At 47.8% G+C, this 287,396-nt stretch overlaps 6 protein-coding genes and 4 long non-coding RNA genes across 17 annotated transcripts; 3 read left to right on the top strand and 7 right to left on the bottom strand.

Moving 5' to 3' along the window:
- Positions 1 to 6,578: 6,578 nt before the first annotated feature.
- Positions 6,579 to 7,553, bottom strand: LOC140698566 (olfactory receptor 10A2-like). Its single transcript, XM_072968864.1, has one exon. It carries the CDS (start codon positions 7,551 to 7,553, stop codon positions 6,579 to 6,581), a length of 975 nt encoding a protein of 324 aa, XP_072824965.1.
- A 31,632-nt stretch (positions 7,554 to 39,185) lies between these two features.
- On the top strand, positions 39,186 to 39,851 carry LOC116282220 (olfactory receptor 14A2-like). Its single transcript, XM_072968863.1, has one exon. The coding sequence runs from the start codon at positions 39,186 to 39,188 to the stop codon at positions 39,849 to 39,851; it is 666 nt and encodes a 221-aa protein (XP_072824964.1).
- Positions 39,852 to 40,180: 329 nt separating this feature from the next.
- Positions 40,181 to 41,417, bottom strand: LOC140698343 (uncharacterized). The gene is made up of 2 exons (XR_012076087.1): positions 40,784 to 41,417; positions 40,181 to 40,361 (listed from the first exon to the last, which is right to left on the bottom strand). It is a non-coding gene; the product is annotated as an uncharacterized lncRNA (long non-coding RNA).
- A 3,234-nt stretch (positions 41,418 to 44,651) lies between these two features.
- Positions 44,652 to 49,145, bottom strand: LOC140698340 (uncharacterized). Its single transcript, XR_012076084.1, has 4 exons — positions 48,977 to 49,145; positions 48,358 to 48,490; positions 46,202 to 46,366; positions 44,652 to 44,730 (listed from the first exon to the last, which is right to left on the bottom strand). It is a non-coding gene; the product is annotated as an uncharacterized lncRNA (long non-coding RNA).
- Positions 49,146 to 61,717: 12,572 nt separating this feature from the next.
- Positions 61,718 to 71,466, bottom strand: ZIM2 (zinc finger imprinted 2). The gene is made up of 5 exons (XM_072968386.1): positions 71,022 to 71,466; positions 69,375 to 69,469; positions 66,173 to 66,299; positions 65,888 to 65,980; positions 61,718 to 62,843 (listed from the first exon to the last, which is right to left on the bottom strand). Exons 1-5 carry the CDS (start codon positions 71,398 to 71,400, stop codon positions 61,867 to 61,869), a joined length of 1,671 nt encoding a protein of 556 aa, XP_072824487.1. The 5' UTR covers positions 71,401 to 71,466; the 3' UTR covers positions 61,718 to 61,866.
- Positions 71,467 to 93,879: 22,413 nt separating this feature from the next.
- On the bottom strand, positions 93,880 to 113,073 carry LOC116282293 (uncharacterized). Its single transcript, XM_072968862.1, has 7 exons — positions 113,016 to 113,073; positions 112,759 to 112,953; positions 110,447 to 110,536; positions 99,479 to 99,568; positions 98,170 to 98,261; positions 95,135 to 95,269; positions 93,880 to 94,490 (listed from the first exon to the last, which is right to left on the bottom strand). Exons 1-7 carry the CDS (start codon positions 113,071 to 113,073, stop codon positions 94,392 to 94,394), a joined length of 759 nt encoding a protein of 252 aa, XP_072824963.1. The 3' UTR covers positions 93,880 to 94,391.
- A 25,410-nt stretch (positions 113,074 to 138,483) lies between these two features.
- Positions 138,484 to 143,109, bottom strand: LOC140698565 (uncharacterized). Its single transcript, XM_072968861.1, has 5 exons — positions 143,052 to 143,109; positions 142,796 to 142,990; positions 140,435 to 140,524; positions 139,696 to 139,787; positions 138,484 to 138,773 (listed from the first exon to the last, which is right to left on the bottom strand). Exons 1-5 carry the CDS (start codon positions 143,107 to 143,109, stop codon positions 138,591 to 138,593), a joined length of 618 nt encoding a protein of 205 aa, XP_072824962.1. The 3' UTR covers positions 138,484 to 138,590.
- A 9,977-nt stretch (positions 143,110 to 153,086) lies between these two features.
- On the bottom strand, positions 153,087 to 194,370 carry PEG3 (paternally expressed 3). Of its 7 annotated transcripts, XM_072968316.1 has the most exons (14): positions 193,659 to 194,370; positions 191,674 to 191,856; positions 189,555 to 189,686; positions 176,744 to 176,813; positions 174,224 to 175,310; positions 173,692 to 173,871; positions 168,100 to 168,175; positions 165,324 to 167,535; positions 164,877 to 164,963; positions 163,988 to 164,146; positions 163,796 to 163,905; positions 162,290 to 162,392; positions 161,411 to 161,503; positions 153,087 to 161,277 (listed from the first exon to the last, which is right to left on the bottom strand). In XM_072968316.1, the coding sequence occupies exons 8-14, from the start codon at positions 165,715 to 165,717 to the stop codon at positions 156,602 to 156,604; spliced, it is 5,622 nt and encodes a 1,873-aa protein (XP_072824417.1). In that variant the 5' UTR covers positions 165,718 to 167,535; positions 168,100 to 168,175; positions 173,692 to 173,871; positions 174,224 to 175,310; positions 176,744 to 176,813; positions 189,555 to 189,686; positions 191,674 to 191,856; positions 193,659 to 194,370; the 3' UTR covers positions 153,087 to 156,601. The 7 variants fall into 7 exon arrangements, with proteins under 7 accessions (XP_072824417.1, XP_072824419.1, XP_072824420.1 ...); XM_072968318.1 differs by having other exon boundaries at positions 165,324 to 165,489; positions 174,224 to 176,813; XM_072968319.1 differs by lacking the exons at positions 173,692 to 173,871; positions 174,224 to 175,310 and having other exon boundaries at positions 165,324 to 165,489.
- LOC140698337 (uncharacterized) lies at positions 194,118 to 265,607 on the top strand. 2 transcript variants are annotated; one of them, XR_012076080.1, is made up of 4 exons: positions 194,118 to 194,522; positions 214,199 to 214,298; positions 256,717 to 256,826; positions 265,456 to 265,607. It is a non-coding gene; the product is annotated as an uncharacterized lncRNA (long non-coding RNA). The 2 variants fall into 2 exon arrangements; XR_012076081.1 differs by lacking the exons at positions 194,118 to 194,522; positions 214,199 to 214,298 and adding an exon at positions 256,109 to 256,319.
- Positions 265,608 to 275,593: 9,986 nt separating this feature from the next.
- LOC140698414 (uncharacterized) lies at positions 275,594 to 278,355 on the top strand. The gene is made up of 2 exons (XR_012076199.1): positions 275,594 to 275,651; positions 277,608 to 278,355. It is a non-coding gene; the product is annotated as an uncharacterized lncRNA (long non-coding RNA).
- Positions 278,356 to 287,396: the final 9,041 nt, after the last annotated feature.

The following is a 287,396-nucleotide window of genomic DNA, read 5'->3' as shown; positions in this document are numbered from 1 at the left end:
CTTCTCCGTAATGGCCACTGTTTTGCACAACACTAAGTGAAATGGAAAACATTGTACCTTGAAGCACTTGACCATGCTCTCCTAGACCAACTCCAGGAGGATGATATTTAAAATTTCAGCCACCATATTTGGTCCCAAGACTCTTAGATCATTTTGTTGACAGCCCTCAGTTCAGTGTCCCTACCTGTGATAAGAGGGAGTAGAAATCTCTCTCTCGCTCCCTTCCCTCCTCCCTTCCCTCCTTCCCCCTCCTCCCCTCCCCCCCTCCCCCTCCTCTCCCTCCCGTTCTTCCCCTCTCCCTCGTCCCTCTCTCCACTCTCACTAGTAGTAGGCATTATATATTATGCCTCACTCAAGGAAACTTTGCTCTAATCCCTGACAGCTTGTCCCTTAGACCTGCTTTTGAGACAACCACCAAACCAGTCTCTTGTGTGACCCTCGAGATACAGTTCTTGTAATCACCCTCATTGGTAGGTATATGGGTCTTGATAAACATGAAGTTAGCCTACTAAATATACTCCCTGCACCATAAACTTTCTTTAGTAATATATCTTGAAACGAATTCCATATCAGCATGGATCTGACCTCATCCCTTTTAATTAATTAATCAATTAACTTACATTTTTTATTGAGTTGTCATTTTACAATGTTGTGTCAAATTCCAGTGTAGAGCACAGTTTTTCAGTTATACATGAACATATATTCATTGTCACATTTTTTTTTGCTGTGAGCTACCACAAAATCTTGTATATATTTCCTTGTGCTATACAGTATAATCTTGTTTATCTGTTCTGTGTATGCCTGTCAGTATCTACAAGTTTTGAAATCCCAGTCTGTCCCTTCCTACCCCCTGCCCCCTTGGCAACCACAAGTTTGTATTCTATGTCTATGAGTCTGTTTCTGTTTTGTATTTATCTTCATTTTTTTTCTAAACAAGCAATTCTCCAAGGAAGAAATACAAGTGATCAATAGGCACATGAAAAACTGCTCAATATCACTAATTATCAGAGAAATGCAAATCAAAACTACAAGAAGGTATCACCTCACACCAGTCAGAATGGCCATCATTCAAAAGTCCACAAATGACAAATGCTGGAGAGGCTGTGAAGAAAGGGGAACCCTCCTTCACTGTTGGTGGGAATGCAAGTTGGTGCAGCCACTGTGGAAAACAGTATGGAGATTCCTCAAAAGAATAGCAATAGATTTACCATATGACCCAGGAATCCTGCTCCTGGGCATATATCCAGAAGGAACCCTACTTCAAAATGACACCTGCACCCCAGTGTTCATAGCAGCACTATTTACAATAGCCAAGACATGGAAACAGCCTAAATGTCCATCAACAGATGACTGGATAAAGAAGAAGCGGTATATTTATATAATGGAATACTATTCAGCCATAAAAACCGACAACATAACGCCATTTGCAGCAACATGGATGCTCCTAGAGAATGTCATTCTAAGTGAAGTAAGACAGAAAGAGAAAGAAAAATACCATATGAGATTGCTCATATGTGGAATCTAAAAAAAAAAAAAAAAGACCTCATCCCTTTTAATAGCTACAGAATAGTTTCTTGTGTGGAAGCAACATAACTACTAGTTCCAAACTAAGAATCTCCTCAGGTCTCCCAAGACATCATGAAGATCATTCAAGGTCTAATCTATTAATCCCAGATCCCAGTGCAGGGCCTGGGGTAATGACTGCATTTTGATGAAAAGAAATGAATTAGTGGGAGGACTCTAACTGGGAAGGATTGAATGCAAAGACTGCAGTGCATTTGGGCTTCACCCTCTATGTAATGTGGATACAGGGAGGGCGAGATGAAGGTTTGGATTCATTTAACAAACATTGATGCCCGTGGGTACATTCTCCAACATTCATGGAGCACTTACTATGCACCACCCCATTACTAAGGACATCCATGTGTTAACTTATTTCTTCTTCATAAAGCCTCTTGTGATTTAGAACTTCTAACAGCATCTGACGGAAAAGAAGTTTGTGCTGGGTGCTAGAGGGAAATGTGTCTATTGGGGTTCAGAGTTATAGGTGGAAATAGAGTTTATTAAACAAAGTCAAAGTTCCAACATAATTTCAGAGAGTTAGATGGTGAAGGGGGGTGTCTGGCCACATTAGTTTTTGACCACGAGGGAAGTGACCCCAGGAAGAAGATATTTGAATGGAGACATGGAGGGTGAGAAGGGCCTGTAAATGCATAGAGTTGAGGGGAACAGCATTGTGGGTAGAAGGAACAGCAGGTGCAAAGGCCCCTTGTATGAGAGAGAAATGTCAGGTATCACAGATCATGAGGAGGTCTTTGAAGCTGGCCTTAGTGAGCAAGAGGAGCATGAGAAGATGAGGATGGAGAGGTAGCCAAGAACCAGCCAACACGAAGCCTTGGGAAATTAAGATTTTTACAGTCATTTGCCACAATTAACGATGCAGCAATGATGATAGGGTTTCTTAGATCCCTTCTAGGTTTTATGGGGACCGTGCTGGGTCTCTCAAGGACTCCATTAAAATGCTGCTACTATCCATATTTTACTGATTAGATGACTGAAGCGCGTAAAGGAAGAGTTACTGGCCCAAAGTCATATGGCCAGAAAGGGAAATGGGAACAAAACTTAGCCTAATTATAATCTATACGTGCAGCCCCCATTTTTGAGTGTTATAACAGTCAGCATTCTAAGTGCCAAAAAATAGTTGCAGTGACAGTAATAATGTTAAGCTCTTTCTATATGCTGCATATTATGCTATATGCGTTCCATACTCACCTCTTTAAAGCCTCACAAAACTGCTATGAAGGTGCTATTATTACAATTTTGGGGGGATAACTTAAGCTCAGAGAAATAAGCAATTTTTCCAATACACAGAGTCCTACAGAACTGGGGTGGAAACTGAGGTCTCATTAAAACCAAATCCCACTTTTATCCACACCTCTTAATGCCTTTTTCTACCTTGAGTTCTAGTAAAGTGTCTACTCTGCATTTTAAAATATTGAATTGGATAAATTAATGATAAAAGGCAATATCTGACACATATTTCATGAGAAAGGTGCCTACTCTGCACAAGAATGTTAGAGATAAAATGTGTTTCAAGAGACAGCCTTTCAAGTTATAGCAGCAGGAACCCTGAGGAATTCATGCATTAAAGAAAATTGTTGCTATCTTTTTTTCCCTCTAGTTACAGAGAATCACAGTTTTCTGAGAAGCCAGTATTGTAGATGTTGGGAAATGGTTTATCTTAAGGTTCTGCACAAAGGCACAAGTGAGCTAATTTAATCCTTGGAACATACAAATGTTATGTCCCTCACTGCTCTTACTGTACAGATTGTGGAACTCTGAGGCTTCATATTTTCGCAGCCATCAAGCAGAACTTGTGCTACAGTAAACATTTCCAGATGTTAAGTCCAATCACTTTTTTTGGACACAACTGCAAAAACTAGGTGTGCTTCATCCCAGTGATGTGACGTTGGGCTCCCTTCATCTCTCTGAAACTCAGTGTCCAAATCAGTGCAACGGGGTTATTGGCATTTTTTCTCATAGTGTGATTGGGAGGATAAAATAAAAAATAGCCACATGTAGTTGGTGGGTTTAAAAGTTCAGGCTTCTATCAAGTTTGGACCAACGTCAGTACTGGTTGATGGAACAATTGCTTTTCCTACGAAGCTCTCGCTAACTGAGCGCCAGCCTGACGGGTGGGAGCTGTCCTGGTGCTGAACAGCGGGTTTGGCTGCTGGTCGTAAAGCCCTCTGCTATCTTATGAGTCTTCAGCTAACCAGTTTCTGGCCCTCTTCCTGCAGAGTTGTCTTCAGTGTTAAAAGGAGCCCTTTCCAGCTCAGCTTTAATACTGGGTGGTGGAGCTCTTCTTTTTCCTGGAAAATGCTTCGTCTTTCCTTCTCCCTCCGTCTTTCCCCTCCACTGAGATTTCTTGCTCTGCTTCCTTCCTGGTTCTGCCTCTGGTCGTCATAATTCTCCCACCCATATCTGCTCGAAGCTCAGCCTCCTCCATGAGTCCTTTTCTGAGTTACCTTTCCTAACTTAGGGCTTCAGGTCAACCAGGATCTCCCTGATAATCTACAGGAAAACCAGAAGTGCACACAACAAAGGGTCACATCCAGGAACTAGAGTATTCAAAGACTATTCCATCTCAAAAATATTTTTACACGTGAATGATTTTAACATCTATGCTAGTTTTGAAGGAGATTTGGTGTTGAAAAAGAGCTCATTGGCACTCTCCAGAGGAATTTCGGCCGTGATGTTCTCTGTCTCTGTTGCCTTGCATATCCTAGTTAACTACTTCACACCTCAGTGTTATGTTATTCAAATTATACATTATCATCAGTCCCTTGAACCAAGTAATTTCTATGCTGTAGGAAGAGCGGCAGTAGTGTGTGGTGATTAAAGCCTCGCCTCAGGGTTACACAGAACTGGGTTTAAATCCTATTGTTCGGAATGAAACTCAGAATTTCTCTCATTAGAAAACTGACTCTGGTAGAAGTTTTTTAATAGTATTTAATTCCACTTCCCTTCACAAATATTAATAAGTAAGGACTTTGTGCAAAGAAGCAGTGCATCAGTCGTGGCGGACATATGGGCACGAATGAACCTGGGTTTTAGCCTCAAAGCGAGAACTTTCAAGCAGCGTAACTCCTGGAAACGGGAAAGTTACTTAATCCATTTAAGCCTCCTTTGCCTACTTTGTAATTTAAGACTAGTTGTTTTGCTCTTATAATTAATAAATTTTTATATAATAGTAGCTGCTATATGCAAGGCCTCTTTCAGATGGTGGGACAAAGTGGTAAAAAAAAATCAAAGACTCTGAAGTAAGATAGACATGGTAACAGGCTTATCTCTGCATACGAATTGTATTGTCTTCAGGAAGCCATTTGACCTATCTCTGCCTTGTGAATTAATGTTCCATATGGAGGTAACTTCTAACTGAGGGTTAAATCAGTTAATATAATCTGAAATACTTAGAGTCAGTACCTGCTATGCCTCGAGTGTTCTATACAAGAAAATTTCTTCCTGTTGTTTCTTTTCGTCACCCCCGAAGAATAGCATTTGGTCTCATTTGCTGGCTGAAGGACAACAGGTACAGATGCTTTTTTTGCTGGTGCTGCGCCAGGAGGGGTGTCTGGTGCCCTGGTGGATTAGGCTCCTGTCCAGGGGAGGAGTTGCCCAGGGATGGAAGAACTGACTTTCAGTCCGTCTTGGAAGGACCTGCTCCTGGTCTTGAATGAGGCACCCACCCCTCCCACCCTTGTTTCTCTTTGTGGTTCTGGATGATCTGAGTTGCTAAGTTGACTACCTTCACAGTGAGGAGACAGGGAAGCAGGCTTAAACCTGAGCTCTGGACCTCAGAGACCTTCCGTGGTCTCTGTGGATTTGGAGAAGAGACGGAGTGGAAAACGTTTTCTGCTGATGCTCTGCAGAGGCTTAAAGGGAGGAGGAGCAGAGGAAAGCCAGCCAGAGAGCCATCTTTTAGTTCAAGCCATCAGGCATTGACTGATTTTTTTTCCCAAATATCAGGCCCTGTGCTTGGATCTGGATCATGGGGCATAGAGATGAGTGAGAAACTGTTCCTATTAGAAGAACTAGATCCCTTCAGTGGTAGTCTGTAAGAAGAGAAAGAACTCCTCTGAAACATCGACTTATATTTTAAAAATTCTTAATGAGCTTGTGAGGAGAAATAAAGTAACTCATGTACCAGGTTAGTTATTAAAGATGAAATCCATTAATTAGGTCACTAAAAGAGACAGCATTCCAACCCAAAGTGGCTTAAGTGAGAAGTGAATTTATTGGTTCACATAAGAGGAATTCCCAAGGGTAGAGCAGACTTCAGTCATGTCTGGATCCAAAAACTCAACAAAGTCATTAGAACCACATTTTCCGCCTCTCCTTCATTGGTTTGGATTTCTTTTCACTGAATCTATAACTTCACTATTCCTACCAAAAATAAAGAGTGTCCTTCCTTGCCCCGTGGCTTAGGATTTGGCCATGTGACTTCCTTTGGCCAATGGCATCGTCTTGGCTGTGACATGACCAAAGCTCTGAAAATCCGTTGCACAGTTGGGGCCAATTCACTCGGCTACTATAAGGAGAAAACTCATGCTTGAGCTTGCCCTCTGGTCCAAGGAAAAGGATGGGAGATATATGAACCAGAGTGTCCTCTAGCTAAGCCAAGCCTGCATCAGTCAGCACTGATTTGCACAAGCAAGCGTAGCCAAGATCAGAAGAACCATCCAGATGAACCCAGCCTGGATTAGCTAACCCTCAGCTGACTGAAGATTCCTGAGAATAAATGACACGTGTTAAGACACTACATCTTAGGATGATTTGTTACACAACATTTTCCTGCCAATTGCTGATTGATACACTCTAGTTGACCCAAATTAGTTCCATTTGTCTACCACTACCAAAAAATTGTCATCAGAGACTGAGCACTTGGGCAAGTTACTTTTCTTGGATAGAAAGGTGGAATCAGCACCATCATAACTAGAAAAGGAAAAATTATGGTTCTCTGGAAAAAATCAGAGTGCATCACACATTTGTATATAGATCCTCTGCAGAAAAAAAAATCAGCAATTCTTGACTCTGGAAAGGGGTCCTGAAGAGGTCATTCGTGGGGTGCAGAGCCCCGGTGAGGGCAGCATACCCACCTCCTTGTTCCGAAGGCTGTAGATGAGGGGGTTGAGCATGGGGGTCACCAGGGTGTAGGACAGGGACACCACCTGCTTGCTCTCCGGCGAGTAGCTGGCCTTGGGTCGCAGGCGGATGACCCCTGTTGTGCCATAAAACAGAACCACCACAATCAGGTGGCAGGCACACGTGGACAGGGCCTTGTGGCGCCCCCTGGCGGACGGCATCCGTAGCACAGTGGCCAAGATCCCGACGTAGGACGCGGCTATCAGACGCAAGGGAACCATGATGACCAGCACTGCGGCCGCCAACACGTTGGCTTCGAAGAGCCTGGTGTCCGCACACACCAGGCTCAGCAGAGGAGCGATGTCACAGAAGAAGCGGCGGATGCCACGTGGCCCGCAGAAAGGGAAGCGGAAGAGCCAGGCGGTGAAGACCAGCGACACGGGGACTCCGGGCGGCCAGCACGCGGCGGCCAGCAGGTGGCAGAGCCGGGGGCTCATGATGGCGCCGTAGCGCAGGGGCCTGCAGATGGCCACGGAGCGGTCCCAGGCCATGGCGGTCAGGAGGAAGCCCTCGGACGCGCCGCACGACAGCACCGGGAGCAGCTGCAGGGCGCAGCCGGCGGGGGACACGCCCAGCCCGGGCCGCAGCAGGGTCACCAGCAGCCGGGGCACACCGTCCAGCGAGAAGCAGAGCTCCAGCAGGGCCAGCTGGCGCAGGAAGAAGCACATGGGCGCGCGCAGGCCCGGGTCCCGCGCGGGCAGCAGCGCGATGAGCGCGTGGCCCGGCAGCGCGAGCAGGACCGCGGGCAGGAGGAGCGCGAGGCCCAGCAGCGCGAAGTCGCCGGCCGGGCTCCGGCTGGCCGTGGGCGGGGCCGCGGGGGCGCCCGGGGGAGCCCAGGCCGCCGGCATGGGCCGGGGGTGCGGGGGGGCCGAGCCCGGGGGCGGCGGAGCCAGGGGAGGGCAAGCGGTCAGGAGAAGCATGCAGTGGAGACGTGCGCCTGCCCGGCCTCTGTGCCCCGCAGGGCGCGCGACCCGGGGCGGGGGCGGGGCGGCGAGGGAGCTTCACAAAAGGCAGATTGGACCGTGCCCCGCGCGCCCCCCTCCCCCCCCCCCCCCGCCTGCGCAGTGGACGCGGAATGAGACCCACCGGTCTTACCGAGCCCCCGGCCCCGCCCACCCCTCTGACTCTTCTCCACTGAGCGCCGTCCTCAATGCGTCAGATGGAGAAGTGTCTTCTCCCCTTGGTGTTCACCATCTACAGGAGGAGACAGACTTCACTGAACAAAAACTAAGTTTATCTTGATTCCAGACTGTACCCTCCCTTACACGGTGCTGTAACTTCTCTCTCATCAGTGTTTTGTGAAGAACGAGTGAAATAATACACAGAAATTCTTAGAGGTGGGGCTGGCAGGAAGTGCTCAGTAAGGGTGGGTGACCACGTCCGTGGGCATCAGTGTTTGTGAAATGAATCCAAAAGCCTCATCCTGTTCCTTCTACACTCGTATTTCATACAAGAGGAAGCTTAGCTAGGCGGTCATGGTATTCAAGCCCCCTTGAGGTATGGCCCCCATGTTCAATTCATTTTTTTTCAGCCAGAGAGTAGTCAGTGCACCAGGCACTGTGGCAGGCAGTGAGCTGGAATCTGGAGATGAACTGGAAAGTCAGACCTGTTTCCTGTCCTCAATGCTCTGGGCAAGGGAGGGATGCCTTCTTCAGGAGGGGAGCAAGGTTTTTGTATAGCATCTTCCTAGCACCTGGCCTCACGTGTGGCTCGTGTTAGGTGCTCCATCAACGGTTAGAGCATGCACCCACCTCTGTCTTGCCCACGATTTTAGCCCCAGCACCTAACACAAGGCTCACAGTAGGTGCTGAACAAATATTTATCGAATGACCGAACATCCGTCTTGTGCATCTTCCCCATAACCTAGATCAGTGTCTGGCACACATAGAAGTAGCTCAAAAATATTTGTTGAATAAGTAAGGAGAGGATCTGCTCTCATTTCTCACCACTTAAATGCATTCTTCACATAATTTCCCCAAGTCCTCACTCACTGCCCTTTCCTGCCTCTCGCTGACGTTCCCAGTCTTTCCCACTTGGCCCTAAAGTCATGCCGATCTCAAACCACATGGCATCTGGCTGCACAGCACAACAGTGGGAGCTGGAGTCAGAGTGTGGAAGCTCTATGTCTGTCACTAATTAGCCCTGCATTTCCAGCCAGAAGGCTATTTTCCTTCAATCTTTGTCTTCTTATCTGTAAGAGGGTTACATACTTAAAAAAAATCCAACCAAACAAAATAACAAACAAAAAACTGTAACAAACAAACAAAAAATTATGTCTCAGGATTGTGGCTGAAGAAAATTGAGCCCAGAGAATATGTTTCTTATTCAAAGTTAAGGGGGAAACTGGCACTCTTAAATCAAATAACTTTCCCAAAGTCACACAGCTGGTAAACAGTAGACCAGACATTCACATCTAGTCTTTCCATCTGCCAAGTTCACAGTTCACATCCCAAAGTTGGGGGTGTGATTTAAAAAACCGCTATACACCGATCGGCGGTCTTATATTGCACCATCCGCATGACAAACACCCTGGTCTAGGCCATGATCATCCTTCACATAAAGGATGTCATAGGCTTATTGGTGGCCCTCTGCTCCCACTCTTGCCAGCCCCAGCCCAGTCCCCACCAGAGCCACACGAGTGATGCATTGTGGAAAACTGGGTGACTGCAGTTCTCCTGAGAAGCACAGCACATAGTTCCTGCATCGCAGACTGGAGACTCTATGTCCATCTCCTGGTGGACACAGTTTGGGTTCCTCTTCTGGTAACTGAACCCATGAGGGCCCCCATCACCTCTGCAGGCAACCATGTCTGCCTTCACTCTTCTGAAGATTTCTCCCTCATCTTACTTACTCAACTGGTATTTCTTGAGCAGCTATTCTGGTCTCAGCACTGTGCCAAGTAACTAGGCTTCTCTACAGAGATTGTCAGGGGAAAGGTTAGAACCAGAGAGAGCGATCAAGACGCTATTGCAGTAGCCCTGGTAAGGGATGAGAGTGGCTGGGACTGTGGTGGTAGAGATGTGGACGCTCTCAGGGTAAAATCTGGAGGTTGAGTCAGTAGCACTCCTGATGCATTGGGTAGGAGGCATGTGAGGGGTGAAGGGTGGGGAGGAACTAAGGGTAACTCCTAAATATCCGGCTAGAACAACAGGATAAGCCATTTACTGAGGTGATGGAAAGACTCGGACATGGTCAAGTTTGGGTGGGGGTAAGGAGAGTGAGGGTTCCGCCTGGGACGTAGGTGTGAGAGTTCTGTGAGACTCCCCCACTGGGTTGTAGTGGAGACAGCTGGACTCACAGGACTGGGGTTCAGATGAGAGCCTCAGCATGGGGCTAAACATTTGGGCACTGTCAGCATACAGAACTTTCTGCTGTGCATTGGATGAGCATACTCAGAGAGACGCTGTTGACGTAATGTCTCCAAATTCCCATTTCCTTCTCTGTAATGGGGAGGGTGTAAGAGCCTGCTGGTAATCCCGTAGTGATGGGCACTCACTCCGACTGCATGGAGAGCTGTTACTGTCAGCCTCGTCTCCCGTGTGACGGGATGGAGGGTCAGAGAAGTTGAGTGACTTTGCCCAAGTAAATGGCAAAGCAGGGATCTGATTCCATAGTGTCCAGCCCCAGGGTAAACTCTGTCCCATGTGGCCTCTACACACAGTAGATAATGAGTAGGTTATAAAGTAATACATTAGTTCCCTCCCCTACGCCTGTCTGACTTACCCCAAACCCACAACACATCCGCTCCTCCTGCCCCCCGCAGTCCTCATGGATGTAGTCATCCATGTGCACTCACCCTGTGAGAATTACGTCCTCCACTTCCTCTGAACCTCGGGGATCCTGAGCAAAGCTCACACAGCACTGGGTTCAAATCCAGACCCGCCCTTTCCTGATTATGGGCAAGGACTTTGGACCCCCTGAACTTCCATTGCCTGGTAAAGAAACTGGGGAAATTTTTTTTAAAAATACCCAATCTTCAGAGGCATAAGAATCCAATGAGGTTGCATGTCAGAGACTGCAGACAATAGCCAGCACCCAGTGGACATCTCAGCATGGAAGAACATACCACTCACTGGGTAGTGGCTGAGAGAACACGTGTGGGTTGTGGGTAAGTGGGATGTTAGTTTTCCCATAAATTGTAAATACTTTTTACATACACGGTTGGCAGGAGTGTCAAGTGAAACAAATTCTCTGGAGGGCACAGTGGCACCGTCTGCCCACACGAACACTCAGGAAGCCCTTTGGCTCTGCGGCGCTACTTCTAGGAATGTATCGTCCTGACAGATTTGCACGTGCGCTCAAGGGTCTGTGAGTGAGGCTAATTAAAGCAGAGCATTAGTTCTAAGAATATAGGATTGGAAGGAACCTGATGTCTGTTGATAAGGGCCTGAGGAAATGCATTATGGTATATTCTTGCAGTGGAAAGCTACCATGCAGTTGCCATGGGCAAGAGTGGTGTTAGCACATGAGGAGCAAGGTGCAGAACGCTCCGGAGAACGTGCTGTAACGTCTATAAACGACAGAGGACATTTTTAACATTATATAGCATTATATTTATATACATATAATGTGTGTATATATTTGTAATATATGCAATGAATATACATATATGTGTGTACGTGTGTGTGTGTGTGTGTGTGTGTGTGTGTATACACACACACACACACACACACAGTGAATGTTTCTGGAAAAACACACAAGATGCTAACAGTGGTCACCTCTGGAGAATTTCACTGAGAGTCAGTCAAGAGACATTTGCCATCATACAGTCTCCAACGTTTAAACTTTTGTCCATAGACATGTATTTGGTTTCTAAAAGTTTAAAAATTTTAAACATTGAAGAAGGAATGAAAGACCTTCACAAACAAACTTGCTATGATTATTTGATCCCCTTCTATGAGGTATCTAGAGTAGTCAAATTCATAGAGACAGAAGGTAAAACGGTGGCTTCCGGGGGCTGCGAGCAGGGGAAATGGTGAGTTAAGATGGTAAATTTTATGTTATGTGCATGTTACCACAACTTAATAAAATAATTGTAAACAAATGAATATAACAAAACAGACCCACAGATACAGAGAACCAACTAGTGGTTACCAGTGGGGAGAAGGATGGGAGAGGGGCAGGTTAGGGGCAGGGGATTAGGAGGCACAAAGCACTATGTATAAAATAAAGAAGCTACAAGGTCACATTGTACAGCACAGGGAATGTGGCCAATGTTTTATAACTTTAAATGGAGTGTTATCTGTAAGAGCATTGAATCACTATGTTGGACCCCTGAAACTAATACAATACTGTGAATCAGTTATACTTCACCAGCTGCCTGTCTGTCTGTATTTGAATAGCGTAAGTATGCACACGTTCCCTTGGAAACCAATTCCAAGTGATAACCAGGGCTTGTAGCTTGACTTCCATCCTTCAGGCTTTTCTTAGATACACAAAATGTTTTAAATGAATGGACCCCTACTATAATTTCATCTAACACTTTGGAATCAGCAGAAAAATCATGTTTATAAAAATTTACCAGTAATTCCATTACCCACAGATTGTCGCTGTGAACGTTTGATGCATCAGATATACAGAGTTTAATTTCGTTTTGAAAACAAAATTGCAATTGATTTTTCATCACATTTTGCATTTTAGTGTGTTTCCTCTATGGAATATTTCTCCACGTTTATAAAGATACTCATAATTGCGATTTTAATCAGTGCAAGATATCTTGTCCTATGGTGTTGGCAAATAATACTTAACCAATTCTAAGGTATATAAATCACAAAAGAAAGCCGAATGAGGTTAGGGAAAGCACTTGCCTCACGGGCCTGTGGTGAGGATGAATGCAGCCAGTCCATTAGAATTCTTAACACAGGCCCTGGCACATAGCAAGCATTGAATCAGAGCTGTCTTGCTGTCATCAGTACCACATGATCAAGTTGTACTCTATTTTTTAGAATTCTAAAGAATGCTACAGTGGACATCTTTGTAGGCAAATGTTTGGCTTATCTTTTTAAATGGATTTATGGTGAAAAAGAATTAAGAAGGAGGAAGGGAGGCATGAAATAAGGTAAAAGGGCAGGAGAAACAGGAAAGGAAAGAAGGAAAATGGGAATTATTTTACAGTTACAGAACATAACATTTTTTAAGATCAGCCAATGCTCTTCATGTGGGGACCAGAAAAAGTGAAGCTCGGAGAGGATCAGTCTGCCCACATGACCCAACAACCCTTTCCCACCTTCATGCTCCTGCCGCCATTCAGTTCTGTAAGATTATCTTCTGATGATGAATGAGGCAGAGAATGGAAGCCCAGTGAGCTTCGCTAACTCACCAAGCAGAGCGGGCACACTCACAGTCCTCCTCCCAGTTATACTCTCAGAAGAACCACCCTGTTCTGTTCTCCCTGAATAACCAAAGGATGCTGTGGTGCCAAAGAGGGCAGAGGTGGCGCCCCAGCTCCCAGGGCGTCCACAGCTCAGAGGCTTGGCTGAAGGGAGGCTCAACAAGATACCAGCTTCTGGCCAGGGACCTTGAGGCTGTCATTCTCCCTGAAGATCTCAGACTCAGGGCTCATTATCCACCCTCTGTGACCAGCTGCAGGCAGTGGGGAGATGCCCTACTGTTCTTTTTACCCCTTTCCTCCGTGACCCAGGCGGAGTCACCTCTCCATGGCAGAAAAGCCCAGTTCCACAGCAAGGATGCTTGATGTTGGCAAGGGTGTGAATGAAACTTTTCTCTTCTACTTTTCTACTTTTCTGGGGGGAGTGCAAACCAATACAGCCACCCTGGGGGGGCAAGCTGGTAGAGCCAAGTTAAAATTAAAACCTGTCTTAAAAAAAAAAAACCCGCCCAGCCTTCCCTAATGCACATCAAACCCTCAGTGAGGCATCATCTCACACCTGCTCTAAAGTTCATTATCAAAAGGGCAAGAGATAACAAATGCTGATAAGGGTGCAGAGAATATTGTTACCACTATTATTTTGTTATTTTTCCAGGAAGAGGTAGGAGCAAGCACTAAGGTCCTCAGGCCGGAGGCATTTGCAAGAGTTGAGGAAAAGGTCAGATGATATAAAACCCTAGAGGCCATGACAAAGTATCTGGATTTGAGGGGATATTTTTCTGTTACCATGGGAAGCAATTACAGAATTTTAACTCAGCAAAGGATATAATTTAATTTAGGTTCATTCTGCATTATTTTGTGAAGCGTATTAGGAGCATTAAATGAATTACACGTGTGAAACGTGTATCCCTGGAGTTGGCACATTGTAAACTGCAGTGGATGTGTTGTTGGCTAGCTCCCCCTGCAGGCTGGGAGGTCCTTGAGGGCAGGGTCTGTGTCTGATTTACCTCTGTGTTCTCAGTGCCCAGCACAGAGCCTGGCACAGCATAGGGGTGTGTGTGTGTGTGTGTAGTCTTTGGTTGCAAGCAACAAAAACTGACTTTATCAGGAGGACAGGAAGCCCACACCTCCATCTCTCTATCAGCAGGAGCCTTGAGGGGGCCCCCAGACCTGCATGCTCCTTTTAAGAACCCCTCCTTCTCTCCTCAACCTTGCCCTTGCTTTCTGCCTTGAAACTACCAGGATTCCTTGTGTCCTTGGCCACTCGGCATATAAAGACAAGGCTCCCAGGTCATCCCTCATTCTTTAGACTCTAATCCTCTCACACATCTGTGGGCAGAGAGTCAAAACTTCCAGGCATTCCCTGTCCCTCCTCCCAGCTTTTATAATATGGGATTGTTAAAGCTGCTAGATTCATACATGCCTGAAGCCAACCACACCCTCTAAGTGCACTGATCACGGTCAGACATGCCATGTACTTCATGCAACTGGTTTTATTGTCTGACTTCCTGACCAAAGTGTAAGCTCCGTGAGGATAGGGCTTTGATTTGTTTTATTCACGCCTGTTTCCCCAGTGCTTAGCACAAAGTAGGCATTCAATAAAGATCTGTTGATGGACTTAATAGCTAACTTAAGCAAAACACTGAATCTCTTGGAAGTCTGTGAGGCTGCTGGTAGAATCTATCGAAAAGCCAAATTATTGTATCTCAGAAATCACAGAATTGAGGCAATTCTCAGGACCCTAAAACAAGTGGACTCTCTTCTGGAATCTCTGCAATGAATGAGCTCTGAGCATCTCCCATCCATAAGGCACAGGAAGCAAAAATGGATTGACCGTCACTCAGAGGCCAGAGTGCCATGACTGGATATCTTCCTAACACAGTGTACTTCTCTGTCTCCGTAAGAACACGTTCAGTTGCAAGATATCAAAGATCTTTTAAAAGTGGCTTAAGCCACAGAATGGAAAACAATGCAAAAGACATATGATATAGGACCGCTCTCCAAAATATACAAAGAACTCTTAAAACCCAGCCATAAGAAAAACAGCAACCCAATTTAAAGATGGGCAAAAGACCCTAACAGACACCTCGTCTGAGAAGATACACAAATACCAAATAAGCATGTGAAAATGTGCCCCAAGCCGGAAGTGGGGGGGGGGTGTCACTGATTCTGTTTCTCAAGCCTAAGCTCTAAAACACTACGCAAAACTGCCCTTGAGGAAGGCGAAACGGTTGGTACAAAGTCAGTTCCTTGTGGGCAGTTAAACTGAGGACCTCAGTTTCCTGCTGGCACTCGGTGGCAGACAGAATAATAATGAAGATGTCCACATCCCAAGTCCCACATCCTATGGATATGTTACATGACACAGCAAAAGGGACTTTGCAGCGGTGATGAAGGATCTTGCAATGGAGATACTACCCTAGATATCCAGGTGGGCGCAGTGCAATCACAAGGGTCCTTGTATGGGAAAGTGGGAGGTGGGAGAGTCAGAATTGGAGAAAATACGATGATGGAAGCAGAGGTCTGAGTGATGCGGTCTCTGCCTTTGAGGATGAAGGAAGGAGACACGCGTGAGTGAAGAAATGCTGGAGATCTCTAGACGCTGGGAAAGGCAACGGAATGAGTTCTCCTCCAGAAGAGATGCACCCAAGCTGAGACGTCTGTTCTGCCCTTGTGAAATGATTGTCAGATTTCTGGCCTCCAGTCCTGTAAGATAACAAATTTGTTTTGCTTTATTCCACCAAGTTTGTGGTGATTTGTAACTGCAGGAATAGTAAACTAATGCAGCCTCCCTAAGATGCAGGGGTTGGGGCAACACTGGAGTCCCCAGGGCTGAATTCCAAAGACGGAAAAATCAAAGGCAACCTAACACAGAGAGTGTAAAGTACCAAATTTAAGCGCCAGACCAGGCTAAGAGCAGAAGAGACTGCAACAATATTGGAATTGGTGAGGGTTCACACAGATAACTCAATTCAAACTGTTTCAGAAGGGGGGAAAGAAAAGAAATGTATTAGCTCATGTAAATGTAATGTATGGAGGTAGAGTCAGACTGACCCTTAATGCAGGGTTCAAAAAAAAATCCACAGAATTGCTCTTCTGTTTCTTTTTCTCCTTTCATCTCTGCTTGTTCTAACTGTCTCCATTCTTGGAGTCCTCATGGCGGCGCAACGACCGCCATCATCTCACAGGGCTACATCCTTCTAGATTCAAAAACAGCAAGAGAGAAGGATCTTTATATGGCTCCGTTAGGTAGACAGAAGCCCAGAGACGCAACCTGACAGCTCCGCCTTAGTGGACACGCTGCTCGCTGAGCCAACCTCTCTGATCCTGATCGGCTGAGGCTGAAGTCACAGAGCATATCCTTAGAGCCTGAAAAGGGAGCTCTAGGCCAAGCACTCAGACCAGAAGTGGAGGTAAAGAATATTCCTTGAACAATAGGGAATGGAGTCAGGGGAGACAAGCCGTAAATGTGCACTTCAGAAGCTGTGCTGGAGAAGACAGAGCATAAGACATGCCTCTCAGAACGAATCTGTAAACAACAGAGAAGTCTCTCTGTACGCAGTGCCCACCGTGAGGGGAAGACGAGCCGTGTACTGTATGACAGACAGCGCGGGGCCTTGGGAGCATACAGAAGGTCTTAATTCGGGTTAGGAGACTTGTATATTGTTCTCCAGAGGAGATCACCATTGGGTTGTGTTGTAAATGATGGTAAAGAATTTGCCAGAGAGGAGAAGAGTTTCAGTTTGCGAGAGTTCTTGTTTGGGAAGGAGAGATGGATATAGGTAAAAGGAACAGATTTTAGGAAGGGCTGAAGGTGAGAGACAGTGAGATGGTAAATTCTGATAGTTCATGGAGGCCAGGGCTTCGAGGGCATGTGGGACAGCAAAGGAAGATAGAGCTGAAGTGGGACAAAAATAAGATACCTCGACAAGGACCTGGAAGGCCTGGCTGGAGGGTTTAAACGTTGTCCGTAGGGCAGAGCGGGGCTGAAGTGCGTCATGATCAAATAGTGTGTTGAAAAGTTTTCCTTTAGGACAGTGACCAGAGTCAGTAACTGACCCTCAGAGAGTTAATATTTCTTCTAACCAATGCTTGGCTTTTTAAGAAGTTTTTAACTCTCTCACACACAGATACACCCCCCTACACACACACACACCTTGCAAGAATGATTCAAGAAATACCTTTACACTTCTCACCGGTTCGCCAGCTGTTAACATTTTGCTCGATCTCCTTTATCTTTCTTTATGGCAGTGAGTCTCAACTGGGCGAGACTTTCCCCCCAGGGGACATTTGACAATGTTAGAGACAGTTTTTATTGTCGTGAGTTGGGGAGGACGTGACCTGCATCTAGTAGGTGGCGGCCAGGGACACTGCTGAATATCCTAACAGTGCACAGAACAGCCCCCCAGGACGAGGAATCGTCCCGTTCCAGGTGTCAGAGGTGCCTGGGGGAGCTCTCTGCTTTCGGCACGCAGCCCCCCTTTGATTAAACCAGCTGAGGACCCTTCACCCCTAAATGCTGAGGGGTCCGCCTCCTAAGAACAAGGGCGTTCTCACCCGTAACCACGGTACTTTTTGAAGATTTATTCAGTTCTGCGTCTGATTTGTAGTTGTGTTCAAATTTCTTTGGTCGTTTCAATAATGGTTTTTGTAACTTTTTAAAAATTAAGTGTGCAGAATACAGTGAAGGATCCACATTGCATTCAACTGTCATGTTTAGTTTCTTATAATCTAGGACAGTTTCTTTTATGACACAGTATTTAAAGAACTTAGTCCATTTTTTGAAGAATTTAGTCACTTTTGTTAGATGCAGGTTAAATATTTTTGGCAATAATACTACGTAGGTAACGTTGGGTCTTTTTTGGGTGCATTACATTCAGAGACATGTGATGCCAGTTTAAAGGTCTCAACCTTTTTTAAAGCACATCTCTTTTCTTTAAATTAAAGTATAGTTGATTTACAATATTATGTTAGTTTTAGGTACACAACATGTGACTCAATATTTTTATAGACTGTGTTCCACTTAAAATTGTTACAGATAATGGCAGTGTTTCCCTATGCTCTACAGTGTATTCTTGTTGCTCATATTTTGTTCATAGTAGTTTGTATCTCTTGATCCCACGCCCCTCACTTGCCCCTCCTCTGTCCCTCTCCCCACTGGTAACCACTAAATTTTCCTCTATATCTGTGAATCTGTTTCTGTTTAGCTATATACATTCGATTGTTTTATTCATTTGTTTTTATTTTTTAGATTCCACTTATAAATATTTGTAGAGTACAGAGGATATTGTAGGATTTTTGTCTTTCTCTGACGTTTCACTCAGCACAGTACTGTCTAGGTTCATCCATCTCATTGCAAATGGCAGAATTTCATTCTTTTTTATGGCTGAGTAATATTTCATTGTGTGTATGTATATATATATATATATATACCACATCTTCTTTGTCCAGTTATTTGTTGACGGACAGTTAGGTTGCTTCCATGTCTTGGATATTGTAAATAGTGCTGCTATGGACATTGGGATGCAGGTGTCTTTTTGAATTAGAGTTTCTGTTTTCTTTGGATATATACCCAGGAGTGGAATTGTTGGATTATATGGTAGTTTTATTTTTAGATTTCTGAGGAACCTCCATACTCTTTTCCATAGTGGCTGCACCAATACACATTCCCACCAGCAGTGTTCAAAGGTTCCCTTTCCTCCACATCCTTGCCAGTATTTGTTACATGTGATCTTTTTAATGATAGCCATTCTGACAGGTATGAGGCGATATCTTTGTGGTTTTGATATGCATTTCTCTGATGATTAGTGATGTTGGACATTTTTTTCATGTGCCTGTTGGCCACCTGCATGTCTCCTTTGAAAAACTGTCTATTCAGTTCTTCTGCCCATTTTGTAATTGGGGTGTTTGTTTTTTTGATATTGAGTTGTATGAACTGTTTCTGTATTTTGGATATTAACTCTTTATTGGTCATGTTGTTTGCAAATATTTTCTCCCATTCTGTAGAGTGTCTTTTAAAAGAGTTTTGATAATTAGTGATATTGAGCATTTTTTTCATGTGCCTATTGATCATTTGTATTTCTTCCTTGGAGAATTGCTTGTTTAGGTCTTCTGCCCATTTTTGGATTGGGTTTTTTTTTCCTTATTAAGTCATATGAGCTGCTTATATATTCTGGAGGTCAAGCCTTTGTCAGTTTCATGTTTTGCAAAAATTTTCTCCCATTCCATAGGTTGTCATTTTGTTTTGTTTATGGTTTCCTTTGCTGTGTAGAAGCTTGTAAGTTTAATTAGGTCCCATTTGTTTATTCTTGCTTTTATTTCTGTTGCTTGGGTAGAGTGTTCTAGGAGAACATCAGGAAACTGACACAACATTGTAAACTGACTATAACCTAATTTTAAAAAATGTTAAAAAATAAATAAAGATTTTTTATTGAAGTATAGTCAGTTTACAATATTGTGTCAATTTCTGGTGTCCAGCATAATGTTTCTGTCATATATATACATACATGTATTTGTTTTCATATTCTTTTTTGTTATAGGTTACTACAAGATAGTGAATACAGTTCCCTGTGCTGTGCAGTAGGACCTTGTTGTTTATTTTGTATATAGTAGTCAGTATCTGCAAATCTCGTGCTCTGCAGGGGTCAACTCCTGCTGCACTGGAAACCCAGGTCCTCGCTCCGTCAGGGGAGTCGCTCCTCTCTTTTGTCTCTTTTGTCTCTTACTCCTGATTTTCTCTCCTCCCCCAAGCTCCCTCTCCATCCTGTCTTTGGCTTCTCTCCCCATCACCTAATGCAGCCTCCTCTCCTCCTCCTTCTCTCGTTCCTCTTTGGTAATCTGCATCTCGCTCGTTGTCCACTCTCCTTTTCTCTCCTCTCAAATTCCCAGCCTTCCCTGTTGTCTTTCGCTGAACTCCTCCTCGTTTCCTGTCTCTGCCCCCTTTCCGCCTTAGTTATTTTTTCTCTCTCCTCTGTGTCGCTCCTCTTTCCCACTCGGCCGTCCTCTCTGCCCTTTCCCCCTCTGCTCTCTCGCCTTCCTCTCCTCAGGCTCCAGGCATAGCCTCTGGTTTGTAGAAGACGTCCCTAGTTACCTGCTCAACATCCATTCCCCCTTCATACCCTCCTAACCGACCCCAGTTTTCCTCAGGCAGTAAGGTGCCCAGTCCCGGGGGTGAATTTAATGGATGCAGACCCATCATAAAAATCTCATTTCCCTTCAGCCAGTTCACCCAGGGCCCATCATGGGACCCCATTCTGACCAATGAGATAAAAGAGGAAGTTGGCTGGGAGCTCTGAGAAAAGCTTTGCTCCCTAATATGTGATGGGAAAAATCTTTTGCTTTTGATCATTGTCATGAGGTTTGGTGCCACAGTGGCCGCCAAGGAAAACCAGGAACAGCCCACTGAAGACAGAAGACTGAGAAAAGGAGCCCCTGGGTCCTGGGTGGCCGTGATGTGCTGTCAGTCTACCCCCTGGAATCACTTAAACCTGCATCTCTTACTGTGTAAGATAAGCACCTGTATTATTTGAGCTGATTTTCTTTGTAATTTTCTGTTACTTGCAGGCAAAAACATCTCAAGTGATATAGTACTAATGAATCAGAAAGGAAGGGATGGTAGGGGAAAGAAAGGTCCCAGATGTCTGCACCAAGGGCCTGAGTCATTGCTCTATTTACTAACCCGCTCTGGGCCTCTTCCTTACATGTGGAGGGAGAGGATGAACTGAATCATCTAAAGACACTGACTTGTCTGTGATAGGCTGTAGAGGCCAGGACTGCCCTCTCCCCAGAGTCTGCCTGGAAGTCTGATCACGCACAACATTTAGAGATGGCACGTGTGCCAGCTCATCTGATGGCCGCGTGGAGGGTGGACTGCACAGAGGAAGCGTGGGGGCAGGGAGGCCCATTAGGACGCAGCTGCAGGTGTCTGGGCGAGAGGTAGTGACGGCGTGGATAGTAGTCGAGGTGGGGAAAGCTGGAAAGATTTGGTGTGTATTTTGGTTGTAAAACTGACAGGTTTCTTTAGCGGCAAATGTGACCGAAACCAATTCAAATAAGCTTAAGTCAAAATACAATTTTCTGGATCATGTAACTGGGGGAAAAGGAGGGAGAGCACAGAAGCCAAGAAAAATCACAAAGGAGCGTAACCCTGGGAAGAGCTGGGGATCCGCACCTCCAGCTCTCTCTCCTCTTCTCCTCCACTTCCTTCTTGTCTTCCTCCTCCTTTCCCTCTGTCTGTCTCCATCTCTCTCCACATGTAACCCCATCTTGCTGTCTCATTCTCCTCTCTCTCCATCTCTTTATCTCCCATGTCCGTCTCTGCCTGCAAGTGTTGATTAAACTCGGTTGCTTACAGTCTAGGTAGGAAGGAATATGGCTAGGCTGTCCCTCAGCTCTAGCAAAGCTTTATTGTCCCGGCACCCTTCATCCAATCCCAGCAAAGAAGGGGTGAAGCATTCTTGTGTCATCGCCTGCTCTGACACCAGATCGGTGTGGCCGGGATGGGATGCTATGAGTGGTCGAGTCTGGATCACATGCCCACGGCTACAGCCAGAGGTTGGGCAGAACAGTGTGATCCAGAGAGGGGAGGGTACAGCTCAGGGGTAGAGGGCATGCCTAGCATGCACGCGGTCCTGGAATCAATCCCCAGTCCCTCCATTAAATACATACATACATACATACCTAATTACCGCCCCCCCCAAATAAAATGGAAAACAAAAAAGGTAGTGAGATACAGAGCCGGCGGGACCACCCGGAGCGGAGCCTTCCCCTGGAGACAGGAGGGCGGGCGGGCACTCGCTTCTGCTCCTGCAGCTGCCGGGCAGCAGGAGGCCCTGAGCCACTGGAGCAGCTGAGAAGCCACCTTCCTACTGGCCTCTGGCACCTTGTCTAATTTTTCCTCATCACTCTCGGACACTGCGTATCTCTGTATTTTCCGTTCAGTTAACTCCAGGTCACTCCTGAGTCTCAGACCGCACATCCCCTTCTCAGGGAAGCTGTCCCTGACTGCCCCCAGCTAGTTTGGCCTCCCCTAGGTCTGGGTCTCGTCTGACAGCCTCTCTCCATTGGAACATCTCTCACAAATACATTTTCACTTTGTTTGTACGATCATTTGATTATCTGCATCTCCTTAAAGTGTGTCTTCCATGAATATCTTTCCAACATTTTCCCTGCATGTAGAACTCTTAAAAATATCTTTATTATGTTTTTTTAAATTTTAAATTAAAGCTATTTTAATTTTTACTGAAATATATTTGACACGACGTTGTGTAAACTGAGGGTGTACAGCATGTTGACTTGATACTTTTATATATTGTAACATGACAATCATTGTAGCAATAGTTAACACCTCTATCATAACACATAGTTATCAGTAATTATCATTTCTGACATTACATTGTGAAAATCTACAGACATATTTAAACCTTGCAAGTATTTATAGTGAACATACCCATATACCCGCCACCTAGATTCTACAGCTGAGATTTTACTATACTTGTGGTCACGTCTGTCCATCTGTTCATCCCTATATCCACCCATCAGTGTATCTTAATTTTGATGCATTTCTAAGTAAGTTATAGTCATCAGTGTATCCTCTGTCAGTGTCACAACATGCACAGCATTAATTGGAGTTCAGTATTCCCTGATGGTTCTTTTTTCTCTTTTGGGGGCAAAATTTACCTACAGTGAATTGCCCAGGTCTTCAAGATAATTTTTGATAAGTTTTTACAAATGCATACACTTGTGCAACCCAAATCCCTTTCAAGATACACACTGATACCATCACCCCCAAGAAGTAGAATTTCTGGGTCAAAAGGTAGGTGTTATAATTAACTGTATAAGAAACTGCCGCTCTCAGCAATAGAGGACATAAATAGACTGTGGTATGCTCACACAGTGGAATAGTATGCAGCAACGAGAAAGAACAGACTTGCTACAAGCAACAATATGGATGAATTTGAGCAAAAGAAGCCAAAAAAATCTTGTATGATTCCATTTATATAAAGTTTAAAAACAAGCAAGACTAATCAGTGATGTTAAAAAGACAGGATTGTGGTGGCCTTTGCAGGCTAGTGGCGACAGTAGGCCTGGGGCTTTCTGGGGTGCCGGTAATGCTTGTTTCCTGACCTGGTTGCTGTTACAAGGGTGTGCTCGTTTGTGAAGATTCATCAGGCTCCACAACTGTGATTCATTGCTTTTCTGTACATGGGTGACACTGGAATAAAAAGTTCACGAGGGAGGGTGTAGCTCAGTGGTAGAGTGCATGCTCAGCATGCACGAGGTCCTGGGTTCGATCCCCAGTACCTCCATTTAAATAAACCAACCAACCAACCTAATTACTGCTTTTAAAAGTTTACTAAGCAGAGGACTAGGCTATCTTATTTGAGGATTCAGGCAGTTAATCACTACGCTATCAAGATTCAAGTGCCCTACCACTTCTTCAGCAAACGAAATGCGAGAAAAACGTGTAGAGGGAAATCCTTACAGTTAAGAGAAATGTAAGAGGCAGGTGAACCACAGGCAATGACTGGGTCTTACTAGAACACTTATGTGAACAAACAGAAAAGTGACAGTCGGGGAATTTGCACACTGGCTGCATGCTGGATGATGTCCACCCACATTGATTTACTAGGTCCACCAATTGAAACGCCAGCCTCTTCCAGAGACAGCTGGTAGGTACATTCAAATAACACCAGCTATCTGGGCATCCCGTGGCTCAGGCGAGCTGACAGGTAAGAGTAACAGAAGTCCGTATTTTATCAGATTTGCTAAGTTTTCACTTAATAGCCTTTCTCTGTTTCAGGGTCCCGTATGATATTTTTTTACATTGAAGTGTGGTCAGTTTACAACATTGTGTCAATGTCTGGTGCACAGCATAGTATTTCAGTCTTACACATACATGCCTTTTCATATTCGTTTTCATTATAGGTTACTATAGGATATTGGGTATAGTTCTCTGTGCTGTACAGAGGAAACTTGTTGTTTATCTGTTTCCTATATGGTAGTCATATCTGCAACTCTCAGACTCCCAATTTATCCCCTCCCATCCTCTTTCCCCCCCTGGTCACCGTAAGTGTGTTTTCTATGTCTGTGAGTCTGTTTCTGTTTTGTAAATACACTCATTTGTGTCTTTTTTTTAGATTCCGCATATAAGCAATATCACATGGCATTTTTCTCTTTCTGTCTTACTTCACTTAGAATGATGATCTCCAGCTCCATCATGTTGCTGCAAATGGCATTATTTTATTCTTTTTATGGCTGAGTAGTTTTCCATTGTATAAATATACCACATCTTCTTTATCCAGTCATCTGTCAGTGGGCATTTAGGTTGCATCCATGTCTTGGCTGTTGTAAATAGTGCTGCTGTGGACATTGGGGTGCAGGTGTCTTCAAATTAGAGTTCCCTCTGGGTGTGTGCTCAGCAGTGGGACCGCTGGGTCACCATATGACAATTAGTCGTTATGTCTCCCCAAGCTCCTCTTGCCTCTGACATTTTCTCAGACTTCCTTCGTATGGGTTGACCTTGGCAGTTTTCAGGACAACGGCTCAGGTATACTGCAGGCTGCCCCTCCGCTGGAATTTGATCCTTCCTCAGGATAGAATGGGGTATGGGATTTGGCAGGAAGACCACAGAGGTAAAGGGCCATTTCATCACGTCATCTCAGTGGTGCCTTCCGGCCACATGGCTTACGGCTGTTGACGTGACCAGATCAGGTTCTGTTTTCAGGGTCCCCGCTGCAGTCACTCCTCCCCAGGGGTCTGCGGACTGTTCCTCAGTTGTGATTTGTCTGGTGTTCTTCTCATGACTGGTCTTGGGCTGTGGGTTTTGGGGGAGGAGCACCACAGAAGTAAAGTGCCTTCTTGATCGCACCACAACGTACTTCTGTCTCCAGTTCTGTTTCTCTAAAAGGAGGTGTGCCCATGGTGATGAGTGGAGAGCTCCTGCCTGGGGGAGGGGTGGAAGAAGCACCTGCTAAGGGCGGGGGCCATGGCTAGCTCACCCTCAGACCTCCAGCGCACAGCCAGGTCCTGCCTCCAGGAAACACTCCTGACAGTTTGAAAAGGAGAGAAGTAAGGGAGGAACCACGAGGCGGGTGGCTGGAGGTTATCAGCATTCATTCCCCTGAGTGTGTGTTTGGGGAGCATCTCCGTCTGATACAAGGCTCTGCTTGCTGGAGACACAGCAGCGAACAAGTCGTTCAGAAATCCCTGGATCTTCTGCTCCAGTGGAGGGAGATGAATTATAAACCAGTAAAGGTCAGTTTCTGACCTCAGCACTACTGACCTTGGGGCCGGGTCCTTCTTGGCTGTGGCGGCTGTCCTGTGCCTTATAAGCCGTGGGGCAGCTTCTCTGTTAGAGAAGCTCTGTTAACAGCTCCCTGTTAGATGCCAGGAGCACCCCTCTTTCCCATTGCGACAACCAAGAACGTCTCTAGGCATTGCCAAGTGTTCCTGGGGAGCAGAGACACCCCTAATTGAGAAGCACTGCAGTCAAGAAACAAATGAGACCATTCCAGTCACTCAGCAAGGCTTCATGAGTGTGTGCTGTGTGCTCAGCCCTGAAGATGCGACCAGGGGGCCAGACAGTCAAAGCCCCGTCCTCACCTGTGGGCCCACTTTACAAAGAGGAAGTGACTTCTCATGAAGCTGAAATGCATCCGGCTGAAGGGTGGCTGCACCGGGCCACTCAGGAAAAAACCTTTTCCTCCTGGCAACTGTGGGATGTGTTTTCTCAGCGCAAAGACAGAGATGCTGTCCCTGGGGAGGAAGCGCCTGCCAGAGCCCCGGCCTCTCCACTGATGAGTTCAGCAAGTCAAAAAGTTTCTTCTCAATTCCCAGGCCAGTCTCTGCTCGCCTGTTCTTAACGAGCTCAGAGGCCCTGGTCCCCCGTGGCCATCGGAGGCCGATGGAGGCCCATTAGTCGCGTCGCACCTGGCTCCCCCTGCTGCGGGCTCCAGCCCTGCGTCTCCGGGGCGGAGGGACCTCTGGGCGCTGAGCATGTCAGCCGAGTTCTCATCCTTGGGGACCCACCAGGAGTCTCAACTTAATGAGGCTTTTCTCAGCCATAAAAGAATGGGTGGTTCTGATGAACTAAATTGACTTGGGGCCAATGGAATTTCCAACTTGTGTTAGCAAGTGAGAGCAGTCTCCCTGGGCACCAGGCTCTTCAGAGAGGGGCCGGCTGGAGCCGGCGCCCGCTGCGTTACTCTGCCTCTCTGAGGACGCTGAACTTGGGAATCAGCGCAGGCGATGAGGCTGGAGATGCGTGCTCCCTCCTGGCAATCAACCCTGGGTGAAAACCCTGGGGTTTGACCTGACTCTGATACGTTGACCCCTCCCCAAAACGTATACCTCCAGGCCGGGCCTCCCCTTAACTCTCAGCCCCGTAGAGCGCTCCGACTGTTTCTCCACTTGCATGTCTGTCATCTCACAGTTAACACAGTAAAGTAGAACCATGACTGTACGTCCCCAGATCTGCTCTTTCTGCCATTATTTCCCCAGCTCAGTAAATGTGCCACCCGGGTACTCAGCCCCAAAGCCTAAAAGTCACCCCCAACACTAACGCATGATGGTTAAATTATGAGGTCATGTGGCTGGGTTAGTTCCGGGCTCCCCCACTTACTTGCCCTGTGGTTTTGGACTCAATTTCTCTGTGCCTCAGTTTCCTCATCTGTAAAATGGGAACATATTAGAGCTACTACAGAGGGTTATGGTGAGGACCAAAGGGGTGTGTGTGTATAATTACAGGTATATGATCACATATATATAATCACATGTACGTGACGGTGCATGGCACAGAGTAAACATGGGCGTGTTGTGATACTGCTGTTATGTTATGGTACTGTACTACCATCTCGTTATTATGTATTACTATATATTATATTACTACTATTTCTCCCACGACCCATATGCAACCATTGGCAAGAACTGTCAGCTATCTTCAGAATATATGCGTTTGTGCCCACGCATCCACCTCACTGTCACCATGCTAGTCCAAGTCACTGTTCTCCTTGACCAGACCCCAGCCAGGCCACCTAGACTCCCTGACTTCACCCTTGCCCCCTTAATGACTAGTCTCTACACCACAATTACAGTGATCTTTGAGAAACAATTCAGACTGCATCACACCCTCATCCAGGCCAACCAAGGGTTTCTTATCATGCTTAGCATCCAACCCATACTCCTCACTGTGGCCGACAGAACCCAGGTGGACCCCCACTCCCTACCTCCCTTCCTCATCTCCTGCTGCTCCTCACCTCCCAGTCTGCCCCTGTCACATCAGGGCTTTCTCTCCAATGCTCAGTGTGCCCGGTGCCTGACAACCTCAGGACCTTTGCACGTGCTGTTCCCTTAGCTCGAATGTTCTCTCCTCAGCTCACTGCACAGCGCATCCTACCTTCGCACTTCCGGTCTCAGTTCAGTCGTCACCGCCTCACTGAGCTGCCCCTGATTAGGTTGACTAAGTAAGTGCCCTGCTATCTTTCTGAGACCCTTGCCTTGCTTTGTTTTTCTTCCTACACTTACCACTACCTGAAAGTTGAAAATATATTTATATGGTTACTTATTTATGGACTGACTCCCAAGTCCTGGTGGCTGCAAAGAACAAAGCAGTGAAAGGGCATGCTGCTTGTGGAGAGGGGCCATGTCTAGGAGCTGAGGACCTCGGTTCCACAAATGCAGAGGGCTCAGTTCTGTGGAAGCTCACATTTAGATCTGTTTCACCCTCATTAATTATATATATATTTATATATTATATTTATATATTATAATTATATATATATATATATAAATATAAAACACAATGTTGCAAAGTGCTGTTGAGAGGAGAAACCCCAGAATGGCCACCACACATAGAGGCTCCAGAAAACCAGGGGTGAAGAAACTGCACATGTTGCCTGCTGGTCTGCAGAAACTAGGTTTTGACATAATATTGACAGACTTTTAAAGTTGTTGAGACTTTGGCAGTGTGTATTACAGCTTTTAAAACCCGTTATCCAGAATTCATGATACTGAATAGGGCCCTGAACTTGATTCTACAAGTTGCCTTGAAATAAAATTAAGAGCCACAAAACGTTTCTTTTTCAACAGGAAGCGGCCGGATGTTAGGGATAAAATGTAAAAGCAGTTGCTACTTTTGTGGAGTAGATGACTCGTCTGTGCATGAAAATGAGAAAGAACTTCCTAATTCAGTGTTCGGTGAAGCTCTTGCTGAGCATCTTTCAAAAAATGCTGCTTAGTGGACTCAAAACAGGGGGGAAGCCTGGCTGAGAGAAGGGAGGTGAGGGACACTTTTATGCACACACAGTTACTTACTGGCTTCGTCACCTTTGGGTTGTATTTTGAATAGTGCATGAATGTTAAAAGATTGGAGGACATGAAAGTGACCTTTTTTGCAAAAAGGAAAAACATTTCAAAGTAATTCTCGTGTCTCCATCAACAGAGCTGTCCCAGCGAGCACTGCTTTTTTCTTGCTGAAGCTAATGTGAACACTGTGGGTCTGTTTGTGAGGTCTTACGTTTTTATCTTAGGGTGCCAAACCTGCGGTACCTGCGATCTTTTGCAATAGAATCTGCACAAATAAGTTCTGTGGACCCCCCCCCCATCTTGTCTATCCTACAACTGTTCTTCCTCACTTTGTATTTTAACAAAAAGCATCGGTTTTAAAATTTCACAAACTTCGTCTTTGGCTGAAATGGGTTTGCTACCCCTTAGAGTGTCTTTTGTATGTCCTCCGCAGGAGAAGAAGCTCATGTTGAATGCTTTGTTAGCAAATCTAAAATGGAAATATTTCCTGGAGGATTAGAAATAAAACCCACGTATAAACTATGGGGCATCAGTGCAACTTTATAAATAAGGCAAAACATCTTACATTACTAATTTAATATGATAGAGCATATAGTATGTGCAATTTTGCCTCGAACATCCCTTCCCTCAGTTTAATATATATTTTTTTCAGAAAAATTTTTATTCAAGTACAGCCAGTTTACAGCGTTACAGAGTCCCCCACTCAGGGGACATAGAAGCTGGGGGCAGACATTCAGGGGGTGCTCATCTACAGGAGCTTTCCTGGAGGCTGCCGTCTTGACTGAATTATTAGCACCTTCTGAGACCCAGCCCCACCCATCAGCAGACCTCCTGAGGCGCACATGGGTCTTGGTTTTGTATCCATTCAGCCAGTCTGTCTCTGGACTCTGCCCTCCCCCACAGAGGGCCAGGACCAGGTCCACCCAGCAGTGCTCTCAGAACTCCTGTACACCCTTAAAACTATCGAGGGCCCCAAAGAGCTTCTGTTAGACAGGTTACATCCATCCATGCCAACTATGTGAAAAATTTAAATCGAGAAGTTTTTTTTAAAAACTTATTTATCAAGTCATATGAGAATATCAACAGTAAAGCCATCACACGTTAACATAAATAGCATATTCTAAAAAACTATATTTTCCAAGACAAAGTAGATTTAGTGAGAAGAATAACACTGTTTTGTGTATTTTTGGAAATCTCTTTCATGTTTGACTCAAAGCAAGGCATCTGGGTTCGCATGTCTGCTTCTGATTCAGTCTGTTGCAGTAGGTGGTTTTGTTCAAGTTTATGAAGAAAGCCAAGCCTTATGTGCATTGCTGTTGGAAAAAGTAGAAGTAATGTGACAGTCTTTTTAGATAGTTATGTATATTCTTCTTTGACACTATATTGACTCTTATAAAATGGTAGTTTCTTGATTTGTTATTCTTTTTGAAACTGAAGTCTAGTCTTTTTACAATGTTGTGTTAGTTTCTGGTATACAGCATAGTGATTCAGGTATATTTATCTTTTCATATTCTTTCTCATTATAGGTTATTATAAGATACTGAATATAGTTTCCCCTACTGTACAGTAGAAATTTGTTGTTTATCTGTTTTATATAGAATAGTTACTATCTGCAAATCCTGAACTCCCAATTTATCCCTCCTCACAACCTTTCCCCCCTGGTAATTATAAGTTTGTTTTCTAAGTCTGTGTTTCTGTTTGTTTTTTAAAAAAGTTCGTGTGTGTCAGTTTTTAGATTTCACATATAAGTGATATCATATGATATGTGTTTTTCTCTGACTTATTTCACATAGTATGATAATGTGTAGATCCTCTATGTTGCTGCGGATGGCATTATTTCATTCTTTTTGTGACTGAGTAGGATTCCATTGTGTGTATATATATAAATCACAACTTCTTTATCCAGTCATCTGTTGATGGACATTTAGGTTGCTCCCTTGTCTTGGCTGTTGTAAATGGCGCTGCCACGAACACTGGGCTGCTGGTGTCTTTTCGAATTAGAGTTCCCTCTGGATATACGCCCAGGAGTGGGATTGCTAGATCATATGGTAAGTCTGTTCCTAGTCTTCTGAGGAATCTCCATTCTGTTTTCCATAATGGCTGCACCAAACTGCATTCCCACCTGTGGTGCAGGAGGGCTCCCTTTTCTCCACAGCCTCTCCAGCATCTATCATTTGTGGAACTTTTAATGATGGCCATTCTGACTGGTGTGAGGCGATACCTCTTGTAGTTTTGATTTGCATTTCTCTGATAATTATCAATGTTGAGCACCTTTCCATGTGCCTATTGGCGACCTGAATGCCGTCACTGGAGAAATGTCTGCTTAGGTCTTCTGCCCACTTTTTGACTGGGTTGGCTTTTTATTGTTGTTATTAAGTTGTATAAGCTAAGCCCTCGTCAGTTGTATCATTTGCAAATGTTTTCTCCCTGTCTGTAGGTTATCTTTTCATTTTGTTTCTAGTTTGCTTTGCAAAAGCTTATGTTCAATTAGGTCCCATTTGTTTAGTTTTGCTCTTATTTCTGTTGCCTGGGTAGACTGCCCTGGGAGAACGTTGCGAAGATTTATGTCAGAGAACGTTTTGCCTATGTTTTCTTCTGAGAGGTTTATAGTGTCTTCTTATGTTTAAGTCTTTAAGACATTTTGAGTTTGTTTTTGTGTGTGGAGTGGGGGAGTGTCCTAGCTTCACTGATCTGCATGCGTCTGTCCAGCTTTCCCAGCACCACTTGCTGAAGAGACTGTCTTTTCCCCATTGTCTGTTCTTGCCTCCTTTGTCACGGGTTAATTGACCACAAGTCTGTGGGTTAATTTCTGGGCTCCCTATTCTGTTCCATTGATCTGTGTGCCTGTTTTTGTGCCAGTGCCACACTGTTTTGACTCCTGTAGCTTTGTAGTAGAGTCTGAGGTCTGGGAGGGTTATTCGTCCAGCTTCGTGCTTTTTCTTCAGTATTGCTTTGGCAATTCTTGGTCTTTTGTGATTCCATATAGATTTTAAGATTATTTGTTCTAGTTCTGTGAAAAAAAATGTCCTGTGTAATTCAATAGGGATCACATTAAATCTGTAGACTCCTTTGGGTAGTGTGGCCATTTTAACAATATTAATTCTTCCAATCTAAAATGGTAGTCCCTTAACTAATTGCCATGTGGAGTGTGAAACCACATTGATGAAGGTTTATACTGTTTCGTTAAAATCCATTGGCCCATCCTCCTTCATTTTGAATAGATCTTTCGCCAGGGCATGGCCGTGTAATAGCATGCACTGGTCATTTGGGATGAAAAAAATTGGTTCATCCAGTTCTGCAGATCTTCCAGATGTTGACACTTTTCTTTATATAATATTTTAAAAGTCACATTTGCCTACATCACCACCCATCTCATTAGCAATGCTATAAGAGTTCTGATCTTGAATATTCCCTGAAAGGGTCTTGAGGATATCCAGGGATCCTAATGCCACATATTGAGAGCCACTGGAACAAAAAAATAGAACAAGGGAATAGAAGAGAGAGCTCGGGGACAAACACAGACAGATACAGAGCCCTGGCCTGTCCTTGTGGTGCACAGGGTCTCAAAGATCTTCGCTCGGCATCCACACCTCTGCGTAACCCCCTCCCCTTGAGGATGGGCTGGACCTCATGACTGGCTGATGGTGAAAAGAATACAGCAGAAGTAATGGAATCTCACCAGCCAGGTGAGGTTACAAACTACTGTGGCTTTTATGTTGGGCACTCTGTCTCCGTCTCTCTTGCTCCGAGGAAAGCAAGCCACCATGTTGTGACATGCTCGGTGGAGAGGCTGTGTGGCCAGGAACTGAGGGGGCCTCCAGCCAAGGGCCAGAGAGGAACTGGGACCCTCAGTCCAGCAGCCCAGGGGAACTGAATCTTGCCAAATACCACGTGGGTGATCTTGAAATGCATCCCTCACCAGCCCTACCTTGATTTCAGCTTTATGACAGACCATGAGCCCTTCTGTCTAAGCTGTGCCCAGATTCTTGACTCATGGAAACCATAAGATAATAACCGTGTTGTCTTAAACCACTGAGTTCTGGAGTAATTTATTGTGCAGCAAAATATAGCTAATACATCCTGGTTTTGTATCTGGGGGAAAAAAATCAGGGTCTTACTTTACACCAAACACAAGAAGTAAATTTCAGATGGATTAAAGGGATAAATGTAATATATAAATCTTAGACACAAAAGAAACTCTAGGCTATTTTTGTAACATCCATGTGGTAATTGCTGCTTAGAAAACAGAAACAGACTCACAGACACAGAAAACGAACTTATGGTTACTTATGGCGGGGGGGGCGGGGAAGGCATGGGGAGGGATAAATGAGGAGTTTGGGATTTGCAGATACTAACTACTATATATGAATTAGATAAACAACAAGGTCCTACTGTACGGCGCAGGGAACTATATTCATTATCTTGTAATAGCCTATAATTAAAGAGAATATGAAAAAGAACGTGTGTACATATATGTATATATACACATACATATAAATGAATCACTATGCTGTACACCAGAAATAAACACAACACAAAAGAAGAAAGATGTAAAACCTAGAAAGAAAATAAACTAATACGACTACGTAAGCTGTTAAACTTTCGGATGATAAAAACTATTCTAGGGGGAGGGTACAGCTCAGTGGTAGAGTGGGTGCCTAGCATGCATGAGGTCCTGGGTTCAATCCCCAGGACCTCCGTTAAAAAAAAAAAAACCTAATTACCACCCGCCAAAATTAAATAGAAAAAAATTTTTTAAAGCTCTTCAAAAGACGAATGTTTAAGTCAACAGCCTGGGGGAAAATTGTAAAAATGATCAATATTTATAATATTAAAAATACTTACAAATCAATAAAGAAAGTCAAAAGTCCAATAGAAAACCTTTTATGCACAGGAATTTCGCAGAATGTGTACAGATGGCCATACACACGAAGAGATGATCAGCCTCTCTAGAAACTATGCAAATGAAAAGTAAAACAAAATTAAGATGATTTTTGGCCAGGAAAAGTGCATAAATTTAAAACTGATATATCCACTATTGGCAATAAAGGCAAAAAAATTTTACTCTTACACAGTTTGGTATACTTTGATAAAACTTTTTTTACTGAGTTTGCATAATTAACCAGAATTTAAAAATGCATTCCCTTCAACTGATCAATTCCACATTAGCAGAACACGAACTCTGTTCATGTGTGTAAATACAGCACATTTTGCCTCATGGCTACATACAAGATTACAAGGCAAGGGTCAATAACTTGTGTGAATATCAGCAATCGTCAATTAGCAAGTGTCGTGGAAAACCAGATCCCACTCACAAGAGCCACCAAAACTCCAAGTTAATGAGAAAAAATGGGAAGTGTGCAAAACTTGCATGAGGAAAGCTATTTTAAAAGATCTTCTGAAAGACCCATAAGATGTCTGAGAAAGGTACAAGAATGCTAAAAGCAGAATTGTTCATCTTGGCAAACAAAAAAATCCACCAGTGTAGTGATGGCTACGTTGATTTTTCATTCATAGTGTGGGATCCTCTGCAGCTGTCAAAAAGAGTGATGTATTTCCATGTGATCTTCATTTATTCAACAGGAGTATCTCAGACATGGTTCACAAAAAATGCACATTGCAGAAGAATGGTCCTTGATAGTGAACAGTACTAATAACATTCAGTAACCTTAATGATCATGGCTTTTGAGATTACCAGAACACTCTAGAAAGGTGGTAACCAGGAGGCATGGCTGATGCTTTGATTGTCAGTCTTGTTCTCAGCCACCAGGGGAGAGAAAGTCCCCAGAGGTGACCGTGGATGACTCCCCCAGGGATGAGAAAGCAACAGGCAAACAGAAGAGGCTATGGCCTGGAACCGGTGCCAGCAGAAGTCAACAAGGCTGGCCCGTCCGCAGTGCTTTCCTTTCCTGCAGCTTCTAGGTGGAGATTCATCCTGGAGCAAGGACTCCAGCTTCGAGCTTTATCACCTCACCGCCTTGGAGGAACTGGCCTTCCTTCCGCCCCGCTCGGCACCTTGAAGGGGCTTGGCCTCACCTGCTGCGCAGTGGCCAGGACGCCCAGCCGGGTAGGTCAGGCTGCTCCAAGTCTCTGAGTGGCTTTCATCTCGTATCCGAGATGATTAAGACCTGCAGTTACAGGGGCAGCCTGCCAGTTTGAACCCCAGCACTGCCACTTACTAGCTGTGTGGACCTTGGCAAATTGCTTTCCCTCTCTCTGCCTCAGTTTTACTATCTGTGAACGGAAGATGATAAAGCGGTGCCTGCCCCCTGGGGTGGTTGGGAGAATTAAGTGGGCTGTATGAAAATCACTCAGGTCGGTGTCTGGCTCCCAGGAAGCAGTATTTAAATTCTGACCATCATTCTGCTGATGTAGTACCAGGGACTCAAGGCTGAGTCAGAGAGACAGCCTCCGTGCTGTTGGCATTTGGGGGTGCAGGGCTGTCCTGGGCATTGTAGGATGTTCAGAAGCATCTCTGGTCTCTACCCACTAGATGCCAGTAGCATCTTCCCCAGTCGTGACAACCAAAATGTCCCCAGACATTGCCATGTACCCCTTGCGGGAAGGGGTGGGGGACACAGTCGTCCTTGCTTGAGAACCGCTGCTCCAGGTGAGCTCCTCGTGAGTGGAGGCACGCGGGCCAAGGCTGTGGGACTTCAGGCGGGAATGCTGCGGGTGGCTGCAGGCTTCACAAAAGGCGGTTTCTAAAGTCTCATCCAACCCCAGAAGTGATGCTTCTGTGTCCCTCATCAGCCACACTTACTTCTCACGTCGGCTGGTGGCTCAGATTCGGGATCTCTGCTCCTCTCCACTGCTTCGGATGATCATGTTTATGGTATTGTTACTTATATCCAAGAAGAGGTAGTACTTGCAGTTCCGTCAAACATAGACTCATCCATTTGGAGAAAATAAAGACACAGTTTTCTGTCCCTGGCACTTCTCTAAGAGCTATACTCATGCTAATTTCATTTAATCCTCACGACAATTCCACTTTAGGGGCGTTGTTATTCCTACATGTTAACAGATAAACCAGAGCACAGAGAGGTTAAGTAACTTGCCTAAGGTCACACAGCTAGTATGTGGCAGGGCTGGGCTGTGAACCCAGGCAGCCTCTGTCCAGCGTCTGTGCAGTAAACCACGACACAGCTCCCATCTTGGTTGTGAGTGCCAACCCTGGTGACTGGCAAATTTATTTTTTCAAGGAGGGATCCTGTCCTCAGATGAAACGTGAGCCGATAATCCACTGACAATTTAATAGAGAAACATGGAACTGGCTCCAGCTGAAGGAAAGGAGTCAGATGCCTGCCACACTGGCCCCCCACACCACCCCATGCCTTGGTGACTCCTGAGGGCTCCCTGGAAGTTTGGAAACGTCTTTGCAAGCTCTTCCGTTTGCTAGTGAGAAAGCTGGAGTAGCCAGGAGCAGTAATAATAACAGCCATCAGGGTTGGTGGTTATCATTCACATGTTGCCCACATCAGTGCATAATCTCACCTCCCCAAATGACAGTGTGCATAAATGCCACATTTCCTTTATTTAAGTGAATTTGGAAAAACATGAGTGAGACGAGAAAGGTCTGTCTAGAGAAAGCAAGATGAATTGGTCCAGTGTAAGGAATTCGATGTGATGGAGCAGCATAAAACTTGCAAGCTGTGTTCTATTGGAGACGTAATCATCTTTGATGGTAACAGATGTTGTCATGGTTCTTTTATTGATTGACTTTTTAAATTTTGTTCTTTATTGGAGTGTAGTTGATTCAGAATGTTAGTTTCTGGTGTAGAGCAAAGCAATTCAGTTATACATATACATACATTTTTTTTGATTCTTTTCCATTATAGGTTATTACAAAAAATTGAATATAGTTCTCTGTGCTATAGAGTAGGTCTTTGCTGTTTATCGGTTTTATACATAGTAGTGTGTATCTGTTAATCCCAAACTCCTAATTCATCCGTCCCCTGCCCTTTCTCCTTTGGCAACCATAGTTTGTTTCCTATGAGTCTATTTTTGGGTTGTAAATAAGATTTGTATCATTTTTTTAAGATGCCACATATAAGTGATATCATATGATATTTTTCTTTCTTGACTTATTTCACTTAGTATGATGATCTCCAGGTCCATCCATGTTGGTGCAGTGGTGTTATTTCATTCTTTTTAATGGCTGAGTAATACTCCAGTGTGTGTGTGTGTGTGTGTGTGTGTGTGTGATCTTCTTTATCCAGTTACCTCTTGGTGGTCATTTAGGTTGTTTCCGTGCCTTGGCTATTGTAAATAGTGCTGCTGTGAGCACTGGGGAGGTGGAGGTCACAGTTCTTTTGATCAGCTCTTTGTGGAACTTCCATGCACATTTCATCCTGTCCCTGAGCATCCTATGTGAAAAGTCATGTGTCTGATGCTTTCTCTGCAGACACACGTTATAATAAATCGCAGCTAGTGACTCAGCTCTGAGAACAGGAAGCAGGAGAAAGTAGCTGGGCAGGCCACACAGAGACGTCCAACTTGACCATCTTAACTATAAATAAGCAAGTAAACAAATCACAACTAGACAGCAAGGAATGTTCATCCGTTGCCCTTAGAGCCATCTCACAGGGAACCCGCGTGGTGCTCAGGGAAACGTGGTCACAGTGCTTTCCTGCCCGCCCCCGCGGGGATCTTGTGGGCGGGGTGAAGGGGAGAAATGGCATGAGCTGTGTCAGGGTGTTGCTTTTTTCCCTCTTCCTTTGTTGGGGGAAGTCGCCACTTCTCCATGAGGTTCAGGGAGAATCTGGTCATAAAAGAAAGAGGGCAGAGATGGGAGGGGAGCTGTGCCTCTGTCTGGGGCTCCTGCAACACATCACCACACACGTCGTCTCTGAGACGACACACGCTTCTCACAGTTTAGAAACCTGAAGTCTGAAATGACCTCCCAGGGCTGAAGCCAGGGTGTGGGCAGGGCTGTACGCTTTCCCTGAGGCTCCAGGGAAGACTGTTGCCTTCCCTCCCTGGGTTGGAGAGGCCCCACGTCCCTTGACTCCTGTCTCCACGCCGCCCTGATCTCCTCTTCTGTCGTCACATCTCCTCTGAGCCCCTTGCCTTCCTTTCTGACGTAACTACGTTGGTTTCACCCCGTGGCCTAGTTTGCTGGGGCTGCCATCGCCGTGTACCACAGACTGAATGGCTTGAGATACGTGTGTTCTCTCACAGCTCTGGGGGCCGGAAGTCTGAGATCAAGGTGTCAGGACAGCCGTGATCCCTCTGAAATCTGCAGGGGAATCCTTCCTTGCCTCCTCCTAGCTTCTGGTGGTTTTCCAACCACCGCTGGTGTTCCTTGGCTTGTAGCTGCACCATCTCCACCCCTGCCTCCATCTGCACGTGGCCTTTTCTCGTCTCTGTCTTCAGCTGGCTGTCTTTGTGTAAGAGCACCAGTCGTGTTGATTCAGGGCCCACCACCCCAGCATCGCCTTGTCCTAACTGGTCACATCTGCAACAACCCTGTTTCTAGGCAGGTTACATCCTGAGGTGCTGGGGGGTTGGAACTTCAGCGTGTCTTTATGGGGGGAACACAGTTCAACCCATAGCGACCCCGATAATCCAGGAGAATTTCCCCATCTTAAAAACCCCCCACTTAATCACATTTGCAAAGTCGCTTTTGTGCTGGAAGGCTACATGTCAGTGTTCAGGGGTTGCGACGTAGGTATCACGGGAGGGGTCCGTCATTCTGCTACCAGAATGAGGCGGTTTATGTCCCACAGGAGACCACCCGCCAGAGACCACCAGGGCTCAGCTGGGGGTACCAGGCTGGCGCCCACCCTCCAGGAGCTACCATTCTATAGCAATGGAAGTGAAAATGGCAGGGGGCTGATGGCATGTGAGAAAAGGAAATAGTAATACTTTCCATTCAGAAATATAAAAATATGCTTTTAGGTCTGTTTTATTACCTGGCATCCCAGGGACCATAATGGAAAGAAAAATAAGGAACACACATTTACAAAAAAAAATGGAATCATAGTAATTAATGGTCAGCTTTTCACGCAAGTTCATATGTCTGGTTTTGTTTTAAGTACGTTCCTTTCATGACCTCATGTGACCCTCAGGTTACTATATTATCTCTTTCTACAGAGAAAACAGGGGCTAGAGAGAGATTAAGGTGTTTTCCAGGGTCACACAGAATGCAAACCCAGGCTGGCTGGTGGCAAACACATTCTTAAACATTACGTCCCTACTGTGTGTCACCTCGTGTGCTGGATGGCAGGAAGTAAAGAGATGAATTAGAAGTGGTCCCTGCACTCAGAGGGCGGAGGAGCTCACTGTCTTGGGTGGGAAACAGGCCACTACAAGACCTCGGGCTGCGTACTGCAATGAAGACGATATGGAATTATGTTGTCATACGCATGGTAGGACCAAAAGTCTTAAACTGGTGCCCCCATTTGATATACACAGTGTTTTAAGTTTGAATTAACTGCCAATATATGGAAGTCAAGAGGTTTCATGTTTTAAAAAACCTGAAATTATCACTTCTTTTGAAAAACGTTAGAGAATCTGGCAATGCCTGGTTTACCAACAACAGTTGGCAAGAGCTTGGAGCAGCTGCCTCATTCGGACAGGACATCCACTTCTCCACAGTCCCCACCATCCCCTCTTCTGCTCCTCAGCTGGACTCACTAGTTGATATATCTGACCATCCTCTGTAGGCACCTGAGTCTGAGACCTCCAGGGAAGACGCACCATGCACGTGGGTTTAATGAAGAAATGTTTGAGAGCCCCCCCCGACCTCCCTCTCTCTTCCTTCCAGGGCTTTGTTGCTGCGTTGTCCTCTGCGTGCCCTTCTCCTTGAGCATCCTCTGCTGTTCAGGAGTGTTTCCAAAGGCAGAACATGACCAGTCTCTCAGCAGTACCTGTCTTCGTCCTCCGGGGCTCCTCGGAGGTCCCTGAGATGCAGCTGCTCAGCGCTGCTGTCTTCCTTCTGGTTTATCTGGCTGCGATTCTGGGGAACATCTCCATCGTGGCTGCTGTGAGCCTGGATCCCCGTCTGCACACGCCCAGGTACTTCTTCCTCAAACACCTCTCCTTGCTGGATTCTGCTCCCTGTCCAGCACCCTGCCCCGGGCCCTGGTGGGCTCTGGGCAGAGTTCCCTCCCTGCGGGTGCATCCCAACTCTTTGCTTTTGTCTGCTTTGGGTCCGCAGAGTGTTTTCTCATCACCTCCATGGCTTATGACTGCTGCCTGGCTACAGGCCTCCCTGGTGGTGCTGGCCTGGGGCAGTGGGCTTCTCTTCTCTGCCTCCCACACAGCCAACGCCTTCTCTCTCCCCTTCTGCGGCCCAAAGGTGACTGACCACGTCTGCGACATCCCTGCGCACATGGGCCTAGCCTGTGCTGAGGTGGATGCCCACGAGGTGCCAGGGTTTGCAGCCAGTGGCTGCGTCATCATGAGCTGTTTTGTCCTCACTGTCCTGTCCTACGTCCGCATCCTGGCCATGCTGGTCCAGATCCACTCGGTGGCCGGCGGAAGGCCTTCTCCACGTGGTCTTTGCACCTGACCACCGTCGTCCTGCCTTCATGCAGCCCGCAGCGCGCTACTCTCCGTGGCAAGGACGCCTGACTGCCGTCCTCCTCACACCCACCCTGAACCCGCTTATCTACAATCTGAGGAACAAGGACGTGAAGAGAGCCCTGCGGAGGCTCTATCTTCAGGTGCCGTCTGAGGACACGGAGGGACTCGGAAGTCTGCCCTCATGGGATTTGCCCTGTGGTCATGGTGGAGGCGTTAGTGTTTTTGGAGACCACCAGGAACACACTGGTGGTCCAAAAAGTTGGCAAAAAGATGATGAGCCATGCAGGAGGCCCCAGTAGATGTCTGGATAAAATGGACATGTCCAATGCGCATTTAATTTAGGCAAAGGGCACTACATGTACACGGGGAAGACAGGAAGAGGAAGAGTGAAAGATGTAAATACAGCTGGTCCTGGGTATCCGCATATTCAGCCGTATTCGCGGACTCAACCTACCATGGACTGCGTACTGTGTTTAAAATCCCTGGTTGGTTGAACCTGCGGAAGCAGAATCCATAGGTATGGAGTTACGGGACTTGAGCATCCTCGGATTTTCATACCCTGGTGGGTCCTGGAATCTCCCCCCACCCACCCGTGGGTACCAAAGTTGACTGTGGTGGGGGCGGGGGGCACCATTCCATCCAAAAGGCCACTCAGTGACCGTGTCCTGGAGTGTGAGCCCACTAGGGGGCGCTCTGCTCATCTGTCTCCACGGGCCTCCCAAAGTGACCACGTGGTTCTAGGGTTTAGTGGTACACGTTTCCCGTCTAGTATTTGTCCTGACTGCAAGTCAATGACTTAATCAGAAGCGACTTTTCCAGAAGAAAAACAGGCCATACTGGACTGGGAGAGAGGTGGTCTCCATGTGGCTCCTTCCTGAGAGAATGTCAGGGGTACTTTTTTCTTCCTGTAACGTTTACCTGACAGCACTGTGTTGGTTGGGCTTGCGGTTCAGCTGCTTCACCAGACACCAAACAACAGTGGCTTAAATAATAGGAAAGTGTTTTTTCTCTTTCCTGTAAAGGTCAGTGCTCGAAGGTGGTCCTGGGTGTCTCTTCACCAGTCTTCCTGAGACCAGATTCCTCCACCATCGCCCATGGTCTCCTTATCCACGTGGTAGGAGGTGGTCACTGGCACCTCATTCACGCTCCAGCTGCCGGAAGGAAGACGGAGGAAGCAGAGGGCAAGCAACGTGCTCTGACGGTGTGACCTGGAAGTCGTTCGCATCATCTCTGCTGGGAGCCCACTGGCTAGCGCTTAGTCACACAGCCACACTGACCTACAAGGTAGGCTGGGAAATGCTGTCTCCAGCTGGGTTGCCACGTGCCCAGATAAAACTCCAGGGAAGAAAGAAAACAGTATTTACTAATTGTTAATCACTCCTCCACATCTAACCGCGTGGTGAGCCACTATTTTTTTATTCCACCCCATGATCAGGCTTCCAATTCTTCCCGTTTTCCCAGGCCACCTGTACTAGCCACTTTTTAATTTTTATTTTTTAATTTTATTTTTATTGAAGTGTATTTGATTTACAATGTTAGTTTCAGGTGTATAGCAAAGTGATTCAGTTATACATATATGAATTTTTTTCTGATTCTTTTCCATTATAGCTTATTACTAGAAATTGAACATGCTGTACAGTAGGAACTTGTTGTTCATTTTATATATAGTAGTGCGTATTTGCTCATCCAAAACTCCTAATTCATCCCTCCCCTACCCCTCTCCTTTGGTAACCGGAGTTTGTTTTCTATGTCACTAGTCACTTTTATATACATTATCTCTATCATTCTTATAAAATACTCTTTATTTTGCAGGTAAAGAAAATAAAATTCAAATAGGCAATTTACCCAAAGTTAAGAGGGTTGAGAAAGGATCCAGTATTTTTGCTGTAGAACCACTTGGTGTTCTACTTTGTAATGATACAGGTTGGATTGTATTTCTTTAGGACTTTAAAACATCTTACGTTGTTGAGACATTTCTTAGGGAATTTTTAGGCGTGGGTTGCAGTGCTACCAACATATCCTTGAGGGTTGAACAGCCCTCCCTTACTTGAGACCAACAGCCTCTTGATCGAATGCATAATCCTTAGGAAAGACATAAATTGGCCAAAAAGAGAGTAAAGAGACATGTGACCTCAACAGATTACTGGGTAAGAAGTTGTGATATGTATATCTCATATATACAATGGAATATATGTGTATGTGTCTCTGTACACACACACACACACACACACACACACACACACACACACACACACAATGGAGAACTACTCAGCCATAAAAAAGAATAAAATAATGCCACTTGCAGCAACATGGATGGACCTGGAGATTGTCATACTAAGTGAAGTAAGCCAGAAGGAGAAAGAAAAATACCATGATATCACTTATGTGGAATCTAAAAAGAGAAAAAGACACAAATGAACTTATATACAAGGCAGAGACAGACTAATACACATAGGAAACAAATTTATGGTTACTGGGGGGAAGGGGTGTAAGGAGGGACAAATTGGGAGTTCTGGATTAGCAGATACAAACTATATATAAAAAAGATAAACAACGTCCTACTGTACAGCACAGAGAACTATATTCAACATCTTGTAATGGCCTATAATGAAAAAGAATATGAAAAGGAATATATATATATATGATATATAAATCACCATGCTGTACAATAGAAGCTGACACAACATTGTACATCAACTATATTTCAATTTAAAAAAAAGGCATGTGATCAGCCAGCCAGATCAAACCCTTGTGATCATGGGGGTGTGACAGAGACACACCAATGAATCACATCCTGGTCTGAGGGAGAAAACACGCAGGTGCTTGGTGTACCCCCAGATCCCTGAGCGGCCAGCTCCCTGTCAGCTCCAAGGTTCCTCCTCAGAAGGCCCTTCCTTGGCCCTCTCATCCAAAGCAGATGCCCTCCAGGTGACTTGCAAGCCCCTCATCCTGTTTTATTATCCCCATTGCATTTATCATCCTGACATAGGAAAATAGGGTGAGAGGGGAAGGCCATGTCACAGGTCCCAGGTGAGTCCCTGGGGTGCACCTCATCACGTGAGGGTCCTTGGCTTCATTTAGGAAAAATTCAAGAGTGAGCCATAGTTGAGTAAAAGTTGATTTATTCAGAGAGATGCACACTCCATAGACGGAGTGCACGATGTCTTAGAAGGTAAGAGGAAAACCACAAGGTAAGGGGTTGTTAGTCTTTATGGGCTCGGTAACCCCATACGCTAACAGGGGCTCTCCCTGACGGGCACTGTTTGGAGCTGAGAAACATCCGAAGCTACGCCCCACATTCAGTGTCGCTCGGGGGTGAGGGGATTCTCTCTCAGGAGCCTGGCCGCTGTGGAGGCCTCCACCTGGGAGTGGAAGTGGGATTTTAGGGCTACACCTCATCTGAGCTTCTGTCTGTGGGACCATGTTTCGTGTGTGTGGCCTCACCTGGGGCCGAGCACTAGTTGGGGTTTTTCCCTTTCTAGCCTTGGTCTTTCATCCCTTTATCTGACAAGGCACTGGCTGGGAGTCTCCCCTTTGGGCCAGGGAACTGTGACCCTGAGAGGCTGTTTTGAATTATGGTTTGCTTGGTATTTGGTAACATCGGCCGTGAATAATTAAGTGCGGATGACCAGAGCTCTGTTCCATTTTATGGTCTCCCTAAGGTATATTTTGCAAAACTGGGAGATCTTCAGCTATGCTCCCATAAATGAATGAAAATGGTATTTTATTTTATAGTAACTGTAATTGAAGTATAGTTGGTTTACAATATATCAGTTTCTGACATGCAGCATAATGTTTCAGTCATACATATATGTGCATATATTCCTTTTAATATTTTTCACTATAGGTTACTACAGGGTATTGAATATAGTTCCCTGTGCCGTACAGTAGGACCTTGTTGTTTATCTATTTCATATATAGTAGTTAGTATCTGCAAATCCCAAACTCCCAATTTATCCCTCCACCTTTCCCTTTTCCCCCTGGTAACCACAAGTTTGTTTTCTATGGCTGAGCCTGTTTCTGTTTCGTAAGTAAGTTCACTTGTCTCAAAAGATTCCACATATAAGTGATATCATATGGTATTTTTCTCTTTCTGCCTTACTTGACTTACAGTGATGATCTCCAGATCCATCTATGTTGCTGCAAATGGCATTATGCCATTCTTTTTTATGGGTGAGTAGTTGTGTGTGCACGTGCGCGTGTGTGTGTATACCACAACTTTTTTATCCAGTCAGAAAACTTTTGTAACACTGTGTGGCCTCAGGCCTCCCTGAGATCTGGAGAATGGTCCCTAATGGCTCTGCTGTTACACCAAAGTGGGCCTTCTGCAGTTGCTCAGGATTTTGGGGGTGTGTGTGTAAGTGTCGTGGTACCTGAGGCCACACCCTGTTCTCTCTTCCTGGTTTTGCTGAAACTGAGGCATGTGAATCTGAGAAAATGGTGTGTTACTATGTATTACTATTATTTCTTTAAACTGAAGGGGATATTTGGAAACTGGAAAAAAAAAAAACCCAAAGTAGCCAAGATGATTAGGTTTTATAAAAGGGGAGCATTTAGCTTCCTGTGCCTTTGAGATGTAGATGGTCTACCTGGGCTCTCAGGGGAAAGATAAAAAAAGAGGCTGTTTTAACTCGTGAAAAAACTGTGAGATCTCTGCTTCTGTCTTTATGTAAGAAATTAACTTGTAAATGAGCTCTATTTGACTTAAAAGTAAGTGCTTACAAATTAAACACTTCTAAGTATACAGACAGAACAGATTCCAGGTTCGCTAGCTTAAGCTCCTTGGTATAATCAATACAGATGTGGCTTTTATTGTACCTAAGTTTACCGAAGTCAGTGAGTTCATGTTGTTTCTGTTGCAGAGTCTGTCAGCAGAAAGAGAAAAAAGGTAACTTGGTGATGAAATTCTTACAAGTGAGCTTAAATGAGATCAGAGCTTACTGGGTGAACTCTTCAGAAATAACTGGTTTAGGCCTGTTCACTTAAAAATGATCTCAAGATAGTCTGTGACTTAAAACTTTAGAGTTGTGCTAAGTTAAAGTAAATGATGGCAGTTTGTTGAACAGCTGAAAAGCTAGGTCATTCCCAAAGATACTGAAATATTCACTACATGTAAGATTTTTAAGAATTAAGGATTATAATTTAAATATTAATTGAAGCTATTAAAAATAATGAAAACATTTCAGTATGCAGTAGGAAAGTAGGATATATGTTCTGAGTAAGAAAAGATCTGAGGAATGGAATTGCATTTTGTTAAGGGAAAGGGGAGTGGTCTGGTCCCAGAGCTGGTTATTTCTAGATGGGGAAAAAAATAAAGAACTACTGCGGATACAGAAAGTTGTGGAAAGTTTGTAGAAAGGGAGCCCTAACAAAGGAGTTCTGTGCTGAGATTAAACTTAATTAGGTAAATGATTTTGTTATTAAAAGTGGGCTGGTACAGGACTAGAGCTGGTGCCTCTCTGTTAAAGAGAACGTTTACTTCTGATAACAGGCTGTGTGAACATTTTTGATATTTTTGACAAACTATCAAATTCTAATTAAATTTATTTTGACTTCAGCTGACTTTGGGGTGCTTCAGAAGGCCCCTGAGACATCTCAGAGAAAAATATTATAGTATCTAGGACTGGCTGGTATGCTGAATTACACAGGGAGCACTGTCAACCAAATCATAAGCCCCCTTGGATTATACAGTTCAGACAAGTGTTAGTATGGACACTCTAGAAATCATACAAAGTTTCTGAAATTCAGAGATGTTCTGGTAAAATGCTATTAGTCATACTTCCACGTATCTTAAAATGTTGTGGGTCACAGCAACTTGAGGACTTTTTTTTGTCAAAAACATTATAATTAGATCTTTTACCTTTGCCTGTTTGGGTCTTTTATCATTTATAGACAGTTAAACTAATGCTCTGCAGAACTGCTTCAAGAAGATTCATCAAAAGGACTTTTGGACAAGTATGGGTTTCTTTGAAATCATACTGCTGAGCTCAGTAAGATATTTAGGAAGTCTAATGAAAATTCTGATTTCATGAAACTGTTAGTAAAAGGGATTGACTGCATAGGATTGAGTGAACTGATGAATAATTACAATTTTTTTGGTTGTTTGAAGTATTACTGGCTTTTAATCTGTTTTCTAATTGAACTGTTTATCAAACGTTTGTCTCCCTATTAATGTTGCTCCAGTGTTTAGGATAGAAAAAGAATTCTCTAATGGAGCTGTCACAGAGTATAACTAACTACTCATGACGTGTAACAATGCTGTTTAAGTCTGCTTGTGTAACAGCTGGCGTAAGTGATGAAGTGTATGGGCTGTAAAGTGCTTCCCTGTTAACATACCTCTGAGCCTGTTCACCATATCTGATCAGTTCCCCCAACGTGACTGACTAGGCAAATATAAAGGAGGCCTAGCACCGAGGGACATGCTCTAAGCCTGGGACAGAAGCCACCACGTCAGCATCCAGGGACAGGTAATTCGATCATCAGTGCTTTCTACTGAAAGATCTGTAATCCAAGGGGGAAACATGGAAAAACCTGCATATACTGAGCCCCTTCACCCCACCCCCATGGCCATCATCCTCTGGCTTAGACCATCACGCAGCCTCCTCGCCTTTACTGCCACCCTCCCCAGCCCACCTCCATCCAGCAGCCACGGGACCTCCGAGCTGCAGCCCTCCGAGGCCCTTTCCTGCCTTGGGCTCTCTGTGCTCAGAACCCTTCTGTAGCCTCCTCTTCTGCGTCTTGTATCCCGAGCTGTGCTGTGTTGGCTTCACCCATTTTTTCTTTCCCCTGTCTCAGGGCCTTTGCACTGGCTTTCCTCAGCCTAGAATTCCTTCCTCAAATTGGAGTGTAACTGTGTGTTCATATATGGCCTCACTCACAATGCCATCTGTTTGGAGAGACCGTTCCCGGCCACTTCCCTAAGTAGCATCACCCCTTCTCCTCTCTCACACCCATTTTATTGCCTCCGGATTTATTTATCATTTTTGGAAATTGTATCACTTTGCAGGTCTGAGACAAGGACTTGGGGACCAGCAATAGTTTATTCTGGGGAGGGTGGAGTCTGGGATCCAGGAAGCAGTGCGTCGGTGCACCTGGCTCTCAACTACAACTCCCAGAGTGCTGAGCGCCCAGGCACCTCGAGCGCACGTCTGCTTCCAGCTCAGGCTGGAGATCTACACATCCTTGTGTGGAAGCCAGGCGGCTTTGCAGGTGAGTGAGAGTGAACGGGTGTGTCTGCGTACATGAGCAGTGTGCGTGGCGGGTAAGCACGTCTGTGTTGGGGAGTGGGATGTTATCAGTGTGCGTGAGTAGCAAAATGTGACTGAGCCAGCGTGTGCACTGGTGTGTGCAAGTGAGCGTATGCAGCTCTTCACATGGGTGAATGTGTGTACGGGCGTGTGTGAGGGCATGTGATGCGTCTGAGGATGTGTCTGTTCTACTGAGGGATGCGTTTAGGTGAACCAGTATGCGTGTGTGAGTCCGCGAGCTTGTGAGTGTGCGTGTGGGCTGTTCGTGGGGCTGCACGAGTGGGAGGTGTGTGTCCTGCTCCGTTGCCACGTCTGCATTCCTCTGCAGGCGTCTAGCTGAGTGTGCCACTGCCCAGCTGCCCTAAGCTTTAAGGGTGCCTGTGGGGTTTACTTGTGCTTAGTGTGTGTGTGCGTGCACGTGCTCACGGCTGCAGGTGTAGGGAGCGGTGTGACACGAGGGCTTAGATGCTACTGTGTGTGTGTGCTGACGGGGACCTGCGTGCCACCTGGCCCTGGGTGTGTGTCCAGTTGCTGACAGGGCCTGGCCACGTGCGCTTGAGTCTGTATCGGTGCGCGTGTCTGGTGAGGCTCTGGATGTCGTTTGGTCGAGGGTTTTGTCAGTGCTGGTGTGTGGGTGGTGACTGCACTGGTCCCGAGGGCGTGGGGGTCATGTCTGAGGCCAGCGACCAGTCCAAACGGGAGGCTGTGGACAAGCTGGTTAAGAGCATGACTCAGCTCACTAGAACCAAGTGCCAGGAGTGGGGTACTGTTCTCTCTTCTTCACCGCTGCCCCTCTAGCACCTAGAATTGTGCCAGGTACCCAGTGGGTGCTTAATAAGTGCTTGCAGCATGAACTGGGACCCTGCTCCCCCCTCTGCTCTTCCTAGTGGTGTGTTTCAGCTCTCTGCTGGGCTTCGAGTGCTGGCTGGTGAGTGACAGCCCCTCCCGCACACGCTGTCACGAGTGCACGCAGAGGGCTTAGAGCCGGCTCTCCCTGCGGGGACTGCGGTCTGCGTGTGTCCTCTCTCCGGTGCCTCAAGGTCCTCTGTGGGTGCCAATGTCTGGTTTTCTGCCTCTGGGTCCGGTCTTGCTTGTGTCTGGACTCACAGCTCTGGGGTCAGCAGTCTGGGTCCCGACACCAGCCCCAGCCCTTTCTAGCTTTACGGCCTTGGGCACATTATGTCTCTGGGCCAGTGTCCCTCTCTGTGAAATAGGGACAGAGTTCTTACCTCATGGCGTACTTACAAGGTCAAATAAGGCAGCTGTGACCATAGCCCCAGGATGGCCATGGAGGGAACCGGCCGGAGGCTGGAGGTCAGAAGTGAGAGCCAGCAGAGCTCCAGGTCTGCCAAAGCAAGGAAGGTCAGCGGTGGGCAGACTGCAAAGCAGAAGAGGCCAAGCCCCAGTTACCAGGAGGCCGGGCTCTGGATGTGGTGACACCGTGGCGGAGAGGCTGGTCATGTGCCCGAGACACAGGACCCGGAGACTTCCTGACGGCCTCCTGTTGGTCCTTATACTGGCTGGAGGCCTCTCTGCTGGGAAGGCTCCGACTCTCCCTGTGAAGCCGCATTTGCTAAGCCCTCGTGGGTGATTTTTGGGGCGTCAGTATACAGTTGCAGTCATGTGAGCTGTATGTCAGTGTGACTTATGCAAGAGCGCGAGAGCTGGGAGAGTGACTTGCGTGAAATTGTGTAATTTTGCAGTTTTCTTCCCGATTACGTGTCTGTGACTGAATGCCAGTTTGCGGTGGGGGGTACTTTATTTTGTGGGTTTGTGTGTGACTGAGTGGGAGTGTGTGTGACAAGCAGCGATGAGTGATCTGGCGTGTTTCTGTGCGATGGAGTGTAAGGTGGGAGAGGGTTACCTGGTGGGTGACTTGGGGTGGCTGTTGTGACTGTCATGTAAGGCTGGGCGTCTGTGTGGGAGGAGCTCACTAGTACTGCCTGAGGAAGGGCGTGGGATGTGTGTGGCGGCAGGGGTGGGGTCCGATTATGACAAATGTGTCTAAACCAAGTGGTCACACTTTGGTGAGTCTGTGGCTAAGGTGTCACTGTCCCCCTGGTGAGGCACCCTGTGAAGGACGGCGCGTGGGGCCTGTTCTTTCTCTGAGGCCACACTGGGTTACTGAAGGCTCGTTTTGTGCCAAGGTGCGGCTGGGGTGGGTGAGGAAGGGGTGCCCCCCTGCCCACGTGACACAGCTGACTGCCCTCGCGTCCGTGCTCTGCACCCCGGTTTCCGCCACACCCTGTGGTCAGGCGCACTACCAGCACTCTCCGTATTACACACAGTGCGCTCTCATACTCTTTCAAATCCATTCTATTTCAGGTTTAAAACTTCTTGTCACAACTCACTGAAGCAGAGGTCTCACCTGGGGGTGACACGAGGCAGTATCTGAAGCCATTCCTGGCTGTCACGGTCAGGAGGGTGCTGCTGACACCTGGCGGAGAGGGGCCAGGGATCCTGCTCAACGGCCCACCACGTCCAGGTCAGTCCCCACAACACACACACTTACCTGGCTCAGAAGTCAGCAGGACCAACACTGAGAAATTCGGCTGACTCTAAATTAGTTTTGTTTGATGAGTCATTGATGAGCCCCAACTGCCTAAAATTAGATGTCCATGTGATCCGACCCCCGACCCAGACCCAGTGAGGTGGTGAGGGCTCCCTCAGCCCATCCTGGGCCCGAGTATCCTGATCAGTCCAAGTGCTCATCCTCCCGGATGAGCTGGATTCAGCCTTGACACGTTCCTTCCCTCTGCGGGTCACCCCGCTTCCCTGGATTTGAGAGTCTGTGCATACCTCTCCCTTTCCCAGCCTGGCCCCGATGTCCACCTTCACTGGAGAGTCGGTGTATCAGCCATGCTGTCTAGAGAAACAGAACATTAGTGAGATTTAAGAAGTGGCTCCTGCATCTGTGGGTTTGGCAAGTCCAAAATTTGCAAGGCTGCAAACCAAGGTGGGTGTTGATGCTGCCGTCCTAAGGCGGACTCTTCTCTGGGAAACCTCTTTTAGTTTGTAAGGTCCTTCAACGGTTGAGTGAGGCCCACCCACGTTATCGAGGATGACCACCTTTACTTAGAGTCAACGGGCTGTAAATGCTCCCCCCATCTATAGAGTGTACCTCCACAGCAGGACCCAGACCAGTACCTGACGGCCTGGCCAGGCTGATGTGTAAGACCGGCCATCACAACCGGTAATACAGCAGCCACGTCTTACTCTCAGTGTCTCGTCTCACATCTTACGGGAACCTGTATTTTGGAAAACTTTTTCAGGCTGGGATGCCGGATCTGACAACAGGACATCTTCCAAGCACAACGTCTCTGAAAGCTAGGCCCCAAAAGGCTCTTGAGACATGGAATTCATAAAGGCCGGCAGAATGGACAGCCTCCCCGAGAGAGCAATCGCAGCGCGAGCTGTGCGCAGCGGCAGAGGGGAGGCTTGGGCCATCCCAAGTGTGGGAGAGCCTTCAGCTCCGGCTCCTTCCTCGCTCAGCACCGGCGAATCCACTCGGGAGGGACCCTGTGAATGCAGTGAGTGTGCGAGGACCGTCAGCCAGAGGGCGAACCTTACTCAGCACCAGAGAGAAACCAGAGTGTGAGGACTGTGCCAGAGCTTTTGGGCAGGGCCCCTCCCTCCGGGAGCAAGGCCACGTCCCCACAGTGAATGGGAACCTTCAGCAAATGCTCAGCCCGCCTCTCCCATCAGAACATCCACACTGGCGAGCAGCCCCGTCAGTGTAACGAGTGTGGGAAGGCCGCCCGCAGCTGGTCTTCAGTCAGCACCAGAGCACGCGCGCTGGGGAGACCCTGTGAAGGCAGTGAGTGCGCGAGGGCCTTCCGCTGGGCCTCCCCCCTTCCTCTCCACCAGAGAACTCATACAGGCGAGAACACCTACAAGTGCCCAACTATGGAAAGCCCTTCCCGTACGGGTCCTCCCTCACCGAGCACCAGAAAACCCACCCAGGAGAGAAACGCTACAAGTGCGGAGACGGCGAAACGTCTTCAGCTACAGCTCCTCTCGGCCTCGGGAGGATCCCTGTACACGTAAGGCGTGGGGGGCCACCTTCAGGCACTGCTCTTTCCTGCCCAGGCACCAAGAGGACCCACTGCATCAAGACAGCTGACTGTAAGACTGTCTGAAAGCCTTGAGTCGTGGTTCATCTAAAATGTACATCAGAGGTGCCACACCAGGGGGAAGTGCTACAGATACAGTGATTTGGTGGCAACTTCCAATGCTTCTTACTGAAATGTGTGCATGGAACCTTCAGATTTCATTCAGCCCTCCAGATGCCTAAGACATCACACTGTACATTACTCATGGGGATATGGGTTGGGGGTCCGCAAACCACCCCCAGGTTCAGTGACCCACTGGAAGGACTCTGAGAACGCAGCATAGTCACACCCATGGCTAAGACTTACCACGGTGAAAGGATTCACTACACAACCAGCAATGGGAGAAGGTGCACGATGGAGTCTGGAGGAGACGAGGTGTGAGCTTCCAGAGTTCTCTCCACAGGAAGTTGCTCCGGACACGCTTAATTCCTCCAGCGAGATGTGGCAGCACTTCCCTGCCTCCTCCTTCAACCTGTGGAGCTCTTTCCTGACCTCAGGGCCTTTGCTTGTGCTGCACCCGCTGTCCAGAACAGCTCCTCCCCGTGTTCCAGGGCTGACTTCTCACCCTGTGGTCTTGACTCGAAGGCCACCTCCTCAGAGAGCCCTGTTTGGACTCCCCAGTCTAAGCTCAGCCCTCCCAGGATCACTGCCTGTGCCGCGCACCTGGTTTTCTTTCCCTCTGTAGTATGTACCACCTTGTTTTGTCTTTTTATTACACACTGAAGTTTGAGAAGTACTAGTGTCAGGAAAGAGTCGATTCAGATGGAGGCCTTCAGGTCAAGCATACCTCTCCAGCTCAGCCTCAGGCCCCACTCACCTTTGGACAAAGGGCCTGGTCCCTGCAGGCACTCCGGTTTTCAACCCTTGCCTTAAGCTAGTGTTTCTGAAACTTTAGCTTTCAACACAGCCCCCGGAGGGCTTGTTAAAACCCCCAGTGATCAGGAGGTCTGAGAGCGCCTTTCTAGCACTTTCCCTTGTGTATGAGTTTCTTATGACTGCTCTGACAAATTACCACAAACTGGGAGCCTTAAAACAACAGAAATGTCTCTCACTGTTTGAGGCCAGAAATCTGAAATCAAGGCGTCAGCGGGGGTGCACTCCAGCTGCAGGCTTTAGGGGAGGAGGGCTCCTTCTTGGCCTCTCCAGCTCCTGGCGGCTGCTGGCGTTGCTTGCCTGGTGGACGAGTCATCAGTCTTCAAATCCTGTGTGTCAGACTGCCCTCTGCCTCCCTCTTGGAAGGACACATCTTTTGGCATTTAGGGCCCATCCAGACAGTCCAGGATAACCTCTCTACCTTGAGATCCTTAGTCACGTCTGAGAAGACCCTTTTCCAAATAAGGTAACATCTAGTTTCCAGCAGTAGGACCTGAACCCTTAGGGGGCCACCCTTGGCCTACTATACCATCTAATGGGGAGCTGCTCTGGTCCCAGTGAGTCACAGTGTGGCCTGCGAGTCACAAGGGCCGGGCCTGGACTCAGTCCTGACACCACCGATTTCTAGTTGCATGCTCTTGAGCAAACTGCTGCGTCTCCCAACCTGTTTCCTCTCAATCCCCACCTAGTCGGGGCATGGGGATTAGAAACCATGTAAGCACCTAGCATAGGATCTGACCCATAGTAATTCTGATGCCTCCAAGTGGGCCTGTGGGCCAGACATAAAATACCAGCAGATGGCATACAAAACTGAGCATTCCAGCCTCTACTGAAAAATCTAAAGCTCTGGTAACAGTAGGTCCTTCGGTTACAGCTATTTCCCCCCTTCACTACATTCCGCATTCCACCTACCTGGCTCCCTCAGGTGGCTGGGTTTGCATCCTACAGATTCTTCGCAGCTCAGGTCTTTTCTTCTCTATTCCAAACCGGTCTTTTTACCTGAAAGGCTGAAGCAGTCAGATGCCATGGCAGAGGGTCCCACCTGGAGGAGACCTGCTGCTCAGATGGCCTGGACCGAGAGTGGGAGGAGATTCAGTGCTGAGGCCCAGGGTGGGGGCATGGCCGACCCCCGTGAGCTATATTCACAAGCAGGTGTGGGTGTGGACGCATATACTCACCACACTGCTGTGTGTCTCTGCATTTTCCTTCAGGGTATCCATGGCCTCCAACTACTTTTGGAAGCCTGGGGTCTTGTTGGCTTAAATGCATACAGGGGGGCAACGGTGAAGTAACCCCATTTCCTGGGATGCTGGATTTTTGAGAACTATAACCAAAAAAATCCCTACACAAAGAAACCTACAACTGCAACAGTATGTAGGAATAACTAAGGAACACTGATGAGAAGAAAACCACAAAACCTTACCGGCTGATAAAAATGCTTGAATATATAAAAGGAAAATACATTCCTAGATGCTAAGATTAAACTTAACAATGTTAATTCTCTCTAATTCCTAAGTTCACGTCAATAATTATTAAAAGGCTGTTTTTAATTGGTAAACAAATTTTCATCTAGAAGAATAACAATTATTTCATACACTTCTTAAAGGCACAATGAATTCTGGTTTTTGAAGTGAAAAAAAGTGAATAAAGGGCTGCAAATGGCAAAACATCCTTTTTTATAGGTGAGTTGTAGTCCATTACATATATATATATATATACACACACACACACACACATATATATGCTACAGCTTTATCATCTATTCAACTGTTGATGTGCACTGAGGATGCTTCCATATCTTGGCAATTATAAGCAATTTTGCTGTTACATACAGCCTGCTATTATCTTTTTGAGTTAATTCTTATTTTGTGGATGGCTTTTTCCTTTGATAACTACATAAGTTTAAAAAGCTAAAGCTTTAAACGTTCTTAGAAACAATGAACAAGTACATATATGTAAATTAAAAAATATATGTGTGGTAAAAAAAATTATCTATCAAGCCATGAAAGACATGGAAGAAACTTAAAAGGCTACAAACTGTACAATTCCAACCAAATGACATTCTGGAAAAGGCACAGCTAGAGAAACAAAAAGATCATGGTTTCCAGGGGCCTGGGGAGAGGGAGGGAGGGAGGAATGAATAGACACGGCACAAAAGGGATTTTTAGGGCAATGAAATTACTCTGTATGATACTATAGTGGTGGCTACACGTCATTATGAATTTGTTAGAACCCATAGAATGTACAATATCAAGAGTGAACCTTAATGTAAACTACAGACTTTGGTTGATAATAATGTGCCCATGTTGGTAAATCAATTGTACCAAAATATGCCACACTGATGAGGGATGTTGAGTGTAGGGGAGTATATGTGTGGGTGGGGAGGGCTATGTGTGAACTCTATTTTCTGCTCAGTTCTGTTATGAACCTGAAACTGCTCTAAAAGAATAAAGTCCATTAAAAAAAAATACCACAAATTCTCTAGGAATCAATTTAACAAAGCATGCTCAAGGTATTTATAGAACTTTACAATTCTACTAAGGGATATAAAATAAAATCTGAACAAACTAAAAGATAAAAAAAGGCAAAATAATGGAAAACTCATAATGCTATAAAAATTTAAAACTACAGATCTAGGATAAAATAGGGCAACAAGACAGTGAAAGTGAATGATCTGGATACAGAGCCTACTATGAAATAATATGTTATGACTGTATGTATCACTTATTAAAGTTAATGTTGGGGATTTAACAGTGGGGAGTAATTTTTATCCTATTCTGTAATACATCAAAGTAACTACAAGATTAGTTAAAAACGATAAAACACTAATGAAGGAAATTACAGATGATTTCACTAAATAGAAAGATAGCCCATGTTCTTGGATTAGAAGAATTACATGTTAAAATGGCCACACTACCCAAAACAATCTACAGATTCAATGCGATCCCTATCAAATTACCTAGGACATTTTTCACAGAACTAGAACAAATGTCCTAAAATTTATATGGAATCACAAAAGACCCAGAATTGCCAAAGCAATACTGAAGAAAAAGAACGAAGCTGGAGGAATACCCCTCCCAGACTTCAGACAATACTACAGAACTACAGTAATCAAAACAGTGTGATATTGGCACAAAACAGGGATACGGATCAATGGAGCAGATCAGAGAGCCCAGAAATAAACTCACACACCTACAGTCAATTAATCTTTGAGAAAGGAGGTAAGAATACACCATGGAGGAAAGACAGTCTCTTTGGCACATGGTGTTGGAAAAGCTGGACAGCAACATGTAAATCAATGAAGCTAGAACACTCCCTCACACCATACACAAAAATAAACTCAAAATGGCTTAAATATTTAAGCAAGACAAGACACCATAAATCTAGTTAAGAACATAGGCAAAACATTCTCTGATAGAAATTGTAGCAGTGTCCTCCTAGGTCAGTCTACCAAGGCAATAGAAATAAAAGCAAAAATAAACAAATGAGACCTAATTAAACACATAAGCTTTTGCAAAGAAAAGGAAACCATAAGCAAAATGAACAGACAACCTATGGACTGGGAGAAAATGTTTGCAAATGATGCAACTGACAGGGGCTTAATTTCCAGAATATACAAACAGCTCATACAACTCGGTAACAAAAATACAAACAACCTAATCAAAAAAACAGGCAGAAGATCTAAGCAGACATTTCTCCAATGAAGACACATAGATGGCCAACAGGCACATGAAAAGATGCTCAATATTGCTAATTATCAGAGAAATGCAAATCAAACTATAATGAAGGATCACCTCACACCAGTCAGAATGGCCATCACTCGAAAGTCCATGAATGATAAATGCTGGAGAGGGTGTGCAGAAAAGATGGGAATGTAGCTTGGTGCAGCCGTTATGGAAAACAGTATGGAAATTTCTTAAAAAAGTAAAAACAGACTTACCGTATGATCCAGCAATCCCACTCCTGGGCATATATCTGGAGAAAAATATAATTCAAAAAGACACCTGCACCCCAATGTTCATAGCAACACTATTCACAAATAGCCAAGACATGGAGACAGCCTAAATGCCCACTGACAGAGGACTGGATAAAGAAGCTGGGGGTGTATTCATACAATGGAGTACTGCTCAACATAAAAAAGAATAAAGTGCCATCTGCAGCAACATGGATGGACCTGGAGATCATCATTCTAAGTGAAGCCAGAATGAGAAAGACAAATACCATATATCACTCATATGTGGAATCTTAAAAAAAAAAAAAAAAGGACACTACGAACTCATCTACAAAACAGAAACAGACCTGCAGACATAGTAAACAATCTTATGGTTACTGGGGAAAGGGCGTGGGAAGGGATAAATTTGGGAGTTTGATATTTACAAATGTTAACCTCTATATATAAAAATAGATTTTAAAAAAAGTTTCTGCTGTATAGCACAGGGAACTATGTTCAATACCTTGTAATAACCTTTAATAAAAAATATGAAAATGAATATATGTATGTATATGCATGACTGGGACATTGTGCTGCACACCAGAGATTGACACATTATAACTGACTGTACTTCAATTTAAAAAAAAAAAAGACTGAGAAAAAAATCCACAAATGATAAATGCTGGAGAGGGTGTGGAGAAAAGGGAACCCTCCTATATTGGTAGTGGGAATGTAGTCTGGTGTAGCCACTATGGAAAACAGTATGGAGATTTCTTAAAAAACTAAAAACAGACTTACCATATGATCCAACAATCCCACTCCTGAAGAGATACCTGGAGAAAACTAATTCAAAAAGACATCTGCACTCCAGTGTTCACAGCAGCACTATTTACAATAGCCAAGGCATGGGAGCAGCCTAAATGTCCTAAATGTTCTTTGTCCAGATGACTGGATAAAGAAGTAGTGGTATATTTATACAATGAAATACTACTTGGCCATAAAAAAGAATAAAATAATGTCATTTGCAGCAATATGGATGGAACTGGAGATCGTCATTCTAAGTGAAGTAAGCCAGAAAGAGAAAAATGCCATATGATATCGCTTATATGTGGAATCTTAAAAAAAAAAGGGACATAAATGAACTTACTTACAAAACGGAAACAGACTCACATAGAAAACAAACTTATGGTCACCAAAGAGGGAAGGGGGAGGGAGGGGTAAGTTAGGAGTTTTGGATTTGCAGATACAAACTACCATATATAAACAGATAAACAACAAGGTCCTCCTCCTCCTCCTACTATTCCCTACCTCTAGGGAAATGCCAAGACCCACGAGATAATGGGGAAGTGTAATTACGGCAGAAATGTACACATAGGAGATAAATTACAGGTGTACAACACAGTGACTCGCTATTTTTATACATTATGAAATGATTACCACAAGGAGTCCACTTACCACCCACTACCACACAAAGTTGTCACTGCATTACTGACTGTATTCCCTATTTGTACATTACATCCCTGTGACTTATTTTATAGCTGGAAGTTTGTACCTCTTAATCCCATTCACCTATTTTGTCTGTCCCCCATCCTCATATGATAGTATATGTTAATATTTATAATTAAATATGAAATAAATTTTAAAAAGGTTTTCAAAGGAATACAAAAGGATAAAAGAAGCAACCCCGTTTCCACCCTGGAAGTCCAGTGAAATAAGTTAGGCCATATCTATTCAACCAAGTACCAGGCAGTCCTGAAAGATGAAACTGAGGGATGTATTTATGAATATGGGAAGATGTTCACGATATATTAGAATAAAAGTCATAGCCTTTAAAACAGTGTTAATGGTATGATTCTATTTCATATTGTAAAATCTATGTAAATCTATACATAGGAAAAGTATCTGGACAATTTACACCCCTCTTAGCAGCAAGTATATCCAGGACAGGGAAATACAAATATTCCCCAAAAAAACCCCACCAAACCCAAATATGTATCTTTTACATTTCTTCAAGGAATATGTATTACTTGCATATTCACCAAAAAAAAAAAGCTTAAAACATGAATGTTTCTAAATTTAAAAAAATCAACCTGAATACAAGAGCAGTGCACGAACTGGCCGATACACCAGGAACTGGGTGGGGAAAGCACTGTCCCCGGGGCCCCCAGGGCAGCAGTGAGGAGAGCAGCAGCTGAAAGTCAAGTAACGGCGGAGGCCCCCCATCGTGGCTGGCTCGAGCACAGCCTGTAGAACACGGAGACAGTGCCTTGTGCGTGTTCCATAAGCTCCAGATCGTCCAGGGGTGACAGGAAGAGTTCACTGTCTGTGGTGTAACCACCGCCATTTGTGGCATGAAAGAGGCATCGGAACAAAGTCAAGGCTGGTGCTCCCTGATTTTCTCGAGTTAAGGCTCTTTGAGAAGCCTGAAGCCCTGGGGCACGGTCCTCAACAAATGGCCTCCACCGGACCCCTCGAGGCGTCTCTACCACCTCTTAATTCAAGTATCTAAAGACCAGGGTGGAGTAACGGAGGGAGGCATGTAGACAAAAGCCTAGAAGAGGTAAGGAACTAAAGCAGGTGGACCATGAAGAATCCAGTGCCAGTGAAAGCTCTGAAGCCTCACTGCCTGGGAATAGGGCCGGGGCTTGGAGCATGATTTTAAAAGGCTGGGCCTTTGGGAAAAGCCAACATCACATGCACCCTGACAGAATGACATAAAGGACACAAAACCACCTATTAGCTGTTCTTGCCAAAGAAGCTGAAGATGAATCTAATTAAGTCTCCAGAGTCTCAAGCTAACCTCTGTTTACAGAAAACACAGAGGAGAGAGGAAGAAGCTTAAGGATATCACAGGAAGCAAACAGACACAAACGGAAGGGGGACATTCTGGAGGACAGCTGACCCAGTTTCTCCCAGAATTATTTGCATTATTACACAAAGCTTTAAAGAAAAAATGAGTGCTAGGATGATGGCTGCCAGGGCCGGAGGGAGGCAGAAGTGGGGAGTTATTGTTTAATGGATATAGAGTTTAAGTTTTGCAAGATGAAAAGGTCCTGGGGATCCACTGCACAATAAGGTGACTATACTTAACACTACTGAATTGTACACTTTAAAATGTCTGAGATGGCTGATTTTATGTTACGTGTTTCTTACCACAATTAAAACCTTTTTCAATGAATGCTTCTAATTTAAAAGAATTAAGCCTGAGAATAAGAGGAATACTAAAACTGTTAGACATATTAGGAATTGGATGGGGAGCAGAAGGAAGTATATTTCCACATTATTCTCGGGGTCACACAAGGCATTAAAAACAGTGAAAGAGACTGCTTTAGATTAAGACAGACTCAAGAGTCAGACAACCAAATGCAATCGATGGACCATGTTTTTGGATCTGGATTCAAACTAGCCTCCTGTAAAAGGACATCTGGAGAATGACTGGGAAACTCTGTGATCTGGGTAAAATGCTTTGTCTGAGCTGATTTAAAATTTTCCCCTTTAAGTAGATGTATTGAACTTAAAAAACAACAGAGATGACACAATTGAAAAGAAAACGTGTTAAGTAAATAACAATCCATGTAGAATGTAGATTTAGCAGAAAATAGGGAAGGAAGACGTGAAATGACAGATTGATAAGGGCCTGAGTAAACCTATGACCCTGGGGAAGGAAGCAGATTTCCCAAGACAGTGATGAGGTAGAGACTGTCATAAAGGCACGACAGGACATTCCTGCAGGTGAAGGGGAGAAATGAGAGGGAGGAAAAGAAGTGTTCAGAGAGGATGGGATCTGTGAAAAGGCACCAGAGCCAACTTGCAAGGACTCCCAGCGGCCAGAGCTGGAACAATCTGAACAAAATAAATAATGATAGTATTGAATTACAGTCCATAGAATATAATAAATATCCATGAATCCATACTGACACAAATAAATAACTGAATAAATAGGGAGGACAACTCTTTCTCACAGGTCCATTCTAATTACTAAACGTAGAAAGAATGAGGGAAAGTAAAAAATCACCATAATACTACAGAGTAAAAATGGCTGTAGGTAAGACCCACTTGCTGGATATTAGAATTTAGTAGGTAAAAGTCTGAGGAGAAAGTAGATCCTTGCAGTCTCAAAGTTTCTCCAGCAAGATATGTATTACTCACAACGAGAAACAAATCAAGGTTGAACAGCGCCATCAAGAGTAAGATGCACTGACCACAAGTCCCTCTGTGGTAGCGGCGGCAGGACGAGACACCGATGTGCAGCAGCTCGGGGGGGCGGGCTGTGGCGAGAAGACAAGGCCAGCCAGCGAGGGCCGTTTCCTCAAGAACTTGGCAAATGAAGAAGAGGAATCGTGCAGCTGGCGCCCACGGGGCTGGGGCAGGGTCTAAGGAGTCATGTCTGTTCTTAAGTCCATGACTTTGGAGCTACACGTCCCAGATCAACCTCAAAGATGGCTGGGCAAGAAAAAGCAGGGCAGTGAGTAACGATGGCAGCAACTCGCCCTCCAGGCAAGGAATCCGGTTCTGGGACTCCAGGTGCAGTCGGCTCCCAGGCGCCTCTGCATCTGACCACCACTCAGGTCAGCGATGGAAAACTCACATCATAGCCATATGGTCTCAAAGAGGTTTTTAGTGCAAGGCAGGGCTCACACTTTAAAAGAACAAAGTCCAGCAGAGAATTGGGATTTTAGGTGAAGCCGGCTGTGCGGATGATGTCAGAGCCCAAGAAAAGCAGAAATACTGTTTTCAAACAGCCTGTTTTAAAAGGAAGAAGAGGGAAAGAAAGAAAAATAAGACACCCCCAAATCCCCAAACGACTACGGAAAACTACACGAAAGTTCTGCTTGATCAGTAGCGGCTTATGCTCTACAAGAGCAATTACAAGGAAATGTTTAGCAAAAAAAGTTCCCTGATTCCGTGTCTCAAAAATTCATCATCTTATCCTAAATCACGATAACCACTTTGGTTATCAGAACTTCACCCTGACAAAGCTCTCTACAGGTGTCCCCATCTGATCTGCTGTGAAACAATGTTGGGATCACTGAAAAGGAAGATGGCTGCAGTCAGTCTCATACCTTTTCTTCAGAGAGGATTGGCAGGAATATAAAAACTGGGTTGAACATCAAGATATGAAACAAATATCTCACGGCATCTCAAAAACCAAACCAAACCAAACCTGGGTTCAGTTCCTGCCCCATCACTTACAACCTAGGTCAAATCAAATGACAACCTGGAGTTTCAAGTTTGCTACTTCTGAAAAAACATCCTCACACTAGGCACATACACGCAGCATTCCTTAAAATATCAAATAATATATATGGCAGTGCTTTGCAAATTATGAGGTACTATGTGAACATATCACCAGTTACTTCAGCTTGGTGGATGGATCAGTACACACTTCAAGAATCTTTTTATCATGTCCTGTGCCCATACCTCCCGTATGGTAAAGATACTGTACATAAACACTTCTATAAAAACTCAGGCAACAGAATTCCTGTCTTGAGCCCAACTCCAGCCAGAAGTTTTTGTTGAGATGTCAAAATAATGCTCTCCATTTTATGGATACCACCAAAGAAGGGCAAAATCTATTAATGTCTTTCCTACACAACAAAAAAATTCTTTGTAAGGTATTTTCCTGGGTGGCTGACACATGTGCTGACTCTCCTTCTGCAAAAAGCTTGTTCTATACTCTTGTAACCAGTCGCTGTTTTCTCATGACACCACGACGACTCTTCCAGCTGTTAAAACAGCGTGAGGGCTGGTGGAAGGCCGCCTCGTATTCAGAGCACTCAAAGGGTCTCTCTCCAGGAGAAAGTCAAAGATGTTGACAAGGTTCTGACTGAAGGTTTTTCAGCACTTGCACTCAATGGTTCTCTGCTGAGAATGGAGTTGATAATGTTGAGTAAGGTGTGAGGGTCGGCTGAAACACTTCCCACACAGCTGACACTGGTAAGGCCTCTGTTGAGCATGAATTCGATAGTGTTGAATGAGATGTGAACTCCGACCGAAAGCTTTGCCACAGTCACAACACTGACAGGCTCTCTCTCCAATGTAGCCATGTTTCCGCTGATATCGAATTAAGTACGTCTTGTTGCGGGGCAACCCAGGTGGAAGGGCTTTTTCTGCCTCATGAGCTTTGAGATGCTGAAAAAAATGCACGTCCTGGACAAAAGCTCTGCCACACTGCAAACATTCGTAGTAGTCCTCCTGACTGTGCGTTCTCACGTGGCCACAGATATTTGCCTGTGGGATGAAAGACCTTCCACCTTCATTGCATCCAGAGGCCTTCTCCCTGGAATGAGTCTTCTGATGTCTGGCGAGGTGTGGCATGAGGTAGAAGGCTTCGCCACACTGGTTACACTCAAAGGGTTTCTTCCCCATATGGGTCTGCTCGTGCCTCTCGCAGGCCATCTGGGTACTATAGCTTCTTCCACAAAATTCACACCTGTTGGGTTTGTCCTCTTGGAGGAAAGGCCCACAGTCCACTGGCTGGGGACTTGTGCAAATTCCAGGAGTAGTGCATTTCTGGGGGTCCTTTCCTAGAAGACCCTCTGACTGTTTAGTAAGATCTGAGCTCTCAAATTCATCACTGTCATGGCTTCTTTCCTGAGCAAGGGTCTTGGGGTCACTCATTCTAACAGGACTCAAAAGTTTCTCCTGGTTGATCCGGTGCAAATCCAATGGACGATCAGGAGAAGACTCTCCTCCATGGGCACGTGAGAAGTTACCTACCTCCAAATCCTCCACTCCTGCCCCTGAGGATGACTTTCCTATAGGCAATCTTTGCTTTGGAGTCAGATGTTTGGTTTCAGGTTTTTTCTCCAAATCTAAAAGAAACGCAAAAGTTCCTCTACTTCTTTATGCAGAGAGACACACCACTATAGTAGAAACAGAAGAGACCAAAAATAACAGAATAATCCTTATGGAGGTTTGAAGAGTTTTCTGGGAAACTTAGGAGAGAATGGGAGAAGGATGGAAAGCATGGTAAGCAAGGAAGGGTGAGAATGAGGCAGAAGAGAGACCATTCAGGAGGACTGAACCTGACAAAGATGCAGACACAGGAGAATGCGGAGGAGACCTGGGACTGGGGTTTGTCAGCACTTTCCAGACCACGATCGGCAGGTCACCACAATTCTGAAGAACTGATCGCTGTGGCCATAAAAGGACTCCACTGTCAAGTCAATCTGGCAGATACTGTATGATTCAAGTCCAGCAGGTTTCACTCCTGTAGGACTCTCCAGACCTGTAACTGGCATCTCAAATCCCAAAGAGAAGTACAGTACATGGTATTTCTCAAACTCATCTCACTCCCCAACACTTTTTTAAAAAAAGAATGCCTGCTTCCATAGTTCTGCAGGACCAGTGGGGAAACACCAGAGTAAACAGGGCAACAGCCTCTTGCTCAGAATGAAGCAAAAGGATTTTAACTCTGTTCTTGGTTCCCAGTCTCTTGTTTTACCCCATTCCCTTCAATTCAACATTTATTGAACACCTCTTTTGAGCAAGACATTATCCAACCAGATGGTCATCACAAGTCTGCAGAAAGGGCTCTAGTCAGACCATCAATGACTATGGGAGAAGAGATGGGGGAACTGAGTCCACGGAGGAGCAGGAAACGCTTAGCAGAGGGGATGGCACTGGGACTCAGGAAGCCATGATGGGGGTGCAAGCTTTACAAGACCCTGAGCAAAGACGCTGAACTGTGAAAGTACACAGTCCTGGGGAGCCAGCCACACAGGTTTCACCTGGAGTGTCTGTGAGAGACAAGGCTGGGATGTGAATTTTAGGCCAGACTGGGAAGGATTTAAATGTTTTGCTAGAAGTTTGGATTTTATTTTGAAGGTGGTAAGAGCTGGTCAGGTCTGTGCTTTATAAAGGGATCACAACAGATTACATCGCTTAGGAATGGTCTTCGGAGAGAGCACTCAGCGTGGAAGACGGAGAGGCAGCCCAATCCCCTGACTCCTGCTCCTCGCCCTGCCGTGCAGCCAGTGTCCCACATGTTCCGCCAGGTCTACGCTCACAGGACACCTCAGAACCGACCGCTCTGCAGTCACAGCACCGGCCTCCGCCAGCTCTAGGCTGCTGGACTTCCACAGACTCCCAAATGGCTTCTCTGCTGGCCTACCTAAAGCCCATTTTCTAGAGAACAGCCAGAGGGATCTTTCCAGAACAGTGCCGCCCAGCAGAACGCCCTGCAGTAACGCATATGGTCCCTATTTTTGGAGTCGATACAGCAGGGATTTAGGCTTATGCGGCTGGTGAGCACTTGAAACATACCTGGTGTGACTGAGAAACTACATTTAAATTCTGTCATTTTAATTAGCGTGACTCTAAGCAGATCTTGCACCGCCTTCCACTTCAGACCACAGAGCTCCCCTTTCTGTCTGGGGAACCCCCAGGCTCGTTCCAACCTCGGGGCCTTGCTGGGTGCTGTCCCCCCTCCAGCAACACTCCTCCTCAAGATTCTGTGGGGCTCCTCCTTGTCTCACTCACGTCCTCCTCAGCGAGGCCCTTCCTGCCGACCCCATCTCAAGCAGCCTCCCACATGCCGCTCTGTCTGCTTCACACACTGACTCTATTTGTCTGTTCATCAGGCATCACCCCTGTTGGAACGCAAGCTCCACGAAGAGATTCTGTCTGTGTGAGAGAATGCCTGGCCCACCACGGGAGCTCAATACATCTCTGTGGAACGACTGTATAAATAAACAAATGAACAAACAAACTACAGTATAGAAGAGAAGGCAATGAAGGAAACAGAGAGGCAGGCAGAGGCGTCCCTGGGAGGTCCCTGGACTTCATTTGGGCATCCACCTCTCTGCCCGCGTGGGGAAAGGCAGGGAGGGCTGTGTCACTTAGCACCAGACTGGGCACAGCTACTAGTTCGGGAATGGGATGTGGCCCAACACGAAACAGTGGGCAACGAGGACAGGTGTGCAAGGGCTTCTGGGAAAGAAGCTTCCTCACTCTGGAGAATGCTCCTTGGACATGCCTGCCCTTCAGACAGAAACAAGAAAGCATATTTATGATCTGTTGGCAGAGTGAAGAGAGAAAATGAAACCAGTGGTCCTTAATGACATCACTGAGCCCCACAGCCGACCGCCCTCAAGCCCAGCTGTCCAGCGTCATAAGCTGATGATCCGCCTGTGGCTTGCACCAGTTCGGGTGTGGTTTTCTTTCACTGTAACTGAAGGACAACGATGATCCTGGCTGATACACATGGTGACCCAATTCAAAGAAGAGGATTTCATAAAGATGGTAAACATTACTATACTGTAGCTACAGAGTTTGGGGAAGTAAAGTCGAGAAGTTTCTTGTCTTTGAGATGAAAGGATGTCAGTGGGAACCTTCTGGGGAAGTTTTAGAACACAGTATGGGTGTCTGTCGGCGGGGGCAGAGGTAGGGGGTCGGAAACCAGATTGTAGGGAGTTCAGGAGGGAAGAGCGGGTTTGGGTGTCAACAAGTCTGAGGAGCTGCCATGAGGGAAAATGGGAAGCAGCTGGAAAGAGCAGCAGTCTCACGCCAAGGCTTTTGCTTATCTCAGTTAGAGAGGAAAGCCCTTTGATCCGTGCTGCTGGGGAAAGGCACGAATGCATACAGGGGTGGAACACTAGAGAAAAGGGAAACTGGCCTCCCTGGAGCTGGGCAGGAGAGGAACTCAAGCTGCAGGAAGAGAGGAGCTTCGGAGACGAGATGAAAGGAAGGACTGAGTGCACAGGGGGTGGTCAAGTCGCGCGAGCCCCTGAGGCGAGGGCACCTCCCGCCTTCTCCCCAACATGAGCGGGCTCTGAGGACAGCTCCGGCCCCTCCCGGCTGACTGGGGTTGCCCTCCCACAACTGTCCCCAGGGCCTCCCGTCACTCCTCACTCACCTGGACACATCATTGCGCTGCCGTCTCCCTCCGCTGCGCAAGCCTCCTCCTCTTCCAGCCGTGAGATGATGTCGGGTTTAGGGAACTGGTGCCCTGTTGAAGGAAACTCATAACTTGGGGGTTCTGTCCTGTATCCACGGGAGCTCCTAGCCTGAGTTCCAAAAACTCTGAGATAATAAGGAAGATGAAAATTCACACAGAAGAGAAATGAAGCCTGTCTCCAGCGACCTTGCCCCCAGGGGACATACGGCGGCATCTGAGACAGTTCAGGCCATCACCACTCACCCAGGGACACCAGGTTCCTGTAGTTCTCCAGCATCACCTCCCGGTAGAGATGCCTCTGAGCAGCACTAAGGTAGGTTAACTCTTCTGGACTGAAGTCCACAACCACATCCTTGAAAGTCACCAACTCCTGAAATGAAACACTCCTAAGTGATCGAAATCCAGGAATTATCCTGAGGGGGGAATGGCGTCTGATGAGAGAGGAGTGACCATGAAGCAGACACTCAGACCAGCAGAAAGCTTCTAATCCAAGTGTTCTAATCCAGAGGTTTCAAGGACCTAGCAATACACCTTTCTGTGTCTTGTAGTCTGAGAGAAGTGGGAACGTTTCTGAGACAGTTTCTGTCTCAGATCTGGGTTGGAGAAGAAAGATCCTTTTGAATCACTCCATAAAGAAAGAAAAATGCAAATAATTAAAGGCTGGCAGTGTGCCTCAGCCTCAGGAATCAGAGGTGGGTTTAAGTTCTGGCTCTGGTTCTTCCTTACAGGCTTTCTGAGGGTAGACAGGTGAAGCCACAGTGGCTCATCTGTAAGAAACAGAGAGCTCTAAATATGAAGCAATACTCAACCTTACTAATAAGCAAGAAATGCATTTCAAAATGACAAAGTACAATTTTACACCCATTCAGAGGTATAAAGCAAAGATTAAAAAGTCTGACAATACTAAATATTATCTGGAATGTGGACCTTTGGGCCCTCTTATAAGATGCTAAGGAAAATGTAAATTAGTAAACCACTTTGGACTGAGAAATTCTATTCCTAGCTGTATTTGCTCATGTGTGCTTAGAGACAGATATGTTCATAACAGTGCTGCTTAGAACATCCAAAATCTAGAAAAGATCCAAACATTCATTTATAGTAGAGGAGATAGTGTATTATATAGTATAGCCATACAATGGAATAATATTTCAGCAATACAAACTAATTAACTACAGTTACATGCAGCAACCTTGGTAACCGAAGGGTGAACGTAAAAAGCAGTTATTAAAAGACTATGTAGAGGCTGTGGAGAAAAGGGAACCCTCCTGTACTGCTAGTGGGAATGCAGTTTGGTGCAGCCACTGTGGAAAACAGTATGGAGATTCCTCAAAAGAATAGGAATAGACTTACCATATGACCCAGGAATCCCGCTCCTGGGCATATATCCAGAAGGAACCCTACTCCAAAATGACACCTGCACCCCAATGTTCATAGCAGCACTGTTTACAATAGCCAAGACATGGAAACAGCCTAAATGTCCATTGACAGATGACTGGATAAAGAAGAAGCGGTATATTTATACAATGGAATACTATTCAGCCATGAAAACTGAAAACATAATGCCATTTGCAGCAACATGGATGTTCCTGGAGAATGTCATTCTAAGTGAAGTAAGCCAGAAAGAGAAAGAAAAATACCATATGAGATCGCTCATATGTGGAATCTTAAAAAAAAAAAGAACATAAATACAAAACAGAAGCAGACTCATAGACATAAAATACAAACTTGTGGTTGCCAGGGGAGGTGGGAGGGATAGACTGGGAGTTCAAAATTTGTAGATAGTGATAGATAAACAAGATTATACGGTATAGCACAGGAAAATATATACAAGATCTTGTGGTAGCTCACAGCAAAAAAAAAGTGACAATGAATATATGTATGTTCATATATAACTGAAAAATTGTGCTCTACACTGGAATTTGACACAACATTGTAAAATGACTATAATGCAATAAAAAATGTTAAAGAAAAAGAAATAAAAGATGGGACTCTGCCTGCTATGATTTGTAATCTTAACTGGGAAAAGAAAGGCTTACACACATGAACTAACAAGAGAATAATGCATATACTAACTGCATTACTAATATATATATTACTAATATATGTAAAATAAATAAACAAGTTTATACTGTAGAGCACAGGGAACAATATTCAATATCTTGTAGTAACTTATGGTGAAAGAGAATATGCAAAATGAATATATATATATGTATGTTTCTATACGACTGAAGTATTGTGCTGTACACCAGAAATTGACATAACATTGTAAACTGACTATACTTCAGTAAAAATGTATTCTAAAAAAGATAGGCCTTCCTGAAAAATTGAATGAATGAATAAATAAATAAATAAAACAGCACAATCAAGTGCCAAAAAAAAAAGACTATGTAAGACCATGATACCCAATTTTACTAATATCTCTCTCTCGTGTTTTCACAGAAACAGTGCGCAGATCAATGAACATCTGACTTACACCAGGGGGCATGTACTGGCTGTCCAGCTCTTAGAGGTATTTATTTGATTCACATGGGTTTTTCACTCTTTTCAAAACTCATATCAGCTGCCAGCCTCAAAAAAAAATTGTAGATTTCATATTATTCACAGGGTTTCTGGCTTCTCTTAAAAAAAAAAATCAAAAGACCTGGGGCGCTAGGCCCACATTCTCACATGGCACCATCAGCTAAATCTGAGTCACAGCTGCCCCTTAGATGGAGCAGGTGCCCCCTACTTTCTCATAATCCACCTACTTATAAATTCATTTATATTCCTCAGCAGTCCCCGTGGGCATCTGCACTTGGAATCCCTGACGTGGACATTGTAGGGACAGAGAGCTACTCTCAGGTACAGATCATCTAGAACATAGTTTCTCAACTTTCTTCCCCTTATCTCTCCCTCAAGGAGCATTTTTAGACATTTTTTTCCCCTAATCGTTACCCTCCTCCCATTAATTTTTTCTGGTTCTGAAGTAACTGCAGTATACTAATTTCCTCTAGACTTCAGAATGTGATTTAACAAGAACATCAAGGAGCACATTAAAAAAAAAAGGAAACCTCGTAACAGCATCATGTCCCTGTAATGGCTGCCACTTACCTCACATATAAAAGGAGCATAGTAACAGTGAAGCCACGTGAAGAAGCCAAAAGTGGAGATAAAAGGGAACACCACACAAAGAGAAATTAATTCAAGACAGAAAAAGAAGGAAGAAGTTAGATACCGTATGTGGGGCGGTGATAAGTGTGACAGAGAAAAATAAAGCAGGAAAGGGGAAAAACAAGAGTCGGAAGAACATGTTTGATATGGAAGCCAGGGAAAGGCTCAGTTAGGTGATGTTTATATAAAGACTTTCAGGAAGAGAGGCCATGGTTTAAGTGATAGGGAAGGTCTGGGAATCAGGAAGGAGCAGTCCCCAGACTGGAGAACTGAATCGGAAGGCAGCCTGGCTCACCTGCGGTCTAACGGCCGGTGCGCTGTCGGTGCTCTTCTTTCGGTGTTCTCTGGTGTTCCTCTTTTCTGCAAGGACAGGGTCCTGAGCAGGGAAAACTAGAAGGGAGAAAGCAGTGACCATGAAACTGAGTCCAGTCTGGCAGCGCCCACAGACACAGAGTAGCCTGCCACCCGCACACCACCCCATCCTGCCATGGAGAGAGCAACAGTTCTGGACTTCCTATGACAAGAGAAAGACCACAGAAATCATTTCTCAGTTGAGTACAGCAAGTCCCAGGAAGGAGCCCAGCTCTGAACCCTCCGATGCTTCCCAGTACCTTCCAAACAAAGCACAAGCTCCCTCTTCATTTACATCAGTGGCCCTAACCTCCCTGTCCCTCAGTCACCAGGGAACCTCAGTTTCTCAGCTGCAGCATAGAAATGATGATAACACCTACAATTTTATGGGCTCTTGTAAGGAAGAACCATTATACAGGTAAAGTACACAGTATGCATTTTTAAAATGATGTCTCTTATTACTAAGCTTTTCCTACTTTTTTTTCACTTATTGATGGAGAAGACAACCACCACCTTCCCTACAGAAACCTGAACCTTGAAAGCCTTCCTTGCCTGCAGTCTCATTTCAAGTACAATGTCGTTTCTCTCTCACATCCTAGAGCTCTTTCCTTTTCCCTGAATTGCAGCTCTATCAGTAGCTCTCCCTTGGCCAAGTTCATAACCTCTGTGCGACAAAACCCTATGTCGGCTGGAGGCAGTGTAACAGCATGGCTAAGAGCACAGATGCTGGAGCCAGTCACACAGGTCTGAATCCTGACTGCCATTACTCACCGTGGGGCCACAGGCACGTTACTCAACTTCTTTGTGCCCCTTTCTCATTTATGGAAGGAGGGTAATACCTACGTGAAGAGCTATTAAGAGAAGTAAATAGATTATTATAAAATACCCAGAATATAATACATTTTAAGTGCCCAACATGTTCACCAACATCTTCCAAAGTCTTATAAGGAATACAGGTGCGTGGAACTGGATTAATCATCATCCTTAATCCATGCTATGTCAGCATTTATTTTAAATTTATTCACTTACATTTTAAAATATACTTAACCCACCCCACTGGCCCACACTCCAGTCTTGTTCCCTTGCCTTTCTCTCCTTGTCTCTCTACATATACCCTAACAATACTTTGGTTTTAGTATCGACTTTATTCAAAGGACTATTAGGACTGAACAGCTTTCTTCTCTCGTTACTGAAATGGCCTCAGTTCCAATCTAGTAACGTGAGTATTCAAGAGACCAAATGTTGGCAGAAGTTAAATAAGTCTCTAGCTCTCGTATTTCCCACATTTTATGCCCTCTTTGTGTGGCAGTGTGTGTTATTTTGTTTTGTGTTGACACTAAAGTTCAGGCTCAGTAAGAAAAATTGGTGGGGGAGAACCTGGAGAGAAGGGGTACTCTCAGAGAAATAATAAATACTGAAAGCAAAAGCCAAACCCAAAATTTCTTTCATCCCACATGAGATTAGGCAGATTAGACTGGATTATAAAATTCATTCTTTCATAACAAATTTTTATTCAGCTCCCTATTACGTGCCTGGCATACAGCAAATGTTCAATAAATGTAGACAGCCAGTTGCTTCCTTGCCCTCTCACCTTTCTCCTCACACGCCTGGATCAAGTTTGCCACCAGGTTTCCTGCTTCCTTGCTGCTCTTGGGCTGTCTCAACCTCACCCATGTCTGAACCTCCTTTGGCAGGGTGTTCAGGAACTGCTCCAGCACCAGTTGCTCCATCATCTGCTCCTTGGTGTGGATCTCAGGCTGCAGCCACTGCCAGCACAGCTCCTGGATTTGGCTTAGAGCTTGATGAGGCCCGGCCACTGACTGGTACTGAAAATGCCTAAATGTTTGACAAGGAACTTTCAGAGCCCCTGGGTTTCTTATGGGGATGTTTTCTAGAGTCTCTTCTTGATCACACAGGTGAAAGAGCTGGGGATTCCTCAAGACCTCCAAAACTTCTGTCATGTGCAGCATCTTTATAGCCTGCCCTTCAAAGGACAGAGATTCTCTAAAAGGCAGGCTGCTTCAGAACACACTGTTGTGGAAGATGGTGGGCAGGGTTGTCTCAGATGAGGAAAGGACCTGCAGAAATTACAGAAAAATTCACAAAGGGCTTGCACAGTCAGGACTGCCCAGCAGAGGCTATTTGAAGCAAAGGAAGTTAGCTCACTTCAGACAAAAGCCTAAATGAACACTCACAAAGATTTGTACATCTACAGACAGGATGCTTCCTCAGTCACATTCCCAGGTCTGGAAGACCCACAGACACAGGCTGGAAATATTTCAGAGATGGCAATGAAGGAAAAAAGAGACTTGAACCCCAAACCACAACAAACTGAACTAACTGATGAGCCACAGAAGAATTTCATTTCAAAAAAAAAAAGAGTTGATACAGAATGAGGAAAGAGCCTGACAATACATATATCCTACAAAGGACAGGATTCATATGCAAAATACATTTAAAAATCATACAAATCAGTAAGAAAAAGGCAGACAAAAGAAGGGCAAAAAGGTTAAAAGATTTGAGCAGGTACTGCCTAAAAGAAGACAGATAAGTAGTGAGAAAATATGTGAAACACGGCTCAACTTCGTTAGTTATCAGAGAAGTATGAATTAAAACCACAATGAGATATCACTACACACCCTCCAGAATGCTCAAAACAAAAAAAATCAGACAATAGGAAGTGTTAGGAGACGGAGCCACAGTACAGCGGTACACTCACACAGCGGAGTTCTAAACAGAACTGAGAACATGGATGTACCCTGCTGTTGAGTAAAAGAAACCAGGCTCAAAAAAGAGAGGCCCACATTATATGAGTCCATTTATTTACAGGTCACAAATAAGCAAGACAAATCTAAGGTGTTACAAGTCAGAACAGTGGTTACAGTTGGGACTGGGATGGCGGGGCAGTGGTAATGACCAGGAGGGGACAACATATGGGATTTCTGGAAAGCTGGAAATGTTCAGTTTTCTTAATCTAGTCGCTCATGACATGGACACTGTGTTCATTTTGTGGAAACAGCTATCTACTTATGGTTTATGCCCTTTTCTGTATGTATATTTCACTAAATTTTTTAGCTGTGTTATAGCTGGAGAATCATCTAGGTTGTAATATTAAGTGGTAAAGTAGGAAACAGGTTAACACTCAAGGATGTCCCATTGCCGACCAGAGACAAAGCTAGACACTAACCGTACAAATGCCCATTCTTTGCCTAATAAATGATTAGCTGTATTGTTTCATCCCCATTCATCAACTGGACAAACTGCGGTTAAACTTCTCTTCTTCAGGCCTCTGAACTTTGGCCCACTCTCAGCCTGGGCCAACATGCAGTCCTTCCTGAGAACTGACTGGGCTCAGGGCAAAAAATTTTCTAGCCATGTTACTCCTCTCTGTAAAAGAAAACACTTTTTGCTTAACTCTTCACACACTTGCATGCCCCCTATGGCTATAGTCCCTCCCCCCCCCCACTCCCATGCAATAATCCTTTCAAATAAAGTCTCCCCTTACTAAAAAAGAAGAAAAGTAGGAAACAAACTTGAATATAGAATATATACTTAACTATATAAAGCACTGGGAAGAAAAAGGAAAGTAAGCCAAAATACTGTACTAGGGGTTATCTAAGGGCAGTGAGATTATAAATTATTTTTACAGGTGAATTTTCACTTCTCCCTCAAAACTACTTTTTAATTTCAAATGTCCTACAGTGAACCTTCTGTGTCCTATGATCAGGAAAATAAAAAATATTTTTCTTCTATAAAAGCTGCATTCACTCTATGAAGCCACAAACAAAACTTGCCACTTCGGAGATACATTTTTTTCTTTTCTCTTCCCGCTGAAAAATATACACCTGTTATTTCTATAACATAATTCAGCAGTCTTGATGTTTGAAGGCATTTTTTTCTTCCATTATTATAAACCGTAAGGTGCTGAGTTATCACTGAAACTAAGTGTTCGTCCACATCTCTGATCTTTTCCTTCTAGGACAGATTCCTAAAAGTGAAATTAGCTAGACAAAAGGTATGAACTTTTTAAAAAGTCCTTACTACAATCTGCGAAATTTCCCTCCCAAAGGCTTCCACCAATTCCTTCTTCCAAACTCAGTATATAAGATTACATACCCATCTTGCCAGTCAATAGGGCCAGCGTCATAGGTGTGTAAGCAATACAGTCACACAGAGCCTCAGAAAGGCCTCAAGTTACTTTAATGCTCTCTTCTGTTGTCTTGAGATTTTCCTTATTTTAAGCAGGGGCCCCACATTTTCATTTTGCACTAGACCCTGCAAATTATGTCACTAGTTCTACCAGCCAAGAACATGATTATTCCTCAAAATGTGTTGTCAGTTAGACAAATGAACAATATATTTTATTATTTAATTTCGCATTTACTTTGATTAAAAATAGAACTTTTTTTTCAGATTTATTGGCCAATTATAAATTGCTCCTATCCTTCACCCTTTTTCCACTAGGATGTTTCTATTGCTAATCGGTAAAGTCTATATAAATAAAGGATATTCACTCTTTACCCAATTTGCTTAAAAAAAATTCCAGCCATGCAACACCTTCTCTTTAGTCTTTGTAGAATTTTAATATTTCAGATTCCAATTTATCACTATCCATTCCGAGGTCAGTTAAATATTCAATAATATCTTCTTATTGCTTTATTTAAACATTTTAATTCTTTAGCTGGAATCTAGTCTGGGATAAGGTGTGAGGAGAGTATAATCTTTTCTAAAAACCTTCCCACCTACCACCAATTATTAAATTTGCTTTTGTTTCCTTCTTAGTATGTATGATGCCCCTCTGAACTGAATTTTTAGGTCTATAGCCTCTAGGGGAGAATCCTGAGAAAGAAGAACTGGAAATGAACATGAAATCCTGCCAGCTTGCCTCCCGACACTAGCCAGGTCCAAAGCTAGAGCAGAGAGTCACAATTTCTCCTCCTGGCCCAGAGAGAGAAAGTAAGACCTTGAACAGTCAAGGCCCTCGAGGCCACAGGGACTGGAAAGAAGCTCATGACTCTGCCTCTTCAAATGCACCCTCAGCATCTCTCCCTTTCTCTTTCTTACAAAAATTCTTTTTTAAACACCTTTATTGTGGTATGGTTCCTATACAGTAAACCACACATATTTCAGATGTACAATTTGATGAATTTTGATAGATGTCTACACCCATGAAACCACCACCACAATCAAGATAGCTAACATTTCCATCACTCCCCAAGAGGTGCAATTTTCGAACTCTCAGTTTTTCCCTTTCCACCCTCTGTAGCCCCCAGTAACCATAAGTTTGTTCTTTATGTCTGTAAGTCTGTTTCTGTTTCTCTCTGTTTACATAAGTTCTTAATCCTGCTTCCCTTAAACTTTTATCTTTTGGATCTCAGCCTTATTTTAATCCTACATCCCTTATCAACCAAATTTTATCCATTTACCTCAGTAGTTCTTGGCACTTTTTTTTTCTTCCTAACATTTTTTTACTTAACCTTTATTTTTTAACTTTTGATACCACTAAAACCATCTAGGCAGAAGGCTCTCTAATGTCAACCAATTGTTTAATGACTTTTTCAGTGCTTTTCAATGCTCATTGGTCTACTCAGGTTTTCTACTTCTTGAATCCAATTTTTAAAAAATACTTTTTCCAGAAAAATGATCCATATGCTTGAAGTTGAAATATATTAACACATGATTAAGAACATTAATCTCTTAAGTATACAACTATATCCTTTCTAATCAATGTTGCTGCTTTATTACTAGTTTGTCTTTTTGTTAATTATTTCCATTATTGTTTCATTATTACCACTTTCTCCACTCTCATCCCAGGTACCAGCTGCTAGTTCTAATGCTATTTTTACTTTCTCATATATTAGTTTCACTTATTTTTATTATTTCCTTATTCTTTATTTCTTTAGATTTTTATCAGTTTGTTTGTTTCTCTGTGGGGCTTTGTGAATCTCCTAAAACAAATGCCTAATTTATTTCATTCTACCTTGACTATCGAAAGCTGTTAATTTTGGTTATATACCAAAATTTAGGAGGGGCTTCAAGACGGTAAAATAGAAGGATGAGGAGTTTACCTCCTCCTACAAATACATCAAAAATACATGTACCTGTGGAACATTTCTCAAAGAATGCCTACTGAACTCTGGTAGATCTCATGCAAGCAAAACTACAAGAAAAATCTCCATGTAACTGGGTAGGACAAAAAAAAATAGAAAAAGAAAGAGTTGGGACAGGATCCGCGCCCATGGGATGGAGCAGTGAAAGAGGAAAAGTTCCCTTACTCTGGGGAGCCCCTTCACCAGCATGGAGACCAAGGACAGAAGGGAAACTTCAGAGGCTTGGAGGAAAGTGTAGCAGCCACTCTGCAGCTGGCAGAACAGAGAGTAACCAGCACAGAAGATCCATGAAGTCCCCAGCCTGATACGCAAGCCTGCTGGTACACATCAGGGCTGGCTGCTGAAGCTCAGGCTTCAGAGGATAAACCCAGGAAGAGGACTGAGGTTGGCTGCACACAGACAGCCTGAAGGGGCAAGAATGTGGTATGGCTGAAACAGAATGTGTGCAAAGAAGCCTAGGTCCACCATAAAAAGCCTAGTTGTTAGCCTGTGCTTGTGAAGGGAGGGGCGGGACCCCACCACTGCTGTCTCCTCAGCTTGTTCACAGTCCCAGCTTCACTTGTGGGAGCTCTGGGAGTATAGTCATTGGCAGGTTGTGCCCAGGCAGAGGTGGGGCTGGGGTCTGAGACCATTCCACTTCGGAGGAGAGGCTGGGGTCTGAAATGTGTGGTGGGTGCCTTTGGCAGATTTGTGCCATTGGTGACTTTGAGGGCTTGGAGCCTGCAGGACATCCCAGCAGGATGCTGGAGCATGCCTGGGGCAGGTCCAGCATTAATTGCAGTAGCACGCACTGAGGAAGAGCCAGGATCTGGGCTAACCCTGGGTGACAGGTGACACCAAAGAGTGCACTTCCTGGTGGACATCTCCTGCAGAAGGATACTCAGTGACTCTTCTCCCAGGAGAAGTGCTCCAGTCCAATCTACTTCACATAGTACCTTACAAACAGATCTCGAGGCTTCTACTCCAACCCCAGGGGAACAGACCTGGCCCCAGACAGGGCTGTGAAAACCACAGAACAAAGAGTAGGCCCGCTCAACACCTACGCAGGCTCTGGTCACCACAACACCAATTACACCCCCTATCAAGGGGATAACAGCCAGCAAACAAGGAGGAAAGATGTGGCAGACATCTATACTAAAAATGGCCCTCGCAACAAAAATATCAGATGCATGCAGGCTACACAGGCAGGCTCCTTCATAAAAACAGCCCTCCTTTTCAATCTTCTGGTGTGCAGAAGCTTGTAAGTTTAATTAGGTCCCATTTGTTTATTCTTGCTTTTATTTCTATTTTGAACTCAAGATCTGGTAGATCAGAGAGGTTTATTTCATTGTTTTTTAAGGGAATTTTATCTTGTTCTTTTAACTGGGAGTGGTTCCTCTGCTTATTCATTTACTTACATTTTTCTGACTCTATGAATTTAACTGTTCTGTAATGTGGTCTTGGAGGGCTGGGTGATGATGGCTTCATAGAATGAGTTTGGGAGATACCAAAATCAGGCAAAGACACCACACAGATACAAAAAGAAACAAAGCTAATACAAAGGAAAATTATCAAACAATAAAAAGAAAAACAAAAAAGAAAACAAAGGAACAAAGAAGAAACACCAAATCAACTGGAAAACAAAGTTCAAAATAACAATAAACACATATCTATCAATAATTACAGTAAAGGTCAATGGACTAAATGCTTCAGTCAAAAACACAGAGTGGCAGACTGGATAATACAACTAAAGCCTACAATATGCTGCCTACAAGAGACCCACTTGAGGGTGAAGGACAAACACAGATTCAAGGTGAGAGAATGGAAAAAGATATTTCATGCAACTGGTAATGACCAAGAAAGTGGGAGTAGCAATACTCGTATCAGACAAAATAAGACTTTAAAACAAAGACCATAAAGAAAGACAAAGAACACTCTGATTAAAGGAGTAATACAAGATGAGGGTATTACACTCATTAACACATATATACCCAATATAAAAGCACCTAAATATATGAAACAAATACTAACAGACATAAAGGGAGAAACTGATGGGAACACAACCATAGTAGGAGACTTTAACACCCCATTAACATCACTGCACAGATCTTCCAGACAGAAAATCAACAAGGCAACAGAGATACTAAATGACAATACAACAGTTCAACTTGGTTGATATTTTCAGGACATTACATCCCCACAAAACAGAATATACATTCTTTTCAAGTGTGCATGGAACATTCTCTAGGATAGACCACATATTTGGGCACAGAAGAAGCCTCAACAAATTTAAGAGGATAGAAATTATTTCAAGCATCTTCTCCTACCACAATGGCATGAAACTAAAAATCAATCATAGAAAAACAAAGGAGAAAAAAAATGACAGCATGGAGATTAAACAATATGTTACTAAAAACCAAATGGGTCAAAGATTATCAAAGAAGAAATTAAAAAATACCTTGAGACAAATGACAATGAAAACACAACCACACAAAATCTATGGGATGCAGCAAGCAGTCCTAAGAGGGAAGTCCACAGCAATACAGGCCTTCCTCAAAAACAAGAACAATCTCAAATAAACAACCTAACCTGCCACCTAAAAGAATTAGAAAAAGAACAAACAAAACCTGAAGTCAGCAGAAGGAAAGAAATAATAAAGATAAGGGAGAAAATAAAACAGAAATTTTTAAAATAGAAAAATCAATCAAATCAAGAGCTATTTTTTGAAAGAGTAAACAAAACTGATAAACCTCTTGCCAGGCTCACCAAGATGAAAAGAGGACACAAATAAACGAAACAAGAAAGGAAAATGGAGAAATTACAACCAACACCACAGAAATACAAAAAAACCATAAGAGAATACTATGAACAAATAAACAGAAATAAATTGGACAACTCAGAAGAAATGGACAGGTTTCTAGAAACACACAATCCACCAAAACTGAATCAAGAAGAAATAGGTCATTTGAACAGACCAATCACTAAAAGCGAAATAGAATCAGCAATAAATATCCTCCCTGCAAACAAAAGTCCAGGACCAGGGGGCTTCACTGGGGAATACTATCAAACATACAAAGAACTCGTACTGATCCTTCTCAAACTCTTCCAAAAGACTGAAGAGGAGGGAATACTCCCAAACTCATTCTATGAAGCCATCATTACCCTGATATGAAAACCAGACAAAGAAACTACCAAAAAAGAAAATTACAGGCCAATATCACGGATGAACATAGATGGAAAAATCTTCAACAAAGTATTGTCAGACAGAAACCAACAGCACATAAAAAAGATTATACACTATGATCAAGTCGGGTTCATCTCAGGGACACAAGGATGGTTCAACATATGCAGATCAATCAAAGTGATATATCATATCGAAAAGAAAAAGGACAAAAATCACATGATCATCTCAATAGATGTAGAAAAAACATTTGATAAAATTCAACACCCTTTTATGATAAAAACTCTAACCAAAATGGATATAGAGGAAACATATCTCAACATAATAAAAGCTATTTATGACAAACCTACAGCCAGCATAATACTCAACAGTGAAAAGCTGAAAGCCTTCCCACTAAAATCTGGAACAAGATAAGGATGCCCACTTCTCACCACTTCTACTCAATATAGTATTGGATGTCCTAGTTACAGCAATTAGACAAGAAAAAGAAATAAAATGGATCCAAACTGGAAGAGAAGAGGTAAAATTGTCACTATATGAGGATGACATGATACTATATATAGAAAACCCTAAAGGTTCCACACAAAACTAGATCTGATAAATAAATTCAGCAAGGTAGCAGGATACAAGATTAACATACGGAAATCAGTTGCATTTCTTTACACTTACAATGACACATCAGAAAAGGAAAATAGAGAAACAATCTCTTTTAAAATGCATCCAAAAAAAAAAAAACTTAGGAATAAATCTGACCAAGGAAGTGAAAAATTATACACAGACAACTACAAAACATTGACTAAGGAAATTAAAGATGACTTAAAGAAATGGAAAGATATCCCACGTTCTTGGATTGGAAGGAACAATATCATTAAAATGGCCATATTCCCCAAGGCAATCTACAGATTTAATGCAATCACTATCAAGTCACCCAGGACATTTTTCACAGAACTAGAACAAATAATCCTAAAATTTTATGGAATCACAAAAGACCCAGTACTGCCAAAGCAGTACTGAAGAAAATCAATGAAGTTGGAAGCATTACCCTCCCAGACTTCATACATTTTTTTTGTAAAAAAAATTACTACAAAGCTACAATAATCAAAATAGTGTGATATTGGCACAAAACAGACATATGGATCAATGGAACAGAACAGAGAGCCCGAAATAAACCCACACACCTAAGGTCTGCTAATCTTTGGCAAGAAGGCAAGAATACACAATGAAGACAGTCTCTTTGGTAAGTGGTGTAGGGAAAGCTGGACAGTTGCATATAAATCAATAAAGTCAGAACACTCCCTCACATAATACAGAAAAATAAAACTCAAAATGACTTAAAAACCCAAAATGGCTTAAACATAAGACAGGACAGCATAAATCTCTTAGAAGAAAACATATGCAAAACATTCTGTGACATAAATCTTAGCAATGTTCTTCTTGGTCAGTCTACCAAGGAAATAGATATAAAAGCAAAAATAAACAAACGGGACCTAATTAAACCTACAAGCTTTTGCACAGCAAAGGAAAACCATAAACAAGATGAAAAGATAACCTACTGGCTGGGTCAAAATATTTGCAAATGATGCAGCTGACAAGGGATTAATTTCCAGAATATACAAATAGTTCATATAACTCATAACAACAACAAAAAAACAACTCAATCAAAAAATGGGCAGAAGACTTAGACTTCTCCAGTGAAGACACACAGATGGCCAACAGGCACATGAAAAGATGCTCAATATTGCTAATTATCAGAGAAATGCAAATCAAAACTACAACGAGGTACACCTCATTAAACAGTTCACAAAGGGTAAGTGCTGGGGAGGGTGTGGAGAAAAGGGAACCCTACTGCAGTGTTGGTGGAAATGTGATTTGGTGCAGCTATTATGGAACACAGTATGGAGTTTCCTTAAAAAACTGAAAAATATGATCCAGAAATCCTACTCCTGGGTTTATATCTGGAGAAAACTCTAATTCAAAAAGATACATGCACCCTAGGGGGAGGGTATATAGCTCAAGTAGAAGAGCACATGCTCAGCATGCACAGGGTCCTGGGTTCAATCCCCAGTCCTGCCTCTAAAAATAAATAAACCTAATTACCTCCCCCCAAAAACCAAAAAGATACATGCACCCCAATGTTCACAGCAGCACTATTTACAATAGTCAAGACATGGAAACAACCTAAATGTCCATCAATAGGTAAGTGGACACTGTGGGGGGGTGTGTTTATACACACACACACACACACACACACACACACACACATATATATATAGTACATACAACTGAATACTACTCAGCCATAAAAAAGAAAAAAATAATTCACCTGCAGCAACATAAATGGACCTAATTTTTATATTAAGTGAAAGGAGTCAGAGAAAGACAAATATAATACAATATCACTTGGATATGAAATCTTAAAAAAGGGCACATATGAACTTATTTACAGAGACTCACAGACATAGAAAACAAACTTATGGTTAGGGAAAAGGGGTGGGGAAGGATAAATTAGGAGTTCAGGATTTTCAGATACTAACTACAATATATAAGACAAACAACAATGTCGTACTGTATAGCATAGGTAGCTACAGTCAATATTTTATAAGCTATAACAAAAAAGAATATGAAAAAGAATATATATATGTATAACTGAATCACTATTCTTTACACCAGAAACTAACACAATATTGTAAATCAACTATACTTCAATAAAAAAAAATTCTTTTAAACTACAAAATTTAGCGGATGTCACCACTCTCATTTTCGTTATTTTCTTAGTAATTCATAATTTTACTTCTGATTTCTCCATTGACCAAAAATTTCCTTGGAAGAATACATTTTCATTTCCACTTTAAACATCCATTGTTAAATATTTGACATATGGGAAGTAAACAGCTTCTGTATTTTGGAACATTAGCATCTGCACAAAATGATGTGAAAACCTGGGCAATTAGTAGCACCTCTAAATTCAGCTTTTCTCATCGGTGAAAATGAGGTAAAGGAAGACCTCCTTTCCCACGCTACTGTAAGGTTTAAATAAGGCAGGAGCTGAAAACCACAAGGTATACCATCCTGAAGAATTTTTTAATCTACTAAGAAAAATGCTTTATAGTAAGACAAAAACAGACGTACTACGTAATTTAATGCAAAAATATTATGTTTTGAAACAATACAGCAGCAAGTAAATTTCCTCAAAGGAAAAAGGTAGTATTTATACTTTCTACCCAGACAGCCCCTTCTATCTCGCTCCCCCCACCCCGGGGTTCTCCAGAGAAGCATGTTAAAAAAGCAGTGACAAAAGCAGCTAATATGTTAAATACTTTCAAGGAAAATCCTAGGAGTCCCTAAAAAGGTATGAGTTCCTTGATTTCAGATTAGGGAAGAACTTTCAGAGAAGTGGGGATGAGTGTGTCTGGAGAGGGGTGTGGGGACCATGAGATCCGGGCGGGCAGAGACTGTGGTGGGAGGAGGAAGTAGGGACTGGAAGGAAGCAAACAGAATAGAGGTGCCGAGGAAAGAGAAAGGGAGCGAAGCAAGGCAGGGCACAGGAGGAGTGGGGCAAGCTGAAAAGGAAGAGCAGAAGAGGGGCCAGGCTGGGTAGGTGGGCCTGAAGGAGAGGGAGGGATCCCGGCTAGCACTGAGGGCAAGGATGCAAGGAGGAGTAGGGCAGAACTGAGGGGGAGGAGGAGTGGGGCAGAGGGCAGGGCAAGAAACACAGAGCAAGAGCAGGTAGACGAGGAGGAGCACGGAGGAAGAAAAGGGAGGGGCCCGGGGCCAAAGCAGAGGCGAGGGGCGCAAGGAGCGGCGCTGAGGCACAGAAGTGGGGACAGCCCTGAGGCGGAGGGAAGAAGGTAAGGCGCTGGAAAGGAGACGCGGCGCCAGAGCACGGGGGGCTGAAACAGAGGAGGCGTGGGACTGAGGCAGAGGGGAGCAGAGTAAGGAGCTGAGGCAGGTACAGGGAGCGGGGCCAGGAGAGAGGCCGGACGGGGCAGCGCGGAGGGACAAAGGCGGGGCCCAGGGCCTTGAGGGAAGGGGGTCTGGCGGAGGAGGGGCGGGGGAGGGCTCGAGGGGAGGCCAGGGTCTGGCGGGGAAGGCGGCGTCCCGGGAGGGAGGGGGGCATGGGGAGAAGGGCGGGGGGCCCTGGAGGGGAGGGCCGGGGGTCTTCGGGGTGGCCCGTCCAGAGGCCTTCGGGCGAGGAGGCACAGGCAGGAGGCCCGGGCGTGAGGGGCACGGTGGCCGCCGCGTCCTCCTCAGGGCCGAACGCCCGCGCGGCCCAGTCCCCCCACGGCCCTCGCCCGGCGCCTCCCCCTCAGGGCCGCTACTCTGCGCTCCCTTCTGGTGCCAGGCCGCTGCCTCGGGCCCGCCACGGCGTCGCCTCAGGGAAGCCTGCGCCGCCTCCACCCCCGCCCCCGCCCTCGCCCTCGGCCACTCACGCATCTGCACCTGCCCGCGAGCCCGCTCCTCGCCCGTGTCCCCTCCTGCCGCGTTCGGGCCCTGGGCCCCCGGCCGCCGCGCGCTCACCTCGTCCGCCGGACGCCCTCGCCTGACTGAACCTCACGGCTTCCGAACTGGCGCCCAAACTGCGGCGCATGCGCCGTCCCGAGGTCTGCGCGTGCGCCCTGCGGGGAGGCTCGGGCGCCGCACGTGGAAATGCCGCCGCTCCAGGCGGGCTCCGCTGGGGGGCGCGCGAGGACGCGCTGGATGAGGAGGGGCGGGGCGGGGCGGGGCCGGAGGACCGGCGCTCGGGACCTGCCTCTTTAACAAGCCTCACGTTTTCAGTAGCTAACACCTGGTTTAAATGCGCTTAAAGCAAACACTTTCACAGCACAACTGAACTGCAGTATACAGTGAGAAGCCTTCGTCTCACCACATTAAACCACATACACACAAGTAACCAGAGCAATTATTTGAGTATTTATGAATAACTGTACTGAGTAATTATGAAAGCACCCACCTGTTTCCTGGAGTAGGGGCCTCCTCCAAAGTGCCCCGCTGCTTATCTGGAACCTACAGCTCAGAGGTCGTTGTAAGCTCTGTGAGCCTCAGTTTGTTCCTCCAGGATTGAAGGAGAGCAAGTTGTTAAGTAGAAGATCAAGTATAATTACATACATGCGTGGTGGAGGAAAAAATTTTCCTCTGTCTTCTTAGGGTCCCTCGTTGGGTCCGAAATTTAACTAACAAAAACAGATTAACGGGGGAAGGCTTACAAGTTGTTTTAATATAAGATTTACATGACAATGAGAGCCTTCCTAAGAAAATGACCCCAAAAAACAGACCTGAGAATTTTACGCCAGGTCTGATGAGGAGGAATACAACAGGAGGGGGACATAACAGATTAAGGAATAAGAGGTTAGTGTAATAAGCCGGTGGGAACTTGGCAAGGCCTGCGTGTTAGGATCCTTCTTGGAAGCGTTTCTTTGTCTTTGGAGAGAAGGCTGCTCCTTTCGTCCTGGGAGAGGGAGGGCACCCCCACCCCATGAGGGTTTTATGACCTGTTTCAGGGAGGAAGGGGGAAGGGGAAGAGGTGAGAGCGACCTTCCAGCTCTGGCCGTTTTCTCAAGCTCCTTCAGTTTCAGCATACCAGATGCCATGCTGGGGGTAGGGTATCCTGAGCCCCCTCACATGTCGAACAGCGTCAGACATCTACACAGGCAGCTTACGTACTGGCCACAAGTTCACTGTTATTAGAGGGTGAGGGTCAGAAGACCCCTTCCTGCACCTTCCCTCTGGGACTTCACATTCCGTGCATCACTGTCCCTGTTGCTGTCCCCATCTCCCCCTGGCCCCATGCTCCCCACCAGTCAGGAAGAGAGAGCCCCTGTTGTCCCCTCCCTGCTGGACCCAGCGTCCTCTGTCCCTCAGTCATCTCTCCTGTAGGTGGCAGGACGAGTCCACAAAAATCACAGGCGCCTGTACACTCAGAAATGGACGGAGAGCAGCCGACCGTCCTGGGCTGACTCCCTGGTCCTCAGCGTGGCTGCGCGGGCGCCCCCCACCCCAGTCCCGGGCGCTTCTAGGCAGCGTCCCTGCATCCCCGCGATCCCCCTAGTTCTCCTGAGCTCTTGGTGCCGGTGCCCTCCCACTCTCCTCTGCCTTCGAGCCCCCATCCGTGCCCCAGCCCTGAGTGCGGGAGGCCCCTTCAGAGCTGCAGCCCCGGAGCTGTCCCCCTGCCTGGCTCTGACTTGGTGCAGTTTTCCCCACTGGGCAGGGTGGGGGGGGGTTGCTCTGAGCATCTCTCAGGCTTAGGACAGGGGCGGGCTCAGGACGTTCTCAGGGACCCCGGGGACAGAGAAGGCAGGAATGATGGTCTCAGAGCAGCTGGGACACAGCGCACTCCCTCCCTCCCCAAGTCACAGGCGGACCTGTGTGCTCCGCTGTGTGGAGCCTACCGCTTCCAACCAGACCCGAGACACAAGGAGACACGCTGAGCACGGGGCTCCCCAGCACAGCCGTAGAGGCATGCGCACCCTATTTAAATCCCCCCCCACTGCCTCCTAGGTGTCCTTAGAGACCAAGGTGACATCCCTGCCCGCATGCTTTAGGCAACGGAACAAGAGCTGTCACAGAATTGGAACCCATCTTCAAGGCCCTCAGGGCTCTGCCTCCCTCATGGCAGCAAGCCTCACTCTGCGTTGAATTCATCCCAGCTCAGCTGTCCTCGCCTCAGGACTGGGGGGCCCTTGAGGGCCAAGACCAGGTCTCATTTTTAGTTCCACTGCCGGCACCCGGAACTGGGCTAAATGAATGAATGCTGTGAACATTGGAAGAGGCCCTTTCACCCACAGTCGCAGGGCCCTCGGAATCTCCCAGTGTCCACAGCTGTGAGGCAGACCCCGTGATGGGCAAGGACACACACTCTGGAGCCAGACTGCCTGCGTCTGAGTCTTGGCTTGGCTACTTCTGATCTGTGTGACCTGAGCTCTCTGTGCCTCTGTTCTCTTATCTCGGAAACAGAGAAAACAACAGAACCCATCACGTGGTTGTGAGGGTGAAGTGAATCAAAAAGTGTAAAGAAATAAGCTAGGTGCCTACCGCATGGTCAGTGCCCAAGAAATGTTTGTTATTCTGATAATTTGTTTAAAAATGGAGGGGCTCCTAGTCAGTGGGTGGGAGATGCAGTGTTGAAGAGTAAACGCATTCACTCATGTACCCATCACAGCCTGGCGCTGGGGATAAAGTAATGTAATGGACCAAGTCGGTGGTGGACAGTATACCCATTCTCCTTTGGGATAATAATGGAAGCTATTAGGTGAGTATGTGACTGACTGCACAACCAAAGACTACACTTCCCAGGATGTCTTGCACCAGGAACTGGTCATATGACTGTGTTCTGGTCATTGAGGCTTGAGATAAAGGGATCTGGACATCCTGTAGGAATTTCCCTTTGAAGGATAAAAGTGTGTCTTCCCCTTCTCTATTCCCCCCTCTTCCCATGAGCTAGAATGTGGACTGGGTGTGGGGGTGAGCCTCCTTCACCACGTGCACAGAGCACCAAGATCAAAGAACCCTGGTTCCCAAATCCACAGGGTTGTAACACCTTGGCCCCAGGAGGTTTACACACAGACCATCACCAGGAGAGAGATATCACGTCTGATTTATTTAAGCAGCTGCACTTTGGAATTTGACATCACAGCAGCCCAGCATGCAAGGTTCAGGGGCACCCGACTGAGAGCAGGAAGCAGAGGGATGCCAGGTTTAGGAGGCAGAGAAAAAGGTGAGACAGCACAGGGGGCATTCACACACCTTGATTTCCTTAAAATCTAAACCAACAATAGGAATGACTGTGCAATTTGAATCCGGCTTCAAGGGCTCAGGAGCAGCTTCCGAATCGGAGTCAGAGTCGTCCGGTTCCAGGTAATAGGTGAAGCAAAAGCTTGGCTGGAAGCAGAGAGAATAGAGGAGGACATCAGTGCCCTGGGGACAGCCCACTCCCCTCAGCGTGGGCGCTGAGCACGTGGGCTCGGGGGCCAGCCCACCCGGGCTTGGATTCCACCTTGGCCACGTACAGCTGGGGATCCTTGGGCAAACGACCTGACCTTCCCCTGCCTCAGTCTACACTTCTGTCTAATGGAATATTAACAACTGCCCCCTCTTAGGGGAGTGTGAGGATGGAACAGGATAATCCAAGGGAAAGATCTTTACCAACGTCCGCCCCTTTGTGAGAGCTGGAAACCCGTGAGCTGTGACTATGTTTGCTATGCTGATTTCTTAAAACGATCTGTTTTCTTGAAAAATAAACATTTGCTCTCCACTATACAGCATCTCCCACGGTGCTGGAGCTTGCTTAGCAATAGGTTGCTGTAGGAATGTCTGGGAGGACTATTACTTCTGCCTGTCAACAGCTATCGCCAATTTATTCTCCTGTATGAATGGCATGTCAGTCCCACTGTATCCTCACAGGTGGCCTCTGCGGCGTCTCCACCCTGCAGACGAGGAAAGGGAGGTCGGGAAGCAGCAGTGACCTGCCCCACTCGGTACCACAGGAGGTGGAGGGGGTGCAGGGAGTCGGGGTTAGAGGTGAGCACACGACCTTCTCCAAGGATGGCAATCTCCCACCTTTGTGTGACCAACACTTATCTTCCAGGCCCTGTTCTAAACACAGTACAAATGGGAACTCACTTAGTCCTCATAATTATTTCCTGAGGAGGGTGTTCCTACTGCCCATTTCACAGACGAGGAAACTGAGGCACAGAGGAGTTCAGGAACTAGTCCTGGGTCCCACAGCTGGTAGCGGCTGACGCTGCGTTTGAACCCACCACTCAGACTATGGAGTTGGTACCCGCAGCTTCTCCTGACCAGCATTTCTGACTGGGAGGCTCAGGATGGACCGGAGAGCTCTATTTCCACTCAGTGCTCCCCTTATCAGAACTCTTCCTCCCCCAATCTGGGGTATCAACCTCCACACCAGTGACATTTTGGGGTCAGATTATTCTTTCCAGTGCGGCTGTCCTGTGCACGGCAGGGGGTTGAGCAGCACCCCCTCACCTCTGCCCAGAGCACCAGCCCTTCAGCTGCGACAAATAAAAATTTCACAGACATTGAAGGTGTCCCATGGGGGACAAATTGCCTCTGGTGGAGAATCACTGCTTCATCCTGTACCATTGTTCTTGTGGTTGGGGAAAGGGAGGGACCTTCTACCCCGCACACTCCCAGGACATGGGACCCACCCAGGCTGAGAGATTTCTCCATCCCCTCAGCTGATGATTGGTTCAGGGGGCACAGGACCCGAAATGGACCAATCAGTATGTTCTCTGTTTCCAAGTGATTTGTTCCATCTACAAGTGTCTCCCACCAGAGTTATTGTCAGTTAGTTGCAGGAAGAAAGCCAAAATCAGAAAGTGTCCCGTGGAGCAATGGGACAAGCATCCCAACCTAGTGGATCAAAATATAGCATCAGCAGTGATGGCAGACAGACCTCGTGCATCTGAACGTGATGTCCTGAGAAAGACAGGTACAATACCTGGCCCTAGATGGGATCTTGTGTGGAGGACAAAGAACACAAAAAACACAGTATGTAACAATTTAACAAGACTGTAATATGGACAGTAGAGGAGATGAGAGTGTGTATCAAAGTTAAATGCACCAAGGTTACAACAGTTACAACATTCATGTAAGAGAATATTCTTATTCGAAGGTGATACAGACTGAGGAGTGTGTGTGTGTGTGTGTGTGTGTGTGTGTGTTAAAGGAAACATGCACTAGAAAAAATGTTAATCTTTCAATATGGATGATCTTTATACTGTTCTGCAACATCTGTAACTCCTACGTTATTTCCTAGTATAAGATATTTAAAGTGTGCTCCCTGGGACTGTTGAAGTTGCTAATAGGAAAGATGTTTTTGCCGGCATCCTGATTCTGCCTCACCTGACCTCTTCCCTGGTCCCCCTGTTTGGCATCAGGGCCCCTCCAGGCTCTGCTCCTGCTGGTTAAGAATCCCAGAGGTGGAACAGAGATCGAAGGATCAATTCTCATTGGCCAGGGTTGAGTCCCATGCCCAGCCCTGAGCCAGTCCTGGGGATCCTGGGCATTGCCTGCTCTGACTGGTCAACAGTGTACCCAGAGCTGGTTTGAGGATGAGCTCAGATCCATCCAAAGTGCAGGGAAGACAGGTGGTCCCCCGAGAAAAATCAGGTGTGTTAGCAGAAAAGGAAGAATGGGAACAGTTGGACACACCACAGCTGCCTGCCTCAGCGGGACCATCCCTAATTCCTTCCCCCATCTATTCAGCTCGTGTGTATACAGTGTCTACCATGCCTTACACAGGGCGGGTGTGTTGTTGAACAAGACATAGAGGGTTCCTGCCCTGAGAGAACTAGTCTAGTAGGGAAGACAGATGATAAACAAATAGATATAATGCATGCTCTCAGGTAGCAATAATTACACTGAATAAAAAACAGCCAGGCAAAGCGTTAGAAAGGAATGGGTATGAAGTATTCAGGGGAAGCTTCCTGGAGGAGGTGACAATGTAACAGAGTTTGGAATTAAGAAGGAGAAGGAGGCAGGAAAGACAGCAGTATCACCTGGAAAAACCATCCTCCAGGAGATGGGACCACATCCTGTGGGATCTGGGAACAAGGGGAGAAGGTGGTGCATGTGCTGGCCAGTCAGAACCCAGGGCCCTCTGCCAAAGGGAGGAACCCAGCAGGCTTACCAGGGGACAGATCGGCATGATTTTAAATGACATTCTTCCCTTCATCCTGGAGGGCTTGCTTGGCGGATCCTCAGTGTTCTCAGAAAGCAGGGCTGAGGGAGGGGAAAAGAGTCACGAAGCCACCTTGCCCTCTGAGGGTTGAGAAACTCAATAATAATAAAACCTTCAATGTGAAACCACTGACAAGAGCTAACACGTCTGGAGTCCTTGCTCTGTGCCAGGCACTCGTTTAAGTATTTTACACGTAGTAGCTTACTTGATTGTTCATAAGGACCCTCTGAGATGGCTACTATCTTCATTCAATGTTATAGATGAGGAAACCAAGGCACAGAGAGGTTAGGATACTTGCTGGAGGTTGCACAGCACTGCCCACAGACATGCATTCATTGCATTCAGAAGACCCACAGAGCACAGACAGGGAACGGCAGTGAGTGGAGGGGCTGGGGTGAGACAGCAGGGCTCTGGAGTCCGTGCACACGGGGCGGCCCCGCCCAGGAGGAAGGGACACTGACACGCAGCTGCCTGTGTCAGGCAGGGGACGCCTACCCAGAACTGTCCCGTTTCCTCAGAGAAGACAGAGGGCTCAGTGGGACATAGTAGGGGGTCAGCCCTCCCCCGTCAGCTGTGCCAGGAACACTGTCCCCCGACCACATGCACAGTTTTCACCCCATGTGTCTCTCACCTCCTTTCTCCGGTGGTGTGGTCTTCACCTCCTCGGTGTCCTTGCCCTCGACGGCGCTGAGAGGCAGCATCCTGACACCACGGGTCCTCCCTACGGGCAGGAGACCAGAGCAGTTAGCGCCTGGATGTGGAGCCACGTGGCCCGGGTGTGACTCCCAGCACGGCTCTCGGGATCTGGGCGGAATGGGGCAGCTGGGTCCCCTCCCCACGTCTTCAGGTCCCCAGCAGCCAAGGGGAAGTGCTGGAAATGCCTCCCTCCAGGAGTTGCTTCCAGGGCCCATAGTGTGATTAGGGGAGAGCGTTAGGCACAGTGCCCGGTGCCCGGCAAGGACGAGGGCGGGATCATGGGTCTGGGGCTGACGTCCCTTTAGGAAAAGAACAAAGTATGGCATGGAGTGCTGGGACCCTGCAGGCGCAGCTCAGTCAACTGGGTTTCAAAAGTGCCCCTGGTGTCTGGCACACAGAGGGTGCTCAATAAGTGCAGCCCATGCCCAGCATTCTCATTGCCGTACCTCAGTGCTGTCCTTCGGCTACAAGGCAGCTGACCAGGTGGCCCAGTCCTGGACCTCACCTCCCTGACCGCGGGGCCCCATGCTGGAGCAGGATGCCCACTGGCTGCTTCTCAGGGCTGCTGTGAAGACGAGGGGGCCGGTCTATGGGCCCCTCTCCACAGCCCCTGGGAGGGGCCAGCTCAGCACTGATAGTTTTTAGCTGCAGTCTCAGCTGTGGGGTCTTGGGCCCGTCTCCACCCCAGCCTCATCCTGGGCAGGACCTCAGCCTGCGTGTCTCGGGGCATTAACAGAGGGGATTCCAGCCTGCCAGTCACTCGCTGAGAGACCTCAAGGGTCAAGTACACCAGATTTAACAACAACAACATTACAATAAACACACAGTAAACTGAGATTTGAGTTTGAAATACACAAATCATTTTTTAGTATAAGTAGGTCCCAAACAGTGCATGGGCCATGTCTAAATGAAAAATATATGTTTTTACTTATTTACTAAATTATGTTTAAATATAGGCAAGTCCCCCAAATATGTGGGACATACTTACACTGAGAGATAATTACTTATTTATCTGAAATTCATATTTAAGTCCATATCCTGGATTTTACCTGACAACCCCTGATTCAGGGATTATGTAACCTGTTGTGCTGTAAGCTTTCCCTTCCACAAAAATGAGGAAAATAAATTACCAAACATGAGGAGTAAATATGATTAAAGACACCCACACACGGAGAACACACTGTGGTTACTTAGAGCCAGTATCTCTTCCTCTAGAGCGTAAGACCCAATCCCAGACCCTCAGATATAATCGTGCTTCAAGCAGTGGGAACACGCGGGCTCACACACACACACAACTGTGAGAAACACGCATTTTCAGATGAACACTGGGGGAACCAGGGCATCAAGACACAGCCACATCTGCAGACACCTGCCAGGGAAACTCAGACACCCAGCACTCAGGTGGGAAGGCCTGACTGTCAGCACTGAACGCCCCCCTCGTACGCAGTTCTCAACATGCGTGTGTGTGCGTCACGCGCGCACAGACACACACGGCACACACACACCTGCAGACGCACCCGCTGAAATTACACACCACCATCTCCAACACAATTTCCCTCTCTCTGACACCCAGCTCGCCCTCACTCTCACCCAGGGCCCATCCGCCAGGAGGGTGCGCCTCTAAGATGCCCTCACCCGCCCTGCTCCCAGCCCCCTCCCACAGCCAGGCACGTGCGCCCACAATCACTGGAGGCTTAACAGCGGTTTTCCAAGCGCCCTTCTCCTCTGTGAACCTTCTTATGCGTCTTCAGGGAACACCCAAACACAGCTGAGGGGCCCTCTGCCCCTCCCCACCTCTCGCAATACCCTCTGGGCCGCACCCCACCCCAAAATCATTTCCCTAGTTTTGTTTGGCCAATTCGCTTATTTACCGCCCCCCATACCCAACTGCCCTCTCCCGTGTGCAGACCAGCCCGCACACCTCCTGCCTCCGCCATCCAACTACGAAGTCCCCAGGTCTGTCCCTCCTGCCCCCTAAAGCCTGGGACCAGGATCCGGACTCCTCCCCGCGACCGCCCTTCCTGGAGGGAGTCCCCGCCGTCCCTTCTCAGGACAGCCCCAGCCCCCTGCGTCCCCTCCAGTCTCCGCTCCTCCCCCCGGCCCGAGAAATCCTCGGACCCGGACTCGCCCCCCCGGCCGCCGGCCGCCCTCGGGGGCGGGGACGCGGCTTCCCCGAGGGGCCCCGCCGCGCGCCCCGTCGGCCCCAGGGCTCCCGCGCCCCCCGCCCCGCCCGGGCCCCCGGGCAGGCGCCGCCTTACTCGGTGCTCGGCCGCGGCGCCGCGCAGGACCGGCTCCCGACGCGCCCGGGGACGCTGTGCACACACTCGCGGGGCCCGACGCGGCGGGGCCGCTCCGAGCCGCGCGCCCCCGCCCCCGCCCCCGCCCCCGAACGCGAGTCAGGCGGCGGAGACGCCTGGGCCGCCGGCGCGCGTCACGGCGCTGCTGCAGTTGTGCCACCAGCGGGGCGGTCAGGGGGCCTCCTCCTCCAGGTTGGTGAGGAAAGCGACTTGCAGTGCGGCCGCCGCCGGCGTGTTTCGGGGGAGGAGAGTCAGCGTGCGCGCATTCATGGGTCAGTAGTGCCTCCTAAACCTGTTCTTCGAATATGAAGAACCACACACACCACACACGCGTGTAAACCCGTGTATGTAGCGTGTGCCCTGGACCCAAACACAAAATAGCTTTGCCACAGTGAGTCACAGTCCCCGTCGCTTCCCTTCTTTTTCTAACCGTTCTCACACCTTCACACCTGTCTGTTTGGCATCTGTTCAAATCGGGCTCAGTCACTTTTTTTGTCAAGGGTCTCATGGCAAATATCTTAGCCTTTCTGGACGATCTGGTCGCTATCGAAGCTACTGGACTTTGCATGAAAGCAGCTCAGACTTTGCCTGAAGAGTGGGTGCGGCTGTGCCAACAAACCCTTCTTTACAGCAGCAGCTGTGGGCTGGACCGGCCGCAGTGCGCCCACCCTGACCTGGAGAATTTTCTCCTACAGCTCCTGCAGCAGATAAAGCCAAGCTGCTTCTGGAGAAAGGGAGGTTTGGACAGAAATGTAAACAGCTATACTTTATTTTTTAAAGATACACTATATGAAAATTTGAATCCCATGATGTTGAAACAATGTAATAGGAAAATAGCAATAGAGTCTTGACTTATGTGCAAAAATGAAATAATAATCTCTTTTTAAAAAGCTCTCATGAGCCTCAATTTTCTTATCTATAAAATGGGATGACATTCATCCCTACTTCATAGGACTTGGTGAAGATTAAATGAGATCATCTCTGTAACGTGCTCAGCACCATGCTGACAGGTGGAAAGTGCCCAGGAAATGTTAGCATTTATCTAACTTTATTAGTAAGCAATTGGCTGTGCTGCCCCAGCAGAAGGGATGTGTCCTGCAGGTGGGGCACTGGCCAGCCCTGAGACTCCAAGTGCCCAGGGGACTGTGCACGGAACCCAGAGAGTCTCCAAGAGCCAGTTATCAGGTGCTCCATTTGACGATGCTCATCCAGACTCTCACAGCCACACCCCCATTCTAACTTCCCCTGGGCTGTGCTGTGAGAAATTTCTGATAACCTCAGAGATCTAAACCAGTCCTGAGACAGAACCTTCGTGACCATGGAAAGGTTCTGTATCTGTGCTGTCCAGTATGCCAGCCACCGGCCACATTTGGGCACTGAAATGTGGCTCGCAAAGCTGAGAAACTGTCTTTTGAACTTTATTTATATTTGACTTGTTGACTTTGAAGTAGCCACGTGCAGTTGGTAGTCAGTGCTGGAGAAGCAAGAAAACTGTAGCTGAATTCCTTCTCAAATGTAATTCCCCACAGTGCCACTGCTAACACTGGGGACCGGAACACTCCTTGTAGGGGCACCTGTGGAGGAGTAGGGGTGTACTTGCTGCTTTGCAGTATGTTTAGAGGATCTTTGGCCTTTTATTTGACACTAGTAACACCAACTGGGTGGGAAAACCTAAAGTATCCCCAACACTGCCCGGATCTTCCATGAGGGGGCAGGAGAGCATCACCTGAAAGGAGAACTACTGGTCTACCCCATAACTTCTGCAGAAAAATGAAGGGAATCTTCATCCACACAGGTTCCCTCATTTTGATGTCCTGGGACCCTGGTGTGCATTCCCGCTGAAGGTCTTTTCATCCCCCTTCCCCCACCCCAACCTGGAAAATTTACTGTCTTTTCGAGCATGGACTTTTCCGTGGAAGGTCAGGGAGGAGACCTGCTTGAAGGACCTCTACCTTCGGTGTATGGACGAGGCTTCCTTGCAATGTGGATTTTGCTATGGTTATTGAGGGTCAAGCTGCTGGTGATTACTAAGGATTGAGATGTTGGTGGAAGGTTTCCACACACAGTGCTTCTCTCTGACACGCACACTCTGGAACTCCTAGTCAGTGGGGGAGAGATACAGTATTACACAGCACATCATTCATTCATGTGCTCATCATTCACTCAGGTGCTCATCACAGCCTGTGCTGGGGATGAATTAACATAACAGACCAGGTCAGGGGTGGACACAATATCCGTTCTCCTTTCTTAGAATAATAGAAACTATAAGATAAACATATGATGACCCAGGTAAGCATCTTTTGCAGCTAGATGGAGTCATGTGACTCTTTTCTGGCCAATGAAGTTTGAGGGACAGTGTGTGGTCATCTGGTAGGGGTTGCCCTTTGAAGGACTAAACTGTGTCTCCCCCTTCCCTCATTTCTGCCTTCCCATGAGCCAGACTGTGGACTAGGTGTGGGGGTGAGCCTCCTTCACCACGTGCACAGAGCACCAAGATCAAAGAACCCTGGTTCCCAAATCCACAGGGTTGTAACACCTTGGCCCCAGGAGGTTTACACACAGACCATCACCAGGAGAGAGATATCACGTCTGATTTATTTAAGCAGCTGCACTTTGGAATTTGACATCACAGCAGCCCAGCATGCAAGGTTCAGGGGCACCCGGCTGAGAGCAGGAAGCAGAGGGATGCCAGGTTTAGGAGGCAGAGAAAAAGGTGAGACAGCACAGGGGACATTCACACACCTTGATTTCCTTAAAATCTAAACCAACAATAGGAATGACTGTGCAATTTGAATCCGGCTTCAAGGGCTCAGGAGCAGCTTCCGAATCGGAGTCAGAGTCGTCCGGTTCCAGGTAATAGGTGAAGCAAAAGCTTGGCTGGAAGCAGAGAGAACAGAGGAGGACATCAGTGCCCTGGGGACAGCCCACTCCCCTCAGCGTGGGCGCTGAGCACGTGGGCTCGGGGGCCAGCCCACCCGGGCTTGGATTCCACCTTGGCCACGTACAGCTGGGGATCCTTGGGCAAACGACCTGACCTTCCCCTGCCTCAGTCTACACTTCTGTCTAATGGAATATTAACAACTGCCCCCTCTTAGGGGAGTGTGAGGATGGAACAGGATAATCCAAGGGAAAGATCTGTACCGATGTCTGCCCCTTTGTGAGAGCTCGAAAGTGTTTGCTTTGCTGCTTTCGTAAAATGATCTGCTTTCCTAAAAAAATTGTAACACTTCCTACCAATACAAAGCACCTCCCACTGTGCTGGGACTTGCAAAGCAGGAGGTCACTGTAGGACCCAAGGGTTTTTGCCCATTTTTTCTGCTGCATGATTGGCACATCAGGTCCCACTGCATCCTCACCAGGGAGTGTTGCTGCGTCTCCACCCTGCAGATGAGGAAAGGGAGGTGGGGAAGCAGCAGTGACCTGCCCTACTCGGTACCACAGGAGGTGGAGGGGGGTGCACGGAGTCGGGGTTAGAGGTGAGCACACGACCTTCTCCAAGGATGGAAATCTCCCACCATTTATGTGACCAACGCTTATCTTCCAGGCCCTGTTCTAAGCAGAGTATAAATGTAAACGCACTTAATTCATAATAACACCATGAGCATGGGTGGGTGTTCCTACCGCCCACTTCACAGATGAGGAAATTGAGGCACAGAGGAGTTCAGGAACTAGTCCCGGGTCCCACAGCTGGTAGTGGCTGACGCTGGATTTGAACCCAGCACTCAGACTATGGAGTTGGTACCCTCAGCTTCACCTGAGCTGCATTCTCACCTGGGAGCCTTAGGGTGGACAGGAAGGTTTTACTTCCACTCAGTGCCCGCACCTTATCAGAACTCTTCTTCCCCTAATCCCGGGTATCAACCTCCACACCGGTGACATTTTGGGGTCAGATTATTCTTTCCAGTGCGGCCGTCCTGTGCACGGCAGGGGGTTGAGCAGCACCCCTCACCTCTGCCCAGAGCACCAGCCCTTCTGTTGTGACAAACAAAAATTTCACAGACATTAAAGGTGTCCCATGGGGGACAAATTGCCTCTGGTGGAGAATCACTGCTTCATCCTGTACCACTGTTCTTGTGGTTGGGGAAAGGGAGGGACCTTCTACCCCGCACACTCCCAGGACATGGGACCCAGGCTGAGAGATTTCTCCATCGCCTCAGCTTGTGATTGGTTCAGGGGGCACAGGACCCGAAATGGACCAATCAGTATGTTCTCTGTTTCCAGGCGATTTGTTCCATCTACAAGTGTCTCCTCCCGGGATTTCTTATCAGTTAGTTGCAGGAAGAAAGCCAAAATCAGAAAGTGTTCCGTGGAGCAATGGGACAAGCATCCCAACCTAGTGGATCAAGATCAGCACCACCAGCGATGGCAGGCAGACCTCGTGCATCTCAACGTGATGTCCTGAGAAAGACAGGGCATCACTCAGGTGTATTCCAGAGATCACAGCTTAACCTGAGTCTCACTCACGGGGAAATGGTTAAAAAAAAAAAAAAAAGACTACCAATATGGAAGAGGCTGTGAGTGCAGACTTTAAAATTGTCAGTGTCTTGAGAGGAAAGAAAGGCTGAGGAGATTTTACAGCTTAAAGAGAACCAGACATTAAGAACAATACCCGGCCCTAAGGGGACCTTGTGTTGGAGTAAAGAGAGTGCCAAAAAGACAGAATGCAACTAATTAACGACACCAGAGCGCAGTGGATGAGCTGAAGTGTGTATCGGAAGTAGAATGTCGAAGGTTACAGCAGTCCCACGCTCACGTAACGGAGAATTCTTCTAACCCAGCACACACGGAAAAATACACACATACATACATACAGATACACACAAATACGTATGAAAACACGCGAATAGAAAACTGAAAGTCACTGAATATGAGCGCTTTTTCTACTATTTTTGTAAAATATTTGGTCCTCAAGTTGTTTCCTAATAATAAGGCTTTTTCAGTATCCTCCCTGGGGCTGTTGCAGGCCCTGAAAGGGAAGATGATCTCGCGAGCATCCTGACCCTGTGCCTCCCCTGACCTTTCCCCTGGACCCCTGGTTCCCATCAGGTGCCCTCCAGGTTCTGGTCCAGCCCGTTAAGAATTCCAGAGATGGAGCAGAAGCTTCAGGGCCAATTTGCATCGGCCAAGTTTGAGTCCCATGCCCAGCCCAGAACCAAACCTGGTGACCCTGGGAATTGCCTGCTCTGACAGGACAGCAGCACACCTGGAGCAGATTTTAGGCCGGACCAGATCCAGCCAAAGTGCGCTGAAAGACAGCTGGAACCCAGGGAAACAGGCGGACAAAGCACAGCTGCCTGCCTCAGCGGGACTCTTCCTCATTCATTCTTCCATCCATGCAGCCCACGTGTGCATAGTGCCTGCCGCGCCTTACGTCTGTTCTACACAGGCTGGGGGTGTGTCACTGAACAAGAGATGGAGGGTGCCTGCCCGCAGAGAACTAGTCTAGCAGGGAAGACAGATGATGAATGAATAGATACAATGCATGCTCTCAGGTAACAATAATTACTCTAAAGAAAAACAGTCAGGCAAACGGTGAATAAGAGACGGGTAGGAAATGCCCAGTGGAAGCTTCCTGGAGGAGGTGACACTGGAGCAGAGGCAGGGATTAGGTAAGAGAAGGAGGCAGGAAAGCCAGTGGCATCCCCTAGGAAAGCCATCCCCCAGGAGATGGGACCACATCCTCCAGGGTCTGGGAACTAGGGGAGAGGGTGGTGGATGTGCCCGGCTCCTCAGCACCCAGGGTCCTCTGGGCAAAGGGAGGAAACCGGCAGGCTTACCAGGGGACAGAAGGGCAGGATTTTGAGTGACATTCTTCCCTTCATCCTGGAGCGCTTCTTTGGCGGATCCTCAGTGTTCTCAGACAGCAGGGCTGAGGGAGGGGGAAAGAGTCATGAGGCTACCTTGCTCTCTGAGGCTTGAGAAACTTGATAATAATAACATATTCAGCATGGAGCTGTTAACAAGAGCTAACACGTGTGGAGTCCTTGCTGTGTGCCAGGCACTCTTTTAAGCATTTTACATGTAGTAGCTTATTTGGTTGTTCATAAGGACTCTCTGAGACAGTTACTATCTTCATCTAACATTACAGATGAGGAGACCGAGGCACAGAGAGGTTAGGACGCTCGCTGGATGTCGCACAGCACTGCCCACAGATTTGTATTCAATTGCCTGTGGAAGGCCCACAGGGCACAGCCAGGGAACGGCAGTGAGTGGAGGGGCTGGAGAGAGACAGCGGGGCTCTGGAGTCCGTGCACACGGGGCGCCCCCGCCCAGGAGGAAGGGACACTGACACGCAGCTGCCTGTGTCAGGCAGGGGACGCCTACCCAGAACTGTCCCGTTTCCCCAAAGAAGACAGACATCTCCATTTGGAGAGAAGTCTCCTGATATTTCAAAGCTGCCTACAAATCCAGAGAGCGTCTTGCAAACTCCTCCGCCGCTGCCGGCGCTGAGGGTCAGCGAGTCCACGCAGGGCCGTCCGGTCAGACGCCCCACGGCCCCGGGCACGCGCCCCGGGACGCACCCGCTCCTCCTGCTGTAACAGCGTCCGGGATACACTGCCCGGTGCAGCGTGACCCGCTGTAATCCTACTTCTAGTTGTGTTTATTGCAGTCCTCAAAGACGGGGATTAGCCCAAACGCCCGCCTGCAGTATCGTGCTTAATAAGTTACAGACAGACAGACAGACAGGCCCCGGAACACCAGGCAGCCAGAATGCACACGGCCTCTAGCGGGAGGTCGCCTTGCAGGTCAGGGCTCACCGTGCTCAAGGTCAAAGGCTCTAAAGCCAGACTGCCGGGGCTCAGCCCTATGGGACACCTGGGATGGACCCTCCCCCACATTCACGTCATGTCAGTGGGTCCTGTCAGTCCCCTGCTCAGAGCCTGCAGGAGTGTCTCCTGGGAGCTGGATGCAATCTGGGCTCCTTTTTGTAACCTGGAGGCGGGTGTCCAGGTTACAAAAGGCGTAGTCAGTGGGAGATGTACAGGGCTGGACCAGTGTTCGGGGTCAGTCCTTCCCCATCAGCCATCCCCTGGAGACCCTCCCCACACCCACCTGCCCACACTTTCCACCCCATTTGTCTCTCACCTCCTTTCTCTGGTGGCTTGGTCTTCACCTCCTCAGTGTCCTCACCCTCGACCGTGCTGAGAGGCAGCATCGTGACAGCACTGGTCCTTCCTACGGGCAGGAGACCAGAGCAGTTATGGAGCCACTTGGCCCGGGTGTGAATCCCACTACCGTTCTCAGGAGCTGGGTGGAATGGGGCAGCTGGGTCCCTTCCCCACGTCTTCAGGTTCCTGACAGCCAAGGGGACGTGATGGAAATGCCTCCCTCCAGGAGTTGCTTCCAGGGCCCACAGTGTGATTAAGGGAGAGAGTTAGGCATGGAATAGAAAAATTATGGCACAAAGTGCACCTTCAAGGTGCAACTCAGTTAGTTAACTGGGTATCAAATCAGCCTCTGGAACCTGGCATACAGCAGGTGCTCAATAAGTGCAACCCATGCCCAGCATTCTCATTGCCGTACCTCAGTGCTGTCCTTCGGCTACAAGGCAGCCTGACCAAGTCATCCAGTCCTGGACCACACCTCCCTGACCGCGGGGCCCCATGCTGGAGCAGGATGCCCAGTGGGACGGGGCCGTGGACCCCTCTCCAAAGCCCCTGGGAGGGGCCAGCACTGCAGTGGTGGTTCTTAGCAGTTGGGTCAGCTTTGGGGTTTTGGGGACCCCAAGTCCACTCCAGCCTTATCCTGGGCAGGACTTTGGCCAGTGTGTCTGGGGGTGTGGGCTGGGGGATTCCAGCCTGCCGGTCAGTAGCTCAAAGACCTCGAAGATCAAGTAAACCAGATTTAACAATAACGACATTATAATAAATACAAGGCAAGCTGAGATTTGAATTTCAGATACACAGATCATTTTTAGTATAAGTAGGACCATAACATTACATGGGCCATGTTTACATTAAAAATTTTTTTCTTTAATATGCTTAAGTATGTTTAAGTTTAGGCAAGTCCCACGAAATATTTGTGAGCTATTTATACTGCAAGGTAAATAATTATTTATCTGATATTCAAATTTAAGTACATATTCTGTATTTCACCTGGCAACTCCTGATTCAGAGGTTATATAACCCCTTGACCTGCCAGTTTTCCCCTCCACAAAACGAGGAAAATAAATTAGCAGACAAGATGATTAAATACAATTAAATACACACACATTCAGAACACACTATCTGGTAACTTCGAGTCGGCACATCTTCCTCGAAGCCTTTTTAAGAAGCATAAAACCCAACCACAGACTCTCATACATAATCGCTTGTCGGATAGTGGGACACACGACCAGATACACACACACACACACACACACACACACACACACAGGACTGTTAGAAACACGCATTTTCAGATTCAGGCTGAGGACCCAGGGCATAAAGACACAGCCACATCTGCAGACACCCCCCAGGGAACTCTGAGGCACCCAGCACTCAGGTGGGAAGGCCTGACTGTCAGCGCTGAACGCCCTCCTCGTACGCAGCCATGGACCCGCGCGCGCCCGCGAGCGCACAGACACAGGAGTAAATTACAGACACCATCTCCAACACCACATCCCCGTGTCTGACACCCCGGCACCCCCTCATCTCACCCAGGGCCCATCCCCCAGGGGCGGCCCCTCAACGATGCGCTCACCCTGCGGGCTCCCCGCCCCCAATCACAGCCAGGCAGGCGCGCGCACAACCACTGGAGGCTTAAAAGCTTTCTCCAAGCGTCCTCCTCATCTGGGAACCTTCTTATGTGTCTTCAGCAAACACCCAAACACAACTGAGGGGCTCCCCGCCCCTGCCCACCCCTCAAAATACCCTCTGAACTCCCCGCACATCATTTTCCTATGTTCTATTTGGTCAATTGTGTCCCTATCGCCCTGAAGCCCAACTGCCCTCTCCGGTGTGCAGACCAGCCTGCCTCCGCCATCCAACTACGAAGTCCCAGGTCTGTCCCTCCTGCCCCCTAAAGCCTCGGGACCAGGATCCGGACTCCTCCCCGCGACCGCCCTTCCTGGAGGGAGTCCCCGCCGTCCCTTCTCAGGACAGCCCCAGCCCCCTGCGTCCCCTCCAGTCTCCGCTCCTCCCCCCGGCCCGAGAAATCCTCGGACCCGGACTCGCCCCCCCGGCCGCCGGCCGCCCTCGGGGGCAGGGACGCGGCTTCCCCGAGGGGCCCCGCCGCGCGCCCCGTCGGCCCCAGGGCTCCCGCGCCCCCCGCCCCGCCCGGGCCCCCGGGCAGGCGCCGCCTTACTCGGTGCTCGGCCGCGGCGCCGCGCAGGACCGGCTCCCGACGCGCCCGGGGACGCTGTGCACACACTCGCGGGGCCCGACGCGGCGGGGCCGCTCCGAGCCGCGCGCCCCCGCCCCCGCCCCCGCCCCCGAACGCGAGTCAGGCGGCGGAGACGCCTGGGCCGCCGGCGCGCGTCACGGCGCTGCTGCAACTGTGCTGTTAGGGAGGGGGAGCCGGGGGGGTTCTTCCTGCAGGAAAGCCCCCAGCCTCCGCTTACCACTGTCCCTGCCACTGCCGTGCGCCTGCCTGGTCTCGGACTGCGTCCTGTCCCGCATGACGCCTCCCCACTGTCCAGTCCAGGGCTCCCAGGGAAAGGCAAGAGGCTCAGGCTTCAGAGGCACAGGGGCCTGGGGACCCGTCAGGGGGGGCTGGAGGTGGGGCGTGACCTGTAGAATCATCAGACGCACGACACCCAGGTGGGAGGTGACCCCTGCCCAGGATCACACAAGCACACTCCTAGGCACATGCGATACTTTCAGAAACTCTGAGACCCCCCCTCCACCCTTGGCCTCAGAGTCCTACTTGCCCATCTTCAAACACACACAAACAGGCAGTAACACATTCACAGGGTCAGCAACACCCAGGTGCACGCACACACACACACACACAAATGTGCAGACACGCAGAGCTTCAAATACTACACACACCCAGGTGCACACACACTCAGAACACAAACACCTGCAGACTCAAAACTCGAAGGGCCCCCTATGGGAACACTCAGACCACCTCTGTCTGACACCCCAGGGTCCGTCCTGTCTCACCCAGGGACCTATCCCTCCTGAGGGTTCCCCCACTCACAAGCCCACTGTGACTTCCCTCTTGAACTGCACCCAAATTCCTACTCACAAGAGCTTACTTTCAAATCTCAGAATCAGTCCTTCAGCCTCGTACGTCTACCTGACAAATTGAGACCGACCTGCAGATCAGACACACAAATGTGCAGAACCCGCCCACTAAGTGCAGCACTGGGCAGTGCTGCGCTCCTGGAATCGCAGAAATGGGTGAATATTAAGGCAATCTGAAACATAGGCAGACACACAGGTCAATTAAACATTTGTAGACAATGCACACTCAGCTCTTCCCAGCTCTCCCTGGATGCAACCCAAATTAACACAACCAAAACCAAATGAACCCTTATCATCCCATTTCTGCCCCTCCCACGTCCTCCCCATCTGGGAACCTAGTACCTCAAGCGGCTCAAGCCAGAATCCATGGAGTCATCCAGGACACCCGCCTCTCCTTGATCTTCCTCGTCCAGTCCCTAGCACGCCTGTTGGCTCAACATTTATACAACTTGAGACCATCCACTTCTGTCCACCCCGCTGTCACCAGTCTACACCGGCCACCATGACCTCCTGCTTTGGTGACATCAGCTTTCTAGGTGGTCTCTGTGCTCTAAGCCTTCTCCCTCTCCAGCCACAGTGATTGGTTAATCTTCCTGCTTAAAATCCTCTTCCAAAAAAGATAAAAGCAACATTTCCTCACTGCAAACACTATAAAAAAAAAAAAGATACCTAGATCTCCTGGCCTTCCCACAAGCTATAGCAGCTGGTCTGGAACCCTTCCTTGGGGTTGATTCAAAGTCTGTGGCAATTTCTGGTGCACAGCCTCGTAGTTCCATCACACATATACATACATATTCATTTTCAAATCTTTTCCGTGATAAGTTACTACAAGATATTGAATATAGTTCCTTATTCTATACAACTGACTATAAAAATAACTTAAAAAAATAAAAAGAAATAACCCAATGGAAAAGCAAAATGAAAACAAAAACAAAACAAAATTGGGGGCAGAAATAAACTCTCTCCTTCCCCTAAGACTGAGATGCTGGGGCACCTGTTTCCTGTTTTCACACCATTACTGATAATGCTGTCTGAGAAGGGGAAACAAGACGCAATATTCAGGGAGGACCAAGGATGACAGATGGGCACTGCAGTCCACTCTCATCAACTTCTGCATTCCAGTCTCTAAATTTCAAGAGAACGTAGAGCCAGGAGCTGTCCCAGGTGCATGATTCAATAAATCTATTTTGCTGCTGTTGGTTTCACGTACAAGCTATTGTGAGTTGGGTTCCTGTTAGCTGCAAACAAAAGGAATCTCTTGGAATACGTACAGACACGTACTTCCTTATGAACACAGGGCATCTTTCCACATCTTTGTATCATCTTCAATTTCCTTTATCAGTGTTTTAAACTTTTCGGATTATCGTTCCTTCACCTCCTTGGTTAAGTTGGTGCCTGGGTATTTTAGTCTTGTTGATATGATTATAACTGGGGCTGTGTTCTTGCTTCCTCTCTGTGGTGGTTCATTATCACTGTATCGTAAAGCAACAGATTTCTGTATGTCACTCTCGTAACTTCCAACCTCACTGAATTCATTTATTACTTCTAAGAATCGTTTTCGTTTAAGACTTTACGGTTTTCTGTATATAGTATCCTGTCACCTGCAAGTGGTGACAGTTTTACTTCTTCACATAGAATTTATATGCCTTTTATTCATCTCCTTCTCTTTTCTGACTGCCGTGGCTGGGACTTCCCACACCATGTTAAGTAGGAGTGGTGTGAGTGGACATCTTGTCTTATTCCTGATTTTAGAGGAAACGCTTTCAGCTTTCCACATTGACTATGATGTTAGCTGTGGGTTTGTCATAAACGTCCTTCATTCAGTTGAGATATGTCCCCTCTACACCCACTGTCATCAGACTTTCTGCCATGAATGGATGTTGAACTAAATGCTTTTTCTGCGTCCAGTGAGATGACCATGTGATTTTTCCCTCCCTTTTGTTAATGCGGTGCCACACAATGACTGATCTGCGGATGTTGAACAATCTTTGAATCCTTGGAATAAGTCCCACTTGTTATTGGTGTATGATCCTTTTTATATGTTGTTTTGTCCAATTTCTTACTGTTTTGCTGAGGATTTCCACACCCATATTCATCAGAAATATGGGGTGTAATTTTCCTGTTCTGCAGTGTCTGTTTGTTTGGGCCACTGTTTGTATTACTAGACGGGACCCCCTCACTTAGCCAGTCAAACCCCTTGCTCTGACCATCATTCAAGCTCAGTCAGAGCAATGAGCTAAATTTCTGCCAATGAATGTAACTTCCTGATTATCAGGACGGAACCTCTCAGATATGGCATGGATTTATATGGCTAACTGCAGAGTACAGGTGTTTAAATTTCTGGGTTCCATTTATGTTGGGAAGAATTAAATCATACCAAGACTGGTCAGCCTAGCGGTGTCAGGGGACTGAGCTGGAGTGTTCTGAACGAGGTCAACACATCACTTCTCTTAAATCTGGTGACTGGTATGGGACAGACAGGGACAAACGCCTGGGATGTACTGGGCTGCACCTAAGGGAAATTCTTGTCCTAAGTACTTACTTATGACCCTAATCATGATGCTGGCCATATGACTTATGTTCTAAGAGTTAACAAGTTTACTGTTTCCTGCATCTAGAATTCTGTGACTACGTATCTGATGTACATAAAATGATGTCCAGGCATCTGGAAACAACTGATCAAATATGTAGCTCTAGGTGAAATCAATGATTATAACAGTGTAACTCTGGGTGTGGGAAGACACCACAGGAGGAAATCAGCTCCTGGACCACAGCGGGTCAGTGACACAGGTGGTCCAGCGACGTTCATGGCCACCGGACACCAGGGCTGTCCAGCAGGAGCACGTTAGCAGGCCATCCATTAAGCCCCTGCCTGACCCAGCGACAAACCCGGTGAGCGTCAGGGAAGAAAGGGGGTGGGAAACGCCCCCCAAACCCAGGGTGGATTTCCTACCAAGAGGAGGGCGCTGCCAGCCACAGAGCGCTGCCCACCAGCCAGCTCTACAAAATCAGGGCGTCAGGCACTGGAGCCACTGAGCTTCCACAGACCCCGACAGGAGTTCAGGGGAAGGCAGGGTGGGATACTCCACACTCTGAAAAAAGGCAGCGGGCAGGTTTTCAGATACTTAGATATTTTCAGGAAGAAACTTAATGAACCAAGATTCTTGCTTCTTTCCATAATTAGACAGGCACTAAAATTATTAAGTGGCATATGTGTTCCTCATGACAAACAGGAACCTTCTCCAGACATGTGTGCTTGACTGCAAATGACCCTTCTACAGACAACCTCTCAACAAAGGCACATGTGAACTGACCTCCCTCCCTACCTCTTTCAAGCAGTTCCTCAGGGCTGAGAGGCTGTGACCCGGGCTATGGGCGCAGTAAGTTCCCAAGAAAAACTGAAAATGCAGCTCTCGAGTTGTGCAGTTTTATTTCAGTCGACAGCTTCTCTGGACTTGCTGCTGTGGTTAAGAGGCATTATCGCGGCTACGGTAAGTGCTGTACGTGCGTGGTCCACGTATCTATGTGACACCTGAAGAGGTCAGTGAATGGAGGCTGTGAACGCTGGAAGAGGCTCCTTCACTCAGACTTGCAGGGCCTCTGGGAATCTCCCCGTGTCCACGTCTGCGAGGCAGACCCCGGGATGGGCAAGGACACACACTCTGGAGCCAGGCTGCCTGGGTCTGAGTCGTGACTCAACTGCTTACGACCGTGAGCCCTTGAGCAAGTGACATGACCTCTGTGTGCCTCTGCTCTCTTATCTCGGAGAGATGGTTAATAACAGAACCAGCTCTATGGTTGTGAGCACTAAGTGATTAAAAAAGATAAAGAAATTAGTTCAGGGTCTACCACATGGCCAGTGCTCAAGAAATATTCATTATTCTAACAATTTGTTTACAAAAGGAGGAAAATCTTGGTGAATGGGAGAGAGATGTGCAGTACTGAGGAGTAAATGTATTCACTCACACGTACCCATCACACCCTGGAGCTGGGGATGAATTAACATAACAGACCAGGTCCGGGGTGGACAGAATCTGCATCCTCCTTTCCTATAATAACAGACGTTATTAGGTGAGCACGTGATTGCCCAGCGGAGGACTACCCTTCCCGGCACCTCTTGTATCTGCATGTGCTCATGTGACTGTTCTGGCCAAGGAGGTTTGCGGGAACGTGACCTGGACATCCTGTAGGAGTTGCCCTTTGAAGGACTAAAGTGTGTCTCTCCCCTCCCTCATCCCCCTTCCCATGAGCCAGAATGTGGACTGAATGTGGGGCCAACCCTCTTCACCACGTGCACAGAGCACCAAGATCAAAGAACCCCAGCTCCCGACTCCAGGGGGCTGTAGCACCTTGGCCCAAGGAGACCACCACCAGGAGAGAGATATCTCATCTGATTTATTTAAGCAGCTGTATTTTGGACTTTTAGATCACAGTAGCCCGGCATGCAAGTTTCAGGGGCACCCAGCTGAGAGCGGGAAGCAGAGGGATGTCAGGTTTAGGAAGCAGAGAAAAAGGTGAGACAGCACAGGGGACATTCCCACACCTTGATTTCCTTAAACTCTAAACCAAGGATAGGAATGATTGTGCAATTTGAATCCGGTTTCAAAGGCTCAGGAGGAGTTTCCGAATCAGAATCAGAGTCATCTGGTTCCAGGTAATAGGTGAAGCAAAAGCTTGGCTGGAAGCAGAGAGAACAGAGAAGAAGGAAGAGAATGTTAGTGCCCTGGGTAGAGCCAGTTCTCCCTCAGTGTGGGCACCGAGCACATGGACTCAGGGGCCTGCCCACCTGGCGTTAAATTCCAACTTGACCTTGCACGGCTGGGGATCCTTGGGCAAATGACCTGACCTTCTCCTGCCTCAGTCTACACTTCTGTCTAATGGAATATTAATAAGTGCTCCATCAGCAGTCTACCGAGGCAATAGAAATAAAAGCAAAAATAAACAAATGAGACCTAATTAAACTTAGAAGTTTTGCACAGCAAAGGAACGTATAAACAAAACAAAAAGACAGCCTACGGAATGGGAGGACGTATTTGCCAATGATGTCACTGACAAGAGCTCAATTTCCAGAATGTACAAACAGCTCATACAACTCAATAACGAAAGACCAAACCACCCATCCAAAAATGAGCAAAAGACCTAAACAAGCATTTCTCAAGTGAAGACATACAAGCAGCCAACAGGCACATGAAAGAATGCTCGATATCACTAATGGCCAGAGAAATGCCAATCGAAACTGCACCAAGGTATCACCTCACACCAGTCAGGATGGGCATCAATAAAATGCTGGAGAGGGTGTGGGGAAAAGGGAACCCTCCTACACTGTGGGTGGGAATGTAGTCTGGTGCAGCCATTATGGAAAACAGTATCGAGATTCCTTAAAAGATTAAAAATACTTATCATATGATCCAGTAATCCCACTCCTGTGCATATAGCTGGAGGAAACTCTAATTCGAAAAGATACATGCACCCCTGTGTTCACAGCAGCACTATTTACAACAGCCAAGACATGCAAGCAACCTAAATGTCCATCAACAGATGACTGGATAAGGAAGTTGTGGTGTACTTATACAATGGAATATTACTCAGCCATAAAAAAGAATAAAATAATGCCATTTGCAGCAACATGAATGGACCTGGAGATCATCATACTAAGTGAAGTAAGCCAGGAGGAGAAAGAAAAATACTACATAATATCACTCATATGTGGAATCTAAAAAATGGGCCAAATGCACTTATTTACAAAACAGAAACAGACTCAGATGTAGAAAACCAAATTGTGATTACTATGTGGGAAAGGAGGCAGATGGAGAGATAAATTGGGAGTTTGGGATTTGCAGATACTAACTACTAATACAAAATACATAAACAGTAAGGTCCTACACTATATACAGGGAACTATATTCAATAGGGTATGATGAATATCTTGTAATAGGGTATAGTGAAAAAGAATATGAAAAGGAATATATATATATGTGTGTGTGTAACTGAATCACTATGCTGTACACCAGATGTTAACACAACTTTATAAACTGACAATAATTCAATAAAAAGAGAAATATTAGCTGATTAGCTTTTTTTTTAAAAAAAAAGAGATAAAAACCAGTCCAAAAAAAAAAAAAACCCTGAAGGTTATCATAGTCCCTGCTTATGTACCAGAATATTCTTATTCTAAGGCAATACACACTGAGGAATATACACATACATAAATATATACACACATATATGAAAACATGCAAGTACAAAAAAAAGTTAAACATCATTGAACATGAATGATCTTTGTGCTATTTTTGTAAAATCTTTGATTCTCACATTAGTTCCTAATAAAAAGACTTTTTAAAGAGTCCTCCCTGGGACAGTTGCAGGCACTAAAAGGGAAGATGATCTTGCGAGCATCCTGACCCTGTGCTCCCCCTGACCTCTCCCCGGTCCCCGTCAGGGCCCCTCAGGCTCTGGTCCGGCCTGTTAAGAATTCCAGAGGTGGAGCAGAAGCCTCAGGATCAGTTCTTATTGGTCAAGGTGGAGTCACACGTCCAGCCTGCAACCAATCATGGTGACCCAGGGCATTATCTGGGTGCACCTGGAGCAGATCTGAGGATGGACCAGATCCATCCAAAGTGCATGGAAGACAGGTGGTGTCCCAAGGAAACTCAAGTGTGTCAGCTGAAAAGGGGGGATGGATACAGGTGGACACACCACAGCTGCCTGCCTCAGCGGGACCATCCCTAACTCCTTCCTCCATCTATTCAGCCCATGTGTACACAATGTCTACTGCTTGTTACTTCTGTTCCAGACGTGAGGATGTGTCACTGAACAACAGAGGAGGGTCCCGACCACACAGAACTAGCCTAGTGAGAACACAGATGGCGAACAGATACATGGTATCCTCTCAGGCAGCAACAATCACTCTGAAACATTCAGCAAGAGAAAAGAATAGAGAACTATGAGGCGGAAGTGTCCAGGGGAGGCTTCCTGGAGGAGATGACATCGGAGCAGAGGCAGGAATTAGGAAAGAAAAGGAGGCAGGAAAGAGGGCAGCATCCCACAGGAAAACCATCCCCCAGGAGACAGGGCACATCCTGGGGGCGCGGAAACAAGGGGTCTAAGTCACCCAAGGGTCTGCTGGGCAGAGAGGGTGGTGCATGTGCTGGCCTCTCAGAACCCAGGGTCCTCTGGTAAGAGGGAGGAACCCAGCAGGCTTACCAGGGGACAGAAAGGCAGGATTTTGAGTGACATTCTTCCCTTCATCCTGGAGGGCTTGCTTGGCGGATCCTCAGTGTTCTCAGAAAGCAGGGCTGAGGGAGGGGAAAAGAGTCACGAAGCCACCTTGCCCTCTGAGGGTTGAGAAACTCAATAATAATAAAACCTTCAATGTGAAACCACTGACAAGAGCTAACACGTCTGGAGTCCTTGCTCTGTGCCAGGCACTCGTTTAAGTATTTTACACGTAGTAGCTTACTTGATTGTTCATAAGGACCCTCTGAGATGGCTACTATCTTCATTCAATGTTATAGATGAGGAAACCAAGGCACAGAGAGGTTAGGATACTTGCTGGAGGTTGCACAGCACTGCCCACAGACATGCATTCATTGCATTCAGAAGACCCACAGAGCACAGACAGGGAACGGCAGTGAGTGGAGGGGCTGGGGTGAGACAGCAGGGCTCTGGAGTCCGTGCACACAGGGCGGCCCCGCCCAGGAGGAAGGGACACTGACACGCAGCTGCCTGTGTCAGGCAGGGGACGCCTACCCAGAACTGTCCCGTTTCCTCAGAGAAGACAGAGGGCTCAGTGGGACATAGTAGGGGGTCAGCCCTCCCCCGTCAGCTGTGCCAGGAACACTGTCCCCCGACCACATGCACAGTTTTCACCCCATGTGTCTCTCACCTCCTTTCTCCGGTGGTGTGGTCTTCACCTCCTCGGTGTCCTTGCCCTCGACGGCGCTGAGAGGCAGCATCGTGACAGCACTGGTCCTTCCTACGGGCAGGAGACCAGAGCAGTTATGGAGCCACTTGGCCCGGGTGTGAATCCCACTACCGTTCTCAGGAGCTGGGTGGAATGGGGCAGCTGGGTCCCTTCCCCACGTCTTCAGGTTCCTGACAGCCAAGGGGACGTGATGGAAATGCCTCCCTCCAGGAGTTGCTTCCAGGGCCCACAGTGTGATTAGGGGAGAGCGCAAGGACGAGGGCGGGATCATGGGTCTGGGGCTGATGTCCCTTTAAGAAAAGAATAGAAAAATTATGGCACAAAGTGCACCTTCAAGGTGCAACTCAGTTAGTTAATTGGGTATCAAATCAGCCTCTGGAACCTGGCATACAGCAGGTGCTCAATAAGTACAGCCCATGCCCAGCATTCTCATTGCCGTACCTCAGTGCTGTCCTTCGGCTACAAGGCAGCTGACCAGGTGGACCAGTCCTGGACCTCACCTCCCTGACCGTGGGGCCCCATGCTGGAGCAGGATGCCCACTGGCTGCTTCTCAGGGCTGCTGTGAAGACGAGGGGGCCGGTCCATGGACCGCTCTCCACAGCCCCTGGGGAGGGGCCCGCACTGTACTAATGGTCCTTAACAGCTGTTTCAATGATGGGGTCCTGGGCCCCGTCTCCACCCCAGCCTCATCCTGGGCAGGACTCTGGCCAGTGTGTCTCGGGGTGTGGAATGGTGGCATTCCAGCCTGCCGGTCACTAGCTGAGAAACCTCAAGGACCCACTTTTCCAGATTAAAGAGCAACATCACAACAAATACACGGTGAACTGAGATTTCAGTGTGAGATACACAAACCAATTTTGGTATCATTAGGTCCCAAACACTGCATGGGTTGTGCCTACGTTTTAAAAAATCATTTTTTATTTAACATAGTAAATTATGTTAAAGTATAGGCAAGCCCCATGAAATATTTGGGACATGCTTATACTAAGAGGTAATTAATTGTTTACCTGAAGTTCAGATTGAAGTATGTGTCCTGTATTTTACCTGTCAACCTCAGATTCAGGGTTATATAACCTCTGTGCTGCAAGCTTTCATCTCCATAAAACTGAGGACAATAAATTACCAAGCATGCAGAATAAATCTGAGTTAACATACACACACACGCAGAATCCACTGTGGTCATGTAGAGTTAAACCTATTCCTCTAAGCCTTTTAAAGAAGCATAGATCCAATCACAGAGCCTCACACGTAATCCTGCAAAGCACAAGGTGCTTCAAACAGTGGGAACACCTGGCCAGATACACACACACACAATTGCTGGAAACACACATTTTCAGATGAACACTGGGGAAACCAGGGCATAAAGACACAGTCACATCTGCAGGCACTCCCCTGGGGAACTCTGAGACACCCACGACTCAGGTGGGAAGGCCTGATTGTCAGCGCTGAACGCTCTCCTCGTACTCAGTCGTGGACCCGCGCGCGCGCAGCACACACACCTGCAGACGCACAGGCTTTAATGACAGTCACCATCTCCCCGTGTCTGACACCCCGGCCCCCCTTCATTCTCACCCAGGGCCCATCCCCCAGGGGCGGCTCCTCTAAGATGCGCTCACCCTGCGGGCTCCCCGCCCCCACCCACGCAGGCGCGCGCACAATCACTGGAGGCTTAAAAGCTTTTTCCAAGCGTCCTTCTCATCTGGGAACCTTCTTATGAGACTTCAGCAAACACCCAACACATCCAGAGAGGCTCCCCGCCCCTGCCCACCCCTCCAACTATCCTATGTATTTCCCCAAGTCAATGTCCTTAGTTCTATTTGGCTAGTTTTCTAACAGTCCCCCGATACCCAACTGCCCTCTCCGGTGTGCAGACCAGCCCGCACACCTCCTGCCTCCGCCATCCAACTACGAAGTCCCAGGTCTGTCCCTCCTGCCCCCTAAAGCCTCGGGACCAGGATCCGGACTCCTCCCCGCGACCACCCTTCCTGGAGGGAGTCCCCGCCGTCCCTTCTCAGGACAGCCCCAGCCCCCTGCGTCCCCTCCAGTCTCCGCTCCTCCCCCCGGCCCGAGAAATCCTCGGACCCGGACTCGCCCCCCGGCCGCCGGCCGCCCTCGGGGGGGGGGGGGGACGCGGCTTCCCCGAGGGGCCCCGCCGCGCGCCCCGTCGGCCCCAGGGCTCCCGCGCCCCTCCGCCCCGGACGCGCCCGCACAGCCCGGCGGGCCCCCCGCCGCCCCCCGCCCCGCCCGGGCCCCCGGGCAGGCGCCGCCTTACTCGGTGCTCGGCCGCGGCGCCGCGCAGGACCGGCTCCCGACGCGCCCGGGGACGCTGTGCACACACTCGCGGGGCCCGACGCGGCGGGGCCGCTCCGAGCCGCGTGCCCCCGCCCCCGCCCCCGCCCCCGAACGCGAGTCAGGCGGCGGAGACGCCTGGGCCGCCGGCGCGCGTCACGGCGCTGCTGCAACTGTGCTGTTAGGGAGGGGGAGCCGGGGGGGGTTCTTCCTGCAGGAAAGCCCCCAGCCTCCGCTTACCACTGTCCCTGCCACTGCCGTGCGCCTGCCTGGTCTCGGACTGCGTCCTGTCCCGCATGACGCCTCCCCACTGTCCAGTCCAGGGCTCCCAGGGAAAGGCAAGAGGCTCAGGCTTCAGAGGCACAGGGGCCTGGGGACCCGTCAGGGGGGGCTGGGGGTGGGGCGTGACCTGTAGAATCATCAGACGCACGACACCCAGGTGGGAGGTGACCCCTGCCCAGGATCACACAAGCACACTCCTAGGCACATGCGATACTTTCAGAAACTCTGAGACCCCCCCTCCACCCTTGGCCTCAGAGTCCTACTTGCCCATCTTCAAACACACACAAACAGGCAGTAACACATTCACAGGGTCAGCAACACCCAGGTGCGCGCACACACACACACACACAAATGTGCAGACACGCAGAGCTTCAAATACTACACACACCCAGGTGCACACACACTCAGAACACAAACACCTGCAGACTCAAAACTCGAAGGGCCCCCTATGGGAACACTCAGACCACCTCTGTCTGACACCCCAGGGTCCGTCCTGTCTCACCCAGGGACCTATCCCTCCTGAGGGTTCCCCCACTCACAAGCCCACTGTGACTTCCCTCTTGAACTGCACCCAAATTCCTACTCACAAGAGCTTACTTTCAAATCTCAGAATCAGTCCTTCAGCCTCGTACGTCTACCTGACAAATTGAGACCGACCTGCAGATCAGACACACAAATGTGCAGAACCCGCCCACTAAGTGCAGCACTGGGCAGTGCTGCGCTCCTGGAATCGCAGAAATGGGTGAATATTAAGGCAATCTGAAACATAGGCAGACACACAGGTCAATTAAACATTTGTAGACAATGCACACTCAGCTCTTCCCAGCTCTCCCTGGATGCAACCCAAATTAACACAACCAAAACCAAATGAACCCTTATCATCCCATTTCTGCCCCTCCCACGTCCTCCCCATCTGGGAACCTAGTACCTCAAGCGGCTCAAGCCAGAATCCATGGAGTCATCCAGGACACCCGCCTCTCCTTGATCTTCCTCGTCCAGTCCCTAGCACGCCTGTTGGCTCAACATTTATACAACTTGAGACCATCCACTTCTGTCCACCCCGCTGTCACCAGTCTACACCGGCCACCATGACCTCCTGCTTTGGTGACATCAGCTTTCTAGGTGGTCTCTGTGCTCTAAACCTTCACCCTTTCCAGCCACAGTGATTGGTTAATCTTCCTGGTTAGTCTTCTTCAAAACATGACAGAAGTGACACTTCCTCACTGCAAACATTATTTTTAAAAAGATACCTAGATCTTACAGCCCCCTCCCCCCGCCCCCGACGGGTTATAGCGGTCTCCTTGAGACCCTTCCTTGGGATTGATTAAAAATTTGTGGCAGAAATAAAATCCCTCTTCACCCTAAGGTTGCGATGCTGGGGCACCTGGTTGCTGTTTTACCCCATCGTTGCGAATGCTCCTGTCCCAGGAGGGAAAGCAAGACAAAATACGCAGAGAGGATCAGGGATGAGAGATGGCGGTGGAGTCGCATCTTCATCAAGTTGCTCATTCCAGTCTCTAGAGTTAAAGAGAACGTCAGGCAAGGCAAGGAACCTCCCAGGTGCAGGAGTCAATAAATCCGTTTTGTTGCTGTTGGGTTCCCATTATTGCAACCAAAAGGAATCTCTTGGAATACGCACAGACACATTGTTCTCTATACTAGAGGAAGCCGCTCCACCTGCCCACTCCTCCCCATGCACAGATGTCTCACAGACAAAAACAAGAAGATCTGGCCACATGTGTTGCTCCCCAAACCTCCCGGCCCTACTCCTGAGATAATTTCTAGGAGGATTCAGACACGGAGTACAAATATGGCTCCGTTTTAAAGCTGCACCAGATCCTTGGAGATCCTCACCCTGTGCTCGCTACCCTGGCCCCTGGCCTATCTGGGGACGCTCCAGGCCTCCCAGGGATGCGGGAACTGCTCTGGAGAGCATGAAAGCCAGCCAGAGGGCCTGGGTCTGTCTGCACTAGAAGCTGCCCCTGCAGCAAGTGCAAAGCGCAGGCTCAGCACGGTGGTGACTTCACCTCCTGTCTTCTGGTAAATTCTCCAAGGGAGGTGCCACCCACAGCCCAGCTGGGGGCCTCTGACTCCCAGCCTCTCAAATAGGAGCCCATCTGCTATGGTGCCTGGCCACCCAGGGAGGGCTGGGCTAGGTGGGGTCGCACCCCGAGATGATTCGCGAATCCAGTTTAAAAGATCATGACCAGCACGTTTTGGCAAAGGAGAATCAGTGTGTATGTTAAAAGCGTACGCAGTGTTTCTTAAACTTTTCCTTAGGTGATGCAGAAACACACACCACACACCTGCAAGCACATGTAGGGAGCGTGTGCTCTGGACCCAAACACAGCACATCTTTTACACTGTGAGTCAGTCACATAGTCCAAGGGTTTCCCTTCTTTTGCTAACTGTTCTCACACTTTCACTCATATTTATTTCAGTTTGGCATGTGTTCAAATCAGACTCAGTCACTTTTTTTGGTCAAGGGTCTCATGGCAAATATCCTAGCCTTTCTGGGCGACCTGGTCTGTGTCGCAGCTACTGGACTTTGCATGAAAGCAGCCCAGACTTTCCCTAAGGAATGGTTGTGGCTGTGCCAACAAACCCTTCTTTACACAAACAGGCTGTGGGCTGGACCAGCCACAGTGCGCCCACCCCTGATCTCAAGAATTTTCTCCTACAGCTCCTGCAGTAGATACAGCCAGGATGCTCTCTGGCAAAAGGGCGGTTTGGGCAGAAATGTAAACAGCTATACTTTATTTTTTAAACATACGTTATGTGAAAATTTGAATCCCATGAAGTTGAAAAAGTCTAATATAAAAGTAGCAATAGAGTCTTGATTCTTGTGCAAAATTTGAAATGATCACGTTAGAAAAAAGGTCTCATGAGCCTCTATTTTCTCATCTATAAAATGGGGCTGACATTCATTCCTACTTCATAGGACTTGGTGAAGATTAAATGAGATCATCTGTGTAACGTGCTCAGCACCATGATGGAAGGTGGAAAGTGCCCAGGAAATGTTATTGTTTATCTAAGTCTATCCGTAACCAGTTGGTTTTCCTGCCCCGGCAGAGGGGGGTGTCCTGTGGGCAGGGCACTGGACAACCCAGGAGACCGTGCACGGAGCCAGGAGTCTCCAAGAGCCATTTAAGCTTATTACAAAATAATGGCTAATTTTTTCTTTGCTGAGCAATACGTCCTCATTGCTTATTTATTTTATATAGAATAGTTTGTATCTTTAATCCTCTCCCCCTATCTTGCCCCTCCCCTCACTGATAAGCAACAGTTAGTTCCCTATAACTGTGAGTCTGTTTCTGTTTTGTTATATTCCTTTGTTGGTTTTATTTTTTAGATTCCACATGTAAGTGATAACCCAGAATATTTGTCATTCTGTGTTTGACTTATTTCACTAAATGTAATAACTTCTACCTTCATCCATGTTGTTGCAAATGGCAGAATTTCCTTCTTTTTATGACTAGTAACATTATATATAAATATATATATCTCACACCTTTCGTATCCATTCATCTGTTGATCTAGGCGGCTTCCGTATCTTGGCAGTTGTAAACAATGCTGCTGTGAACACTGGGGTGCATGCATCCTTTCAAAGCAGTGTTTTCTTTTTCTTCAGTTACACACGCAGGAGTGGAATTGCGGGATCGTGTGCTAGTCTGTTTTTATCCTTTGGAGGACCCTCTGCAGTGATTTCCGTAGTGGCCGCACCGATGTGCATTCCCACAAACACTCTGCGAGGGCTCCCTTTTCTCCACGTGCCCACCGGCGCTTGTTATTTGTAGACTTTTTGACGATAGCCATTTGGACGGGTGTGAAGTGCTGTCTCTGTGCGGTTTGGGTTTGCATTTCTCTAATTTGCAGTTTGTAAAGCATGTTGAGCATCTTTTCGTGTGCATGTTGGCCATCTGTACGTCTTCCTTGGGAAAAACATGTGCATTCAGGTCTTCCGTCCATTTTTAACAGGTTATTTTGTTTTTATATTGAGTTGTATAAGCTGTTTACATAGATACAGGGTATTAACCCCTTATCAGTCATTACATTTGCAAATGTTTTCTCCCATTCCTTAGGTTGCATCTTAAACTATTTTTATTTTTTTTATTTCCTTGAGGGGGAGGCAATTAGGTTCATGTTTATTTATTTATCTTAATGGAAGTACTGGGGGTTGGAGCCAGGACCTCCTGCGTGCTGAGCACACGCTCTCCCACTGAGCTGTACCCTCCCTGCCGTGGCTGAATCTTTATCAGTGATGGGGGGGGGCTGTGTAAAATCTTTGACATTTAATTTGGCCCCATTTGTTTATGTTTGTTTTTGTTTCTTCACCTTGGGAGACTGATCCAGAAAACACCTCCATGATTTACATCCAAGAGTGTTTCGCTTGTGTTCCCTTCTCAGGGTTTCATGGTTTCAGGCTTTACATTGAGGTCTTTAAGGCAGTTTGAGTTTATTTTTGTGTATTGTGTGAGAAAATGTTCTAATTTCATTTTTGTACAGGTAGCTTTCCCAGCACTACTTATTGAAGAGGCTTTTTTATCCACTGTATAGTCTTACCTCCTGTGTCAGAGAGTAATTGATTATAAGTGTGGAGGCCCATTTCTGGGCTCTCTCTTCTGTGCCAGTACCATGCTGTTTTGGTTACTGTAGTTTTATAGGATAGTCTGAAGTCAGAGACCGTGATACCTCCAGCTTTGTTCTTTTTCCCCAGTGTTGTCTGGCAATTCAGGGTCTTTTGTGGTGTCATATGAGTTTCCAGATTATTTGTTCAGTTCTGTGAAAATGTCCTGGGTATTCTGATAGGGGTTGCATTAAATCCGTAGCTTGCTTTGGGTGGTATGGACATTTAACAATATTAATACTGCCAGTGATAATCGTGGGGTATCTTTCCATATCTTTGTATCATCTTCAATTTCTTTCTATCAATGTTTTAGAGTTCCAAAATTATGGTTTTTTCACCTCCTTGATTAATATCATGCCTGGGTATTTTATTCTTATTGATGTGATTTTAAACAGATTGCTGTCTTGCTTTCTCTCTGTGACAGTTCATTACTACTATAGAGAAAAGCAAAAGATTTCTGCATCTTGTAACCTGCAACTTCACTGAATTCATTTTTAGTTCTAACAGATTTTTTTGGTGGAGATTTAGGGTTTTCCACATATATTATCACACCCTCTGCAAATGGTGACAGCTTCACTTCTTCTCTTCCAATCTAGAGCCTTTTATTCCCTTCTCTTGACTGACCGCTGTGGCTGGGACTTCCAACACCATGCTAAATAGGAGTGGTGAGAGCGGGCATCCTTGCCTTGTCCCTGATTTTAGAGGAAATGCTTTCAGCTTTCCCTGTTGACTATGATGTTAGCTGTGGGTTTGTCACAAATGTCCTTTATTCAGTTGAGATATGGCCCCTCTACACCCACTGTCATCAGACTTTCTGCCATGAACGGATGCTGAGCTTTGTCAAATGCATTTTCTGCGTGTATTGAGGAGATCATGTGATTCTTATCCTTCCTTTTGTTAATGTGGGGTCTCACCCTGATTGGTTTGTGGATATCGAATGACCCTTGGAATCAATCCCACTTGCGATTGGAGTAAGATCCTTTTTACATATTGTTATAGTCAACTTGATAACGTTTTGTTGAGGATTTTTACATCTGTATTCATCAGACATACGGGGTGTAATTTTCCTTTTCTGCAGTGTCTGTGTCTGCTTGTTTGGGCCACCATTCAGATTACTAGATGGGACCCCCTCACTTAGCCAATCAAACTGCTTGTTCTGACCGTGGCCATAAATGTGAACCCTCTTTAGAGTTTACTCAGCCTGAATCAGAGCAACAAGCTAAATTTCAATCAAAGAGAATCACTTGACGATCATTGGGAGAGATGCCCCTGGGTGGTGGGATGAATTTATGTGGCTAATATCAGGCTATGGTTGGTGAAATTTAAAGGCTCCCCTTATGCTGGGGAAAGTCAGCCATACTCAGGATAATCAGCCTAACAGCCCTAGGGGGACGGGCTAGGCACCTTGCGAACAATGCCAACGTGCCACTGCTCTCAGGGTTAGTGACTGGGATGTCACGGACAGGGACAAACAGCCTGGGGTGTCCCGGGCTGCGCCTGAGGGGCACCCACGCCTTAAACACTTACTTAAGAGCCCAATCACAACACTGGCTGTACTGTGTGTACTCTGCCTGTTTTACAGGATTATCGTTTCCTGAATTAGGACCTGTGTGAAGGAGCCTCCCATAAGTGCACTGATGCCCAGCCGACACGAAGTGACTGCTCAGACATATAGCTCCACATAAGATCAGCGACTGCATTGGTGCAGCTTTCAGGGTGGGAAGACACAACAGGAGGAAATCACCCGCAGCGGACCAGTGAGACAGCTGGCCCAGGGGCGTTCATGGCCACCGGACACCAGGGCTGTCCATCAGGAGCACATTAGCAGGCCATCCATTAACCCCCTGCCTGACCCAGCGACAAACCCGGTGAGCATCAGGGAAGAAAGGGGGTGGGAAACGCCCCCCAAACCCGGGGTGGATTTAACACCAAGAGGAGGGCGCTGCCAGCCGCAGAGCGCTGCCCACCAGCCAGCTCTACAAAATCAGGGCGTCAGGCACTGGAGCCACTGAGCTTCCACAGACCCCGACGGGAGTTCAGGGGAAGGTAGGGTGAGACACTCTACACTCTGAAAAGAGGCAGCAGGCAGGTTTTCAGAGAGTTGGATATTTTCAGGAGAAAGTATTGTGAACCAAGACTCTTCCATCTTCCCACACTTAGAGAAACAAAAAGATCATTAACTTAAATATTATTTCTCCTGAAGGAAGTAACCTCCTACGAAGATGTGAGCTTGACTGCAGGTGCCCCTTCTCCAAAGTCACAGGCGTACAGACCTCCACCCACCTCTTTGGAGCAGACCCTCAGAGCTGTCTGAGAGGCTGTCTCCTGGGCTGCAGTCTTCAGCGAGCCCCCCCACCCCCAAAAAGGAAACTCACAGCGCTCACACTGTGCATTTTAACTTCAGTCGACAGCTTCTCTGGACTTGCTGCTGTGGTTAAGAGGCATTATCGTGGCTACGGTAAGTGCTGTACGTGCGTGGTCCACGTATCTATGTGACACCTGAAGAGGTCAGTGAATGGAGGCTGTGAACGCTGGAAGAGGCTCCTTCACTCAGACTTGCAGGGCCTCTGGGAATCTCCCCGTGTCCACGTCTGCGAGGCAGACCCCGGGATGGGCAAGGACACACACTCTGGAGCCAGGCTGCCTGGGTCTGAGTCGTGACTCAACTGCTTACGACCGTGAGCCCTTGAGCAAGTGACATGACCTCTGTGTGCCTCTGCTCTCTTATCTCGGAGAGATGGTTAATAACAGAACCAGCTCTATGGTTGTGAGCACTAAGTGATTAAAAAAGATAAAGAAATTAGCTCAGGGTCTACCACATGGCCAGTGCTCAAGAAATATTCATTATTCTAACAATTTGTTTACAAAAGGAGGAAAATCTTGGTGAATGGGAGAGAGATGTGCAGTACTGAGGAGTAAATGTATTCACTCACGTACCCATCACACCCTGGAGCTGGGGATGAATTAACATAACAAACCAGGTCCGGGGTGGACAGAATCTGCATCCTCCTTTCCTATAATAACAGACGTTATTAGGTGAGCACGTGATTGCCCAGCGGAGGACTACCCTTCCCGGCACCTCTTGTATCTGCATGTGCTCATGTGACTGTTCTGGCCAAGGAGGTTTGCGGGAACGTGACCTGGACATCCTGTAGGAGTTGCCCTTTGAAGGACTAAAGTGTGTCTCTCCCCTCCCTCACCCCACTTCCCATGAGCCGGAGTGTGGACTGGGTGTGGGGGTGAGCCCTCTTCACCACGTGCACAGAGCACCAAGATCAAAGAACCCCAGCTCCCAGCTCCGGGGGGTTGTGACACTCTGGCCCCAGGAGGTTTACACACAGACCATCACCAGGAGAAAGCTCATTTAAGCAGCTGTATTTTGGAATTCGACATCACAGTAGCCCAGCATGCGTGATTGGGGGCACCCCATCTAGAGCGGGAAGCAGAGGGTCTCAGGAATTAGGAAAGGCAGAAGACGCTGAGGCAGCACAGGGGACACTCCCACGCCTGGATCTCCTGGTACTCCCCAGCCGGCTTCGAAGGGGAGGTGTGAGTAGAGGCAGGCTTCGAAGGTTCGGAAGAAGAATCCGAATCAGAGTCAGAGTCATCCGTTTCCAAGTAAAAGGCGAAGCAGACACTTGGCTGAAAAGACAGAGAACAGAGAAGAAAGAGGAGGACATCAGTGCCCTGGGGACAGCCCACTCCCCTCAGCATGGGCGCTGAGCCCGTGGGCTCGGGGGCCAGCCCACCCGGGCTTGGATTCCACCTTGGCCACGTACAGCTGGGGATCCTTGGGCAAACGACCTGACCTTCCCCTGCCTCAGTCTACACTTCTGTCTAATGGAATATTAACAACTGCCCCCTCTTAGGGGAGTGTGAGGATGGAACAGGATAATCCAAGGGAAAGATCTGTACCAATGTCTGCCCCTTTGTGAGAGCTCGAAAGTGTTTGCTTTGCTGCTTTCATAAAATGATCTGCTTTCCTAAAAAAATTGTAACACTTCCTACCAATACAAAGCACCTCCCACTGTGCTGGGACTTGCAAAGCAGGAGGTCACTGTAGGACCCAAGGGTTTTTGCCCATTTTTTCTGCTGCATGATTGGCACGTCAGGTCCCACTGCATCCTCACCAGGGGGTGTTGCTCCGTCTCCACCCTGCAGACGAGGAAAGGGAGGTGGGGAAGCAGCAGTGACCTGCCCCACTCGGTACCATCAGAGGTGGGGGGGGTGCATGGAGTCGGGGTTAGAGGTGAGCACACGACCTTCTCCAAGGATGGAAATCTCCCACCATTTATGTGACCAACACTTATACTCCAGGCCCTGTTCTAAGCATAGTATGAATGTAAACACACTTAATTCATAACAACACCATGAGCATGGGTGGGTGTTCCTACCGCCCACTTCACAGATGAGGAAACTGAGGCACAGAGGGGTTCAGGAACTAGCCCCAGGTCCCACAGCTGGTAGTGGCTGACGCTGGATTTGAACCCAGCACTCAGACTATGGAGTTGGTACGCTCAGCTTCACCTGAGCTGCATTCTCACCTGGGAGCCTTAGGGTGGATGGGAGAGTTTTACCTCCACTCAGTGCCTACCCTCTTACAGAACCGTCCTTCCCCTGTTCTGGGGTTTCTCAACTGACACATGAGGGACGTTTTGGAGTCAGATCATTATTTCTAGTGCAGGGCCATCCTGTGCTTGGCGGGGTGGGAGAAGCACCCCTGACCTCTGCCCTTCAGTCTCCAGCAGCACCAGCCCTTCAGTTGTGACAACCAAAAATATTTCCAGACATTAAAGCTGTCCCCTGGGGGACAAACCACCTCAGGTTGAGAATCACTGCTTCATCCCATACTTCTGTTCTCATGGTTGGTGGAAGGTAGGGACCTTCTACCCCGCACTCCCATGGGCAGGGGGCCCAGGCTGAGAGTTTTAGGGTCCTCCATCCCTGATCCTCACGACTGGCTCAGCGGTGGGCACAGGGTGTGAAAAGAGCAAATCAGAATGCTCTCTGCTTCCGGGAGTTTTGCTTCATCCACAAGTGTCTCTCCACTGATTTCTCATCAGTTAGTTGCAGAGAGAAAACCCAAACCACAAAGTCTGGCAGACAGACCCCTTGTGTATCTACCTGTGGTGTCCTGAGAAGGACACGGCATCACTTAGGAGGAAAAGGAACACTGGACACCATGCAGCTAATTCACAAAACTGGAAAATGGACAGAGACGAGATGACAGTGTGTAGCAGGGCTACATGCAGGAAGGTTGCTACAGTCCCACACTCACATCAGGGAATATTCTATTTCTAAGATGATAAAACTGAGGAATATATACATATGTTATTAGAGAGGAATATATATACACAATTATATATTTTTCCTCTAATATATATATTAGAGAATATATGCAATAGAAAAAGTTAACAATCAGTGAATTTGTATGATCTTTACACTGTCCTTGCAAAAGCTGTGACACTTACATTATTTACTAATAAGATTTTTTTAAGAGTCCTCCCTGGGACTGTTGAAGGCACCAGTAGGAAAGATGATTTTGTAAGCATCCTGACCCTGCGCCCCCTTGACCTCTCTTGCCAGGTTCCCCTGGTTCCCATCACAGCTTCTTCAGGCTCTGGTCCTGTCTGGTCAGAATTCCAGAGATGGAGCAGAAGCCTTCTCATTGGTCAACGTTGAGTCACGTGCCCAGTCTGGAACCAGTCACGGGGACCCTGAGCATTGCCTGCTCTGATTGGTCAGCAGTGTACCCAGAGATGGTTTGAGGATGAGCTCAGATCCATCCGAAGTGGAGGGAAGACAGGTGGTCCCCCAGGAAAAATCAAGTGTGTTAGCAGAAAAGGGGGAATGGGAACAGGTGGACACACCACAGCTGCCGGCCTCAGCGGGACCATCCCTAATTCCTTCCCACATCTATTCAGCCCACGTGTACACAGCGTCTGCCGCGCCTTACACAGGGCTGATGTGCCACTGAACAAGACACAGAGGGTTCCTGCCCTGAGAGAACTAGTCTAGTAGGGAAGACAGATGATAAACAAATAGATACAAAGTATGCGCACAGGTAGCAATAATGAAGCTGAAGAAACTCAGCAAGGCAAAGTGGTTAAAATGATATGGCGAGGAAGTGTCCAGGGGAGGCTTCCTGGAGGAGGTGACATTGGAGTAGAGGCAAGAACTAGGAAAGAGGAGGCCGGAAAGTGGGCAGCATCTCCTAGGAAAACATTCCCCAGGAGTTGGGACCACATCCTGCGGGAGGGGGAAGAAGGGGTACCCAGGAGCCCAAGGGTCTCTGATGAGCAGAGAGGGTGGTGCGTGTGCTGGCCTCTCAGAACCCAGGGTCCTCTGTCAGAGGGAGGACACAAGCAGGCTTACCAGGGGGCAGATCGGCAGGCGTCTCGCTGACATTCTTCCTTTCTTTCTAGAGCGCTTCTTTGGCGGATCATCAGGGTCCTCAGAAGGCAGGGCTGAGGGAGGAGGAAAGAGTCACGAAACCATCTTGCCCTGAGACTTGAGAAATTCGATAAGAATAAAACCTTCATCGTGAAGCCACTGACAAGAGCTAACACGTGTGGAGTCCTTGCTCTGTGCCAGGCACTCTTTTAGGTATTTTACACATAGTAGCTTATTTGGTTGTCCATAAGGACTCTCTGAGACAGTTACTATCTTCATCTAACATTACAGATGAGGAGACCGAGGCACAGAGAGGTTAGGACGCTCGCTGGATGTCGCACAGCACTGCCCACAGATTTGTATTCAATTGCCTGTGGAAGGCCCACAGGGCACAGCCAGGGAACGGCAGTGAGTGGAGGGGCTGGAGAGAGACAGCGGGGCTCTGGAGTCCGTGCACACGGGGCGCCCCCGCCCAGGAGGAAGGGACACTGACACGCAGCTGCCTGTGTCAGGCAGGGGACGCCTACCCAGAACTGTCCCGTTTCCCCAAAGAAGACAGACATCTCCATTTGGAGAGAAGTCTCCTGATATTTCAAAGCTGCCTACAAATCCAGAGAGCGTCTTGCAAACTCCTCCGCCGCTGCCGGCGCTGACGGTCAGCGAGTCCACGCAGGGCCGTCCGGTCAGACGCCCCACGGCCCCGGGCACGCGCCCCGGGACGCACCCGCTCCTCCTGCTGTAACAGCGTCCGGGATACACTGCCCGGTGCAGCGTGACCCGCTGTAATCCTACTTCTAGTTGTGTTTATTGCAGTCCTCAAAGACGGGGATTAGCCCAAACGCCCGCCTGCAGTATCGTGCTTAATAAGTTACAGACAGACAGACAGACAGGCCCCGGAACACCAGGCAGCCAGAATGCACACGGCCTCTAGCGGGAGGTCGCCTTGCAGGACAGGGCTCACCGTGCTCAAGGTCAAAGGCCCCGCAGCCACACTGCCGCGGTTCGCCTGCCAGTGTGAGCTGCCTATTCCCACTGGTCACCCCTCAGAGTTCCCACCTGCGGAATGGGGTAACCGTTGTCCCTGCTCACAGGGCTGCTGTGAGGCGTGAGTGGCTGGACGGTCGGAAGCCCTGGGACAGTGACTGCGACGTACTAAGTGCCAGATCAGAAGTACAGGAATGAAGACAAAAGGGGGTCTCAAAGGAGCACACGCAGTCTGCGTGGTACATCAGACAGAAGCACACAGTAACAGACACACGCACACGGTGCTCGGCACGAGTGGGCACAGAACATTCTGGAAGGCGGGACGAGGAGCTGGGAGTTAGCCAGCACTGGTAAAGGAGTCGGTGGCTGAGGAAGAGAGAAGTCTTGATCTTGTTTTGCATCCTGGGTACACGTAGGTAAAGATGGGATAAAATACACTGAGAACTACGCGCGCTTTGTGTCTAGAGCCACGGGACAGCTTGGACGCTGTTCTATCACCACATATGAGACAGAACTACTGGGGAAATGGTACGACGCGTCCATGGAACTTCTCTGCACTATTACGGCAACTTCCTGCGAGTACAAAATTGTCACCAAATTAAAAATTTCAAAAAGGAAGCATCACAACTGGCCCAGCAGCCCCCCTCCTGGGTCAAGCCACCAGCAGGACCCACAGGCTGGCCTGGAATCACCCCCTCCTGCCGGCCCCTCTGTCCCCTCCTTGGGTCAGGCCTCCCTCATCTCCCAAATGAATGGCCCCAGGTCTCCCTGACCTGGCAACTGGATGGAGGTCCAGTTCAGGTGGGGGGTCCCAGATGCAAAGCTGAGACCAGATTGCTTCCAGCTCCCAAGAGACACCCCTGCAGGATGTGAGAGGGGACCGATGGACCCACTGACATGATGTGAATGTGGGGGAGGGTCCATCCTGCCGCCTCTCAGGGCCCTCCCTCCCCAGGGGGAGCCAGTGGTGATGTACAGGGCTGGGACCTGTGTTCAGCACCTACCCGTCCCCCTCAGCCATGCCCTAGAGACCCTCCCCATGTCCACCTGCCCAGTTTCCTCCCCTGGCATGTCTCACCTCCTCTCTCGGGTGGTGAGGTCTTCACATCTCCCATATCATGGATCTTGAAGGTGCTGAGAGGCAGCATCGTGACATCACTGGTCCTCCCTATGGGCAGGAGACAGGTGCAGTTAGCGCCTGGGCTGTGGACCCACGTGGCCCGGGTGTGAAGCCCAGCACGGCTCTCGGGAGCTGGGCGGAATGGGGCAGCTGGGTCCCCTCCCCATGTCTTCAGGTCCCTGACAGCCAAGGGGGAGTGCTGGAAATGCCTCCCTCCATGAGTTGCTTCCAGGGCCCACAGTGTGATGAGGGGAGTGTTAGGCATGGCGCCCGGCAAGGACAAGAGCAGGGATCATGGGTCTGGGGCTCATGTCCCTTTACAAAACAGAAGAAAAATTATGATGCAGAATGCTGGGACCTGAAGGTGCAGTCACTCAATTAAGTATCAGGTCATCCTCTGGTGTCTGGCACACAGCAGGTGCTCATTAAGTGCAGCCCATGACCAGCATTCTCATTGCCGTACCTCAGTGCTGTCCTTCGGCTACAAGGCAGCCTGACCAGGTGGCCCAGTCCTGGACCTCACCTCCCTGACCGCGGGGCCCCATGCTGGAGCAGGATGCCCAGTGGCTGCTTCTCAGGGCTGCTGTGAAGGTGAGGGGGCTGGTCCGTGGACCCTTCTCCACAGCCCCTGGGAGGGGCCAGCCCTGAATTCATGGTGCTTAGTAGCAGGTTCAACTTTGGGGTCCTGGGACCCCGAGTCCACCCCAGCCTCATCCGGGGCAGGACTTTGGCCAGTGTGTCTGGGGGTGTGGGCTGGGGGATTCCAGCCTGCTGGTCACTAGCTGAGGGACGGCCAGGATCAGGTACACCAGATTTAAATTAAGAACATTACAATAAATACACAGTAAACTGAAAATCGAGTTTGAAATACACAAATCATTTTTTAATATAAGTAGGTCCTAAACATTTCTTGGGACATGTCTACCTAAAAGAAATCATTTTTGCTCATTTACTCTGTTATGTTGAGGTGTAGGCAAGTCCCATGAAATACCTGGGACACACTCACACTAACGTGCAATTATTTCCCTGAAATTCAAATCTAAGTACGAATCCTTTATGTTACCTGTCAACCCCTGGTTCAGGGGTTACTTAACCTCTTCTGCTGTCAGCTTCCCCCTCCATGAAAATGAGGACAGTAGAGGATTAAACAGGAGGATGAAATATGATTAAATACACATCAAGTGATGAAAACAGGGTCTGAGACAGTTTCTGTGTTGGTTCTGATTTTATTGATATTGGTGGGGAGGGTCCTCTTCCTTCCCCTCCTCTCCCAGCTCCATCTTCCCTGCACCACCGTCTCTGCTGGGACCTTCCAACTTGGCCTCTCACCTGTTCCCCCACCACCCCCCCCCCGTCCAGGCCCCCGTCTGGGCCAGGTCTTCCCGGGAAGACAGATCCTTAGAGAAGACCCCCAGGTCACAGAGCTGCATGCTCAGAGCAGCTGGGGCACCAGGGCCTGGCTGCCTGTTCAAGGGGGGCTGGAAAATCGGGGCTGGCCCTGTAGGACCATCAGACACCCAGTGAGCCCCCTCGCCTGGAACTTGGGGAGCCCCTCAGAGACTCACACACACACTGCAGCTGTCCAAGACACACTTCTAAAAATTGAGACACCCTTTCAGCCCTTGAAAAAAACTGAGACCCCCTGACACACACACACACCTGCAGATGTACAACCTGAAAGCACAAGTCACCCTCTCCAACAGCTTCCCTGTGGCTGACACCCAGGGCCACCCTGGTGTTACCAGGGTCCATCCCCCAGAGTCTGTCCGTCTAAGATGTGCAGTCCCGGCGGGTTCCCCGCCCCCACACACAGGCAGACAGGGGCCCACAGAATCACTGGAGGTTCAGAGCCTTTCCCAATCCCCTCGCTCCACAGGGACTCTTCACAGGAGTCGTCAGCAGACCCCCAAATACAGTGTAAGGGGCTCCTGGCCACCCCTGCCCCCCAAGCCACCCTCTGGCTTTCCCCCAAGTCATTTTACTATGTTCTCTTTCAACAGCTCAGTAACTGTCCACCTGAGCCAACTGGTCTCGCCAGTGATCCCCAGCACTCCCATATCCTGCCTCCCCCATCAAACTACAAAGTCCCCACGTCTGTCCCTCCTACCACCTAAAGCCTGGGGACCAGGACCCAGACCCCTCCCCCCCACATCCTGGAGGGAGCCCCCGCAACCCCTTCTCAGGACAGCCCCGGGCCCCTGTGTCCCCTCCAGTCTCTCCTCCTCCGAGTGGCCAGAGAAATCCTCGGAGCTGGATTCGCCCCATGGCCGAGAGGGTCTGAGGACGCCGGCCGCCCTGAGCGGGACGCGGGTTCCCCAAGGGGCCCCGCTGCGCGCTCCATTGGTCCGTTGCCCCGGACGCACCGGCACATCCCGGCTGGGCCCGCCGCCCTCCCTCTCCAGACCCTGAGCTGCGCTCCTGCCCGGATGCTGCAGACCCTTCAGAGCTGAGGCCAGGAGACTGACCTCCAGACCCGGGCTCTGTCGGGGTCCCCGCGGAGGACCCCGCGGGGTTGCGCAGTGCCTGTCCTTGGCGCCCGCGCTGGGCTGGCTCCACAGTTGCCTGAGGACGCTGTGGACAAAGTCGCGTGAATAAACAGGACTGAGTTGCTCAGCGACATGTACAACTCCCCCGAACCCACAGCCCCCAGCACACGTCAGGTGCTTAGAACAGCCTCTGAGTCCAGCGCAGGCGTGGGAGTGTTGATGCAATTGTGTCATGGGGGGGGGACCTCTCCCTCTAAGAAAGCCCCCCGCTTCCCCTCACCACTGTGTCTGTCACTGATGTGTCCCTGCTGGACCTCAGATTCTGTCCTGGCCCCCTATGCCCCTCCCCCACTGTCCAGTCCAGGGCTTCCAGGGAAAGACACAGAGGCTCACGCTTCAGAAGCACAGGGAGGGCTGTGGGATGGGGCAGGTCCTGCAGGGTCATCAGACACAGGACACCCAGGTGGGAGATGACCCCGTGCCCAGGATCACTTTTGCACACAGTGGGATACTTTCAGAAACTCCGAGACCATCCCCTTGGCCTCAGAGTCCTTATGTACAAATTAAGACCCACTTGTCGATCCTCAAACACACACAAATGGGCAGTAACACATTCACAGGATCAGCAACACCCAGGCAGGCGCACACACACACACACACACATACATACACACCCCTGATGTGCAGATACGCAGAGCTTCAAATACTACGCACACCCAGGTGCACACACACTCAAGACACACCTGCAGACTGAAAGCGTGAAGGGCCCCCTATGGGACACTCAGACCACCTCTACCTGCCACCCCAGGGGCCCATCTTGTCTCACCTGGGGACCCAGCCACCCAGAGGCTTCCCCTACTCAGAAACCGAGTATGACTCCCTTCTTGGACTCCCCCCTCCTCAGCTCCTAGTCACCACGGCTTACTTTAAACCTCAGAATCAGTTCTGCAGCCTTGTAGGTCTACTTGAAAGCATTGAGACCTACTAGCAGATCAGACAGAAAAATGTGCAGAAATTTATCTGCAAGCTCAGCACCACCCAGGCACGCAGACACCCAGACACGCACAGACACACACACACACTGCAGTCTCAGACATTCCTGGAAAATCAGAGACACCCCTCTCAGTTTGGAGGCCTCCAGAAACAGTAAGACCCACTCACAAATACACACAAACACAGATTCAGATTCACAGAGCCTGAAGCAGCAGACAGCCCAGGCAGACACACAGAAACACACACACATACACACTAACTTGTAGAAACACACATATTTTCAGATAAACTCTTGGGACACTGGGCATAAAGACGCAAACACATCTGCAGATGTAGCTTTAAAAACTCAAAATCACCCTCCAGACACATGATCGCGTCTGGCTGACACCCAGGCCCACCCTCAGTCTCACCAGGGCCCATCCCCCAGAGGCTGCCCCTCCAAGACGTGCGCACCTGGCAGGCTCCCAGCCCCCACCCACAACCAGGCACAGGCGGGCAATCACTGGATTCGAAAACCCGTTTCCAAGTGCCCTTCGCGGAAGCTTCCTTCGGTGCCCCCAAATCCTCCGGAGGGACCCTCCCTGTCCCACCAACTGCCCTCTGAACGCCCCTGAAAATCGTTTTCCTGTGTTGTATTTGGCGAGTTCCGTACTGGTCCCCGATCCCCCACTGACCTCTCCAGTGTCCCGCAGCACCCACCCCACACCGCCTGCCTCCCCCATCAAAGAACAAAATCCCCAGGCCTGTCCCTCCTACCTCCTAAAATCTCGGGACCAGGACCCTGTTCTTCTTCCACTTGACCTGGAAGGAGACCCAGCCATGCCCTAATCCGGAGAGCCCGAGCCTCCTCCTCTGTCCCCTCCAGTCTTCTCGCCTTACAGTGGTCCGAGAGATCCTCGGACCCGGACTCGTCCCGCGGCTCGGAAGGGTCTGAGGACTCTGGCCGCCCTCAGGGGAGACGCGGCTTCTCAAGGGCCCCTACGGCGCGCGCACCATCGGGTGTCAGGGGCTCTCAGGCAGCCGCTCCCGCGCCCCATTGCCCCGAGCGCTCCCGCACATCCCGGCTGGGCGCCTCCTCCCTCCCGCGCCGACCCCGCAGCGCCATCCCGCCGCCCCCCGCCCCGCACTGCGCACCCGCCCTGATGGCGCAGACCCTTCAGCGCCGCGGCCGCGGGGCCGGCCGCCCCACCCGGGCGCCGGCTCGGCGCCGCCGTCCCTGCTGCGGAGGGGGCGGGGCGGCCGGGCTCAGGGCCCGTCCCTGGCGTCCTGCAGGCGGTCCTGGAAACGTGTCGGGGGGCCGCGCAGGACAACGGCGCGACAGGAGTCGCTCGAGGCCACTGCCTCTCCCTTGTCCACACAGACACCCAGGGCCACGGAGTGCAACAGTGCCCGAAACGAAGTACGCAAAGTTGCCGTGCTGGCTGCACGTCAACGCTATGAGGGGCTGAGGACTGCAGGTCCTGGTGCTCCAGCTTCTCTCGGACCCCGGCTTCCCTGCACCGGTGTCTCCGCAGCAGGGCCCTCCAACTGGGCCTCAGATAGCGATCCTCGCTGCCCCCCCACCCCCGCCTCCCCAACGAGCCTAGCCTCTGGGCCTGGACCAGCTCTTCCAGGAGAAGGGAAGAGCCGCCAGTCCTGCTCCTGAGCCGGGAGCCGCAAGGGCCCCGGGGCGGGGAGGGGTGGGGTGGGGTGGGGGCGGGGTGGGGACGGGCTGGGGGCTGGGCGCCGCAGAATCATCTGGCACAGTGACCCCCGGGAACCCGGTGACCCCTCTCCCAGACTCCCACAGACTTACTGACACAACGACATGCTTTCCCAAACCCCAGGAGATCCCCTCAGCCTCCCAAGTCCACTGGTAGCAGTTGAGCCCCACCTGCAGATGCGCGCACACGTGCAGAAACACATCCCCACCTCGGCTCTCTGTTAACGAGGGTCCTTGCCCCTACGCCTCAGGGGTGGACCTTAAGCAAATGGGCTCTGCAAGAGGTGAGAAGGGCTGCCTTTAGTTTAGGCAGCAGGCTCCCAGCAAGATCTCAGGGTTCTATTGTCCTGGGAGAGGTGGAAAGGGATATAGGGAAGTTCTGGTTTCTACAAGAGTGGTGAAAACTCCAGCAGGATAAACATCATACAGAAAAGGGTAGGTCTCCTTCATTCCAGATCTCCTGCCGCCACATTCCCTCCTCAGAGCATCGCCACTGGTGTTAACCAGTACCCTGTCTATGCTTTCAGATATAAATGTTTATTCATTTATTTATATGCTTCGTTTTCTTTTCAATTTATATGTTTAACTATATACATATATGCATGAGTGTATATAAATAAATATACTTTATCTGCCACTCTACACCCATTTTTTTACATAAATGGTATCTTACTGTGCACACTCTAACTTTTGTGTTCTTTTTTTAGCTAAAAATGAATCTATTTTGGAAATCTTGCCATATGAGTATATCCAGAACTGCCACGTTCTTTTTAACAGCAGTAGACTATTCCTCTGCATGACTTTACCATAATTTGTTTAACCGGTCTCTTAAGGGTGGACATTTAGGTGACTTATGGTTTTTTCTTACTACAAACACTACTGGAATGACCTTCCTTGAAAATGTGTGATTGCATACAAGTGGAAGCTTATCGGCACAGTTTTTAGAACTGAAAGGATTGCATCCAAGTATATGTGCATTTCCAGTTTGAGACAGATATGCCAACTGCCCTGTACAAAGAGTACCAAGAGGGATTCCAACAATGCACTTGGAGAGGCCAAGTTAGTACATGAGCTGCATGAGAACATGGTTAGAAACAGTTTTATTTCTTTCCTATATTTATCTCTTCAATTACTGTGCCAGTTTTCGATTGGGTCCTGGGTCTTTTCCTTACCTATTTGTAGGAGCTCTTTACATATTAAGGATATTGATCTTTTCTCTGTAATGTGTGCTGAAAATACTTTTGATCAGTTTGTTCATATTTTGATTGTGCTTCTGGTGTCAGTAAAAGATTCTGGAATACATGAATGAATAACTTAATTGACCATCAAGTCCAAAACTTGACCTGCAGATCAGAACTCACTAGGCAGTGCCACAATCCTGGGCATGGGGGAATGCATGACGATTAAGGCAGTTTGGGGGAAAAAAGGTAGACACAAAGATCAACTAAGCATTTGTAGACTTAATGTACATTCTCAGCTCTTCCCAAATCTACTTGGATATAACCCAACTTAACACATCTAAAACTAAATGAACCCTTATCATCCCATTTCTGTCCCTCCCAGGGGAGCAGGGATGAGAGGTGAGCCACGGAGTCCCATTGGATCTACTTCTCAGTTCCAGTCTCTAAATTTCAAGAGAACAAGCAAGGAACCTCCCAGGTGCAGGAGTCAATAAATCCATTTTGTTGCTTTTGGGTTCCCACTATTGCAACCAAAAGGAATCTCTTGGAATACGTACAGACACATTGTTCCTTAAACTAGAGGAAGCCCCTCCACCTGCCCACTCCTCCCCATGCACAGATGTCTCACAGACAAAAACAAGAAGATCTGGCCACATGTGTTGCTCCCCAAACCTCCCAGCCCTACTCCTGAGATAATTTCTAGGGGGATTCAGACACAGAGTGCAAAGATGGCTCCGTTTTAAAGCTGCACCAGGTCCTTGGAGATCCTCACCCTGTGTTTGCTACCCTGGCCCCTGGCCTATCTGGGGACGCTCCAGGCCTCCCAGGGATGCGGGAACTGCTCTGGGGAGCATGAAAGCCAGCCAGAGGGCCTGGGTCTGTCTGCACTAGAAGCTGCCCCTGCAGCAAGTGCAAAGCGCAGGCTCAGCACGGTGGTGACTTCACCTCCTGTCTTCTGGTAAATTCTCCAAGGGAGGTGCCACCCACAGCCCAGCTGGGGGCCTCTGACTCCCAGCCTCTCAAAAAGGAGCCCATGTGCTATGGTGCCTGGCCACCCAGGGAGGGCGGGACTAGGTGGGGTTTCACCCCAAGATGATTACCGAAACCAATTTTAAAGATCATGACCAGCATGTTTTAGCAAAGGAGAATTACTGTGTATGTTAAAAGCGTACGCAGTGTTTCTTAAACTTTTCCTTAGGTGATGCAGAAACACACACCACACACCTACAAGCACATGCAGGGAGCGCGTGCTCTGGACCCAAACACAGCACATCTTTTACACTGTGAGTCAGTCACATAGTCCAAGGGTTTCCCTTCTTTTGCTAACTGTTCTCACACTTTCACTCATATTTATTTCAGTTTGGCATGTGTTCAAATCAGACTCAGTCACTTTTTTTGGTCAAGGGTCTCATGGCAAATATCCTAGCCTTTCTGGGTGGTCTAGTCTGTGTCGCAGCTACTGGACTTCGCATGAAAGCAGCTCAAACTTTGCCTGAGGAGTGGGTGCGGCTGTGCCAACAAACCCTTCTTTACAGCAGCAGCTGTGGGCTGGACCGGCCGCAGTGCGCCCACCCTGACCTGGAGCATTTTCTCCTACAGCTCCTGCAGCAGATAAAGCCAAGCTGCTTCTGGAGAAAGGGAGGTTTGGACAGAAATGTAAACAGCTATACTTAATTTTTTAAAGATACACTATATGAAAATTTGAATCCCATGATGTTGAAACAATGTAATAGGAAAATAGCAATAGAGTCTTGATTTACGTGAAAAAATGAAATAATAATTTTTTTAAAAAAGGTCTCATGAGCCTCTATTTTCTCATGTATAAAATGGAATGACACTCATTTCTACTTCATAGGACTTGGTGAAGATTAAATGAGATAATTTCTGTAGCATGCTCAGCACCATGCTGACAGGTCGAAAGTGCCCAGGAAATGTTGGCATTTATCTAACCTTATTAGTAACCAATTGGCTGTGCTGCCCCAGCAGAAGGGATGTGTCCTGCAGGTGGGGCACTGGCCAACCCTGAGACTCCAAGTGCCCAGGGGATCGTGCACGGAGCCCAGAGAGTCTCCAGGAGCCAGTTATCAGGTGCTCCATTTGACGATGCTCATCCAGACTCTCACAGCCACACCCCCATTCTAACTTCCCCTGGGCTGTGCTGTGAGAAAATTCTGATAACCTCAGAGATCTAAACCAGTCCTGAGACAGAACCTTCGTGACCATGGAGATGTTCTGCATCTGCGCTGTCCAGTATGCCAGCCACCGGCCACATTTGGGCACTAAAATGTGGTTGGCAAGGCTGAGAAACTGTTTTGAACTTTATTTACATTTGATCCATTTATGTTAAAATGTCTTCTTGACAAATATAGATTTCTGATTACTTTTAAATCATACCACTGGACTGAGTAAGAAATTAAAGAATTCTAGTGGAAAATCTGATGGCTTCATAAACTGTTAACAGAAGATGAAGTTCAACAAGGGTTAGTTACACAGGAGTCAGTGAACAGATAAATGTGGTTTTAATTTTTATGACTTTTTGTCTGAAATATTACTGGCTTTTAATCTTTGTTTTTCAAATAAAAGGAGACCTTTCCCCTGCAGCTAACTGTGACTTACAGCAACTTGGTAAATTCTTCTTTTTTGGTAAGCAGCATTGAAACATTTATATTTTCTCTCTACAGAATTTGGAAACGCTTAATGAGTAGTCTTATTTTATGGAAGTGTAGTTATTTGTGTAAGTTCCATAAGAACCTACTGTCCTTATAACAGGACATAATTTGAAATTTTTGTGATACTACATTGCTTTGACTGGCAGGTCATATTTGAGCATATACACAGAATCAGGTATGACCAGAAAGCTCTGAGGGACTGAAGTGAACTTTATGGAGACTTAAATCTCCTTGGGGAAATAACCTGTACCTTGCTTCATAGTTCCCAGCAACTTTACCAGGTAAATAAGGAATTACACCTCCTGGCATGTGCAGAAATCTCAGGATGTGTTGGAGACGTTGAGAAGGAGGAAACCACCCAAATCTGTAGATATTGCAGGTGTTCGGAATCTGATGGCGAGTCCTTGGCGTGGCTTTTCTGGCCTTGAGAGGCCTTTTTATATTTCAGTTTGGTAACATATACACACTACTATATATAGAATAAATAAACAACAAGGGCCTACTGCAGAGCACAGGGAACTAGATTCAGTATCTTGTAACAGCCTCTAATGGAAAAGAATCTGAAAAACAATATATATATACATATATATATACACACACAATATATATGTGTATTATGTGTGTATATATATATATATGAATCACTTTGCTATAACACAACATTGTAAATTAACTATACTTAAATTTAAAAAGGTCAAAAAAAGAATTAAACATTACAAAAAGTTCAGTCTGAATAGCTTCATAAAGAGTTCCAGCAAAGCTAATTCTAAAGATCAAATACGACCGATGACACTTGTGTAAAGAATCGGCCAAGCTTGTTGGAGGCAGACTTGTTTTCCAAACACGTTAGTGTTAATTGGGCTATATTTGTTAGAAACAAGGGTAACTTTAGAGAAAAATTACATTTCAGTGGATACTAAGTTCCAGTGTTATTATTGGCCTTTGAGGTTTTGTGTTTACTGCCTAAGAGTCACCTCCTGGATGGCTTTGTTACATTGTTGTAAAGTTTAATTGAATTATTAAAGAGACTGTCTCAGTTTGATTCTGAAGCTGCTCACTGTAATCTGTCTTTGGATGCAGATCGGATGCACCGTGACCTGCCCAGGAGATTACGCATGCTGGAAAAGGCATCGTTTGGACTGTCTCCAGCCTCGATGGGAAGACCCTTATCCGGTACTTGTAGCCAGCTCATACGCAGTGCCGCTGAAGGGAACTGATTCTTGGACTGATGTTTACCCCTTAGAAAGGGCCCCTGCACCTGACTGGCCCATGGAGAGGACTGCTGACCTCAAACTCACCTCAAAACAATGCTCAAACCGAGGAAAAACCACACTCAGACCCAAAAGGATGATGATGTTAAGTCCACAGTGATCCCAACATGCCAGACCTGACCCGTGTGATCATTCATACTGTTTTCTTGATTGCGAGGACTTTGGCACGTAAATGAAATGGTTTTCTGTCATGAGCATGATCCTAGGCAGAGGTTAAAAACTATTCCAGTCGTTGGGTTTATGATGTTCAGTGCAGCTGCTTTACCATGGTGGACCTCCCTCCAAAGCTCTCATTGGCTGAGGCTTAAGAAATGTATTCTAGAGAAAGCAGTTACACTTCTCACACTTGTACTGGGGCCACTTTTTTTTTTAGTGACGTGTAATTGATTTACAGTATTATATTAGTTTCAGGTGAACATTATTCTCCAGTTAAATTTGTTACAAAATAATGGCTCTGTCTCCCTGCACTGTACAGTACGTCCTTGTTGCTTGTTTAGTTACACGTACTAGTTTGTATCTATAATCCCCTCTCTTGCTCCCCACCCGCCGCTTACCCGCCGCTGCCAACCACGAGTTTATTCTCCATGAGTCTGTTTCTGTTTTGTTATATTCATTTGTTTGTTTTAAAGTTTACATCCTACATATAAGCAATAGCGTACAGTAATTGTCTCTCTCTGTCTGACTTATTTCACTAAGCTTAACACCCTCCAGATCCAACCATACTGTTGCGAATGGCAGAATTTCCTTCTTGTTTTGGCTGAGTAGAATTCCAGTGTGTGTGTGCGTGTGTGCGCGTTTGTATCACATCTTCTTTATCCATTCATCTGGGATGGACACTTAGGTTGCTTCCATATCTTGGCTATTGTAAATAATGCTGCTATGAACATTGGGGTATTTGAATCTTTTCTTAACAGTGTTTTTGTTTTCAACGAATGAATACCCAGGAGTGGGATTGCTGGATCCTATGGCAGTCCTATTTTTAGCTTTTGAGGAATCTTCATACTGTTTTCCATAGTGGCTGCATCAATTTACATTCCACCAACAGTGTACAGGTGGTCCCTTTTCTCCACATTCTCTCCAACATTTGTTCCGAGTGGTCTTTCTGACGATAGCCATTGTGACAGGTGTGGGGTGACATCTCACTGTGGCTTCATTTCCGTTTCTCTGCTGTTTAGTGATGTTGGGCACTTTCACACGTGCCTGTTGGCCATGAACATTAGAAGAGACTCCTTCACTCACGGATGTAGGACCATCTGAGAATCTCCCAGTGTCCACATGATGGGCAAGGACACAGACTCTGGAGCCAGACTGCCTGCGTCTGAGTCTTGGCTTGGCTACTTCTGATCTGTGTGACATGAGCTCTCTGTGCCTCTGTTCTCTTATATCGGAAACAGAGAAAATAACAGAACCCATCACGTGGTTGTGAGGGTGAAGTGAATCAAAAAGTGTAAAGAAACAAGCTAGGTGCCTACTGCATGGTCAGTGCCCAAGAAATGTTTGTTATTCTGATAATTTGTTTAAAAATGGCGGGGCTCCTAGTCAGTGGGTGGGACATGCAGTGTTAAAGAGTAAACGCATTCACTCATGTACCTATCACAGCCTGGCGCTGGGGGTTAAGTTCCGTAATGGACCAGGTCGGTGGTAGAGAGAACATCCACCCTCCTTCAGGATAATGATGGAAGTTTGGGTGAGTACATGGTTGTTCAGCCAGGACTACACCTCCCGGCATCTCTTGGCGCTAGATGTGGTCATGTGACTCTGATCTGACCAATGAGGTTCGAGGAAAAGTGATATAGCCGTCCTGTAGGAGTTGCCCTTTGAAGGACCAAAGTGTGTCTCCCCTTCCCTCATCCCCCTTCTCATAAGCAAGAATGTGGACTGAATGTGGGGGTGAGCCCACGTCACCATGTGCACAGAGCACCAGGATCGGAGAACCCCAGCTCCCAACGCCACCTCTGCCCTGCAAGGTTTACAAACAGACCATCACCAGGAGAGAGAGATCACTTTTGGCTTATTTAAGCAGCTGTATTTTGGAATTTTGCATCACAGCAGGCCAGCATGCATGATTGGGGCCTGCAGTGTGGAGCAGGAAGCAGAGGGTCAGGAATTAGGAAAGGCAGAGAACGCTGAGGCAGCACAGGGGACACTCCCAGGTCTGGATCTCCTCATACTCGGCACCCGGCTTGGAAGGGGAGGTGCAATCAGAATCAGGTTTCAGAGGTTCAGGAAGAGACTGCGAGTCAGAGTCAGAGTCATCCGTTTCCAAGTAATAGGCGAAGCAAACAGTTGGCTTAAAGGAGAGAGAACAGAGAAGAAAGAGGAGGACATCAGTGCCCTGGGGACAGCCCACTCCCCTCAATGTGGGTGCTGAGCACGTGGGCTCGGGGGCCAGCCCACCCGGGCTTGGATTCCACCTTGGCCACGTACAGCTGGGGATCCTTGGGCAAACGACCTGACCGTCTCCTGCCTCAGTCTACACTTCTGTCTAATGGAATATTAATAACTGCCCCCTCAGGATCAGTTCTCATTGGCCAAAGCTGAGGCCCAATCCCAGGGACCCCGGCATCGCCTGCTCTGATTGCTCAGCAGTGTACCCAGAGATGGTTTGAGGATGAGCTCAGATCCATCCAAAGTGCAGGGAAAACAGGTGGTTCCCCAGGAAAAATGAAGTGTGTTAGCAGGAAAGGGGGAATGGGAACAGGTGGACACACCACAGCAGCCGGCCTCAGCGGGACCATCCCTATTTCCTTCCCACATCTATTCAGCCCACGTGTACACAGCGTCTACCGCGCCTTACACAGGGCTGATGTGCCACTGAACAAGACACAGAGGGTTCCTGCCCTCAGAGAACTAGTCTAGTAGGGAAGACAGATGATGAACGAATAGTTACGAAGTTTGCGCTCAGGTAGCAATAATTACTCTGAAGAAAATTCAGCAAGAGAAAGGGTGAGAAAGGGATGGATATGAAGTGTTCAGTGGAAGCTTCCTGGAGGAGGTGGCACAGAGCAGAGGCAGGAATTCGGAAAGAGGAGGCAGGAAGACCAGGCAGCATCCCCAAGGAAAACCATCCCCCAGGAGATGGGACCACAGCCTCAACAGCACAAGGAGCACTCAGCCAACAAAGGGTCTCCGCTGGGCAGAGAGGGTGGTGCATGTGCTGGCCTCTTGGAGCCCAGGGTCCTCTGCCAAAGGGAGAAAACACGCAGGCTTACCAGGGGGCAGATCGGCAGGAGTTTGGCTGACATCTTTCCCTCCTTGTTGGAGGTATTGTTTGCAGGCTCATCAGAGTTCTCAAGAGGCAGGGCTGAGGGAGGAGCAAAGAGACATGAGGCCATCTTGCTGTCTGAGGCTTGAGAAACTCAATAATAATAAAATCTTCACCATGAAACCATTGACAAGAGGTAACATGTGTTGAGTCCTTGCTCTGTGCCAGGAGCTCTTTTAAGTATTCTATACAAAGTAGCTTATTTGGTTGTTCATAATGACTCTCGGAGATGGTTACTACCTTCATCCAACTTTAAAGATGAAAAAACCAAAGCTCAGAGAGGTTAGGACACTTCCTGGAGGTTGCACAGCACTGCCCACAGACATGTGTTAATTGTATCCCGTACACCCACAGTGAACATTCAAGGAATGTCAGTCAGTGAGAGAAGGTGCTGGAGTAAGACAACAAGGGTGTTAAGGCCACAAAAAGGAGCCCAGATTGCTTCCAGCTCCCAGGAGACACTCCTGCAGGGTGTGAGAAGGGGAGTGACAGGACTCACTGACATGACATGAATGTGGGGGAAGTTCTATCCTAGGTGCCCCTTAGGGCCCTCCCACCCCAGGGGGAGCCAGTGGGAGATGTACAGGGCTGGGACCAGTGTTCAGGGTCAACCTTCCCCATCAGCTGTGCCTTGGAGGCCCTCCCAACTCCCACCGACACAGTTTTTCACCCCATGTGTGTCTCACCTCCTTTCTCCGGTGGTGTGGTCTTCACCTGATCAGTGTCCTCGCCCTGGATGGTGCTTAGAGGCAGCATCGTGACAGCACTGGTCCTCCCTACGGGCAGGAGACAGGAAAAGTTAGTGCCTGTCTGTGGACCCACGTGGCCCGGGTGTGAAGCCCAGCACGGCTCTCGGGAGCTGGGCGGAATGGGGCAGCTGGGTCCCCTCCCCACGTCTTCAGGTTCCTGACAGCCAAGGGGGAGTGCTGGAAATGCCTCCCTCCATGAGTTGCTTCCAGGGCCCACAATGTGATGAGGGGAGAGTGTTAGGCATGGCGCCCGGCAAGGACAAGGGCAGGGATCATGGGTCTGGGGCTCATGTCCCTTTACAAAACAGAAGAAAAATTATGATGCAGAATGCTGGGACCCTGAAGGTGCAGTCACTCAATTAAGTATCAGGTCATCCTCTGGTGTCTGGCACACAGCAGGTGCTCATTAAGTGCAGCCCATGACCAGCATTCTCATTGCCGTACCTCAGTGCTGTCCTTCGGCTACAAGGCAGCCTGACCAGGTGGCCCAGTCCTGGACCTCACCTCCCTGATCGCGGGGCCCCATGCTGGAGCAGGATGCCCAGTGGCTGCTTCTCAGGGCTGCTGTGAAGGTGAGGGGGCCGGTCCGTGGACCCTTCTCCACAGCCCCTGGGAGGGGCCAGCCCTGAATTCATGGTGCTTAGTAGCAGGTTCAACTGTGGGGTCCTGGGACCCCGAGTCCACCCCAGCCTCATCCGGGGCAGGACTTTGGCCAGTGTGTCTGGGGGTGTGGGCTGGGGGATTCCAGCCTGCTGGTCACTAGCTGAGGGACGGCCAGGATCAGGTACACCAGATTTAAATTAAGAACATTACAATAAATACACAGTAAACTGAAAATCGAGTTTGAAATACACAAATCATTTTTTAATATAAGTAGGTCCTAAACATTTCTTGGGACATGTCTACCTAAAAGAAATCATTTTTGCTCATTTACTCTGTTATGTTGAGGTGTAGGCAAGTCCCATGAAATACCTGGGACACACTCACGCTAACGCGCAATTATTTCCCTGAAATTCAAATCTAAGTACGAATCCTTTATGTTACCTGTCAACCCCTGGTTCAGGGGTTACTTAACCTCTTCTGCTGTCAGCTTCCCCCTCCAAGAAAATGAGGACAATAGAGGATTAAACAGGAGGATGAAATATGATTAAATACACATCAAGTGATGAAAACAGGGTCTGAGACAGAGTTTCTGTGTTGGTTCTGATTTTATTGATATTGGTGGGGAGGGTCCTCTTCCTTCCCCTCCTCTCCCAGCTCCATCTTCCCTGCACCACCGTCTCTGCTGGGACCTTCCAACTTGGCCTCTCACCTGTTCCCCCACCACCCCCCCCCCGTCCAGGCCCCCGTCTGGGCCAGGTCTTCCCGGGAAGACAGATCCTTAGAGAAGACCCCCAGGTCACAGAGCTGCATGCTCAGAGCAGCTGGGGCACCAGGGCCTGGCTGCCTGTTCAAGGGGGGCTGGAAAATCGGGGCTGGCCCTGCAGGACCATCAGACACCCAGTGAGCCCCCTCGCCTGGAACTTGGGGAGCCCCTCAGGGACTCACACACACACTGCAACTGTCCAAGACACACTTCTAAAATTGAGACACCCGTTCAGCCCTTGAAAAAAACTGAGACCCACTGACACACACACACACACTGCAGATGTACAACCTGAAAACACAAGTCACCCTCTCCAACAGCTTCCCTGTGGCTGACACCCAGGGCCACCCTGGTGTCACCAGGGTCCATCCCCCAGAGTCTGTCCATCTAAGATGTGCAGCCGCGGAGGGTTCCCCGCCCCCCAACAACCAGGCACAGGTGCGCACCATCCGGCAGGCTCCATAGCCTTCTGCGAAGCCTCCTCTTAAGCAAATCTTAAGCTTCCTTTGGCGCCCGCAAAAGCCTGGGAGAGACTCCCCGCCCTCCAAACGTCGTGGCTGGCCCCCGGGTCCCCAAAGGAGCACTCCAGTGTCCCGCAGCTCCCCTTCCTTCACCTCCTGCTTTATCCATCAAACTACAAGATCCCCAGATCTGCCCCTCCTACCTCCTAAAACCTGGGGACCAGACTCAGAGTCGTGGTGGGAGTCCCCGCCGTCCCTTCTCAGGACAGCCCCAGCCCCCTGCGTCCCCTCCAGTCTCCGCTCCTCCCCCCGGCCCGAGAAATCCTCGGACCCGGACTCGCCCCCCCGGCCGCCGGCCGCCCTCGGGGGCAGGGACGCGGCTTCCCCGAGGGGCCCCGCCGCGCGCCCCGTCGGCCCCAGGGCTCCCGCGCCCCCCGCCCCGCCCGGGCCCCCGGGCAGGCGCCGCCTTACTCGGTGCTCGGCCGCGGCGCCGCGCAGGACCGGCTCCCGACGCGCCCGGGGACGCTGTGCACACACTCGCGGGGCCCGACGCGGCGGGGCCGCTCCGAGCCGCGCGCCCCCGCCCCCGCCCCCGCCCCCGAACGCGAGTCAGGCGGCGGAGACGCCTGGGCCGCCGGCGCGCGTCACGGCGCTGCTGCAACTGTGCTGTTAGGGAGGGGGAGCCGGGGGGGTTCTTCCTGCAGGAAAGCCCCCAGCCTCCGCTTACCACTGTCCCTGCCACTGCCGTGCGCCTGCCTGGTCTCGGACTGCGTCCTGTCCCGCATGACGCCTCCCCACTGTCCAGTCCAGGGCTCCCAGGGAAAGGCAAGAGGCTCAGGCTTCAGAGGCACAGGGGCCTGGGGACCCGTCAGGGGGGGCTGGGGGTGGGGCGTGACCTGTAGAATCATCAGACGCACGACACCCAGGTGGGAGGTGACCCCTGCCCAGGATCACACAAGCACACTCCTAGGCACATGGGATACTTTCAGAAACTCTGAGACCCCCCCTCCACCCTTGGCCTCAGAGTCCTACTTGCCCATCTTCAAACACACACAAACAGGCAGTAACACATTCACAGGGTCAGCAACACCCAGGTGCGCGCGCACACAACACACACAAATGTGCAGACACGCAGAGCTTCAAATACTACACACACCCAGATGCACACACACTCAGAACACAAACACTTTCAGACCTAAAGCTCAAATGGCCCGCTATGGGACACTCAGACCACCTCCACCTGACACCCCAGGGCCCATCCTGTCTCACCTGGGGACCCATCCCTGCTGAGGCTTCCCCCACCCAGGTGTGAACTGTGACTCCCCTCTTGGACTCCCCCTAAATTCCTACTCATGATGGCTTACTTTCAATCTCAGAATCAGTCCTTCGGCCCTGTGGGCCTCCCTGAAAACATTGAGACCTACCAGCAGATCAGACACACTAACATGTGGAAATCTGTCTACAAGCTCAGCATCACAGACACACAGACACAGACACACACACAGACACTCACACAGACACACACATACACCCAGACACACACACACACACACACCTGGAAGGTCAGAGACACCTCCTCAGCCTTGCAGGCCTTTCTGAAACAATAAAACCCTCTTGCCCCCACACATGTGCAAATGTGCAGATTCAGATTCACACAACTTCAAACTACAGGTAACCTACACAGACACACACACACTCACAGACACACACACACCCACAACCTTGCAGAAACATAGATATTTTCAGATAAACACTTGGGACACTGGGCAGAAAGACACAAACACATCTGCAGACGTAGCTTTAAAAACTCAAAATCACCCTCCAGACACATGATCGCGTCTGGCTGACACCAAGGCCCACCCTCAGTCTCACCCAGGGACAGTCCCCCAGAGGTTGCCCCCTTTCCGGTGTGGGCACCAGTCAGGCTCCCAGTCCCTACCCACAGCTGAGCACTTGCCCCTAGAATCACTGGAGGCTCAAAAACCATTTTCCAAATACCTTCTCATTTGGGAAACTCCATATGTGTCCCCTGTGAACCCTCAAATGCCTTCCAAGGAGCTCCCCCAGCTCTAATGCGCCTCAGATTGGTTCAGATGTTCCTTCCAAATCATTCGTCCATGCCCCAGCCCGCCAAGTGCATAACTGGCCCTCCTAACTCCCAGGTGGCCTCTCCAGTGTCCGGGGGTCCCCCTCATTCCGCCTGCCACCCCATCAGATTAGCATGCCCCTCTCATAGTTAAGACGTGAGCTGCCCATATTCAGACACACAAGCGGACTCTGCAGCAACCACACACCCACACAGACACAGACACCTAGGCACCCGCGAACTCCACCTGTCAGGCCTGCTACACTCAGGCCGTCTGACATAAGTCCGGATGTGCGGGATCCCGCAGAATCTCCCGCCCTGGGACGTACAGGGCCACGCACTTCCACTGCCACACTCCCTCCTGCCGAGCCCACCACCCACCCGCAGCCACCCCCAGACCCCTGACCCTCGCAGACACAAGACAGGCGGGGGGCTGGGGGCGAGGACCCTGCGGCTGTCATCGCCTTTGGCGCACAGCCGGGCCGCCCCCGCTCCCTCCGCGCCTCTCCCCGCTCGCGACGGGCAGGTGCAGACCCCCTCCTCCCCACCTCCCACTCTTCCCCGCGCCCCGCGGCCCCCAGCCGGCCGCCCGTCCCCTCCCGCGGCAAACTCACCGCGGGGCGCGCTGCCTGCCTGCCTTCCCGAGGAGCCGAATGAGGGTGGGCGGGATTCAAACCCGGACCAAAGCGCTCCGAGCGCCGCCCACCGAACTACCAGTCCCCGAAGGCCTCGCGCCGGCCGCCCCCTGTCCGCTAAGGAGCTCCAGCCCCGGGGCGCGCGAGCGCCGCTGGGAAATGTAGTCCCGAGGCCGAAGGGGCGGTCCAGGGACACCGGAGCGGCAGGGTGAGGGCAGTAGGTGGTAAGCCCCGCTCCTTTCTCCCAGCACTGGGCTCCTGCAGAGGGAGGGACCGTTAGGCGAGGGGCGGACTTCAAATTCTGCACCTCATCCCCTTGCCAGGGGGCAGAGTCGCAGAGGAGTCCCCTAGTGACCACCGCCCCAAAACTTCCAGCTTTCCTCCACTGCCTTTGGCAACCAAGAGGAAGCAGCACCCAATGAAAAGCGAAAAAGAAAAACGCATCCAACACGATCACAAGTTTATGCTGCGTCTATTATTTCGGGGGGGGGGGGTAATTAGGTTTATTTATTTATTTTTAGAGGAAGTACTGGGGATTGAACCCAGGACTTCATGCATGCTAAGCATGCGCTCTGCCACTTGAGTTATACCCTTGGGTATAACTTAGGATGGCTATTATCAAAAAGACAAAAGATAACTAGTGTTGGTGGGGATGTGGAGAAAAGGGTTCAAATTCTTATACTGTTGGTGGGAATGCAAATTAATACAGCTATTATGGAAAACAACGCGGGGATAGTACTGCGTGATCTCACTTATCCGTGGAATCTAAGGAAGTCAAACTCTTAGAAACAGAGTAGAATGATGGTTGCCAGTGGCTGGTAGGTGTGGGAAGTGAGAGGATGTTGGCCAAAGTGTAAAAAGTTCTGTGCAATGAGGTATCACCTCACACTAGTCAGCATGGCCATCATTAAAAAGTCTCTAAATGATAAATGCTGGAGAGAGTGTGGAGAAAAAGGAACCCTCCTACACTGTGTTAGTGGGAATGTAATTTGGTGCAGCCATTATGGAAAACAGTATGGAGACTCCTCAAAAAACTAAAAATAGACTTACTATATGATCCAACAACCCCACTCCTGGGCATACACCCAGAGAAAAATGTAATTCAAAAAGACACATGCACCCTAATGTTCATAGCAGCACTATTCACAATAGCCAAGACATGGAAACAAACTAAATGCTCATCAACACATGACAGGATAAAGAAGACGTGGCACATATATATAATGGAATACTACTCAGCCATAAAAAAGAATAAAATAATTTCATTTGCAGCAACATGGATGGACCTGGAGATTGTCATTCTAAGTGAAGTAAGCCAGAAAGGGAAAGAAAAATGCCATATGATATCACTTATATGTGGAATCTAAAAAATTAAAAAGGACACAAATGAACTTATCTACAAAACAGAAAACAGACTCATAGACATAGAGAACAAACTTAATGATTATCAGGTGGTAAGGGGGTGAGAAGGGATAAATTGGAAATTCAAATATTGCACCTCTTGGGGAGTGATGGAAATGTTAGCTATCTTGATTGTGGTGGTGGTTTCATGGGTGTAGACATCTATCAAAATTCATCAAGTTGTACATTTCAAATACGTGTAGTTTACTGTACAGGAACCATACCACAATAAAGGTGTTAAAAATTTAAAAAAAAAAACAAGAGGTATGTAGTTTCAGTTATGCAGGATGAGTAAGTCCTGGAGTTCTAATGCACAGCTTGGTGACTTTAGTTAATAATACTGTATTGTATACTTGAAATTTGCTGAAAGAGTAGATCTCCTGCAAAAAAAAAAAAAAGGTAACCATATGAGGCGATGGGTATGTTGTTTATCTTGAGTGTGATAATCATTTCACAATGCACATGGATATCAAAACATCACGTTGTACACCTTAAATATATATAGTTTTAACTTGTCAATTATCTCTCTATAAAGCTGGAAAAAATAAAGAGAAACTCACACAGGTGGTGTCTAGGGGTGTAGCTGCGGTAATAACAGTGAAAATAACTCCCCATTTGTGGAGGATCAGCCAGGGTAACTCATGCTTCCGTGAATCACAAAAACAGTCCCATTTTACTACTGAGGACACTGAGGTCGGGAGATTTAAAATACGTGCCCGAGGCAACAGTTGGCCAGTGGGCAATGCTGGGGTCCAATCCCAGGAACTCTGGATTCAGAGCCTAAGTAGCTGACTGCTCTTTTAACTGACACTTATTGAGTACCTACTCTGTATGCCAGGCACCAATCTAGGTGCAGAGGACATAGTACAAAATCAAATAGACACAAATCCCTGACCTGGTGGCACTTCCTTCCGAATGGAAAAGACAGACAATAGAAAATAGGTAGGGTAAGTGGTGAATCAAATAATGGGAAGTAGTGCTGTGGAGAAATACCAAACAGTTGGGGGTATGTAGTAGGGGGGGTGTATCTGGGAAGCGTTGCAACTTCGGGATGACCAAGGAAAGTATCTCCAGAAGATATTTGAGCAAAGCTCTGAAGGAGTCCGAGACACAAGATTTATTGCTATCTGGAAGAGATGTGTTCCAGGCACAGGGAACAGCCAGTGCAAAGGCCCAGAGATGAGGATGTGTGTGATGTGTGATGTTTGATGGCCGGAACCCAGGGCAGAAACAGGTGACCCTAGGAAGGCTTCTGGGCATTAAGTCTGGGAGGGCTCCCCTACCCTTCCCCGGATCTGGCCACTCCCTAGAAAGGTCTGCGCCTCTCACCCAGGAGGACTGTGCCCAGAGGTGCGGTGGGGAGTGACTCCCATTTCCTCTCTTGTGGGTCAGTTGGATGGTAGCTGCAGACCACTGGGACTCCCTGCCCCTGCTTGTTTGAGAGTGTGAGAGGGAAGGAAAGACTGGGCTCAGTGACAGCAGCCTCATCCCTGGCAAAGCCCAAGACCCAGAACACCCCACCCCCAGGAGTGGGGGATGAGGTTCGAGATATGTCCTCAGGTAAATTTAATGCTCTGCTGTGCATGTCTGAAATTCTTAGTTTCTGAACATGGGATTCCACATTTTAATTTTGTAGTGGGCCCCCCAGATTATGCAGCTGGTCCTGGATAGATATTATTATTTCTATTTTTATTTCTGTTTTGCAGGAAATGCAAGCACAGAGCTGGTAAGAGGCGGCTAGAACATGGGAAGCTGGGATTTGGGCTCGGATTCAGTTTGGCTCGAGGGTGGGCGCTCTTAACCAGGAGTCTGGGTGATGTTTGCCTTTAGGAAGCCCATTCATAAGGACAGCGCCTCCTTTACTTACTCCAGGAAATAAAGCTGGCAGCATCCTTCCCCTTACCAGGGGGCAGGAGTGATTAGGTAGAATAACAGTTCCCCAAAGATGTCCACATCCTAATCCCCAAAACCTGTGGATGTCACCTTCCACGGCAGCAACACTCTCCCTCTAGGTCCTTCCATGTTGTGACAAATGACAGAATCTCATTCTTTTTTATGGCAGAGTAATAGTCCATTGTTTATATATGCCACATCTTCTTTATCCATTTATATGAAGGGTGCTCACGGTCACTTCCACGTCTTGGCAACTGTAAATAGTGCTGCTATGAACATTGCAGTGCATGTATCTTTTCAAATTAGTGGGGTTTTTTCCTGGATATATACCCAGGAATGGAATTGCTAGATCATATTGTAGCTCTCTATTTTTAGCTTTTTGAGGAGCCCCTATATTGTTTTCCACAGTGGCTGCACCAGTTGACAATCCCACCAACAGTGTACCAGGAGTCCCTTTTCTCCACATCCTCGCCAGCATTTGTTGTTTGGGGCTCTTTGAAGATAGCCATTTTGGCAGGTGTGAGGTGATATCTATTGTGATTTTGATTTACATTTCCCTGATGGTAAGTGATGTTGAGCACTTTTCGTGTGCCTGTTGGCCATCTGTGTGTGTCTTCTTTGGGAAAATGTCTACTCCGGTCTTCTGCCTATTTTTATATTAGGTTCTTTGGCCTTTTTTTTTTTTCCTTTTTCGTTTTTTTGATGTTGAGTTGTATGAGCTGTTTATGTATTTTGGGTATTAACCCCTTATCAGTCATACTGTTTGCAAATATTTCCTCCCATTCAGTAGGCTGTCTTTTCCTTTTGTTGATGATTTCCTTTGCTGTGCAAAAGCTTTGACGTGCAATTAAGTCCCACTTGTTTATTTTTCTTTTGTTTCCTCTGCCTCCGGAGACAGATCCAAAGGAATAGTGCTATGATTTATATCAGAGTGTTCTTGCCTACGCTTACTTTGAGGAGTTTTATGGTTTCTAATCCTACATTTAGGCCTTTAATCCATTTTTAGGTTGCTTTTGTACGGGGTGTTTGGGAATGTTCTAATCTCATTCTTTGGCGTGTAGCTGCCCAGCGGCCCCAGCACCACTTATTGAAGAGATTGCCTTTCCCCACTGCACACTCCTGCCTCCTTTGTCATGTGCTAGTTGACCAGAAGTGTGTGGGCTTATTTCTAGTCTCTCTATTCTGTTCCATTGATCTTTTTTGCCTGTTTTTAGGCCAGTGTCATGCTGTTTTGATTAATGTAGCTTTGTTGACCAAATAATTTTGAATCACTTGCCTTCAGGTTTACTGATTCTTTCCTCGGCTTCATCAAGTCTGCTTTTGAACCCCATGAAGGAATTTTTCAGTTCAGTTACATGACTTTAGAATTCCTCTCCTAAAGGTGAAGTATAGTCCACACCCCAAATGACTTGTTTTGGCCAACAGAATGAGGAGAAAGAGACAGCAAATTAATTCTAAGTCTAGGCTCCAAGAGGCCTTGTGTATTTTCACTTGTCCTCTTGCACTTCTGCCACCGCCACCCGGAGGTAGTCCACTAGTCTCAGGAGGATGGGAGTCTCCCACCCTCAGCTGTAACTAGCCTACGTAGCTGGCGGCAGGCTGGCCCCCACATGTGAACAGGCCAAGATAAGCAGAGCCACCTAGCCAATCCTGAGATGATCTGAGATTTTGGGGAAATAAACACTTACTGTGCATCACTGAGGTTTTTGTGGCTGCTTGTTACACAGCATTATTCTGATGGATGACTGTTACATATGGTACCTAAGTGGTGTATGAAGCACACAGTAAGCCCACACATGTTGAGAAGAGACTGGTGGGGAGGGAAAGAAAAAATCTAAATCCAGAACATGTCACAATTCCACCAAGGATAAGACACTGCCCTCTTTATGATGAAAGCGGCTTGGTGTGACCCACTTGTCCCCAGATATCTGGCTGGTTGGAGGATGGACCTAGCACCAGTCCTGGCTTCCTTCTCACTCATGCCTTCCCGGGAGGAGTGACTTAATCCAGGTGAAGACTTTGGAAGGTAGAACATGCAGAGCCCAGTTCTCAGGAGCTGGCTTGTCTGCAGACAGCACGTTGTATCTTAATGTCTCTTCACCCCGCTGTGTTCTCCACTGAATCCCCAAGGATTAGTGTCTGTTTGGGTGAAACATCCCCTGGTTCTTGGAAGGTTTGTTTCTTTATCAACAGGTGGATTATCTATGTAAAACAGAAGTGTTCTGTGTAATGGAGTCCTTCCTCAAGGTCCCTGATGTCGTCTATCTATGAGACAGACTCAAGGAGGTTGTGACTCCAGTATGGTGGCCCTAGGCCACCTCTTTCAGACCTAGACTTCGGCTTATCTTGTTATATAAATCCTTTCGTGGGGGCATCACACCTACGAATCTGTATCAGGACTCCTCTCCCAGGCACACTTCCTTTCAAGAAGTGATCCCTTGTCAATACTTAGGTTTTACCCATCGCTGCGGACAGACATCAGAGAGCATTTCAAGCAGCCGCCCCTCCCACAGGTAGCTCCCCTACCCTCACCCCAACTTACTCTTGGGAGGGGGGTGGTGACATGAGGAATGTTTTAGAGGGTCTAGAGCTTCAGAGTGGCTTCAAAATTTCCAAGTCTCTCAGACACCACCATTCCAATAGCTGGAATCCTGTTTCCCTAGGTTGCCAAATTTTTTTCTTTTTTTTTGCATTCTTTTTAATTGAAGTATAGTCAGTTTACAATGTTGTGTCAGTTCCTGGTGTCCAGCATCATGTTTCAGTCATCCATATACACACATACATTCCTTTTCATATTTTTTTCGTTATAGGCTACAAGATATTGAATATAGTTCCCTGTGCTGTACAGAAGAAACTTGTTTATCTATTTTATATATAATAGTTTATATCTGCAAATCTCAAACCCCCAATTTATCCCTCCTACCCCCTTTGCCCCACCCCGAGGAACCGTAAGTTTGTTCTCTATGCCCTTGAGTCTGTTTCTGCCCAAGCTTTTCATATTGGGAACAGGGCAGGACTACAGATTTAGCCGACTGAAGCCAGTGACCTGCAGGCTCAGGGTGTCTGTGGAAACCCTCCTGTACCTCTGACCTTGACACTCTTCACGGTCTTCGGATTTGTCTGTGACCGCGGCTATGAAGCTCTTCACACGGGGAAGCAGGTGACTCCGGACCGGGCGTTTTACTGCCATGCACCCTGGTCTCCTTGTGTCCCGTCCCAAGGCCCAGTGCTGAATCCGAAGCATCCCAATTTCCCAAAGGGTTTAGTATCCAACCCACTCTCTGGTCTCCACTTCTGTATCTGTCAGGGCTCTTCAGGGTCATAACTAACCAACTGTGGCCAGGTAAAGCATGTGAGGAAGAGCCTGGAAGGGTACGGGGTGCTCAGAGAATCAAAGGAAGAACCAGGCAGCCAGGCCTCAGGAAGAACAGTTCCCAGAGCGGCGCTGGGGGTCTGGGCAGCAGGAGCGAGGCCACGGGAACGACTTCGGCTCGGGGCCCCTGCCGGGCACCAGGGAAGGGCCGGGCACTGCGGCATTCCCTCCAGGCTCAGTGGCTCCCAGAAAGGAGACAGGATTCGGGGCTGGTAGAAACAGTGAAACCCACACCAAGAACACAGCCAGCTCGTGTGAGAGGAGGGTTATTTTGAGGACGCCGGAGTTCTTAGGGAGCCCATTGTGGGGCAGTTCAGCCAGAATCCACTGGGCACTGGGGTGGGTGAAGCACCAGGAACCAAGCTCCCCTCTGGCACAAGGCTCTTTCGGGGTGTTTGTTCAGCGGCACACCCAGCCCCAGCCTATGTGACCACCTGGCAGCCCTGGTCTGGGTCTGGGTCTGGGCCTGACTGGAACTGGGAACCACGACCACCAAACCTCAGAGAACCCCCGTGGCGGCAGGGGTGCACACAGTCCCCGCTCCTAGCCGAGGTGCGGGTGGAGAGAAGCACTCCCCAAGAGGGTAGGTGCTGGTCGGGCCACCCCATGACTCTCACTCCACTCCCTTCTCTGCTTCCTTTCACACTATAGTCTTCAAAGAGCGCTGACCCTCTCACCCCGACCTAGGCAGACGCCCCTTATCACAGAAGGACCCTCGAAGCTGTGACCACAGGCAAATGCCACAAGGGACAACCATTTTAACCTCAGGGAAGAGTTAGGGGCCGACACCTTAAACAGATTCCAAACCATAATATTAACACTTTTTTATGTTAAGGGGTCATTCTTGTTTGTCTTTGAGAGAATCTCTCATTTGAATGAAATAAAAATATAAAATGCAGACTTAAGTAACTGAAATATACTTGTGGTTATTAACTAGTTTAAAATGTGTATTGTACAGGAATCATATCACAATAAAGGTGTTAAAATTTTTTTTAAAAAATACTAACAACAAAAAAGTTTAAAAACACTCTTGGAATGTATGTTTTAATTTTTTTAGTGCAGTTAAAAATGCAGAATCATGTACTAAAAGATCCCTTGTAAGAAACTGTTGAAGGGGGAGGGTATAGCTATGTGGCAGAGTGCATGCTTAGCACGCATGAGGTCCTGGGTTCAATCCCCAGTGCCTCCATTAAAGAACAAACAAGGAGATACAAAAAGAAAGAAAAAATATTCAAAAAAGAATTGTTGAAATATGCAATAATTAAACATGGAGGAAGATTTCTAAGCCAAACTTAAAGGCCTAAGGAGAGACTAAGCTTTTGGATTTTTTAACAACCCCAAACACTTAAAATGCACAAAAGAAGAGGCTGAAGATTATCTTATTCTTAACTTTATTTTTATTGTTGACACTATTACAGATAGAACGACCACAACCATATTGACAAACCAAAAACCTGTGCACAGAAACAAGATGAAGTATGTCACGATGTTAACCACAGCCTTTGGATGATGAAAATATGGGTGAGTTTCTCTCCTACACTTCTGTAATGTCCACGTTTCTATAATGAACACATACTGTGTTTATAATGGAGATACACGTAATGAAGGCAGATTACTGAAACACTGTGATAAAGACCGTTCCAGGAAACCGAGACAGAATACTTAACCGCCACCCCACCATGACCACACAACCATTTCTCAACTGTTTCCCATATTTCTCCCCGTGATCCCCCATGCACACTCATCACCAATACCCCAATAATCTGACTGGTGCACAGGTCAAGGTGTTAACAGGAGTGACTGCTGGGGGTCGGGAATATGGGTGAATTTCTTTCCTCTGCTTTTACTGAATCTTCCCAGAGTTTGCCATGAGCATGTACTGTACTTGTAATGGAAAAATACATACAGAAGACTTAATACTGAAACACGAAAGATCATTCAAGGAATTTGAGACAAAATATTTAACCATAATCCCACAATGACACACTCTTTAATTACTTCCACATTTTTCTCATTTTAGACTTTATGCGCACACATCTAACACTGTCGCAATCACAAGCTTGTGCTCTGAAACAAGACGGAGGAAGCAGGCCAGGATGTTAACAGCGGTCGTTGGGTGTCGGAAATATCGGTGACTTGCTTTTTCTTTTTAAATTTATTTTGTATTTTCCAATTTTTCCTCTGGGTACATATTATGCTTGTCATGAAAACAAACATAATAAACTTTGTTACCAGGACACTACTGTAAGGAACATCTGAAGACACTAAGATGGAAGTGCTGAGCCACAGTTCCGCAAAGGCAACAGCCGTTCTGAAGACACGTTCTGACACAGTTACAAACCTGGGCACAGAAACGGGAACAAACAAGGGCTCGAAGAGTGTATCTCTTTGGATGGTGGGAATATGGATTTTTCTTTCCTCCACTTTTCTGTGTTTTCCAAGTGTCTGATAATGAGTTCAAATTATGTTCACAATGGAAACGTGATTATAAACTTTTAGTAACACTACCATAAAGAACATTGAAGAAGTTTAAGAAAATAATGCTCAACTAGAAGCCTACAACAGCAGCAACACAACAGCTTTTGACTATAAGCATTTTTAACAGTTATAACTGTAGTATAAATATAATTCTGTGTCCTGTTTTCTCCACTTCGTATTCCGTAAATATATTTCCACGCTGCTACATCACTCTTCATGATTATCACTTTTAAACAGCTGCGGAAGAGTCCACGGATGCCTTCACTTAATTGTTCTCCTATTTTTGGCATTTACAAGTTGTTCCTAATTCCCACGGACCTAAGGTTGGAACGGACACCCTGACATCTGGCAAGTCACCTTCTGAAGAGGTTCCACCCACGAATACCAGTGCCCACAGCGAGGAGCCCACATTCACCCTGACGATGCCCAGACTGGCTCCCACCTCAAGGGTCCTCCTCGCCTCCGATGCAGCCCCTCACGGTCCCTCCGTTTTCAGGGGTGTCGATTCCAACCTCAGGTCTGTCTATACAGCTGGCCTCGCCTACACCACACCATGAAAAAGGCCCCTTCTTCCAAACTGCCCAGTCATTCTCCCACCTGGCCTTCGGGTCCCTTCTGTCTACTTCCTCACCCTCCTGTCTGGCGCTGCAGGAGGACTCCCTTCTTTGGCGTACTCCCTCCCTCTCCTGCTCTCACCTCCCCCCTCCTTCAACTTTGGCCTGCCTTCCCTCCCTTCCTCCAGCTCAGACCCGCTCCACCTGAGCCCTAACCTTGTGGGTCCAGGAGAGTGAGATTCAGACACATTACCCCAGCAGGCATTTTAATTTTGCTCGCCCAAATGATCTGCTCGTAAATTTTTGCTCACTTAATTTACAAGATAAGATCCTCTTTTTTAAGTTTTTTTTTTAAATTAAAAAAATTTTTTTTCCCAGCCAACTCAAAGCCAAAAAATTTCTTAACCGCCACTTACGCGACGGGAGGAGAAGCGAACGGCGCACAGACGGTCCAGCGCAGGACACGCGAAGCCACGAGCCGTGAGGGCAGCCTGGATCACAGGGGAGGCGGGGGCAGACACGCAGCCCTGCCGGGCCGCTGAGACACGCGCGTTAGCAAGGGGCGGACGGCACGAGACAGATTAAGGCTGCTGGGGAACCTGAGTCCACGTTAAGCTTGAGTTGACTGTAAAGAAAGTTTTTTTTTTAATGCAAGTTAGGCAGGGGTTGAGGGTCAGACAGGTGAAGACGAGAGTTCAGTTCAACGCTAGAGAGCTCTAAGGGTGCCAGCCCCGGGGCACGCGGGGCGCGGACGGACTCGTGGCAGGACACACGGACGAAGCCGCATTCTACGGTCACTTAAGGCAGGAAGCGCGCGGAGGAAGTGATGAGAGCGGCAGCCTGCATCCTCATTTACAACGCCGAGCTTCTCCCTGCGGTTCTCAACCCTCATTAGGCACGATCGTGATCTAGTGATGGTTGCAACCCACTCTTTAAAGGCAAAGACGTAAGATTTACAGGGAAAAGCGTTAGCTTTTGTGAATTCACTACTGAACAACACACGTCAAGTTGGTTAAAAAAAGAAGTAACAAAACTTGTAATATTTTTGCACGAGAACCACTGCAAAGTACAAGGTGGCAACCGACCGATTTGGGGTTAAAAAAGGCCAATCCACAAACAGTAAAGGCTTACACAGCGTTAAGTTCCAAAGCGTCGGTGTAGACAGAGTGGCTGAAAAGGGCAAGTATTTTTCCCTTTTCAAACAGCAAAGTGTCAAAGACACCTCCTCTCTCATGCCTGCACCTCTACAGGAACAACAGTCAATTACTCACAGATACTGATGCGGTTCAAATAATGCACAATAAATCTTTCTAAGAATCTAAGATGCTTACAAATGTATTCTAATTTGGTGCTCTCTTCCTCTTCCAGAAAAAAAAAAAAAAAACTAAAACAAAAAAACAAAAACTCAGAGAGCACCAGGCCAGGTACCTCTTCAAGTAAACTGTCACTGTGCACCATGGCGAATCCAAGTACACGTGGTTACTGGTTTGCTGTGATCTGCTATCTTACATACATCTCAGGAAACACTACACGTAGGTGAGAGGACTGTCATTTACAGATGGGGCAATTTCCGTAGCCTCGAAAAGCCCTCGGGTCTTCCCTCAATGTGATCACTCAAATGAAAGGTAAGGTGTGTGGGACGGCTTCCCCACACGCGTACGCCAGGCTGGATGGGGAAGAGCTGAGACCGAACGGTCTCCACCTTCAGTTTCTTTTCAGGCTGAGTTGTCTCACGTTCAGTCAGGTGTGTACACGCCAAGGGAAGCTCCCCACTGACATCACCGTGGGTTGGTTCCGGTGCTCTGTGGTTTAGTAAGGTCCAGTCCTAGGTGAAGGTTTCTGCCCTGGCCCGTGGCCTCAGCCAGTGTGGGTATTCTGGTGCCTGGCCAGGGACAAGCGATCGCCAAAGACCTGCCCGCAGACGTCACACGTGAAGTGCTTGTCATCGGCCCTGCCGCTGTCACCGGTGCTGGTGCTGGCGTGTTCGGTGTACTGTGAGCTTTCCCCGCAGACGTTCCCGGCCTCAAGCATGATCGCCCTGGCATGGGTTTTCAGGTGCTCCCCATAGGCCACGCTAGAAGTGAAGGTCTCCCCGCACTCCCTGCAGTCATAGTAGGGCTCTTCCACCTGAATCTCTGGGTCCTCGACTTCCTCTTCTGGGTCCTCGACCCCGGCCCCGTCGGGCTCATCCGCGTCTCCCTCTGGCTCTTCTGCCCTCTCCTCCGGGTCTTCAATCCCCGCACCATCTGGTTCGTCAGCGTCCCCGTTGGGCTGCTCGGCCTCCCCGTTGGGCTGCTCGGCCTCCCCGTTGGGCTCTGCGGCCTCCCCGTCCGGCCCCTCAGCCTCCCCGTTGGGTTCGGCGGCCTCCACCTCGGGCTCGGCAGCCTCCACCTCCGGCTCTGCGGCCTCCACCTCGGGCTCAGCGGCCTCCACGTTTGAGCCCCGGATCCGCAGAGCCTCCCGGGGCACGAGCACGTTGGCCTCAACTTCCTGGGCTGCTGCAGCTGCTGCTTCTTCCTCCACATGGAGCTTCTGATGCTTTGTGAGGACCGTGCTGTGCAGGAAGGACTTCCCACAGTCCTTGCACTCGTAGAAGGGCGAGTCTCCCTTGGGCGGCTCAGTGAGGAAGGAGGTGTGGACGAAGGCGGCGCCATAGTCGTAAGGCTCCTCGCTCTCGTGAGCCTTCACGTGCTCCCGCAGGTCAGACGGGCTGGGGAAGGACTCCCCACAGGTCTCACACTGGTAGCGCCTCTCCTCGGCCGGGTCTCTCTGCAGCTCAGCGAGAGCTGAGCCTGCACCGACAGCGCCCCCGCTGCGCTGGCCGCGCTCCGGCAGACCCTCTGTGGTGTGCACACTCACGTGCTGGCTCAGGACGGAGCCGTGGATGAAGTCACGCCCACACACCTGGCACTGCAGGGACAGCCCGGCAGGAGGACTCTTCTGTGGGACCCGAGGCCTCGGGGGGCTGATCACCAAGGGCTGCACTAAGGGCTCATCATACCTCTGGCGGCCGTAAAACTGATCTTGCTCGTGGACCCTCTGATGCTCAAAAAGGAACGAGCTGTGAACGAAAGACTCTCCGCAGGCCGGGCACTCATACAGCTGCTCCCCAAGGTAGTCCTTCTGGAGCTCGCCGAAGGGGTGGGCGTGGCTCACGGAGCGCGTGTGCTCACGACTGTCGACCACATACTCTCGACCGTGGACTCTCTGGTGGTCCCTGAGGTCTGCGCGGTCCGCGAAGCCCAGCCCACAGTCCTTGCAGCCATAGATGGAGTCTTCAGCCTCCTCCTGCTCATCATCTGGCTCCTCCGGCTCGTCTTGCCGAGGCTCCTCCCGCTGAGGCCCATCGAGGCCGACACCCTGAATGACAGAGTCTCCAAACAGCTTCCCGCTGTGGAATTTCTCTTGCGCGTAGATTTTCTGATGCGTGCCAAGGTCTTCAGTGGTGGCAAAGCACTCCCCACAGTCCTTACATTCATTGCGCATGGGCTGGTCCACATAACTGGCCTGAGCTGGTTGGCCAGCATAACTGGTCTGAGCCGGTGGTTCAGTGTAACTGGTCTGAGCCGGTGGTTCAGCGTAACTGGCCTGAGCCGGCTGGTCTGCGTAACTGGTCTGTGCTGGTGGTTCAGCGTAACTGGCCTGAGCCGGCTGGTCTGCGTAACTCGCCTGAGCCGGCTGGTCAGTGTAACTGGTCTGAGCCGGTGGTTCAGCGTAACTGGCCTGAGCCGGCTGGTCAGTGTAACTGGTCTGAGCCGGTGGTTCAGCGTAACTGATCTGAGCTGGCTGGTCTGCGTAACTGGCCTGAGCTGGCTGGTCAGTGTAACTGGCCTGAGCTGGTGGTTCAGCGTAACTGGCCTGAGCCGGCTGGTCAGTGTAACTGGTCTGAGCCGGTGCTTCAGCGTAACTGGTCTGAGCCGGCTGGTCTGCGTAACTGGCCTGAGCCGGCTGGTCTGCATAACTGGTCTGAGCCGGTGGTTCAGCGTAACTGGTCTGAGCAGGCTGGTCTGCGTAACTGGTCTGAGCTGGCTGGTCAGCGTAACTGGCCTGAGCTGGTGGTTCAGCATAACTGGTCTGAGCTGGTGGTTCAGCGTAACTGGTCTGAGCTGGCTGGTCAGCATAACTGGTCTGAGCTGGTGGTTCAGCGTAACTGGCCTGAGCTGGTGGTTCAGCGTAACTGGTCTGAGCTGGTGGTTCAGCGTAACTGGTCTGAGCTGGCTGGTCAGCGTAACTGGTCTGAGCTGGCTGGTCAGCGTAACTGGCCTGAGCTGGTGGTTCAGCATAACTGGTCTGAGCTGGTGGTTCAGCGTAACTGGTCTGAGCTGGCTGGTCAGCGTAACTGGTCTGAGCTAGTGGTTCAGCGTAACTGGTCTGAGCTGGCTGGTCAGCGTAACTGGTTTGAGGGTCAGTGGAGGCTAAGGTGCGGATGACAGACCGCATGTAGCTTTTACTTCCAGAGGGCTTTTTTCTATTGTGTATCTTCTGATGCTCAGTGAGGTCCGAGCTACGAACAAAGGACTCTCCACACTCTGGACATTCATAAAATTTCTCTCTAGGGCGAAACGTTTCAGGGTCACCAAAACGCAGGGAGTGGATTACAGAGGTCTCATAATTCCTCTGCTCAATGTTTTTCTTCTTAGCACGAGCCTTCTGATGTTCACGGACACCTGAGTTGGGACCAGACGGCTCGCCATCCTTCTTAAATCCACTGGATCCCTCTCCGGCCAGACTTGCCCGCGGTCCACTGCGGGACACGCTGTGGATGACGGACTCCGTGAAGCTGGGCGTCTTGCTCCCTTTGTCAGGGCTCTCTCTGGCAGGAGTCTTCTGCTGCTGACCACGGAGGTCTGGAAGGTAAGCGGAGGACTCCCCCCTCTCGTCACGTCCAGTGACTTCGCTGCCACTGCAGCTTCTGGGAGGCCTGAAGGCGGCTAAGCTGTGGATAACGGACGTCTCGTGTCTCTTTCTTTCAGTGGTGCCCGCTCCAGCCAGGACCTTCGGACGCCGGATGACACCTGAGCCTTGTAGGGGGGACTCTGGGACCACTTCCGGCGTGGTGGGCCCCACTGCGCTGTGGCTCTTCTGAGATCCCACAAAGGCTAAGCTGTGAATGACAGACCTCTCATATGGCTTTCTCGCACGGCACAGGGCTTCCTGCCTGTCCGCAGGGCTGGCACTGACGGCGAACGCGCTCCCGGCCTCCTCATCTTCGGGCGGCCTCGTTATGGTGTGACTCTTCTGCGACTCCGGGAAGGGCGCACTGTGAATGGCAGACTTCGGGCACCCCCTGCCTTCGTAGAGGTTCTTTCGAGAATGGATTTTCTGAAGCTCAGTGAGGCCTGGGCTTTGCCTTTTAAAGGCCTCCCCGGGATCTTTAAAGTCGTAGGGCTTCTCTCTTGAGTAGGTTTTCTGACGTTTCTTCAGGGAGGGACCAGGGGTGAAGGCCTCCTCGCGCCCCCTGCCCTGACTCGAGAGCGGGCTGCGCGCGTGGGCCCTCTGGTGCCCCCTCAGGGCCGCGCCATGGAGGAAGGCCTCCCCGCACACCCTGCACTCGTACAGCCTCTCCGAGCTGCGCATCTTCGGGAGCTCGCCGAGCGCCGGGCCGGGCCGACGGGCCTCGCGGCGCCCGTCCGCTCTGCCCCCGCGGCCGTGGACCTGCTGGTGCTCCACCAGGGCCGAGCTGTGGAGGAAGGTCTCCCTGCACACCCTGCACTCGTAGAACTTGTCCTTGCCGTAGATCTTCTGCAGCTCGCGGAAGGTCGGGCTGGCCATGAAGGGCTCCTCGCACTCCTCGTCCGCGCCCCCCGCCAGGCGCCCCCGCGCGTGGCCCTGCCGATGCTCGGCCAGGGCGGCGCTCTTGTTGAAGGTCTCCCCGCACTCCTTACACTCAAAGCGCTTCCCTCCCACCTGCCTCCTGCGAACCTCGCTGACGGCCACGCTATGCAGAAAGGACTCGCCATACTCATACAGACTCTCTCTGGTGTGCATGATCTGATGCTCGACGAACTCGGAAATCACACTGAAAGGCCTCCCGCACTCATCACACACGTAGGGCATTGCCCCGAGGTCAAACGGCTGCGAGTCGGGGAGCGGGGGCGCACTCAGGCTGCTCATGCTCACCGATTTCCTCACCTCGCTACACTCAAAGGGCCTCTTCCTCGCACAGCCTTTCTGGTTGTGAACCGAGCCCTTCCCGTCTGTGTCAAAATGATAGCGCCTTTTTCTTTCAAGAACCCTCTTTCTGGAAACAAGGTTTGAGTTAAAATTAAAGCCTCCTCCCCCAAAGGCACTCCCTTCATAGCCCCTCTCCTGGATCACCGACTCCCTCTTGCTGAATGGAACGTCCTTCCAACCACTGTCTGCCCTTCTGGAGAACCTCTGCACCCGATCACCAGGCCCCCTTGCCCTGCCCGACTTGGGGCTGCGCGGAACGTCCCTGATGAACTTCTCCATGATCACCCCGTGGGAAGACTCATCTTCACAGATCCCCCGCCGGTGGGTTGACTTTTTGGTTTCAGGCATAGTTTTCAGACCTGAAAAGAAACCCAATGTAAGTGCAAAGCAACAGTGAGGCTCCATGACGGTGTGACTGCAGTGTGAAGTGTCTGGGTGTCTGCTCACCGGTGTGCGGCACTGTGTGTCGCACGCACACATACACGGGCTCACCTCGGCTGCTGCTTGGGTAGGCACTTCTCTTTGACCTCGAGGAATGGCCCTGGGTCATGTGTGAGTGGCCATCATCTTCAGCAAGCTGAACCCCTGTTCACAGGGAGAACACAACATCTCATACTGGGGCCACAATTCATCAACGTAACTGAGGCATGTCTGCCTTCTCTTAGCCCGAAGTGTGAGACAGCCCACGTCCAATGCTCCAGATGTCCTCTGTCTGCAGTCTCGCTTCCTAACTACCCAGGCCGCAGGCTCTCCTGACGTCACTGAGAAACCTGCACGAAGCCCTCTGAGCATCCCTGAATGCAGTGCACCCCTTTCAGTCCTCCCCTTCCTATGACTATCTTGTAAATCTAGATCCTCTTTTTCACTGGCCTTCATGGTTCTCTTGCCTCCTGACTGTCTTCCCTACCTGCTCTCCAAACATGGGAGCTCCTCAAGGCTCCGCTGCCTGACACGACACTCTTGCACAGCTCGCTCTCCTGCAGAGCCAGCTCGCTCTCCTGCAGAGCCAGCTGCCTCCTAGGACCTGAGCCAGATGTCCCCTGGGGAGTCCAAACAGGAACTCAAGACCCTGTTCTCAATGCGTAATTAAAGTCTCCATGGTCACCACTCTGGAAAGAGCAATTCTTGGGGCCAGGAATATGACCAAGACTCCTTCCCCACCCGCTGTGTCCTGTGTCCGCCTCCACTGTGTTTCCCTGTGCGTTCCCCCCACCCTGTACAATGCATTCTTCATCCAAAGCCAGACTGGTTTGTGAAAACACAGATCTTACTGTCTGTGCCTGGCCTGGCTGGGACTGGCCCAAGGCTCCCACCGCCCTCCACGCCCGAAAGCGCTCACACACACTGAGAGGACAGCTGGAAGCAGCTCACCCAGCGAGAGCAGCTTCCGGTAGTTCTCCATGTTGTCCTGGACCGGGTTCTGCGGCTGCCGGTCCTCGGCGAGGTCCACCACATCCTGGTACGACACTGCATCCTGCAACAGCAGATGCAGACCTCTCAGCGGAGCTGCTCCCGTGGGGCCCGCGGGTAGCACGGGAGCTACACACACACCGGGCGCAGGAAGCGCTCACGGCGCTGGAGGTTCCGAGTGACCCAGGCCAGGGTCTACCTGGGGCCTGCTTCGCATCCACCTCAGGGAAGCAACCAGAGGACGGTAAGCAGTAAAGTGGGTGCAGAGAGCCAGCACTACATGGGTTTGGCCGGGGGACAGCTCAGGGTGGGCGGGGCCACGGCTGGGCCTCAAGAGGCAGGAGGGCTCCGGCCTGCAGAGGTATCAGCCTCACATGGCGTGTGTGGCGCAGACGCTGGCCAGGAGTGCAACAAGGCCTCCCCCAGCCCCAGCCCGCGGTGTCCTGTGTCCGCCGCCGCTGTCCAACGCGGGGCTGCCGTGGGCTCAAGTCCCAGACAACCAAGAGTAACGTAAGGCCCTCCGTCACCTGACCCCCCTTAAAAGCCCCACCCCAGGAGCCACCAACAACACATCTCGGGGCCAGGGCTCTCCCGAAGGCCAGGGATGCCCTGACCTGCAGGCTTCGCCTGGCCAACTGCTCCTCTCCCTCAGATGTCATGCGTCACTGCCTTCAAGGTGTTTCCCTTCACGCTCAAGTCAAGCCTCTGTAACACTCCGCTCACCTGACTCCTCCCTCAGGCTGGGCTGAACGGCCAGGCGTGCGCACCTCCTCTATGGAGACCACCCGTGTGCCTGTTACAAGACTGGCAGCCCTGGGACCTACAGACTCAGTGCCCTGGCTCCTCCTTCCCTGGCCCCCCTCCTCACTGCCATGTCACAGGTGACCCTGCTCCTGGAGTCAGCTCAAACCCCATGTCCTTCCATGCACCCACCTCCGGGGCACACTGCCTTGAACGCACCTGCACAGCTGTGGCACCGACCGTGTGCCCACCGGGCACTGTGCTAGGCGCTTCGTACCTACACGGGAGAATCACTTTCTCCTCACTACAGCCTTGGGGAGGCGACCACCAAACCCATTTCACAGATGAGGAAACTGAGGCTGCACAGCCATCAGGTAGCAGAGCTGGGCTTCAAAGCCCACTCCTCTCAGCTCTCTCCTGCCAGTCTGCTCTGCAGTCTTCCCAGTGAGGCCAGAAAGACCTCCAGGATCCTGGTGCTTCCCTGCCCAGCAGGAAACAGCCCACATGGCCGACCGACCACATGACACAAATGCCAAGTGGGAAAGCGGTCCTCTGACCCCGGCCGCTGGCCACCCCTGGGGAGGCCTGGGCTCCTCTCAGGGAGCAGCTGGGGCTGCCTCCCCAGCCCAGGTGGGGTTCTAGGGGCAGACGGCAGCATCCCCCTGAGAAAGGAAACATTGCCGCATGACAAGCACGGCCCCCGGACGAGAGGAAGCCCGAGCGTACCTGGGGCCCGGCTTCGCAGTCCAGCAGGGAGTCCCTGCGCCTGTGCTCTCCCTCCTCGGCAAGCGTGCTCTGCTCCGTCAGGGGCAGGGAGAGATCCCGCTGAGGAAACCCTGGGCAGAGAAAGGGTGTCGTGAGGCGGCGAGGCTGGGCCGACCTGGCACGCGTTGAGAGCAGTCAGGGTGGCTGACGTACTGCTTCTGGGGTTCCTGGCGTACGGCCAGCGGCCTCGAGACTCTAGGTCCCTGCTTCTGCCCCTGCGGTGCTCCCGGTCCCGCACCCGGTCCTGCTCCAGGTCCCAGTCCTGGTCTCGGTCTCGGTCCCAGTCCTGGTCCCAGTCCCGGTCTCGGTCACCTGAGAAAGCCAAACAAGTGCTTTAACACACATGTCCCCACCTCACGCGAACACAGGCCCCTTTGGGAGGGAAGGCTGCCCATGCTCTTCCCCCAAGAATGGACCCTGCGCTGAGGTTTCAAGGGCAGCTTGACACCCTGGACCTGGAGCACTGCCTCTGAGGCCTTGCCCAAGCAGGCCTTGCTTCAAGGTAGGTTCTGAAGCTTAGCTGAGGAGCGAGGTCCCCTCAGAAACTTCTGGTTTCCAGCTCCTACATGGTCAAGTCCACGCTCAGGAGAATGGACTTCAGACCCTCTACCGTCTGGCTTAGCCCAACCAATCTTAATGTGCACGTTACTCCAAAGAAACAAAACACATGCCCACCCCGAAAGCGGTGCTCCTGCAGAAAGTTCACTTTAACAAAACTTTAACAAGTACAGACACTTTAGTGGCAAAGAGGTGATGAACTCTGTCCCTCCTGGGGAGGCTGTGGGCACAGCCTGAGACAGCTGACTGCAGGTTTCAAGTGGCTTTAAATATTTTCTCTCATCATTAAAAATAAGACGTATTCCACTCTGTACACGTGTCTGCTCTGACGTCAAATGTCTCATTACATCATCCCTTAATGCACATCACCCTCAGGTCTGTGCCAGGGAAGGCGGAACAGTGTCCGCACGCATGCATCTCTGCAGGAGGCAGCCCCGCAGGGAGAGCGGGCACCAGCCAGGCCCGGCCCAAGCAGGCTACTCACTGCGGAAGGAGTAGGCAGCGCGGGGCGGCGACTCTGCTGTATTCCGGCTCATGCTGCCGTCACTGTGGACATCACTGCTGCTGTCATCTGAGAGGACACAGACATCGACTGAACACCTGTGTCCCCTCAACGGGCTCGAGTGGGGTCCACCCACACCGCCCCCGCCGGTCCCGCAGCTGCATCCCACCTCCACTCCACGCTGGGAGTCCAACGCTGGTCCCTCCCTCCCAGCCACTGCTGGGCGGGGACACGCTGCGACCACCCCTCCCACCCCACCTCTGGACGCAGATCCCATGAAAGCTCTGGTCCACTGTCCTGGCTAGCGGGAAGGGGCACCTGGCATCCCGCGGCGGGGGCCGGCACACTCACAAGCTGTTCCAGGATGCCCTGACAGAAGAAGAGTCGGGCCCAGCCCATCAGTGGCTGCGGCTTCCGTCTCACCCTCACCTTCCGGCTCGTACATCTCCTTGTAATTTTCCAGCAGAGAGACGAGCTTCTCGCAGTTCTCCGGCTTTTTTGCCCGCACCCAAGGCTTGATCTTTTCTGGAAGGATGGTCAGGTACTGCTCAAGGACCAGGAGCTCGATAATCTCCTCCTTGGTGCGAGTCTCCGGCTGCAACCAATCGAGGCAGAGGTTTCGGAGTTTGAGCAGGGTCTTCCGAGGCCCAGCAAACTCCACGTAGAGGAAGTTCCGAAACCTCTGATGAAAGAACTCAGAGTCAGCAGCGCCTTCTCCTAGGGCGGCGTCCGGCTCCCCAGACAAGGCGCCGTTCAGCCCACGCAGGTCTGGGGCCCAGGACCTCCTGGGCTTGGTGGTGGACAAGTATTTTGGAGGCAGCATTTTTCTAAGGAAAATTCTCCCTGGAGGAACCAAATATGAGTCAACAGGAAAGATGTGGCAGTCTGGGACAGCCAGTACTCAGGGACCTGTGGATTGTAAGGAGAGGTACACATGTCCCAGAAGTCGAGGACCAGGCAGCAGTGTGGGGCTGCTCCACACGGGGCAGCAACAGCGCTCTGCGAGCAGGCCAAGGGCGGGGGAGACGCGTGAACCCCACCACCACAGACACATGCACGGGGGTTACAAGCACCACACAGACCCGCGTGAGGAATGCGCTCTGCCGCTAACCGGGTTTGTGACCCCGGGCAACAGTCAACGTCCTGCAGTCTGTCCCTACCTCTGCAAAACGGAAACAACACCCCCTCTAGAACCGTGAGGCTTTAATAAGCTGATATACCTAAAAGGCCTAACTACCCAGTGCATGGCCACAGGAGAAGAGCCCAGGGCACTGGCCATTACTAGAACGGGATGTCCATTTTTAACTTGGCAAAAATGGAAAGAGGGCAGAGGGGTGCCGGGCCAACCCTGCCATTTCTGAGCATTTCTTCCCCTAACACAACTGTTAAAATAGTATACAGCAGTGGAAGATAGAGCCACACAAAAGTGTTAAAAGTGCTCAGCTCTGGGTAATGTCATTCTAAGCGCCCGCATTAATTTCTCTGCACCTGCATTGCTGTATGAACTGTGGCTGGTTAAGTTAAAACCTATGAAACTGAAGTTCAGCACCTCAGCGGCACGAGTCACATTCCAAGGGCCAGGGGCTACCCTCCTGGACAGTACAGAACGTCCCCCTCATCAGGAAAGTTCTACGGGTCAGAGTGGCTGGACAGCTAACACCACGCCCTCAGGACCTTTGCTGACGCTCACTCCCTCTGTTGGTGTGCGAGCACTTAGCGCATTTAGGTTCAAACAGTGAACCTGCCTGAGCCCCCACATAAAAGCTGGTGAAGGGCAGAGACTGACCTTGCCATCACCAAGCCCCAGGGCCTGACACAAAGTCACGCAGCAACACCGACAGAGCGTGTGGAAAACAACAAGGGCGAACCCACTTGAGAGCTGGTTTTGGGCACGGCCGTGCACTCTCACCACCCGAACGCAGGAGCACAGTGTCGTCTCTGGGGAGGGGCCGCCAGGCTCCCTCGGCCCTGTGCCCTGGGACGCACCCTGGCGTGCAGCGGCCCTTGCCTGCCCCTGCCCGCTGTCCCCCCCCCAACCGCCGTGCCCTGACAACCACGCTGGTGGGGGCACGGGAAGCTCCTACAACAGGGCTAAATCCACAGAAGCCTACACAGGTGACAAACACCTGCTACTCCCGGAGAGAATGGGGCTAAGTGAACTCGGGCCTCCTTACACTGCCCCCCGCACAGCCTTCCGCCTTAATCAATCTTGTCAGGGACCCAGGGTGTCTCTAAAGAACCAGCTTTCTACTCGGACAGTCCTTGTATCACTTCCTTAGCTGTCCTTATTAGCTGCCCCCTCTCTTTTTAAGAAAACTTTTTAGACTGAGTATAAAAGCTGATTTTCCATCGTTTTCTCTTTAACGTAACCAATTAAGGCCACCTGTTTCCCTCCACCTAAACCATCTTACTTGCATGTAGGTTTTACAATGCAGGCTTTTTACTAGCGGTCAGCAACAGCTGGTGCAAGAAAGTAGGCAAACGTGGGAAAGAAATCTAGGTTTGGGTGAATGAACTTACCTGACAGTTTTGTACTTCTGGCTTTACTTCCAGAGAAGAACAAAACCACATGCAGCAAAAATTCTTTTTTGTTTTAAAAGGAAAACCAGTAAGTTTTAAAAAAAATTTTTTTGTTTAACGTCTAAAGAGAAAACAAAAGGTGTTTCATTATTCAGTCTTAAAGCAGCCATCATCATTTGGGCATAAATGTGGAAAACTCCCTCCTCAGTGATGGGTTTCCACTCCGCTCCCTGCAAACAGCCCTCCCCTGCCTCCCCCCTGGGCCTCCAGGGCTTCAGCACTAACCAACTCAAACACACCTCCATCACCTTGACCTTGGCACCTCTGCGGCTCCCCACTCCTGGCCTGCCCTGCCCTCTCAGACAACAGAGAGGACACTAGGTAAAACCCTGTCAGGCACAAGGGTTCCAAAGCAGGGGAAGGAAAACGGCAAGCGTCCGAGCTCTGGAGAACTGGTGTGACATTCTGGACAAGAGAACAGTCAATTTTACCAAGGACCTGGCGAAGAGGGACTGCCCTGACACAAGCATGGTCCTCTAAGGCCAGCATGCCCGCACAGTAAGGGGTGCAGAGTGCTAAGCCTGCCCTGTGGCATCAGACTCAAGAGGAGACTCCGGCCCCTACCCCTGTCTGACAGCAGCCCCACCTCTCAGTGGCCACAGGACACCCTTTGATAGCAAATCACCTGTTTGGGAATGGGGTCCTTTCTGGAACTTCAGAACAGGCAGCTATCCACAGGAAGAGAGTCCAAATGCAGGCACCTGCAGATATTTTAAAGAAAGAAATACAAGGACAAATAAACAGAATGGCAGGAATGTAAAGAGTGTCAGGAAACACTCATTCTCCAAATGGCTGTGGACTGAGACAGCATCAGGGGTGAGGCCTTATATATCACCTTCAAGAAAAGGCCAATCCCATGTCATACGAACCAGCCAGAAACAGAAAATAGAAAGCTTTCAAATTTTCTTGATGAAACCAGAGTAATTCAGAAAACCAAGACAGCACTAACAAACTGCAGACCACACTCATCTATGAGAGCAGGTGCAAACATCTTTACACTGTTACTACCGCACATCAACCTACAGAGCGCCTGCCAGCTCCGGGGGTGGGGAGGCCAACGGGAGGCACAAGGAGAGGTACAGAACGATCACTCTGTTGTAAGACTGTCCACTCAGACACTGCAAATCAAAGAAAACAGACCTTATAATAATTTAATAAGAAACCCACTGATAACAGACTATCTAATCTAAGTATGTGTCAATAACAAGCTTGAAAAAAACAGAAAAAATTCCATTATAAAAATAAAAAAAGATTTAATGAGAGAAAATGGCACCCACAGGAATAAAATTATACACCACACTGCAACAGAAAAGGCAGAACCTGGAGAGATACAGGGTAGTCACAGGAGATGCACGGCTCCAGCATACTAAGGCTCTAAACACTGCCCCAAGTTAACCTATACAATTCTAACAGAATTTCAAAGAGTATTAATGTTGGGGAAGTTGACATGGTTCTAAGCTGACCTCGAAGAATTTCATTTGGATCAACATTTTGAAAGTTCATACACCAAAAGGTCAACAAACCATACACAAAAAGAAATATTTTAATATAATCTCAGGGCTAAAGAAATTCTTTTCTATTGTGGTGCCTAAAGGCAGAAAGACGACATGAAAATAACAAGTGATGCTCTTGTCTAGATCATCAAAGCCAAAGTAATAAAGCAACAATTAGAAAACACCTGCACCTTATGATAAAAGACTGACGCTTCCAAGAACCACAGCACGTTTACTACATGTACATAATTAAGTACTCAGCAGTCTACGAAAAGCGGCACTTAAAAAGCAGGGAATGTGTGGATTGCTTCAGTAAATAACACCAGTAACGGGAAAACCAGCCAATCATTCACTTGGGGGAAAAAGGGGCATATCATGCACGAAAATGCTAAAACTAAAATCAAAATAAAATGAACAAAAGATTAATTCTGATGACTCTGGAGCAGGGATAGGGTCTTCTAACCTGATAATAAAATTAGGAGATATTAGGGGCAACTTTGACTTTGTATACATACTTCTCTACCACATTAATTTTTTTTCCCAATAGGCATGTATTTGAAGCATAAAGGAGACGATTCTACATAAGAACTGTAGGCTTCAAAAAATCTGTTAGAAAATCAACAATTTTTCTAAGAAAATATAAATATTTGGCAAGCCTATCTCAGGAAGCAGAGGACAATCCAGGGAAGAAATTTAAAAAGATGAAATGATTGAAGGAGTTAACTTCCCATAAAATTTCAACGAGCAAAGTATTTACCATGCTATAAAAACCCTTTCAGAGCGCAGGAAGGAGATGGAGGACTTCCTGTTTGTCAATCACGTGGCCATTTGAATAACCATGAGTACCCCTGCCACAAGGCTGAAGCTGGCTTCTATGCCGGAAACTCACTCACTCTTCTCGAGAAATTCAGGACTACACAAATATGATCTTTGTTAAACATGCTCAGGATTTTCTGACCAGGCCAAGAAAACAGCCCTTGGTCAGCAAGGGCGTTGAAAAAGGAAAGACTTTTAACAGGAAACCCTTAAAAAGAAAAGAAAAGAAAAAATCAGGCCCTACCTACTCCTTTCCCGAAATGGCAGAGAAAACTCATTTGAGAGTAAGAAAGAATAGAATAATCATAAAGACAGACAACACATATGTCCGTGTGAAGAGAACACTGGCATATGCATAGACTGCTTGTGGCAATGCGAATTTTATGAAGGGCAATTTGGCTCCTTATCAAAATAAAAAATGTATACACCCTGTCCTATCAGTTCTACTTCTACGACTCTGTCTCAGAGATACATGAAGACATGCGTACAAGAACACACACATAATGGACAGAATTAGGATTCTGAAACCCTTTAAGATAACGAGGCAACTGTAAATAAATGGACATGAGATGCTCTCCAGGGTAGTTAAGCACAGAATGGGACACGTGTATAGTATTGTTCTTTTTTCACTGAAGTGCAGTCATTTACAATGTAGTGCTAATTTCTGATGTGTAGCAGAGCTATCCAGCTTTTTGCATACACTCCTTTTCGTGTTCTCATTATAGGCTATCACAAGGTACTGAATATAGTTCCCTGTGCTATGTGTACAGCATTCTAAGCAACCGTAAAAACAGGTGCATTTACTTAAACAGGTGGTTTCTGGAAGGCTATATGAGAAGAGGCTATTGATAGTGACGAACAGTGACTGCCTCTGGAGAAGGGAGCCGGAGGCCAGCCAAGGGTAACTTACTTTTTCCCTGCATACTTACTTTCTCCTTCTGCCTTTTGTGTTTATTTATTTATTTATTTTTACCATGAGTATGTATCACCTAGTTAAAAAAGCAAATTCAAAGTTAAAACAAAACACGAAGCAAAGGCACGAGTGGAGGCCTTTAGAGACTGCGCTACCCAGTCGCTACCCAGAGACTGAGCGGGTGCAGGCACGCTAATATCCTAAAGCTGAGGGTCTCCTCCCTGCCCCGCCCGCCAGCCCCTGACTTGGCCCAAGGCCACACCCTAAACTGGCCATCTGCAGATATGACAAGCAATTTGAAAACCCCAAAGAATCAATCTGAAACTTCTCGAACCCAAGAAATACTCAGAGAAATTGCAGCTGCAAGTTGAAATACCCTAGAACTCCAGCAACTATTGGCAGAGAAATGCAATGTCATTCCTTGTCCCAGCAACTCCACTTCTGAACTCTAACTGATAAGACCCATTTGCCCATGAGCACAAGACACCGTTCACAGGTGCATTCACAGAAGCACTGTCTACAGCAGCAAAGAACAAAAGAACAAGGTCAGTCAGGAGAGTGCTTGAGCAGAATTCCGACAGTAGAGACCACTGACACACCACCACGCAGCAGATGTGAAAATAAAGATGGGTACAAGTTTTGTGTGCTATAAACACCAGCCAAAATAAAAACAAACCAGAAAAAGGGGGGGGAATATCTTGCAACACAGATGACAACATTTGAAATGTAAAAGGCTCTTAGAAAGCAGTAAGAAAAAAGTGGCTCAACATGAATATAAAGAACATGAATACACAGTTCATAAAATCAGTGATAAGAGCCAACATCCACATCAGAAATCAAAAAAATGTACAATATTACAGTGAATACTTTTTTGGCCTACCAAGTGGGCAGCTACTTCAAAAATAAAAATCAGTGGTGGTGAGAGGCTGGCTGGTACAAATGTGAACCCTATTTCTGGATGTTAATTCGGCATATATTTTTAAAACATTAAAAATGCCTATTCCTTTTGAACCAGCAAGTCTCCACTTACAGGCAAAGGTAGTCAAGCATGTAAAGTACGAGGCAAAATAAAAAGCTAAAAAGTCAGCTGCCCACCACAATTGAGTCCTTGAATGCACCTCTAATTTCCGGTTTGTAAAAGGTAAAATGAAAATGAAAAAGCTGCGGCAGTAAGTGATGGCAGGTGACACCACTTCACCGCGGAGTACATGCCTGCTGATGTGCTGTTATATAATGGCTGTCCTAGAGGCAAACTCAGGGACACTGGTCACCCTTCCACGGGGTGACCTGACTGGTTACCAGGTGGGCCTCCTGAGCGGAGCTTAGGTGCCCTCCTGGCCAAGTGACCCAACCCTCACCCCTGACTCACTCTGTCCTCTGCCCGCTGCCAGAAGGGCAACCAAGGGTCAGGCCAGGTGCTGAGTCAGTACCTGCCAGGGCCCCATACTCACCTCACCCTTGGGAAGACCCAGCTCCCAGGTGAACTCCTCCAGTAACAGTGCCTCCGGCCAATCAAAAGCAGAACTGCTCTACCCACCTCGCCCCCACTCCCCCAGGCCAGCGGCTGCCTCCATGGCAACAGCCACGCCCACCACTGAAGGAAATAGAAGATCCCTGTTTGGAAGTGGCTGGAGTTGAGGGGAGCAGCAGGAAGGCGTCCTCTGTGGGCTCAGGCTGGCCTGATGCCCAAAGGCGGCGTGGAGGCCAGGGGAAGCCGGCCCACCACAGCGCCCACACACTGCTGGGGCGTGCCAGCCCAGAAGAGTGGGCGCCCTTCTCACCAGTCTGTTTACCCTCAGGGACTGGCCCACGGAGGTGCTCGATAAACACTGAGGTGCAAAAGCAGCTGAACCCAGTCTAGAGAAGTCTAAACAATAGCCCCCGACCACGAGAGCTATTCCAGGAACACAAGGACAACGTCCCACTAGGGCAGACTGCTCTGTGTGACGGACTAGAGGGGGAAGGGGGCACCAGGAGCCCTGCTACAGATTAAAAAGAGCGAGACAGGAGACCATCTAAACACAGCAGTGATTTATCTCAAGGCAAGCAAGCATATTAAACACTAAAGAAAGGTTTTCCAACTAAAGAGGAGGAAGGGAAGGCAAGCCCTCCACGGTGACCACACACCCTTCCCCACCACCAAATACTGCCTAACACCCTGCATACTTCACTCTTGTAGCCTGCGTTTGAGGTGCTGATGAATTGGGCATAATCTCATTTACGCTAAAAAAGAAAAGAAAAAGAAAAAACCACACAGGTACTCAATACTTTAATGAGTGGAAACACATACAAACCAAACCAGAAGATAACTTCCATGTAAACTTCTATGAAGACTATTCATAAAGTGTGTAAAGTCAGAAAAAAATAATTAACAAAAGATACTTCATTCTGCATTTCTATTCAGTGTTATCTTAAGTTCACAATCAGGAAAAAAAAAACTGAACATGAGCTTCGGTAGCTGCTTGTCTTTCCTTTCTGCCGTCATTGCTCACCAGCACCCCTCCCCTGCCGTCCCCTCCCAGAGGGCCCCAGTCCCTCCACACCATCGCAGACCAGTGCACCCCTGCTGGGCTCCACGCCCAGCCCCTGACCTCCCCGCCTGCTATCCTCTCTGTCTCACAGCTCCAACTCAGCTCTGGCTAGGCGGCAAACATGTCACTTTTGACTCCAGGCTTGGAGGTGGGTTCTCACACACCCTAGTTCCTAAAGCTTCCCCATCTCCCTCTGTGCTCTCTTTGGAGCAGGAATCCTAGCATGAGTCAAGCAGTAGCCAAGGGCAGGATTTTAAAACATCTGACTACACTCAGACAACAGGGGTGAAGGTGGGACATGCAGGGACCCAGCCTGACTCTGGTCCTAGGGGCCAAGGGAGGCCACCAATTCCAAGCGGGGGAGGGGAGGAGAGGAGACAGGCAAATGACAGGAGCCAGTTAAGTAAGACGTCTCCACCTCCACACTGGGCAGAGGGGCTTACAGGGTGCCAGCTCTTCCTCACCCTCTCAAGACCTGCTCTTAAATACGCTGCACATCTATGTATAAAAGGCACGCGCTGTAAACCCCGGATGCAGAGTAAGTTTCGCACGTGAGCTGGGGCTGCCTGCTGGTCAAGTGTCATCAGCATGGTCTATGTAGAGGTTTTCATGCCATTCTTCGAATGTTTTACAGCACTCTACTTCTATTTCATAAAAAACATAGAAAACAAAAGCATGATCTCACAATTAATTTATTTGAAACAAAGAAGGAATTCATCAGGCATCCCTGCCGTACGTAGGGGATCTGTGGTGTCAAAAGGTTGACGGGTCAAGAGTTTACCAGGGAAGAACTCATCTAAGAACACAGGTGGCTGGAAATGCGGTGGGGACGTGTGAGGAGAAGCCAAGGAGGCGCGTGGCCTCAGGCTCCCACAGCCCACCAGGGGAGAGCAGCTCGTGGGAAGGAGAGAAAGCTCTTCAATCCTGCTTCCGCTTACTTCCTTCGGCCCCTCCTCACGGTGCCCCTAGACTCGGCCCCTCACTCGTTCTACCTACCTCATTACAAGGGCTGGAATTGAGAACTTTAAGGTCAGGAACCGAGGAAGTTAGTTTCTCCGTTTCTCAGGGACAGCAGGGTGTGCGGACTCCTCTCTTCTGGTTTGCGCCATTCTCCTGCCTCTTTCTGCACACCGACATTCTCAGCAGCACGCACGGGGAGTAAGACGCTGGCCTAGCCCAGTCCGGCCTCGCTGCCCAGGGTAAGCGTCCAACACCGCCCGACTGCGCTGTCTGTACCTAACTCACCTGAACTCTGAGACCGTGAGCGCAACCATGGCTCGACTCCTAGGACAGTGCTTCTCAAGCTTGAAAAATGCACCCTCCTTTCCAGGGGCTGATGTAGGAGGCCTGTGGTTCACCAGGAAAGAGGGATTCCAGCAAGCCCTCCAGGAGCTGCACTTTGAGAACCTCTGCCCTAGGCTGAGGTGTCCAGTCCGGCCCAATCAACTATGAACAGGTACACCCTTATGGACAACGGGGGCTGTCTGGGTGAGAATTTTGTACAGGAACGGGAGCATGGAGGACACGACCACGCCCCTGCCACACCAGCCACGACTTCCACCCTCGGTCTGTTAGTGGCTCCTCTCAGATAGTTGCCACATCGCCCTGGGCTTCCCTCCATCACATAAACTTAGCACTTACCACTCTGCAGCAAGATTTCCTTATCGTTGTCCATTCTCGAAGGATATCCCCCCAAATTTTGAAAGACAGGTAAGTTAAAGAGACAAAATGTCTTCTGAGCCAGTATGACATATCTGACCATTTTTTCATATCAATAATTGACCGATCAGATTTTTTTAGAAGGGGAGAGGGCATGAAAAGGGAAGTCCATCTAACCATGTAGAGGAGGGAGCATGATACTCTGGTCAGACCTAACCTGAATGGAGCCTGGGGAGGGCGGGGGCTGCAGACGGGGGGCTGCTGGTGTCCTGGTAACCCCAGCAAGAGCCTCCCTGCAGCCAGGCAGTATCACCAGGCTGCCATACAGGCCAGTGTTATTAACGCTTGTCCACATTCTCTCATTTTAAATCCGTACTCACCAAGCAACCTTCTTACTATGGTCTCGTTTCCCATGTAGGTCTGCCTACAGGGAGAGAATTTGCTGATCACACACCCTTTTGAGTATCTGGGTCCCTGCTGCAGTGATCTCCCACCATAAATCAATATACCCAAACTGAGAAAACAGTAACGACATAGTTCAGTCACACTATTTTCCGACATAAACCAGTAAGTCGTTACGGCCTATACAAACCTCCTGAGCTTTGTTAACGTGGATCTTCAACACAGGAGGGGTCTTTAGGTGAAGCAGGGTTTCTGAGCACCAGACACTGGATCCCTGGAGCATTCACTGAGGCCAGGGATAAACCAACCCATCCCCAGGGCCACTGGGACAGTGAGTTAGTCTTTCCCTGGGTGGTAATACACCACCAGCAGAGCCACATCTTTTGATAAGCATGCTTTCTTACCCTCCATTTAACTGGAGTTCTCAATCAATAGACACTGGGGCCCGGGATTACATCACTCACTTCCAGAGACCCAAAGTCTAGTGTAATCCTGTCCCAGATCAGGCATAATATCAATGCTTGCTGATGGAATGAGCAATATTCGGCTATTTTGCACACTTCCCTGCATAATATGATTCACTGAGTCTGGTCTGAAATAGTCGGCAAACCAAAAACAAAGAAGATAAGCCCTGTTTAGTCCCTGTCTTCAGTACCTCTCTCAAATCCATCCAATTCACTTATCCCCCTTCTGTGACCCTAATCCGCATCACCCTCTCTCACCCAGACCCAAGGTGGTCTTCCACCTCCCCTTCTGAACCCTACAGACAGATGACATTTTAAAAACACAAATCTGGTTAGTATGTTACTTCTGCTGTTAAATACCTCAATGGCTTCCCATAAGACTTCAGATTAAGTGCAAATACTTACCACTGATTGCAAAGCCTTTCACAGTGCAGCCCCGCTCTCCTTTTATCCCACCTCAAACACCACTCTTTCTTTCCTTTGTTCTAGGCACCCTGGACCTCCTGCCCCCCTTAGGACTACTTTTCTCACAACACACTACCATCCACCACCCTTTAGGGCTCAGCCTCAATGCCCCTCACTTTCTCAGGGAGACCCCAGATAGCTTCTCTCAGATTAAGTTAACTGTAGTGAATGTACTCTTTTAAGGCATGAATCACACAATTTTTTATCCAATGTCTCACTTGGAGCCATGCTTGATAGATGAATTGATGAATCTCTCGTGCTTCTTGGATCACCCGTTAAGAAAGAAAAGACAAGCCTGAAGCAGTGAGTGTTGGGAAGAGCTAGGACACTGAAAAGGACGGCATGAGGTCAAGGGGGATTTCTGGCGAACATGCAGTCCACCAGAAGAGCCCAAGGGGTTTCAGAGAGCACAAACCGTGCTTGTGTGGCCGCTTGGCACATATGTGCAGCAGGAAGCATCAGGGTGAGGAAGGATGTGTGCACTCCAAGCACGGGCACGGCGCTGTGAGAAGGGAACACAGCTCACCTGGGCTCAGCCACCCAGCGTCCACACTTGTCCTTCTTCCTCTTGCCAGTCGTCTCAGAGAAGAGTAGAGCTGAGGAAGGAAAAGAAAATGTGAGACACTCAATTTACTTTCCAATGACTGGATTCTCAGGCTGGAAGGGAACCGACAACAGTTGCATTTTTACCTCCTACAGTGGCAGAGGTCAAGTGGGACCAGGAAAAACAGCTTTCCCTCCCAGGATGGAACGGCCACGGACACTGCTCCCTGAAGCATATATCGGACCCAGGGCTGTAGTCACAGCCTTTTCCCAATGAGGTTTTATCAATGGGTGTGCAAGTCAAGACACTGAAAAAACAGATAGCATGACAGGACCTTAATGCTGTTATCATTATCATTAGATAATGGTATTCTCACGGAAACTTACACAGCATGTCAGAGGTTACCAACATGCCCCCCACGGATTCCCTCCCTGTTTCACGTCCCACTGTGCCTTAGAGATTGCATGCAGTCAGTCAGAGGCCCTGGGAAGGTACCTTCACGATGTGGTGCTGGTTTATGCTAATACTATCAATCATTGAGGGTGTGTAATTAGGTTTCTCCCACCACATACTCGGAAGGGAGAAATCCAGTTGAATCACTTAAAAAAAAAAAAAGAGCGTGGGGGCTTTTCAGTGGGCAGCCAGAGCAGGCCAGGGGGGCGAGGGGACGGTGAGAGCAGCCCGCTCCACTCCTCCGCCGCCCCTCAGTTCCCACGCCACGCCCCTCACAGCGCAAACTGCTACCCGCTTTCCCCAAATCTACTGCCATTCCCAGTTTCCTCCTACGTGACCTGGTTGTGCACGGCCGGACCTCGGCCCCACGGTCCCGGGAGTAGGCTCTGTGCCCCTCGGAAGAAATCACGGCATCGGCCGCCACTTCACGCGGCAGCCGAGACGTGCCGCAGAGGCAAGCCCACCAATGCCAACCTGGCGCCTGCGCAGTGGCCAGCGGAGACGGCTGGGGCAGGCTGCGTCTCCCAGGATACCATAGCCCCTCGGCCCACCCCACAGCCCTGCTGTCACTCACGAAGGCGCATGTGCAGCAGGCAAAGGTGGGCGGGACTCTGCGACCCGCCCTCAGACCCACCCCCTGCAGCTCCACTGGGGTTGATTACGGCGCCAGCGCAGTATACCTCGGCTGCCACCTACTGGCCCACAAATGTAACACTAGGGTCTGCAGCGCTGCCAGTCACTCAGGACACGCAGTCCCCACCCTTGGGCCCGCCCCCCGCTGCCAGCCCCTCTGTCATTCAATATGGCACCTTGGCAGACACCTGGCGGACAACGCACAAAGCGCTAGATGGGCAACAGTCTGCAATCCCCGTTTAATCATTCAAAACACAAAGCCCACCCTCAGGCCCGCCCCCTGCAGCCTGCCCCACTGGCATTCAACATGGAGCCTGCGCAGTATGCAGCGGCCGGCCGCTGTCAGTCAACAGAGCGCTAGAGTGGGCAAGGTCTGCAGCCCCTCCCTCGGCCCGCCCCTTGCAGCCCCACCCTCTTTCGAGACTACGCCTGCGCAGTACGCCTCAGAGCCACCTGTCAAGCCGAGCACTGGAGAGGGGAGGGCTCCACAGCCCCTCCCTCGGTCCGCCCCCTGCAGCCCTGCCGTCATTCATGACGGCTCCACCTGTCAGCCAACACACAGTGTCAGAATGGGCAGGGTCTGCAGCGCTGTTGTCCCCAAAGTGGGTCCGTGGCCCCACCTCCTCAGCCTCTAGACAGGGCACCTGCGCAGCACAGCTTGGCTGCACCTCTGTCCAAAAGATGGAGCCAGACACACCCCAGGGTGAAAGCAGCCCAGGAAGACAACAGGGGAAGGGCTGCCCCTCTGCAGCCCCCAGACCCAGCCAAGGAGAAACAGCCTGTAGCCTTGACTCTCAGGACAAACAGCTCCACAGCGACAGCAGGCAAACTCTAGACCACATGGACCCAGCCGACAAAACAGCCCCCCAACCACCGCCGTCGCCCAGTCTCACAAGTCTGAGTTCAGAACCCGTACTAGTCAGGGTGGCCAGACCCTTCAGCCTTCATCACTGCAAAGAACACAGTGCACCACAGCTCTCGGCCCCACCCCTGCGGCCCGCCTGCCAAGCTTCAGCTGCCCGCATCAAAGATGGCGCCGAGGCGGGCGGAACTCCAGAAGACCATCACAGCCCAAAGTGCCCGGCAGTCACGACTGCCCTTGGCCCCGCCCCAACCCACACAGCGCCTGCGCGGCCAATCTTAGCTGCCCACATCGAAGATGGCGCCAGGATGGGCGGGGCCCACAGCACATCAACGCCCAGAGAAAATACGCGGCAGGCACGACAGCCCTCAGCCCTGCCCCTCAAGGCCCATAGCTCCTCCCACCGCCACTGCGGCAAATAAGTGCCGCCCCCAATGACTGGCGAGGATGCAGGGGCGGCCGGAGGGGGGCTGTACAGTAAGGGACTCGGTGGGACAGGGTGTCCTCTGCAGCCCCTAGACCGAGCCAAAGAAAGCGGGGGGCGCCCAGAGCCCACCCACACCCATCAGGGTGGGCCCGCCACTTCTCCGGCACCCACCCCAGCGGACTTCATTGACAGGAGCCCGCGGCCGGCCCGCCCCCTGCCCAGGTCCAGCGCCGCGGCCGGCTGTCCAGTCCCTCACTACCATAGGGGAGGTGGCGAGGCAGCCCCCACCCCAGACCCCGGCCGGCTACGCAAGATGGCGCGGCTGCGGCAAGCGCGGCTGCGGCAAAAGCGGCAGCCCCCGCCAGCTGACCAGGGTCCCAGACCTGCGGCGATCCGGCCCACGCAGCGTCTAGACGCGGAGGTGCGAGGCTGGGGCGGCAGGACTCACCTCACCACACCTCACAGCACCGCCCCGCCCCAGGCCAACAGCTCGGCGGCGGGGGCGCAGCCCACGCGCACTGTCTAGTGCACGGCCCGGGGCGCCCGGCGGCGCCACCAGTCCAGGGTGGACATGTCCTCTCCTCCGCTCCGACCTCGTTCTGCCGCGGCTCCCAGCGTCTGCAAAGAGCCCCGGCCCGCGACTCCTTGTCAGGCTCTCCGCAGAGGCGGGACTCAGCGCGAGCCAATGAGCGACCGCACTGCGCGCCGCGGGGGCCTTTGCCCCGCCCCCGAGCCCTGCCAATCAGGCTGCAGTTGCCGGGGCGACGGCTTGGCGCGAAGGCAGGAGGTTGACGTCAACCTAGCCAACGCGAGGGGCCCTGAGGAGGGGTCTGGAAAAGGGGGGGTGGGTGTGCGACCCCCAAACAAAGAAGGCCCACTAACAACTCCCAAACGCAAAACCGCTGAAGAAAAAGAAAAGAAAACCCATACATTTGTCAAAAATGAAAATTCGGCAGGCAAAAACATGTACGTCGAAGTCTACAGACAAACGAGGAGACGAGACTTTTCGCCCGGGACACACGAAAGGCGCGGGGTAACTTCCCTAATAAACGGAGAGCTCCTGGAGGCCGAAACGGTAAAGACCTGGCCAAGGCAGGAAGGTGGGCAAAGAGGGAGAAAACCGGCAACTCACAGGAAGGTACAAACGGCGGACAGACCCCCGGGACCAAAATCACGACCCGACTCTCGCAGGAGCGCCACAGCGAGAGCGCGGACACGCGCGCTCGGCCGGCGCTCTCCTCAGGCCGGGCCGCGGGGCGCGGATGCGGGAGGAGACCGCGCGGCAGGACGCGGCCGGCGACCCCGCGGAGTCAGCGAGACGCGCGGGCTGGAGCCCGCGGGAAGGCCCGGTAAGTGCCCGCGGCCGTTCGTGAGGGACGCGCACACACGCAGGGGACACCTCCGGGCCCGGCAACCCGGGACCCTGGGGGAGGGACTTGCCCCTTCCCCAGACCACACTGCCTGGATCTCCCTGTCAGACACGCATTTCTTTCTCAGCAGTAAAATCAATGAATTAGGAAAATGTACCCTTTGATCCAAGCATTCCACTCTCTAAAGAACTAAAGCAAAGAAAATAAGCAGAGATGCGCAAAAGCTTCTATGCAAGCATATTCACAGAGCATCATTTATGATTAGAAAAATGTGCTCTGCAGAAGAATTAGACTGTAGTCTGGTAAAGCCATACAGTTTTATGTGTCCAATAAAAATGTTAGATTTTAATTTTAAAGGAAAAGAGTCATAAGAAACAGCTAATTTCAAAAAGCAGGTTACCTCAGAACACATAGACTATGATACCCAAAATTAATTTTTATATTTATACTTAGTAAGTATAAATATTTATAAATCAGTGGTTGCTTGGTACATTAAGAAGCTATTGGTTTGGGGTGGGGTGGGGGGCGTTTTAAACTCCCCAAGTCTTCAACAGTCTCTTCTCACCCAGGAGTGCCACATAAACATAAAACAGGAACGAAAACATTGTATTCGCTATGCACCTTTGAACCGCATTTCCCAGGAGCCTCTATAGAAATTCTAGAGGCACCACTGAAAATGAATGTGGTTTATGTACTACCCTTAGGTCAGAGATTTTCACGTCTGGCCATACATTAGGATCCCCTGGGGAGCTGGTACACCCTGTAGGTGCCCAGGGTCCCACAGAGGTGTTTGGGAGCTCACCAACTGGTTAAGGACTGGAAGCTGATTTCAACACATTCTATGGACCTCATCCCCTTGCCTTCTCACGGGCCTCTATCTGCAATACAGGTTTTTCTCTGGATCCCAGGTCATTCATTCCCATCAGATACCAAACACTCTCAGAGCTCCTCCAGCTACTACCCCAATTCTCAGCACTCCCTCCTGCTACCCTCTTGATAGAGTGGTCTTTGGTCACTGACTTCACAGCCTTACCGCATTCTCTCCCCTCACCAAGCCCCACGGGCTTGCGTCCTTTCCACAACCCTGAAACTGCTCAGCAATTTCAGCAGTTCCTTTATGGCTATGACACTTGTTCTTAGTCTCACTCCATCTTTCAGTAACATTCAACATCCTCATTAAAACAAACCCCCACACTCTCAGATTTACAGTGACTATACACTACCCTAGTTCCCTCCCACGTCAATGGCTCTTCTCCGTCCTCTTGGCTGGCTTCTGCTCTGTTCAACCTCTCAATGCTCAGAACTCGGTCACTAGACTTCCCCAACAACATCCACTCCCTAGGTAGCAGTCTCAACTAGATGTATGGTTGAAATACCGCCTGCATGCCAATAGCTCCCAAATTTAAATCCTTTGCCACAAAATGCTCTACAAAAGCCCAGTCTCATATATCCAACCGTCTGCTTAATAGCTGACTACTCCAACGGGATGTCTAATGGGCAACTCAAAACATTTAAACAAATAGTAATTTCCCTTCTCCCTGTTTCTATAAACAGCACCAGTCATGGCAGCCAAAAATCTTGCAATTGTTCTTAATTCCCCTTTTCCTTACCAACATTCAATTCATTAACAAGTCCTGCTGACTCTACATCCAAGACACATCCCAAATTTGTCCCATGTTTTCCTCTACATGATAGTCCTAATTACCATGATTTCCCCTAGCTATTAACCTACTCACTTGACTACCTGCGTCCACTCCAAACCCTCTACCTCCACTATTCCCCAGACAGCATCCAGGGTGATGATCTTCTTTAACTGCAAATAAGACATCAAGTTGCAGCTTGAATTACCTCCTATTCACAATCCCAAACACACTTCAGTTTACATCTAAAATCCATACACCATGAACAAGGTTAAAAGGCATCAATATCTTTTGTCATGAAGAATGTTAAATATCTGTGATGTAAAATTTAATAAACTTTTCCTTCAGATTTCTGCTTTTTATACCTTAAGAAATCCCTCCCCACACTGAAGTCATAGATCTTCTAATAGCCTTAAGTTTTAGTTTTTTAATGTTTATTTTTGCATATGTTCTACATTAGCGATCTAATTTTTCTCCTGATATATATCATGTTTCTGTATATGAGTGAACCTGTTCCTAAACTCTCTAGTCGGCCCCACTGGCCCATCTATTTGTGTGCATTAATACGTAATATTAATTATTACAGCTTTGCAGTGCCTTGATTATCTGAAAGGACAACTGCTTTACCTTGTTTTGCAAAAGTCTTTGGCTATTCTTAGCCCTTGACTGACATTTTACTGAATCCATAGAGAAATTTAAAGAAAAATGAAAACATTTTATCAAGACCTCCCATCTTTGCGTATGGTCTATACCACTCATCTATTCATGTCTTCTATGGCCATCTACAGTATAATGTAATTTTTTCCCCATAAAGGTCTTATTTGACTTTAGGAGGTCTTTTTCCCTATTACTTATCTAACTGATTATTTTTTGAGTTACCACAGTGTATAGCTCTTTTTTTAAAAATAACTTCATACTTACAGAAAATTTGCAAAGATAGGGTAAACATTCCTTCCGTAGTTTTCCCTGATGTTAACATCTTATCTAATTCTGGTACATTGTCAAATGAAGACATTAACATTAGTACAAAACTATTAATTAAACTACAGACTTTACATAAATATTTTCCTTCTGTCCCAGGGTCTCATCCAGAACACCACATTACATGTAGTTTTTATGTCTCCTTAGACAGTTCCAGGCTGTGGAATTGTCTCAGTATTTCTCAGTATTTCCTTGTTTATCATGACTTTGGCAGTTTTGAGGAGGGCTAGTCTATTTTGTAGAATAGCTCTCATTTTGAGTCTGTCTGATATTTTCTCATGATTTGCCTTGGGTTATGAGTTTTTGAGAATTACCTACTATTGCTTTTTATATGTTGATTTGTCTTATCCAGTGAGTGTGCTGCACTCTTCTTGTTGGTTCTAATAGTTTCTCTACAGATCTTCCTGTTTTTTGAAATATTAACATCTTTATTAATGACGATTTTTAAATTTTGATTGACAATTATATCTCATTTCATGATCATAATGCATTCGATAGGACCTCTGGGGTGACTGGAGTAAGTCTTTATTCTGCACTTGAAAGGGGATGCTTATCTTTCACCATGAAGTGAAAATGTCCACAACAATCTTTTTTGTAGAGCCTCTTTACTGGGGGTTAAGGAAATTCCCTCAAGTTCTCGTTTCCTAAAAATTTCATCATGGATAAGTTTAATTTTTATACAATGACTTTTTAATATCTATTGGGAAGATTATACTTTATTATTTTACTAATCTGTTAATGTGGAGAATTACGGCAAATTTTGATGTTGAAACATGTTGCATTCCTAATCCTTGTTTGATCATGATTGAGGGTCTGATTTGTATACACATGCAGTGGGATACTTTGGGGTTATATTTTACTTTTGGTTTTTGCATCTAATTTCTTTATTATACTTTGTTTTCGATATCAAGGTTATACTAGCCATATAAAATGATTTGGATTGTTATCTTGTTTATAGTCTCTAAAACAATTCATAAAAAATAAAGATTCTCTGATTGTTTTAAGTTTAATATGTCACTGTAATATTACCTAAATCTGATGTCTTTTTGCATGGATAGTTTGGACTTTGTTTCCTTAGTTTTGTACTTATACTTCTGCTGTCTTGAGTCAATTTTGGTCATTTATATTTTACAAGAAAATTGTCCAATTCACTTAAATTAATTAGCATATAACAATTCACAGTATTCTTTTGATTTTCAATCTCTTCCTCGCTGTTAATTATGCCTTTTCCATTACTAATATCATTTATTCTTGTTTTCATCAGATTCATTAAAGATTTGACAATTTTATGTATTTTAAAGTGCTTCTGACCATATTCTCTTCTTTTCCATTTAACTAATCTCTGTTCTTTATTACTTCCTTCCTTATTTGGGTTTCTTTTTCCTAGCATCCTGACTTGCATATTTAATTCCTTTACCTTCAATCTTTCCTAATTTTTAACAGATACATTTAAGGCTATAACATTGTTGTTTGGTACTGTATTCCATTGTTTCAGTTAGATTTCCTCTTAGTCACATGAAGGAATGTGTTCAGGTTTCCAAGGTCTTTAAAAATCTTTTGATTATAGATGTCTAATTTAACTGCATTATAGCCAAATGATATGTCCAATATATTATTATTAGAGATTTGTTAAAACTTCGATTGTGATCTTAGGATATAATCAATTTTAATTTTTCGATGCATCAGAGAAGAATGAGCATCGCTAATTATCAGGGACCAATTTCTATTTGTGTTTATTGGATCAGGCTTATTGTGTGTTTTTTCGTTTTCAGTATTCTTACTAATTTTCTGTCTGCTTGATATATCCGTTCTAAATCATTATAATAAAACCTCCCATTATGCCTTTGATTTTATACATTGCTCCTGGTAATTCTTCTAGCTTTTGCTTTATATATCCAAGGCCATGTTTTTAGGTAGAAACAAGTCCATGATTTCCTCCAAATCAGATGTCAAGGAAATTAACCTAGCTATCTGCCTTTAACAGGGGAGCTAATCTGTTCACATCTTAAATTTCTGATGTATCTGTTACATGTGCCTTTTCCTTTGCCTCTTATTTTCTCCTTTCCTGCTTTCTACTAAGTTGATCAAGTTTTCTTTACTTCTCTTTTTTCCCTTTGCTAATTTGAAAGCTTTCAATTATATTTCAGTTACTTTACTGTCTTTAAATTCCCAATTAATATACAAGTACATATTTCTTAGCAGAGTATAAAATAATGAAGGGTCTTCTCATACCTTAGCAATTCACTGAATTTCCTATTTCCATTTTCCTGGTTCTTGTCTAGAATTAGCTATACCTTTTTTAAACAAACCAAAAACACAATTTTTACAATGATTAATTATATTTACTGATATTTTGAGAATTTATTCACTCATTCTTGTTCCTTAATTTTACTCCATCTAGGTTCATTTTTTTTCTCACTGTAATACATCCCTAAATAAGCCTTTCAGTGTATAAGGTAGTCTACCTAGCCATTTGTATTTCTAAAAATAGCTTTAAAAGATATTATGAATGACAGTTTATCTAGATATGGAATTCTAAGATGACCCTTATCGTCTCTCCATATTCTGCAGATATGATCCCACTGTCTCCTAACATCTAACACTGCTGATGACGAGGTCTGCTATCATCTAAATGTTCCTAATAACATCGGTTTTTCCCTCTGTAGCTTTTCAGTAGATGTTATGTGTGAATTTATTTTTGTTTATCCTGCTCAGGACTTGTGTGAAAGTCTTTATTCCATTCTGAAGAATTCTTGGCCGGTATATCTTGGCCAATATAGCCTTTCTGCCATTCCAGCTCTCTTTTCTTCTCTGCGTATTAGAGATTATTGGCCCTTCTTAATCTACCTTCCATTTATCTTCTTTATTTTTCATATTTTGGGGGGTTGCTTTCAGAGTAATTCCTCTAACTGCATCCAGTATAGTGTTTCCCTTTCTGTGGTTTACAATGGCTATGTATCTTTTTCTATGTCTAAGATTTTTAAACAGTACTTTTTATATCTACCTTTCTCAAATGGGTGAACATTTTATGAATACTATTCTTTATCTCTCAGGAATCTTAAAGTCACATTGGAACTGTTAGAATTGCATTTTTGTCAGTAATGAATTCTTATCCTGACTGTTGATTTTGTTGTCTTGCTTACTGTAAGTTTTCCTAAGTTTAACTCAGTGCTTTTTAATTTTAGTTTCTGAGCGTTTCTCTTATGGGATATCTCCCCATCCCCCACCACATCTAGCTTTTTTTTGGGGGGGGGGTGTCTCTACCTTGCCCCTGAGAAACTTATTCCTGAGATAAGTCTTATATTGTTAGCTGGGGGCTCTGTGTCATCTGATAAAGGTGTATATTAGTCAATGAGAAAAATTTAAGCTTAAGCTGGGTCCACTCTGCATGGCTGTGTTTTTACCTCCTGCCACTGCTCACAATATATGCTGGGTCCTGTGTAACCATTACTGGTTTTATTCAGTCTCAATTCATGTCAGGAGAATCTCGCCCCAGCCCGTTTGACATAATGAGCCTGGGACGGCAATATGCATAGGGTGCTTCTGGACCTCTTTACTCCACAGCAGTCAAACTGTTAACTACCTCTGCCTATTTAAAGATCAGAAATCTAGCAGGTTTTTGTCTTCAACACCCACAAATCCTTGTTTTTCTATTCAGTTTTTGATCCATACAGATGTCAGATATATCTCTATCACTGCCAGTTTATATTAAAAAAGAGGATGGTCTGAAGTGTGAACACAAAAACACGTAACACCATCTCATTCAAAAATACTATCTTCTAAATTATCTATAGCAGTAGCTCTCACTTCTTTCCCATGTGTACAATGGTGTTTTCCTGAGGCTACATGACATGTGGTATCATGACAGACTGAATGCAAAGCAGCGGAGGACTGTAGCTGTTTTCATTTAAGCCAGATGTTAAAGAGATCTGCAAAGATGGAAAACAATGCCACTCTTCTCAGTAATCTTTTGTTCTGGGAATTAAGTTATTTTTTAATTTAAACAATGTTGCTTATATTAACATGTAATGGACTTACTACCTATTTTTAAATTAATTAATATGCATTTAAAATTTTGTTTTAATTTCTAAAACTACATATACTGATAGGTATAAGCCACATAAACAAAAGTTATTTGGAGTCCTCAATCATTTTCAAGAGTGTCAGTGCGTCTTGAGACCAAAAAGTTTGAGGTTACAATAAGTCTGTAACAGACTGGGCTAGCTGAGCGTTATGATCCCATGGATTAGCACAGAGCTTAATACACAGAAGTCTCTCAATAAATGTTTATTCATCTGTTCTTCCAACAAATACTTGAGTGCCCACTACATATAAGGTCCAATGCTAGGCCAGGTTTATGGTTCATTGCAAATAAAACTGAAATAGCCCCTGTCCTAATTCACTTATTTGATAAATATGTCTTGAGCTTCAGTGTAGCTGGGAAGATATATACATTAAGTTGACAAAATAAATCTTTAAAAATTGTGGTGAGGGTTTTGAAGAAAAAAACAGGATGCTGAAATGAGGGGGTAGAAGGGGTGTTTGTATGGTAGTTAAATAGAGGAGTCAGCGAAGGCTTCTCTGAGGAAAAGAAGCTCAAACTAAATTAGTGAGAAAGAGCCAGCCCTGAGAAGAGCAAGGGGAAGAACATTCTAGACAGACAAAATAGCAACAGACAAAGACCATCAAGGAAAAAAAATAGAAAAGACACCAGAATGGCTGGAGGATAGCAAGAATGGGGTAGAGGGGCACGAAATGAGGTTGTATAGGTGTGCAAGAGCCAGCTCTTTAGGAACTGTAGGCCAAGACATCTTGAATTTAATCCTAAATGTGACTGGGAGCCACTGAAGACTTTTACATGAGGTCTGACCTGATCCACTGCCAGGTGACTGACGGTGCTGTGTGGGGAACTGGCGACTAGCGATAGGGAGGAGAGGAAGCAGGAAGACCAGTTAGGAGGCAGCTGTCTAGGCAGGATGACCGTGCTCTGAACTAGCATGGCAGCAGCGGAAATGGGGAGACGGGAACAAATACAAGAGGTATTTACAAGACAAAAGAGAGAAACCTTGCTGATAATCTATGTATGTGTGGCAAAGAAAAAGGTATCATAAAGGATTCCTACATTTCTGGTTTGGGCAACTGAGTAGGTGGAAGTGTTATTTAGTGAGTCTTTCCACAGGTTTGGGCAGGGGAAAAGCAGAAAATCGAGAGCTGTCTCTTGGATATGTGACATCTGAAATGCTTACATTCAAGCAAGTGGAGATGCTGAGTAGGTGTTCCGGGGAGGTCTGCTAGAGCTCTGACTCTGGAACTTTTCCCCACACAGCTGGTCTGCTGCATGAATCGTCAGTTTAAAATAAATACCACTTCACAAAATAAATCAGTTCTTCAGTACTTAGTACTCTTGCATATACATTCAGTGCTGGAAAGGTTAATTATCTTAGTATACATATTTGTATATAGTTCCTCAGTAATGCAAATCTAACCAATTTTCTTTAAGGGTAAACTTACTTTATTTTTTTGACCCTCTCAAGGAATTTCAAGACAACAGAAAGCCATATTAAAGGCCACCAACTCTATCACAGACACTGCTTCTAAATTCAACGATTAAAAAAAAAGTTAATTACATGTGAGATTAAAGATAGGCCAAGGACAACTCTGTCACAAATCTGATGTTATAAAAGAAAAACACTGTGTCAAGTCTGGCAGATGGAGTTAAGGTTCAGAGTTCCCGTATGCCAGGAAGGCTCACCTATCCAATGTTCTGCTCACATGTCCCTGTCCAAGAGGGCACTGAGCACCTTCTCTCATAGAAAGCAGGACTGAGAAATCACGTTATCACATGCTAATCAAAATACTTAAAAAATACAGGGTTACTCACATACTTTTTTCTCAAATTGGTTTACCAACCATAAAGCTCTAATCCTGGCAAAATGAGACCTTTACAGGTATTATCAAATACATCCAGACACTAGGGATATAGTGATAAACAGAGGAGATGTCGTCTCTGCCATCATGGGGTATACAGTCCATGATGACACCAAACAATTGTAAAATAGCCACACAAGTAATATGAGTGACAAGCACTAAATGTGATGAACATACACTGTGCTATAATCACGTATAGTAAGAGTTTGACCTGGACCAGATGCCAAGGAAGGACATTCCATGCCTAATTAACAGTACATACAAAGGTTAGGAGGCAGAGGGAGCAGAGAACCATGTAGCTAGAATATAGACTGGCGAAAGACAATGGACGGAGAGAGAAGTCAGACCTTGCAAGGCCCTGTAGGCCATTTAAGGACTGGAGATCCCTGACAGTCACAACGTCTAGCATGCTACACCAATTCCCCCGAGGAGTGACCAGCCAGCACTCCAATCTCACACAAGTCTTCTGAAAAATGGCATGATTTCCACATGTACTCACATGTCAACAGCTCCGGATGTGGCTGGAATGTTATGGAGAGGGGATGTGGCTTCCACAGTGCAGATCATCAGGCCAGGAGAGAACATGCACTCTTATCTGGATGGTTCTGCCAAAGGCCCACAAACAATAGATCTAAAGAGAACAGGAAAATGACAATTATTGAGATAAAAGTAAAACATGAATCATGAAGCAGAAAAACAGCAGGAGACAACAAATACAAATTTTTACAAATTCTCCCTATTACATATAATAAAAAATTCCATACCCGTAACACAGAATGAGGTCTATCTTATGGAATGATCTCCAAGACACATTAAGTGAAAGCCAAGGTGTTGAACACTGGCACTACCATAGCAACCGGAAAACGGAAACCACCCAGATGCTATCATTTGAGGGACTCATTCCTTGGTGAATGGGTAAATCAAATGTGGTATATCCATACAGCAGAACATTTAGAAATAAAAAAGAGTGAAGTACTGATACACATACCACATGGATGAACTGAAAACATGGTGCTAAGTGAAAGGAGCCAGTGACAAAAGCCCACAACTGCATGATTCCATTTATGTGAAATGTCCAGAGTAGGCCGAGAGAGACAGAAAGTAGATTAATGGCTACCTAGCACTGGGGAAGAGGGGAATGGAGACTGAGGGTCTCTTTTTACAGGGTAATGAAAATGTTCTAAAACTGACTGTGCTGAAGGTTGCAGAACTCTGTGACTATATAAGACATCAATGAATTGCACACTTCAAGTGGGTGAATTGTATGGTGTATGAATTACGTCTACATTTTTAAAAATATGTATCTGTGTGAATTCTCCCACAATAATCTTACTAAACTGGAAGTAACATATTTGTTTTATAAATGAGAAATCTGTAGCTCAGAGAGGATGTCATTTACTCAAGCTCATAATGTAATTGGCTGACAAAGCCAGGATTCAAACCTAGGTCTTTATGTCTCCACTGCTTACTACCTCCCGACACAATCCTATGCAAATACAGTGAAAATCTTGAAGAAATTCAAGAAATCTTCAGAAAATCTTCCCCCTTTTTTGAGAACACAGAAGCTGATAGCTAACAGGTTCACAAGGGCAAACTCCTAAGAACAGAAAATTCCTATATTAAGCATTTCAAACCTAGAGTAGGAGAGAAGGCTGTCCACTTAAAAACCTAGCAAATGGTTTTCCATCTCAAACGGGTCTTATTTTAAGAGTGCCCTGGAGGACAATAAAAGTAATAGCTATCATTTATTAAACTTTTTACAGTGGCCAAGGCCTGGCACCAAGCACTTTATGTGCATTAGTATGTTTAATCTTTATAACAACTCTGTGAGGTAGATATTATTATTATCCAAGTTTCAGAGATCAGAAGTGACCTTTGGGAGGTATCTTGTCCCAGGTTACATGCTAGTAGATGATAGAGTCAGGAATCAAACCCAGATCTGTCAGACGCCTGAGCTCTCAACCACCACTGGGTACATTTCTAGGCTATTAAATTTGAAAGCCATAATGAAATGGATCATTCTTGAAAGGAAGGCAGATAATAAAAACTTGGCAAATGTCGAGGGAGTACTTTTCAAAAAGTGCTCTAAGCCCCTGCCATTTACCAGCAACTTTAGTCTCACTTCCAAGGAACAAATCCTGTGCCTTGTAAAGTGTACCACTTCAGGGAAAAAGAGACAAAAGTCTTTCGTTTTAATAAAACAGCATGGGAGTTTTTAACCCCCAAATTTACCTTATTGTGAAATAATAACAGCTAACATTAATTGAGAACTTACATGTGCCAGGAATTTTTCTAAGCACTTTATAAAGTGTTAGCCTCCTGATCTTCAAGACAGCTGTCTGAAGTAGGTACTATTATAATCCCTATTTCAGGAATGAGGAAAGGAAGGCATCTAGAGGTTGGATCATCAGCCCAAAGTCACATGGCTAATAAGTAGCCAGGATTTGACCCAGGTCATCTAGTTCCACCCTCTAGAGCTTGTTCTGTTTGACTAGTTCTCAAAAAAGAATGTAAGATAACTAATATATGATTCACTAGACTCCCAACATTGTGCAAGACCGTTCACATGTGTTGTCTCAACCTAAGCACCTGAGCAGGTAGGTATGCTAGTGTAATACCTGTTTGCAAGATGAAGAACATGAGGCTCAGCGTGCTGGGTAACTTGCCCAAATACATCCAGTTAGTACATATCAGAACCAGGTCCTTCTGACTCCATACCACACTACGAGTCACTGTGTCATCAAACTCAGTAGTAGGGGTCAGCAAACTATAGCCTTCAGGCCAGATCTGGCCTGCTGGTTCTGTACAGTACACAAACAAAATATTTGAATTAAGAAGTGGTTAAGTGGTTGGGAAAAAAATCAAATTAATACTTCATGACACATGAGAAGTATCTGAAATCCAAATTTCAACATCCATAAAGTTTTATCAGACACAGCCACATCCACGTGTACATACTATCTGTGGCTGCTCTCATGTTACAGTGGCTCACTTGAGTAATTCTGAAAGACACCACGTGGCCCACAAAACCTAAAGTATTTACCAGTTGACCCTTTACGGAAAAGGTTTACAGACCCCCATTCTTTAGTATTAAATTTAAAACTCCTAGTGAAGTGGAGAGGGGGTATGTAAAAGTACTCCCCAAAAGGAAGAAAAAGCATGTCTTTAAAGGGCAACTGGAATAGGAATGGAAACTTCCTTCCAACTTTCAAAGAACAAATTTCTCTGTTCCACAGTGTGTTCCAAGGCCTAGAAAACAGTGGAGGGCTTCCCAGTTCCTTTTAATTGATTGGTTCACAGAGGTTTACAATCTCTAAACTGTTTTAATTGGAAGGAACTCCGCATGATGAAAATAACGACAGCTGACAGTTATAGGACTTTCCCTATGATTCCAGGTGCTGTGCTAAATAAAAGATTTCCATTTAATCCTCCTGACAACCAGGAAAAGTAGGGTGCCATTGTTATCCAATTCTGTGGATGAAATGGGGCCTCGGGAGGTTAAACACATTGCCCAAGGCACCAAAGCTGGTAAGAGCTTAGGCCTCTAATGCTAGCTTCTGCCTTCAGAGACTACACTCTTAATACCACATTATTTAATTTTAAGCTAATAAATCTGCAAATACTGAGGAAACTCACAGTTTCCTGAGATTATAAATATAAAGTACCAAAACTATCAAAATAATCTTGGAGGGAAGGGTATGAAATTCCTACCAACTCCCAGGGAGCAAATAATTATGTGCCACAAATTGATCTAAGTCAAAAAACAGGCTTCTCAACAAATTTTATACCCTAGCCCAGGAGGTTGCAACAGCATCCATCTCTTGACCACCATCTCTCCTCCCAAAAAGAATCCCCGCAAGATAAGAACAGCTGACATTTTCAGCTGGACTGTGTACCAGGGCAATCACTATTCATCTGACCTAGGGATGATTGTTCCTTGCAAACTGAGACAGAGAGGTTTAATGGTTGTTCAGAGTCTCACGACTAACAAGTTAGAAGACCTTGCTCCAAAGCCAAGGCAGGCAGTAAACTGTGGTAGCATCCTTAATGGACACCCTATGATTCCATGGTAGTAAATCTGAAAATCCTAATTAAACACGCTCGACCTGGGGAAAAGAGATACAGACAAAACCAAGCCAAACTTATGGTGGTGGTTATGGGGGCAGCGGCATTCCTCCTGTTCCCGACCACAGCCAGCAGTCTTCACAATTCATCTAAAATCTCAGCACAGCAGTTTTGAACCCAAACCATCCTCCTTCTAAAGAGACAAGACCGAACTCCTGCTAAACGCCATACCGTGGATGAACCTCAAAAGCCTTATGCTAAGTATAAGAAGCCAGCCACAAAATATCACGTATTGTACAACTTAATTTTCACGAAAAGTCCAGAAAAGGGAAATCTAAAGAGACATAAAGTAGACTTGTGGATGGCTGCTTCGTGCTGGGAGCCACCACCAACTGCAGACGGACCTGAAGGAACTTTGGAGGCATTGTGGTGAGGACTGCACAACTCCACAAAAGTGCTTTAAAAAAAAAAAAAAAGCCAAAACCCCATCGAGTTGTACATTTACAATGGGTAAGTTTTAACGTACGTAAATTCACACCTCAGTAAAGCTGTTTAAAAGACAAGAGCCTGGATAGTCCAACAACCGATTCTTATGGAAAGCCATTTCCTCGACTCCGTGCTGCGGTCTCACGAGCGTTCTCTTACTCAAGCCGGTGGGAATCACTGGAAATCCCAAATGCAGAGAAAACACTAGCGCGGAAGGGGCAGAGAGAGCGGGCCGCGGACTTCAGCAGCTGTTCCTGGAAGGCTCCTGGCTTCAGAACACCCCAGCGGCGAGGCTGGGGAGGCTGGAGGGCCCGGCCGAGAAACAGCCCGGCGGGGCGCACAGCGCCAGGGAACCGGGGTTGTGTGGTCACCGGGGACGCCGGTAAAGTCGCCGCAAGGGAGGGAAAGCCCGCGTCCCGCGCGGCCCCTTGGCGCCAGCCTGCCGACCTCGCAGGCCCCAACGCCGTCGGCGCGGGAGGCTCGCGACGGCCCAAGATGGCGCCGGGGCCGAGCTCTATGCGCATGCGCCCCGGACCGGCCTGCCCGTTAGGCCCAAGCCGGACAGTCGCCGTTTCCGTTATTCTTCCGTGGCTGTGGAGTAGTCGCCAGGCCCCTCAGCCGAGAACAGTCAGTAGAACCATGACCTCCATGTACTACGGTCTTAGGGTCGCAGGTCTCTAAGGCTCACGGAGAAAGATAGGGACGGCGCCGGAAGACGCATTTTCCTGATCAATGAGTGCGTACTTAGTGCGCAGGCGCGCCGTGCGGGCCCCCTGCGCAAGGGCGCCTGGGAAACCGTCGGTAGATGGAGACCAGCCTTGCCTTCAGGAGCTCGCGGGGAACCGGAAGCAGATGAGGGGCAACGGCAGATGTGAGACATCCGCCAGGCGTACCCAACCGTCTGCTGCAGAGCTTGGTGAAGTGTGTTTTCGGACTTGTTACTTTTACGCATGATCTAAGCAATGGGTTGATCCTTTAAAAATAAATGTCAGTTTTAGAATTCAATTAGATCATGTTTTGAATAGATTTCATAATGTCATGGGAAAAGATTCCATGACGAGAGTGAAAAGTCTGAGGGCAGGCGTTTGTGTGTATAAGAATCCATTGCATCTAAACCGTACCTGGCACAGAATAGGGGCTCAAAGAATATTTCTCAAATGGCTGAAGTTATTTAGAGGGCACATTAAAGTGCACGCGTGCTGCACGAAGAGTAAGTAAACTGCACAGGCTGATAAAACCAGCTGTTCATCTTCACAGTATAGCCTAGAGTGAGAAGTAGGGTTTCCTGAGTTAGCAAATAAAGTACAGGATAATCCAGTTAAATCTGAATTTCACGTAAGCAACAAATACTTTTTTAGCATTAACTTGTCGCATGCCGAGTTTCCTATGTTTTATCCGGCCACCTTAGTGAGAAGGTAATGTGTTAAGGTGCGGAGGGAAGATGATCTCATTCCTCTTAAAAAGAAGGCAGGGGAAGGTATAAATAAGTACCTCCAAACCATTATAAAGCAGAACTGAAGACTATGCTTGAGATACTTTGACTTACAGAGCCTAGTCCTGTGCTAAGGATTGTATTCTCGTTATCTTAATTGAAACGTCTTATGCAGTAGGATTATTATTTTTCTTTTACTAAGGAGGAAAGAGGCTCAGAGGTAGGTGGTCGCTTGTCCAAGTTCCCACATTTTCATTCAGTCACTCCAAAAATACTTATTGAGAATATTTTTGTGTGCTGGTCTGGTTTTTTGATTTCACACACCGTCTGCCTCCTGAGCTTGAAAATTTCAGCCTTTGCTCATTCCTTAGGCTCCCTCTCTTTCCTCACTCCAGCTGCAGTTTCCATGGTAACAGACTGAACCAGCCTCTGTAGCTAAGGAGAGCTAAGAGCTCTTGAAGGGGAACTAGCTGGAACCAATGACGTCAGCCTAACCTGGCTGGGGGAAGGGGAGGACTGCCCGAAGCCCTAAAGATGCTTCCTTTAGTGATTTATGCAAGACTTGTTTGTGTTAAAATTTGTCCTTGAATGGAATGCCTCTGCAGACTTCACGGAGTCACAGGTTATCAGTTCAGGAGCTGCTGCAAGCACTGGTGACATTAACATTATGTGTGCTTACTACTTAATAATTCACTTAGATTATCATTCAACTAATAATGATCGGAGGGAAGGTGGCTTTCTATGTGTCTGACATCAATAGATCCTGAAGATACAATTGCTATCAAAACATTTATGGTCTCTACCTTCCTGTTCCTTAGAGTCCAGCAGCAGAGACATTTATTCATTTGTTTATTTTTATGATCTTTTTATTGAAGTCTTGTTGGTGTACAATATTATATAAGTTATAAGTGTACAATATAGTTATTCACAATTTTAAAGGTTATACTCCATTGATAGTTATTATAAAATATTGGCTATATTCCCTGGGTCATATAATATATCCTTGTAGCCTATTTTATGCAGGATAGTTTGGACCTCTTAATCCCCTACCCCTGTAATGCCCCTCTCTCTTCCCTCTTCTCACTGGTAACCACTAGTTTGTTCTCTATATTTGTGACTCTGCTTCTTTTTTGTTATAGTCATTAGTTTGTTGTATTTTTTAGATTCCACATATAAGTGATCATACAGTCTTTGTCTGACTTATTTCACTTAGCATAATACCCTCTAAGACCATCCATGTTGTTGCAAATGGCAAAATTTCATTTTTTTTATGGCTGAGTAGTACTCAATTGTGTATCTATCTTATGTATCTATAGATATAGATATAGATATATCTCATATCTTATGTATCCATTTATCTGTATAGATATAGATATAGATATAATCTCATATCTTATGTATCCATTTATCTGTTTATGGACACTTAAGTTGCTTCCATATCTTGGCATTTGTAAATAAGGCTGCTGTGAATATTGGGGTACATGTACCTTTTTTGAGTTAGTATTTTTGTTTTTTTCGGATATATACCCAGGAGTGGAATTGCTGGGTCAAGTGGTAGTTCTTTTTTTTTTTCAGTTTTTAGGTAGGATTTTTATAATTTGACTGCACATATACAGTGTATTGCATGCAAATACATATACACAATATACTGCACATATTTTTAAAATTTACGCATATGTACTGTTCATTGTTTCTAAGAACATTTAGAGGTAGTTCTGTTTTTGGTTTTTTGAGAAACCTCCATACTGTTGTCCACAGTAGCTGCACCAATTTACATTCCCACCAACAGTGTACGAGGGTTCCCTTTTCTCCACATCCTTGCCAACATTTGTTGTTTTTGTTCTTCTGTTCTTTCTTTCTTTCTTTTGTTATTTTGTTATTTATTTGTTCATTCCTCACTATATTCTGAGAGCCCATTATATGTGAGACATGTATTAGAGTCTTGGGGTTACAAGGTGAGTTTAAAAAGCAAAATAAAATGTTGTGCTGCATGGAAATGATCCTGTAGGATTAAGGTCAGATACTAAACAGATAATCACAAACACAGTGAATATTTTCTGAGTACCTATTCTGGTGCCAGGCACTGTTTTAGGCAAAAAGACAAAACTCATGGAGTTTACTTCTGGTGGAAAGAGAGGTAATATATGTAAACAAATCAGTCAGTGTTCTTCAGTTACAACAAACAGGGTATTCAACTAAAATTGACTTAAATGAAAAGGAGAATTTATTGGCCTAATTAATTGAAAATGCCAGTTGGTCTCATCTATATTTAAAAACATAATTGATAGTATTGCAGGCATCTCTTACTCTTCTGCCCAATACTCCTTCCCTGTGCATCTTGCAACAGAAGCTTTCTTTTCTATGGGAAACTGGTTAGTGTTTGACTCAGGTCTGGTCAGTCAGTCTATTCTATTGCTGAGCCCACAGTGATTGGTTCAGGCACAAGCATATGTCTGCAGATAAGCCATTCAGAGACTTACCTGAAACTTTTCCCTGAGGGCTATAAGGAAAGGCATTATCTTTGCTGGGATGCCAAACTAGATGTGTCCCTGGACTATGACCATCTTGTCTGCCAATTAAGGAATAAAGCAAGAGAGTTAGAGCCTCCCACTGTCTCTTCTGATGCTTAGATGAGATAATGTATGTCCTGTGCTTAGCACAAAGGAGCTCTCAATAAACATCAGCCGCTGTTGCTAGTGATTTACAAAGGGAGCAGTGAGAAGAAATTCTTTGTAGGGACTGGAAGATTGTGGGTTTGTTGACCACTTCAAAATAAAGGTAAATCAGGAGGTTCCTTGGAGAGCATAGAATAGGAACCGAGCAGCCAGTGGACTCTGCACACACATCTGAATCATGGAGGGGGCTCCCAACTGCTTGGGAGGGTCTGCACTCACCCTGTAACTACCCCTGTACCCAAGGGGGCACAGCGTCAATCAGCAAAGGGAAAATACAAGAACGTGTCATGAGCGAGAGCATGGAAGGAAGGAAGAAGCATTATATTTTAATACCCTCAATGCATACTTTTTCATGTTTTTTTGGACAATTTTCATCTTGCACAAACTATGTAGCCAGCCGTGCTTTCAGGAGTTAACCTCTTTCTTCCCAGAGAACAGACACAATTGACTCTACCTCCTGCTAGAACTCCTCTGCCCAGAAATGCATTAAACATGATCTTGGTCTTCCAGGGGACTCACTGCCACATACACTGAACTGTTTACTTCTTCTCAGGGGCCAAGGCAGCAACTTGGGTGTTGTCCTTGTCAGTCCCGTCTCCACACCTGACATATCCCATCCACCGCCAGCCCTGCCAGTTCTGCCTCCTGAAATAGCTCCTTCCTCAGACCTGATCTCACTGTTTCCAGTACAGTGAAGGCCACCCCACCTCAGCTCAGGTCCCTGCAGTCACGTCCTGTCTCCCTGGCATCTTACCCTCTTGAGTCCATTCTCCATAGCCTTTTTTACTGAAGTAGAGTCAGTTTACGATATTGTGTTGGTGTCAGTTGTGCAGCAAAATGATTCAAATATTCAAACATATTCTTTTTCAGATTCTTTTCCATTATAGGCTATTACAAGATACTGAATATAGTTCCCTGTGCTGTACAATAGGACTTTGTTGTTTATCCACTTTATATATAATCGTATATATTTGTTAATCCCAAACTCCTAATTAATCCCTCTTGCCCTTTCCCCTTTGGTAACCATAAATTTGTTTTCTTTGTCTGGGAGACTGTTTCTGTTTTGTAAATAAATTAATTTGTATTAATTTTTAGATTCCACATATAGATGGTATCATATAATATTTGTCTTTCTCTGTCTGACCTACTTCACTTAGTAAGATAATTTCTAGGTCCATCCATGTTGCTAAAAATGGCAATATTTCATTCTTTTTTATGGCTGAGTAATGTTCCATTTCACATATATATATATATATGTGTGTGTGTGTGTGTGTGTGTGTGTGTGTGTGTGTGTGTGTGTGTGTGTATAAACACCACATCTTTATTCATTCATCTGTCAATGGACATTTAGGTTGCTTCCATGTCTTTGCTTTTGTAAATCGTGCTGCTGTGAATATTGGGGTATTGGGGTGCATGTATCTTTTCAAATTAGAGTTTTATGGATGTATGTCCAGGAGTGGGATTGCTGAATCATATGGTAACTCCATTTTAAGTTTTTAAAGGGAGCTCCATGCTGTTTTCCATAGTGGATGCCCCAGTTTACATTCCCACCAATAGTGTAGGGGGCTCCCTCTTCTTCACATTCTCTGCAGCATTTACTCTTTGTAGAGTTTTGAATGATGGCCATTCTGAATGGTGTGAGGTGATGCCTCATTGTAGTTTTCATTTGTATTTCTCTAACAATTAGCAATATTGAGCATCTTTTCATGTGCCTGTTGGCCATCTGTGTGTCTTCATTGGAGAAATGTTTCTTTAGGTCTTCTGCCCATTTTTGATTGGATTATTCAGGTTTTTTCTATATTGAATTCAGTGAGCTGTGTGTATATTTTAGAAGTCAAGCCCTTGTCAGTTGCATCATTTGCAAATATTTTCTCCCAGTCCATAGGTTGTCTTTTTGGGTTGTTTATGATTTCCTTTGCTGTGCAAAGTCTTTTAAGTTTGACTTGGTCCCATTTGTTGATTTTTGCTTTTGTTTCTTTTGCCTTGGGAGACTGATCTAAGAAAATATTGCTAAGGTTCATGTCAGAGAATGTTTTGCCTGTGTCCTCCATAGCCTTTTTAAAATGAAAATCTGGGTTTTCCTGTACCTGAAATCCTCCAAAAGATTCTTGCAGTTCTTCATCTGAAGACTCAACTCCTCACCAAGGCCTGCGTGGAGCAGAGACTCCAAGTTCTGTCTGGAAGTTCCGTGGAGTATACACTCAATTATATAGTCAAGTGATTCCATTTTACATATATACATATACATATATATATATATATTCTTTTTCAGGTTCTTTTCCATTATAGGTTATTACAAGATACTGAGTATAGTTCCCTGCGCTGTGCAGTAGGGCCTTGTCATTTGTCTGTTTTATGCATAGTAGCTAACATCTGTCAGCCCAAACTCCTAGTTTATCCCTGCCCCCCGCCTCCTCCCCCTTTGGGAACCATAGTTCGTTTTCTATGTCTGGGAGTCTGTTTCTGACAAACTATCTTCTTAATAATGACAGTCATCTTCTGATCTGTTGGCCTTGCCATACCTCAGATTTTCTGTTAATACACTATATTTTAGGACACATTCTCTCATGGGTTCCTTCTAAACAGGCTTCCACCCACCCACTAGCCCCTGAAACTGCTCTGCTCAAAATCCACTGTGTTGTCCGAGTCCATGGGCACTGCTCTGTCCTCAGCTGCGTGGCTTCACCATGGTTGCCACCGTTGATCTCTTCCTTCTCCCTAGAAATGCTTTCTTCAGTGCCTTCTTTGACTGTCTCTCTCCCTAGCTTCCTGGCCCTAGCTTCTGGTTCCAGCTCCTCCTATCCTACTTTTAGACAGGGAAACCGAAGGTGTGCACATCTTTACCAGGTGGCTGTCACTCCAGGATCCTGGACGCTCACAGCCATGCACACTGAGCGGAGAATAATAATTTCCCACATCTTTGGAGCGCCTGCCCTCCGCCAGTCATGAGCTGGGTACAGGGTGCATTTCCACGAGCAGTTTGGATCATATCCTGTTCTTCACTGAGCTGGCCGTCTTGTGGGCCGCCCTCATCCCACACGCAGAGAACAAGAAAGTTCGCACAAGCTTGAGAAAGGGCAGACTGGTGCACAGCCAGGGAAACAAGCCGCCACCCAAATCGGCCCTGCACCCGCTCCACCACCCCACGCCAGCTCGCCTCAGCGAACGCGCCTTTGCGAGCCAAACAATCGGTGTTGGGCGCTTTGCTTTGGAAAGTTAGCCCACGAGAAAGATCCCATCAAGGGTGGACTCACTCTGGTGAGCACGCCTCGGGTGCCAACCAATCAGCAGGGGGTCGCACTTGAGAGACCCCAGTTCCACGGGCAACGCGACACTGTCGACGTCACCCAGGGCCCTGCCAGCCTCTGAACGCCAAGCCCTGCACAGTCCGTCCACTCTGCCCGGAGGAGACTGCCTGCCCAGCATAGCTCTCCCTTTATCAGAGTGAAAGAGAAATTCAGCACCGTCCGTCCTTTTATTTGAGATATTCAGTCGAATTAGTCTGCTAGGGCTGCTGTCACAAAGCCCTCAGACTGGTGCTCTGGAGACTACAAGTCTGAGACCCGAGGTCAGCAGCACTGGCTTCTCCCGAGCCCTCTCTTCTCGGGGTGCCGACAGCCACCTTCTCCCCGGGTCCTCAGTGGCCTCCCCTCTGTGTCCAAGTCCCTCTTCTTATAAGGACACAGATCATGGGATTAGGACCCCACCCTGCTGACCTCATTTTACCTTAACTCTCTCCTTAAAGGCCCTAAGTCCAAATTCAGTCACATTCTGAGGTGCTGGGGGTTAGGGCTTCAGTGTATGAACTGGGAGTGCGGGGGGCACAGAATCCAGCCCAGCACAGAGCGGCAGTCTCACTGCGTTCTGACAAAGTAAATGCACCGCTGCATGTGGCAGCAGGTGATTTCTTCCTGCCCAAGCTCTCTGTGCTTTCCTGGAGACATGTTTCTTTGCTCCAGTGGGAAGTATGAAGTCCTCATTATCCCTGGTTTCTAGACTCAGGCCGTGAGTTCTCCGTCTGAGCCCACTGTGTTTCCCATAAATTCTCTCTATTCTGGGACACCCGCTCATGCCTTGCCTGCCCCCACCCCCAACCTGGGACAGCATCATTTTGGGGAATCTAATGTTCATTGAGCAAAGGCGGAGCGGAGAATAATGAACCCGTGAAGCAACCACGCTCCAGCCTTTGCCTCATGATGTTAATTAGCCGGGGAGAGCTGGGGTCGTTTCTCCCTCCGTGTCCTGTCCTCCCAGTTGGAGCCCGTATGGTGAACTCCACAGGTCTGGAACCAGCACCCTGTACTTGTCACAGCATCAGAACCCAGGCTGGGGTGAGGGCAAGTCTCCCAAAGTTTAAGGGGGCATCGAAAAACTCAGTAATCAAGACGCATGACTTTTTTTAATTGAAGTAGTCAGTTGCTATGTGTCAATTTCTGGTGTACAGCACAATGTCCCAGTCATGCATATATACACACATATTCATTTTCATACTCTTTTCCAAAATAGGTTGCTACAAGATATTGAATTTAGTTCCCTGTAGTTAGCTCTACAGAAGAAATTTATTCAAATCTATTTTGTATGTAGTAGTTAATACTGGCGATTCTTGACCTCCCAATTTATCCCTTCCCACCCCAAGATACAAATATTTTAATGCAATGGTTTTTCTTTTTTTGAATCACAATGCATGCGTAACTAGCCATGGTGAACGATTCACACTGGGAGTCCCAGGTAGGGTGGCAACAGGCGTGCTGGCACCTCCGTGACCCAGAGAATGGGGGGCAGCCTGGTTCACGTTTGCAGGAGAGATTGGTTCTTGTCCACCTCCAATCTTCTGCCCCGATCTGCCCCCCAGGGAGCCTCAGCCCTTTTTCAGGAGAGGACATCATGCTGCTCCCATACTTGTCCTGGCCAAGCTGTCTTCCTTCCCTGTGAAGCACCGATCTCTCGTTCTCAGGGAGCAAAGCCTTGGCTAGACATTGACCTCCAAAGCCTCTGGGAATCCAAGACCCACTGACACATCTCCTGGGGAAGAGACAGGCCTATGGCAAAAGCATGGATGTCAACACAACCCTCTCCCTGCCCCCAGCCCCGAAGTCCTGTCAGTGATGCCTCAAAAGCGCCTACTTCTTCAGATGGGTTCTCTTCACTTTGCTGCCTCCCACCCAGGTCTATCCCATCTCACCTGTCTCCTGGATTACCCCCTTGGTCTCCTGAGGGGACCCCTGCTTCCACGCCCACCCGCCCTCCCGTCAACCCCGACACAAATAAGATTTTGTCATCCCCTTATCTCAAATCGACCAGTGCCTCCCCATCACAGCCAGCAAAAAATAAAAATAAAAATAAAAATATCCAAGCTCCCTTATTAGAAGTCCTTAGGCTTAAGCAGTGGGAGCTCCTGACTCTCCACCGTGGGCGCCGAGGGGAACAAGTTAGTTACCGAGAGCCGGGTAAGAAGGTGGAATTCCACTTTCCTTGACGTTGCATTTGTGCAGGTTTTCTAACTATGATAGGTGGTGACTATGGTGGCTATCTCTGCGTGTGTTTGTGTGTGTGTGTTTAGGTATCCACAGGGCTGGGTTTCTCGACCTCAGCACTACTGACATCGGGGCTAGATCAGTCTTTGCTGTGGGGGGCTGTCCTGTGCTTTTATGGTACTGACCAGCATCCCTGGTCTCTACCTAGTAGATGCCCCAGTAGCGCTACCCACCCTCAGCTGTACCACCAGAATCATCCCCAGACTTTGCCAAACGTCCCCCGGGGCCCCAGATCTCCCCCCACCCCCCGCTGAGGGCCACTGTCCTAGAGTGAGGCGATCAAGTAATGACAGTGACATTGTTTTCAACGCTCTGTAGTTAGATCTGGTGTTTTAGTCATCTTGAGAAGCATCCTTTTTAGACCTCCCCTGGGCTGGGTGATGTGAAATACACTCCACGGGTTAGAAGATGCTGGTGTCAGGTGGGCAGTTACCCTGAATATTGGGGGGAAACCCATTAAAACTGGGGACCAGGGATATACTTGCAGAACAGGCAGCCGGTCTTTACATCTTTGTACACTTTGGAAACGGGCATTCTCCAGAATACGGGGCACATTGTGGTCCGTCCGAGAAAATGGGCCTCTTCATTCATTATGAGACACTGTTGTATACACAGCCCGGACCCCAGCTGGGCTTACAGCTCATGAATCGGGGAAATTCCAGCAGAGGGCTGTTGACCTGAAATTTTCATCTGGACACTGGGCCTTGTGTTAACGTCCTAGTGAGAGTTTCAAATACAAATTTCCCTCCTAACTGCTGTCTTTTTTTTTTTCTACCCCCGCCATCAAAATCACTCTCAAATCTCCCCACTGCCCTCCAGCCCCGTCGTCCTCTCAAGCCAGCCACCAACTCTCCAGGAGCGAGGGCTGCAGTAGATTTCTGTCACAGAGTCCTCTCCCACCCCCTCGCAACCATCCTCCAATCAGACAGATGCGAAAACACAGACAGTGTCTTCCACAGCTTAAAACCCTCCCAGGGCAAACTACTGCCCCAAGCATCTCTCACCATCTGCACGGCTACTATCCCCCCAAAATAAGGCAGTTGACACTTGTTGACAAAGACGGGGAGGAGTTGGAACCCGCATACAACCAGTCTCAAAAAAGGCAAATACTGCGTGACTCCACTTACACGGGGCCCCTAGAGTTGTTGGATTCATAGAGACTGAAAGTAGGATGGTGGTTGGCAGGGGCTGGGGGAGAGGTGGGTGGGGACTGTGTTTAATGGGGACAGAGTTGCACTTTTGCAAGATGGGAAGAGTCCTAGAGGTGGATGGTGGTGATGCTGCACAAGATTGCAAGTGTATTAAATACCACTGAACTGTATGCTTACAAATGATTAAGATGGTTAATTTTATGTTATGTGTATTTGAACATAATTTTTTAAGAGAGAGAAAAAAGATGTCAGGCAAGGCGTCAGTCATCTGAAGGTGTGACTCGTGGGGAGATCCACTTCCAGTGGGGAGGGGCGCACCGCTCAAGTTTTCAAGTGCTGCTGTTTTTAGGTCCCCCCCAGGATGTGGCACCTCCACAGGGCTGCCTGAGTGTCCTTCCTTCGTGCCTCCTCCAGAGTGTCTGACCCTGAAAGAACAGGGCAGAAGCTGCAATGTCCTTTACAGTGGAGCTCCAGAAGTCCCTCGCTGTCATCTCTCCAGTATGCCTGGTGGCACGGCCATCCTGCTCAAGGTGGGAGACCACCCCCCAAGGGGCTGAGGCTCTCTGAGCACCATCCTGGAGGCTGGGACAGCAGCCAGATGGGGGCCCGGCCCCACCCACACCTTGACTGCAGCCTCATGAGGCCCCTAGCCGAGAACCAGTTGACCTATGGCCTGTAGAACTCTGAGGCAATGAACGGGTGTTGTTTCAAGCCACCAACCTTGCTCTTTGTCACAGGGCAAGGGAACAGGCCACAGGGTTATCATTGGGATGGACCCTGGAATTTAAACTAGACAAGAAGGGGCAGAAGTCAGGGATAGTAGACTGAATGTGCCAATAAGTCACAGCATCGTGTGTGTGTGTGTGTGTGTGTGTGTGTGGCGGAGCGGGGAAGGGACGGCCTGCAGGGACAGGGGCCACTGATGAGAACAAAGACTGCTATCGAGATTTCAGACACAATGCAATTTCTGATGATGACAAAGTCTAGGTAGGTAGGTACTGAAAGACAGATAGATAGACAGACAAATATACCCAAACCTTCAGAGTAGTTATCCCTGTGTTGCCTGATTATGGAGAATTTTTTTTAAACTTTTGTCAAGAAACTTCAACTATTTTCCGATTGACCAAATAATTCTGCTCCTGGGGATTGTCCCTAAGGAAGGAAGCAGCAAGACACAAAACAATTCGTGTACAAGAATTTTCATCCCATTTTTAAAAAACGCATTTATGAAAAAAATGGAAACAAGCTGAAAGTCCAATTATTTCTGCGTAGCAAATGCATTTTGGTATGTCCACATGATGAAAACGTAAGCTGGACACAACATTGTAAAATGATTATAAATCAATAAAAAATGTTTAAAAAAAAAGAAAAAAAAGAAAATGTAAGCTGTCGTTGCAAGTCATGTCTTTAAAAAAATATTTAAAAAAAGAAAAAAAATATTTGAGAGGAGGGGCAGGGCTGATAAGATAATGTTAAATGAAAAAAACAGAGCCTAAACTCCACAAAGGTAGGGAATTTTGTCTGTTCTGTTCACTCCTGTATCCCTGGAACCTACAACAATGCTTTGCATGTAATAGGTACTCAGTTAAAAATTGTCGGAGGAAGGAATGAATGAATGATGAGATGTCGCAAGTTCATTAAAAGTGGTTTTCACAAGTATATCTGCATTGGGAAAAAAAGGGAGAAAATACTCTGCAAACATTTCCAGAACCCATCTCTGATCGGTTGCTTGTAGGTGATTTTAGGGGGTTTTTTTCCTTTAATATTTTGTTTTCTGTAATTTCTTAAGTAGCCACAATATTCCTTTTGGCGTGAGAAGGTTAAAACAATCTTTTTTAAAAGAGAGAACAAGGGGACAGGCCAGCCCAGGTGACCTATTCCTTTCAAAGCCACACAACTGTGGTGGATTAAGTCTGGGCTCTGGGGCTTCAGTTCTTCCGGCTGCTTCCTGCCTCGAGCCCTCTCCACTCCCACAACTGTCATCTGATCCAGGGACACACCTGCAGGCTCAGCATGTGGGGAAACGCGGGCTGGCCCCTCGCTGGGGAGATCCCTGCCCAGCAACTGCTAACCGTTTCCATGTAAATGTGGTGCCATTTTTAGGGAGGGAGGCTGTTGTTCAGCCACGTGCTGCGCCAGGTGGGAACCTGGGAGCCTCCCGTGGCTTCACCAGCCCCACATCTTGCGTGTTAAGTCGTGTCCAACTGTCCCTCTAAAGGTCGAACCGTCCCTCTTCCTCCTGAATCCTTGCCCACACCTTTGGTCTGGGCCTCCCTGTGTCTCCCTGGATTTTGCAAAGATCCCCAAGCCTATCTTCCCCTGTTCCACTGTGAGTGGCTTCAGATGCACCCTGCGCTTGCAGGGGTCTTCACCAGAGAAAAATCTAATGACAAACCCTCTCTGCTACAAACCTGCCAGCATCCCTTAGAATGAGGACCACTCCTCTTAGCGTTTACTGGAAATTCCAATAGGCCCAGCCTCTGCCCACCAACCCTGCTTTTCTCGCAGCTCCTCCCACTCAAGCAGTTTCCCCACTCTGATCCCCTGTGGATTGGGTGTCATACAGTAACTACCTCAAGTGAGATAACATTTTGGGAGTTCCTGGCCGATGCTGGGTGCACAGTGAGCCACAGAAGGATTCCCCCCAACACCTTCCTCAGCGCCAGACACTGTGCTGGAGCAAGAGCTGTGTGCAAGACAGACCGGGTGTCCCTCTGACATCCCATTTCCGGGTCTACACTCGAAAGACTTGAAAGCCAGATCTCAAGGAGATATTTGTATACCCACAGTCTTAACAATGTCATTCACAATAGCCAAGAGGTAGAAGCAACCCAAATATCCACTGATGAATGAGTGGATAAACAAAATATGGTCAGTCCACACAGCAGGATATTATTCAGCCTTAAAAAGGAAGGAAATTCTGATACACTCCACAACACGGGTGAAAGTTATGCACATTCTGCTAAGTGAAATAAGGCAGTCATAAAAAGACAAGTACCATACGATTCTGCTCACATGAGGTGCCCAGAGCAGCCAAATTCACACAGCAAAAGGTAGAACGGTGGTTACCAGGAGCTGGGGTGGGGGGAGAGTGGGGTATTATTGCTTAATTGGTATAGAATTTCAGATCTGCAAGGTGAGAATGTTCTGGAGATCTGTTTCACAACAGTGTGAATATACTTAACACTACTGAATTGTACACTTAAAACGGGGTAAGGTTGTAAATTCTATTTTGTGTGTGTGTGTGTGTGTGTGTTTTACGACAGTAACAAAAAATGAATGGAAAGTAAGAGAACAGGGTAACCGTCTGGTTCCTTGGGAATCTCTGCGTAGGAGAGGCTTCAGATGGCGGGGAGGAGGTCATTTTGAAGCTGGTTTGTGTATTGTTGTATAAGTAACCCAGAGAAGACCTCAGTTATCCCATCAAAGGATGGTTGTTGATTACGGAGGTGGGACCACCACGGGGTAGCAGACATTGTTGGCCGGTGTCAGGGGCTGTTCTAGCTGGAATTCTAGGAAGAGGTCCCTCTAGAGAAGTGACATGTAAGCTGAAGCCGACATGAGATGTCAGGTAAAGACCTGTGGGGCAAGCATCCCGAGAAGAGGAAGGGCAAGTGTGAGGACCCTGGAGAGAACAACGTTGAAGGGATGGGAGGGCTGGATAACACTCCAGTGTTTGGAAAAAGCACCTTTTTTTGTTTGTCTGTTTATCCCTGCAACATTAGTGGACGCTTGGGTCCACCTCTTCGCTACTGGGAATAACTCTGCCGTGAACGCTGTGCAAGTATCTCTTCGTGACCCAGCTTCCAATTCTTTTGATAAACCCAGAAGCGGGCTGCTGGGTCACATGGTAGCTCTATTTTCAATTTTTGAGGACTCTCCATACGGTTTTCCATAGCAGTGGCACTATCTTATAATCCTCCTAGCAGCGTACAAGGGTTCCGATTTCTCCACATCCTTGGCCACACTTACTCTTTCCTTTTTCTGGTCATTTTTTTTTTAATAACCGCCATCCTCATGGGTGGGAAGTGATACCTCGTCGCGGTTTAGATTAGCATCCCTCTGCTGATTTCTCTGATGTTGAGCATCGTTCATGTACTTGCTGGCCGTGTGTTTCTCTTCTTCGGAGAACTGTCTTTTGAAGTCCTTTCCCCACGTTAAAATTGGGCTTATTTTTTTGCTGTTGTTGCATTTAGGCGTTCTCTATGTATTTCAAATATTAACCCCTTATCAGCTGTATCATTTGCAAATATTTTCTCCCAGTCCACAGCTTGCCCTTTGCCTTTGTGGACTGTTTCCTCTGACGCACGAAGTGTTTAAGTCAAGCTGTAGTCCTGCTCATCTGCCCCCGCTTTTGTTCCCCGTGTTTCTGGTGTCACGTCCGAGAAATCATTGCCTGTCTCCATTTGTTTACAGATGTGTCTTGACTTTGTCAGAGTCTCCCCTCCCTATGCCACCCCTTCCAGGAGAAAAGGAACATATCTTCGTAAGCTCCTGCAGCTCCCCAGAATTTAGCACAGTGCCCAGGCCGCGGACTGGCAAAATGCTTGTTGGATGAGTGAATGCCCCATTGTTGGTGTCTGATAGGATTGTACTTATAGTTTACACCTGACTGCCACAGGCAGGGTCTCTGAATTATTTCTGTTGGCACTGCGGAGGGAGAGCAGGGGCTTCCAGAAGGGACCCACCTGTCACTGTCCTATAATCTGGGATCTGAGGGACAGACTAGCTCCAAGTGCCCCGGAGGGTTTTGCCCCAGGGCTGGAACCTGGGCGCCTTCTTGTGATTTGCAGGGTAAATGAGATGAGACTCTTCTGTGCCACCTTCCCACCTGGGATTTGCAGGAAACTGCGGCCTCCTGGGGGCTTGGGGGAAGCTGAGGCTGAATGAAGCTCTCCCTGAATCCTTCTCGTGGCAGCTGGAGATGTGCTTCCCTGGGCCACCTGCCCCAGGAGGAGAGGGAAGCAGAGGCAGGGCTCTGCCTCCCATCCTGGTCATGGAAACATTGTACAGGGCCCGCACTCCTTTCCTGAATGTGGAAACATTCGGAGGGTCAAGGCCTTCCCCGTCCCTGGGTATGGACAGAGTAAACATTTTCTTCCCCGTCCGCGCCAGACTGCATTCCTCAGACCTCACGGGGGTAGAAACCCTGTCCCTGGCTGTCAGGCAGGGGGCTCAGGCAACGCCCCTCGGTGGAGGTGGAAGATGAGGGGAGGTAACAGGCCTTCTTCCTGGCCCCTCCAAGAGCCTCCAGCCCCAGCCGGAGGGATTAAGGACAGGAGGCGCCTGGCGTCCCTGAGTCTGGTGCAGCTGCCTGGGAGTGTCCCGGGAGAGACGGAGGGGCCAGAGGGCTGGAGGCTCCCAGAGGAATCGGGGACCTGAAGGTCGTTAGAGCCGTGACCTTTAAATTAGGTCACCCGTAACCCCGCAGGCAGGCCCGCCCTCCAAGGCTGGGAAGAAGGGCTGAAGAAAGCGGACTGTTTAAGAGAAGCAATTTCCCAGAGAGGCGGCCCGAGGCTCTCCTTTCACTGTGGCCCCCCGACCACTTTGCAAAATAGCTCGCCTCTCCCCTCCTCACCCCAGTCCCGCCGCAGAGCAGGGGCCTGGGGCTTAAGAAAACCCCTGGGACTCCCCCAAGCCAAGAGACCACTAGAAACACCGTTTAAAGCAGGAGGGAGTGAAAATGCCACAGTTTGCTTCTGATGGATGAAGGTCAAAGTAAAAAGAATATATTGGAAATAAGCGGTGTCTTCTATTTTTCTGGAGAGTTATCCGGACGCGTAAGAGAAAGACTTTCATTAGCTTTTGCTGGAAGGTGGTTGCATATTGCAGCTCCGTCTTGCATATTCCAAATAAACAGTCAACTCATTGCTGATAATTTCCCTGCTATTTTATTCCTACCGAGCATTATTTCGTGCGGTCTGCTGAAATGGGGACCGTGTTACGGACTTCACTATCAGTGATGGGCAGTCTGCAATAAGATTATTATGTATCATTAGGGCTTATGATTATATAATTATATTTTAAGGTTACTATATTCATGTATAGTTATGTATATGATTATTATATATAATATTGTGCATTTAACTACACGTCCGTGTAAGATGATTATAATAGAATAATGATCTTGTACAGTGAGAGGGACCTAGTAAGCCCCGCGCCTTCCTGATACCTCTTCTCTTGAATTTCATCAAAGAGCGTCTCATTCTAGCAACAAGTAACTTTGCCAAAGATAAGCACTGAAGTGAGCATTCCGCGGTGTGATCTTACATAACCCCTGGGATGGATACCTTCAGAGATCCTTTTCTTTCCCTCCCTCCTTCCCTCATTTCTTCCTTCTTCCCTCCCTTCCTTCTTTCCTTCCTTCGTTCCTTCCTTCTTTCTTTCCCTCTCTCCCTCCCTCATTTTTTCCTTCTTTCCTCCCTTCCTTCCTTCCTTTCTTTTTCGCTGTAGGGAGACGGAGTCACAAAGGGGAGAGGTAGTTTGTGCAACGTCTTGCCGTGGTAGGGCCGGGCGAGCTGGGAGGGAGAGCCCCGGTTCCGCCACCGCCCAGCACTGCCTTCAGCCTACTCGCTGAAGCGCAGCGTTCAAGGCGGCGCAGTTTGGCGCTCCACCCCGTGTGGGGACCTTCTTCTCCCATGCTGTTCCAGTCAAGAGGGAACTGCACGCTCCCCCGCCACTGCCTTCATTCCTGCGCCTGCTGCTGTGTGTGAACCGCTGTGTTCCTCTCTGAGGCCGCCCTCTCCGCCTGCTTATCCTCTCTGTTGAAGAGCATCCTTGTAGCATTCTTCTCCTCTCCTGCACCCCCAAATTCCCTCCTGTCCTGGGGCAGCCCCAGCAGTCCACAGACGTGCTGTGATGCACCCCATCCGGCAAAGTTCTCCTTGACCCTGACTCCCTGTTCAGCCACTGCACCGTTGCTCTTCTGTCCCTTAGAGCTGGCTCTGCCGTCCCTCTCCACGGCCACATCACCCTCTCCCTCTCCAACCGTTCCAGCCAAGCCTTCGCCTACACCGTCCCACCAAAAGACTGCCAGCCAATGACCTCCATGTTGACTAATCCGTGCTGAGTCTCAGCTCTCAGAAGCACTTGACAGTTCGTCACCTGCTCCTTCTCAGTAGAGTCCAGAGGCAACACTGGATTGGCCTCACCGGACCCTCATGAATTTCATCCCACCCCCGAGACAACACTGTAGTGCCCAGTCTCCAGCAGGGCACCCCACAGTCCTCGTCTCCTGGGACTCACTCCTTGTGGCCCTCCCTGGGTGATGTGCCCATCCCGAACCAATCACCAAGGCCAGGAAGACACACTGCTCTCCCTGGCCGGACCTGGGTCCTCTGCTCTCTCCTGGGGTCAGCAAGGTGGGGACCGACCCCACCACGTGAACCACATGGAGTGAAAGCGAGAGGCGGGGTTGCCTCGGAAGAGATGTGGTGAATGCTTGGCAGGCCAAGACCACGTGTGGGGCCGGATGCGTAGCAGCCGTTGTAGGAAAGCAGAGAATACTCCTGTCAAGTTCAGATAGTGAAATGCATGTATCCGCTTAATTCGGATCCACTGGGCAGTGGAGCAGCAAGTATTTCTGCCTGCTTCTTTCTGGTCAACATTCAGCAAGTGGGGCTGCTCATAGCCCACGCTTACTAGGGGCTGAGGCACAGTTTGTGAGCCTCGCCTGGGTTCCCCCCTTTTCCTCTCCTCAGTCCTCTGAGGTCATACTTTTATCATTGCGCCTGCTTCACAGATGAAGAAACTGAGGCAGAGAGAAGTTAAGTAACTTGTTTACAGACGTGCAGCCAGTAATTTAATGGAGCCAGGATTGGAACTGAGGTAGTGTGGCTCCAGACCCCATCGCTTGACCACCACGGGTTATGCGGTGTCTCTGGTGTTCAGCTCGCTTTGAAAGGAGCTCCTGTCCAGCACTCATCACAAGGCAGAGCTGGTTCCCTCAAAGAGCAGCAACCTATGCATTACGATCAATCTGTTCAATCGATAGGTGAATGGATAAGGAAGATGTGTGTGTGTGTGTGTGTGTGTGCACGCGTGTGTGGTATTACTCAACCATAAAAGAGAATGAAATTCTGCTGTTTGCAGCAATGTGGATGGACCTGGAGAATATTATGTTTAGTGAAGTAAATCAGAGACAGACGAATACTGTACGTTATCACTTACATGTGGAACCTGAAAAATGGAGCAAATGAAATGTACATAACAAAACAGAAACGGACTCACAGATGTGGAAAACAAACTAGTGGTCACTAGTGGGGACAGGGAAGTGGGGAGGGCCGAGATGGAGGTAGGGTGTCAAGAGACACGAACTACTGTGTATAAAATAGATAAGCAGCAAGAAGAAATTGCACAGCACAGGGAGACAGCCACTATGTTTTACTACCGTTAAGTGGAATAATCTAGAAACTTTAGAATTACTTTGCTGCACACCTGAAACTAACAGAATATTGCAAATCAACTCCACTTCGGTAAAGTAATAAAGAACAGTGTAAAGCGGGAGCGATGGTGTGTAAAAAAAAAAAACAGAATCAGTTTGTTACAGAAGCGTGAAGGGACGACAGCCTGACGGTGGTTCCGTCTGAGTGGTCCTGCGTGACCCTGCTGGTTGCGAGGGAAAGACACCCCGCTGAGTTCTCCTTAAGCCCCCACCCCGACCCCCCAGATGGGGGCTTTCCACCAGCTCCGTGGCCACTCTGCAGAACGGCGGGGGCTCAGCTGCTCTTAGAGGGCTGCGAGCGACAGAAACACCTCAAACGAGTTTAGGCAAAGAGGCGGAATTTCTTGGCTCCGGTAACCAGACCTCGGGGTGGGGGGGAGGGGTGTGTCTGTCCCCATCGACTAGCTGGATCTGCTGTTGGCGGCGTGCTGTCACACAAGGCTTCCCCATGAGGTCACAACAGTGCTATTCCTAGGTCATCCGACTGCAAGGAGGAGTCTGGCTTCCCTTGTCCCCGGAAGAAGGTTTCTAGCCAGCCTGGCTTAGGCCACACGCTCACCCCGTGCCCAGGGCACACGGAATATTGCAATAGGCCACCTTTGTGGGATATGGGTGGAGGAGAGGCAGTCCCCAAATCAGGAGCGGAGTTAGAACCCCCAGAGAAGCAAGGGGTGCTCCCTAGGTCCAACCATTAATACCCACCTTGGGCACCGGCTTTGTGGGGTCTCAGGGCATCCTTCTTGAAGGAGCAACCGATGTGATGGGGTTACTCCTCCCAGGAACCTGCTGAAAAGAGATCAGGAGGAATGAGCATGGGGACTGAGAGTGGATCTGCACAAAGCCTAGGGAGGAGGCCGTCTAGGGCACCAGTTACTCTGACTGGAGTGTGGAGGTGGCAGAGGCGGGCTAGGTGAGGCACGACAGCAGAAGGAGACCACGGAGCCTCACGGGGCCTGCACTTGACCTTCAGGATGCTCAATATGGGGGCAGTGGATATAAGGTTTTGATCACTTTTTTTACCAACAAAACACTTTTCCTTTTGGAAACCAACTCTCTCAGAGTGTGGAGCTTATGCAGGACTGGCCTCTCTCCTGGTCAACACAAGATGTAACTGTCCCCAGGATGGACGCATGAGACAATCTGGGCCAACGAGGGACAGCCCTGGGAGTTTGGTGAAAGCACTGAGGACTATTCCCGCTGGGGAAAGCAGAGCCTAGAGGTGGGGAGAGAGGCGCCTCTGACGAAAGTTGCTGAGGACCTGTCCACCTATGCCTGAAGCCAGGACCCCTGGGCTTTTCAGTTCCAACTCAGTAAATGACTCTTATTTTCATTCCTCTGTCTGTTTTTGCATTAGCAGTTAGCATCTGTCTCTTGTCATTGAAGAAATGTCTCCAAGCAGGAGAGGGACAGAGCTGGATTTGCGTTTCAGGAGGATGTCCTTCTGGAGATGGCAGAGGGTAAGGAGACTGCATGCCTGGAGAATTAGTGGTGGGTGGACTTGAGTTCTGTGTCTCAGGAGACGTATCCGGTGAGAGGCGGCAAATGGATGCAGAAGCGTGGAAAACATGGGAGAGCTGGAAGGTACGTTTACGGGGTAGACTCGATGTCGCATGGCCACTCTGGATATGGGGGATGGGGAAGAGGGAAGAGTCGGGGTGACTTTCAGGTTTTGAAACTGAGTGGTGACAAGCGCTTAGGGTAGTGGGTTTACCTGTTGCACAGATTTCCAACGTAAGTGACAGAAAAATAAACTCAAATTGGCTTAAGTAAAATAAGTAGGAAGGTATCAGCTCAACATCTGCAAAGTTCAAAGCACTTTCAGGGATGGCTGGATCCAGCACTTCAAATGATGTCATCAAGATGTGGTCTTTATGTCTCAGTCGGTGGGGTCTTCTCTCCTCTGATCTGGCTTCCTTCTGACATAGGCTCTCCCTCCAAGGTGGCAAAGATGGGTGCCAGCAGCTCCAGGCGTGGACCCTACCAGCTTAGCAACCCCGTGAAACAGTGCCATTAGCTCACTAAGTTCCAGGCCCGTCCCTGAGTCAATCCCTCAGACGCTGATTGCCCAGACGTAGGACATGCACTCATTCCCGGATCAGGGAAGGATGTCCCGTCCAGACTGCAGGGGCTGGGAGTGGGGGCGGCTTGCCTCCCCAGGTAAATTAGAAAGCACTGGGACCAGAGCAAGGAGAATGGACGTTGGCTGGGGAACCAGCAGGTGCTCACCCCAGTGAATGAGGTGGTCCTCCGAGTTACGCGGCGGTGGTGTGGCGGTGGCGGCGGCGGCGGTGGTGGTTTTATTCAGGGATCTACAGAATGTGTGTTGGGGGGGGTTTGGGGCGGCGTCTTCAGGAAGCCCAGTGGCACTGAGGGTCTGGGGCAGAGGGCAGGGCCAGGAGGCTGGATTTAACTACCACTTTTCCTGGAGGAGCTGGGGAAAGCCTCTTCAAGGAGGTATTTAACCCGAGCCCCACGAGGTGAGAAGGAGCCAGCCCTGACCCTGGGGGTGAGAATCACCTTGAACAGAAGGAAGACCTGTGAGGCCAGAGTGTGGTGGGCAGGGAGGACCCGGGGGCAGGACCCTGTGGGTCTGGCAAACTCCTCATGGAATACTTTGTGGGGAGCCATGGCAAAGTTGTAAGCAGAATCAGTGGGGTGCACTGTCGCCAAGGAGGGCAGGCCCATTGTAAGTATCCTGAAGAGATGTGAAGGAGGGAGAGAAACGGGGAATTTCAACACCACCGTCCCACCCCGTTGAGGCCGTTTGCGTGTGTTGAGTATTCAGCGCACCCCGACCACGACTGGTGTTACTGCCCTCAGTCTGGTGACAAGGACCCTGTGCTTGGAGGGGTTAAACCAGCACCCCAAGCCCTGTGTCTGAGTGGAAAGACCCTCATCTGGAAGCCAGGTCCAGGAAGTGCCCAGTGGGTCATGAATCTCAGGGGTTCTATATAACCTACAAACAAGTTGGGTCCCGCTAAGCCCAGTTTGCAAAGAAGGGAATCAAAGATGCTGGGAGTCCGATCACCTGGACAGAGCGGCCTGGGCCCAGGATGCCCCTCAGCTCAAGCGCCCCAAGAAGAAGGGGTTAAACCTTTCAGCCCATTTGTCCTTGGAACCTCAGCATGCATCCCACCCCTGGAATTTCCCCTCTGAGCTACAAAGCCAGGCCGGCTGCCAAGTCCGATATACATTGCCGGGTAGCCAAGCAACGCGGTGCTCTTTCTGGGAAGGCTCACAATGTGGTCACTGTGCTGTCGACGCCAGGTTCCAGATGGAAGAAAGACTTTAATCCCCAGCTTCACGGCTGTTTGGCACATTTCGCCCCTGAGATCGCACTCTGGCCAGTTCTCACCCCGACTCTCCAGCGCGGCCATTTTGTCACAGCCTGTTTCTGATGTTTAGAGCAGGGTCCTTTGCAGGTTGGTCTGTGTAGATGGGATGCTGGAGGGAAGACCGGAGGGAAACTGAGAGAAAATTAGGGACAGCACCTCAGTGTTAAGATGAAGACGTGGGAGCGAAATGATAAACAGGGAAGTCTGGAGAAGAGGCTCCACTTCTTGGGCAATTAGGGATTGCAAATCAAAATAACGCAACACCAGATTCACCTTCCAGACTAACCAAAACATGAAAGCGCTGAGGAGGGCCAGGGCTGGGGAGGCTGGGCGTAAGTTTATACTCTCACACTTGGCGGGGTCGGGGGCGAGGTTTCAAGGGCATGACCTCTTGGAAGGTGATTTTGTAGAACTTGTCCACATTTTGAATAGGCATAACCCCTGACACAGAAAACGTATTTCCAGTAATTAACCCTACAGAAGGACCCCCAGAAGTGCGCATTCTAGCTGGGGATTGGAAAATATTGGCGCTATTCTGTCAGTCCGTCGATACAGAAATGGTAAAACCAACAGTGTTGCGTCCGTACTCTGGAATCGTGAGCGGCCGTCCGGAAGGCTGATGCAGAGCTGTGTGTTTGAGGGTAGGAAGTTGCCTGGGACATGCCGTTGGGTCAGACCGGGGAGGGTACAGCTCAGTGGTAGAGTACGTGCTTAGCATGCACGAGGTTCTGAGTTCAATCCCCAGCCCCTCCACTAAAAGGAATAATAAATCAATAAACCGGATTGCCTCCCCTTCCCAAAAGAATTTAATTTTTAAAAAAAGAAGAAAAAAATTTTTAAAGTGAAAAGAACATCAGTTTGGTAACACGATGTAGAGTCCGCACTTGATCCTACTGAGAAGTGTGTGTGTGTGTGTGTGTGTCGTCATCTATATCTTCTTATGTTTCTGTCCACAAGGGAACTTTCTGGAAGGAAAAAACAAAACATTAGTAGCGGTTAGCACTGCAGGATGAAGAGCTGTCCAGGGAAGCCTGCTGGCTCAAAAAACCATGAAGGGCAGGTTGCCATTCAATGTGTAGAACATGGCTTCATCCCCATAGACAGGGAACTGCATGCGTGCACACGCGTGTGCGCACGTGCATGCACGGACACATGCACACACAGATGCGTCTCTCGTACAGAAAAGAATTCGAGAAGGAAAAAGCAAGAAACCGTTAGTAGCGATTGGCCTGTGGACTTGGGGGGAACTTTCACAATTTTTCTTTCTGCATTTCTGATACAGCTTGAAGTTTCTCGAAGATCTCATATTGTATTTTTCACTTACCTTTTTGTGTGTGTTTTCCTGGGTTTTTGCCAGGGGTTAATTAGGGTTATTTATTCACCTGTTTATTTTTAACACAGGTGCTGGAATTGAACCCATTCTAAGCACTCACTCTACCGCTGAGCTACACCCTCCCCCCGCATATTGTATGTTTAATCTTTAAAAATCTTTTAAAATATCTTTAAGGAACTTATAGCCATACCACCCTAAGTCTTTTTAGCAATCTTCTATAGGAATCTCCCTCTTTCTACACACACACACCTATTATATTTATGTAAATTTATATATCATAATATATAATGAATAATAAATTTATAAAAACACATTATCATATATAATAAAATTATATATTGTATGTGTGTGTACAGATATATCTCCCTGTACCTCTGTCTGTGTACAGATAGCGCTGTCGCAAACACGTGCGATGTCTGACAGATAGCTGTAGATGCACACGTGCAATGCTGGATAGACAGTTGTAGCTACGGAAAATGTGAATGTATTTGAAGGCTCATTCCGTGCCGGGCTCCCTGTTGATGGGCCACCATGAGTACCAAAGAGGGGAGAATGGGTGGGCGATCACACTTGGAGGTTCAGGAACGCTCTGGGGAGCCACTGGCTGCCACATCTACCCAGGAACTAGGGCTGTGTGGTTTAGGGGGTGCGGGCAGTGAGGACGGGGAGACAGACTATGTGTGAGGACACAACTGTGAAGAGTTGAGGGGGGCGGGGGGAGGGGGGACAGTCCAAGGTGACTCCGCTGCCTGCTGGGCAGGGGTGAAGAGGGAAGAGGAGGGACCAGAGATGCGGCTGAGATTGAGGTGATGGTGGCAGAGATGTCGGAGAGGCTGCCCTCTGGGTTGGGGGCAGGTGGGGGAGGGCCAAGGCTGATGTGGGGTCTGCCGAGCACCAGGGCAAGCAGGCTGAGTCGAGGAGGAAACAGCATGGCGGTTCCTCAGAAACCCAAACATGGATTTACCGGATGCACCCAGAGTTCTCCTTGTGGTATAGACTCGAAAGAATGGGAGTCAGGAAATCAATGAGAAACGTGAGACACGTCTGCACACCCATGTTCACGCAGCATTATTTGCAAGAGTCAAAAGGTGGGAGCAACCCAAGGGTTCACCGATGGACGAATGGATAAACAAGATGTAGTGTGTGCCTCCAACAGAAGGTTGCTCAGCCTCAAACGGGAAGGAATTTTGACCCTTGTTAGAACGTGGGTGATTCCTGAGGACACGATGCTGCGTGAAGTAAGCCAGCCACAAACAACTGATACTGTATGATTCCGTTTACACGAGATGTCTGAAGTGGTCAGATTCAGAGACAGAAAGTAGGATGGTGGTTGCTGGCGGCTGAAAGGAGCGGGCGGTGGGGAGTTATTGTCCTGCAAGTTTGGAGTTCCAGTTTATTCCATTTCTTTTTTTTTGGTACTAGTTTATTTTTAAATTTTTTTACTGAGAGATGAAAAGAGTTCTGGAGATGGATGGTGGTGATGGTTGCAAAGTAATGTAAAATGTTCTGGATGCCACAGAACTGCACACTTAGAAATGGTGGAGATGGTGTGAGGGAGGGTGCAGCTCAGGGGTAGAGCGTGTGCGTAGCATGCACGAGGTCCAGGGTTCAATCCCCAGTACCTCCATTGAAAATAAACAAATAAACCTAATTACCTCCTCCCCCCAAAAATATAAAACAGTAGTGAAGTTACTCCACGCAGAAACTAAAAATTCCAGGGGGCCGGAAGCCAGCAGCGGTCTCTGAGACGCTCCTGGGGCACGAGGTCGGAGGAGAGGTAGTGGTGAGGCGCGGAGCTCCGCTGGGAGACCACTCCAGGAGATGTGGCCACCACATCTGGTAATCCCAAACTCCTGATTTATCCCTTCCCACCCCCTTCCCCTTCGGTCACCGTTTGTTTTCTATGTTATTATGGAAATATTGGCTGAAAGTTATAAAATATTGGCCCTGTTCCCTGTGTTGTACAACATGTTCTTGTAGCTCATTTTATACATAATTGTTTGTACCTCTTAGTCCCCTGCCCCTGTGTCGTCCCTCCCCGCTTCTCTCTCCCCACTGAATATCCATTTCTTCTCATTTCGGTACAGCATCCCGTTTTACGGATGCACCACAATTTGTTTATCCATTGTTCATCTGTCGATGGACAATGTTATTGCCAGATTCTGGCTATTCCAGATAAAGCTGCTCTGAACACTCATGTACAAGCCTTTGTGTGGACCTAATTGTCCTCTGCTCTTAAGCATCTGGGAGTGGCATGGCTGGCTCACGTGTGTTTATGTCCTATTTTATGGTTCCAGGGACCCTGATTCAGTTTGGGTGGCAACATCCTAAATATGTTATAGTGTCAGTATGTCCCAAATTGTGCCTGCACTTGCTGGTTATCTGAAATCGGATGTCCCTGGTGTCGTGTCCTCTGGTTTTATTTTCCGCATCTGGCATTTCCTCTCTCACTCCTCTGAGGTCTCTGCTCAAACCCTGGTTGTCTCCCCTGCACCGTCCTGGGGCACCTTGTCCCCCTTGGTTTGTTTCATGCCCCTCTCACAGCTCAACACTGTACTTCCACTGGGTTGTTCATTTTCCCCGTCTCCCCCAACAACCGCATCAGCAGCACAAGGTGGGGGATTTCAACCAATTGTTCACTACTTTATCCACCCCCCCAACCTCCAATACTCAGAACAGCATCTGGCAGCTAGTCCACATCCAAAGACTGTCTTGAATCAGTCTCAGCCCAGCTTCCTTCTGCTACACCAAAGCCCACAGGCCCTGCCGGTAGTTTAAAACTGAGAACAACTGAAATCTGCCAAGATCATGTGCACACACGTGTATCCAGGCAGCTGCGTCCAAGGACGTGATTAACTGCTAAGCCCCCCGGATCCATGCATTTACCCGGTCAGCACATTCCCTTCCCGGGAAAGCGGCTAGCAGCCCGGTGGTGTTATGTAATCCTCACCACACCCCATGTGAAACAAGCCCTTGGTGATCATTTCAGTTTAGAGATGCGGGATTTGAAGCTCATAGCTGTTAAGGGCAGATCAAAGTTGGATGTGAGGCTGGCCTTATTTTATGGAGTGGCTGGTAACCAGGACCCCAAACAGGGATCAAGAGAAGTCTGTTTGTGGGTGGAGTGCTGGAGGCAGTGACCTGAGTGTTAAGAGATCTGAGAAACCTGTTTGGGAGCTGGGCTTGAGGAGGGAGATCTGGGATAAAGTCGGGACACACTGGTGGTGGCTGGACTGTGGTCTGAGCTGAGTTATCTGGGAAGAAAGGTTAGTGCGGAAGGCGGATAAAGACTTGCACACCCTCCGTGCTTGAGGTCTGCTGGAAGCAATGTCAGTTCAGCCCTATCTCTTAACTGCACACGTGAGGTAAAGCTACCACGACGACCTCAATGAGTAAAGGCTTTCTTTTTCTTAACTCAGGATGGATTGTTATCACTCAGTAACTTTACCAATGACCCAGGTTCCTTTTCTCTTTCTTCCTCACCTCTCCTAGGGCCAGGCTGTCTTCCTCATGGTCTCAATATGGCTGCTGCACTTCCAGGCATCACACCCACATTCCAGGCAGAAAGTAGGAAGGAAGGCCAAATGCCTCCTCCTCATAAAGCTGTTTTTGATTCAAGAATGAACACCAAGATGATCTTTGCCTGTGTCTCATTGGCCAGAATTGACTCACCAGCTCTATTCAGGCAACTGCAAGGAATTTCTGGGGAGGTGGGGATTTACAACTGAACACTTTGCTGTGCTGAACAAAATGAATTTGTTATTAAAAAAAAAAAGAGCAGAATGGACATGGAATAGGCAACCAGAGTGCCTGGCACAGTCAGTGATGAAGTGGGAAGAGAATTTAGAAAAGAGTGGGGTCACCAAAGCCAGGAGAGTTTCTAGAAGGAGGGCTGGGGCTTTTTCACCTTACAAGTGAGGTCTGGAGGAGAGTCCAGAAGGGAATTAAAATACTTCTCTTTGCCAAGGGGGAGGGTACAGCTCAATAGTCAAGTGTGTGCTTAGCCTGCACGCGGTCCTGGGTTCCATTCCCAATGCCTCTGTTTAAAGAAGTGAGCCTAATTTACCTGCCCCTGCAAACAAACAAACAAAAAGTACCTGTTTTTCATCAAATGCCTCTTACGGGCCTGACACTGTACCAAGCCCCCTTTCCTAAACCCTCACCACCAACCCCTGATGTGGGCATTCTCATCCACTTTTTACAGACGAAGAGGGAAGTCTTCCAGGAGTTAGCCATCTCCTGTCACTGTTGCCATTTCTCGAAACCTTTAGTTTATTTATTTGGACTCATAGTAAACATACTGGATACAAAGATCAGAAAAGTAGAAAAATGGATCCATGAAGGAGTGAATTTTCCTTCCCATCCCTGCGTCCCACCTGCCTAGTTCTCTGCCCAGAGACAGTAGCTGTTAACTAGTCCTTGTTACTCACAGATTCCGTGTGTACCAGTCTGCCCACTCCCGAAAACGTTTTAACCCCCAGGTCAACACTCCCCGAGTTTTCACTGGCATCTGCGGAGCAGCAAAACATTGAAGTTAACTCCGCGTGAAGGTTTCCAGCTGAGGCTGAACAGAGTGATGAGGTCCCGCCTCCCTGTTGCAGCCTCCGTGCTGTGAACAGGTGTCCTTGCAGGCCAGCTCCGTCCATGGCAGGTCCCCGACCACCTCTGAGGGCCCCGACTCCCCACACTTCCCCTACACACTGCGTGACCAAGGATTTTTCTGGTGAGTGGGAGACGGCACGTGGAGGTTTCATTAGGGGTTCCTTCTACCGTAGCTGAGGCTGACCATCTTTTCACGTGTGTAAGTGCCTCTCGTGTTTCCTTTCTGTGGACGGTTGGTATTTCAATTTGCTCGAATGATTGGTTGTTTTTTCCTTCTGAATTTTTTTTAAAAAAATTTTTGTGGGGGGAGGTAATTAGGTTTATTTGTTTTTACTTTATTTTTAGTGGAGGTACTGGGGATTGGACGCAGGACCTCGTGCAGGCTAAGTGTGAACTCTACCACTGAGCTACACCCTCCTCCTGTGTTTTTTTTCTTTTCTTTTCGAAGTAGAGTTGCTTTACAATGTTGTGTTTGTTTCAGGTGTACAGCGGAGTGATTCAGTTTTACACATATATATTCTTTTTCATATTCTTTTTCATTACAGGTTATTACAAGATATTAAATAGAGCTCCCAGTGCTGTACAGTAGAAACTTGTTGTTTATCTATTTTATATATAGTAGTGTATATCTGCTAATCCCAGACTCCTAATTTATCCCTCCCTGCCCCCTCACGCCTGCCCCACTGGTTGTTATCCGTCTGGCCATTTTGATTTAGACTCTAGGACAGCAGGAGCCATGCCTGGTGCGACTCACCGTGGCCCCCGACGTCTGGCTCAGGGCTGGGTTGGTCGCATGTGGGAACCTCACAGCTGGTAAACTGTGGTGCTGGGAATTGGACCCAGTTTGCTTGACCCTCGGGATGACTGCCTTTGGTACCGTGAAGCCACTGCCGGTCGCAAGGCGCTGGGCAGCTTCTCTCAAACCTCCCTTTGATGTCTCCCTGCCTTTACGTGGGTCATTTCCCATCTCGTCAGCAACAAGACCACAGCTCTGAGAATAACACAGACTGTCAGCCCCAGTGTCATAGGGCTCCCAAGCAGAGGGGCATGGGTTTGAGCTAAGCAAAGGTAGATTCGAAAGTTGGTGCAAACGCGCGAGACAGTGTGATTGGATGTTTAACACATGGCCTCGTTTCCAGAGGCAAGTTCAACTCATCAACCTACCATGGGATTTTCCTCTAGGCTGAAAAGGCAGGTTTGATTCCAAAAAATATATACATTGCAGTGTAATTAAGCAAGGGAACTGCGTTCTCAGAGCCTCAGCGCCATGTGGTCAGTATTTGGGAGACATTCACTTCCTGACAGTAAACAGATTTAAACACACCGTCTGTTTTGCAGTTATTTCCCTGGACCTGTTTTTAGCCAGTTTCTCTAATTTTCAGGTCCTGACAGCTTTGTTTTCTTTTTCTTTCTTCTTCTTTTGAAAAAGACATAAACCAGTATTTGCTTTTATTTTTTCATGTGCCAGTTTTGACTCTTTTTCAGTTAATTTATATGCGTTCGTTTCTTCCATAAAGGTAAAAGCAATCCTTCTCTCTGGTTGTTTGTTTTGTCATCATTCACAATGAAGAAGAACTTACAAAATTAGTACCTGGTTTTGTCCTTTAACTGGGAGCAGGTCACTTTTTTTTTTTTTTCGTAAGAGATATAGACAGAAAATAAAATTGGGAGGGGAGGGCATAGCTCCGCGGTAGTGCGTGTGCTTAGCATACACGAGGCCCTGGGTTCAATCCCCAGGACCTCCACTGGGATCTTAAAACTCTGGTAACTTTGGACAGTCCTACTTGTTTCTCCTTAGGACACCGGAAGGTCCCTTTGGGCAGGTTCTCCGGGGACGGCCTTTACTGCGGCATCTGTTGTTGGAGTTCGTAGTGTGTCGCCACAGTTTGACACTTCGCGGCAGCAAACAGCGAGGTGTTGGACGACCCTCCTCGTTCACACTGTGAACTCTCGGGTGTGTGTTGACAACTCCCCAGTGAGGAAGGAATAAATCAGCTCAGTCCTGGGATACCGTTCAAAACAGCTTTACAAAACTCAGCAAGTTGGTTTTTTAAAAAGTTTCTCTTTTGTTGTTTTTATTTTTAATTATAGACGTATTAGGTGTTTTGTGTGTAAAGGAAATGGACCCCCTTTGAACGTTCCAAGTCAATGCTGCGAGGCTTCCTGTGTGTTTTTCTGTCTCTCTCTCTGTTTCTGCAGCTGCCTCCTGGCCCGCTGTGGCTTTTCTGATTATTTACTTAAAACAGCTCCTAATCCTCTCTGCCTAACCTCTCTGTTTCCAACTTGGCACACCCCCTGCAGATCCTTCCGTGGCTCCGTCAGCCCGTGCTGTTTCATAGGGTACGAGGAGCAGGGTTCCATCAACCTCCTTCCTGTGCACTATCAGACCTTTTTTATCAGGTGCCTACTCTGTTCCAAGCCCATGCTTCCTAAACATCCAGACGGTCACATCCCCTGAGTGTCAGTCCCGACCCGCTGCCTCAGGCCCACCCGCACTCACTCACTTGGAAATGTCTGCACAGTGGACTGGATCATGAGCCGCACTGGCTTCTGATGTCTGTTAGAGGTCAGCGCCCCAGTCAAAACCTCTCATGAGACACTTCTTTGCGGAAAGCAAGGCCGCCCCAAATGAACCTACAGAAATGCCTGTTTGCCGAACGCCACTTCTCCAGGTGATCACATTTTTAAATCATCCTAACTTGGCGCTTTATCCCAGGGTTTTTCTTAAACAAGCCCATGTGAAACATTTCCCGTACTGGAGTCAATGTTGCTGACTTAACAGATATTTATGGGCGTTTACTGTATACCAGGTGCAGTTCTAGGTACTGAGGTTAAAATAATGAGTAGGGGGGAGGGTAGAGCTCAGTGGCAGAGCACGTGCTTAAACGCACGAGGTCCTGGGTTCAATCCCCAGGACCTCCGTTAAAATGAATAAATAATAACGTCTCCCCACAAAAAAAAAAAACAAACCACACACACACACACAAACATTTCAAACAACAGACATGTATTTCTCACAGTTGTGGAGGCTGGAAGTCCCAGATCAAGACGCCAGCAGATTGGCGCCTATGAGAATTCTCTGGCTAGCAGACTGCCTTACAGGGCAGAGGGAAAGCACTGGTCTCTCTTCCTCTTCTTGCAAGGACACTAAGCCCGTCAGGAAGGCCCTCACCCTCTACTTACTTCCCAGAGGCCCCACCTCCAAACACCATCACACAAAGGGGTTAGGGCTTCAACATGAACTGGGGAGGTATGTGTGGTGGGGCACAGACACTGAGTCCACAACACAGGGCTGGTCAGGACTTATGCTTTGGTTGTATCACTTTTGTGGCGTCTATGAGATGCCCAAGTGGACATTGTAAGCCGTGGTTAAGTTGGTTGTGGGAGCCTGGAGCTCAGAGGGGAGTTGGGATAAAGAGGCGTGTCTGTATGTTAGTTTCCTAGTTCTGCCAGAGTTACCACAAACTTGATGGCTTGAAACAATAGCAGTCAGTTTTCTCAAGGTTCTGAGGCCAGAAGCCCCAAATCAAGGTGTTGGCAGGGGTTGGGTTCCTTCTGGGGCTCTGTCTCATTCCTCTCTCCCAGCTTCTGGTGTTTGCCCTCAATCCTCCCTCCGCCCATCCTGGCTTGTAACTGTATCCCCACCCCTGCCTCCTCCATCACAATGTGTTCATCTCTACATGTCTCAGAGTTTCCTTCCCTTTCTGACAAGGACACCAGTTATCGGAGTCAGGGCCTACCCGACTCCAGGACCAGCTCATCCCAGCTAATTACTTCTGCAGAGATCCTATGCCCAAATAAGGTCACGTTCTGAGGTTTCAGGACGGACATGCGTTTGCAGGGACACTGCTCAACCCAGGACAGTGACTGACCAGCACAGCCTTAATACTGGAAATGACTGGACCGGAGAGATCACCCAGGGAGTGACCGTAGGTAGAGAAAAGAGTTGGAGATGAGCCCCATGTCCTCCGAATAGGTTGAGGGGGTGAAAAGGAGGCTGGCGGGTGAAGAAACCAGGGCACCGGTGCTCCTTGATGCAGCAGGAGAGCCGGAGAGGGCAGGTAGGGAAACCCAGGAGGGTGGATCCACATGATCACGCACGGTCAAGAGATCGAATCAGATAGAGTCTGAGAACAAACATTGGTTTTGTTCAAAACGGAGGATCCTGGTGAATTTAATGAGAGTGGGTTGGTGTGAGTCATGGGAAAGAGCCTCATACCTGTGGGTTCAGAACAGAATGGACCAGGAGGATGTGGGGGCAGGAGTGGAAAGATGCTTCAGATGGATGTGTTTTGCTCATAAAGGGGCAGAGAGATGAGGCAGTGGCTAGAGAGGAACTCGGTCTGAAAAGCATTTGTTTTTTTAAGATGGGAGCTTTCACGGCACATCTGAATGCTGGTGAGAATGACCTAGAGCAGAGGAGGCAAGGGCATGGTTGATCCAGGAGAGGGAAGACGTGGAAGCCAGACAGACCCCGAGCTGGTGACAAGTGAAGGATGAAACATGGTGGGGGCGGGGGTGGCAGGAGCTGGAAAGGGAGTTTGCCAAATAGACGGTCTGCAGAGTTATGCATTCACTGTCAGCTAATTTCTATTACACACTTACGAACCTGACCCCCAATCCAGCGACACGGCACGTGGTTAATGGACGTCAAGGGTAATTTTTATCCTCTTTGAAGTTTTGGTTTCATTTCCTCTGAAACTAAATTTCAGTTTTTGTTTCGCTTTGGCAGGTTTACCTCAGCCTGATTTGCACATCCAGCCCAGTCACCCAGCAGATGTGGGTGTGACTCTCGTTTTAGGCAAAGAACATCCCTCAGGTGTTTAAAACACGTCAAAAAGTTACACGCTTGTGCTGGGGCTGACATATCTGTATGTTCAGCAAAGACAGTCACAAAAATATGTCAGGTGAGAGAAGCCTATTCTACCGTTTATAACACTCTTGACCTTCCAGACCCACAGAATACTCATGGTTGAACCACCCAGCGATTCTCAATTTAGGTATAAAAACCCTCAGAGCACCCCAGACTTCAGTTTAGCCACGACGAAACAGCTGCAGCCGTGGAAATCTCAACTCAAACCAAACTACACTAAAATGAAACTAAAACCTCCGGCCATTCAAACGTCACAGACGTTCCCTGAAGCTCTCTTCCAAATGGGATTGCTGTAACCGTCAGAAAGAGTCCAAAGAAACACTTTTTTTGTTGTTGCTAGGTAGATAAAGCTGATAAACTTGGCCATGTCAGGGAATCAACCATGCAGCCAAAGGAAAAACAAAAAAAATGTCATTTGGAGAACTGATTTTCAGTGAGTCTGAAAGCTGAGATCTGGTCATGTCTAAAAGTCACACGTAGCTGGGGTTTGGCTTCCTTATCATTGTCTTTAAAACATCCAGATGCATCTTCTTAAACATCCTTCTCTATGTGTGACATATCTCACTGTAGAATAAGGAAAGAAATTCCCATGGTTTGTAAGGAACGGAGACAGGATTTGAATTCAAGTTGCTTCAGAAAAAGCCGGTAGGCATCAAAACAGCGTATTTCGTATCCAAAAAAAAAAAAAAAGTTCCATTACCAGAGGTCGTCCCTGCCGTGGAATCCTGCCCCGGGCTAGAAGCAAGCTTCCATTCCAAAACACGCGCAGTGCAGGGAAGTCAGGCAAAGGGATGCTGTCCCTGAACACACAGCCCTCCGCGTGCAGCAGTCGGTGTCCGCCTGTCTTTGCCCTGCAGTGAGCAGACTTAACCCAGCATTGCTTCGCCCACAATAGCCGTGCCTCCTTTTTTCCTTTCAGTTTTTTCTTTGTAATTTTCATGTTCAGACAACCTTACCTTTTCTTTCTTTTTTTTTTTAAACAGAATCTGTATCTATCTTTATTTACTTGTGGGCTACCTTCGGTGGTCCTCAAATTAACTTGCAGACCTTCGTGTGTTCCGTGAAAGGAAAAGCTTCCTGTTTTGTTTCTTCTGATTTCGGTCACAAAGGTTAAGAATGTCCTAAACAGGATTCAACTTTATTCTTTAAAAAAAATTTTTGTGGGGGAGGTAATTAGGTTTTTATTTATTTATCTCTTAATAGAGGTACTGAGGATTGAACCGAGGACCTTACACATGTGAGGCAGACCCTCTACCACTGAGCTATACCCTCCCCCTTGGTTTTATTCTTTAATAAGGAGGTGTTTCATCTTGCAGGGTAGACACCTGAAAAAAAGGCAACTAACACATAAGAGTTGGTAAATTTTGATTATTGTTTCTTAGAATCTGATAAATAGAAAGCCATCTGATAACTCTAGTTGTGTTCCTCTGTTTAGGACTTCTTTTTAAAAATATTTATTTAATTTTTATTTGGTTTTTTGTTTGTTTGTTTTGGAGGGAGGTAATTAGGTTTATATATTTAACTATTTATTTTAATGAAGGTACTTGGGATTGAACCCAGGACCTCGTGCATGCTAAGTATGTGCTCTACCACCGAGCTATACCCTCCCCCTAGGGCTTCTAACAGTATATAGTCCCTTGATTTTTTTCCCTTTCATAACCATTCAAATTCTTGGAGACCTATTTTTTGTATCAGGAAACAGAAAGAACTTTCAAGATTCCCCGTGTCTGTGCCATGGGGCCCCCTGGGAATTGTCCTAGCAAACTCCAAACGAGGTGACAGAGAAAGCACCAGAAGAAATTAGCTCAGCCTTTTTTATTCAAAGGCAATTGGTTCTATGTGCAAATACTTATTCTAAACTTCTCTGTTTTTGCCTTTAACTCGGAATAAACATGAGCTTATTGTTACAGAACAACCAAATAACAATCTCTGAAGCGCGGGGGCGTCCCTGTCCCCCAACCACCCCTGACATAACAGTGCGGTAAATGCTTTGTCCTTCCTCCTCCTTCCTGTGGAATCACAAACCAGCCCCGTTTTACCATCACTTTTATTCTAATTCTTTGCTTTCATCGCTGACACGTAATTTTATATCGATCAGAACTAACATGAATGGGGGGGGGGGGTAAATAGTCACTTTCAGCCCAGCATAAAAGTTTTCCATTTTAAATATCTCCTCCCAGTATTTAATTTGTATCTTCACACAGTTGCAGTGACTGCTGACATTTACAGACTGATTATTACGAACCAGGCACTGTGCTGAGCGCTAAGGTATTCTTTTATTTATTCCTCCAAAAACAAACAAATGCTAAAGGTAGATTTACTCTTTCATAGATGAGGAAGCTGAGGTTCTGAGGCATTAGATCACTTACCTAGTCACACAACTAAACTAAAATAGAGCGAGGGGGTTTGTGGCTCACTGGTAGAGCACGTGCCTAGCACGCGCATGGTTCTGGGTTCAATCCCCAATGCTTCCATAGAAAAAAAAAGGTGGTAACTGTGGTAGAGTTGGGATTTAAACCCCAGTTTCCCTGTATGGGTATGAAGTTGTGTGTTTTGCTGTGTTGTCCCAGTTTGTTTTGATTTTTTTTTCTGTTTTGTTTTCTCATGAGCATGTTTCCATTCTTTAAAATGCTCGATTATTTTCTTCCTTAAAAAGAGTATTTATTATAGGACCCGAGAGGCCAGGCATGGCATCTAATCTATACAGCGACCCCACGGGGCCAGAATATGCCCCTCCCCAAAGCACGCCTCTGTGGCGTCTGGATTATTTTGCGTTCAAGGCCATGGAGAACGGCAGGCGCAGGAAAAGCTCTAAGGTCAGGGCACAAGTTTTCCTGTCTCGCTCTTCATCGCTCTTGTCAAGGGAGAAGGCATCGACTCCAATGTGCAAACACGCCTAACTGCACAACGCTGGTTTGCCGCCCTTGCGCTGGGCACCTGCTCATCCCAGCTTGCTGGCTTCCCCGGGCCACAAGCCCAAGCCCCTTTTCCTTCCTTGGAGTTTAAAGCCAAGTCCTAACCACCCCGGTGGGTCTTCAGTCCATCACCCGGCACTTGTCCGCGCACAGGCAAGACGCACAGTTCATACATGCCTGCTTGTTCCTCTCCTGTCTGCGGCCGGTTTCTAGAACAGGGCCGCCGCTGCAGGGGGGGGAGCCTCGGCTGCGCGGCAGGAGGCACCGTTCCCTCCCCTGCCCCGCGCCGCAGCCTCAGCGCAGCCTCAGCGCCCGGGGGCGGGGCGGGGGCGGGGAGAAGCTCTGCGCATGCGCGGCCCGGTGGGGCGGCCCGGGCCCCACGTGCTCCCCGTCCTTGGAGCGTGGAAACGGGCTCCACCGCGGAGACGACGCGCACGCGAGATTCCAGGATGTGCGGAAATACTGTGAAGCACATCAGTACTGTCTTTCAGAGTGATGACTTAGTGAAATGGTACTGGGTTAAATGAAATATATTATTATTAAAGTTAATCTGAGCTGTTTATTAATTGAAGTATATAGTTGATTTACAATGTTGTGTTACTTTATGGCGTGCAGCCTAGTGACTGAGTTATACATACGTACATATATTCTTCTTCATTATAGGTTATCACAAGATGTTGAATACGGTTCTCTGTGCTGTGCAGTAGGCCCTTGTTGTTTGTCTATTCTGTATATAGTAGACTGTATCTGCTAATGCCAAACTCCCAACTTACCACTCTCTTCAACCAGTTTATTTTTACTTTCTAAAATGTGGCTAGTATTGTCGTAACCTATAATGAAAAAGAATATGAAAACAAATATATGTATGTCTGAAACGTTATGCTGCACACTATAAATTGGTACACCATAAACTGACTATACTTCAGTTTAAAAAAATACAATTAAAAACTTAAAAATTAAAAGAACAAAATGTAGCTAGTAAAAAATTTTAAATTTAGATGTAGGGTTGACATTGTATTTCCTTTGGACAGTACGGCTCTAGCTTCTGACTTCTGTTATATTTTTCTCCTCAGAAAAAAAATCTCCCGGGAGGATGGGGGGAGTTGGGTTGTAGGGGGAGTTGGGTTGTGGGGGGAGGGTACAGCTCAGTGGTAGAGCACGTGCTTAGCATGCATAAGGTCCTGGGTTCAATCCCCAGTACCTCCACTTAAAATTTAAAAAAGATAAAAATAAGAAAAAGAAAAAAATCACCCTGACGGGGTTGCTATGCAGAGATTGGGGTACGATGACACCTAACTTTTTTAGAGGAAGTAGTCAGCACATTGGAGGAGAACTCCAGGTTCACAGCTTTCTTGCCTACATCAGGTTTCCTACAGTTTTTTCAGTTTGCATTGGTTTGACGTACTGACGGGGGAAGGTAGACTTGATCATTGTGGGAGAATAGCTTGGTGATTTTTAGTAGATACGCAGAGTTGTGCAACCATCACCAGAATCTCTTTTACAACATTATCAGCATAAAGAGAGACGGCATATCTTTACCTATTACCTTTTATCCTTCGATATCCTCCGACCATAGGCAATCACAAATCTACTTTCTGTCTTTGTAGATTTGCCGATTCTGGAACCTTGTACGGATGGATTCATACATCAGGTGGTCCTTTCGGACCAGCTTCTTTTTGGACTTAGCATGCTGTTTTTGAGGTTCATCCATGTTGCAGTGTTTGTCAGAACTTCATTCTTTGTTATGGCTGAATAGCATCCCATCGTATGGATAGACCACATTTCGTGCGTGCATTTGCGTTTCCACCTTTTGGTTATTGTGGACAGTGCTGCCATGAACGTGCGTGGACAGATTTTTGCTTGGACCCCTGTTTTCAACTATGTTGGGTGTTTACCTTTTAATGAGAGAGAGAAATGATGAAAACACACACACATGGCCCTTGTCTGTGAAAGCTGGGACCTGAAAATTAAGCGGGTTGGGTTCTGGTGGGTGATACCCGTGTGTGCGCTGGTTTATGTGACGTTTGGTAACAGAGCTGGGCTGTGGATACAACAGCAGACAAGACGGAGGAGGCCCCAGCCCCATGAAGGGGACCTTCCATGCAGAAGGCCAGTTATAGCCGTTCAACGAGTGTGGAGGAATGTGGTCTGAGATAGTGATGGCAGTGGGTGTGGGAGGGGTCGGGGCAGACTCTCTGGGCGGTGGCTGACCTCTGGGGTGAGGCTTGAATGCTGAGGAGGCAGGGGGTGTGTTTCTGGGTGTTGTGTGTTAGTGTGCATGTCAGTGTGCGTCTCTATGTTGGCGTGTGTGTCCACATGTGTCCGTGTCTGTGCATCTGTGTATGTATATGTCTGTGTGTCTGTGTGTGTTTGTGTGTGTGTCTGTGTGTCTGTGTGTGTTTATGTGTGCGTGTGTGTGTGTGCTGGGGGAGAGCACAACAAGGCGATCACACAGAGCCTTGCAGGCCTCAGCAAAGAGGACCGATTTTTCTCCCATTAAATATATCATGATACTGAATGTTCTACAAAGAAAAAATTCTATTTTTAAAGGAAGACATTTACTTTTTTTGTGGGAGGGGAGGGAGGTAGTTAGGTTTATTTATTTATTTTTAATGGAGGTGCTGGGGATTGAACCCAGGCCCTCGTGCCTGCTAAGCATGTGCTCTACCCTCCCCCTGACATTTGCTTTTACTGTCGGAAACAGTGAAGTGCTACCTCCTCCTCACACGTAGTGCTTCTTGTGTATGTGTTGTGTATTCTCCTTCCCCACCTAACTTTCTTGACCTCGTGTCGCAGTGGTGCCCTGTAGACGTGTAATCGTGTAAATATACTCGCGGTCCAGAAGTGGGCTTGTCTGTATTTACTTCTGCCTGTCTTTGATCCTGATACCTGCGGTTCCATGTTCTCCAGAAGGGCTGTGCCAACCACACACTCACGCACGCACGCACCCTTAGCCTAGGGCTTTGCCCGTTTCTCCACATCTTCAACAACCCTCTGCGTTGTGGCTCTTTTCATCTTTCTCAGTCTGATGGGAGAAAACAACATTTCATTTTGGTTTTGATGTTCGATTTGGGGATCCCAAGGGGGGTAGTGCATTTTTTTGTGTCTTTCACATTTTTCAGCATTTGACTTCTCCCTCCTCCCCCTTCCCCGTTCTCCCTCTTCCCCCTCCCTCCCCCTTTCCCCTTCTCCCCCTTCCTCTCCTCCTCCTCTCTTTCCTCTCCCCCGCCCATATCCTTTCCTACATTTCTATTTTGAGACTGCTTTTCCTCCCTTTTTGACCTCTTGGCACTCTGCGTGCCCTGTGCTATATAGATACGCTTTAAATCTATAGTTTGTGACATTTTACTCATTCTTTCGTTAAGTCTTATTCATGACAGGATTTCCCGGTCCCTAATCTTTCAGTTTGTGGAGACAGGCTTATTAATGTTTTCCTTTATATTCACTGGCTCCTTTGTTAAGTTCAGTGGGACCTTTTCCTCCCACGATTGTAAAAACACGTATTCCCATAATCCTCTCTGGTGAGGTGAGCAAGGGAACCCTCTCCCCGCCCCAGACACTGCCTTCCCGCCTCAGCTCAGACATAAACGCAGTGTCCTGCAGCAACCAGTTGCTAAAAGCAGGATCTGCTAAAAGCAAAACTGAACCCAAAACAGGGCTCCGATGGATGTGATTATTTCTGAGAAAAAGCAACCCATCTCTGAAAACTGGCCTTTTAGGATGTCAGCGTGGTCCCAGGTGCCAAATAAAGCACCGAGGCAGCCACCCACCGTGGAATTTCCCACTGATTAATGACCCCCGCGTGCCCGGCTCGAGTCCAAGCTCCATATACATTGACATCCAGCGCAGGAAGGGAGCATTTTTTCCCAGAAACGCACAAATGCCCAGTATTCCAGAGACGTCCATTTCTAAACCATAAAAATATTTGACATGAGCCATCTGTTTATGGATTCTATCCCTGGGTCATGTTCGTAACCGGGTTTTCTCCGGTTTGGGGGGTAAAATCTTGTGTCCCTGTTTGGAGGTGAGTTGAGCGTTTGTTCCAAATGCCCTTGATGGCCCGTCGTCCTCAGGTTTCCTTGTGTACGAAGGTCTTAGTTGTTGGCGTGTAAAGACCGTCTACTTCCAGGTGTGTTTGTTGAACTAAGTTACATAAACATGAGGATAGTAACTCAAACAGCGAGTACATTTTCACTCTATTCCTCTGGACCCAGCTTTATAAATCCTTAAATACGTGCATTCAGAGGGGCTGTTCGCTTTCTTTCCAATAGCGGTCTTGTGGAACAGGGAACATCATTGTACAAACACCACTGCAAGGCAAGTCCCCCACCTTCCAAGCCTAGCCTGGCCCCTCTCAGGCCCCTTCTGTGTGGGAATTCCAGAATTCCCTGTGCTCGGAGCTCCTCGTTAAGAGCTGGGTGTGTATCTAGGGAGAGAGGCGTCTGCCGTGGTGTTGTTACAGTGGGGACGTGGCCCGATTGTCCTTCGACCCATCTACTCTGATGCTTGTGACAAAAGTTAACTGAAGACCAGGGGCGGCGGATGGAGGAGACCCAGGAAGGGGTGCCTGCGGGACCAGGAAAGAGAGAACGGAAGTGTGGTTGAGATGGGACCATCTGGGAGGTGGAGAGACGTGTCCTGTCCCCAAGTGGAGTTTCACTGGAGCCCACCACACTCATGGCTTCCTGCCCTTTGTAGCTGCGTCCACGCCCGGGTGGCAGAGCTGAGCGGTGGCTGAGTCAGGGACCGTGTGTCCCCTGCGGCCTTTAACATTTATGATGTGGCGCTCCGCAGGAAAGGCTCGCCCACCCCACGTGTAGTCCGACGGTTCAGAGCTCTGCATGGACCCAGCTTTGAGAAAAGTTTCACAGAGCTCCTTCCAACATAGCTGGCACCCCTAAATTCCTCTAAAGAGAAAACCTGGGGTCCTTGTAGCTCGTAGGCTGTTTTGAGGAGGGTGGGTTTGTCCTGAGAGCAACAGGAATCAGTTGAAAGACCCAGCAGGTGGTGGTTTGACCAGATTTTTCTTTGAGAAGGAAGAAGAGTTAGGGTGTTTTTTTAAATCTTTTTTCAAGTCTTTTTTTTTAAATTTTGCATTCTTTTTGTAACTGAAGTACAGTCACTTTACAGCGTGTCAGTTTCTGGCGTACAGCATCATGTTTCGGTCATACATACATATATTCATTTTCACATTCTTTTTCATCATAGGTTATTGCAAGATACTGACTGTAGTTCCCTGTGCTGCACAGTATGAGCGTGTTATTTATCATCCTGCTGCAGTTCCCTGTTTACATGTCCAGCTGGAGAAGATCTTTATTCACTAGGTCCCAGTCTTTTTTTTAATCGATGGGGGTTTAGCAGTCAGTTGTGGTTTCGTTGTGATCACAAGAGAAGGCGAACTCATGGTCCTACTACTCAGCCACCGTGACTGGAAATCCCAGGGTTGATTCTGCGGTAACTTCAGCGACAGGTGAACAGGCTGAGCTGAGGGAAACCCTATTTCTGAGGCAGAATCCACAAGACTTGGGGCTCCTTCGACTGCAGGGCTGTGGAGAAGGGACATTAGCATTGATGTTCCTGTTTTTTTGAGGACAAATGAGGGACAGTTCTCAGGCATGGTGAATGGAATAAAATATATTACCAGCATTAGTTTTAACTTCCTTTTTTTTTTTCCTTTTAAAGACATGGCTACTAGAAAATTTTAACTAATATACACAGCTTGAATTCTATTTCTACTGGACGGCACAGGTCTGGAGAGAATCATGCCCTGACTTTCGGAGCACTGGGTTTCTTGGAAATGATGCCACCCCACTTGAAATGTGTGCAGTTGGAAGCTTTGTTTTGTTTTTTCGTTTTACGGAGGTGGAATTCGTGTACCATAAAAATAACTATTTTAAAAGAGAGAACAATTCGGTGGCATCTGCTGCGTTCACAGTGTTGTATAACCACCACTTCCATCTAGAACCAAAATATTTACCCCATAGGGAAACCCCGAATCCCCCAAGCCGTTCCCCACCCGCCCTTCCTCCCAGCCCCTGGCATCTGCGTGGGTGAGGAGCTCAGAAGGAGGTTAGAGGTGGGACAGAAATTGGAGGCATATAGTTCAGCAGACGTGAGTGTGGCTGGGAGAGGTGCAGAGAGAGAGACGTCCCAGGACTTGACGTGGGGAGAATTCCAGACAGCTGAGAACTCAGCAGTAACAGGGGGGGAGTGAGGGAGAACACAGTCGCAAGCCGTGTAGGTGTGCATTAGTAGTCCAGACCAGCGGTTCTCAGCAAGCATCAGACACACTGGTGGCCCCATGCAAGTCCCAGGAGAGGCCCCCCAAATTGGATTTCTAACAAGTTCCCAGATGCCGCTGGCCCCCCCAGGGCTACACCCCACTCTGTGGACAGGTGAAAGCGGGTCCGCATGTCACCCATCCGCCCCATTTATTCCGTCATCCTCCATCTGCACCCCAGGGGAACTAAATTCTCCAAATCATGCTTTTCTCACGTGGCTAGGATTTTTCGTTCGACAGACAAGAAACGGCTCCGATGGACTCTGTTCTGCCAAGGGAGTCTGGGAGGAACCAGAGCTGGGTTGGGGCGGCGGTGGGGGGGATGGTGAGCATCAGGGCCTCCTGAAGTCTGCCCCACCCCCACCAGGCGGTTTCATTGTCAGGAGGGCTGCTTTGTTCTCTCTGGGGACCTGTGGTGACTGGGACTGCGGCAGGCTTACCTGTTGCCATGGAAACTGCCGGCTGGCGTGGGAGGGGAGAGAGCTTCTGAGGCTGGAATTTTCCAGGCTCGAGCGGTAAACAGGTATGAGTTTAAGGGAAACAAAACAAAACAAAACCCATCGTGGAGGGATCACGCCTTTATGCGTCCTGAGAGCGGGAGCAACAAGTCGAATTACTCTAGTAGCACAAACTGTCCACCGAGGGTCTGAAGTCCCCCGAGTGGGCATCCGACCCAGCAGATATCTGCTCGTTGAGCCCCCTTTGTTAACTGAATTACGGCTGGTAGGAGTCAAAACAACGACCAAGAGCTGCAGCAGATCATTTCAAATAAGGGCAACAGGGGACAGTGTAACGGAGGAGGGAGGGGCCCGACAGCCTCCCGCCATGGCATCACCTTGTGACTCCCTTGCCCTGTGCAGTAAAATCCTGTCCCCGAGATGTATCCGTGTGGAAGCTTGGAGCTTTGATTCATTCATTCAGGTGGCTGCGTGGCCGTGCTGTTACGTGAACACATTCTGTCTTGGCGTCTCCCTTCTGTCGCTAGTGAACATCTAGACTCCATGTCCCCCTCCGGGGTACGGCTGGGGCACAGCACCTTAGAGAAGCTGGCGCCCGGCAGGTCTTCGTCGGATAAGCCACTGCTGCAGTGTTCATCCTGGCAGTTTCCTCCGGGCTCACGTCTAGAGAGTTCCTCCAGGGTGTCTGTGCAGGAAGGGGATTAGTGGCTGGCGGGGCGTTCATCGCTTCAGGCTGCCTGTACATGACCACGTCGCTGTCCCAGTGGGTAGTCTGTTTTCTATTTTCCCCATGAAAAGGAAGCCCCAAGAAGGCACGGTCTTTTGTTGTCTTTAGTTTCCATCTTTCTCCAGGGGCTTTCAGAGTCAGATACGTAGTAAATGCTCAATATAGTTTCTTTTTTTTAATTTTTTAAAATTGAAGTATAGTCAGTTTACAATGTTGTGTCAGCTTCGTATGGTGTGCAGCATCATGTTTCAGTCATACATACACATACATATATTGGTTTTCAGACTCTTTTCCATTCTAGGTTACTACAGGGTGTTGAATATAGTTCCCTGTGCTGTACAGTAGGACCTTGTTGTTTATCTATTTTATATATAGTAGTTAGAATCTGTAAATCTCAAACTCCCAATTTACCCCTTCCCACCACCTTTCCCCTGGGAACCATAAGTTTTTTCCCTATGTCTGCGTCTGTCAATATGGTTTCTGCATAAACCGCAAATGTATAAATAATGCCCCAAACTGGGATTGTGGTGCATATGTGACTTTTAATATTTTGTAAGAAGACATGATCTCATGACATTAAATAATCTTTAAGAAGTTGTTTATGAGGCGCTTACTCCGGACATCCTTGGGATTATGTTAAATGCGCTTGTTTTCGGTTTCTTGCGTTCGTAGTCATTGCCGTCATAACCCCCACGTGGGTGGGTGCTCTGGGGGAATTCAGATGGGCAGGGATAAATTCCCAGAAGTGGAGTTATTGGATCAAAGGATATGTGCACTTTAAACTTTTATAACTCTTGCCAAAATATTTGCTAGGAAGTTTAAACCAGCCCACTGTCTCCCACAGCTGGCCTGTGAAGATGCCCCTTCCTTCATTCTCTTGTCAGCCTTGAGCGGTATGAATTCTTTCATCTTTATCTGCCTGATAGGGAGGAAATGATATCTCATTTTCGTTTCAAAGTCTGGGTTTTGAACACAAGTGTGGTGTTACTGAACATTTGACCAGGAGTAGATCCAGGCTTAGTGGGGTCTGAAGCCTGACCATTTGGAGGGCCCTCTTTGAGGGAGAGAATACCAAACAATAGTATGAAAACTTGGTCCACACATGAAAATTTACTCAGAATAAGTATAGAAATCACAACAAATCACTCAAAATACCACTAAATTGCTCCAGTACCATCCAGTGGCACAAAGTCCCCAAAAATGACACAAAATGTTTTATTAATTAACTGCCTAACATGCCTCTACAATGCTTTTTCTCCTATGTGTTTTGTTTGTTTGTTTTCGTTTGGCTGCATACTTGTCCATAACCTCTTCTTATGGAAATAATTCTGTAACCTGATTCTTCCTGGAGAGAATGGGAAAAGTCAGCCTTTGCTCTAGAATGGTTAGTTACACAGCTGTCGGCCGTACCGCACGGTCCCACTTATGTGACATCCCGAGAGGAGTCATGCGCGGAGGCAGAAAGCAGAACGGTAGTTACCAGAGGGTGGGGGCAGGGAGTCCATGTTTAGTGGGTACAGAGTTTTGGTTTTGCAAGATGAGAGAGTTCTGGAGGTTGGTTGCACAACAATGTGAATGTACGTAGCACTACTAACTTGTGCACTAAAGACAGTGAAAATGGTCAAATGACCACCATTTAAAAATTTTTTTAAATAAGACAAGACCCCAAAAGAAAATATACAGCCCATGGAGACAGCCAGCAACCTCAGACCCTGCAGAGCCGAGACTGAGGGAAGGCGTGGCAATGGGATACATTCCTGCAGGTTTATCAGTGTTTGTGAAGAGACTTGCTGCTTTTTGCTTTCAAATTTCCGAACAGCTGCAACTGTCATGTACTGACAGAGAATGTGGTTCCCGATGGGTTACAGCTGCTCAGAACTAGTTTTACTTTGTTGAATAACATCTCAGAGAGATGATGTTCATCAGGCACAAAAGCCCCCCCCCCCAAAAACTCTCTTAGGTTTCCCCATCGCAAGAAAACCAAGTCAATCATGGTCTGATCTGTCCCCGTGACATTCAGCGCAGAAGCGCAACACCGTCCCCGTATTTGGCATCTGGCGGAGAGCATTGGATTCACCGCCTGCCTCGTTTTGTAAACATTTCCCCGATTGTTTAAATTAATTCTTTATATACACTTCTGTTTAAATACGGCATATTTGTTCTCTCACTTTGATGTTCCCCCCTAAGTACACAAGGTGAGTATAATAATGACTACCATGAAATTTATTTAAAGAGTTATTTGAAGAGTACATCTTCCCTCTTGTCTGGTCTAGTGCATTTGTATCTGAATAACGTACTGTCTGAGTAAACACAGGCTTCTGGGTGCTGTGTAAAGTCTTTGTCACATTGGGAGGGGCTCTCGGGATGTTCACCTCGTTTGAAAACCTGTTTGATGCAAGTAATGCTATCTTTTTTTAGTTTTGTTTTTTTATTGACGTGCAGTTGATTTACAATGTTAGTTTCAGGTTTGTACAACAAAGTGACCGAGTTATACATATACACATATACATACACATATTATATATTTTCAGATATACATACATATACATATGTATTTTCTCAGATTCTTTTCCTTCATATGTTACTACAAAAAATTGAATATAGTTCCCTGTGCTCTACAGGAGGTCCTTATTGTTTATCTATTTTATATGTAGTCATGTGTGTCTGTTAATCCCAAACTCCTAATTTATCCCTCCGCTGCCTTTTCCCCTTCGGTAACCATAGTTTGTCTTCTATTCCGTGAGTCTATTTTTGGCTTGTAGACAAGATTGGTATCCTTTTTTAAGATTGCACACATAAGTGACATCATATAATATTTGTCTTTCTCTATCTGACTTACTTCACTTCACTTAATAATCTCTGGGTCCATCCCTGTTGCTGAAAATGGCATTATTTCATTCTTTTTTATGGATGAGTAATATTCTGTTGTGTGTATATATATATATATATATATATATGTATGTATATATGTGTATATAGATATAGTTGTAGATATACACACACAAACACACACACACACACACACACACACACCCCACATCTTCTTTATCCAGTCGTCTGTCATTGGACATTTAGATTGTTTCCAAGGTAATGCTACTATGGTTGAAAACCGTTTAGAAACAAAACGATGATACGCAAGCTTCGGTGTTCAGAAAAACTAGCCTGGATCTCATAATTGACTGTATATTGTCATGGCCTATTAAGTGGATTCTTTGTAGATATTACTGAGATCACACACATTTTGGGCAGGGGATAAAAACCAAAACCAGCTCTTCCACGGTGTTGAATGGAATATGGCTCATGACAACAGGTCATGATGAAATCTCATGGTCCTTATTAAAATCATCAAATTTTATTGAAAGGAAGCTAGTGTCGACCTCCTGGCACACGTGTGTGTGTGTGTGTGTGACCTGCAAATTGTGGTTGACATTTGCGATGATTTCCATTTTCCCTCTGCTTTTAATTTCCTGTTTGGAAGAGTCTCAGTTCTTGCAATGAGAAAAAAAATGTCTTCTGCGGTTGTTTTCATTATCTGTATCTTTCTGGCCGTCATAACTTCTGTTCTTACCATCATGATTTTGTCTAACAGCATTTTCAGTTATCTTCATACTTTGAAGCCCCTGCCAAACTTCTTTCCTTCAGACTGAAACTTGGCTTCCACTAGCATACTTCATTTTATGATGTATTTGAATTCTGATGTGATTGATAATTCTGAAAAAAACCTTTATGTATCTGTATACAAATTTGATCTGAACTTAAATCATACTCAAGAGGAGTTGAAATTCTTTTTTTAAAAAGTGTGTTTATCCACATTGTCTTTTTTCGAGGGGGAGGTAATTAGGTTTATTTTTATTTATTTATTTTAATGGAGGTACTGGGAATTGAACCCAGGACCTCCTGCATGTGAAGCACACCCTCTACCACTGAGCTGTATCCTTCCCTCTGAAATGCTTTTTAAAGTTGCCACTATGTTGTGTTGTGTGGTGCCGAAAAATTGCACAGTCAGATGACTGTTTCACTATCATAATTGATGACTTGACCAATTGATGAATGTGTCCAAAGGCTGGGTCGTTGAAGCCTCTCCTTCCTCAGCTCACTTCTCTGCCAGAGGGAATCGGATGTGACATTTTGGCTGAAAACACCAGACTTCCTCAGGGCCAGATGCATCAGACACACATCCGTACATCTTCATAAGCCATCTTACTTACTATTTCTCTATCAGGTTTGACCCAAGTAAGAGAGGAATTCTGCTAAGACCTATGTCACCCTTTCCCCAAATGTTGTCGTCATAAACACTGCCCTGATGTGCTGATCGCTGACAGGGAATCATCTGTGTCTCGGCTGGGCGTCAGTGATAACGAAGTCCCCCACTTGCCGATTTTACATCTCTCCTGTTCAGAAGAATTTCCCACAGTCCAACTTCTGCTTTGTACACCTCAAACCTCATTTGTTCCCCTCAGTCCTCATATTTCTAGTGCCCTGCTCCTCAAGACACGTTTGTAGGACAATTAGCATCTTCACATGTTGACAGCATGGGGTTTCCGGAGCTATTCTTACATCAGGATGGCAACTAACTTTATAGTTATTTATATATAAAACTATATCCTGTGACATATGATATATAAAACTACCTGCAGTTATAGAGATGTAACCCTGCCCACAGCCTCATATGTGTGTCTACACATAACCTGGTAATAACTAGCAACACAGAAGTAGGGCTGGCAGATGAAGTTTGACCTTCAGATTAACAATGAATACTTTTTTAGTATTAATGTATCCTGTACTGTATGTCTCCACTATTGCGTGAGACACACTTGTACTGAACGTTATTCACTGTTTACCTGAAATCTGTATTTTACTAGATACCCTGTGTTTTCATTTCTTAAACCTTGGAGCCCCACACATACGTATATTCCACTAAATCTACCCCTACTCACCTTACCTTGAGTCTCAAAAACGCCCAGGACCACCTCACTGCCAGTACGTGGGTTATCTTAAGGAAAGAGATATCAGACTAGAAACATGGTGAGTGCATCCAACTGCAGGTAAAATACCTGCCTTCGGGTCCTTTACAGAAACACCTTGCTGGGCTTTTGAAAGCGGCCAAAGAGGAAGCTTGAAGCTTAACTAATTTCACTGGAAATCTACATTCTGTGAACAGACATTTCAGGACTCCCCGTTTTGTCCATTTTGATGTGTGTAGTGGGTTGAAGAGTGTCCTCCACAGAATTCATGTCCACCCAGAACCTCAGAATGCGCGTTATTTAGAAATAAGGTCTGTGGTGGGGAGGGAGGCTGTGTAGCTCAGTGGTAGAGTGTGTGCTTAGCATGCACGAGGTTGTGGGTTCAATCCCCAGTACCCATTTAAAAATAAATAAGTAAAAAAAACCTAATTACCTACCCTCCCAAAAGTTTAAAAAATGAAATGAAATTTTGTTTTGTTTTGGGGGTGGTAATTAGGTTTACTTTTTTTAATGTATTTATTCATGCATGCTAAGCATACGCTCCACCACTGAGCTATACACTTCCCCATAAAATTAAATTTACAAAAAAAGAGAGTCTTGGCAGATACAATTAGTTAAGTGTCTTGAGATGAAATAATCCTGGATTTAGGACTGGCCCTAAACCCAGAGGCTGGTGTCCTTTTGAGAAAAAAGAGACGGAGGTCTGGACACGTCGCAGAGGAGATGATGTGAAGATGGAGGCAGAGAGTGGAAAGGTGCGTGTGTAAGACGAGGGATGTCGGGAGCCACCGGCCAGCGGAGCAGGCCAGTCAGGGTTCTCCCGGGGCCTCTGGAGGGAGAGCGGTCCTGCTGAGGCCTCCGTTTGGGGCTTGGGGCTCGAACGAGAGAAGCAACTTCTGTTTCTTTAAGCGCCCCAGACGGTGCTCATTTGTTCTGGCAGCCCCTGGAGAAAACGAAGACGGCAGGACCGCGTCTTCCTGATCTGTGACAACGTCAAGTGTTTGTAACAAGCGGCTGGCGCTGGGGGTTTGGCTGTCAGGTGGACGGGAAGCGCTCCACCTGGTCCATCACCTGAACGCGTCTCACGGTGACTGTGTCCGTGTACTAGGGCGGCCTCAGCCGAGCAGCACAGACGGGGCGGCTCACGCGTCGGAAGTGCATCGCCGCCCGGAACCGGGGGCTGGAAGTCCGAGACCAAGGTGTCGGGGGGCTGGCTCCTTCTTTTTTTTTTTTTAATTGGAATATAGTCGGATTACGACGTTGTGTTGTGTTAGTCTCTGGTGTGCAGAAGAGTATGTACATTCTTTTTCATTCTGAGTCTGAGAGGGGAGTCTGTTCCCGATCTCCCCCCTTGGCTTGTCATGGGCAGTCATGGTCCTGTGTCTCTTCTTGCTTTTCTTTCTGGACCTGTCTGTCTCCAAATCTCCTCTTCTTATAAGGACTCCAGTCGTGTTGGGCTCGGGTCCACCCCAATGACCTCATTGCAACTCGGTTTCCTCTGCACAGAACTCCCCCAAACAGGTCACATCGGAGGTCCTGGGGTGAGGGCTTCGGCATCTGGATTTGGGGGTGAGGGCCCCACTCAGCCCACACCAGCGGGGTTTTCAGGTTTGTGTTGTCGGATCTACTGAGGTTACTCACTGAAGTCTGCCGGCCTTTGTGCTCTGTTTAGCGAGGTCTCCTGCACCCGTGGGGATCAAGGCATTTACCCACGCTTCCTTGTAGTGACCTGGCCCTTGCCCCAGACGCCGCCTTCCCACCCCTCCCCTTCACTGCAGCCGGCTCGGAGACCTGAAGGGAAGGGGGGTTTCAGAAGGACCGGGAAGCCCCTAATCCTCAAAAGAATCCATTCGAATGGCAACCCTCGGCCCAGGCGCCAAATCGAACAGCCCACCTGGAACTCCCCCCGCCACCCCCGATTCATGAGGCAGACGCTGGCCTGGAGTCTGGCAATGTGTGCATTCCCATCCAGGTCAGGAAGGGATCGGTTTTCTCAGAAACGGTCAGCGTGGCCTCTATTCTGGGGACGCCCTTTTATAAACGTCAGATTTAGTACCCGGCATCTTCTTGTTTCTTTACTCTTACTTGGTTTACTTGAAGTATAGCTGATACATAATAGTATATACGTCGCAGGTGTACAGCATAGCGATCCGCAATTTTTTTAGGTTATACTCCATTTATAGTTATCATAAAATATTGACTGTATTCCCCAAATTGTACAATATAGCCTCGTAGCTTACTTTTTACCTAACAGTTTGTGCCTTTTAGTCCCCTCCCCTGCATTGCCCCTCCTCCCTTCCCTCTCCCCACTGGTAGCCAGTAGTTTGTTCTGTGCGTCTGTGAGTCTGCTGCTGTTCTGCTGTATTCACTAGTTTGCTGTGTTTCTTAGATTCCACATATAAGTGGCATCATACAGCATTTGTCTTTCTCGATCTGACTTACCTCACTTAGTATAATGCTCTCCAGGTCCATCCATGTTGCTGCCAATGGCCAAATTTCGTGCTTTTTTTTTTTTTTCTGGCTGAGTGGTATTAGTACCAGGCATCCGAGTCCAGGCTAGATCCTCCCACCCGCTACGCCAGGCCCTTTTGTTAGTAAGCTTCCCTCTGGCTGGCTGTGGACGTACTGTGAGTTGGTCATGGGTGTGCCAGACACGTGTGTGTGCACCTTTTACGTTTATGATGCAGTATGCTGACCTAGCCACTGATTTGTGTGTTTGACCAAACCCAGTGATACTTTGAAATCAACACTCAGAATTTCACTTTTGTTACAGGCTTTTTTAGGTACAAATGTACAAACACATGTGCTCAGATTTTCTGGGGTTGTTTGTTTTTGCAGCTGGCTGGGCAGGGATTTTGCTGCTTTATTGAGGTAGATGTGCTGGGGGACGATGGAGAGCCCTTGTGGCAGGGGCCCGGGCTGGGTTAGCTAACCCCAGGGGGCAGCCGTGACTGGCTGAGGCATGCTGGTCGTGGTGACGACTGCACCCTCACCAGAATAATTTGGTGGTTGCTTGTGATTTTTGTCTGGCTTACAGAACTTCCCCGCTGCCACATTTTGTTTTATTTTTTAGAATTTATTTAAAAATTTTTTTTAATTTCCTAGGTTTTTTTTTTTACAGTTTTTTATTGTTATAGTCATTTTACTGACAGGCATATGTAGAATAGACAGACAAGATTATACTGTACAGCACAGGGAAATATATACAAGATCTTGTGGAGCTCACAGCAAAAAAAAATGTGACAATGAATATATATGTGTTCACATATAACTGAAAAATTGTGCTCTACACTGGAATTTGACACAACATTGTAAAAAGAAAATTTTTAATGGAAGTACTGGGGATTAACCCAGGACCTAGTGCATGCTAAGCACGCACTCTACCCCTGAGCTCTACCCACCCCCTCCACTTGCTGCCATATTTTAAAATGTAGGTTTTATCCTTCCTAACATGTGGGAAAGCAGACCGATTCTTCCTGTCCTCCCCAGAAGGCAGGCAAGGGCATCTATGCAGGGCTGATGGTGGGCTAGTCATTTTTGCATGCCCACATTCGTTCATTTCAGCTTTAGCATCACCCTCATGAGTGAGGTGCTCAAGCATAAAGGTGGGAACCTGGGCACCCCCAACCCAGCGCCAGCATACAGTAAGTGCGCCGTCAGTATGAACCATACGGACACTGAATAATTTACCACTTAATGAATAGGCCCCAGAGCCGGTACCATGCCCTGCAAGGCCCTGCGGCCTCTGGCCTGGCATCCTTTCCAATTTCAGCTCCCATCTCTCTTTGGCTCAGTTCACTCCAGCTGGTCGCCCCCATGCCTGCTCCTGCCTCAGGGCCTTTGCACTCACTATGTGCTGTGCCCTCTGCCCAGGAGGCTCTTCCCTCATCTCTTTCCTCCCAGCTCTGTCACCCTGGAGAGATCCTCCCTGATCTCCTTGTCTAAAACGTCACCCCTCATTTCACTCTCGGTGCCATGATCCTAAGCCAGTCTTCCTCTTAGGACTCATCACCCCAACATCATTTCCTACATTGTTTGCAACCCACCTCCCCTACTAGAATATGAAGCCCCAAACATCCAAGACTTCTCTTGCTGGTTTCAGCGAATCCCCAGTCTCCAGCAATGGAGAGGGACTCTGCGAACATTTGTGTAACAAGTAATGAATGAAATGAAACTTTCTGAATGAAACAATGTCTCTCCAGGGCAGAGGGTCTGCCTGGTCTTCAGTTCCCAGCACTGAGCACCCATCCTTACTGCAAGAGTAAGTGCGTGAATGTATGAATGGCGGAAGAGGTGACACGGGTTATCACTGGAGCTTGCGGGAGCTTTGTGATCTCCAACAGGGCTTGCCGAAGACCCCAGAGAAGCCAGCTTTGTTTTCCTTTGCAAAGACCCCATCCGGTGGTACAATTTCTTTTTCATGCACAGGTGCTGTGCGTGAGGCACCAGTGGGGGGACTGTCTGCTGGGCCCTTCCTCCAGCCCACCCCACCCCCCAGCCAGGCTATTTTGTTTTAGTTGCTTTGCTCTGTTCATCCCTCAAGAGCTTTCTCGCTGTGGTGGCAGGGGCTGTCTCAGGCTGTTGCCGTGGAAACGGTAGCCGGCGTGGGCAGAGGAGCAGGGCTGTGAAAATGGAGAAAGAGCCGCAGAGTCTGGAATTTTCCAGCCTCTAAAGGTGAATGCGTGTGGCTTCAAAGGCGTCTCAACACACACACATAAACACACACATAAAGCCGTCTCAACACACTCTAGTCCTGGGGTGACCAACGTGGTAGCCACCGGCCATCTCTGGCTACTGAGCACTTGATATGTGTCTGGTCCAAACTGAGATGTCCTGCCATTGCAAAACACTCAATGGATCTCGAGAAGTTAGTCCAAAAAAAATTTTTTAAACACCTTATTCAATATTTTGTATTGATTAATTTCACCTATTTTATTATTTTTGTTTTTTTATGCAAGCTGTCACTAGAAAACGTAGAATTACATAGATGGCTTGAATTTGTGGCTGTTATATTTCTGTTGGACAGAGCTCTTCTGGACTGTATGTAAGTGAATGAATAAGTGAATGAATGAAAGATCTTTGGTCAAAACTGCAATTATTAATCATATACTGTTTTCTATCCTGCTTTCTTTCTCAAACAATTTACTTCTTAAATAGGTAATTAAATATCTCGGTTGAAGAGTTTATAGGTATAATTTTCAGTTAAGTTAAAGTGGGAGTTAATTACAATTTTTCTACCCTGGCATTAAAATGCCATTTATACATTAAAAAGGAGCCACCTTCTGCTGGCTGTAAAATGCTATATCCTCAGTGCAGTTGACGTCCTGGTGGGTTCATTCTACACACCAGCTTCCACTGACTTGCTCTCATTTACAGTGTCGTAATGGCCCCCGTGGAGACGGGCAAACCTTCCTGATTTCTGTGTTGACCAGATTCCCAGAAGCAGGATTGCTGAGTCAGAGGGTGCCCGCGTCCCCTGGACGCTCTGAGACGTGTCGCTGAAGTGCTCCCGCAAAGGCTGTGCCTGACCTCGTGGGCCCCCTTACCTCCGCCCCCTACTCTTGCCAACTCTGGCGTCATGGTGTCAGTCATCTTTGTCAGAGCCCTGACATTTCATTTCAGCTTTCACATCCAGGTTTTTGGGTTTTTTTTATTTTTTTAATAAAATAAAAATACCCATAATCCAAAATGTACCCTCTTAACCAGTTTCAAGTGTGCAGTTCCGTGGCACTAAGTACATTCACATTATTGTGCGGCCATCACCAGAGCTCTTTTCATCTTGCAAAACTGGAACTCTGTCCCCACTGAACAGTGACTCCCCACCCCCACGCCCCCAGCCCCTGGCAACCACCATTCTACTCTCTGTCCCCCCGTGAATTCATCTGCTCTAGGTACCTTACATAAATGCAGTCCTGTAGGATTTGTCGTTTCTTGACTGGCTTAATTCTCTGAGCACAACGTCCCCAAGGTTCCTCCATGTTGTTGCAGGCGTCAGAATTCCCTTCCTTTTTAAGGCTCGGTAATATTTCACTGCACGTCTCTGCCACGTTTTGTTCACTTGTTCATCCGTTTCTAGAAGCTTGGGTTGCCTCCCTCTTTGGGCTGTTGTGAATACGGACGCCCAGTTTCGCACCACAGCGAAGTTGGAAGCACCTTTTCGTGTTTCTCCCAATGTTCGCGTTTTCTCCTTCAGGAACTGTCTGTCGGGGTCCCTTTCTTGCCTTCCTGTTTTGACGTTCAGCCTTTCCGTCTTGACCCCTCAGCGTTCTGTGGGTATTGGCAATAGAAGTCCTGCGGCTTTATGTGATGCAGTAATCTCACCCAGTTGGTTATGTTGATAAAAAAAAAATCAGGGAGGGGAGGGTAGAGCCCGGGGTAGAGCACATGCTTAGCACGTACAAGGTCATTGGTTCAATCCCAGGCACCCCTGTTACATAAAAAATAAAAAACTAAATAAACAAACTTAATTACCCCCCCCCAAAAAACAGAACAAAAACAAAATTAATCAATAGTTCTTCTAAGAAAGAAATGAAAATTTGTGTTCGAGGCAACCTGAGGATTACAACCCAGGAGACAGCCCCTTGGAAAGCTCGAGGGCTGTTCCAAAGAGGTAAAGGGGACAGGCCAGTATTTATGCGATTTTGGTGCAGGGGGCCTGCAACCAAGCTCACGCCTGAGTAGAAGGTTACTGCTGGTCCCGAGGAACAGACATCTTAGTTAATAGTTTTCGTGCTTTTTCTAAGTATGGGAAGATGCGAGAAATTGGGCTCACAATGTCTTCTCCGAAAGATCTCTAACTCTCTGAGGGCCGGTTCTGCCAGTTTCCTTGGAGCACAGAGCACCTCATTCCTGGTATTCACGCTGACTTCCTTCCAGGGAGTGCTGCAGGGCAGCGCCTGCAGCGGCCAGTGACTTAGTTCTTGTAGAACTGGATGCCGGGCAGCATTCTTTATTCGACAGCCCCCTCCCTTTGGACCTTAATTTCAGCCAAGCTTTAGGAGGCATTTCATGACCGATCTGTCCCGCGGCGCTAGGAATGCTCACTCCCAGGTCCAGCGAGGGTTTCGTTGATAGGACGTGCAGCCCGCTGTGGCTGCATTAGGCCCTGCTGACAGCAGCCAGAGCCTCAGAACCACCTGTCTCACTGGTCTATTACGGTCCAGGAAAGGCTTCCCTCTTGCTGCTTCTTCCCATATCTGGAGTTACACTATTACAGTGATCAACTTGAAGGACTGTGTATCTGATCAACCGTTTCATGTCGCACAATCCTCGTCAATTTTACCTGAGGCTCAGTCACACGTTAGTCTTGTAAAATAAAGGCAAAATACAAGAAACATACCTGGTGACATTAACAAGATCATGAGTAAGTGTTTAAGCGAAAAACTTGCGTTAGGTGCAGCCCAGGATCTCCCCAGTCATCTGACCCAGGATCTTCTGCACCAGTCTTTAGGGGAAATGATTTATTGGCATTGTACATGAAGTTCATCAAAGACGCCTGCACACACAAGGCGGGTCGAGGGTCCTCGTGACCCCTGGCAGGACTGGGAAAGGAACCCTATCTTCTAAGGAGTTACACGGCTGATGTCAAAAAAAAGAAAAACGTTTTACTTTTTTATTGTAGTGTAGTTGGTTTACAACATTAGTTTCCTGTGTACAGCAAAGTGATTCAGTTATACATACACATGCATATATATTTTCAGATTCTTTTCCATTATATGTTATTATAAGAAATCGAATGTAGTTCCCTGTGCTATACTGTAGATCCTTGTTCGTTATCTATTTTATGTATAGTCATGTGTACATGTTAATCCCAAACTCCTAATTTATCCCTCCCCTGCCCTTTCCCCTTTGGTAATTGTAGTTTGTTTTCTATGTCTGTGAGTCTGTTTTTGGTTTGTAGATAGATTTATATCATTTTTTTTAGATTCCACATATAAGTGATATCATATGGCATTTTTCTCTTTCTGGCTTACTTCACTTAGAATGACAATCTCCAGGTACATCCATGTTGCTGCAAAATGGCATTATTTTATTCTTTTTATGGCCAAGTAGTATTCCATTGTATATATAGACCTCATAGAAGAAGAATAGTTGATCACTATGGTTGAGTTCAAAGACTCGCTGTTGTTCCTTAGCTCGGAGCTCATGCATTGCCTCCCTAGCCGGCAGTGACTGGATTTCTTGGAAACAACTCAACCTTGACCTCTGTTCTGAAGACACGAGTTTCCAAATCACAAAAATATTTAACACCAGCCATTTCTTGTCCAGACTCTACCTTTCATGTTTTTCTTTCTTAGCTCTTCTCTTAGTTTTCTGGGCTGAAAACCCAGCCTCCCTCTTTTTCTGACAGACTAGGTGCCTTCCTGGGTCCTGGCCCCGAGCAGGGGCTCGCTTGCGTGCACACACTGGAGATTTTTATACATACTAGCCATCTGGCTCCGGATATGCTTGGTTAAACCAAATTACACAAGGCATGGAAATCGTGGCGGGTCAATGAGAAGAATTTCACTTCTATTCCTTTGTGTACACACACACAGATAAATGTATGCACATATATTCAAAGAAACCGTTTGCATTTTCCTAAAGTCAGCCTGTGAGAGTCAAAACATCATGCAAATGAATCTCAGCGGCAGGGGAGCCTGTCCCCAAACAGAGTGCATCCCCCACCTCCTCCAGCTCTGCTTTGGTAGAATTTCTGGAGTGCCAACTGCTCGCATATTATGGCAGGAAACTGAGTCTTTGCTTACAGAGCAAAGGGAATCCACCGAGAGAATTTAAGCAGGGGAGAGATGTGTACTTTCTTTTGGGAACTGTTTTGTCTTGCGGCAGGGAAGGGACAGGAAATATTTGTATTTACATATGTGTGTGTGTGTCCAATGATTGGTCAAAGAAAATGAATATATTTAGGACTCTGGATTTCAATGAACAAATTTTCTTCCATAATCAGACAGTCCAGTGGAAAAGATCAGTTATATTTTGCAGCATTTTTCAGTCTCTTTTGTACGCACATCTCTGCATAACATTTTACAGAAAATTGGCGTGGTTCTTTATTTGCAGTCTAACATCGTTTGTTGTTTTTTTTTTTAACACATGGGCATTTTCTCAGGTCGTGAAATCTACCTTAATAGCTTACCTCAAAATGACACAGCATCAGCTCTGTCCTGGAGATGCCTGTGTCTAAATCAGAAATATGTCTTATTAAAAACTTTTTATTATAAGAAGTCTGAATCGTACAGGAGCAAGAAGAGTAGAGTGAACACCTACCGATGTGCTCGACACTGCGCTTCAACACCTGCGGACCCGCAGCCGTGTACATTTTAGCCATAAGTACGTGTGGCTGTTTCAGAGTTTGTCATTTTAAGTCTAAGCATTCCAGCATCTCACTCCTAAAAACTTCAGCTGCATCTCCAGAGAAAAAGAGCAGCCTCCTGTGTGACCCCCCCATGCCTTTTCCCACCTAAGAAGTTAAGCAGCATCCTATGTGAATGAGTGAAATGAACACAACCTTCTCCTCTCTCGTGTAAGAGAGAACCTGTCTGCATGCTGGTTTCTTTACTCAAGAGTTCTTAATTTGAGATGATCATAGATTCACAGCAGGTTAGGAGCCCATGTGCGCTTTCCCCAGATTCCCCAGCAGTGACACCTTGCAAAGCTGTAGTGCATTATCACAACCAGGATGCTGACACGGACACAACCCACCCTCTGATTCACATTTCCCCACTTTTACATGTTCTCGTGTGTACTTAGCTGTGTGCAGTTCCGTCACACACGTAGGCTCCTGTACCTGCCACCTCATGTGAGATCTGGCTCACAGTTAATTTTTCTGCCTGTGGACGTCCAATTGCTCCTGCACCGTGTGTTGCAAAAGCTACTCTTCCTTCCACTGGGTTGCTTTTGCATGTTTGTCAAAAATCAGTTGGGGCCATTGCAGAGGGTGTAGCTCAAGTGGTAGAGCATGTGCTTAGCATGCACAAAGTCCTGGGTTCAATCCCTAGTACTGCCATTAAAAAACATTTTTAATAAATAAATAAATAAACCAAATTACCCCCCCCCCAAAAAAACCAAACAAACAAAAAAAATTAAATCTTTGGTGGGGAGGGTATAGCTCAGTGACAGAGTGAGTGCTTAGCATGCACGAGGTCCTGGGTTCAATCCCCAGTACCTCCATCTAATTAATTAATTAATTAAAAATAAATAAACGTAATTACCTCTTCCTCCCCACAAAATGTAAAAAAAAATCAGTTGGGATCCAGACAATGGAATATTATTCAGCACTAAGAAGAAATGAGCTATCAAGCCATGAAAAGACACGGAGGAAACTTGAGACAAGCCAATCTGAAATGGTTACATACTGTAAGGTTCCCACCATTTGATATTCTGTAAAAGGGGGCAGTAAATAGATCGGTGGTTGCCAGGGGTTGGGGGATGGAGGGAGGATTTTGGGGGGCAGTGGAATTGTTTTGCATGACACTATAATGATGGATAAAGATGTATTTGTCCAAATCTATACAATGCATAATACTATTAGTGAACCCTAATGCAGACTGTGGACTTTAGCTGACAATGACTTGTCACTATAGGTTCATTGGTTGCAACAAATGGTGAGGGATGTCAGTAATGAAGGAGTCTGTTGTGTATGTGGGGGCAGGGGGTGTGGGAAGTCTTCATACCTTCTGCTTAATTTTTTTGTAAGCCTAAAACTGTCGTCAAGGGTTGAGTGTACAAAAACAGTCCACTGGGCATACTTGTGTGGGGTGGTTTTTTAATCCAGTTTCCCCTCATGCATGTTTTCTGGAGAGTATGTACTTCTGTCCTGGGTCTGACACACAGCATTCAATGCCCTGTTTTCTTTCAGATTCTCTCATCTGTTACTCTAACGTGGTTCTGAAAGCGTGTTCCTTAGCTGCATGGTTACCACCTGGGAACTTGTTAGAAATGCAAGTTCTCCTGGCTTTACTCCAGACCTGCTGACTCAGAAGTTCTAGGATGGTGGGGGGGGGGCATCACTTCGAGCATGAACAAGCCCCTCTAGGGGTTCTGGTGCCCCTCGGGTTTGAGAGCTCTGGTCTAGATGATAGCCTTTCTCTGCCAGGCTTCTCATGTGCACCCACAGAGCTCAGGAAATAGCGTCCAGTCACTCTTTCTCAGTTCTCCCAACGATGCTACTTGCCCAAAATCATTCTACGTGCAGAGGGAGAAAGTCCACGTATTACATTCAATGGATAGAAAAGAAGAGAAGAAATGAAAAGAGAGTTACATAGAAAAAAGAGATCAGATTTGTGGTTACCGAGGTGGGGCGTGGGGACGGGGAGGTGAATGGAGGTAGTCAAAAGGTACAAACTTCCTGTTTTAAGATAAGTAACTACTCAAGATGTAACATACAACATTATAAATATGATTAACAGTGCTATACCTGATATAGGAAAGTTAAGAAAAGTCAACCCTAAGATTCCTCATCACAAGGAAAAATAACTTTTTCTTTTTCTTTTATTTTGTGTCCACACGAGATGATGGATGTTCACTAAACCTACTGTGATAATTGCATCACAGTGTTTGTGAGCCAACCCAGAATGCTGTATGCCTTAAACATGCACAGTGCTGTGTGTCAGTTATAGCTCAGTAAAACTGGACGGCAAAAAAAATTTTTAAGGAAAGCCACCCAGGATATCGATAGAGACATGTTCTAGAGCGAAGACTCATTTTGTTGTCCACAAAGAGATGGATTTTGAAATCCGTGGTGTTGGAAGTCCAAATACACATCTGGTGTGGAATGTGGATGGAATTCGAGAGACAGGTCTGGGTTGGGGACAGACACGTGGGGTCTTCAGGGTGAGCAGAGCCAGGGAGAGGATGGCATGGCTCCTTGAAGGTAAGGATAGAGGGAAGGGCCAAGGACTTTGCTCAAAGGTTGGAGGAACTCAGTGTGAAGGTCCTTCCTACCCAACGGGAAGGTGCAAAACAACCAGGGGAATATTATTATCCCAGAGTCCTTCCCCAGCAGAGCACAGCAGGGCTTCTCCAACCCGGTGGTGCCCACCCATCCTCAGGGAAGCCTTGCCAAGACGTAGATTCTGACTCAGTGGTCGTGTTAGTCTGCTTAGGCTGCTGGAACAAAACCCCACAGACTGAGGGCTGGTGCACCAGGCTTATCTTCTCAGCTCTGGAGGCTGGAAGTCCAAGACCAGGGTGCCAGCAGGGTTGGTTTCTGGTGAGGGCGCTCTTCTTGGCTTGCAGGTGGTGACTTCTCACCGTGTCCTCACGTGACCTTTCCTCTGTGTGTCTGGCGAAGCCGCGAAGACAGAGAGATCGCTGGTCTCTCTTCCTATAAGGGCATCATTCTTTTGGATTAGGGTCCCACCCTTATAACCGTACTTACACTTAATTACCTCCTACAGGCCCCGTCATCAAACACAGTCACACAGGGGAGTCAGGGCTTCAGCGTACGAATTTTGGAGGACACACCTCCGGGCCTAACGGAAGGTCTGGGGAAGGGGCAGAAAGCCTGCGTGTCTACAGAACCCCCGGAGAATGCCCGTGCTGCGGGTCTGTGGACCACAGCTGAGCGGGAAGATCCGCAAGGCGAGCCAGCCCGCGGTAGGGCCGGTCACTCTCACGGTGTTGGATACGGGCCATTGAAGCCCCCCCTGCGAACCCCGCCCAGCTCTGGCTGCCTGGGAGGCTCCAGGTGGTTCTGAGGCACCTTTAAGCCGCGTAGCTCTCGACCCATCATTCCTTTCCCACCTCAGCCTCAGGGGCAGCAAAGTCCCCGATCACGGCGTTTTCAGGCAATGAGAGAACGAGGGCGCAGAGACGTGGTTGCAGATGAGACTGATTCTGACAAAGGGAGCTTGGCGGGCACCCCTGTTGGGAGTACCGTGGGTTCCAGCTTTCCCGCCGGAGCACTTCACGGTCAGGGGCTCATGCTCTGCTCTCGCTCTACCTGCTGCTGCGGGGCAGAGCGGCAGGCTCCGCGGTTGCCACGGAAACCTCCGCTCCAGGCTGGGGGGTCTGAGGACAGCGCTTCTGGGACTGGAATTTTCCAAGCCCTGCAAGAACAAATACCTGCAGGTTCAAAACACATCCCGGCAACGAGTCGTGGCATCATCTCCGCTGTTCCGAAGAATAGATAAGTCTATCCCGCCCCGCCCCACCCCCCACCGTAAGTCTATCCCGCCCCCAACCCCCCACCGTAAGTCTATCCCGCCCCCCAACCCCCCACCGTAAGTCTATCCCGCCTCCCCAACCCCCCCCACCGTAAGTCTATCCCGCCCCCCAACCCCCCACCGTAAGTCTATCCCGCCCCCAACCCCCCACCATAAGTCTATCCCGCCCCCCAACCCCCCACCGTAAGTCTATCCCGCCCCCCAACCCCCCACCGTAAGTCTATCCCGCCCCCCAACCCCCCACCGTAAGTCTATCCCGCCCCCAACCCCCCACCGTAAGTCTATCCCGCCCCCCAACCCCCCACCGTAAGTCTATCCCGCCCCCCAACCCCCCACCGTAAGTCTATCCCGCCCCCCAACCCCCCACCGTAAGTCTATCCCGCCCCCCAACCCCCCACCGTAAGTCTATCCCGCCCCCCCAACCCCCACCGTAAGTCTATCTATATACATAATAGGAAGTTCTCATTCCAGGGCAGTTAACATCAGTTAAGTGTCTGATTCTAGGAAACCACTCATTTAGTTCTCCTGGTTATTTCAACTCCGTTAGTGGATAACGAGAAATGTGAAGGAGAAAGGAAAGATGGTACTTTCAGATGGTGGTAGAGCAATGAAAGAAATTAAGCCGAGCCAGGACGTGGACGGTGACCACCTGTGGGGTGTTATACCAGTGGTGCCGTGGGCGTGAGGCCAGTGGCCGCATCCTGCAATCTGCTGCCGTTGATCCGTGTCCTGTTCTTGAGATCCATCCATGTTGATGCAGGTAGCATTTCTGCAGTGTAGTGACCGCCGTGAGACTACCTCATCATTCATCTATTCGTTCTCCTCTTGGTGGGTGTTTGGGCTCCTCCCCGGCCTGATTTTTAAATTAAAAAAAATTTAAACAAAATTTTTAATGGAGGTACTGGGGATTAAACCTAGGATCCTGTGCATGCTAAGCATGTGCTCTACCACTGAGCTATACCCTCCCCCCAGCAATTTTAAATTTTTTCTCTGTGGTATCACAGTCACTGAGTATCTCGCACAGTGCCTGACGCATCTTGTTGCTTGATAAATATTCACTGAGTGAATGAAGTTTGCAAGGAATATTCTTGTATTGTTGCCTTGCCCACCTGGTGGAGAATTTCTCCAGGTCAGGTAGGTAAGGGTGGAGCCTTGGGGAAAATTCTGTTTTCAGATGTGCCGAATTTCTCTCTAAAGTGGAATTTTCTTTGTTTTCTCTTGGCAGCTTCATAAGCAAGGACCAGCTTTGTTTTGTGTTCTTCAAAGTATCCCCAGTGCTTCACATAACAGAGTCTGCTGCATAGCAGGACTTCAGTTTATGTCTCTCAAATATGGGTGAGTGAATGAATGGATTATTTTTCTTAAAATTGGCATTGAGGTGTCTAGACGTACATTTAGCCTACTTCATCATTGAACATGTTATCATGATATTAAATGTTCCTCAAGAAACAAGATCGCTTCTAGGAGGAAAAGAGTTTATCTCATGCAGTGACCAGTGGTGCACCGTGATGGCAGGTTAATACCTTTGTGCATCCTTACATACCCTTGGTGCCCACCTCTTGCTGTCGCAAAGATGTGATAACTGCTCTGTGGGTTTCTGAATGTTTGTGACTATTCGTGGGCATTAGATTCTCAGGAGAAGACTCACTAGGTCAAAGCACACATGCTTTTTAAACCTTGGTACTTGTCACCAAATCCATATTCAGCCACCGGCATTTGAGAACATGGATTCCCTGCAATCTTCCTAACTTCATTAGTGTCTTTCACTTCAAACCGTCACTTGCCCAAACCCTTTTGACTGGTGGGCCTGTCTCCATGTTAGAAGTGTAGTGGCGTCTCTTTGGTTCTTGGTGTTCGTGGCACCTGCAAATATTCTCTTGTAACTAGTCGGTTCACATTCTCTGCCCATTTCTCTGTTCTGGCATCATTCTCTTCCTCTGGCACGACTCTTCGTATATTAGTGAGATGGAGGCCTTGGCGATCATCCCTGCTTGTCCTGCGGTGGTCATTCCAGCCTTGTACATGGTGGACGTTGCCCCTCATAAGCACGTTTTTGATTCTCGTGGAGTCAGATGTGTAGGTTTGTTATTATTTAATGCTCATTGACTTTTTCTGTCATGTTTAGTAAATCCTTCTTCATCCCATAGCTTCAGTTTTCTTGACGTGATGGTGAAATGGAAGCCATGGGTCCACTCTCCTGCTCCAACCACTGCTTTCCCCTGTTCAGGCAAAACACTCAGGCTGACCTGTCCAGAAAGTAGCCACGGGTCGCTTGTGGCTGTTAAGCATTTTAAACATGGTTTGACTGAACTGAGATGTGCCACACATTAGGTTTCAAGGACTTGGTATAAAAAAAAGGGCGTGAAATACCTCATGAACAATTTTTACATCGATTGCATGCTGAAACCTTTTTTTTTAATAGGTAATAGAAAATAAAGATGGTGACTAGTAATGGCTAATAGAAGACTGAAAGTCACAAGGTGGCTCGAATCGTAATCCCACGGCAGTGCTCTAGGGCCCCTCAAGACAGCCTCTGTTGCCGCAGGAAGGATCTGGGCCCAACCTAAATAAACAGAAAAGAGGTCTAGATGGCAGGCACCTTTCTGACTGAAGACTCTTAGTCCACGGGAAGTAGTTTGAATGTCAACCTCTGGCCCAGGTGCCAGATAAAACCTCAGTTCAACAACCCACCATGGAATTTTCCCCTGATTAATGAGCTAAAGGCTGGACTGGAATCCAAGCAATATATATGTTGCCATCCAACTCAGGAAGGGACTGGCCTTCTCGGAAACAGCACAACCAAGCCAGTGTTCTGAAGCCCTCCATTTCCAAACCATAAAAACATTAAATACTAGTCATCTGTTTTGCAGACTGTGTCCCCGGTTTCCAACCTCCATTGGTTTCCTCCCCACCACCTGACTCTCTGGAGGTGAATATCCCGCCTTCTCTTTTTCTGGGTTCCCATCACGAGGGTCTGTGAGGGGTCCTGGTGTGCAAGAGTGCTTGTGTGTGGATATCTCACCTTGCGGTGCGTAGTGGATGCCACCCTACCCCCGGCTGCATAGAACTCCATGCATCCAGAGCAACACTAAACAAACAAGAATACACTTAAACTTTTTAATAACAGCTTTATTGAGACATCACTCACATACTATTACAATTCACCCATTCAAAGAATGTAATTGGGATGGTTTTGAGAATGTCCGCAGAGTCGTGCAGCCGCCACCGTGATCAATTTTGGAACGCTTTTATCACTCCACAAAGAAATCCTGGGGTCCTCAGTGGTCACTCTCCATTTCCTCCCAACTCCCCGCCACTCGAGGCAGCACAGAATCTGTTTTCTGTCTCTATAGTTTTCCTGTTCTGAATAATCACACAGCACGTGGCTTTTGGGGTATAGCTTCTTTCTCTTCGCGTAATGTCGTTGGGTGCATCCGTGTTGTAACATGTATCAGCACTTAATTCCTCTTTACAGCTAAATGTATATAGCCCATTGTGTGGACAGACCACGTTTTGTTCATCTGCTCATAAGGTGATGGACGTCTCAGTTTTTTCCCCTTTTGGTTATTGTAAGTAATGCTACTATGAGTGTTTATCTGCAAGTTTTCGTCAGGAGTTACGTTTTCATTTCTTTTACGTATGTGCCTAGGAGTAGAATTGCTGGGTCTTATGGTGACTCTGTATTTAAATTTTTGAGGACCTGCCACTGTTGTTCAAAGCAGCTACGCCATTTTGCATCCCCCCCGCAGCGTTTCTGAGGGTTCCAGTTTCTCTATATTCTCGCCAACACTTGTTTAAATCTTTAAAAAAGAAAGATTTAATTTCAATACGATTTTAAAGGTGACTTTCCATTTACAGTAATTACAAAGTGTTGGCTGTATCCCCCATGTTATGCACAATATCCTTGAGCCTGTCTGACACCCACCCCTGCATTGCCCCTCCACCCTCTCCCCACGGGTAACCACTAGTTGCTTCTCTGTATCTGTGAGTCTGCTTCTTTTCTGTTATAGTCACTAACTGGTTGTATTTTTTAGATTCCACATATAAGTGACAGCATAGTATTTATCTTTGCCTGACTTGTTGCACTTAGCATAGTGCCCTCCAAGTCCATGCATGTTGCTGCAATGGCAGCATCTGTCTTTTTGATTATAGCCATCCCCATAGGTGTGAAGAGGACTCTCCTTGCTTTTGTGATTTGAATTTCCTTGATGGCTAAAGATACTGAACATCTTTTCATGTGCTTCTTGGCCATTTGTTTATCTTCTTTGCGGAAATGCCCGTTGAGAACCTTTGCTCATTGGTCACCCTACATGCATCCATTTTTGGAACAACTGGTCTACCTATGACAGGTTAAATTTTGAATGTATGTGGGTGCAGTGGAATCAGGGAGACAGCCTTGATGGAACCTGTTGATGGATGAGTTTTGTTGTACAAGATGAGGTCAAGTTTGAACTTGTTGAGGCTGAAGTGCCCAAACCAGTCCAGCTCAGAAAGGCTCCCGGGTTAAGGATGCAATGTAGAAAGATCACGCTGGCCTCAGGGACGGAGGGACGAGGAGGGAAGGAAAGAAGTGGGCAGATACCAGGGGAGCTGGCCATGGCCACTAGCATGGCTGGAAATAAAGGATTTAGTTAACCCCTCTAATGCACTCTTATTAATTTAATTATAAATGGTACACACAGAGACATGCTCTGTGCAGATTAAAACTTAGAAAAGTCCCCAAGTATAAGATAAAATAAAAATGGAAGTTCCGATATTTTATTTCTGTATATGGCCACGTTTCAGACCACTGATCTAAGCACCACACTACGGAGCGAGGCCAGAGTAATGGCAGAGTTTTAGGAGAGGATGGGGAGTATTGGGGAATTATTTAGGGGTGAGTGGAATGGCTGAAAGTGTATTTTGGAGAGTGATGTGATCCAATGTGCTGATGGACTTGGCTTCTCGTTTTTCGTGGGATCCACTGTGAACATACTGAGATGGGAACATCAAACTTCCTCTGACTTAGAATATACCTGCAGCTCCAGGAGGAGGTCTGGGCTGTACCATAGAACCTTGCTCTTTATCTCTTTTATATATGGTACAGTATCTGCAAATCCCAAACTCCCAATGTAGCCCTCCCACCTCTTTCCCCGCCCTGGTAATTTTAAGTATATTTTCTATGTCTGTGAGCCTGTTTCTGGTTTGTAAATAAGTTCATTTGTGTCTATCTTTTAGATTCCACATATAAGTGACATCATACGGTGTTTTTCTTTCCCTTTCTGGCTTAGTTGCCTTACATGACGCTCTCCAGGTCCATCCGTGTTGCTGCACATGGCATCATTTCATTCTTTTTTATGACTGTGTAGCGTTCTGACTGCGAGCAGTAGTCAGCTGTGACCGGCCGTTCGCGCTCCAGTCGTTGTGTGGAAAGCAAGGCTGCGGAGAGTCAGACTTTGCACGCTCTGAGGTCAGCGGTATTGGGTTCGGGATCTCAGCCCTGGCAAACAGTTGCTGTTAACCTTTTTCTCCACTCCACGTGTGAATTTTCAGCTGCTGTGGAGTCCCGTTTGTCCACATTTTTGTTTCTGGGTTTTGGTGTTAGCATTATAGTTTGTGTTGCCTCCCCCACCCCAAGATTATAGAGCTACTCACCCGTGTGGTCCCAGCGCTGTCCTCCCCGCCCCCACTCCCATGGACTCCAGCCCTGCGGGAGGCTCCAGACTCCCAGGACTCTGGGAGGAATCTGGGCCAAACCAAAATAGGAAAGTGGGTCAGGAGGGAAAGACATTGCTGACTCGATGCCCACGGCTCCCGAGAAGAAGCAGTTAGAATGTCAGCCGCCAGATAAAACTCCAGTTCAAGGACACACCATGGAATTTCCTCCTTGTTTCACAAGCTACATGCCCAGCTGAACCCCAGGCAATGCCGAGGCTGCCATCCAAACTCAGGAATGGAACGGTTTTCTCAGAAACACCGCAGACCTGGCCAACGCTTTGGAGACCTCTATTTCCAAAACGTAAAAATACTTCATTGTGGTTTTCACTTTATGGATTATAGCCCCTGATCCTGCCACTGAGCACTTGGAGTCAGCTTTTTCCAGGGACTGGGAGTGGAAATCCTTCTTCTTCATTATTTTCTAGCTCCACTGATGTTCAGCTATGACTCCAGCCTCATCTTGAAGACACTCATGGAACTGAATTTCTGTCATTAGTTCGCTTCGAAACCGGATCCATGAGAACTTCCTTTTATTACCTCACCTCCCTGTGTATGCCTAAATCGAGCTCACCCTCACATACTTCTCGTCCAGGGTGCGTCTGCCTTTCTGCATAACTGTTGTGCATTCTGTTATATTGTCACTGTTGCGCCCATTTTGCGTAATAGTTAACAACTTTGTAGGAACACGGCCTCACAGCAAAGGACTCCTTACTTCCATTGTGGGTCGAATGGCTTCCCCGCAAAGGCATATGCTGACGCCCTAACCCTCAGTCCTCTGGAATGTCACCTTCCTGGAGATAAGGTCTCTACAGAAGGGATCAGGTTAAAATGAGGACATTAGGTTATTACTCCTGACCCACAGGACTGGCGTCCTTATTAGAAGAGGAGATTTGGGCACAGACACAGGCAGAGGGAGGGTCACGTGAAGACTCAGGGAGAAGACGTCTTGTCTGTCTACAAAGCAAAGAGAGGAGCTTGCAGCAGGCCTTCCCTCGTGACCCTCGGAGGAAGCCGACCCTGCTGACGCTTTGGTTCGGGTGCCTGCCCTCCAGGGCCGGGAGACAGTCCCTTTCTGCCGTGGAGGCTGCCGGGTGCGTGAGGACCTACGGCGGTCCTCACAGACTAATGCGCTTCCCCAAACGGAGGGCCCCCCCACCGCCTCCTGTGCAGAAATGCGGGGGCTTAGGTTGCTTGCAGATCACGGTAAAGAGTAAAATCTTCATCTAAAGAGTGAATCCGTTGATGTGTTTTAACCCAAGAAGGGGACGCGGGCGTCTTTCTTTTAAGAAAGTCCACATTGGCTCCAAGGATTGCCGGATGGAGGAGACCAGTGAAAAGAAGGCTGAGGGAGCATACAGCTCAGTGGTAGAGCACATGCTTAGCATGTACGAGGTCCTGGGTTCAGCCCCCAGTACTGCCACTTAGAACATCAATTAAATAAACCCAATTACCTCCCCCAACCGAAAAAAAGAGAGAGAGAGAAGACTGATAGCTGGATCACAGGTGAGAGGCGTGGAGGCCTGGACGCGGGGGGCAGGTAGAGGGGAAGGTGGGAGACAGAGCTGATCCAGGTGATGGATGGAGGTGGATTTGACAGGCCCTAGTGACTGGTGGGGTGGGGGCGGTGGGGAGCCAGGAGTCAGGAACTGTCATGGTTGGTTTTGTGTGTCTGCTTGGCCCAGGCGTTCAGTCAGACTCCAGCCCAGGGGTGGCTTTGGAGGTGCTTTTGTAGCTGTGAGTAGCATCTACAATCAGTTGACTTTAAATAAGGACGGGGTGGGTGGGCCTCACCTGATCAGTTGAAAGGCCTGAGGAGCAAACACCGAGGTTTCCTTGAGGAAGAAGAAATTCTGTCTCAGGACTGCAGCATCAGCTCCTGCCTGCGTTTCCAGCCTGCTGGCCAACCCTGCAAATCCCAAGCTTGCCAGACCCACAACCATGGGAGCCATTTCCTTGAGAAGAGTCCATTAGAAAAAAACTCCAAAACATACCTGTCTTCCTACTTATGTCTCTCTCTCTCTGTCAGTGTAGATACAGAGAGAGATACGGCTCTGAATCTGTATCTGTAGAGACACGCACATCTCTCGTGTATATCTGTATATATATATATATTCAGATAGACAGATAGGTAGATAGACCGATAGACAGACCGACGTAGCATCAGTTGGTATACAGAATTAGTATGTTTGTTACTGTAACAAAGTACCACAAGCAGAGGAGCTTAAACAACAGAATCGTATTTTCTCGCGATGCTGGAGACTCAAAGTGTGAGGTGAAGGAGTGGGCAGGACGGATCCCCCGAGACCCCCTTCCGCGGCTCGCCTCCCGCTCTGTCCTCGCCTGGCCGTCCCTCTGTGTGTGTGTCCCAATCTGCTCTCTGTGCAAGGACGCCCATCAGACTGGATTAGGGCCCAACCATACGACTTCATTTAACCTCTAATCACCTCTTTTAAGGCCCCGTCTCCAAACACAGCCAGATTGTGTGAGGCCCTGGGTGTCAGGACATCGGTGTGTGGATTCGGGGGGGGGGGCACACAGCTGAGCCCATGACACCACCAGTTCTGTTTCTCTGGTAGGACTCTGACTGATACCGGAACAGGGAACTGGGCCATCAGCCTCCCTCCCTGAGAAAGGGAAGGACTGAAAGTGTGAAGGGTTCAGCTTAGCCGGGTAGAGACCCCTTAGGGAGAGGAAAGGGCTTGGTCTGTCTCTGTGAAAGGGAAATGTTTTTCTAACATTTCACTCTTCCAGAAAGAAAAAAAGAACACCCAGCCTCCATTCAGATGTGTGTCTGTGTGCCTCATTAGTTCCCTAGAAAGAACTTCTGGAAGTCCAGCGACTGGGTCAAAGCGGGTAGAAGTGCTCGTGATTTGCTTGTGTTCCTGCATTTTATCCCCAGCCTGGGGACTCGGCTGCCCTCCCTGTTTGTTAGATGCTGTGCTTCTGTTTAGTTGTGCTCACTGCAGAGACGGGCCTGCCCATTTCCACTGGACATTGAGGCTATCTGTAGCTTTGCAGTTGATCACCCGGTTTTTTTTCACCAGTGAGGACAGTTCCCATGATGTGAGCTATTTCTTCAGAATTTTGACGGCACTTTCAAAAGCAAAGGGACTTGTTATTTTTCTCTAGATCACGCCCGTGCCAAGTTCTCATTTTCTATGCCGTTCCCGTACGTTGCTGTCTCGTGCCCAGTTACTTCATCTCCCCAGCATGCTGTGGCCGTCCCCCTTTCTGTCCACATCTTTGTGCACTGGGGCTGCATTCATGAAGAATCCATCCATCGCGCTGGATTAATGGGAAGACCAAAGCAGACATATCATGACCTCGGTGCTTGCAGCATTGACGAACTGTCTGTCAGGTTGAGTGGTGGAGGGGGAGGAGCTGGGAGACTGGGCGGTGCTACATGGTGCACCTCAGGTGAGGGGAGGGGGAGGCTGTGGCAGCCATCCGGGAATCTGGTAATGGAAGCCTGGGCCAGCATGGTGGCAGGGATGTGGTCAGGAGAGAAGAGGGGGGCCAGCGTTTAAAGTGGGAATAGAAAATAGAAAGCAGAGTCATGAGAGACCTTTTTCCCTGGGGTGAAGCTGTTGGAATGTCCCAGGGACCAGAGGAAACCTCACACAGCAAGCTTGGAATGGTCCCCGATCTGAGATTAATTCCTGGCTGCAGTGCGACACGTATATACTTCTATTTCCACATAAACACATATCTCTTGTACATATATATTTATATAAAAACATATATCTTATATCTAAAATATATATAAATATGTATGAGGCATGTGTTTTTTTCTCATCTATGTAAGGAAGAAGAGAATTTCTTTCCAAAAGAAGCACATGGTAGCTGCCACTCTGGAGATACCGTTTCTAAAGCATACATATTTTTTCTTTTATAATCACTTCTCTTGTAACTGTTCCAAAGTTTTAATCTTAGAGAAGAGGGAAGAGTGCTACAGGGAAGACCATGGTGTCCACCGTGCGCTCGAGAGTTGCTGCACTCGTCAGCTTCGTCTGCCTGTCTGCTCTCATCTGGGGGGACAGACAAACACCCTCAAGTAAATGTCAGACTTCAAGGCCCTTTCCCCCTCGTGCCCCTCAGCACGCCCCTTCACATCATAGGCTCCATCTCACGTATGAGGACTGCGCCATTAGGTCTGCTGAACAAAGTCAGCAGCACCCCCTGCACAAACGTGGGGTATGCATCAGCCAGCTCCTCCAGAGATAACAGGTTTGAACCCTGTTTTCACCAAATTCTTCTTTATTTGCAGGAAGGGCTGATAATCCCACATGCACCCTTCCAAACGTTTATCCTGAAGAGCTGTCACATGCCTGGTGCACAGGAAATACTCCATAAATCCTTGGCCACCTGGAGTCTACAGTACACCCCAAACATGCTCAAGCAACGCGAAGCGTGACTGTTCATTTGTGTCCTTTAAACATTGTACGTGTGGGGGAGGGAGGTGGAGCACGTGCTTAGCACGCAGGAGGTCCTGGGTTCAGTCCCCAGGGCCTCCTCTAAAAATAAACCTCATTACCTCCCCCTGCAAAAAACCAAAACGAAACACTGTACCTGTGAGCACACAGGCAGCTCCTCAGCCCCACCCTCACGTGTGTTTGTGAGAGTTACAGCGCCTGGAGGTTTAGGTTTAGAAATCTTCGCAAAGAGCCTACCGGAGAAGTCCTGCTAAGCTGCTCCGAGCAAGCCCTTGTCCGACTGGCCCCCGCCTCCAGGAAAATACTGACGCTGCTGCTTGGAATGGGGTGAGGGTGGCAGTTCATCCTAAAAGCAGCAGTGACTCATGGAGGGGCAGGGCCATTTTTAACTTGGGGAAGGACACAAGACCACAAGGAGGTTATTGCAGGAGGTGAGAAAGAGATGGGGAGCAAGGAGAAACGGAGTGTTCTGGACGCAGGCACAGTGAGATTTAGGGCTGCTAAGATTTCCACGTCTGGGGAGGACGCCTCAAGTCCTCAAGCTCAGAACAAGAGACCAGAGACTAGATGGATGTGCTCGCGGTGGGGTGACCCTGCGTGTATGACAGGGACCACGAGTACCTGTAAACAAAAGGGCAGAGGCCTGTTGGGAGGAGAAGAAGACACACGTGGCCCAAGCACGTGCCTCCCACAGCCCTGTCCAGCCTTGCTCGTCCCTCTGCCCGCATCACACCCCCAGCATCTCTCGCGTGGACCAGACCGCGTCCTCACGGTTCTCCCCGTCGCCACCCTTCTCACCCTTGTCCATGCTTAGGCTGAACCTTACAAAGTGCAGACCCAACTGAGGGTGTTCCTGGGCCGGCCTGCCCCGCGGTGACCGTGACCCCATGTCTTAAAATATAGACTTTATTGTTATTCAGGTATGGCCCGGCCAACACATCAGGAGATGACTGCCGTCGAAATGACAGTGTGTTACTCACCGTTCCCAGGAGAAGGGGGCACGTTCTGCCACCGGGGGCCACCCGGGGTCGGGGGCCACCAGGGTCGGGCAGGAGGCAGAGGAGTGAGGGAAACCATGGGTGAGGCAGGGTGAACAGGCTTAGCATGGGCTGTTGGGAGTCTTTTCAGCAGGCTCTGGAGTGGAGGGGCTGCCCCGGCGGTCGGGTGCCTGCCCTGGGAGGACAGGGGCAGGCGGACAGTGGCTGGAGTGTGTGGGCCTGCCCGGAGGGGTTGGGTGTGGGCTCTGGACGGGTGGGCTTGTGTATCAGAAGTGCCCTCCCAGGCCAGCTGTTTGCACTCTCTAGGGATTGGCTACCCCTGGGAGAGGCAGTCTCCTCAGGGTCAGCAAGACCCCAAGGTGTCCCAGCATCGGAGCATAGAAAAGAGCGAACACCGCTCAGCCAATAAAGAAGGATGAGCTAGTGCTGCTGGCGGCAACACGGATGGGCCTGGGAATGATCGTACTGGGTGAAGTCGGTCAGACAGAGACAGACAAATACCGTGTGATATTGCTTATATGTGGAATCTAAAAAAAAAGACACAAATGAACTTAGGTACAAACCAGAAACAGACGCACAGACGTAGAAAACAAATTAATGGTTACCAACAGGGAAAAGAGGTGGGGTAGAAGTTAGGAGTTTGGGGTTAACAGATGCAAACTATTAATACAGAGTAGGTGAGCAATAGGACCTACTGTATACCACAGGAAACTACATTCAGTGGCCGTGATAACCTATTGAAAAAGAACATATATGTGTATAACTGAATCACTGTGCCGTATGCCAGAAACTAAGACAACATTGTAAATCAGCTATGCTTCCATTTAAAAAAAGAATACAGAAAAAAGAGGCATTGTTAATACACCCAGGAGAGGGGCGAGGCAGCCCCAAGTGCCCCGTCCTCCGCATGGGTGGTGAGGACGGGGGTCTGGGATGCGCAGGGCGGAGGGGCGAGGTAGGTGCTGCCTGGCGAGGCTTGGTCCCACCAGCCTCCTCTCCCCTTCTCAGCTCTGCCCCCCAGAGCAGAGCTTCTCAAACTTCAAATGCATCCAGATCACCTGGGGAGCTAACTGAGCAAGTCTGGACGGGTGTGCATTATTCCGCGTTGCTCTTGAGTTCCCGGGTGCTAAGGGTGCCCAAACTCCCTGGCTGGCCAGGGCTCTCAGTCTTAGCAGAGTCCCAGGGAACCTGTCAGTCCCAGGCAAATCGGGATGGTTGGTCACGTCACTGGTGATGGATGGCCCTGGTACCTGGGCCCTTGTTTGAGCAGCAGAGTCTTGGCTGAACCTGCCCTTCCCAGGACACTTGCTCAGACACAGAGGGGAGGTGACATTCTCCACTCTGCCGTCAGCCCAGTTCTCTCTGGGATGACCTTTCTTCCTGGTGGGCATTGCACCTTCTCCTTCCAGAGTATGGACACACTTGGGTTTTGTCCTTCTGGACAGTTCCTGCCCATCCAGGCATATTTCAGCATGCTCTGTCCCAAGATCAGGACTCGCCGTCTGTAGACATGTGAACTCACTTGTTTTCCAGCTGCCCCAGGGCAGGGTCTTTGACTGCTCCCTGTCCACACACTGCACAACAGCTAACCATTAGCCACCTAAGCCCTCTTTTCTATTCACGTGGAGCCCCAAACTCTTCTGTAGTCACCAGAGCCAGGAACAGCCTGCTCACCACAAGGCAAAGACGGTAAATATATATATTTTTAATGGAGGTACCGGAGATTGAACCCAGGACCTTGTGCGTGCTAAGCGTGGGCTCCACCACTGAGCCATACCCTCTTCATAGTGAGCATTTTAATAACCATGTGATGTGAAACATCTCCCTAAGGAATATGGCAACCACCAACACACATAAAAGGAGGGGTGAGTAAGTGTGTCTCTGTATATGTTGAACATATAGGTAACTGGGGAAAACATACCACAAGGAAAACAAAAACAATTGAACAAAGAAGCTGCCAAAACCAGATGCAACCCAGTCAAAAATTATGTGATGAATATACAAACAGACTGCAAACAGGTCCAAAAGGTCCAAAAGACAAAAATGAAGCCCAAAAGAGGTTGAGAAGAAGCTGCAAAGAGAAAAATTCAAATTATAAAGAAGTAGGAAAAAATATTCCACTTAGAGTCTGACAAACTTGATATAAAAATCAGAATATGTCACTTCCCACCATTCATATGGAAAAGGAAGGGAAAAAATAATGTGTGGGGTGGGTAAGGACACAGGATGGGGAAATGGACACATTCACAGGCTGGCGTGAACGGGAGGGCTGGTGCCATGTTTCTGATCCACATCTTAGCAATAAGTTTGAATGTCCTTTGATGGAGCAGTTCCCCATCTGGGAGTTGAGTCTTCATCAAAACCAGAAAAGAACACATCTGTAGAGTCTGTTCCAGCAGAACCAACCCAGGGAAGGTCCCTCCCCACAAAGCATTTCAGTTAAGTGGGAGAACAGATAGGGAAAAAAAAGTGCAGAAAGATAGAACCCCGCTTTGTCAGTATCTAGAGAAGGTGGAAACGCCCAGTGGTTCTCATGTGGGGATGATTTTTGCCTCTTTCACCCAAGAGTGTATTTGGCAGTGCTTAGGGACAGTTCTGACTGTCACAACTTGGTGGGGAGGGGTGCTATGGCATCTGGTGAACTGAGACCAGGGATGCCACCAAGCAGCCCACAATGCACAGGACAGTCCTCTGCCCCCAAAAGGAGTAACTGGCCCAAAACATCAACCATGTTGGGGCTGAAGAAACCACTCGATAGCCCAGCCATTCTGCTTCTGTATAAACACCCTGGGGAGGGGGACTCTGTCCCTATTCCCGCAAGGACTCGGCACAAGAATGCCCATTGCAGTATCTATCCAGTGTCATCAATGGCCTATGCTAGGGGTGGGGGCTATTCGTATTCTTTGTAGTGAAAAAAAAGTCTACTGATGGAAGAATGGAAAAATAAATCATGGTACAGCCCTATGGAGGAATACAAGGTAGCAGATGAGAGAATGAGTCAGGCGTATCCACAGACAGAGATCTCAATGAATGAAAGTTGCGTGGAGAGAGCCGCACCCACAGCCGCCAGCCACACCTCCTGTCACCTTTGTAAGTTCCTGTGGCTGTACCAGAGCCCTCTTTCTCTGTGAGTTCGCGGCTTTGAGTCAGCAAGGAACAAGGGCCATAGAGTGAATGCAGTTTGGGCTGCAGTCACACGTGGGCACAAATATCTACCCTACAGTGAGGAGAAAACCTTCCCGAGACAACTGTGGTCTGAGTTGGGGGCATGAGGGGCACAACCATCCATTCACTCAACAAACACTTATTATGCACCTGAGGTGTGCTTGCCTGGCGTTTTGAACACCCCGGCCATCACCACCACCACCACCACCACCACCACACACCCACACACACACACACTGACTCCTGAGCCTGGAAAATTCCAGCCTCAGTTGCGCGAGGTTGGTCGTATGGTCCGCAGCCCCCTCCTTCCCCTGCTCCAGCTGCAGTTTCCATGGCAACAGCCTGAGCCTGCCTCCCTCTGTAGAACAGGTAATTGTTCTCAAAGGGAAGGGGCAGCGTGGGGGATGGGAAGGTCTCACCCCGCAGTCCTGCAGCAGTAGGACTCACGTAGAGCTCTGGTGCCCCTTAAACGCCTCTGAATGGGAGCTTTGCAAAAGATCGTCAGTTTGCCTGTGAGGGCCTCCCAGTCCCAGCGTGAAATCACACATCTTTTTTTTTTTAATGATGTAAATTAAAGTTGATTTACAACGTTGTGTTAGTTTCTGGTGTACAACATACTGGTTCAGTTATATGTACATATATATATATTCTTTTGTTAAAACAATTTTTTTTTGCTTTTTTAAGGAAGGTAATTAGGTTTACTCGTTTATTTTTTTACTTATTCTTTTTTTTTTTTTAGTGGAGGTACTGGGGATTGAACCCAGGACCTTGTGCATGCTAAGCATGCACTCTACCACTGAGCTACACTCTCCCCCTTATATATATATTCTTTTTCAGAGTTTTTTCTTATAGGTTACTACAAGGCATTGAATATAGTCCCCTGTGCTGTACCGTAGGACCTTGTTGTTTATCTATTTTATATATAGTAGTTAGTATCTGCAAATCGCAAACTCCTAATTTATCCCTCCCCTCCCTTCCCCTTTGGTAACCATGTTTGTTTTCTATGTCCACACACGTCTTTTGAGCATCAGTGACATCAGCATTATCGTTTCTTCTACTTGTTCATTTATGTGTTCATTTATTCAACAAATATGGATTGACTGTTCCAGGAGCCGGTGGCAGGAGGACAATCAAACACCAGAAAAGGCATGCTCTTTGGTCTGAGAGCTGAGCTGCCGGCGACATTTGTTCCTTCAAACAAGATTTTTTTCAGATTCGTTTAGCAAAAGTTCATGGAAGGACCACTGCACGCCAGGGGTCACGCGAGGCGAAGGGATACATCATAAAGAAAGAAAGAACGTCACAATCCCTCCCCAGCATGCCTGGCACATAGTAGGGTCTTCAAACATCTTTAGAATGTGAATAAATGAACAAGTGAATGGATTCTGTTCAACTCAAAACTGAGATTCTTTTTAACACGTGTTTAAGTTTTACATTCTTTCCTTTGAAGTAGAGTCAGTTTACAATGTTGCATCAGTTTCTGGTGGACAGCATCATGGTTCAGTCATACATACACATACTTATATTCCTTTCCATATTCTTCTTCATTATAGGTTACTATAAGATATTAAATATAGTTCCCTGTGCTATACGGTAGAAACTTTTTGTTGGTCTGTTTTATATATAGCAGTTAGTATCAGCAAATCTTGAACTCCCAAATTACCCCTCCCCACCCCCTTTACCCCCTGGTAACCATAAGTTTGTTTTCTATGTCTGTGAGCCTGCTTCTGTTTTGTAAATGAGTTAATTTGTGTCATTTTTTAAGATTCCACATTTAAGTGATATCATACGGTATTTTTCTTTCTCTTTGTGGCTTACTTCACTTAGAATGACAATCTCCAGGTCTATCCATGTTGCTGAAAATGGCATTGTTTTATTCTTTTTTATGGCTGAATAGTTTTCCATTGGGTGAATATACCACATCTTCCTTATCCAGTTATCTATTGATGAAAACTGAGATTCTTTTTTTTTTTAATTATTGAAGTTTATTTGGTTTACAATATTGTGTTAGTTTCTGGTGTACAGCATAGTGATTCAGTTTTATATATATATATTCATTATAGGTTATTACAAGATATTGAATATAGTTCCCTGTGATATAACATAAGACCTTGTTGTTTATCCATTTTATATATAGTAATTTGTATCTGCTAATTCCAAACTCCTAATTTATCCCTTGCCTTTCCCCTTTGGGGACCACAAGTTTATTTTCCATGTCTGTGAAAACTGGGATTCTGATGCCTTTATCCATTTAACCCGATAGCATAGCTTCAAGTTTCCTTTCTTGGATGGACGGGCGGGGTTGGTTGGATGTTGAATAGCCTAGTGTTTGTCTGAGGAGGAGGAGGGAGGGCAACATTAGGGCAGGGAGAAAGAGCTGAGGACCTTCCGTTTTCTGCTTACCACCAGAAAGCTTGAGTGAGTATTTTTATAATTTGAGTGGAAAAAGGCCCACTAAATACAACTCTAGAACTTACAACACAGGAAAAAAAAAAAGATAAATTAATCTGACTCCATAAGAGCTGAAAAAGTAGATGCAGAAAAAAATTTTAAATAATATAAACCAAAGTAAGTAGGTAAAACTACTTACAACCCAATGAGAATCAAAGAAATTATATCTTTCGTACTTTAATTGTGTTTACAAGAAATGCATTAAAAATATGGGAGAAAATGAACTTCAGAATACACAGATGGACAGAAAAGCTTTAAAGGAGAAAATTGAAATGTTTAAAAAAATACAAAATGATGTTCCCACTTCTTTGTACTCATATACATAGAGAGAGACTTGAAAACCAAACTGGCAAGTCATTTTTTTCAGCTGTCAGGTGGACAAAGATTAAAATATAGACAAGCAGAGTTGGCGATTTTGTGGAAAATGGATGCTTTCCCAGGCTAGTGGGGAGAATGCAATTTGTTATAACCCTTCTGGCAAGTTCTTTTGGTAAAAGTCATCAAAGTTTAATATGTGCATGCCCTTTGACCCAGCAAATCCACCCCGGGGAATCTGCCCCCTCCCCCCACCGCAGATATTCAGAAAGATACAGACACCCACACAATGGTAAGGGCAGTCTTGCTGGGGGAGCGACCAATGGGAAAGTTCTAGAATGTGTGCCCTGGGACGTGAGAAATGCCATCGCAGCAGGACCTTACAGACCAAAGACATACATTCGTTGCGTGATGAAGAAACTGTGTTTTGAAGGATATTTAATGTTATGATTCCATGTTCAATAAGCAAGAATTGGATTAAACACTTGTACACGCACCATTATTCATATTTGAGCCAATATAGCCCACCTACTCGTCCACTTACTCAGTGCCTGCAAATGTCTCTTGAATACCCGCTGTGCGCCCACACTCCCATCAGAGGATGATGGAAGGCTGAGAATGTGTCTGTTGTCAGAAAGCGTCTATTTCCGTGAGCGAAAAAGACAGGATGCAAGTCCAAGGCCATCCTGGAGAGCACTCTGACAACACTAAGAACAGCAGCTGGTGATGTGCGTTCCCCGCCCGCTCAGGAAACCCACGCTGAGAGCTGTGCCCTGGAACAGACTCTCCCAGGTGTGGACGGAGGCCAGTTCGTTGTGCCTTTTATTCATCTGATTTTTTTTTTTTTTTTTTTGGTGGAGGTGCTGGGGATTGAACCCAGGACCTCTGTGTGAGCTATGTACGCGCCCTTCCCCTGACCTATTTTCCTCCCCTCTGACAAGTGTTTATTGAGCAGAAACCACATACCAGGCGCAGCTCTGGGCGCTAGAGACATCAGGGTTGCTTGTCATAGCCACGGTGGGAAAATGGTTACAACCTGAATGTCCACCGACAAGAGAATGTGCAGATCCACTGGGGTGTGTTCACACCATCGAGTCAGGTGAACAGTTTAAAAGTTCAGAAGAGGCGGGAGGGTAGAGCTCCCTCTTAGCATGCAGAGGTCCTGGGTTCAATCCCCAGCACCTCCATCAAATAAAAGAGTAAATAAATAAATAAACCTAATTACTCACCCCCAAATTTAAAAAAAAAATTTTTTTAAGCAAAGAAAAGAAAGTGGGCACAACCGGCTGAATGATTAGCTGGTGGAAGACCCAGCCGCACCCTGTCTCCCTCCCTCCCTGTTTGTGTTTCTTTATTGCCCTCGAAGTCTCCGAAATGTTTCCCCCGCTCTCTTGGTCCACCGCTTCTTGGCATTGTTCTGGACTCGAGAACAGAGTTCCTCGCGGAAGGCGGGCCACGCGGGCGCGGCGCGCCTCGCAGCGCACAGAGCAATGAGCGGCAAAGCCTCCCGGCCCCCGCGGACTCGGGGAGAGGGCGCAGAACCCGGCACCTCCACCACAAACTTGTAAGGGGCACCTGCTTCGCGCTAGGCAGGCTTTCCCAATCCCCCCTCCCCACGACGCGCACACACAGCGTCTAACTTCGGAGCTGGAAATTTCCAGCCGCCTCTCCGGGCCCCCTCCCCTCCTCTTCCTCCGGCCGATCGGGCTACAGTTTCCATGGCAACGGCCTGCGCCTGCCTCCGCGCACATCAGGTGACAGCTCTTGAGAGAAAACAGATGACAAAGACCAAGCCTGGGGGTTGGGGAGGCTCACACCTGCAGCCCCCCTCCCCTCCGCTCCCCTCGCCGGGTCGGGCCGTCTTTTGTGTCCGTTCCTGCTCGTCCTTAGACTGGGGTCACAGCGGAAGAACACGAACTCGGCGCCTCGGGGTCTCCATCGGCCTCGCGGTCTCCGCCGGCCTCGCGGTCTCCGCCGGCCTCGCGGCGTCCAGAGACCTTCTGCGCGGAGCCCAGGGTATTGCTCTCGGCTTTTCAGCACGCCTTCATTTGATTCACTCGACGTATTGATCGAGCCCCACTGTGTATGACGCTTTTCCTGGAGCTGGGGATGCAATGGTAGGCGGAACACAGCGGTGTCTGCCCCGAGACCCTGATGTCTGAGGCATCCGTTCATCTGACACGTGCGTTTAATCATTTGACAAATGGGTACCCAGGGCTCGCCGAGTGCTGGTGGCTGGTGCAGCCCAAGGGTGTGGATGCAACAGAAACAGTCCAAAAAAAAAAAAAAAAAAACAACCATCCCTCTGTCTTGGTGCTTTTATTCTAGTAGAGTTACAAGCGGTGAACAGTCGGACACAAAGTCACATTTCGATGAGCGCGGAGTGATGCGGAGGCTTGAGCAAGAGGGCCCAGGAGGGGATGGAAACGGAGCAGACGCAGAAGGGAAGGGAGTGAACAAGGTCTGGGGGAAGAGCGGTTCCCACGGTTGAACCAGCAGAAACAAAACCCTGGAGTGGGCTGGGTCTCTTTGAGGCTCTAGGCAAACCCCCCTGAGCGGCCAGAGCGGAAGAGGCGAGGTCAGCGGCGGAGCAAGCCCAGGGCCCGCTGGAAAGCACCTTGGCTCGGGTTAACCAGCCTCCGTACGACGTAATGGAGACAGCGTAATTTTCATTCGTGGTGTCCATCAGTGACACAGGTGTGGGAGCCCCCGGTGGCTCGGAGCCCGCGAGGAGGCGGAGGAATCACGCCCCGCGGCACACAGAGTGGCTTCGGGAGGATGGTTTACTCGGGGACCACGCTGGGCTGTGGGCCTCGGCACAGGATGCCCGACACTCAGGAGCGAACAAGACGAGAGCTGGGCAGCTGGCGTGAATTAGGGTGGCTGTCGTGGAGAGGGACACAGAGAGAGGCGTGAGGCTGGACTTGGGGCAGGACGGTGCCTCGTGCAGGGCCGTCAGTGCTACAGCTGGGAGGGGGTCGAAGGTGCTGATTGTGACGACGATGGCAGTGGTGGCAGCGATCCCCGTAACCCAGCTGTGTGACTGTGCTATGCTAGACACCTGCTGCATGCCTTCGATTCACTCCTCGGAATCCTGAAAGGTGAGTGGTCCTCCCACAGCCCCTTACAGACGAGGTCCCTGATGCACAGGGAGGAAGACTGGAGGTCACCCGGCGTCTGGTTAAATATGGGGCACTGGGTTCAGATTCACTTAGTGCTAATCCATCATGCCCTTCCTCTGTAAGCCCTGAGCCTCAGTTTCCTCATCTGGTTATGAGGGCCCTTGATACAACGGCCAAGACATAGAAACCACCTAAATGTCCATCGACAGATGACTGGATAAAGAAGCTGTGGTATACTTATACAATGGAATACTACTCATCCATAAAAAAGAATAAAAATACCATTTGCCTCAACACGGATGGACCTAAAGATCGTCACACTAAGTGAAGTAAGCCAGAAAGAGAAAGAAAAATACCATATGATATTGCTTATATGTGGAATCTAAAAAAAAAAAAAGACACAAATGAACTTATTTACAAAACAGAAACAGACGTACAGACATATAGAACAAACGTATGATTACCGGGGGAAAGGGGGTGGGGAGGGCTAAATTGGGAATTCAAGATTTGCAGATATTAACCACTATATATAAAATAGATAAACAAGTTCGTACTGTATAGCATAGGCAAATATATTCAATGTCTTGTAGTAACCTATAATGAAAAAGAATATGAAAAGGAATATATGTACGTATATATATGACTGAAACATGATGCTGTCCACCAGAAATTGACACAACATTGTAAATTGACTATACTTCAGTTTTTTTTAATGGAAAAAAAATCCATTAAACTTACAAAAAAAGAGGGCCCTTGAGGTCATAGAAAACCCCTTCAAATTTTATTACTTAACCACTGTAAGTATTAATATAGATAATATTATTTATCTGTATTAACAGGGGTTATAATGGAGGCTACAGGAACTCCTGACTCAGACAGATCTAAGGTTAAACTTCACATTCGAGTTTATGTTTAGCATACAGGAAGCACCCAATAAATTCGAGCTAGGTGTATGCAGCAGGCGAAGTAGGAAGCTCTTATTTCCCTCGCTAAAGATTGGAATATGTGTAGGGAGGCCACAGGGCGTCTGTGTAGGGTTGGCCAGGCTGTTCGCTGCGCAAGTGGGCAAGTGAGAGGTTTGGAATGCAAACCATGCTCGCCCCCCAAGCTGTGCCCTCGTGGTGCGAGGCCGCACCCTCCCAGAGAAGGGGCATCTTTTGCTACTTCATGCAGAGGCAAGATCTGGGCAAGCTGTGGTCCTGGAGGCCATCACCTCCCAGCACCAGGAATCTGGGGCACCAGATCAAGGAGATGCTGGTGTAGCAGCCCGCATTCTTGGCCTCGAGCACAGAAACCACTATGATGAACTCCAGCTGTTCAGAGAGGTGTGGAGGGGGTGATGGGTAGTGTGAGAGAAGCCAGGAAGGCTTTAGATTCCTGTGTGAGGTTCTGGAGCCAGACTCAGTCAGCAGCTGGCCACAGGACTGGCCTGGGAAGGACACACGCTACTGCTCCTGGATTCAAGAATTCACTGCTGCCTCTGCTGCCACAGGGAATGAGCTTTCACCATCCAGAAGGCATCCTCTGCTGTCCTACTAATGGGCGTGCCTTAACAATGAGGAAGGAGAACCCTCACCCCCATAGCAAGAGGAGGAGGAGGAGAGACGGAGGAGAGAGAGTGGAAGAGAGAGAGAGACAGGGTGAGGGGAGAGAGAGGAAGGAAGGGAGAAAGATAGAGGGAGAAAGAGAGAAAGAGCAAGAAAAGAAGGGAGGAAGAAAAGAAAGAGAAAGGGAGAAAGGAAGGAAAAAGGAAGAAAAATAAAGAAAAAACGGCTTCATTTCAATATATTTCTGTGGATGAATTTACAAACACATACACAGGAAACAAGGTTACAAAATCATAAGGATTTTCTCCTTAAATGTCAAGCAGTACACATCTATATCTCAATTATAATTATTCTCATTGATTTTTTTAACTAACTCATTGTAATACAGAATTTCGGAGGTCGGCTATAAATGCTTGATGCCTGTGAGGTCCCAGTAAAGTCATTCGGCACAGGAACCAGCCATCAGAATGTGAAGAGTCAACATTTTAACCCCCCAAAAAAGCAGAGAGAAACTCATGTGCAACCAGCTCCAGGGGTGTCATCTACAGAACTGACAACCAGGCTTAAAGATGTCTGCGCTCTGGGAGTGAATGTGCCCAGAGTACTGGCTACGTTTTACTGTTTCTGAAACAGCCTTCCCTTCCTGAGCAAGAAGGCATTATGGAGAGAGCTTGGACTCTCTAGTGTGGCATTCAGCTCATTAATCAGGGGACATTCTGAGGTGGGTTGATTTATCTGGCACTTGTGCTCCGTCCAAAGGGCCGTGGGTTTCCGGGAGAAACTTCTGTCCCACATGAACTGTCTTTTCAATTTAATTCTGGCTCAGATTCCTCTATGAGCAACAGCAACCAGGACCTTATTGAAAAACAGAGCTCCTCTGTGTGAGCACCGTGGAGCCCAGTGGTCTTCTCTTTTCGGCTCCATGTGAGACTCTGCGAATGTTCTTGCCGTGACGGGCAGGGAAGGGCTTGTGAGCAGGTCACAGAAGCACAGAAGTGTGCAAGAAGAGGTCCAGGAATCTGACCACATAAAGACAGTGAGACGAAAAATTACCTCTGTTCAACACCGACACTTGAGAAAGGCAGTATATTATTCAACTCTCAGAAAAATACACTCTAAATAAAAAAGCAAATGGACTTTGTTTTTTAATCTGTTTTGTATGCAGTAGTTTGTGTAGCACAGGGAACTATTTTCAATTGCTTGTAATAACCTATAATAAAAATGACATGAAAATAAAACAGTGAGACGCCACCTCACCCCCATTAGGATGATGAGTGTTTTTTTTAAAAATACAGAAAATACAAGTAGCCCTTCACATCTGCAGCTCAGCCCCTGCAGAGTCAACCAGATGCAGAGAGGTTCAGCTGGTTGAATCTGTGGACACTGGAGGGCCACGTCTAAGGGACTTGGGTGTCCCGGAACTTGGTATCTGCCAAGGTCCTGGAGCTAGTTCCCTGCTCCAGGTGCTGCGGGAGGACCACCACAAGTACTGGAGAGGGTGTGGAGAAATTGAAACCCTCCTACACTGTCAGTGGAAATGTAAAATGGTGTGGGCAGAGGTGTACAGCTCAGTGGTAGAGTGTGTGCTTAGCATGCATGAGGTCCTGGGTTCAAACCCTACTACCCCCCCAAAATAAACCTAAGTACCCCCCAAAATAAAATTAAAAGTATTAAAAAAAAAAAAAAGGAAGGGGATTCTGACATAGGCTACAACTTGGGTGAGCCTTGAGGACATTATGCTAAGCGCAATAAGCCAGTTAAAAAAAGACGAGTCCTGTATGATTCTGCTTATACGAGGTACCTGGAGAAATCCAATTCATAGAGGCAGAAAGTGGGATAGTGACTGCTAGGGGCTTGGGGGCTGACGGAATGGGGGGTTATTTTAGTGGGGGCAGCATTTCAGTTTAACAAGATGAAGAGAGCTCTGGGGCTGGATGGTTGTACAACAGCGCGAATGGACTTAACACTACTAAACTGTATGCTTAGAACTGGTTAAGATGGTAAATTTTATGGTATGTGATTTTTGGCACAATTTTTAAACTCTTTAAATTGTGTATATGTATTTGTAGAGAGATGAGACTACAGTTAACACAGATCGGGGGGAATTCATTGGTTAAATTCATTGTTGCAGACGCGATAGTGGAGGGCCTCTGTGTCGCTCCTGTGTAAACTGTGCTTCGGGTGCGTTAGAGTGAAAACACCAAGACAGAAATACAGAACAGGGATCTGAAACGGTGTTCACAAAGCACAAAAGCCGAAGTTCCGCCAGCGTTAGTTTAAACAGAGGTCTCACCTCCCTCGTGACCCAAAAACTGGAGCCACAAGCAAACACAATTCCCGCCACCGCAGGTGCGCCAGGATGAGAGCAGGGGGACGTGCGGTGGCGGGCGCGTGTGGGACGCACCCGCTCTGGCGCGCGTTTTTGGCGAAACGCCAAAGGCTGAAGCATGTCCGCCCTTGCCCCAGCAACTCCGCTTCTGGAATTCACAAGCGCCTACCCTGAGGTCGTTGCAGAGACGTTTATGAGGCGGTTAATCAAAGCAAGTGATGTCGCGGCTTGCGGTCGAAAGAAGAAAGCCCTCTCCTAGAAGCCACTTGCGTTTCGGGGAGTTCTCAGCGCCCCGTGCGCTGGGGTCCCGAGGCCACCGCGAGCCACCGGCAGGACTCCGCCCGTGGCCCTGCTCACAAGTCAGCGCTTAGCACTGTCGCGCCCCCCGCGCTGTGTTCATGGTTGTGCCAGTAGCTGACATTAGTCGCTTTCTCCACTAGTGCTTCGTGTTTTGAACGCCACCCACCAAAACCCACTTAGCAAGGAGTACTGGGCAGGGCAGTTCTCCCCCAGAATCAGACAGAGATTGCCCTGTAACATTCCTCACGGCACGGAGTGGGCGTGGGCGTGGGTGTGGGTGTCGAACGTACCTTGTTCTTTCCACGCGCGTGTATCGCGTGGCAGGTGTGCTAAGCCGGCCTCGAACCCGCGCGCGCACGCACCTCCAGGGCCAGGCACGGCCGCGCCCCGAGGCGCTCGCCCTGCGCTTGTCAGCCCCTCCCGTCTCCCGCTGGCCTTGGTCCAGTTCCCGCGGCAACGGGCTGAGGCGGCCTTGGTCCAGCGCTCCAGGTGAGAGGTCCTTCCCGGAGCGCAGCCTGCGACAGTGGACGGCGAGATCAGCTGGTGCGGGGCGGGCCCGAGCCCCAGGAGCTCTTCCCCTCAGTAGAATTGCACCCTTGGACGTTTGCGCGGTGTTAGACATTGCAAGTCTCCTGCAAGCCCCCGTTCTCATTACCTACCTTAATCATTGGTTCATCCATCCATCCATCCGTTCGTTCACAAACTGTTCATTTTACCGCAACAGTAACGGTAGACCCTCCTTTAGGATATGGGGATAGAACAGTGGTTTTCAACTGAGGGCGATTTTGCTTCCCAAGGAGGCATTCGGAAATATTTTAGTTACCACAATTTGGGGAGGGTGGGTGCTGTCAGGGTCTGGTACATAGAGGTCTGGAATGCTGTTAAGTGGACTTCCTACAATGTACAGGAGACACCGTCCCCTTCAAGAGTTATCTGGTCCTTAATGTCAGTAGGGGGCGGTTGAGAAGTCCTGGAAGACAATGATGTGTAAGAATCTACCCTGCATATATCTGGAGGAAACTCTACTTAGAAAAGACGCATGCATCCCAGTGTTCCTAGCAGCACTATTTACAACAGCCAAGACATGGGCGCAGCCTAAACGTCCATCAACAGATGAATGGATAAAGAAGATGTGATGTGTATGTGTGTGTGTGTGTGTGTGTGTGTGTGTGTATTGTGCCACACCACGCTGGAGTCTGAGGTGAAAGGAAACATGTACCCTGTTCTATCTGTGCTTTCATGCATTTTCTAAAGTTAAACTGTTTTCTGGAAATAGATTTTGGAAAATATTATCGATGAGTTTGCTTCCATTAAAGCCAGGAAAGCAAAATTATAATAAATCATGGGGTTTTTTTCTTTCATATATAATTAAAATGTTTAAACATAAGATAATGTTGTGAGTTTTAACTCACTTACTTTTCAAATTTTCAATATTTTTTCTGGAAAATTTTAAATTCAATTACATTATCTAAAAAATAAATTAAAAAAAATTTTAATCAGGAAAAAAATTGGGGGGAGGGTATAGCTCATGGTGGAGTGCATGCACGAGGTCCTGGGTTCAATCCCCAGTACCTCCATTTAAATACATAAATAATAAAAACCTAATTACCTCTCCCTAAGAAATTTAAAAATTTTTTTAAATTAAAAATCAGGAAAAAATTACATAAAAATATATGTATAGGAGCTCCCATTTTCCTTTGTCTCTAGCTTCAATATGGGTCAGCACACTCTAGACTTTGTATTTAAATTTTTGATATTTTGTCCTATCTTTTTTTCATTCATTTTGACTTTCTAAAAAGTATTACACTGAAGTATTATTTATGTTGATGACGGAGGTTTTTGGTGCCCCCTGATCCCAGCTTCATCTTTGAGAAGGTGACCTTTGAGCTGAGATGTAAAGATTGAGGAAGAGCCATGGGAATTTCAGGGAAAGGAAATCCTTATCAGAGGAAAGGCAGACATCTAGGTCATGGGGCAGAGAAAGTTTTCAGGGACAGCAGGGAAGCCAGAGTGGTGAGAGGTTGGTGGCCAAGGCATTAGGGCTGTGCCATGAGAAGCAGTCGGGGGCCAGGATGCCAGGGGTGGGGGGTCCTTGTGGACCAATGAAGAGTAGCTTTCTGTTTGGTCTGTGTGTGTGTTGTGGAGCCACTGAAAGAGCCTAAGTTGTGGGGGGAGAGGGTGACATGATCTGATTTGCTTGCAGAAGGTCTGAGACTTGCTTCGTGGAGGGCAGACTATCTGGCACTGGGATGACCCAGCCATCAAAATGTCACCATCATCCATGGAGTGGTGGCCCCTGGACTGAGGTGGATGCAAACAGACTGAGTCCTGTTATGTCTTGGAGGTTGAGCTGAGGCAGGATTTGTGGTGGCAGGATGGCTGGTGTGGGCAGAATGAGAAGAATGGGGAATGAGTTCTGCTTTGAGTTTTTCTGTTTTGAGTCTGGGCTCTTGGGTGGAGGGTGGTGCCGTTTACAAAGTATAGGAAGACTGGGGCGGGGTGGTGAGTAGACTTTGAGGGAGATTGAAGATCTGTATTCGGACACATTGGCTTAAGACGTCAGATTTTCAACATAGTTTTGAAAGTCCTAGCCACAGCAATCAAAGAAGAAAAAGAAATAAAAGGGAAATAAAGACGTCAATTTGACATTATTGGAGATGTGTCAAGGAGGCAGGAATTCAGATAGAAAATCAAGGCTTGAAATACCAACCAGCTTGGAGGTGGTTTTTGTAAATGTGGCTCTGGATAAAATCAGCTTGAAAGAGAGTATAGATGGCCTCTAAGGTGGTCCCCAGTGAATTGCGCCTCTTGGTACTCACACCCCTGTGTGGTCTCATCCCAGGATGAGGAGGGCTGACCATGTAACCAGTAATGGATTGCAGAAGCGTCAATGTGTGGTTTCCAATGCTGGGCTATAAAAGATATTGCACCTGTCTTGGCTCGCTCTCTCTGGGGGAACCCATCACCCTGTCTCGGGAGCACAAAAGCAGCCCTCTGGAGAGCTCCAGCCGAGGTTCCCTGCCAGGAGTATGAGTAAACCACCTTGAAAGTGGGTCATCCAGCGCCAGTCAAGTCTTCAGATGACCACAACCTTGGTCAGTGTCTTAACAGCAGCCTCATGAGAGCCTCCTCTGAGCCAGATCCACCCAGCTAAGCTGCTCCTAGGTCCTTGAATCACAGGCACTAGGTGACATGATAAGTGCTTGTTGTTTTAAGTCTCTAAGGTTTGGGGTAACTTGTTATGCAGCAGTAGGTGACTAATGCAGATGGGAAATGTGGACATGGGCCCAGCCCTGGAGCCCTCCGTTACACAGAGGTGGAGCAGAGGAGGTGAGCATCTAGGAGCGTCTGGTGAAGTAAGACAAAGATCAGAAGAAGTTCAGTGTCCCTGAGGGTAAAAGAAGGAGAGGGTAAACTGTTCAAATCTGATAGCAAGGGAGTAGCCACTGGTTGTAGGAAAGGAGGTCAGTGGCAACTTGGCAGAGCAGCTTCCTGGAATAAACTGTCAAAACAAGGGATTGGCCAGTGGCCACCACGGGTATAGCTGACCTCAGAGAGAGAACACAGGCACGCACATCAGGTTACAAAGCACCACATTCAGACTCTTCTAAATACTTTTCAGTTACATGTGGGACACATTTGGGGAATTCTGTTCAACACACTGTTGCGGAGGAGGTGACAGACTCAGACCTTAAATACAAGACTTTGCTGTTTATGAGAAGTTCAGCTCAGGAAGGAAGGAGGGGGCTGAGCGGCCGGAGGCTGGAAACCCCATGCCCTGCTCCTTGAACGCATCAGAATGAGAGGCTTTCTTCTGTGCCTGGGTGCTCACGGATTCCCCGACACGCACACACGCACGCACACGCACAGCCAGTTCCAGGAGTGCTGTGCAGCAGCAATAGTCTGTTGCTTTGTGAGCCCAAGGCCCTCTCTGCCCGGGGAGCACAGCACTCCTGGAACTGGGTGTGCGTGTGCGTGCGTGCGTGCGTGCCCTGAAAATGTACACGCGTGATGCACGTTCGGGAACAAGAGACGGTACAGGGTTTCTTCTTCCATGGGGCCAAAACTGACACTGAAGATGTAAAGAGGAGAGATGAGGTAGGTTCAAGGGAGTGAAACGTAAAAGCTGTGTCTGCTCAGGGGGGAGGGTGCCGCTCTGTGGTGGAGGGTGTGCTTCACATGCACGAGGTCATGGGTTACATCCCCAGAACCTCCATTAGAAATAAATAAAAGCTCTATGCGAGCAGAAAACATTATAGAAAGAAGAGGAAGGAGGAGGAGAGCCCTGAGGAGACAGAGCTGGGGAGAAGGCAGGACTGGGGTCCCATGGGGGAGAGGTGTTTAAGACCAAGAAGCAGGCTTTCCTCTGCTTTGCAGGGAGAAACCAGAGCTGAACGTTGTTTTTAAAATGTAGGTTTTATTATTATTCAGGAATCGTAGGGCCAACAGATCAGGAGACCAATGTCATTGAAAAGATAGTTTATAATCTTTTAAAATTGCAGATCCCAAGAGGAGCACACATACCATGCCATGCAGGGCCACCTGGGGAAGCACCAGGGTTGTTCGGGAGGCGGAGAGGGTGGAGAGAGGCTGGCAAGAGCCTTTATCGTGGTTTCCACCAGGAGGAGTGGGTGAGGCAGAGTGAGAAGGCTTAGAGTTGGCTGCTGTGAACGATTTCAGTGAGCCCTAGAGATAGAGGCTGTCCCTAGGTATCCGGTACCTGCCCTGGAAGAGTAGGCAGGTGGATGGTGGTCCAGAGAGCGAGAGCCCCATAGAGGAGGTGGCTGGAGGTGTGGGCTCAGGATGTCTTGATTTACATGCAAAGACCACACTCCCAGGTGAGTTATTTCCTCTCTAGGCATTGGCCACCCCTGGGAGGAGCAGTTCCTCCAGGTATCAGCAGGGCCCCACGATGTCAAAGCATGATATTTAAAAACTGGAAAACGTAGCTATCATTAACCCGAATAAACAATGACCAACGTGCAAACCTGCATGAAGCCTGCTGTCTTGCTGGTGTCTTCGGCCCATACATCAGATACATTTCTTTCGCTGTTTAAACCAAACTGAACTGCATTTCTTGCCTCTGGGAACCAGACGCATGTCTCCCACCTCACTGAAGGGAAGCTCCATGAAACCAGGGACCAGCACTTGATTCTTCTTCTTCACCATCTCCCCAGGGTCTGAGATCACGAAGGAGATGCCGTGGTTGCTGGTGTTGGGACATGGTTTGTGTAGTTAATGTCCAACCCCAGCACACCTGTAGTCATCTTGAGAGAGGTGTGTTTTGCTCAGCACCGAATCCTCTGGTCCTCAGCACAGTGCCAGGCACAGAGCGGACCCATGGGGGTTCTTGATGGACTAAATGACTGAATTAACGTGTTTTCAGCTCCATGAGTGTGGAGACTGTGTCTTGTCTTTTCCCCTCATCATTCCACTCCCAGTGCCTAGCAGATTGTAGACACTCGATGAATACTGGGAGGGGACAAGTGTATAAACAAATGATTAAATGAATGAAGGATGACTGGATGGTGGAGACAGATGACAGTTATGCCACGGGCACCTGCAGCTACTACTGACTGAAAACTTGTGAAGACTTAAGCCTGCAGAAGCTCCAGAGCCATCTTTTTGCCCATCTGTGAAGACTCAGGGAGCAATTTGCAGGGCATAAAAGATGCATGATTACCGGCGGGAATGTGAAATGGTGCAGCTGCTGTCGAAAGCAGTACAGAGGTTCCTCAGAAAATTAAGCACGGAATTATCACGTGGTCCAACAACACCACTTTAGGGCATAAGCCCAAAGACCTGAAAGCAGGGTCTCAAAGAGATATTTGGGGGTTTTTTAGAGGGGGTGGTTATCGAAGTATCCCTGGTTTATGATGTTGTATTAGTTTCAGGTGCACAGCAGTGTGATTCAGTCATATATATATATATATATATATATATTCCTTTTCAGATTCTTTTCCATTATAGGTTATTACATGATGCTGAATATAGTTCTCTGTGCTATACAGTAGGTCCTTGTTGTTTATCTATTTTATGTATACAGTAGTATATATCTGTTAATCCCAAACTCCTAATTTATCCCCCCCCACCTTTCCCCTTTGGCAACCATAAGTTTGTTTTCTAAGTCTGTGAGTCTGTTTCTGTTTTGTAAATAAGTACTGTTTCTTTAGATTTCACATATAAGTGATATCATATGACATTTGTCTTTCTCTGGCTGACTTTCTTCACTCAATATGATAATCTCTAGGTCCATCCATGTTTTTGCAAATAGCGTTACTTCTTTTTTATGGCTGAATAATATTCCGTGTATGTATATATACATATATGTGTACCACAACTTCTTTATCCAGTCATCTGTCAATGGACATTTAGGTTGCTTCTATGTCTTGGCTATTATAAATAGGGCTGCTATGAACATTGGGGTGCAGGTGTCTTTTCGAATTAGAGTTCCCTCTAGATATACACCCAAGAGTGGGATTGCTGGATCATATGGTAACTCTATTTTTCGTTTTTTAAGGAACCTCCATACTGTTTTCCATAGTGGCTACAACAATTTACATTCCTACCAACAGTGTAGGAGGGTTTCCTTTTCTCCACACCCTCTCCAGCATTTATTATTTGTAGACTTTCTGATGATGGCCATTCTGACCAGTATAAGGTGATTCTTGAAAGAGATATTTGTACACTCATTTTCACTGTAGCATTACTTACAATAGCCATGACATGGAAGCAATGCAAGTGTCCATGGATGGATGAATGGATAAGCAAAATACAGTGGAATATTATTTAGCTTTAAAAAGGAAGGGAATCGAGATGCGTGCTACAACCATTGAGGACTTATGCTGAGTGACATAAGCCAGTCACAGAAGGACAAATACCACATAATTCCATGAAGTACCTAGTCAGAATCGTAGAGACAGAAAGTAGAATGGTGGCTGTCAGGGGCTGAGTGGTGGGGAGAATGGGGAGTTTTTATTGAATGGGTACAGAATTTCTATTTGGGAAGATGGAAGAGTCTGGAGATGGATGGGGTGAGGGTTACACAACTGTGAATGTATTCAATCGTACAAAACTGTACAGGTAAAAATGGTTAAAATGGTAAATTTTATATGAATATTTTTTAAATATACATGAATACGGTGAGACGTGGTGAGACATCTGCAAGTTTAAGAGCCTCCTCCACACCCCATCCCAATCGATTTGACGTCAGCAGCTCTGTCTCCCCTCAGGAGCCTTTATGAGGTTTTTGCAGCAGAAGCAGGGGCTTGGGCTGTTGCCATGGGAACTGCAGCCAGCTTGGAGAAGGGGAGGGGGCTCTGAAGGAGCCGAGAGAGCCGTGGAGGCTGGAATTTTCCAGGCTCTGAACTCACACTTTGCGTTTGCTTTGTAATAAATGAATGGGTGGAAATGTGGGTCTTTGTCCCCAGTAAAACAGCTGCCCCTCCTCTCTCCAAGAGAAGGACTCTCGGAGGTGATGCACGTCCAGTGCTCAGCCCCGGGCTAGATCCCGAGAGGCGGGTGTCCCCCGGGGGCTCTCCTCAGAGT

Source organism: Vicugna pacos, chromosome 9 (assembly GCF_048564905.1).
Source record: "Vicugna pacos chromosome 9, VicPac4, whole genome shotgun sequence".
Classification (NCBI taxonomy): Eukaryota; Metazoa; Chordata; class Mammalia; order Artiodactyla; family Camelidae; genus Vicugna; species Vicugna pacos.
This window is presented reverse-complemented; position numbering and strand designations above follow the sequence as displayed.

What these genes read in the sequence shown, in the direction of transcription:
- LOC140698566 (XM_072968864.1), bottom strand. Translation starts at nt 7,553, where the DNA reads ATGCCGGCGGCCTGGGCTCCCCCGGGCGCCCCCGCGGCCCCGCCCACG.
- LOC116282220 (XM_072968863.1), top strand. Translation starts at nt 39,186, where the DNA reads ATGACCAGTCTCTCAGCAGTACCTGTCTTCGTCCTCCGGGGCTCCTCG.
- ZIM2 (XM_072968386.1), bottom strand. Translation starts at nt 71,400, where the DNA reads ATGCTGCACATGACAGAAGTTTTGGAGGTCTTGAGGAATCCCCAGCTC. An exon ending in CACCGGCCGTTAGACCGCAG is followed by an intron (nt 66,300 to 69,374) that starts GTGAGCCAGGCT and finishes GTTTCATTTCAG; the next exon opens with GAGTTGGTGACTTTCAAGGA. An exon ending in CAGCGCAATGATGTGTCCAG is followed by an intron (nt 62,844 to 65,887) that starts GTGAGTGAGGAG and finishes CGTTTCTTTTAG; the next exon opens with ATTTGGAGAAAAAACCTGAA.
- LOC116282293 (XM_072968862.1), bottom strand. Translation starts at nt 113,073, where the DNA reads ATGCGGGACAGGACGCAGTCCGAGACCAGGCAGGCGCACGGCAGTGGC. An exon ending in GCGCCGCGGCCGAGCACCGA is followed by an intron (nt 110,537 to 112,758) that starts GTAAGGCGGCGC and finishes TCCTGCCCGTAG; the next exon opens with GAAGGACCAGTGCTGTCACG. An exon ending in CAAGCCACCAGAGAAAGGAG is followed by an intron (nt 98,262 to 99,478) that starts GTGAGAGACAAA and finishes CCCCTCCCTCAG; the next exon opens with CCCTGCTGTCTGAGAACACT.
- LOC140698565 (XM_072968861.1), bottom strand. Translation starts at nt 143,109, where the DNA reads ATGCGGGACAGGACGCAGTCCGAGACCAGGCAGGCGCACGGCAGTGGC. An exon ending in GCGCCGCGGCCGAGCACCGA is followed by an intron (nt 140,525 to 142,795) that starts GTAAGGCGGCGC and finishes TCCTGCCCGTAG; the next exon opens with GGAGGACCAGTGCTGTCACG. An exon ending in TCCTGCCGATCTGCCCCCTG is followed by an intron (nt 138,774 to 139,695) that starts GTAAGCCTGCGT and finishes CTCTCCTTTAAG; the next exon opens with CCAACTGTTTGCTTCGCCTA.
- PEG3 (XM_072968316.1), bottom strand. Translation starts at nt 165,717, where the DNA reads ATGCTGCCTCCAAAATACTTGTCCACCACCAAGCCCAGGAGGTCCTGG. An exon ending in CCGGAAGCTGCTCTCGCTGG is followed by an intron (nt 161,504 to 162,289) that starts GTGAGCTGCTTC and finishes CCCTGTGAACAG; the next exon opens with GGGTTCAGCTTGCTGAAGAT. An exon ending in CTACCCAAGCAGCAGCCGAG is followed by an intron (nt 161,278 to 161,410) that starts GTGAGCCCGTGT and finishes GTTTCTTTTCAG; the next exon opens with GTCTGAAAACTATGCCTGAA.